Source organism: Ovis canadensis, chromosome 15, assembly GCF_042477335.2.
Source record: "Ovis canadensis isolate MfBH-ARS-UI-01 breed Bighorn chromosome 15, ARS-UI_OviCan_v2, whole genome shotgun sequence".
Lineage (NCBI taxonomy): Eukaryota > Metazoa > Chordata > Mammalia > Artiodactyla > Bovidae > Ovis > Ovis canadensis.
In genome coordinates, this window is record NC_091259.1 from 70701725 (window position 1) to 70938150 (window position 236426).

The following is a 236426-nucleotide window of genomic DNA, read 5'->3' on the forward strand; positions in this document are numbered from 1 at the left end:
TCCAAGTGGAGATGTAAAGCTGGCAGCCAGATAAATGAGGCTGCAGGTTTAATGAAATGTTTCCAGTAGAGATAAAATTTGGGAAGCCTTCAAATAGTTTTTAAAAACAGGAGACTGGGACTTCCCTGGTGGTCCAGTGGCTGAAACTGCGCTCCCAATGGAGGGAGCCTGGGTTTGATCCCAGGTTGGAGAACTACATCCCATATGCTGCAATTAAGAGTTCGAATGCCACACCTAAAGATCAGGAGCTCTGAAAGGAAGACTTGGCACAACCAAATATATAAATAAATATTAAAAAAATAATAGTACCTCTGAGGTGAAGTGAGTGAAGTTGCTCAGTCATGTCCGACTTTGCAACCCCATGTACTGTAGCCTATCAGGCTCCTCTGTCCATGGGATTTTCCAGGCAAGAGTGCTGGAGTGGATTGCCATTTCCTTCTCCAGGGGATCTTCCCAACCCAGGAATCGAACCTGGGTCTCCCACACTGCAGGCAGATGCTTTACTGTCTGAGCCACCAGGGAAGCCTCTGAGGTAGGTACTAGTAAAAAAATAATAAAACCTGAGACTGGCTGATGGAGTGAATGATAGAGAAGAGGACAAAGGTCTAACAGACCTTAGGACACCTGAACATCATTAGTAGTCAGGGAAAAGAGGAGGTATCAGAGGAAAGGGGACCGAGGAGTAACAAGCAGTGAGACGGGGGAAATATTCAGTGTCGTGGACTGGAAGCCAAGCAGTCAGCTTTAGAAATTGTGTATCAGATCCTTTCTAGAAAACAGAAGGAAAAAATCTTTCTGTTTTCTATGCTCTCCTCATTTCCCCAACCACTTGGTCACTGAAAATGGGAGTGAGTATGAGAGGGATACAACTCCTAAAACACAAAGAGTCCACTACAGCAAATTTGGGGAGAGTGAGCCTTGGTTAAGAATGAGCCTGAAGTCTGATTTAGCTAAAATTTGAGGTGAAAATTTAAAAATTACACTTTCCATGTTTTAATAGTGATGTGTTAGTTGCTCAGTTGTGTCCAACTCTTTCAGACCCCATGGAGCCCACCCTGCTGTTCTGTCCATGGAATTCTCCAGGCAAGAATACTGGAGTGGGTTGCCATGTCCTCCTCCAGGGGGCCTTCCTGACTCAGGGATCAAACCTGGATCTCCCTCATTGCAGTCAGATTCTTTATCGTTTGAGCTACCAGGGAAGCCCAGATAATTGTGGAAAATGGCACTAAATTTCTATCTCAATAACAAAGTTTTTTTCAAAAACTCCAACAGATTTTTATTCATCTTTTTTTTTTTTTTTAACATTTCTAGTTTCCATTGCTAGAGAAAACAGTAGTGCTGGTTATTTTTTTGAGGTAATTTCGTGTGGTGTGGTGTGTATGTTTATACAGGATTATACCAGAACAGTTCTGTTTCCTATCTCTTAATTGGTTTAGACAAGTTAGACCAAGTGAAGTTTTCCCATATGCCAAACATAATATTGACTTGACACATTAGTATGAAAAATAATCAATAAAAATGAAATAACAAAATCAGTAACAATCATTTTAAAGGGATGGGTGAAATTTCATGTCAGAAACTGTGATACTTCTAGATATGATATGAAAGACATTTTAAATGTTTTTCTTTAACTAGAGGTTCCTAAACATTAAATTTAAAAGCATGAGGCTGATATTTTTAAAACCTGTGCATTTTAATGAGGATAATCATTACTATATAAGACATATTCTGTCTGCCTAATACAACAGACACTGAAAAAAATCTAAGTGGGTAAGATATGCCCTGGACAGTTTCCTAACTTTGTTGGGCAATCGAGATGTGTGTGCTGAAATAATTAGGCAGTATCGCTATAACAGGGCCATAAACAGTAATGTATTTGATAAATGCCATATATCTGTAGAAAAGGAATGTAGTGTGCTCAATTGCTCAGTCCTGTCTGACTCTTTTCAACCCCACGGACTGTAGCCTGCCAGGCTCCTCTGTCCACTGGGGATTCTCCATGCAAGAATACTGGAGTGGTTGCCATGTCCTCCTCCAAGGAATCTTCCCAACCCAGGGATTGAACCCAAGTATCCTGCATTGCGGGCAGATTCTTCACCCTCTGAGCCATCAGGGAAGCCCAAGAAAACGAGTAGGTAGTCTCCAGGGGAACTTGAATCTTTACCAGCTGAGCTATCCAGGAAGCCTGAGAAGAGAAGGAATATATCAGTGTAGCCTGGAAATATCTATCCAGCAATGAAGGTGGAATTTGAATTAGGCCTCCAAAATGTGTAAAATGTGGACAAGTAAAAAGAGCATTTCACCAGATAAGATAATTCTTTGAAATGTTATATAAATCACCAAAGTAGTCACTGAGGTCACCTGCCTTTTTCAAAAGATCCAATATTAGTGTTTGTCAAGATTTGTTTTCACAAATAGGATGAGCGTTTTATCTACCAAGTAGTGAGGATGGACTTGTGCATTCAGTTACACAGTATGGGGTAGATTACAGCTAATTGCTCTGCTGGGTACCTGAAATCCCTCCTAAATGGTATCTTATCTCTGTGAGCAGCAGTCAACAGAGAAATGACAAAGGAAATTTCTTGAACAGTGCGGAGACTGGGTTTTACTGCCACCAGGGGGAGAGAGCTCATAAAAAAGGCCAATTCTGGCACCAGTTTCTAAATCGTAGGAGCCCGTGTCTAACCTACTCAACTGGGGTGCCCAGGGTCGCAGTTGCTCAGCAAGTGTTTTTTGAAATAACCATATGTATGTATTCTTCTAAGCATTTTGAAGGAACTACGTGTCGGAGCTTTTTCCAATAAGCTAAGTCCCATATAAAAACGATTCTGATTTAATAATCTGTTAAACGGGCACCCTCCTTCTAAAAAGATATTTATTATGTGTGCCAAAGGTTTAAAATGATTGCTAAATCCCCAAATTTCGGGAATAAAACGGGGGCGCAAGAATTTGGCAACTAAATTATTGGTCTCAAACCACTCACCTGAGATACCCCAGCACTGGGTCCCTGGATTTCCTGTTCTCAACTTCCCCTTAAGAGCCCCACTTCCCTTCGTTCCTAGCTCTGTCCCTAACCCACTTGACCCAGAGTTATTTTGGAGGCGGCACCGATTTGCTTGGCAGCCAGCCCCAAGGCAAGCCAGCTGCCCTCCGGACTGCGAACTCTAGACATTGCTTTCCCGGGCCAGATAAAGATTTGTTCTTTACAGGAAGGGATGCGTGAAAAATTCGAAGCATTTATCACCATGACAGAATTTTAAGCACTTATGTTCCAGACCCAGCAACTAAAATACATGAATTAGTTCGTGTAATCTTCATAAAAATATTCCGTGAAGCGGGTACTGACATTGTCCCCGCGTCACAGGTGAGGGCACTGAAGCCCAAGGCAGTTAAGCAACAGAGCTAATCCACAGTGGATGCGCCTTTCACCGAAGCTGGCTTGAGCCTGGGCGCGTACGCCTGCCTGCGCGTGGGCTGTGCAGACGGCGGCGGGATGCTGGTTGCATGGGGCCGGCGCGGACTCGCAGGGCTCAGCACACCAAAACGCTTCTGACCTGGCTACCTCCAGGGCTGGGGCGGGGCCCCACCTTCCCCTGGCTCCCGGGGCCGCAGGTTACCTTGGGCCGCGGCCGGCACGTGACCGGCGGGGAGCGGAGCGCGGCGGGGGCGGGGCCTGGCGGGAGCCCCGCCCAACCCCGGGCCAGTTAATAGGCTGCTCCAAGGCGAGCGCCCACTTCGCGGTGCGGTCGTCTGAGGCGGTCGTGTCCCGGTGGCTGCGGCCATGGCGACGGTGCGGGAGAAGGCGGCGGCGCTGAACCTGTCGGCTTTCCAGAGTCCGGCGCAGAGGCCTCCCGGTAGGTGCCGAGGACCCGGTCCGGAAACGGTGGGGGCCTTGGGGCGGGTGGGGGACGCAGGCTGCGGTTTTCGCTCGGACGGCGACCCCACCGGGTTACAGCCAGGTCTGCAGCGGCCTCCGCGAGCCCCCGCACTGCTGTGGCTCCTTGCACCCGCGCCGCCGCGGGTGGGCTGCCGCGCTGGAGCCTGCTGTCCTCGCAGCCAGCTTTCTCCTAAGTTCTCCAGACTTGAACTTCGCCGCGCGCGAGTCTGTGCGCCAGCTGCCTGCCGGGCATTCTCAGTAGACTCCACATCGTTACTGGTGACTGTCTGAGCCACACACCGTGGCTCCACGGTGTGGCCAGTGGCCGAATGCCTCTCTTGCCCGCTTTGTTCCCCAGACTCTTCCTAGGAGGGCTGAGAAGTTTCTGTTAATATAAGTTTAGCTTCCACCGGCAGGAACTTGGCATAAAAGGCATTTATTAGTTACGCTTTCCGGATAAGCAGTATTAAAATGAACAGAAATTTTTGATTTTCAGTGGTTGCTTGAGATTAGGGGAGACAGTGATTTTTGCCAGCTTAATCATGTCTTAGGGGGCAGGTTACTTAGGATGTTAGTATGCTACATCTTGTTTAAATGTCCAAACAATTGAACGGAATCGGATGATCAGTTAAACTTGCTGATATGTTAAAATTCCGATTCTAGCATACCCTACATCTCAGTAGATACAGTTAAGGAGTCCAGATAACACTTGGCTTTCTTGTTTTCCTTTTAGAAATGTTACACTCCGCCCCCGCCCCTCTCTGTAGCTACTATGTGGGATGCTTAGAGGATAAGCGTAAGTTCCCTTATTGTTAAAGTCTTTCATTTGAACTTGTGAGTCCTCCCTCAAGGTGACAGTGGTCAGTGGATCGAGGTGGGTAAAACTGGGTACATGTCAGTGGCCCCGCTTTTGTGTTTTACTTACAATTAGAAATGCTCCTTTTAATTTTCAAAATGCTAATGATAAATTGTGATAGACAACCACTTCTCATTTGTACTTTCCTAAGAACTGTCTTAATATCGATCTTACTCTCCAATTGAAAGGATTCAAATAAGCATCTGATGGGTACATTCAGAATTTCTCCAGTGTTTACAGTGTGAAGAGAAGGGGACTACTTTAGGAGTATAACATCAGCAATATTGGAAACAGTCTTGAGAAATCTTTAGGCTTACTTTCTGAGTGAAATTCCCAAATCTTACATGATTAAAAGCCTTGTCTTCTCTAACAGCTGAAATACCAGTTCTGAGCTTTGGTCATTAGTGAACAGGTTCTTACGATAAGAGAATATGTATTCAAAATTAAATAGATGACTCTCAGAGGAAAGAGTTGAAATGTTGGTTATCGAATTTGAACCCAAGGAAAGAACACTGTCTTCTGCACACCAGGTGCAGTGGGCAGAGAAGGGCCCACTGCCTTTTCTCATTTGTTTTGCTTGCTGCAGTTGGAACCCTACCTGTTATCCAATGTTAATCCCCCTTCCACTCTTTAGTAGCCTTGTCACAGTCCTCGTGAGCACGGTAATGGGAGCCTCTGGTTCTTGGTTCCTTGCCATTCTCTTTCTGTGTGCTCTGGCAAGAAGCTTTGTATCTGTTTCTCTACCTATTAATAATTCTTCCATAGTTTAAAGGGGCTGTAACAACCAGGGACCTGATTTATGTAGAGGAAATAAAGTCTGTGTGCTAACTTTTAGTAAGTCCTTTGAAGATATTTGTCTTTTAATATAGACGAGCAAAAAGGGGGTATGTTATCCTGTTATCCCTTTCTAACTGTAACCTAATTCTTTTAATTCACCTGATATCACTTTTCCAGGGAGCTCAAGTACTTCCCATATGCTGTCTCATTAATCTGTATGAATTAAAGCAAGGGCCAGTGCCTACTTTCATTGCTAATTTTCTAAACATATTTTTAAATTGTTCTTTATTTTACGTAGTTTACCTGCAGCCTTCTTTTCAGAGGCAGTGTCAGTCTTCAGTGTGACATCTCTAATGCTGTGTAAGAGGAAGACAAACTTTGGGCTAACCAAAACCAATATACAGTAAAAAGTGTTGCAATGTTGATATTGGTGTATAGGAAGTTTTTCCCGATCAGTCGCAGCTGCCTAATTTAACACCCAAAGCCCAGCTCTCTACATTTATCTATTTTCATGAGATTTTGGTTAATGTCCAATAAGTGTAGTTCTTTTCCTTTGTCTTAATTCTGTGAGTAATGTTTTAAAAGCTCTTTTGAAAAAAAGTAATTCTTAAATACAATTCTCCCAATCTGAAGTGATTTCAGATTTTATATACTTATCTTCTGGTGAGTTAAATCTTCTCGTGTGAGTCACATTTGTCTTCTCATCTGCTAGTGATCTTTGATTGACTGCTGTTCAGAGCTTGACATCATCACCCAGGTGGTAGGAATGGGTAAAGGGTAAATGAAGGTGGAGACTGTGTCCCCTTAATTCAGAGAAAGGAAGAGGAAGAAAGAGACCCTCCTTTTTTTTTTCACTTTTTAAATAAATTTACAAATTTTTAGAATAGATCTAGATTTACAGAAAGTCATGAAGTTGGTGCATAGAGTTCCCATATATCCTTCACTCAGATTCCCTTATTATTGGCATCTTACATTAGGGCTTCCCTGTTAGCGCAGTTGTAAAGAATCTGCCTGCCAGTACAGGAAGATGAAAGTTCAGCCCCTGGGTCAGGAAGATCGCCTGGAGGAGGAAATGGCAACCTACTCCAGGTATTCTTGCCTGGAGAATCTCATGGACAGAGGAGCCTGACGGGCTATACAGTCCATGGGGTCGCAGAGAGTGGGACAGGACTGAGCGCGAGCACACTGACTGTTAACACACTCTTTTATTAGTATAGTACGCTTGTCACAGTTAGTGGACTGGTATTGATATCCATACTTTTACTCAGCTTTCCTTAGTTTTTGCTGAATATCCTTTTTCCGTTCCAGAGTCCCATCCAGGATGTTATTATACATTACTGTGAATCCACGTCTCCTTTGGCTTTTCTAGATACAGTTTCCTGTTTCATTTCTATACATCTGTTGATTGCTGGATATGTGCTAGCCACTTTACATGTGAGGGTCTCAGATGACCCTCACAATAACTGAGAGAAGTGGAATTAGCTATGTTTTGCACCAGAAAAGTTAGGCAGCTTGCCCATGATTGCATTATTAGTAATGATGGAGCCAAGAATAGAACCCATTTCTCTGGGTCTCTAAAACCCAAGCTGTTGTCTTTCTCTATTCACAGAACCCAGCATTAGGCCTGCTGCATTAATGCAGCTTTTCATGTCTAAACAATATTCACTTAACCGAGGGTTTCTGAGCTTCAGCGTTATTGACATTTTCTTTGTTGTTGTGGAGGCTGGCCTGTCACTGTGATGTTAAGCAGTGTCCCTGGCCCCTCTACCCACTAAACATCAGTAGCACCTCCCCCTCCTTGGCATATAGCAGCCAAAAATGGCTCCAGACATTGACAAATGTCTGGGACAGAGGATAAAATCACCCACTAGGAACCACTGTGTTAACCCTTCTTTAAAATATTTTAATAGTTGGCAATAATCTGCAACTAACAAGTATTGAATAATTTGAATCTTTGTAAAATATAAGGGAATTTGAAAGGAATGGATTTCCCTAGTGGTTCAGGAGATGTGGGTTCCATCCCTGGGTCAGGAAGATTCCCTGGAGAAGGAAATGGCAACCCACTCCAGTATTCCTGCCTGAGAAATCCAATGGACAGAGGACTGGGTCTCAAAAGAGTGGACATGACTGGGTGACTAACCAACAACAAGGCCCTAGCTCACTGTAAGTTTTGTGCAAAATATGCCAAACATAAGCTGTCTGAATTCTTGTGTGTGTGTGTTGGGGGAGAGGGGGCAGTTTAATGCTCAAAAATGAAAATAAAATTGTTACATACTAATTTTGAAGTAACATGTTTTAGTAACATTGTGTGTATATTTACCTTACATTGGGATCCAGTATTGGGATCCAGTTTTATAATGTCTGTTGATCTTCTAAGGAGATCTATTAATCTATTTGAAATGATTATAGAATTATTTTCACCCTTATATTGGTTCTCACAGCAGGGCCGTAGTTAAAACTGACTACATAGATCATGGCTGAGACTCATTACCTGCTTGTGACATATGAGTAAATGTAATTTCTTGACTTGTCTGCCTTATAACTTGATTTTTAGGGAATTATTACTATAATAACTTGATTATTTAGCATGCATTTTTTAAAAGTAAAGATGATTATTAGTGGTATTACAAATACATATCAATTCAGTATTAGGAGTATAACTTTTTGTGGCTGGTAAACTTTTTTGGGTAGATTTCAAATACATGAAAAGGATTGGTCTTTGCCTTTGAAAAATAGCTCTTGTTTTCAAGCAGATAACGATGAACCTGCTTGAAAACTGAATGTTAACTAGCCTAGACTTATGTAGTGCTCACGAGCATGTGTAGTATGTTCTAGACCTAGTTTCAAACAATTTCAGAGCCTCTTGATAGCTTCTCAAAGCTTTTTATCTGACAGGTCAAATTTGTTCCCGTGCTTCGCTTCTTATATTTTGTTTGATTTAAGTGTCCATATCTAAATGGACAGTGATCTGTTTTAGTCTCTGAAATCCTATAAATCAGTTTAGACTTGAAACCTACCATAAACATAGTGTTTAACTCTTGTATGGGTAAATGAAGGAACCACATTATAAGTTACCTCTCTTACTCAGAGTTGTTGCAGCTGGTCGCTATAGACTTTGATCATTAGGTTACGATGTCTTTACAACATGCTTAACCAAATGGTAAACAAAGAAGCATCATTGTAGATAGTGGTGAATTTTTAAAAAGTGTCCAGTTCATATGCAAGTGAAGTTTAAGGATAAGCTGAAACTTAAATTCTGATTGCTAGACTTGCATAAAGCATTCATTTTATACTTTTGGTCTCTTGAGTCCTGTTTAGAAGTCTCAGTAATTCATCTTACTGGGCCATGGTCAGTGATCCCAATGTTCATTTCAGCTCTTAGATGATGATAAATATGAAGTTTCAAACCAGTATGTGGGGGATTTGTGTTCAACTGGTGAAGTCAGCATTAAAAAAACAGGTTATCCTAGTGTGGGTTTTGGCACATTTACTTGTCAAATCCAGGGTATATTATGTTTTAAAGTATCTGTATGAGCATGAGCTAGTTTGGGTCTGTGGGTGGTGATGCTTGAGGGGAAATATCGCAGAATGCAATGGTTGCAAATTAATGGTCAGTGAGAACAGAAAGGACCTGAAAGGGTTGAATTGTATTATGCCTGGAGGACTCTGGAAACATTGTAAGGCTCACAGGTGCCTACTACCCTGCTCTAACCTGTTCTTTAATCTTTTATATTGCGTTATCCAGCCTCCAAGACTTCCTGATTTCCCATATTTAAACAGCAAGTTAATATGGGAAATATATTCTGTATATCCTGTTTCCCCTGTGAAGATTAGCTATTTTCACGCCACTGAGGCTCTCATCCCCATCAGTTGTCTTATTGATCTCAAATTAATAAGTGAGTCAGCTTTATACCTTAGGATTTGTATGCTTCCTTATAGCTCAACTGTTGTTATATATGTTTCATCTTTAATATTATTACTAGCCCAGAAGTCTGTTTTGTTGGTATTTAATAGGCAGTCTGAGCTCTGCAAGTTTAAACCTTGCTTATTTTCCTTTCCTGTGTACTGTGGATAGTATATCATAGAATTTATGATATCTATCTTTATTTTAGGATTAATGACTACTAAGTGTTTCTAAATAGCTTGGTTAAGGATTTACAAATCTTAAAGATGTTTTTTGTTTATTTCATCTCATAGGCTCACTTAAAACTCTTTCAGATAATCCAAGTCTTCAGTGAAAGGTTAATGCTAAAACTATCTGGTGACTTACTTTTAATATATTTATATTTACATATTAGGAAATGCTAATATATATTTAGTAGCTTAAAACTGAAGATAAGTTTAATTCACTGAGTCTCAATTTCTTAAAAATAGGATTATTAATAACTATTTCAGAGAAATTTATTAGGATTAAATGAGAGAAGGCAGAGCTTGTTATATTGTAAGTCCTCAAATGTTCAGTTCAGTTCAGTCACTCAGTTGTGTCCAACTCTTTGCGACCCCATGAATCAGCATGCCAGGCCTCCGTGTCCATCACCAACTCCCGGAGTTTACCCAAACTCATGTCCATCGAGTCGGTGATGCCATCCAGCCATCTCATCCTCTGTCTTCCCCTTCTCCTCCTACCCCCAATCCCTCCCAGAATCAAGGTGTTTTCCAATGAGTCAACTCTTCGCATGAGGTGGCCAAAGTATTGGAGTTTCAGCTTCAGCATCAGTCCTTCCAATGAACACCCAGGACTGATCTTCAGAATGGACTGGTTGGATCTCCTTGCAGTCCAAGGGACTCTCAAGAGTCTTCTCCAACACCACAGTTTTCAAAAGCATCAATTCTTCGGCACTCAGCTTTCTTCACAGTCCAACTTTTACATCCATACATGACCACTGGAAAAACCATGGCCTTGATTAGACGGACCTTTGTTGGCAAAGTAATGTCTCTGCTTTTCAATATACTATCTAGGTTGGTCATAACCTTCCTTCCAAGGAGTAAACATCTTTTAATTTCATGGCTGCAGTCACCATCTGCAGTGATTTTGGAGCCCCCAAAATAAAGTCTGACACTGTTTCCACTATTTCCCCATCTATTTCCCATGAAGTGATGGGACCAGATGCCATGATCTTCATTTTCTGAATGTTGAGCTTTAAGCCAACTTTTTCACTCTCCTCTTTCACTTTCATCAAGAGGCTTTTTAGTTCCTCTTCATTTTCTGCCATAAGGGTGGTGTCATCTGCATATCTGAGGTGATTGACCTTTCTCCCGGCAATCTTGATTCCAGCTTGTGCTTCTTCCAGCCCAGCGTTTCTCATGATGTACTCTGCATAGAAGTTAAATAAGCAGGGTGACAATATACAGCCTTGATGTACTCCTCTTCCAATTTGGAACCAGTCTGTTGTTCCATATCTAGTTCTAACTGTTGCTTCCTGACCTGCATACAGGTTTCTCAAGAGGCAGGTCAGGTGGTCTGATATTCACATCTCTTTCGGAATTTTCCACAGTTTCTTGTGATCCACACAGTCAAAGGCTTTGCCATAGTTAATACAGAAGATAGCTGTTTTTCTGGAACTCTCTTGCTTATTCGATGATCCAGCGGATGTTGGCAATTTGATCTCTGGTTCCTCTGCCTTTTCTAAAACCAGCTTGAACATCTGAAAGTTCACGGTTCACATATTGCTGAAGCCTGGCTTGGAGAAGTTTGAGCATTACTTTGCTAGCATGTGAGATGAGTGCAATTGTGCGGTAGTTTGAGCATTCTTTGGGATTGGAATGAAAACTGACCTTTTCCAGTCCTGTGGCCACTGATGAGGTTTCCAAATTTGCTGGCATATTGAGTGCAGCACTTTCACAACATCATCTTTCAGGATTTGAAATAGCTCAACTGGAATTCCATCACCTCTACTAGCTTTGTTTGTAGTGATGCTTTCTAAGGCCCACTTGACTTCACATTGCAGGATGTCTGGCTCTAGGTGAGTGATCACACCATCGTGATTATCTTGGTCGTGAAGATCTTTCTTGTACAGTTCTTCTGTGTATTCTTGCCACCTCTTCTTAATATCTTCTGCTTCTGTTAGGTCCATACCATTTCTGTCCTATATCGAGCCCATCTTTGCATGAAATGTTCCCTTGGTATCTCTAATTTTCTTGAATAGATCTCTAGTCTTTCCCATTCTATTGTTTTCCTCTATTTGCATTGATCGCTGAGGAAGGCTTTCTTACCTCTACTTGCTATTCTTTGGAACTCTGCATTCAGATGTTAGCTAGTGTTAATATAATGAAGATTTGCAAAAAGACTAATGAGCAAATATTTTAAGTTCATTTAAATCTCAGCTATAGTCTCTGGTCTATTAGGAAGTTAAGAATTAGTGAAAAAGTGAAAGTGAAGTTGCTCAGTTGTGTCTGACTCTTTGTGACCCCCTGGACTGTAGCCTTCCAAGCTTCTCTGTCCTTGGGATTTTCCAGGCAAGAATACTGGAGTGGGTTGCCATTTCCTTCTCCAGGAGATCTTCCCAACCCAGGTATTGAATCCAGGTCTCCCGCATTGTAGGCAGACACTTTGCCCTCAGAGCCACCAGGGAAGTTAAGAATATTAAGTGATAATCCTCCTTTTATGTAGTCATAGTGACTGAAAACAGTACAGCCACTCCTAGTTCTGGATACCAGGGAAATGACCAGGACGTATTTTGAGATTCCATCCATTGTGTGATTCTGGCTCTACTCAATAGATACTAACTGTGGTGCATGCGTGCATGTTAAGTCCCTTCAGTCATCTCCAACTCTTTGCAGCCCTGTGGGCTGTAGCCTGTCAGGCTCCTCTGTCCATGGGGATTCTCTAAGCAAGAATGCTGGAGTGGTTTGCCATGCTTTCCTCCAGGGGATCTTCCCCACCCAGGGATTGAACTCACGTCTCATATCTCTTACATTGGCAGGCGGGTTCTTCACTAGCACCACCTGGGAAGCCCAACTAACTGCAGTACCAGTAGTAAATGTAGTTTTAACTTCATTTATCTGATCAAATCTCCCTAATTCAACTCTTAAAACTACTCACATATTTGGGAAATTGCCATCAATTCCTTCTTTGTTTAGTAATGCATTATGAAGTATCTGGAATTTTAAAATACCTGGATAATTAAAAACAATCTTGCTGATAATTTTAAACTAACATCATAATAATGGGTAGACAGTAAAATTGAAAGTGAAAAAGTGAAAGGTGCTCGGTTGTGTCTGACTCTTTGCAACCTCATGGACTATATAGTCCATGGAATTCTTTAGGCCAGGATACTGGAGTGGGTAGTCTTTCCCTCTCCAGGGGATCATCCCAACCCAGGGATTGAACCAGGGAATCCCACATTGCAGGCAGATTCTTTACCAGCTGAGCCACCAGGGGAAGCCCATGGTAAAATCACCCATCTATTTTTGGTATTGGAAATAATACAAACAAATAATAAGGTTTTTTGTGTTTCTGTGTGTCTCTCAGTAATTTTTATGGCTAGTCAGTCAGGTCACTCAGTCGTGTCTGACTCTTTGCAGTCTCATGTACTGAAGCACGCCAGGCCTCCCTGTCCATCACCAACTCCCAGAGTTCACTCAGACTCACGTCCATCGAGTCAGTGATGCCATCCAGCCATCTCATCCTCTGTCGTCCCCTTCTTCTCCCTCCTTCAATCTTTCCCAGCATCAGGGTCTTTTCAAATGAGTCAGTTCTTCGCATCAGGTGGCCAAAGTATTGGAGTTTCAGCTTCAACATCAGTCCTTCCAATGAATATTCGGGACTGATCTCCTTTAGGATAGACGGGTTGGATCTCCTTGCAGTCCAAGGGACTCTCAAGAGTATTCTCCAACACCACAGTTCAAAAGCATCAGTCCTTCAGTGCTCAACTTTCTTTATAGTCCAACTCTCATATTCATACATGACTACTAGAAAAACCGTAGCCTTGACTTGGATGGATCTTTGTTGGCAAAGTAACATCTCTGCTTTTTAATATGCTGTCTAGGTTGGTCATAACTTCCAAGGAGTAAGCATCTTTTAAATTCATGGCTGCAGTCACCATCTTCAGTGATTTTGGAGCCCCCAAAAATAAAATCTGCCACTGTTTCCACTGTTTCTCCATCTGTTTGCCATGAAGTAATGGGACCAGATGCCATGATTTTTGTTTTCTGAATGTTGAGCTTTAAGCCAACTTTTTCACTCTCCTCTTTCGCTTTCATCAAGAGGCTCTTTGATGAAACAGTATGAAACATGAACAGTATGAAAACACTAAGAGATGGGACACTGAAAGATGAACTCCCCAGGTCGGTAGGTGCCCAATATGCTACTGGAAATCAGTGGAGAAATAACTCCAGAAAGAATGAAGAGACAGAGCCAAAGCAAGAACAGAACCCAGTTGTGGATGTGACTGGTGATGGAAGCAAAGTCTGATGCTGTGAAGAGCAATATTGCATAGGAACCTGGAATGTTAGATCCATGAATCAAGCAAATTGGAAGTGGTCAAACAGGAGATGACAAGAGTGAATGTCGACATTCTAGGAATCAGCGAACTAAAATGGACTGGAAGAGGTGAATTTAACTCAGATGACAATTATATCTACTACTGTGGGCAAGAATCCCTTAGAAGAAATGGAGTAGACATCCTAGTCAACAAGAGTCCAAAATGCAGTACTTGGATGCAATCTCAAAAACAACAGAATGATCTCTGTTCGTTTCCAAGGTAAAGCATTCAGTATTAATGATAATCCAAGTCTGTGCCCTGACCAGTAATCCTGAAGAAGCTGAAGTTGAACAGTTCTGTGAAGACCTACAAGACCTTCTAGAACTAACACCCCAAAAAGATGTCCTTTTCATTATAGGGGACTGGAATGAAAAAGTAGGAATTCAAGAAACACCTGAAGTAATAGGCAACTTTGACTGTTGGAGTACAGAATGAAGCAGGGCAAAAGCTAATAGAGTTTTGCCAAGAGAACGCACTGGTCATAGCAAACACCCTCTTCCAACAACACAAGAGAAGGCTCTACACATGGACATCACCAGATGGTCAACACCAAAATCAGATTGATTATATTCTTTGCAGCCAAAGATGGAGAAACTCTATACAGTCAGCAAAAACAAGACCAGGAGCTGACTGTGGCTCAGATCATGAACTCCTTCCTTATTGCCAAATTCAGACTTGAATTGAGGAAAGTAGGGAAAACCACTAGACCATTCAGGTATGACCTAAATCAAATCCCTTATGATTATACAGTGGAAGTGAGAAATAGATTTAAGGGACCAGATCTGATAGAGTGCTTGATGAACTATGGATGGAGATTCATGACATTGTACAGGAGACAGGGATCAAGCCCATCCCCAAGAAAAAGAAATGCAGAAAAGCAAAATGGCTGTCTTGAGGAGGCCTTACAAATAGCTGTGAAAAGAAGAGAAGCAAAAAGCAAAGGAGAAAAGGAAAGATATAACCATTTGGATTCAGAGTTCCAAAGAATAGCAAGGAGAGATAAGAAAGCCTTCCTCAGTGATCAGTGCAAAGAAATAGAGGAAAACAATAGAATGGGAAAGACTAAAGATCTCTTCAAGAAAATTAGAGATACCAAGGGAACATTTCATGCAAAGATGGGCTCGATATAGGACAAAAATTGTATGGACCTAACAGAAGCAGAAGATATTAAGAAGAGGTGGCAAGAATACACAGAAGAACTGTACAAAAAAGATCTTCACAACCCAGATAATCATAATGGTGTGATCACTCACCTAGAGCCAGACATCCTGGAATGTGAAGTCAAGTGGGCTTAGGGAGCATCACTACAAACAAAGCTAGTAGAGGTGATGGAATTCCAGTTGAGCTATTTCAAATTCTAAAAGATAATGCTGTGAAAGTGCTGCACTCAATATGCCAGCAAATTTGAAAACCTCATCAGTGGCCACAGGACTGGAAAAGGTCAGTTTTCATTCCAATCCCAAAGAAAGGCAATGCCAAAGAATACTCGAAGTACCGCACAATTGCACTCATCTCACATGCTAGTAAAGTAATGCTCAAACTTCTCCAAGCCAGGCTTCAGCAATACGTGAACCGTGAACTTTCAGATGTTCAAGCTGGTTTTAGAAAAGGCAGAGGAACCAGAGATCAAATTGCCAACATCCGCTGGATCATCGAATAAGCAAGAGAGTTCCAGAAAAACAGCTATCTTCTGTATTAACTATGGCAAAGCCTTTGACTGTGTGGATCACAAGAAACTGTGGAAAGTTCTGAAAGAGATGGGAATATCAGACCACCTGACCTGCCTCTTGAGAAACCTGTATGCAGGTCAGGAAGCAACAGTTAGAACTGGACATGGAACAACAGACTGGTAAAAGTGGGAAAAGGAGTGCGTCAAGGCTGTATTTTTATGGTAGATACAAAATTATACTATAAGTGAATACACTATGGTTCACTGCAGTCCCTATATTTATTTCAACACAAAAGATGAATTTCAAATGACCCACTTAAAATTTATGACTCGTGCACTGAGTTGAGGTTTTTTCCCCAGCCATACCGCAAAGTTTATGGGATCTTAGTTCCCCAGTCAGGGTTGAAACCCGCCCGCCTACAGTGGAAGCGTGGAGTCCTAAACCCTCGACTGCCAAGGGAATTCCCAGGTGGAGTTTTACTATGTCTCAGAAACTTATCTTTGCTTTCATCTTAAACATTCTATCTAAAAAAGGAAGGAAGATTGTTTCAAGTAGGAGTTTCTTTAATTATAATTCCCCTTATTCCTTACTGTTGTACTGTTGCATATTGTTTTTCTTTTTTAGACTACTTTAAACAAAATCACTGCAGATGGTGATTGCAGCCATGAAATTAAAAGACGCTTATTCCTTGGAAGAAAAGTTATGACCAACCTAGATAGCATATTCAAAAGCAGAGACATTACTTTGCTGACTAAGGTCCGTCTGGTTAAGGCTACGGTTTTTCCAGTGGTCATGTATGGATGTGAGAGTTGGACTGTGAAGAAGGCTGAGCACCGAAGAATTGATGCTTTTGAACTGTGGTGTTGGAGAAGACTCTTGAGAGTCCCTTGGACTGCAAGGAGATCCAGCCAATCCATTCTGGAGGAGATCAGCCCTGGGATTTCTTTGGAAGGAATGATGCTAAAGCTGAAACTCCATTACTTTGGCCACCTCATGCGAAGAGTTGACTCATTGGAAAAGACTCTGATGCTGGGAGGGATTGGGGGCAGGAAGAGAAGGGGGCTACAGAAGATGAGATGGCTGGATGGCATCACTGACTCGATGGACGTGAGTCTGAGTGAACTCTGGGAGTTGGTGATGGACAGGGAGGCCTGGTGTGCTGTGATTCATGGGGTCGCAAAGAGTCAGACACGACTAAGCGACGCGACTGAACTGAACTGAACTGAAGGGAAATAAGTCTTCCCTGGTAGCTCAGATGGTTGAGAGTCTACCTGTAATGCGGGAGACCTGAGTTTGATCCCTGGGTTGGGAGGATTCCTTGGAGAGGAGGGCATGGCAGCCTACTCCAGTGTTCTTGTCTGAAGAATCCCATGGACAGAGAGCCTGGTGGGCTATGGTCCATGGCGTTGCAAAGAGTCAGACATGACTGAAGTGGCTTAGCTTGCTCACGCAAGGGAAGTAATCAGTTTCAATTTCTTTGCCAAAATATCTTGAAAATAAAGGAGGTTGTATACTTAACAAAAATGAAGGCTTAAAAACCAGAACACTGAATATTCAGAGGGTCATTCAGATAACACATAAAAAGGTATACTGTGTTTCCATAAAAAGAAAGAGCAAGCCAGCTAGCCAGCAAGCTGATGATTAGCTAGTTTTAATTCCGTTAGCTTGCTAAAACTTAAGGTACATTTTTTCCCCATTATTTCTCCTTTTCTTCTTCGTAGCTATGTCAAATATCAATTTATTAAAATGAGGAAAAATATAAACCTTTGAAAGCATGTTTTCTTTCTTTTCTGTTTGGCTAAAACCTAACTTTATTTCTGTGCTTCTCCTATCTTTGCAGTAGTCTCTAAGCTCCTGTTGAGCAGGAACCAAACTGTTAGTTTACAAAGCACTTAATTCATGAGCATGCATAATAAGAAGCTTTTAAAAATTGGTTTATTCCAACAAGCATTATGTGTGAATGTATAACTATACGTCTGTCTGTCCAGCTATCTATCTAACTAATAAATGCTTTGAAATCATATAGACCGTGAACCAAATCCCAGCACCACCATTACAATATAATGTTCAGAAGTTATACCTAACCTCTGTACATCTGTTTTCCATTTCACAAATATGATGATGTCTGCTTCATAGAGTTTCTACAATTAGATCATTTATGTAAGGCATTTAATAGAGTTCCTTAATTGGTAACTGCCGCAAGGTCCTATTTGATCTGCACCGCTCACTCCCGTTTTCTCTGATCTCACTTCTGTTGTTCTTTTCCTTGGTCACCTTAGTAGGTTGTGGTGGCCTCTCTTCTGTTCTCATAGCAGAGCACCTCCCTCAAGGCCTTTGCTCTTTCAGTTTTCTTGGCTTTCCCCTCAGATAACTACACAGCTTGCCCCCTGATTTTACTCAGGCTTCTGCTAAGGGATCACCTTGTCAGAGAGGTCTTTCCTGACCTCCCATCTAAAATAGCATTCTCTCTCTTACCTGGCTTTACTTACCTTCTTGGCACTGATCTTACATACACATGTTGTCTGTATCTTCCCACAAAGTGTGTTTAAGTCCTTAAGAACAGGGACTTTATTTTGCCCATTCTTGTATGCTAACACATAGAACAGTGTTTAGCATATAGTAGGCACTAACTTTTAAATTAATTGCTACTAATAATTTCATATTTCAATAACAAGCTGCCCTCATAATTGTTCCTTATTAATAGCTTTGGAGATTGCTACTTTTTACTTAAGGCTTGCTTAGACCTTATTACAAATGAGTGAGGTGAGTCTGTGATTTTTCCCATTTCAGGTTTCAGTGTAGCCCAGAAGCCATTTGGAGCCACATATGTTTGGAGCAGCATTATAAACACTCTTCAAACACAGGTGGAGGTGAAAAAACGAAGGCATCATTTAAAAAGACACAATGACTGCTTTGTTGGTTCAGAAGCTGTGGATGTCATTTTTTCTCATCTAATGCAGAATAAATATTTTGGTGATGTAGATATTCCTCGGGCCAAAGTGGTAAGAGTTTGTCAGGCACTTATGGACTACAAAGTATTTGAAGCAGTTCCAACCAAAGTCTTCGGAAAAGACAAAAAACCCACATTTGAAGATAGTAGTTGCAGCCTTTATAGATTCACAACACCACCTAACCAAGACAGTCAATTAGGGAAAGAAAACAAACTGTGTTCACCTTCCAGGTGAGTATATGTTAGATTTTCATTTAATATTGGCAGGAAGAGGCACCTTGTTAGCACAGTCAGTCTCGGGATATTGGCAGAGGGGATGTTTACAGGATTTTGTCTACTTTTTAGTGAGATGCTGACTATCTTTTACTTTTGAAATAATGTTAGGCTAAAATCTGGGTCTGTGGGTAAATTTGATAAAGTAGAGTGAACTTTTATTTGATATCTCCTAGAATTCTTATTGACTTCCCTGGTGGCTCAGATGGTAAAGTGTCTGCCTGCAATGTGGGAGACCTGGGTTTGATCCCTGGGTCGGGAAGATCCCATGGAGAAGGAAATGGCAACCCACTCCAGTACTCTTGCCTGGAAAATTCCATGAACTGAAGAGCCTGATAGGCTACAGTCCATGGGGTTAGCAGAAGTCATCAACAAATTTTTATTTTCCTGCTTCAAGTTACAATCATAGTATAAAGAATATTAGAGAGTTTATACGCAAAGTGGTGTGAGAACAGGAGAGGTGAAGACAAACAGGTGGGTTGTCACTAGAATCCAGAAAATAGCAGATGTGAAATATGAAAGGAGCCAGAATGCAGAAAATTTCATAGGACATGTTAGGGAGTTTGCATGTCAGGGAGGCCATAGAAAGATTCAAAGTATGATGAGATTGACCTTCAGAAAGGTCATCCTGGCAGCTATATGGACAGCCTCATGGGGAGAGCTAGGTAGGAATCTGTTGCAATACTGTGAGCTACAGATGAGGAGGAAGTAGGCAGCAGTGGTGGAGAAGGAGGAACCATTTAAAGGGAGACAGAATTGTAGAACCCAGTGACTGAGATGGATATAGGTCATAAGTGCAGTTAACGTAGTTATTTGTCATGAAATAAAACTTTTTCCCTTTTATGCCCCTCAGCTAAATGGTGAGGAGGTGACCGTGTAATTGAAGCTCTTAAAGTCCAGATATGACCCAAAGTCAGACATATAGTGTATTGACTTTGAAATATTTTTTAATTCTATATGTAAAACATGATAAAACTTACTTCTCTGTATACGAAGGAAGTAGGACAGGTAGGGCATGGTCAGTACTTTCCAAATGGAGATCCCTGTGCTTTATCTGAAACCTTTGGAACAGATGCTTATCGAAATTTGGAACTTTGGAGATTTTAGAAAGCTAATAATATACATATATCATTTACTAGATAATACTCCTAGACACAGGAGACATGGGTTTGATATCTGGGTCAGGAAGATCCCCTGGAGTAGGAAGTGGCAACCCACTACAGTATTCTTGCCTGGAGAATTCCTTAGACAGAAAAGCCTGGCAGACTACAGTCCATGGGGTCGCTCAGACACAGCTGAGCATGCACGCAGATAACACTCCTAGAGGGATCTGGGACAGCATCTGGTAATCAAACACATTAATATTTCTGCATTGAAAACATTCATATTAACTGGGATAGATATAAAGGCTATGATAATCTCAGAACAGATTTTGTCACTGTATGAATTCTGAATAGACAACTTTGAATTTTTCAAAGCTTCTTGGGTTTCAGAATTGTGAATAGGGGATTGTAGATCCATATTTGATGACCACTGTCTACCAGAGAATGCCCTGGAAATAGAGATCACTAATAAAAATGATAAGCATAATTAAGTTTGACCACGTCTGATTGTGTTTTAAAATTGGAGACACAATTTTAGTCATTGAATCACTTTAAGTGCTCAAAGGAGAGTTTATTTAGTGTATAGTCAGGCTTGAGAAAGAAGGTGGCATGTCTTATATTTTATTCTGCTCTTAGAATTTGCATTTGTTATGCTTTTGCTGTGACATACATAAACTGTCTAGAAACTCTTAGCTCTCAAATGCAAAAATATTTCTGTAGCCTTACGAATAAAAATTTATGAAATAAATTTGTTTTAGATATGCAGATGCATTATTTAAGTCCTCTGACATCAGATCCGCAAGTTTAGAGGATCTGTGGGAAAACCTGAGTTTAAAGCCTGCCGACTCTCCTCGTGTAAATATCTCTGCAACCTTGTCTCCGCAAGGTAAGCTAAAGATGATACAGGAAGGAATAGAAGACTGACTTCAAATAAAGTTATTTAAATTTTTTCAGTCTTAACCTTTATTAGAATTTAGATATTCAGAGCACAAAGAAAGAGCACACTGTGTATTAAAGCTGTTTATATTAAGTTTTAACAGAGGTCTATTATCTTTAACAAATAGATCAGTGTTGCAATTCTGAACACTGACTTTTGTCCTATCAGCTGGCAGAGGTTCAAATCTGAAATGTTTCGCATGCAGATTTTTTTAAAAAATTATTTAAAATACGCTTTCAGCTCTAGCTGAAGGTTTTATTAGAGTCAGTAAGGTTTTATTAGAGTCAGTAAAAAACTGGAAAATTATATTAAAACGTTAACAGGATTCTTATATTCTTCTTTGTCTATGGCCGTGGAATGTGGTTTTAAGGAGAGATTTCCACCTTCCCTCCCCCATCCCAGTTGTGGAAACCCTGAGTGGAATAATCTGCAGCCAATAGTTTCAGACCAGTTTTCAGACTGAATGACTCATTCTTTCTTCCGCGGTCCTTATTAACATGTTATATGACTTGGTCTGTTATCAAGCCATATTGCTTTTTACAGTACAAGAACGAAAAGAATTCCTGTTGTCCAAAGTCTGTTCTCCTACACTTTTAAAACAAATCTGGAATTGTTGTTCCTTTGTTATAAGAAATCACTTCATAAAACTGACTTTCTCTTTTGTTTTCTTTTTCCACAAATTTATTAGCTTAGACCTGCCTAGGCAGATACTGTGGTGAGCCTAGTAACTATTAATTGTTAACTTTTCCCCTTGTCATTTTCCCTGTGCAGTTGTTAATGAAGTATGGCAAGAAGAAACAATAGTGCGACTGCTCCAGCTTATAGACCTTCCTCTCCTTGACACCCTCCTCAAACGGCAAGAGGTGATACCTAAGGTTACTCAGCCTAAGAGGCAGCCTGACTTGGTCAACAACAGGAACTATCTGGATCGAGGGATTCTCAAGGCTTACAGTGATTCCCAGTATGTGGAAATACCTGTAATAATTTGAGTGTATTTGTAGGAAGATAATTAGTTTTAAAATAATCTTTTGAATTCTTCTGTCCATACAATCAGATATGCTGTGTCAGTTGATATTATCATTGTTGGGAAAAATGAAGAACAAAATTACTTTGGTCAAAATTGATGAGATTTAAATGTCATTTTTTTTCATATTCATTTTTTTCAACATATATCTTACTTGCATATCAAGTGAAGAAAATGATTATGCTCCACCCTCTTTGTTAAAATATAGATCTGTCTAGTCTCTTAGAGCTGTCTGGTTTTACATTTCTAGTACTTCACCAGTTCTGCATTCTAATGAACTATTAATATAGTTGAATGTCAAAAGGTAGCTTAAAACCTTATGTGAAAAAAATAATTCCAACATAAGAATTTAAATTACATTTATACAATTTAAATTAGTAGGTGAAGGTATTTTATAATTACCTTAAATTTTAAGTACAGAATCAGAAATTGACCTTAAAGATCATCTGTCTACATATTAAGATGAAGCTGATGACCGCAGGAGGTGACCTGACCTGGGTGGTGGCAGAATTAGTTGTCCTGAGTCCACAGCAGTGGAAGATATGATTTTTTTTTAACTATTTGTTGTTGTTCAGTTGGTAAGTTGTGTCTGACTCAGAATTAGTTGTCCTGAGTCCACAGCAGTGGAAGATATGATTTTTTTTAACTATTTGTTGTTGTTCAGTTGGTAAGTTGTGTCTGACTCTTTGTGACCCCGTGGACTGCAGTATGCCAGGCTCCCCTGTCCTTCACTGTCTCCTGGAGTTTGCTCAGATTCATGTCCATTGAGTCGGTGATGCTATCTAACCATCTCATCCTCTGCTGCCCACTTCTCCTTTTGCCTTCCATCTCTCCTAGCTTCAGGGTCTTTTCCAGTGAGTCAGCTTTTCACATCAGGTGCCCCAAATATTGGAGCTTCAGCATCAGTCCTTGCAGTGAATATTCAGGGCTGATTTCCTTTAGGATTGACTGGTTGGCTCTCCTTGCAGTCCAAAGGACTCTTAAGAGTCTTCTCCAGCACCACAGTTCAAAAGCATCAGTTTGGTGCTCAGCCTTCTTTATGGTCGAGTTCTCACATCCATACATGACTACTGGAAAAACCATAGCTTTGACTATATGGATCTTTTATTGGCAAAGTGCTGTCTCTGCTTTTTAATACACTGTCTAGATTGTCATAGCTTTTCTTCCAAGAAGCAAGCGTCTTTTAATTTCATGGCTATAGTCACTGCAGTGATTTTGGAGCCCAAAAAAATAAAATCTGTCATCTGTTTCAATTTTTTCCCCATTTTTGCCACAAAGTGTTGGGACTGGATGCCATGATCTTAGTTTTTTAAACACTGAGTTTCAAGCCAGCTTTTTCACTCTCCTCTTTCACCTTCATTAAGAGGCTCTTTAGTTCCTCTTCCCTTTCTACCATTAGAGTGCTAGCATCTGCCTATCTGAGGTTGCTGATATTTCTCCCAGCAGTCTTGATTCCAGTTTGTGATTTATCTAAGCCAGCATTTTTCATGATGTACTCTGCATGTGAGTTAAATAAGTAGGGTGACAATACACCACCTTGTCATACTCCTTTCCCAATTTTGAACTAGTCAGTTGTTCCATGTCCAGTTCTATTGCTTCTTGACGCACATGTAGTTTTCCCAGGAGACAGGTAAAGTGGTCTGGTACTCCCATGTCTTTAAGAATTTCCCACAGTTTGTTGTGACACAGTCAAAGGTTTTAGCGTAGTCAATGAAGCAGATGTTTTTCTGCAATTCCCTAGCTTTCTCCAGGATCCATTGAATGTTGGCAGTTTGATCTTTGGTTCCTCTGCCTTTTCTAAACCCAGCTTGTATATCTACAAGTTCTTGGTTCATGTACAGCTAAAGCCTGTATTAACAAATTGAATGTTAAAAGTTAGTCATTCTATTTCTTAAAATGTAGCAATTTTCTTAAGTTACCCAACTGGGATTTTATTAGAAATGGCTAATTAATATTTAATTATTTTGAAACCCTAACTTATCTTCCTCTATTCTCTTCTAGCCAGAGTCATAGATGATAGATCATACCCAGAGCTTTGAAGTAAGCCACACTATATGAGAAAAATGCTGGTTTAGGAATCAGATCTGGGATCTAGTCCTGCCTGGGACCCTGAGCTAGTAACTTAGAGTTTCTGGACCTCCATAGTAAATTTAAGGTGTAGAATTTGAATTCTGATGTCCTTTTCAGGCCTGTATTATAGTGGATAGCTTCTGTTTTTGCTTTAAAAAAGAGTGAAGGCATATTGAAATCAAGTTTTTATCTGTGATACATGACCTAGCTATAGAATTATACATATCCATTATACAAGCTATAAAGAATTACATGTATCTTTGTCTTCCCAGGTGGCTCAGGGGTAAAGAATCTGCCTGCCAAGCAGGAGACATGGGTTTGATCCCCGGGTCAGGAAGATCCCCTGGAGCAGGAAGTGGGAACCCATTCCAGTATTCTTGCCTGGAAAATCCCATGCAACCCTGGCAGGCTACAGTCCATGGGGTCACAAACAATCAAACATGACTTAGGGGCTAAACAGCAAAAAGCAGCAGCAAAGGTGTATAGAGATTCATCTTAGTAGGAAACTCAAAACAGCTAGTAAATCAGGTATGGGTTTATTGGTTATCCTTTGCTTTTTAAAATAATTCTTTTCTCTCATAGGGAAGATGAGTGGCTCTCTTCAGCAATTGACTGCTTGGAATACCTTCCAGACCAGATGGTGGTAGACATAAGCAGAAACTTTCCTGAGCAACCAGATAGAATAGACTTAGTGAAAGAACTTCTGTTTGATGCCATTAGCAAATATTACAGTAGTAGGGAGCCTCTGTTAAATCACTTATCTGATGTTCATAATGGAATTGCAGAACTCCTAGGTAAGTAAGATGTTACTGAACACTAAAATTTCTCTTTGGAGGGAACAGGACAAAGTTTCTTGTCCCAAAATTAACCAAAATGATACTACTTCAAGCTGGGAGTGGATCTAGACTAATCCATGGAAAGTATGTTTTTTCCAAAACTTCCAGGGTTCATTTGGAAAGCAGCTTTACTGAGCTCTGAAGTCATGCAGGGACTTCTGGTTGCTATAGGTGAATGCTGCTCTCATTCACTGGAAACTTAAAAAGTATAGAGTAGCAGTTCTCTTTTTCAGAAAGTGTTACCAGCACTGTCGCCACTCTCCATTTATCCTCTTCACAATGGCAGACACTCTGCTTTGTCCCTGTACCAGTTGAGGCAGACTGTTCCATGTGGTTTGTTGAAAATAAGTTGCAGATTTCAAAGAATCCCATTTATCTCAGAGTTGGCTATATCAATACTGTATACATAGTGTACCCTTGAAATGTCATGAATTATTGGAAAACATGGGCTGAGAATTTATTTACAAAGCCACATTAGATTTAACATCCTAAGATTTGTGAATGACAAGGACTTAGGACTTGCCAGTTTGAGTATAGGCTTTCTTGATGGTATTGGCCATTCATTTTAATTCCTAGTCTCTTTGTTTTGCTGTTGAACATAATTTTGGATAAGTTTACTGATTAGCTTAAGTTTTAGCTTGACTTTTGTTCCCTTTGATATAGTTGTGTCTGGTCAAAATTAAAGCATTTTTTCCCTTTTGACAAAAGTGAATGGGAAGACTGAAATAGCATTAGAAGCTACTCAGCTCTTTCTAAAGCTTTTGGATTCCCAAAATAGAGAAGAATTTAGAAGACTGCTGTATTTCATGGCTGTTGCAGCACATCCTTCCGAATTTAAATTACAGCACGAAGTAAGTCTTTTGTCTAAATGTTAATTGTATTCAGTATCTGTAATACTTACAGGACATATTATTCCATTATCAGCATCAAGTATGTGGAAATGGATAGTAGCTATTAATATTTAACATTGCTTTTTATATTACATTTGTTCTTAAAAATAAATTCTATTGGGTATATGTTCTTTTACAGAGTGACAACCGAATGGTTGTGAAAAGGATATTCTCAAAAGCTATTGTTCACAATAAAAGTTTATCCAAAGGCAAAACTGATCTTCTGGTACTCTTTTTAATGGATCATCAAAAAGATGTTTTTAAGGTAAAACTCTGAAAGTAAAATTGAACTTATGTAATAGGTCACTAAATAAAAATGCTTAATGTTCCATGTGCCTTTTTTTTTCTTTTTTTTTAAGATTCCTGGAACTCTACATAAAATTGTCAGTGTTAAGCTCATGGACATTCAGAAGGGAAGAGATCCAAACAGAGACACAGGTAATCTGAGAAATACTCCTTCCATGTCTCACGAGGATAAGTGGTTGCATTTTAGTTTCAGCTAGACTCTAACTCATCTTCTCAGAGCTATTCAGACTTAGCAGAGAGCCTTTTTATGTCAGAAAAGCAACCTGACAGGGTTAGAAAGTCAGCAGTGCTTAGCACCTTTACATGCATTTTATAAAATCGGGGGGGGTGATATATATATATATAAGTGGTTTTTTTCTTGTTAATCTGAGGACTAGATCCATTAACTGAACTTTTTACTTTTAAACTTTAAGGATATATTTATTGCCAGAGAATTGACCGAGGTGATTATTCTGACCATACAAGGAAGACAACCAAGGATGAGCTATTGAATTTACTAAAAAATATTGATGAGGATTCAAAGCTTTCTGCCAAAGAGAAGAAAAAATTGTTAGGTCAATTCTATAAGTGTCACCCAGACGTCTTTATTGAGTATTTTGGGAACTGAGTGTCCAGTGTCTGTATATAACTTGTGTATTTTAAGAATAAATTATGTATCCTAAAGATTCAATCATATTGTAATATTAGTTGTTCCTCTAAGTATGAAACTGTACTTAATAAAACATTTTTTGTATAACCTTTTGTGAAACTGAGTATTAGATGGTGTATTGCTGTTAAGTATTGACCTCTCTCAGGTGAGTTGATTTATAGAGCTTTATAGAACATCCTGGGAATTTAAATGATGGGACATTGCAGGGTTTATAAAATAAAGTATTAAACAGTAAGGAAGTCTGTAATTACAAGTTAATAGGAGTGTGGTTTGTATCTTGAAAGGTATATTTCTTGAAGATACAAGATAGAAATTTAGGCTATGCTAAAATGAATTTGTCAGTTACCGTAAACTGTAGACAAGTCAGAAATTCTGTCTTAATGCTTTTGACAACTTCATCTTATTGTGGATATCTTATTATCTTATTGTGGATAATTGCAAACATACATAAATATGGGGAGAATAGCATAAGAAGCCCTTCATGTATTCATCATCCAGTTTCAACAGTTGTCAACTCATGGCCAGTCTTGTTTATTCTGGGCTCCCGCCTCAGCAAATTTCATACATCCTATCACTTCATCTATAAAATTTCAGTATGTATGACTAAAAGATAAGGACATTAAAAACATAACCCCAGTATCATTATTATGCACACACACAAAGTCACAATTCCTTAATATCTTCAAAAATGCAGTCAGTGTTCACAGTTTCTGATCTCAAATGACTGTGACATTTAAGTAGGGATCCCAACAGAGTTCATACATTGCAATTGGTTAATGTGCTTCTTAAATCTTTATAGGTTTTTCTCTTTGTCTCTCCTCCCTTTTCTCTCTGTTGTTCAGTAAACCTGGTCGGCTGTTCTTGAGTTTCCCACAATCTGGATTTAGCTGATTGCAAGCCTGTACTATCCTTTATCATGTTCCTCTGTGTTCTTCATTCCTTGTAAATTAGTCATTAGAACTAATGTCTCAACAACTTTTTATTCAGTTAATGGTTGTTTTGGAACAACTGCACTGTTACAATGTACTTGGGTAAATAGGCATGCAATATAATACTTGTAACTTGTATAATACAATTTTAAATTATGCATTTTTACAATAATAAAACCAAAAGATTAAAATGAGACTGAATTTTAAATTCAGACTTTTAATAAGGGGTAGGAAAACTAAAATGACATACCAATAGGCTAGCATGTCAATCTTTTGTTTTCAAAGATATGACTTCTACTGGCTAGTCTTTAAAAAGGAAAAAGTTGAGGACTGACCTATAGTATGTCATATACTTCTAATAAAGTAAGGAATAATTATGTCAGGTGGGTTCTTTTGTGATGTGTATTTTGCTTTGTTGCATAGGCAGGAAAGGAAGGCAGCTCTTTACAGTGAAGTGAAAGAGAAGACAGTTCATGATTTAAGTGAGGAAGTTTTTAGAGACAAACTACTTAAAGTGTGGTGAGACCATAGTTGACCGAGCAACAGTGTGTGTACTTCCTGATTTGCAACCATTATTTTGCACATAATGGAATAAACATCATTATTTGGCAATAAAACTAATACCTCTCCTTCAGGGGAAGACAGAACTTTCTAGTTATATTCATGGTCCTAGAAGAAGAAGCATTCTAATACAATGTTAATTTGATGGACAATCTAGTAAAACCAGTTTACCTCAAATGTCATAAGCGTAAAGTTTTAAGAAAATTGGTCATGTTTATGGCAAGCACTGTCAGAGTTTTAAACGATAGGTCTGGTGCTCCCTGAATGCCTTGGACAGCATTGTTGCAGCACCGGAGTGTCAGTTGTTTGCTGCTTGCTCTTATTCACGCATCCATGATGCTCTCTAGGGAGCCCATCCCCACTTAAAACACCTGACGTCTAGGTGACTGTGAGCTTCCCCTCCACTCTAGCTCAGTAAGCCCTGATCTGAAGGGCTTCCCTAGTGGCTCAGCTGGTAAAGAATCTGCCTGCAATGTGGGGGACCTGGGTTTGATCCCTGGGTTGGGAAGATCCCCTGGAGAAGGGAACAGCTAATCTAGAGACTATGGTATATTGGAAGGACTGATGCTGAAGTTCCAATACTTTGGCCACCTGATGCGAAGAGCTGACTCATTGGAAAAGACCCTGATGCTGGGAAAGACTGAAGGCAAAAGGAGAAGGGGTGGCAGAGGATGCTATGGTTATATAGCGTTACCGACTAATGGACATGAATTGAGCAAACTCTGGGAGATAGTGGAGGACAGAGAGGCCTGGCATGCTGCTGTCCAAGGGGTCATAAAGAGTCACCTTAGCAACTGAACAATACCAAAAAGTATATTCATCTAGACTCTGAAGTGAGAACTGAATGTTTTCTTCCTAAATCTTAGTTCCAGTTAATATCTTATGGCATCCCCCTCCCCCCGAAAGTGAATCCTTTTCTGAGAACTGTGTGTTTCAGGAAAAATTCTTACTTCAATGTGCTAGTTAATGATTGGCTTAAGGGTGTGGAATTATTGCAGTCTTCAATACTTCAGGAATAACTGCCCATGTGTGATCTATTTAGAAGTGGCGTTTGAAAGCAACTCCTAATTCCACTCCATCTTGGTTGGTTCTAGTTATTTAACAAGTTTATAGGCTGCAGCTAAGAGGCTTGATTGTTACCTTCATTTTAAGGCACACATGTTTGATGTTCATTCTTAAAGCATTTTACAAAAGAACAGATAAAAGTTACGGAACTTTTGAAGATTAGACCCCCCACAACTATTTCTATTCGTGTACTTTGCTGTCTTACTATACAGGCTGAGAAAAGCATGGTTTTCTTGGATCAGCAACTGTTCAGGGCTGCGACAGCCACGGCCCGTGTACCTGAGACAAAGGGGAAGGAGGCTTCAGAACAAGCTTGTCTTAACACGGTGTTTCCTTTCTAGAATACAGGTGGCACATAAAATGCTGAGTGCTGTGTTTCTGAGCTCTCTAAACAGAGTTGAACCCTCGTGAGAAGTCTTTGCCTCCTTGCCTTCCATCTTTTCAGGGCGAGGGTCTAGCTCTTCCTGTCGACAAAGTGTAGCGGCCGCTTAGATAAAAGAGATGACTCAAACCAAATCGAATCTGTGCCGTTAAAATGAAACTTGGCCATCCAGGTGGTGGGCATGACTTTTTTTTAACAACCAAAAAGGAGGGGAGGGGAACAAATAACGTGGCTATAAACCATGGTGTAATATTTAAATTTGAAAACCAGGGCGGGGAAGGCTTTGCACCGAAACAGCCAATCCTTTCGCTTTCCTCGACTGCCTCCGCACCGCCTCCCCCGCAGCCCGTCTTTCCGTACAGAAATATGGCGCCGCCCTCCGTGGGGCGGGGACCTCCCGGCTCCGAGTCACAGCCCACTGAGCCCCCGCAACTGGCACCCGGCCGCGCCTCCCGCCTTTCCGTAAGGGAACATGGCGACGCCCTACGTGGGACAGGCGCCTCCCGGCTGAGCGCTTCCTCCCGCTACCCGACACTGAGGAGCCGCCGCGCTGGCCGCTACCCACCCGAGCCCGGCGGGGAGGACCGCTCGCAGCGCAGCGAGGGATGCGGCCTCCGAGGGGCAGAGGTTGAACCGGCCCTGCCCGCCGCGCATCCTCCCCGCCTCCGCCGCCGCCAGATCCCCGGCGGAGCGGCAGGAGGGAAGACGCCCACTCCGCAGCAGGTGAGGGAAGCGGATGCGCGGGCTGGCAGCCCTGCGGAGTCGGCACGCCAGGGACGAGGTCGAGATTGCAGGCGCTGCTTCGCCGTTTTCCGTCGATCGGGGCCCAGTGATGTCGAGTGGAGGAGGGGAAGAGGCAGACGCAGCGGGCAGGTTGAGGCTTAGCGCGGCCTTTGTCCCGCCCCTCGAGGCCACCCTCCGGGCGCGCCTCGCCAGCTCCCGGCCCGGCCACTCCCTCCCCGGCGCAAACAGTTGTTTACAACGGAATCCGGACGCTGGGCGTGCGTGACGCCGAGGGCTGGGGAAAGGGTTTCTCTCCGGCGTTGGACAGAGCTCCTTGCTGTTGCTGAAAGACCCTTTCTCCTGGAGAGACTCTTGAGAGCAGCTTGGGCTCGGCGTGAGGCTCAGACAGTCTTCACGGCAAGTGCGAGGATCCTCCTACCCTCGGTTCCCTTTTTAGGCATGGCAGGAGTTGGGGATTGTTGAATGAATGAGCACACTGCATGCAGTTAAATGGTTCCTCGCTGCATCCTATATAGCCCTGTAATTATAATTACCATTTTTGGAAGCCGGTTGTGCACCAGCTGTCGTTATGCTCGTCCTGTCACAGACACTTCCCCCAAACCCAGGAGGTAGGTAGCTGCGTTTTACAGATGAGGAAACGGAAGTTAATACAGCTAGTAAAGAGCCAGAATTGGAACCCAGGTATGTCTGAGACTAATGCCCAGCCCTCCCGCATAAACTGACTTTAAATAGATGACACAGCTATCAATAAATACTTAGTGGATATCTGTTCGGGGCATATACTTATATGTGTGGAGCATATGTGGGGAATGTGGTTGGTCTGGCCTGTAAGAAGTTAAAAATATAGGTGAAGAGTTTTTTTTTTTTATTAAGAAGAACTAGCAATTTTACTATCTAACCCCACCTCATCGCTCCTTTGTCACCTGCTGCTTGTCCTGCGTATTTTCATTTGCCTTTGATCCTGCCCTTTAAGTGAAACGCGCCCCCCCCTCCCCCCCCCCGCCTTTCACCTTCTCTTCCTCCAGATGTTTTGTGTTTGATTTTTTTTTTTTTTTTGGCTGCACCCGCATGGCTTAGTTCCCCAACAAAGGCCCCTTGCAATGGAAGTGCCTAGTTCTTAACCACTGGACTGACAGGGAATTCCCTCCAAATGTTTTTTAATTGAGTGAAATCCTACTCTTTTCAAAAAGACAGGCTCAAATATCATCTTTTCTGGAAGGTTATCCCAACCTCCTTCCGGGAAGAATTAGTTTCTCCTGCTTAGTGATTTCATAATGCCATTAAGGCTTAAGTTTAACTGTATTTCCTTGTAAGAATGTCTCTCTCCCCCTCTCGACCATGCCTTTTCATCGTTCTATTCCTATTTAAAGTAGCATATTTTGAGTTGGCTTTAAGGCAATGATGAATGCCAGATGACTACCATCCATCCCTACAGGCGTTCAGAGAAAGGAACAAACACTGGTGAGGTTGGGCAAGTGACCTGGGAAGGGATAGATCTTGAACCAAATCTTAAAAGGATGGGTTAGTTTACTAAACTGAATATTAAAGACCTGGAAATTCTGCTTTTTCTCCTTATTGCACAGAATGAGCTACTTCATCCTCAGCTCATTCCCAATATGTGAAGAGGATAAAATCAGAAGTGTTTTTGTTTGTCCCTTCTCATAGGAGATGCTGGTAATGTTACCTTTTGGTTCTTGGAGCATTTCCAGAGCCAGACAGGATTTAGGACAGAGGAGATGGGTGTCTGGAGTGGGATGCTGGAAGGTTAAAAAGGAATGACATTAAAGCAACCTTCATATTAATAATACAGGCCTGAAAATGTCAGTTCCAGTAACTTCATTTTGTTTAATGGGCTTATCTGATATTCAGATAATTATATCAAGTGATTCTTCTAATGTGCAGAAAGGAGTCTGCCAAACCTCCTAAAAATGGTCAACATTTCTTTCGATCCTTGGATTACCTTCCAGGAGTGTAATAAAGTCTAATTAGTGCTTATGAAAATATTCTGTGGTCTTCAAGTGCCACTAGTATAAATGCTAATTATTTTCAGTGTTATAAAAGCAGAAAACATTGTGTCTGTCTTTTCCTTTATTAGGAAGCCCATTAGGAATAAAGAACTCAGTAAAAAAAATTAGGGGAAAAAAACTTAATAAGAAACATTTATAGTAAATAAGGCCTTTATTTTAGGCCTTTATTAACTAGCCCAAACCAACATGTTAAGTGTTAGACCTCTTCTAATCAACACCCAAGACAGTTAACACCCCCCCAACCATATACATTATGGTGGTTTGCAACTTCCTACTTTACTCACCATCTTTTCCTGCTGACTGGCAAGGGATTGATAAAAATATTTTCCCCACACATTTTTCTTAAATGCTTCATGAGATTCTGCTTTCTATTTGTCATCCCCGGGTGCTTATCCACATAATAGGATTGGGAACCAAGTTCTCAGTCCAGTGTATATTTACTTTGAACTCTGATGAAAAGCATTATTTCCAGAGTCTTCCTTTCAGCTCTCAGGAATGAAAGAATTTAAGAATTAAATCACTGTTTGATTAAAATACAAGCAGGCAGTTTATAGTGTTAAGGCCATGTTCTCGTGACATAGTACTCAGATTGGGACAAAATATTCAAACTTGTTACTCTGTGAAGTATAGGTCCATGAATTTGATAGTTATAAGTGTCATTTTACAGGTGATCTGTTTAATCATGGAAGTAGAATATTATAGTGGGATAAGAATAAGATCTTAGCAAGCCCATTTATTTTACAGGTGATAAATCTGAAACCCAAAGAGATTAAATCATTTGCTTAGAGTCACACTGCCAGTTAGTGTCAGAGCAAGAACATTTTGGTTCATTTTTTTTTTCCTCTAGGAAAGTGAATGAACTTAATTGAGAATGTCTGAAAACCTTGACAAGTCCAATATAAACGAAGCAGGAAAATCAAAATCAAGTGATTCTGAGCAAGGCCTTGAAGATGCTGTGGAAGGTTGTGATGAAGCTTTACAGAAAAACATAAAGTCGGGCTCTCCAAGCACCCAAAGAGTGCAAAGACCTCACTGTAAGCACATTTGACTTTGGTTAGCATTATCTTCATTGTTTTTGGATGATATTTGTATTATCCTTCCTTGTACATGTGGCCCTGAGCTAGGGTCTCATAGTATGATAGAGTTGCCAATAGTTAGCATTTAAGTATAGCAACCGTTTTACAACTAACAGCCCAGTCACTTATGGATTTCAATTGTATGATAAACTCACATTTTAGAATAATGTTCAGAATATTGCTATTTTCCTCCAGCCTCAGTGACATTCCAATTTGTCTGAAATGCTCTGAGAAAGAGGGTGGAGTGAAAATTGCAGCTTTAATTAAGAGAGTTTTGAAAGGCTTTAGCCAGGTCTGTGCTTGTGCAGGTTTGAAAAAAAGAGTTTTTGACTGTGAGTTCACCACACCCTAACTTCACTGCCTGGGGGCATCGTTCCCACAAGGATGAGGGGATTCAGTGTACTAACTGTGTGTGGTGAAGTCACTTCAGATCTCTGGCAGGAAGCAGGCCTTGCCAATGAGAGGATGGCAATTTCCGCAAGTATGCCCAGCAGATGCTCCAAGTCATGTCTTTTATTAGCAATACTCAGGGTTTTTGAAGTGAGTCCAAAAATGAAAGTTTCAAGAGGAAATGTCATGGTCTAAGAATGTCAGTATTGATGTTATCTCTTTAAAGTACGACTGAAAGTAATCCTTCATGTTTGCAAAAAGTACAAACATTTGGGAGTTTAAGGTATGTTTTTATTAAAATGGTAAAAGCCCCTCCCAGGTAATTTATTAGTCAACATGCTATTCTTAAAGCAGACATTGGTGGACCCCATTTTATTGTAATTTATCATCGAATAGATTTTGATAAATATACTACTAGGTCACATTGTATTCAGGAAATAAAACATGCTGTTAATAACATTCTAACGTGGTTGTATTACACCTTGTCTCCAATGTGTAGTTAGAAAGCTTCATCTGTTTTCTCATTTTTAAAAGGAAAATATGCTTATCTCTTAGGGTCATTGTAAAGACTAAATGAATTCATATAAAGTTCTTACAACAGTGTCTTCATATAATAAATGCTCAATAAACACTAGTTGTTAGTACTACTGCTGCTAACATACTGCATTTATTTATTTATTATTAAATTTCTTTTTGGCCATGTCATGTGACTTGTGGGATCTTAGTCCCCCAACCAGGGACCCGACACCCTTGGCAGTGAAAGTGCAGAGCCTCACCACTGGACCACCAGGAAAATTCCCTCATCTGTTGCATTTTAAGATACCCAGGAGATGGCAGTAATATGGATGGCCAGTGTGGTCGTTTTATCACTTACAGTTTCTGGTAAAGAAGTACCTTTGGATTAGAATCTTCAGTTCTTTGATTAATGGCCTTGCCTTTGGTATCCTGTCAGTCTGATGGCATGATTCCAAATTAATGTCAAGCCAGCACTACACTATATTAGTTGACATTGTATGTAGTTATGTCCTTAAGGCAGCTTATCCTGAGACCTATGATCAAGTGTTGGGGAATCCAGGAAGAGTCAAAAAGGTGTATCAACATGTCTGTGTATATATATTTTTCTAGGAAGGTCAGAAAAGTTTTCATTAAATTCTCACAGTTCCATGTCAAAATGAGGTTTAAAATCAATGACTGACTATATTGTTTCTGGATTTCTTGCCCTTTTTTCCTTGTAATAATAGGTAGGAATAGGGCTATGGACTCCAGTGGTAAAACTGCGACCCCGGAGTTTGGGTACCAGGTCAGGAGGCATCACTGCTTGCAGAGAGCATAAAAAAGAATTTATAAAATATGAAATTAGTTATCTGCAGACATTTCTCCCAAACTGTGTAAATGAATAGCTAATGAATTTAAAGTAACTCTAAAATCACATCTTTGTTGTTCAGTGGCTCAATCATGACCAACTCTGCGACCCCATGGACTGCAGCACACCAGGCTTCCCTGTCCTTCACCATCTCATGGAGCTTACTCAAATTCATGTCCATTGAGTCAGTGATGCCATCCAACCATCTCGTCCTCTGTCATTCCCATCTCCTCCTGCTTTCAGTCTTTTCCTGCATCACATCTGGGGTTCTGCAAATTAAAAGCAAAAAGATAGGCTTTAGACTTGCAAAGTAAAATACAGAGTAATGTTTGAATGATAGAAATACTGTTGGTAACTGTGATGCTGTAATTTATAATGGGAAATATATGTTTGGTTCTCATCCAGTTTCTGGTTCAGAACTTTAAACTACTGGAATCTCCTGAGTGGTGAGAGCTAGAAAGATGTCTTTTGTTAGGCTAATGAGGCACAGCCTAACCTAAGGGGACTCAATCTTGAGATTAGAGGGTTGGAACTTTCAATCCTACCCATCCCTCCCTACCACCTCTGGGGAGGAGGGAGGAGCTGGAGGTTGTACAGTTGACAGTGGCCATTTATTTAATCAAGTTTGCCTATGTAGTGAAGCCGAGAGAAAACCCCAGAAGGATGGGGTTGAGAGAGCTTCTGGGTTAGTGAGGCCATGGAGGCCCTGGGGGAGTGGCGCCCTGCTGTGCCTTGCCCTGTGCTTGTCTTCTATTTGGCTGTTTCTGAGTTACATCCTTTTATAATAAACCAGTAATCTAGTACGTAAAATGTTTCTTTGAGTTCTGTGAGCTGTTCCAGCAAATTAATCGAATAAAAGGGGGTGAGGAGTTGTTGGAACTTCCCATACACAGCCAGTCTGTCAGAAGCACAGGTGACACCCTGGACTTGGGGACTATCCTCTGAAAGTAAGGGTGAGGAGGCGGGGGCCGGGGCAGAGTCTTGTGGGACTGTTTCCTTAACCTGTGGAATCTGATACTATCTCCAAGTAGGTAGTGTCAGAATTGCGGCACACTTGTCTGGTATCCGAGAATTGCTTGGTGGTGTGGGGAGAAAACCCTCACCTGCTTGCCCTGCACGTATAACGTTTAATAGCTGACAAAGAATATGAAAAAGGAAAAATGGCTGGCCTTGTCAGAATTGGTTGGCACTGATCTGAGGTGGTTATTTGATTCTAAAAGAATTAATTCTTTAAACATAGAGATCCTTAGAATGAGGATCAGTCAACTGTAACTTAATGTTTCCCATAAGTTTCTTTACTTCTAAATACTTTATTTTTGTGTGTGGGGGGGAAAAGGGAGGATTTATTATTTGCAGCAGGTAAAGAGAACACCAGGGATCTTTTCCAAAGCAATGTCTCCCTCAACAGCAAAACTGGGGAGGTTTTAAGCCAAGGGTACCTCGTATGCATGAAGGGGCTTGACCAGAGACTTCTGCATGGAACTGGGATAAAGGCTGCCAGAGCTGAAGCTCTTGATGATTGACGTCAGGAGGGTCAGAAAAGGTCACCATGGTGACATTCCCTCAATTCTGACCAGACTTCCATCTCAGCAGGTAGTTACCCTCCTCCACCTGGGTTGGGGCCCTTAGTTCCTACAGAACTCAAAGATATCACATATTGGATCATAATGTTTATCTTACAGAATTACTGAGATCTGTTCAAGGGCAAGGCTTAAATCACAAAGTGGCTTAGGTCAAAATGGCTTCTTACATCAAGAAAATCATGCCTGGTTCTTTTTCTCTGGGGACCACCTACCCTATCTGCTTACAATACTTTTGTTGTTATTGCTGTTAAGTCACTGAATCATGACTCTTTTGTGACCCCTTAGACTATAGCCCACCAAGTTCCTCTGTCCATGACATTTCCCAGGCAAGAATACTGGAGTGGGTTCCCATTCCCTTCTCCAGGGGATCTTCCCGACCCAGGGATTGAACCCAGGTCTCCTGCATTGTAGGCTGATTCTTTACCATCTGAACCACCAGGGAAGCCCTAGAGTGGTTTGCCATTTCCTTCTCTAAGAGATCTTCCTGACACAGGGATCGAACCTGCATCCCCTGCATTGATAGGCAGATTCTTTACTGCTGAGCCACTAGGGAAGCCCTGCAGTACTGTGTGACTTTGCAAATATCCTGTTTCTGCTTAAACTTCAACTCACTAATTTTAGCCTTTACCAGTGGATCTTTTCTGCACCAATATTACCCTTTTATTCTAATGGTGATTTTTTGAAAATTGAAGTATAGTTGATTTATTAATACAATATTATGTTAGTTTCAGGTGTCCAGCTAGTGATTCAGTTATATATATATATATATATATATATATATATATATATATATGTTTCAGGTTATTTTCCTTGATAGTTATTGCGAGGTATTAAGTATAGTTCCCTGTGCTAAATAGTGAATCCTTGTTGCTTGTATAGTAGTTTGTATCTGTTAATTCCATATGTGTTTTATGTTAATTGCTTCAGTTGTGTCCGACTCTTTGCAACCCCATGGACTGTAGCTCCACCAGGCTCCTCTGTCCGTGGAATTCTCCAGGCAAGAATACTGGAGTGGGTTCCCATTCCCTTCTCCAGGGGATCTTCCTGACCCAGGAACTGAACCCAAGTCTCCCACATTGCAGGTAGATTCTTTACCATCTGAGCCATACTCCTAATTGGGAGTTAATTCCATACTCCTAATTTACCCCATCCTCCTGCTTCCCTTTTGGTAACCATAAATTTGTTTTTCTGTATCACTGAGTCTATTTTGTATACAGATTCATTTGTATTATTATTTTATTTTTGTTTTTTTGGAAGCTTTTTTCCTTCTTTAATTCACAAAGCACCTTCTGCTCCAAAGTTTAATCACCTAGTTGATCAGTAAAACATGCCATATTCAAATGAAAAAAATCAATTGTCATTCCAGTTACTATTTCCCACTTAGCACTTTGGTTTATTAAATCAGATCCTGGTGAGATTTATTAGATACAGGGATAACACAGAGTTCTTTGTTTCTAAAGTGCATGACCAGACTGAGCTGTGGTGTGTCTGTGCTGTGCCCAGTCACTCAGTCATGTCCGACTCTTTTGTGACTGCACAGACTGTAGCCCACCAGCCTCCTCTGTCCATGCTGGAGTGGATTGCCATACCCTGTCTAGGGGATCTTCCCAACCCACGGATGGAACCCAGGTCTCCTGCGTTGCAGGCGGAGATTCTTTACTGTCTGAACCACTGGAGAAGCCCAAGAATACTGGAGTGGGCAGCCCATCCCTTCTCCAGGGGAACTTCCCAACCCAGGAATCGAACTGGGGTCTCAGGCATTGCAGGTGGATTCTTTACCAGCTGAGCTGCCAAGGAAGCCCTATAGTGTCTGAATATTCAGTTAATCAGTCAGTGTTGATTGAGTGCACACTGTGTAGCAGGAATCCAGCAGTCAGAGAGGCACACGCGTTCTCGGTCCTCCTGGAGCTTGCAGTCTCGTGAGGAAGATACGGTCACAAGCACAGTGCAATATATTTGATGGATAGGCTTTACTTTTGCTTCACTATGTTCACTCTACAGTAGCTGTTTGGGTGACATTTGCCCCTGCCGTCAGTAAACATCCATTTACACGTGTGTGATTGGAAGCATCTCTGCAGCGTATATAGACTTCTCAGCTCCTAGAACGTCTTTAGTAAAGAAAGGTAGAGAGTATGACCACGTGAATTAGACCTTCATTTTGTTTTTGGAATCTGTTCATCAACCTCTGAAAGGGCGTGATTAACATTATGTGGTTCTTAGCTTCTCTAACAGGGCATCAGTGTGCAAACGCTGTAACGGGTTAGTGAAAGCTTTAGTGTTATGCCGCATAGTAAAAGAAATTGTAGGGTGAAGTACATGTAACCTTACCATTCTTTATGGCTCTTGTTACAACTCAGGTCCTCTTCACGAATGGAGGTGAAGCTGGGTGTTTCAACAGATTGTGTCTTTATAAGCTGTAGTTTATGAAATTGGTAAACTCTCAAAACAAAAGTAAAAACAAAAAACACAACAAGCCCACCCCACAACCCTATGATTAGCATGCAATGAATAATTCCTATACAGGCGGATCTGTAATATACCCTGGTCATGTTTTAGAATTGCATCTTTCTTGATCAAGCACCCTCCATTAATCAGTCTAATTTTTAAGTAGCCTTTACCTTGGACAGGTCCTGAAAACTTTCCTCTTCCTGGTTGTCTCATGGTCTCAGCACTTGGTACGAGCTGTTTTGTCCACATAGGCCCAAAACAATGAAGACACCCTTGCCTGTAACTGGAAAGAGTCTTTCCTAGAACCTCCTTCAGTCTTCTTATCTTCTTTTTCCATATTAGGAAACAGTGAGTCTTAAACATTTAAGTGACTTGTTCAAGGCTTACACTCTGCACAGTCTGGAGAGAGCGGAATTCCTGACTTGCTCTGTCCACTGCATTTCATGACCAGGTAGTGTATTAACTGTCTTATTATCAATTATCCAATTTATCAATTACCCAAATGCCTAAAATTGTTGAAAAAATATATAATAACTTATGAGAGAACGTGGTATGTTTCCGTGATTTTAATAAATTTAAGATGGTCACTCATTTGAATATTTTTGCAAAACCAAGGTTTAAACAAAACTTGGAAGCCCTGGTGACAGTCTTTGAATTTCTTTGTAGACTTAAAAGAACTCAGTGGAGTTCTGATACTGAGTATGTCGCAGTGAAAGCTCTGTCTTCTGATTAAGTAGCAACAGAAAACACTGTCCTGAAGAAATTTACTAACAATGTGGATGTGTGTATAAATATATATATATATATAGAGAGAGAGAGAGCGTGCGCGCATATCCCTACTGAGTGCCTTACAATTTTCAATCAACTTTGTTGAGGTATAATCTATATATAATAAAATTCACCAGTGCTAAGTGGTGAGTTTTGATAATACATGTACAGTTTGTCACTATGACTACAGTCATGAGCTGCTAGAATATTTCTATCACTTCTCAATATTCTCCTGCGTCCCTTTGCAGTGAATCTTCCCCACTCCCCCAGTGCCAGCTCTTAGCAGCCCTAATCTGCTTTCTGTCACTATAATGTTGCCATTTTTATAGTTTCATAAAAACAGACTCTTCTGTACATAGCTTTTTGTATCTGACTCTCCCTGGGGGCAATACTTTTAAGACTTGTCCATGTTGTTGCAAGTGTCCGTAGTCTGTTCCTTTTCTATTGCTGAGTAATATTCCACGGTGAGGTCATGCTACAATTGTTTATCCATTTTGCGGTTTATGGACATTTTGATGGTTATGAGCTCTTGAGTACAGATCTTTAAATGGCCATAATGTTCTCCATTGTCTTGGGTTAACACCTATGAGCAAGGTTGCTAGATCAGGTGGTAAGTGTATGTTTTAGTGTATGAGAAACCAAGAGGCTCTTTTCCAAAGTGGCTGTATCATTTGGCATCCCTACCACATGAGAGTTCTAGTTATTCCACATCTGTGCCAACACTTGGTAAGATTAGTCTCTTTAATTTTGGTTCATCTAGTAGGTGTGTATAGTGGTATCTGTCTGGTTTTGATTTGCATTTCCCTTATGATTAATAATGATCGTAATGATGTTGACCATTCATGGTCTGATTTGCCATTTGTTTATCTGCTTTGTAGAAATGTTCAAATCTTTTGCCGTTTGGTACTGGTGGTCTTCTATTCAGTTCAGTTCAGTTCAGTCGCTCAATCATGTCCGACTCTTTGTGACCCCATGAATCGCAGCATGCCAGGCCTCCCTGTCCGTCACCAACTCCCAGAGTTCACTCAAACTCCCGTCCATCGAGTCGGTGATGCCATCTAGCCATCTCATCCTCTGTTGTCCCCTTCTCCTCCTGCCCTCAATTCCTCCCAGCATCAGAGTCTTTTCCAATGAGTCAGCTCTTCACATGAGGTGGCCAAAGTATTGGAGTTTCAGCTTTAGCATCATTCCTTCCAAAGAACACCCAGGACTGATCTCCTTTAGAATGGACTGGTTGGATCTCCTTGCAGTCCAAGGGACTCTCAAGAGTCTTCTCCAACACCACAGTTCAAACGCCTCAATTCTTCAGCGCTCAGCCTTCTTCACAGTCCAACTCTCACATCCATACATGACCAGTGGAAAAACCATAGCCTTGACTAGACGGACCTTTGTTGGCAAAGTAATATCTCTTCTTTTCAATGTACTCTCTAGGTTGGTCATAACTTTCCTTCCAAGGAGTAAGTGTCTTTTAATTTCATGGCTGCAGTCACCATCTGCAGTGATTTTGGAGCCCCCAAAAATAAAGTCTGACACTGTTTCCACTGTTTCCCCATCTATTTCCCATGAAGTGATGGGACCAGATGCCATGATCTTCATTTTCTGAATGTTGAGCTTTAAGCCAACTTTTTCACTCTCCTCTTTCACTTTCATCAAGAGGCGTTTTAGTTCCTCTTCACTTTCTGCCATAAGGGTGGTGTCATTTGTATATCTGAGGTTATTGATATTTCTCCCGGCAATCTTGATTCCAGCTTGTGCTTCTTTATTTAGTTGTAAAAGTTCTTTATATATTCTGGATATAAGTCCTTTATCCAATATTTGTTTCATAAATATTTTCTTCCATCTGTGGCTTGCCTTTTCATTTTCTTAATATAGTCTTTCGCAGAGCATAAGTTTTAACTTTTAAGTTTAATTTATAAAATTTTTTATTTTGTATTTTGAGCTTTTTGTATCTTATCTATTTGCCTATTCCAAGATCGCAAAGATTTTGGCCTGTAAAATTTTCTCCTAGAAGTTGTATAGTCTTAGTTTTTATGTTCAGCTCTGAAACTCATTTTGAGTTAGTTTTTGTTTATCATTTGAGGTAAGGGTCAAGGGTCATTTTTTTACAGATAGATTTCTGATTGTTTCAGCACTATTTGATGAAAAAACTAATCTCCCCTTATTGACCACAAATATACATATGTACTTCCCTGGTGGCTCAGATGGTAAAGAATCTGCCTGCAATGCAGGAAACCTGGGTTCGATCTCTGGGTCCAGAAGATTCCCTGGAGAAGTGAATGGCTACCCACTCCAGTATTCTTGCCTGGAAAATCCCATGGACAGAGGAGCTTGGCTGGCTATAGTCCATGGGTGGCAAAAGAGTCAGATACAACTGAGGGAATAATACTTTCACTTTTCACGCATATGTATGTGTGTGTCCCAGTCTAGTTTGGGATCCTCTGCTCTCTTCAGTTCATCTGAATATCTTGTGTCATGCCAGACGCACACAGTCTTTTTTGTTTTTTTCTTTAACGTCATGTGGCATGTGGCATTTTAGTTCCCCGACCAGGGCTGGAACCTGTTTCCCTGCAATGGAAGTCTGGAGTCCCAATTACTGGACCACAGGGAATTCGCACACGCTGTGTTAATTATTATTGCTTTTCTTTAAATCAGTTAGTGTAAGTCCTCCAAATTTCTTCTTTTCCAAAATAGTTTTGACCTGTCTAGGTCCTGTGCATTTCTATCCAAGTTTAAGAGTCCATTTGGCAATTTCAACAAAAGCCTTGCTGGGATTTTGATTGGAATTTCATTTTATCAGTAGATCAATTTGGTAGAAATTGACAGCTAAGAAATACTGAGAATTGAAAAGATCTGTTGGGCCTTGATTTTGGATATTTATTGCATTTTACTAATATCCACAAACTCAATTTTATTTATTATTTTTATTAATATTCTCTGAAAGTGCTGAAAAAAATTTTGTGAAGTTTTTCAACTTCCCCTTACATGACTAAAAAAAGATTTTTACCAGACAGGATATGACCAGCTCTTAGATTTGATTCCTTTTTCTGGTGAGCAAATGAAAAAAGGGAAAGAAGGGAGAAAATAACTTTTCAGTGACCTAGCAAGAACTTTACAGCTGTTAAACCATGTGTAAACCAGTGCCATTTTAAGCCCAGTCCTTATCACCATTGTGTAATATTAATATAATTATCCTCCAGGCCAGTGCTTTTCACAGTATGGTTTCTGAAATCATCAGTATCAGGTGGAATCTTCCAAGAAATGCAGTTCTCCAGCCCCACCCCAGACAGGCTAAATCAGAAACCCGGAGGGGGGCCAGTATAAGCCCTCCCCCTGATTCTAAGTTAAAGACCCGCTGTCATGGGCTTTTTTTTTTTTTTTAAAAACAGCTTTATTAAGGTATAATGGATATACCAAAAACATGCATGTATTAATCATTGACTTTTTAAGCGTAGGAATTACCCTATATGAGTTTTTTTTTTTTTTCCCCCTCTGGACGATAAGTCTCAAACTTTATCAAAAGAAAGAGAAGAACAGAAACCCATTATGAGGGTATTGCCACAGGTGATACAGAAATAAAACTCACTGCTGCTAAGTCGCTTCAGTTGTGTCCGACTCTGTGTGACTCCATAGACCACCAGGCTCCCCCGTCCCTGGGATTCTTCAGGCAAGAACACTGGAGTGGGGTGCCATTGCCTTCTCCAAAAACTCACTGGACCTGCTAACAGTGGTAGAAAGGGAGAAATCAAACATAACTCTGAGGTTTTTGATTTGTTGGGCCTGCATTCCAGAAATTCTTATGTCACACGGCCTCTGATTTGTTCATCTGTCGATCTCTGAATTCTTATATTGCTCTAGAGAAGGCAATGGCAACCCACTCCAGTACTCTTGCCTGGAAAATTCCATGGATGGAGGAGCCTGGTAGGCTACATTTCATGGGGTCACAAAGAGTTGGACACGACTGAGCAACTTCACTTCACTTCATTCGTGGCACAGTGTTAATGATGGAGCGAAACGTGAACTGCTGATGGGAACAAAAGAGGAGATCTTAAATCTGGTGTCTTTTTTTCTATTTAGGGTGGACAGGAGGCATAGGGATTAGCAAATAAATTCACAGCTTGTTGGGAAAGTGATAATCAGTAACTTTAAAACGTTTTTCTAAGTTTTCATGTATTGTAATCGTTTGCTGTTGACCAGTTTTACCAAGAAAAAAAAATGTTTTGAGTATTGTAAATGATCTCTGCTTTTAGGATTCTAGGTTCAAAGAAAACAATGAATATGAAATAGGTACAATTCTCTTGTTTGAAATTGCCAGAGTATTTTCATAAGTAGAGGCATAACTGAAATTAGTAGCTGTTAGCTGGCAGAAGAAACACTGCCTTCTAAAACTAGTAAAAATTTTAGGGGAAAATCCTAATTGAGAGGAGCGAACCTCTTACACCAGACTTTTGTTACAGCTAGTCCTCCTCGATTCGTGACAGTGGAAGAACTTCTAGAGACAGCGAAAGGCGTCACTAACATGGCCCTAGCCCATGAGATTGTTATAAACGGAGACTTTCAGATTAAACCCGTTGAGCTGCCAGAAGACAGGTAAGGTGGTTACTGAGTTATCTTGTTTAGCAGAACACTGCCATTTCCCAGTTCTGGAAATATTTTCTTCACTTGATGTATACATTCTAAAATATTTTTCCTTTTGTATGTTGCTAAAAAATATTCCTTATCCTTGGAGTTATCAGAATTTGAAAGTGTATCTCAGGACGACTGATCCTTGACAGTGTAAACAAAAGGTCTGGAAGTCTTGCGTGGAAGTCTTCCGTGTTAGCGTCTCCCCAGTCCCTAGCACTCAGCTGCCGCCTTTTGCGTGCTCCTAGCGCTGTTTCCTTCATTTCTTCTTTGTAACTGTCACATTGTGCTGTAGTTGTTGGTTCACTTTCATTCTTCACAGATTGTAAACTCCTCAGAGACAAGGACTATGCTTTATTCTCTATCCCTACCTAGCACCTGGCCCATATTATATTGAAATCTGAAAGTCTATTGAACAGTAAGATAACACTGTTAAAAGATGGATTGTCACAAAAAGGAAAAAAAGCATTCCCCATTATAATTGTGAAAGTACCATGGAACACTTGGGTTTCTGTTGACAGAACAGTGGCTGCCGAGTCAGCAAGCTACAGAGTCTCCCACGTGAGGCTTCTAAACAGGACTTTACAAATGTTTCTTGTATGTTCTGCAAGGATAGCACTTTTTCATGTCCCTAGTGAAGAATTACTTGCTTTGCTCTCATGACATAAAGACTGGCTTTCCTGAAATGTTATATATAAGTTGTTATAATCTGGTACCTAATTAAATGGTTGTCCCATATGTCACATGAGAATAGGATAATTTTAGGAAAAAAACTTCAAGTTTAAAGTCTTAAACTACTTAATCATAAACATCTTAGGAAATTTTCTGATATCAGGGAACTTAAATGAACAGATCTGAGCTTTCCAGTATTATTTTTATCATATGGCACTGGTATAGGCTGTTAATTGGACTAATACCACCTATCAAACTAGATGAAAGTTATTCTTTCCATTGAAAAAATACTTATTAAGAAAGGTACTTATTGAAATAAATCACCAACTAAAAATAAGGTATGTGATTGGTTTAAGTATGTCTGGGAACTCTTTCCTTCATCCAAATAATTAAAAAAATTTTCTCACTCTAAACCCATAGAATTTGTGCTTTTGAGAGTGATTTGAGACAATGATATTTGCTTTTTTTCCATTTGCTTCCAGCTTGGAGAAGAGAGTAAAGGATATTGTCCATAAAGCTTTTTGGGATTGCTTGAGTGTCCAGCTAAGTGAAGTCCCCCCAACGTATGACCGGGCCATCAAGCTTGTTGGTGAGATCAAAGAGGTGAGGCGAAGAGCAAGTCGTGGTGCTTTCCTGGTGTGTTAGGAGTTTTTAATCCCACCTCTCTGTCTTAGTGTACTGGAAGGCTTTAAAGAAATTGAAGGATGAAGATTTTAAATTGCTTGCTGAAATGTGGGTTTAGTGTATTTGTGGCTTACTGACCTTAAAAAACTTTCAAACAAGCTATGATAACCTGAGGGCATTACTCTTATAAATGAAAAAAGGTTCAGATTTTTAAAAACAGAATTACTTAAAGAAAAAAAGTTATTTTATAAAATATGATTTATAAAAATCTTAACAGATATGAACACCTTCAATACATAAAGACCAAAAAAGTGAGTCAGACTTTGGGATAAAGAAGGTATTAAGTGGAGGGTAGAACTGTTTTTGCAGAATTTTTAGCAACAGTTTCTCAAAGAAGTAATATGTCTGTGGAAATTACCATTTGCCATTGGCTCACAGACTCACATTAATTAATGTGGTTTTTTTTTCACTTTTAACAGTTTTTTCTTCCTATGTCCAGTTGATTGCTTTCTTAGAGCTTAAATGGAAGCTTAAATAGCTAGTCTAAATGATTTGTAAACATGTTTTCCTATAGATTTGTTGAATAAGAGGTTAACATATGTGCACCATTGCACTAACAATTGGTAAGCCCTTTTTTGGATAATTCCTTTACATATCATAAAAAATGCCATCTGCCTAGGAAGCTTTGATTAGCGTGGCTGTGCTCTCTTGTAGACTCTCCTGTCCTTCTTGCTGCCTGGTCACACTAGACTGAGAATCCAGATAACAGAAGTCTTAGATCTGGATCTGATAAAGCAGGAGGCAGAGAACGGGGCCCTGGACATTTCCAAGCTGGCAGAATTCATTATTGGCATGATGGGGACATTGTGTGCACCTGTGCGAGATGAGGAAGTGAAGAAACTGAAGGACATTAAGGAGATAGTGCCCCTCTTCAGGTGGGTATTGTGTTCATCACCTTCAGGGGACCTAAAACACACGGCCTGTTTTCAGAGTCAGACTCCCTCAGGTGTAAGTATTCATGCCTTAAAAAAAAAAAAAGATTAAAAGCAGACATTTTGTTGTGCTTATGTCAGCAGTGCATATCCTAAAACTGGAACAATGCAGATCCCTTGGCAAGGATGACTCGCAAATCTGTGATGCGTTCCACATTTTTAAAAATAATGATTATAATGAAAGAAGCAAGGAGGGAGGGAAAAAAGGAAGTGAAGAGAAGGGAAAAGCTTGAAGGAAAAGAGGAAAAGACAGTGAACTTGAGACTCTGGGTGAGGTTACAGTGTGTATACTCTTTAAATGACCGAAGGCAAATCAAGGCAAAGACTGATCATTAGCATATATTTTTTAAAAAGTTAAAATTTTAATCTGTTTTTTTACTAAAAGCAATATAAATCCAATAGAACAAAAAGACATGAAATATTTTTTAAAAAGCAAACATTTTGTAAACTACAGAAAAGTAGAAGGAAAAAATTCACCCATAAAAGGCACAATCACTATTGTCATATTAATATATAAATTTTTTTAGTTTTTTTGCCTCAGCATTTTATTTTGAAAAATTACAAATCTACAGAAAAATTGCAAAAACAATATAATTAACACTCAAATAACATTTATATAGATCCACCAGTTTTTAATATTTAGTCAATTTGCTTTATCATACATTGAGGATGTATGCATCTATGTATGTATTTTTCCATGAACTTTCTGATGGTTAATGCCAGATGTTATATTTCATCCTTAGCTATTTCAGCAAATACTTCCTAAGATTGTGGATATTCTTTCACATGATCAGAATACAACCAGGATATTTAAGAAATTTAACATTAAAATAATCCTATTAACTTTTAGTCCATATTAATTTCCTTTAGTCTTTTGACTGTATATTTCTAAATATATATAATTATAATTAAACTTATATAATTTTTATTCTAATATGGGCAGAGGATTGACATGATGCTGCCTGAGAATTTGACCTTTGGTTAAATTCTTATCTCTTTTCTGTAAACAGATATCAAAATGCTACTAGGCAACGTTGCTTATGGGGAAAATAACCACTGACTGGTAAATTGCCTGTGGACAGAAAGGAATGATAATGAACTATAAATACTGGATGGGATACCATACTTGGTATTTCCTCAAGTGGGGAAACTCTTGTTGTTGTTGTTGTGGGTAACTTGTAACTGGACATTCCCTCCATAGACACCCTAGAAGGCATACCTTGGAGTTGTTATGAGCTTTTAAGCTGGGGGTGCTCCCACATTTCTGAGCTATCTGCTCATGGTTGATATTGTAACTCTTCTTGCAAAGGAGTGCTTGCTGTCACCCTGTTGGCAAGCTGTGTGAATAGATGGTATCAGACTTGTGGTTTGCAGTTGCCTTGTGAGTCTGTTGCGCTGAACCAAAGAAGACCTCCCAGTGTGCATTGCAAGCCTGCCTTTTTTTCGTTAGTATTACACCCTAATTATTTCATTTATTTTTTCATTGAAAGTGTCATTGAGATAATTGTATATTCACATGGAGTTGTAAGAAATAATACAATGCACTCTATCCCACCTCTCCCAAGGGTGACATTTCACAAAACTATCATCCTCAGTCGTTTTGATCCTGATACAGTCCACTGATCTCATTGAGATTTCCTACATATACATGTATGTGTTTATGTATAGTAATTTTTATACAATTTTATCACCTGAGTTTGCATATCCACTACCGCATTCAAGATACTAAATAGTTCTGACACTCAAAGGATCTCTTGCATTGCCCTTTTATAACCAACTCATATCACTTGTTTAAACTCCTCAGAAGTATTTTCAGTGGCTGCAAAACATCCTTTTTCATAGATATTATTAACTGTTTCTCTGTTAAGATATACAATTAGATCTTGTATAGTTATTTAGTACTTAACCCTGTAGTGAAAACATCTCTGCACAAAACATTTTTCTGTATTTTAGGTTATTTTGTAAAGATAGGTTCTTAAAATGACATTACTGTGTCAGAGGATGTGAACAGTTTTAAGACTCATTGCATGTTAGCAGGCTCCTTTTCAAAAGTTTTATAAGCAAAAAGTTTCATTTCTAGCTTTCTTGACATCATCATGCTATCAATATTCATTACCTAGAAAAATGCCCAGCATTGTAAGGTTACCTGAAGGTTTAGATAGAACATGTTTAAAAGACTGCCTTAAGATAGTTACTGATTTGTTCATTCATTGCACAAGCTCTTACTGAGTACATCTTATGTGTTAGGCTGGTGTTAGTAGAAATAAGATAGTCAGTAACAGCCCGTAATCTAGGCTTCCCTGGTGACTCAGATGGTAAAGAATCTTACGTGAAATTCAGGAGACCCAGGTTCAATCCCTGGGTCAGGAAGATCCCCTGGAGAAGGGAATGGCAACCCACTCCAGTATTCTTGCCTGGAGAATCCCATAGACAGACGAGCCTGGTGGGCTACAGTCCATGAGGTAGCAAAGAGTCGGACACAACTGAGCAACTCAACTTTCACTTTCAAGAGCCATAATCTAGCCAAGTTAAATGCGGAATTCCTTGGAAGAGAGTCCTCTGGGAAGTAGCTTGTAGCAAACTCATCCAAACTCAGATTCCTGCTGGAAGGAGAAGGGACTGGGGAAACTGGTTTTACACCCCCTACCTGAAGGAGGCTGCAGTGGCCGCTTAGCGCCAACCGGTTGTAGCTGTGATGGAATGTGGGCCCGGGTTGTCAGATCTTTTGATTTTTCAAGAGAAACTAGAAATCCCAGCCTTTAAAAACACTGTGAGCACAAAACATGTTTGTGGGTCACTTCTAGCCAGTGGTCTGCCAGCTGGCACTTTCCAGTGGTCCTTGGGTTACTCTAGGTGAGTGCAGGGGCCTGTTGGGAATACTCAAAGGAGAGGCACAAGGCCCTCCAGAAAGTGGGCTGCCGCATGTACTTGGGAGTGGGACAGAGTGGTGGCGGGGAGGGGCCCCGAATTGTGCCTCAGGCCGTGTATCCTTTCCCATACGTGATCACCTTGTGTGTAGGTGAGTTTATTCCGTCGTATGATGTCCTGTCAGCCCCAGAGGGCATCAGGAGATCCCAGGGATGTTTGATCTGACTCTTACCTCTGGGTAGGGCCCCACCTTCTGCAGGTGGGTCACGAGGCAGCAGTGCTGCAGGTGTGGGACAGGCATGCTCTGGAAGGCATCTTTGGTGTCATGTCAGTTTTGCCCATCGGGTGCTTTCAGAGCACAGACTCACAATTATGCTGCCAAAGCTGGAGCATAAAACCTGCCCTGGAACTCAGAGACTAGGGCAGGGGGAGAGAAAGGAGAGAGTCAACTTTCTTTCTCTCCTAGGAAAGGAAATTAACCTGTAAGCTCGGAGACCCCATGGTGAGCTCTGTGCTCTTAACCTCAGTCTGGGGGGCTGGGGCCATTCTTCCTCTGCTGCCGTGAGGGCTGACCTGGAAGCCAAGGAATGAGCTCTGGGCCAGACAGGCAGTGGGGAGAGTGATGTTTGCCTAGGGGCACGGGTGGGATCAGAGAGCAGCTTAAAAATTTGCAGTCCTTTCTTCTAAATTTGTTTTTCTTAATCTGCTTCCTCATGGCTTCTCCAACTTTTCTTGCCACCCTTTCCAGGATGAAAAAACTACCTCAAATCAGCTCACTTCATTTTTTTTTGTTTGTTTTAACAGCAGTGTTTACTTTGCAAGTGCTTAGTGCTAAATCCTCTTATCTCTTCCAGGGCGATTTTTTCAGTGTTGGACCTAATGAAAGTGGACATGGCGAACTTTGCTGTCAGTAGCATTAGGCCACATCTCATGCAGCAGTCGGTTGAATATGAGAGGAAACAGTTTCAGGAGTTCTTGGAGAAGCAGCCAAGTATGTTTAATGTTGTGTGGTGCTTATTTGTTGTCTGTGTGTTTTCCATTTTAGTCACTGTTGCTTGTTGCAAAATGATACTTTCAAAACAAAATGAAAATTTAATATGGGAATACATGTGTGCATGCTAAGTCACTTCAGTCATATCCTACTCTTTGTGACGCTATGGACTGTAGCCCGCCAGGCTTCTCTGTCCATAGGATTCTTCAGGCAAGAATACTGGAGTGGGTTGCCCTGCCCTCCTCCAGGGGATCTTCCAGACCCATGGATCAAACCAGCATCTCTTATGTCTCCTGCATTGGCAGGTGAGATCTTTACCATTGAGCCACCTGGGAAGCCCAGCATGGAAATACAGTAGTCTCATTTGAAGACAGAAAAGCAAGACGTTAGGCCTTGATAACTTAGTTGACAAGCATGAGAACTGTAAGTAGACGAGGAGAATAGAAATTTAAAAGAACAATGAAATCCTAAATTAAATGAATTTTTAATGAAAACATCATCTTGAGGTAAATTGTTTACTTGGCCTTGATTTTAAAAATGTGACAAACCTCTTAGGACTGTTTAGCTCACATTTCTTTTCTCTATGAGGTACATCAAGAAATTTCGCTTTGTTGTGTGCGTAGATCTTCTGGTTTCATAATCAGAAAAGGTTTCATTGTTATGAACGTCTCAGATGACTGCTGGGAACGGTTAACTTCAGAGCCAAATTATGTTAATTTCTAGGGTCCTTTTTTTGGTCTCTGCCTTGGCAGCAGATGGTCTCAGTGAATTGCGGTCTTCAGTTCCAATTTATTATGCATTCCTTTTAGCCTGTAAATTTGCTGGTCACAGATGAAAATGGCAGTCTCTGGATAGATTGTGTAGTCTGATCAAAGTCGTTAATTCAGTGCCCCTGCTTTAATTTAATTTACTATGTACCAGCTTTGCCACTGGAGAAGGCAGTAGCACCCTACTCCAGTACTGTTGCCTGGAAAATCCCATGGATGGAGGAGCCTGGTAGGCCACAGTCCATGGGTGTCGCTAAGAGTCGGACACGACTGAGTGACTTCACTTTGACTTTTCACTTTCATGCATTGGAGGAGGAAATGGCAACCCATTCCAGTATTCTTGCCTAGAGAATCACAGGGATGGGGGAGCCTTGTGGGCTGCCGTCTCTGGGGTCGCACAGAGTCGGACATGACTGAAGTGACTTAGCAGCAGCAGCAACAGCAGCTTTGCCACAGATGACCTCACAGTAAGCCTAGGAGGTAGACACTATTTTTTAAACCAATTTTACAGATGTAGAAATAGGTTTTGAGGGATTTTTGACCAGAACTGATGACCACAGGGCTTTCCCTGGCGGTTCAGTGGTTAAGAATCTGCCTGTCAATTCAGGGGACACAGGTTCAGTTCCCCATAAGGGGAAGATTCCACATACCATGGGGCAGTTAAGCTCACTCACCACAACTTTTGAAGTCTGTGCTCCGCAACAAGAGAAGCCACCTCAGTGAGAGGCCCTCACGCTGCAACTAGAGAAAGCCTGCAAGTACAAAACTGACCCACTCAGCTCTTTTTCTCAACCAGTATTGTACTGCACCTCAGGAGACATCAGGGTTACAGTTTACAGGCTAAAGAGCCTTAGAGTAAGGGTCAGGTGCCAGCAGCCGGGGCCCAGGCCCTGAGCCGGGCAGAGTCACTCGCAGCATGAAAGCCGAGGTTTCCCAGAGCTGGTGGCCTATAGAATGCTGCCTCCAGAGGCTAAAGAGAGAGCAAGGCCCAGAACAGAGAGCTCGGCGTAATCAGCGTGTGGGCAGGACCAGAGGTGTGTCCGGCTGCAGCCGTGAAGAGTGGACTCCAGCCATGCCCTTGACTGCCCGTTTGGTGGTAAGGCGGCCTCCACTGATGGGGCTGCAGCCTGTTTGTGTCCTGTCAGAGGGTTTTTTTTTGCTCCAACAATGTGGACAAAAGCTTCATCTTCTTGCTCTTGTGTCCCTCAGAATCCCTGGTACATTACTCAGCTTAGAAGAGTAGGAAAGCATGCCGGCAGATGTGAGACAATCAAGGTCCCCTCAGTGGGGTGGGGGAGTTTCCCCCAAATGCCACACAGTATGTGCCAAACAGGTGACAGGACTTACCCCGGCAAGGCTGACCGTAAACCAGATTGATAGGAGGCTGAGATCCAGACAAGGACAAGCCTCATTTTCAGTGTGGAGGGTACTTTACACTGGGAGATGCTAGCCAGCATCTCCCCCCATCTGTTCCTGGGCAGGAATTTTTGCGTCTCACCGAGCTGGACTTATCAGAGCTTCCAGCCACATGTCATGCATGAGTGGCTGGGGTGGGAGAGAAAAGAGCAAAAGTCTGAAGGTCTGAGGTGGCAAGACCAGGGTGCATGCGCTGTGTCCGCTGTCGTGGTTAGCCCTCACCGCCGCCTCCGAGGTGGCGCTGGTGCGTGCATGCTAAGTTGCTTGTCATGTCAGACTCTGTGCGACCCTGTGGACTGTATTTTCCAGGCCAGAATACTAGTGTGGGTTGCCATGCCCTCCTCCAGGGATGCCATGCCCTCCCCGACCCAGGGATTGAACCCGTGTCTCTTACGTCTCCTGCATTGGCAGGCAGGTTCTCTACCACTAACGCCACCAGTGCCGGACCTTTCATTATGTTAAGAACCTTGACAGTCAGACAGATTATGATGAACCTAAGGTCACTCAACTGGTAATTGCCTGTCCTGTGATGTAAACCGAGGTCTGTTTGATGCCAAAGTCCATGTTCTGTGCTTTACCACACTTTACCAGGATGATCTTCCCTAAAGTAATTCTGGGAAATGTCTCAGAGTGTTCAGTAACGTTCCGAGTCTTGCTTTTTCACAGATTCCCTGGACTTTGTCACCCAGTGGCTGCAAGAAGCCGCAGATGACCTTATGAGTCAGAAGTATAAAAATGCCCTGCCAGCTGCAGGAGGGGCCGCCGGCTCTGGGGACGGTCCCCGGCTAGATCCCGTGGCCGTCCAGAATTACGCGTACCTGAAGCTTCTGAAGTGGGACCACCTCCACCGACCCTTCCCTGAAGTAGGTGCTCCCGGGCAGGCTGACTGCTCATTTCTTTCTTGTACTGCTGAACTTCTGAAAAATAATAGTTACAACTCACATAGCAGAAAGTTATTCCTTTGTAAACCGTGTAATTCCTGGGATTTTAGTACATTCACACAGTTGTGCTTCCATTACCGCTGTTTCATTTCAGAACATTGTCATCACCCGAAAGGAAACCCCGGACCCGTTAGCCGTCACTATTCTCCCTCCTCCCCTCACCCCTTGGCAACCTACTCTCTGTCTCAATGGATTTGGCCTATTCTGGACTTTCTGTTTAAACAGAATCATACAATATTGGCCGTTCATGTCTAGCTTCTTAGCATAAAATTCATCCATGTTGTAGCGTGTATCAGTACTTCATTCCTTTTGTTTTTTTAAACTGTGGTAAAATATATGTAAAGTTTACCCCCACCCCCCGCCTTGTTTCTTTGATTGAACCCTTTGGCCTGTGGAATCTTAGTTCCCTGAGCCAGGGGTGGAAGCCCCACCCACTGCCTTGGAACGCAGAGTCTTAAACTACTGGGGAAAGTCCCTACCATCTTTAAGTGTACAGTTCTGGGCATTAAATGCGTTCATGTGACTGCGGAGCCATCACCACCACCCGTCTACAGAGCCAGCTGAAGCTCTGTGCTCTTTAAGCACTGACTCCTCCTTCCAGTCCCCTCCTGTCTCCTCTGTGTTTCTGGATCTGACTGTTCTAGGTGCCGCGTATGAGTGAAACCACACACTGATTTGTCCTTTTGTGTCTTGCTTGTTTCACTTAGTATACTGTCTTCAATGTTCATCCACGATGTTGCTCGAGTCCGCACTTCTTTCTGAGTCTGAATCTGTCCCATTGTGTGGCTCACCCCATTTTGCTTCATTCATCAGCTGATGGACACTTAAGTTGTCTCCACTTTTAGGCTCTTGTGAACTGTGCTGCTCTGAATATTTGTGTACAAGTTTTTGTCTAGACATGTGTTCCCACTTCCCTTAGGTATGTACCTAGGATTAGAACTGCTGGGTCACGTGGTGACTCTTTGGCGCTGCCAGACGGTTTTCCAGAGTATCTGCCTCGTTTTGTAATCCCACCAGGAGTGCGTGCAGCTGCTAATTTATGCTGCCGAGCATCTGCCCTGTTTTTACTCATCCTGATGAAAACCCTAACTCAGCGATGTTGCTTTTCAGTTTTATCTAAAGAAACTGCTTCTCCTTCCATGCAGAGCCATGGTTTTTTTTTCTTTTTTGTATGTTTTTTACAATAAGTGCTTCTAACTGCCAGAACCCCTTAAGGAGATGACTAACAAGGGATTCCCCAGCAAATAGGTGGTTTGGTGTCTAGACCCCCCTTCTTTTTTGAGGGCACTCAGGCTGCTTATCTCTAGCCTTCAATCCTGCTACTTCTCTAATTTTCTTTCTCAGTTCCTTATTTTTCCTTTTAAGATGTTGTGAGCCTGAGTTTTCACCTCTTGCCTCTGAGTTCCCTGTTTCATGCCAGACCAAGCTCTAAAGAGCGTGTTGAACTAAGGGTGGGGGAAGACTCCTTCCTGAAGAGTCACAGACTCTTGTAGATGTTTTGCTTGAAAAATTGCTGTGGGGAAAACAGTGTTTTCATAGGGGATAGGTATCCTCAGAATTGATCCTTGGAAATTTTTTTTCCCCCACCATAGGTAAGAAGTGGATTTATTTAAAGAGAAACACACTCCCCAGACAGAGTATGGAAGGCCTGAGCAGCCCAGAAATATGGCGTGATAGTTTTTATGGGCTGGGTAATCACATTGGCTAATGAATGGGAGGATTTGCATCCTAAACCCAAGGACTACATACTGCTAGGAGGCTTCAAAGCAAGGACGCTGCTGCCATGTAACAAAGTGAAGTCAAAACAGGGACTGGTAAAGCCTCTCTGTTTGACAGTAGAGGAGTATCAGCCTTCAGAGATGGTTTTCACTTCGCAGAGAGAATTCTGGGCTAAGACTCCACATTGTTAACGTCCTGATTTTGTGCATTGGTTTCTTATAGCAAGGCCGGTCCTTAAACTTCATTTGGTTAATCTATAAAAACTCAGATCGGATATCGTATCCCCCCCAGACTCTCCGTTGCCCTTTCCCTCACTCCACACAGGGGACTTTGGCCCGGCTGGACCCAGGCCTGTCCGTAACATGGGGACACCATCATGGAAGTTCACTCACTGGCTGCTTTCCGTGTGGCTTTGGGTTACCTGTCATTCCTGCTTTTCCTATCGACAGTTAGTTTTTCTCTTTTTTTATTTACTCCCCAGTTCTTGAGAGCCTCCCTTGTGCTGGATGCTGAGGGGGATACGGAGGTGAAGAAATACATCTCACCCCTCCTTCGCTCTGGTGCCCGGGATAGAGTGGATTTATTGAGTTCTGGCTCTGCCAGCTGCTTTATATACATGGTCTTTTTCCATCTTTATTTATGTTTTACTTTTATTGAAGTATAGTTGACTTACAGTGTTGTATTAATTTCAGGCAAAGTGAATCAGTTATACATACACGTGTATCTACTCTTTTTTTTACATTCTTTCCCCATGTAGGTCATTACGGAGTATTGAGTAATTAATTCCCTGTGCTATACAGTAGGTCCTTATTAGTTACCTATTTTATCTATACTAGTGTGTACATGTCAATCCCAATCTCCCAACTTGTCCCGCTCCCCTTTGCTCATCTTTAAAACAGCCCCATGAGGGAGGAATCCCCGTTTTGCATAGTTGTGGGGGCTGTGGCCACATCGCCCTCTGCTGGTCACAGCTTGAACCTGCAGCTCAGGATGATTTCTGTTGTATTCATCGCAGACGGTTTTGATGGACCATTCTCGCTTCCAAGAGTTCCAGCTCCAGCTGGAGCAGCTGACCGTCCTGGGGGCCGTGTTGCTGGTCACGTTCAGCATGGCAGCCCCAGGGATCGCCAGCCGGGCTGACTTCGCCGAGAAACTCAAGATGATTGTAAAGATACTGCTCACAGACATGCATCTGCCGTAAGTGGCCAAGAGCTGTGGGGGAGGGTCTTCAATGGATGGTGCGAGGCGGAGGGTGGCAGGGAGCAGGCTTGGGTGGGGGTTCTGCGGCGTGAGACAGAATCAGGGCCTCTCACCAGGGACCGAGGAAAGCTGGCTCTCCAGTGCCCTGCAGAATTTATTCAGGGTCACACGGTCAAAGTTAGAGTCAACTCTAGGGTTGCTGAACAAGGCTCTGGGACGGTAGCTTTTAAATGTTTGTGACCAGGACATCTAGTAAAGAAATCTGTCTTCCATGGCGACAGTGCACACTTGATCACTCATGTAACTAAAACAGAAACTTCAGAAGTGAACTTACCCAGCTGTGCTGGACACTTCCTGATATTTCTATTATGTTCTTGCTCCATTAAAAAAATACATTGCTTATTATCCAGTGTTACCCTACATTCACTACCAACTAACAGTTTTGTCAACGCAGTCCTGGGGAAAGGTCAAATAAGAACCAAATTGCATTCTTCCAGTGTGTATGAATGTGATTGCAGTTTTTTGCCCTTTGCATACTTCTCATAGACGTTCTGTGCTGGGTGTGAATGGGTTATTTATCAACCAGCCGCAGTCCCCGCTTGTGTGAGGGCAGCTGCTGTGAGTGCTTCTGCAGTAAAGTCAGGTTAGGTGATTGGTGTGGTTTCCACCTTTTGGAATGGTTCTAAATAAAGCTGCTAATGATAAAGAACCCACCTGCCAGGGCAGGAAGACAGAAGAGATGTGGGTTCAATCCCTGGGTCGGGAAGATCCCCTGGAAAAGGGCATGGCAGCCCACTCCAGAATTCTTGCCTGGAGAATCCCACGGACAGAGGAGCCTGGTGGGCTATAGTCCGTAGGGTCACACACAGTCGGACACGACTGAAATGATTAAGCACTCACACAAATAAAACTGTATCTGATGAGGTCCAACTTAGAGGATTCTTCAAGTGGAATGTCCACAGACCTCCTCCTCCTTACAAAGTGGAGAAACTGGCTGCTGAGTTTGCACACAGCCTGAGTGTGTTCAGTGCCACGAGGGGTGTATACATGAGTCGTGACCTGGGCCTCAACAGCCGTGACTCAGGCCTGCAGGGTGTTTGCTGAGGCGAGGCCTGACCTGCGGCCCTTGCACAGGTGTAGCCCTGGGCTATTGCCCAACTCCGCCACCAGTAAAACTGCTCTGTCACAGCTCCCGAGGAGTGGGGCCTGTCTGGCGCTCCCTCAGAAGGCCAGCCCCGGCGTATCCACCCTGGCCCCAGCGTCGAGTCCCAGGGCTCAGACGTTTGCTCTAGATCCAGGACAGAGGTGATTGCTTTCTTAGAAAACACCCAGCACCACGAGGGCTCCCCCCAGAGATGTCAGGGGAGCCCGGAAGCCCCGGGAAATCGAGGTGTGAATTTCAACTTTAAGGTTTCAGTTCCGTTTATTCTTCAAAAGTAGTTAATACACCGTGTTTCAAAAGCTAAACAGACAGAGTGGTGTTCAGTGAAAAGTTTGTCTCCCGCTACCACATTTCTGGTTGTTGGTGTTGCTCCAGAGGTGTCCAGGGCAGGCCTCGGTCAGTTCCAGCCTTATTTCATCACAGATGTGAGCGAGAAGTTGGGTTTTAGATTGTTAGACCAGGTATAACCTGAGCCCTCCCCTCCCCTTTCTCTTAGAAGCTCCCCAAGTTGGGTGGACACGGTCTGAGAGGCTTGGGGCAGGGAAGGGTCACAGTTTCCCCCTGAACTGGCCAGTCTACAAATGGGTCGCGGGGGCTGGGGGCTGAGGGGACCGTGCACTCGGTTCACGGGCCCTCCCTTCTGTGCTTCTCCTTCCCTTGTCGGCTCAAGCTCCTTCCACCTGGAGGACGCCCTGACTGCTGTCGGGGAGAAGGTCTGCCTGGAGGTGAGCAGCTGCCTTTCCCTGTGCGGCCTCAGCCCCCTCACCACGGACCAGGAGGCCGTGCTCAAGGGTCAGATCCAGGCCGTGGCCAGTCCTGACAACCCCATCCGCAGGATCGTGGGTACGTCTGGGGGGAATCGGGGCTGGGGATGTTCCTGCGATGGGCTGGTGGACATTGTGGAGGGTTTGATGGATGATGAGTGCTGATGGGTGGGGAGAGGGATTAATCAACACCGTGTGGTGAGGGCGACCCCAAGTTTCGGACAAGCGACCGGCAGCCAGCACTGTCTTGAGGGCTCTGGCTTTGGAATCCGGGTCTTGGTTCAGAACCCTGCTCTAGCACCGTGCAGTAGTGGGAAATATCTGTGCTGGTCTCTGCGCCTGGTTCCTGGCACAGAGCTCCTGAGACTCTGGTGGTTTCCTCTGTGAGAAGAGCACTGGGAGCACCTTTTATTCAAATATTTAGTCTTTTCCCCAGTTCCTGGTCCAGAGCTCCTGCAGCCTTTGGAATTTCCTGGGTTTGGGGAGCATCTTTTGTTCTGAAGAGGTGACTCTTTGGACTCCCTCTTGGGGGCTGGTCCCCCAACAGGCCAAGCCATGATTAGAAGTTTGGAACTTTCAGCCCTACCCTCCGTTCTCCAGAGAGAGAGGAGAAGAACTAGAAATGCCTGCAAGATGAACCCTTCGTGAAAATCCCAGAAGTACAGGGTTTGGAGAGCTTCTGGATGCGTGAGCATATCCATGGAGTAGGGCGGGTAGTCCCTTGCAAGGGATGACCCTTGCATCCCTGCTGCACGAGAATGGAGGTTCTGGTCCTCGGAATTCTCCCCGCCTCACCTCATGAGTATCTTCACTGTTCACTTGTATCCTTTATCAGAGCCTTTATTAAGTAATAAACTGGTTAAACCTCCCTGAGTTCTGTGAGCTGCTCTAGCAGATCACAAATCCACGGGAAAGGATGCCATGTGAACCTCTGATGTATAGTCAAGTCAGACAGAAGTGGTGGGTGACCTGGGGACCTACTCCTCGTGGTTGGTGTCTGATGTGGGCATCAGTCTTGTGGGCCTGAGCCCTTAACCTGTGGGAACAGAGGCTATGTCCAGGTGGTGTCAGAACTGAGTAAGATTGTGGGACACCTAGCTGGGGTCACAGACAATTGCTTGGTGGTGGGAACCCCTCTCCCCAGATCTGGAGTCAGAAGTGTTTTGAGGGGCTTCCGTGTTGGCTCAGATGGTAAAGAAGTCTGCAGTGCAGGAGACCCAAGTTTGATCTCTGGGTTGGGAAGATCCTCTGGAGGAGGGCATGGCAACCCACTCCAGTATTCTTGCCTGGGAATGCCCATGGACGGAGGAGCCTGGTGAGCTGGAGTCCACGGGGTCGCGCAGAGTCCGACACGACTGAAGTGACTTAGCACATGTGCCTGGTGGTCCAGTGGTTAAGACTGCACCCTTCCAGTGCTTCCATTGCTTGGGGCACAGGTTTGATCCTGGGTTGGGGAACTAAGATCCCACATACCACAAGGCACAGCCAAAAGAAAAAGAAACACAAAACAAAACCCGGAAGTGTTTTGGACGTTGTAGGGGGGCAAGGGTGAGGAGAAGCACAGCTGTAGTACAAGACTAGGATGGGTTTTCTGTGCAGGTACTTACTGTGTAGCTTGAGCAAGTGATGTGATACTTGAGATTCATCGTCTCTAAAAAGCGAGTAATACCAGCACCTCTAGGGCTGCTGAGAGGACTGCAGGTGATCATATTAAATATAACTAAGGTCCTTCCTGCCAAACTTGGCAGCACATAGTGAGCACTCTGCAACAAGTCGCAATTATTAAAACTATTACTGTGCTATGTGAGCTATTCCTTTCCATCATCACTGGTTGATTCTGTTCACTGGTTGATCCAGGAACACATCTAATATTTAATTTTTAGGATTATTGTTATTTGATTGTGAAGTCCTTCCTCAACTTCTTTATGAAATCAGATAGCTGTTCATCTTATAAAATAATGAAAAGTTAGCAGGCTTCAGGCAAAAGCAGAATGATCCGTGGGTATCAGATTCTGAGTAGAGGCGGAGCCAGCGAGATGGCTGTGCTGCTAATGCTAGCACTTGTTTTTCTTTATTCCTAGGTAATATTTTATGATGGAGAAGGACATGGCAACCCACTCCAGTAGTCTTGCCTGGAAAATTCCATGGACAGAGGATCCTGGTGGGCTACAATGCATAGGGTCACGAAGAGTTGGCCGCTACTGAGTGACTGAGCAAAATATTTTATGAAAAGAAAGAAAGTCCCTCAGTCCTGTCTGACTCTTTGCAACCCCGTGGTCTGTAGCCCGCCAGGTCCATAGAATTCTCCAGGCAAGAATACTGGAGTGGGTTGCTATTCCCTTAGCCAGGGCATCTTCCTGATCCAGGGGCTGAACCCAGGTCTCCTGAGTTGACAGGCAGATTCTTTACCATCTGAGCTACCAGGGAAAGTGAAAGTGAAGTCGCTCAGTCGTGTCTGACTCTGCGACCCCATGGACTGTAGCCTACCAGGCTCTTCTGTCCATGGGATTTTCCAGGCAAGAATGCTGGAGTGAATTGCCATTTCCTTCTCCAGGGGATCTTCCCGACCCAGGGATCGAACCCGGGTCTCCCGCGGCGCAGGCAGACGCTTTACCGTCTGAGCCACCTGCCAAAACTAGAATGTTGTCAGAAGTGGTATATAAAAAGAGAGTGACATGAATCAGTGTTTTTTCAAATATTAGATTTTTCCACCCCAGGCCTGCCTTAGTTACAGTTTCATCTTTGGATTCCTCAAGGGGAGCCTCCTGCTGTTGCAGGGCCCTCGGACCCTCAAGACCATTGTCGTCAAGTGGGGTGTGGATGCGGGAAGGAGCTGAGAGGAGACCGCTGGCTACCAGGCTGCTCCCTTGGTTCTGCCAGCTAAGTTGTTTAGTCACAGCCAGTGGGGGTGTGTTACTGGGATCCAAAGAGTGTCAGTCAGTCACACCGGAGAAGGTTCCCTAGTTGAGGGGGGCATGAAGTTTGAAAACGCTTATTCAATATAAATGCCCCTGTTGCTTTTGTAATAAAATCTGCAAGGTTGCGGCTTGCACACACTCTTTTGGCAGCTGAGGCTACACAGGAAGGTACAGCACTATCATGGGGTGAGGGTGGGGGGCTAAGAAAGCATCAAACTAAGTGATTCCAGGGAGTAGGACAAGCTGCCCTCAGCTGCGTGAGCTTCACTGCAGGCCGTGGACAAGGAGGCTCAGGCTTCTCTCATGGGGCTTTGTGGGAAGCACTAGGCCTCAGGTTAGCAGTGCTGGAACCGTCTTTCTTCTCCTCTTTTTGGAACTTGTATTTCTTGCTTCGTTTTTCCTCCCACTTTTTATGTGAGCTTCAACAGTGGCTCATGTTGGTCTCTTTGCGCCTTGCTCCTCTGAGAGCAGAGCTTGTCAGCACCCTAGACTCTCCTTAATCATCCATACGTTTATCCTTGCTTTCCAAGTATATAATTTGGGACACTGCCTAGAGGCCGGGTCTCCAGCTGGCAGGCACTGGGTGTAGGGAGAGAGCGACCGACAAGAGGAGCATGGTCCCACCCCGTGGAGGGAACATCACCGAAGAGATGAATGTTCAGAAGTGGGAGGTGCCCCAGGGTGATCAGGGAAGACTTTCTCAAAAAGGTGATGTTTAGGCTAACAACTGAAGCATAAACAGAAGTCCGTAAAGTCGCTCTGACTAGGAAACAAACATCTGCTTTCTCTTCAATCACAGATTCCCGAATCCTGACCTTCTTAGACACCTACCTTGCCTCAAGTCATCAGAAGCCATCGCCCATAGCCCCTGGGGGATTGGGTCCGATTCAAAAAGAGCTGGAGGAAGTTGCCGTTAAATTCGTGCGCCTGGTCAACTATAACAAGATGGTGTTCAGTCCCTACTATGATGCGATCCTCAGTAAGATCCTCGCCAGATCCTAACACGTATAGTCCCTGTAGCAGCAGTATTACTTGCTCGACCTGTTCTCAGCTGTGATGTGGCTTTGGAAAATGGCTATTTAGTACATTTCTGTTTAATAGCACTGATTCCAAAAGGAAGAATATTGTGTATCAGTGTTGAGAAGACTTGTTGGAAAATGCACTGAATTCTCTTTTGGGGTTTGTATTTATGAGTGCAAGTTTACAAATCAGAGAGGCTGTTGTCCTGAGTTTCATAGGTAGCACTCAGCTTTTACCAGGGCTGCCCTGTGTCTCCACCCCCAGTGTAGCATGGTCGGAGCGGCCTGTCTCTCCCTGGAGTCTGAGACCGCTCTTCTGCCATCTGGGTGGTTTTTCTTCTAGACACCCGAGAGTATCTGACAGCCACCCCCGAGTGAAGAAGGCAAGCCATGATGCCTTTATTTATTTATTTATTTTTTTCATGATGCCTTTAGACTTGTCCCTCTCTGGCACAGCCTGCCCCTCCTCCCTTCAGGTATTTTATGTTAGAAGAACTTTATAAATCTTACTGCCTCCCATCTGCCCCCCTCGGCCCCCAGTTATTTATTGCTCTCTCCCCTCCTGGCCTAGCCAGAGCCTTAGAACCTTTCATTCTAGTTGAGTTATTAATATTTGATTTAAAAAAGCTTCCTCTTTTGTACGAAATTACTTCCGAACCTGGATGATAGTGTTTATGGGATGTAGAGAAAGGAAAATTCTTTGATTTTTATGTCTTGAAAGTTGAGGAATTTTTAAAAAAATACTATGTTAGTGTAATATAAAAGAAGACAGATATTGGAAGTTTTTACTGAAAAGTTCACTCTGATACAACACCTCGAGGTATTGACTGAATTTGAATTCCAGAATTGGATTGAAGTGTTTTCAGATAAAATACCATAAGCTCACTTACTTCTCAGGTAATGAAGTTATAGGAAATCTTTGGTTTTTGAGCAGTATTTATCTAGGAACTTGAGTGACCAGAGTTCCTGACATATCCTGTGGCTAAAAGGGTAGCTTGGGGTCTCATAGATGACCTGTTTTGTTAAAAAATAAATGTGTATCTTAGATTGGGACGTTATGTGAGAAAGCGAACTGTGAAGTCATTGGGGTGATCCCCAGCTGCCAGAACCACAGGGGTGGCGTCATGCAAGGAACCCCTTCATTCAAGCCCAGAAGGGCAGGGGTGGAGCTGGGGACAGGGTTGGGGAAACATCCACCCTGTGGACCACCTAGTGATACCAGGTTCCAGAGGAGCTACTGGTTATACTGGGAGGGATGTGATTTCTCCATCTGTTGGCTTCAGACTGCATTCTAATATTTTTACTTGCAGTCAGAAATGTATGCTGGGTTCCATGGTCAGAGGTCATATTAATAAAGTTCAGTCTCAAGGACAAATCCTCCCTGGTTTCCTGGGAAGAGGTTAAAGGCTCAGGAAGTAGAACTTCTAAAGAATAAAACCACACCTTCTGTAGCGCCTTCAGTGAGGCCGCCTCTGGAATTGTTCCTGGAGGTCAGGCTGCTGTGGTCGTAGAGAATGAGGCAGTGGGTGGGGTGGGGAGGGCGCTCTGGCTTGCCTCCACCTCAGTGTTCAGGGGTGTCCCACCCCACCCAAGGATGTGGGAGAGGGGTGTAACCCCCACAGATGCAGGGCGGGTCACCACCTCCTGTGGTCATTTTCCCTAAATCTCGAGTTCTTCATTCTGCTTTCTTTTGTAAGAATTAACTCTTAGATTTCTTTTCCCCCTCATGGGTTCCTACATGGATAGAGTGACGTTTGGACAGTTTGAAATCTTGATGCCCATGTAACAGGGAGCTTCACAGACTCCTGTGGCTCCCACTACCTCAGTGTCCCCGGTGGAATTCTACAAGAGCCAGAATGAAGACGGTGAAGTTCAGAATCACGATATTCATATTGAATCATTTTGCTGTTGCTCTTTGACGATAAGTGAGCTAGTTTTTCTTCCTGGAATCTCATAGGATTATCACTAAGGGCCAGGAAAATTTGCTTAGTTATTTAGTCACTCAGGAAATGTCTGCTAAGCATCTACTTAAAACTCCCCCACCACAGGGTATTTTGTCCCTCCAAGACAAAATACCTTTGGCATATAAATTATCCTTCAAAATTGAACTGGTTTTATATATATACTGCATGTTGATTGGATTTGACATGGTTTCCTGCCTAAAAGGGTTTGTGGAAAACATATCTTTAGGGAAGTGCTGTTTATTTGGCAATAGTACTTCACTACCAATGGGTAGAATGCGCCTTGAGAGCTGGGTTGCTATCAGCAGGTCAGTTTAATTTCTCTGATAGTTTCCTAAATGAGTGAGTGAGTGAGTGAGTGAATAAATGTCTAGAAGTCAGCTGTCAATTGATTAGGTGACTAGTGGGTGGGGTCTCCCTGTATGTATTTTTCTTTTTTTAACCTCATTAATTCTAAAGCAAGCTGTAAAATGTGATGTAATGTAACCTTATAAATATACTTCAGGTAAGAGTTACACTGTCTTACTGATTAATGCAGTGGACAGGTATATAGGAACTTTTTCTCTGTGAAGAAAAGTTATTAAAAAGTTTGACTCAATAGGCATATAACATGCACAGTACTGGCTGACAATTCTGAATGGCTTATTTAGCAGTTCTGTTTTTGTGGCTTATTTTAATTTCTCCAAAGTCTTAAGATTCCTGGGAATAGAGCAGCCTAATTTCCTGCTGAATTTCAAGGGAGTGAATTAGGTGTTTGCGGTTTGATTTCCAGTGATCTTTTGACATGCCCTGACTTGTATGTAATTTGTATTTCTTTTGAGGCAGAATAGTAGACTGGGAAGACTAACAGCGGTCAAGAAACCAGAGTTCTAATCCCATTTCTGTCATGTGACTAGCTGGAGCAAATCAGGACCCATTTCAATACCCATAAAATGAAAGGACTAGAAAAGGGCCTTTCAAGTCTGACATTCTGTGATAAATTTGACTGGAATAACTGAAGTAGACTGTGGTCAGATTGTGCAGAAAGATCCTGACTTAGAGGAAGATCTGGGTTGAGTCTTTCCTCTGTTGCCTTCTTGCAAGGTTCGGTGGTAGTGGGCCATTCTGCCTTCAGTTCAGTTCAGTTCAGTCGCTCAGTCGTGTCCGACTCTTTGCGACCCCATGAATCGCAGCACGCCAGGCCTCCCTGTTCATCACCATCTCCCGGAGTTCACTGACTCACATCCATCGAGTCAGTGATGCCATCCAGCCATCTCATCCTCTGCTGTCCCCTTCTCCTGCCCCCAATCCCTCCCAGCATCAGAGTCTTTTCCAATGACAAGAATACTAATTCACACTTCCTGTGAGGATTAACTTTGATAATGGATATTAGAATGCTTTGTACACACAAAAGAACCATAAATGGCTTTATTAGCAACAAAGGAGAGTATTCTAACCTTTTTGCCTGTGGGTGATGACAGATTTGACTGCCGGTGCCCAGCCTCCTTCAGTCAAGCACGTTTTACAGGCCTATAGGGAAGGTTTTCCTCCCATCCTGTCCAAGACTGTTATTTTCTTTTATCATCTCTTCTGTACCAGAGCTGCAATCTTACTTCTTTTATATGCTGCCACTCACCTGCGCTCCAGTGATTTCTCACTTCCACCTCCATGTTATTTGAAGTAAATGAATGGATGACTGAATGGTAGTGGATGATAGGCTATGAAACTCATATTAAAAGGCAATATCTCATTGAAAACCTAAATAAAGAATTACAATGATGTTTGCAATTGTGTATTTATATTGGGTTTTATATACCTATTTTAATGGTTTACATTTTTTTTTAATGGTTTGCTTTTTATTAATTTTTCAAAGCACCTTCATGGGACAGGGAAAGGGGAAACTTTTAAGCCTGAAAATCCTCTATTAACCTATCGAATGTTCACTGATACTTTCAGAAAAAGCTAGAGTACTAGAAATGTGTCAGAAACTTGAGCAGGCAGAATTTTACTTAAAACTGCCTTTAGTGTGGATTTCTGTCTTACCTATGTTGCCTTCTGAACTAACTTATAGTTGAGAAGGCCTGATCTGATGGAATTTCACTTAATTTAGAAATCAGTTGTGTCTGGCGTTGGTATCAATAGTCAGACTTCACCATTTTTTGTATTTGTTTTATCTGAACTAAGCTTAGCTTCCCTGGTAGCTCAGGTGGTAAAAAATCTGCCTGCAATGCAGGAGACGTGGGTTTGATCCCTGGGTAGGGAGAAGGAAAGGGCGACCCATTCCAGTATTCTTGCCTAGGAAAATCCCATGGACAGAGGAGCCTGGCATGGGCTACATGGGGTCACAAAGAGTCAGACGTGACTTAGTGACTAAATAACAACCTATCTGAACTAAACATTGAGAATCTTTAAGTGCAACTTTTGACTTAAAAGCAACCTTAAAATCAAAGTAACACTTTTTTTTCTTTCGCATTCTCATTGCCTCTGCTTTCTAAAGTACTGCCTGCTGTGGGCTCAAAGCAGAAATTTGGTCATGTCTTGGACAGGGAAGAAAATTTAGTACAAAGAATTGGTTTTTTTAACTTTTATTCCCAGAGCTGATAAGCTAACTTCTGTTAAATATTTAAAGTTTTACCAAAATCAGTAATATGGTAACTGAGTTTTGTTAACCTGCCATGAATTAACCATTCAAGAATTCTGAAATTTGTATTAAATAAAATATAACTGCACTTGCTGAACATCACAGTCAAGTAAGAACTACCAACTTTAATGAAGTTTGCTTTGGGAATTGAAATGTAAAAACCAAAATTTATGAACATGGTGATTTTAATTTTACTATCATGCACATCAACTCTTAGTTTTACATATTAAGTATATGCCAGTAGAGGATTATAAAATTACCAAATAAATTCATAATTATCCCCCAAGGTCAGCATGCTGACAAAAGTGGTTTTATATTTTCGTTCTTTTCCAGTAGTACAATTTGATCACGTTTATATTTACTTGAGCTGTAACCTTTTACTTTATGTGGCTACATAGATAAAACCTCTTGTTTGAAATTTAGTGCTAAAAGCCAGAGTTTGACTGATTTTTGTTTAGGAAGGATGTATGGTCCTTAAATTTTATCCAGTTCTAGAATTGTGGGGAGATGCTATCATTGTTTTTATGAAGAGGAGAGATATGAATATCTTTTGGTAATTTCTCTGCTTCCAGCAATATGGATATATGAATACTTGGACATGTAGGATTGGCTATATATACCACAGGAGTCTGCACGTAGAGTTCCAAAAGTGAGTTCAGGTTTCTAACATCATGCTACTTGATGTTAGATGAAGGAATTATCAAACATTCACACAGAATCACACTAAAAACCAAAAGGTATATATATAGACAGAACATTAAGTTCTACATATATATACACATACATATATATATAGAATATTCAGAAAGTTTTCTTAATAATTTATTTGAAGTTTAAATGTCATATAATTTCTAGGGGAAAAAAAATCTTAGAAATAAATGCAGTAGGAGCAATTATAATACATATAAATGGCCTTAACAGTCCTTAGTCCCCAGAGAAGGCAATGGCAACCCACTCCAGTGTTCTTGCCTGGAGAATCCCGGGGACAGAGGAGCCTGTTGGGCTGTTGTCTATGGGGTCACACAGACTCGGACACGACTGACGTGACTTAGCAGCAGCAACAGTTCTTAGTAGCACTTTTCACCAAGGTAGGTAGGGGCATGTACGTGTGTTTTCTTGTTACAATGCTTAAAAAAAAAAAAAAACGGCTCATTTTCCTTGCATAATCATATGGCTTTGTTTGCTCATATGGACACACTCTTACAGACCATTACAGGTATTTGAAATCAGTTTGTCTTCTTTAATACACTACCCAATGATAGCACTCCAGGAAAGATTCCATCTCTCTCTCTATTTTAAAGTCTGCTATATGGTACTACTTGTGCCTTTCAGATTGTATTGTTGATAACCATGATATTAAAAAGAAAACCCACACAGCTTAAAAATGATACTTAACAAAATCTGAGGTAGAGCTGACTTTTTAAAGGAAATTTTACTCAGCTTTATTGGTAAAATACTGGATACACACTTTTGATCAACTTAGGTAAGTATAACCTTGCTACATATAATTTATATGAGAAACTGATATAACTTTTCTTCATTTGTAGAAATATTTGAAGCTGAAATTAAATCACAGTTGAATTCAAATTCTAAATTGTGTACCCAGTATGTAAGATTGTCCCTTTATAGCCTTACTACTTTTCCTCTTTGTTTTGTGGGGGGCGGTCCCTTATTTTTAGCCTTTATTCTGAATCACAAGCACAAGCCTCAGGGCTCAACTTGTTTTTGGTCTAGTTTCCTAAAAATGAGCCTAGAGGAGGTAATGCTCCTAACAAAGAGCAAAACAATTCTTCGGACTTACTTTTTAAGAATAAATTTTTGCTCACTGTAATCAGTTTTTGGTTACTTGGCCACAGTTTAATTTTTTTTTGATAGGTTAAGAAGTGGATTTATTCAGAGCAAAACACACTCCACACACTGGACCATCGCAGAGGGCCAGTGCAGCCAGCCAATAGTTTTTCTTTAATGCTATCTTTGTTTAGCGCTTGAAAAAAAAGTTCTTGAACACTGAAATACATGTGAGAGCAAGACAGTGAGTGAGTGATTAAAGGAACACCCACACTTATGTCACTTTTAAGAGAGACGAAAGATAAAATATCTCAGTCTCCCTCAGATTTAATTTGGGGAAAATGCATTCATATTTGAGGATTTCTAAAATGTTTAATTTACCTCTTAAAAATGGATCCTTCATGTTTCCAAACAGTAGCAAAAAAGACCAGGAAAGGACAATAGTTGTATATATGGTAAATACAAGGTGACTTTTCTTGTATTGTTGACATTTCTTTTTAAACTGTATTGGCTAAATAACATAAGCTGCTATTTCAAATGTGAAGGAAAGCAGCACCAGGAGACAGGACTTTTTTTGAGATCCTTTTATTTTTTAAAGGATTGTTTTAAAATGTTAAACTACAAAACCGATTCCATACATTCTGCCATAAATAAAACGAACAATAAGGCAGGACTCTACATAAGCAAACCAAAAACAGCTGTTTTCAGAAAATGTGATAAAATGCTTTACAATCATAAGCCATCCAGTTTTAAAAATAAAACTGTTGAAAACCCACAAGTCTTCAAGTGGTACATACAAGACACCCTTGAAGCAGGAACAAATGTGGTTCTGCCACTTAGTACTGTTCTCACACTTTTTTGAAAACCTAATTCTGCTTAGAGCATAGGTCTGTTCCAAACCCTAAAATTCACGTAGATTGGTTGGTTGTTCTCGAGAACCATATGATAGAGGCACCAATGACAATACAACTTTGTTTCCAAGAACCTTGTAACAAAGCATTGTCTCTTTAAACATATGACTTAGAGGCAAAAGGATAAGAGTTTTCTTCCGAGGCAGGAGCTACACCTGCTTCACCGAATTCGCTTCTGCTGCCTTGCTCTGTAAATGTCATGGACGGGGGGAACCACAGCTCCCTTTTCCTCATCTTCATCTGAATCCTCGTTGGGCCTTTTGACAGCCTTCGTGAGCACTGCATTACTTTCCACTGGGCCATTGCCTTCTACAGCTAGCTCTGGGGCTCCTCCGGTAATGATCCTCACAGCTTCTTCAACTGCTATTGAAGCAAAACAGAAGGACTACTGGAGGGTGTTGACAAGTATGCTACTGTGTCATTCACTTGGTTATACAGCAGAAACTAACACAACATTGTAAAGTAACTCTAGCCCAATTTTTTTTTTAAAAAGTATGCTGTGAAGGAATACATATGTACTACTTTGGGTACTTTATCATTTTGTAGCCTCCTATTAGCAAATTCTGAGATAGTACCACTGATACTAAATAAAGACAAAAAACTAAGGTTAAAATTAATAAAGTTTTCATAAGCAATATCTGATAGTGCATGTTCACATGAATAGAAAAGCTTTTTATGATATTTTTCTTAGTAGAATTAGAACATGAACTGGCCTCTCTGTACCAAAGAGGGTTTGGACCCCTGCGAGGTGTCACTGCACTGCTGCAAGGTGGCTAGCTGGTTCTGGAAACTTCAGTGGCGATCTCTCCTGTCTTGGAGACAATAATGTGAATTCCACTCTAAAAATGGAGCCTCATCACTTACTATTTGGTATCTTGCATCTTCGGAAAATTTCCATTAGTTCATCCACTTGTACAAAAGGACCCTATTTTGACACAAAGAAAACTTAATCCCCAATAATCTGACGAGTTAAAATAGCCCCACTTTGTATTTCCCATGATAAAAGAGAAAAAGTACATAATTACTACATTTACCCGTAGAGCAAATATCTGTCATGAAAATGGTGAACAAACCTGGAAACAAATAGGAGGAGGGAGAAGTTTCATTAAAACAACTGCTGCAGGTGGCACTGGGAACACTCCACCAGGGACAGGGTGTAAGCCTGGAGCTGTAAGAGAAAGGAATATAGGAATGGGACGGAAGAAATGTCTATACATGTAATAACTAACATAAGTAATTTGTACATAAATTACTATGTACAAAAAGTCTTTGTTCTGGACATCTTAAAATGTTTTTAGTGTTTTACATGTTTGACCAAGCTCAAGTGGGTGAGACAGTGAACGCAGTCTCAACCTCATGGCCACGGAGGGGCAGAAAAGTAAACAAGTGGCTGTGCATAAGGTGACCCAGAACCTGAGTTAGTCAGTTTTTGTCAAAGATCATGTCTAAGCCTCACAAGTCATTTTTTCAGCAAGCCCATAAAGTCAGTTATACAGTAACATCTGTCATTGTAAGGGCCTTGTTCAAATAGAATTCAGAGACTACTACATATTAGTAAGTATAAACAATACCAAATATCACCAAAGTAAGTTTCCAGCTGTGCAGGTAACCTGTATGTAGTGGCATTTCAGAAAACTCTCTTACGTATCATTGCCAAATGCATTACTGCAATCTGGATCAGTGAAGTTTTTTGTTTAAGACATTTTAAACTCATCTTGATTCAAAGATTATAGCCAAATCACTTGTCATTATTGACCCTGAGTCTAATTATTAACCTATAATGGAAAGGTCACATTAATTTGCCCCCTCCAACCCCCACACACCTCTGGATTAAACCAACAAACAAACTGAGGTCTCAGTACTGGATCTAAAGTCATGGCTTACGTGCTAAATGTCGTGGCTGAAATGGAATCATCTGCTGAGTGTCTGGTTTAGGGTATTCTGGTTTTCTATCCACTTCATCTTTCAGAACAGGCACTATAGAAGGAGCTACAACTGGGTCTGGAATTATAGCTGCTAGCTTAGCACGGGAGACATCCTGAAAATGCAGAACAGAAGAATCCTAAACCTGAAAAAGGGACTTAAGAGTAGAACTGTGCAATTCTACACTCCTGAGGATACACTAAATAACTCGGTTAAAACCATAGCGAGAATGGAGAAAGAAAAGCAAGAACTTCCATGACAGTGAAGACTGACAAATGTAAAGAGTCATTAGACTCAGTGTCACCAGGTGGGACATTTGTAGGATCCTTTTGTAGGTAATACATACCGGGTAGATATATATACCTGGTAGGTAATAGATACCAGGTAGAGGTGGGGTAATTTGGAAGAAAATCTGCAGTTTTAGATATTTTCTGATATCTCCTTTCCACTAAAACTGAACATCATCCATCAAGTTCTCTAAGTGAAGAAGCTGATTAAGTAAGGTGCTCTTTCATGAAACCTAACAAAGCTTATCACTTAACGTTAGTTCATAAGATTTTGCTAATGAAATGAAAAATTATTCCCAACATACTGTTAGAGGGGAGAAGGAATGTTTGTTGAGTAACCACATTTGTCAATTTTTGCCGTTCATTCACTCTTTGAGGAGGTAGATAGGATCACCTCCATTTTACAGAAGGGACTAACGCTCAAAGAGGTTCTGCTATCTCCAAGGTTAAATGGCTAGGAGGCAGACAGAGGAGCTGAGAGCACGGGCCTCTCTGACCTCACCCATTCTGTCTTCTTCTCAGTGTCCCAGCAATGCCTGCCAGGGCTGAGGGCAACTCTGAGAGAGCCTCTTTTGCCAGCATCAAGGGATATAAGAGAATTTCATGTTCTCAAAACTTGCTCTTATGCAGTTGGTGGCAAATCTAAATGAGGACACCCACTGAGAATTGCTTTTATTCCTCTCTTTCCCACTCTCACTTATGTGCCACACACAAAAGCATAATGATCCTTCCCAAATACACAGAATATAAACAGAAATACAAGATGGAAAATTCATGAAGATATTTTCATTAACTTCCTTAATTTCCATTTTCAACTTGGCAAAGTTGAAACAGTCTAAAGATTCCACAAAACAGTCTTAAGAATGCCTTTGGCTTTTCATTAAGAATTTGTTAAACCAGGAGCAGAATCCCCTCATCCTTGAGCAGTAACCCTAGTTCAGAATAGGAATATGGGGCTGGCACACAACTGGAGCTTCCATTAATGAAAAGGTCTGAAGTTTCTTTTAATCTGGTTCAGACACAAGACCAGTGAGACTCAGGCTAAAAGAGGGCAGTGAGGAAATGAAGAATGATGGTGAGAACATCCTAGCTGGCTGGCTTAAGGAGACCAATCAATCCAGGACTCATGTGGATATCGCTTCCCCTTGGATTTTCATCTGGTCTTTGTTCACCTGACACAGAAAAACCAGGCAATGATAGAGCAATCGTTTTCTCACCAAGGGCTATTTCCAGGCTATTAATCTTTCCTTTTGGCCTGAATAAGTTCAGGTCCCAGATCTGTTTTCTTAATGGTGCAGAAGTCCAAATAGAGGAGTTCCATTCCTAGATAAGCTGTTGAGTTGACGAAAAAGTTTGTTCCAGTTTTGTTCCAGAAATGGAACGAAATTTTTGGCTGATGAAATAATTTCCTAAAGGCCTCCACTGAAGGAGCCCTGTTTCAAGATATAAACACTTCAAAGAAATTTATGGATTTACCAAGCTATAAAGTTTCTTCATTATATCTACAACATAAATATCAGGAATTACATTTGGTTTAAGATCTCCTGTCAAAACACACTCCTCAGTTTTAAGAACTGTTAGAGAAAAACTAACCTAAGTGACATTCAGATTTTCCACCTGCCCACAAAATGTAAGAAATAAGGCATTGACAATTTCAAGGAAAGAATAAAGTTTGTTAAATCTCATTTTAATTCTCATTTTGTTCATTACTGTTGATAATATTTCACAAACCCAAGGAAAATCCCTGAACTTTTTGTATTCTGCAAATCTATTCTAAAACTAGACTAATTTCAATTTCGGAATTTACTTTAAAATTTGTCCATGAACTATTCTAAAACATTGGGAAAGTAAAGACATCACACACATCGTGAGCCCAAGTACATACCTTGTACCCAAGTGCTTTTAGTTCACTTGCAGAGCAAGGATATAAATCCATGAACTTGTATCTGTCTACCAGTAAAGCTGTTTCTTTGCCTTCATACTCTTCTTTGAATGCTGTAAACCGTCTTTTCTCCACTTTGAGTATGCTAGCTAGATCACCAATATTACTTTCAAAAGCTAGAAATCGGGCCCAGATTTCTCTGTAAGAAAATAAATATAATCAATACTTCACTATCCTGGGTTTGGGACTTACAAAAATCTTCCAGTTCCTTCCCCTTCCTTCCCCTTTTTAAAATTATAAGAATCTATTTTTTTTTATTACAAAGATTTCTAAACTTCCAAACATAGAGTAGTATAATGAGTACCTATATTCCATTACCTAGATTCAGTCATCATTAATATTTTGCTACATTTGCTTCCCCATGTTTTCACTTAAGTATCTGAAAGTGAATTATAGTCATCATAACCTTTCACCCTAAATACTTTCATATTTAACGTGTTTTTGTTTTTTGTTTTTTTTGTTTTTTCTTATTTAGCCTACTTCCTATCATTTGTGGTCAATGAGACATTTATCCTAGAGACAGTAAACTAACTCTAGGTGGGGAAGAGTTGAAAAGGAACCTAGATTTCCAATTACTCCTGAATGATATGACTTCACCATTTTGTAGTGGTATGAATTAAAATGTAGAATACATTCTTTGTACAATGTATGAATAAAAATATATTTCAAAATCTAACATGATTGTTCTCTATTTTTTCCCATTAATAGGGATCACTGGGGACAAATTAGTGCCTCACCACTGTTCTAACAGCCAAAATTAATTCTCTGAGACTCTACTTAAAATGTCAGTAAGCACCTCTGTACTAAAGTAATACAGTGACTTCCTATTTTATGCTAGGTAGGGGACTATCACGAAACTTCTATACTGGGAGACATTATTGCTACTCAAGAAAGTAAGAATTGGGAAAGTCAGGAAACCTGCCCAAGGTATAGCTGACTGAGCTGGAATTTGAACCCAAGACTCCAAAGCCTTACTGCTCTCACTGTGCCACTGTACCATGTGTCCCTCTGGTATGACTGAGTCAAGACCATGAATCAGCGATGTAACCTGTCAAACAAACTTTCACTCTGTAAGAGTCTTTGCTCTTGAAAAAGAGATAACAAAAATTTCAGAACTCTGCCCTAATTTGTCCATATCAATTTGTAGGGATATAGAGAAAGATATATTAAAATATTTAATGACAAATTGTTAAGGCATCTCTCAAAATAATCCTAGTCAGTATGCAAAAAAATTTTTTTTAACAAATCTTAAAACAAGTATGAAAATATTGCAGGCAGCCATTTGTAAATGAAACTTAAAAAGAGAAGGGAAATTTCTACTGAAACTTAAGACTCACAACAAGCAAACATTCATACCAGCAACTACAGTTCAAGTATTAAAGCTGCCATTAGAACCTGACCAGGAAGTTTTCACAGTGGCTTACCCAGATTTCTCAGGAGGAAGGCTTCCAGATGTTAAAACTCGTTCAAACAAAACTCGAGTATTATTGTCCTCTAGGATATTAAAAAAAATTTTAAATATTTTTAAAAAATTTAGTTCTATAATTCAACAAAGCATTATCTCATTGAATCCTCACAAAAATCTTACGCAGAGGGGTCTAAGTATTATCACAACCAGTATTTATATACGAGGAAGTTTGAGGTTCAAAAAGATGAAGTGAACTGATTTGGCTCATTGTTAACTGAGTAATGGACCTGTAACTAGAAGCCAGACCATACTAAACAAAAGGTACTGAATAGGTGGATGGGGTGGTGGACACTGGGCTTCCCTGGTGGCTCAGCAATAAAGAATCCACCTGCAGTGCAGGAGATGTGGGTTCAGTCCCTGGGTTGGGAAGATTTCCTGGAGAAGGAAATGGCAACCCACTCCAGTATTCTTGCCTGGAGAATTCCATGAACGGAGGAGCCTGGCAGGCTACAGTCCATGGACTTACAAAAGAGTCAGACACGATGAGGTGACTAAACAACAACAAAGCTGACATCAGATTCCAGCCTCAATTTTACAGTAAAAAATATTATACATACTAGTAACTATTCTAAAAAATGAAGCAAAAGAATATAAAACTGGTGAGGAACATTCACTTCATACAAGAAATTTCTTTTTAATTAAATGCTCCACTGACTCACTTTCTGGAGTTAAGTCCTCTTCCAGAGAGTAGAATCACTAAGTTGAAATACAAAGTCATGTTTTTAAGTTTTATTCTTTTCTACTATTTAGGCAGACAGAATATTATTTTTTCTAAAATATCATTAAAATCATTAATATACACCTGTGATATCTAAGTTTACATCTAATTATTTACATGACACATAATTTTTTATATTTCTTTCTTAAATCAGTTTTTATACCAGATCATTTTTAGTCAAGAAATTACATATCCTGGATTGTGGTGTGGTTAAGTTGACTAAATGAGATATATACATACATATACGAATTCTCTAGCCTTGTGCCTGGTGTAAGGTAGGAACACAATAAAGGATTGCCATTATTATTATTACAACAAAATAAAAAAATAAAGATAAAGATGCTCATAAACATAATGTTTCTTTTTGAAATCTTTTCCCCAGTAGCCTCAAAGGATTTTACTTGGGCATCTTTGAGTTTTCGTGGCTTGAGATTTGTGGCTTCATTCTCTACTACTGTTGGGACTGTGCTGCAGAATTAAAGATCATTCTGCAGAGGGAAAAATTCCAGGAACATAATATCAAAGAATGACACTGATGGTTTAATATTAACCAATACAGATCTAGACTCTACTTACCATTGAGGTGAGAAAGATAGTCAATATAGGCCAGGACATATTCTGGAATGTCTCCATATTTCTTTAGCCCCAGCTCAAAAATCTTAAAGGCAACAGATTTGTCCTAGAAGTAAAGAAAGCAAAGTACTGATTTCCATCAGATAAGATACTCAAAGAATATTAAAACTACATTTAAATATGACTAAGTACATTAAGAATTACAATGGATATTAAAATCATGTAAAAACTGCAGCACTAAATACCATTCAGGGGATTTAGATTCAGAAACATGGAGTTTAATAAGGTATAAATTAGCAGGCAGAGGGGATATGAATGATGCTCCATGTAATTTTACATAGATACACTTAGGTCTCCTTTATGATACAGACGAATTAAAGTTTAATGACAGAAACTAGGATTGCCTTTCTTTTAATTAATTTATCTCAGATAAAGGAAATTATTCTATCTTTATATTTTATTACAGGACTTACCTTACTACAGTAATATTCCATGAGTGCTGCAGTAACATAGACATGGTGGCGGGTTCTGGTATCTTCTCTTGCTTTTTTAAATATCATTCTTCCAGATTTGATCCCTTCAGCTCTTCTTGCAAATTTCATATATTGGATATATACCTATGTAAAAGAAGTATTTGTTTTCTATAGGTTAGATAGAATGTGATGCCTGTGGCACCTAATACAGGCTCACCATACTTCTATACTAACATGTTTTGCTGTATAAGAAAGCAATTTGAATACCTGAGAAATTGAAAAGTGTCAATAACTTTATAGATATTGCACTATTTAAATCCATAAGCAATTTTTTTCTGATATTAAAGATGCATGCAAATTAATTTTTAAAAATTGAGATATAACTCACATAGCACAAAATTCACCCTTTAAATGTATAATTCTGTGATTTTTTAGTGTATTCCCAAGGTTTTATAATCATTACAATCATCTAATTCCAAACATGCTAATTAAACCTTAAGAAGGAATAAAAGTGAGAATACTAGAAAATACTAAAATTTCTTGATTTATTGCTTTAAAAACCCACTACTCTATTTTCTAAAGAACATATAATGTAACTTCATTGATAAACGGAATCATTTTATACTTTGCACTAACAGAGTACTTAACACATAATGAGTATGCAATATTTATTCGATGAACAAAGGTCTCTGGACTACACACAGGGTGACTATTGAGTAGGCTCCTGATTGGCCCAGTTTTGATGATGCCAAACCTCGCTGCCCAGATGAATGAACTCTGAGTTACTTGAGGAATGAAATTTAATTTATTTGTCATTATACTGCTGGAATCTAGCACAGTGCATAGCACAGATGCAGGCTGCTAAACGAATTTTAAAAAGATGACTAAATGCAAGCAGTGGAACCCCAAGGTAAACAAACAAAAAAAGAATAGATCTGGAGTTGACTTTAGGCAGAGGGTCTAGAGCCCCATGCATTGGCCTGTCCACTTCTCCCACTGAAAGAGTTCCACTGTACTTTTGCAAAAATAGTGGCTTTGAAAACCACTATTACAGAGTAGACTTCAGGATAAAGTGAGTTCCTGTCCAACTGCTTCCTAGAATGTTGGTTTCTCTTGCCTCTATTTACTTAAAAAAAAAAATTTATTAAGCAACAATTACATAGCATTCAAACTATGCTCACGAGGAAGGTGTTAGAAAAAGCCCCACTGTAGCTGTTTCATACTTCTGTACTTAAAAAAAGAAAAATAGGGCAATACCTCAGTCATTGTCAGGGACTGGGAGACAGGGAAGGGTTGACTATAAGGGGGTCACATGAGGGAATTTCTGTGGGGTGATTTAAGTGTTTTATATTTTAATTGTGATGGTTGTCCCATGACTATGTTATTAGTCAAGATTCATAGAACTAACAATTCAACAAAAACAGTAAATTTACTTTATATAGATTAAAAAAACTTTTCTATAAAAGCAGACTGCAAAGGTGGGAAAGAGATTTATAAAGTTACTTACCAAGGTGGGATCAATATCCTCAATTGCCAGAAGTCTGTTATATATACTGTGAACTTTCTCATACTTCATGCGACTCTAAGATGGTAGAGAAGAAGTGGATATAAATATATACTCATAAACAAGCAGGATTTGAGCTCTGAGGAATCCAGAGGCTGCATCCCACAAAGGCACCTGCTTTGAGCATAAATATATAATGAGCAAAGGACTAATAACTGTTCAGTTTGCATTATCTCTGTCTTCAAAAAGCAATATGCCTGGTGAAGAAGCAGCTAGGAAAAAAAACTCAGTGCTGCAATTAAAAAATCCAATTATAAGAAAGTTCTCAATATTTTAACTTACCTCTTCATAATCTGCATATGCAAAATAAAGAAGCATATTCTTCTTTAATAAAGTGCTTATGGCTCTTTCATATATATTAGCAGCTTCATCACTAAATAATTTGGCATTATTCATATCCTAGGAGAGAAAAAAGAAAGCTCACTTACAGTAAGTTTAATGTAGCTGAAAGAGAATAAAACACAGACTCATCATATGTATATACCTATGGACATACATGCATTTCTGGATTCTTAAAAAAATTCCTAAGACTTCTTCCATTATTTCAACATAAAAAAGAATTATGTAAGTACTCTAAGTGATTCATTACTTTAATACATTAAAGAAGAGCCACCATGTTTTAATTCTAAAGTAGTCTAATCACATAAGAGGGTCACTAAAGTTTTCAATTCTTACACATTATTACCAAATTTCAGTGTTATACTTTTAATAAATTATTGCTATATCGAAACCATGAAAAGACCAAAAAGAGGGAAAAAAAAAGAATACTCACCCCCTTCTCTGCTAACAGTTTACTTGATTGCTCAAGATATTGGGCAGCTTCATACCAAATATCAGGGTGATGGCCCAGTACCAGCAGGCACTGTTCATAAGCAAACATAACTAAGAGAAGACATTTGCAACATTTAATTAGAATAAACATTATTTATAAAACTATCCAGATAAGTATCACAACTAAATTTTTAGGCCAAGACAGGGCCCTCAATAATGAATGATAATTAGAAATAAAAAACTTTAGTGATTATTATCATCCACCCAAACCCATTCATTTATCATTTATTAAATTAATATTTATTGAGTACCAACTATATGCTGCTGCTGCTGCTAAGTCACTTCAGTCGTGTCTGACTCTGCATGACCCCATAGACAGCAGCCCACCAGGCTCCCCCGTCCCTGGGATTCTCCAGGCAAGAGTACTGGAGTGGGGTGCCATTTCCTTCTCCAAAGCATGAAAGTGAAAAGTGAAAGTGAAGTCGCTCAGTCGTGTCCGACCCTCAGCGATCCCATGGACTGCAGCCTACCAGGCTCCTCCATCCATGGGATTTTCCAGGCAAGAGTACTGGAGTGGGGTGCCATTGCCTTCTCCAAACTATATGCTAAGGAATGTGAAAGACACTGTGAATATACCAGTGACTAAGACTTCCTATATTCAAGAAGTCTGCAATATTTTGGGAAGATTGATATTAAGAAAACAATTGTGAAAATAAGCATGATGAGAAAGTACAGTGTACTCTTAACTTACAGCAGCAGGACTTCACATAGTTTAGAGACTCAAGAAAGGCTTCACTAAGGAACTGACATCTAAGTGAAACCTGAAGAAGGGACAGAATTTGGTCAGATGAGAGTGTAAGTGTAAGTAGAGGCAGGAAGGACAGGAGTAGATACAAAAATGGTGCAGGCAAAGGAAATAGTACTTGCTCGGCTAAGAGAACAAGGCAAGATTAAGGAGTCTTTTTAAATTCCAAAGTCTAGTGCTAGCAGTGGCAGAGTAGTCTCTATAAGACTAACTTGTGGGGAAAAAAAAAATCATCAACTGAACAATACAAAAGGCAACAATTTGAAGGCACCAGAGAATGACCAAAAGAAAAACCAGAGAGGCCTGAGCTCTAAAAACTGGAATTTTAAAAAATTGTAGACATGTATTTAATATGCTATTCCCCTCAAATACACAGCCCTGTGTGTGTTGTTCTGGGATAGCTAGAACTCAAGTCAAATGCTGAAGTTTTATCAGCTTGAGGTAAGTGACATGGAGTTTTGGGTTAGAAGAACAACCAGAAATTAAGGAGAGAAATCCCCCAAAAGAGAATCACAGAAGGTGGAGGCTGAAAATCTGGACATAAATGCCCTCAAAATTTTAACTGACTCTAAAATAGACATCCACAGGAAAAAATACAAAGAGCCAGAGCAGAAAGAAGAGCTGAAAGAGCTGGAGTGATATCTCATCAGCTGCCCATTCACTGTAATGGAGACCATGTTTGGATTTTGACTCCCATCAGGTTAAGGGATTCTGAGTAAACACCTTGAACTTTCCATTGTCTTAAGAGTAAAGACTATATCCCAGGACTAAGATTTACTGTGAGATAAAGGCCACTAACACAGGCTCATCCTAACACCGTAAAGCCAAGCCTCCACAAAGTCGAGAAGATCTGCCAGTAATCTAACTCCCTGCTAAAATAAAACCCAACATTCTTCAGAGGAAGATAATAGAATCTAGTCTTTACTATGTATCATTTACACAGCTGTACAATATCCAGAAATTTTTTTTTAAATGTCCAGACTTCTGACAAAAAAAAAAAAAAGTGACCTATAGTCAAGAAGAAAAGAAATCAACTCCTCAATGGCACAGATGTTGGAATTAGCAGACAAAAGTTTTATAACTATTTTAAATATATTCAAGGATAAAAAGAGAAAGATGGTAATGGCCATGGAATCTCAACAGAAAAAGGAAAACTGTAATACATATAAAAATTCCTAGAATGGAAATTTATGGAACTGGAAAGTAGAATATTTGAAATGAAGAATTCACCAGATGGGCTCACCAGCATACTGTACATGATAAAATAAAGGCCAGTGAACATGGAGACATCTATAGAAATTACTGAGTCTGAGAAACATAAGAGGAAAAAAGCCTGGAGATTAAAAAACCAGCCTAGGTAACCTATAGGATAATATCAAGTGGCCTAACATACATGTAATTGGAGTCTCACGAGAGCTAATCTTGTTACCTCTTTTAGTTATCAGGGTCTGATCTTCTGTACGAAGAGGGTTGCTCTTTTCCCACTGTATGTACTTCTTCCACATATCCACCTGCTGAGCTTCTTGAGGAGTATTCTGAGGAGGCACTGAGGGAGCATTGCGGTCCAAACCTTTCATTACTGTCTCATATTCCTAGACAATAAGCATTTAGAATTCTGTGGTAAGCTGAAGAATAACTAATATATGGAATGGAGTTGATCAGTTTGGAATATTTTGTTCAAAATGCCTTTCACCCCCCAAATACTACTTTGTTCACAGTTCAGTTCAGTTTAGTCGCTCAGTCGTGGCCGACTCTTTGCAACCCCATGAACTGCAGCATGCCAGGTCTCCCTGTCCATCACCAACTCCTGGAGTTCACCCAAACTCATGTGCATTGAGTCGGTGATGCCATCAAGCCATCTCATCCTCTGTCGTCCCCTTCTCCTGCTCCCAATCCCTCCCAGCATCAGTCTTTTCCAATGAGTCAACTCTTCACATGAGGTGGCCAAAGTACTGGAGTTTCAGCTTCAGCATCAGTCCTTCCAAAGAACATCCAGGACTGATCTCCTTCAGAATGGACTGGTTGGATCTCCCTGCAGTCCAAGGGACTCTCAAGAGTCTTCTCCAACACCACAGTTCAAAAGCATCAATTCTTCGGCGCTCAGCTTTCTTCACAGTCTGACTTTCACATCCATATGTGACCGCTGGAAAAACCATAGCCTTGACTAGATGGACCTTTGTTGGCAAAGTAATGTCTCTGCTTTTCAATATGCTATCTAGGTTGGTCATGACTTTCCTTCCAAGGAGTAAGCGTCTTTTAATATCACGGCTGCAATCACCATCTGCAGTGATTTTGGAGCCCCCCAAAATAAAGTCTGACACTGTTCCCACTGTTTCCCCATCTATTTCCCATGAAGTGATGGGACCAGATGCCATGATCTTAGTTACTACTTTGTTAATATAACCTAAAAACTATTTAAGAGCAGGGAGAAAGATAAAAGATTAATCACCTAATAACAGGTTCCCAGGACAAGGTGAAGAGAACAGCCCTGGGCCCTCTCTGTAGGTGATACAGAAAGTCATTCTCAAGACAGAGAGATTGACAGATCAACATGACTGATGATCTGGTGGCATCATTATTGCCATCTCTGAGAAACTTTCTTTTAAAACTTCAATAGTTCATAGTATTAGGCTATTTTCCCTAACTTCTAACAGTTTCACTGAGCGGAAAGGAATGTACACAAGACAAAACTCTGTCCATGAGAGCAATGTCATTAGACCAGAGAGTAGTACAGTATTCAGATATGTATGAGCAGATAGGAGGGATGGATAACAACTACTTGATTAATTCTATGTAGAACTTTGTCTCTACAACCTGTTTCTCTGTTTTAAAAAATAATTTCTTCCAAACTTGATTTATTCTATTTTATCCCTTCACAAGTCCGTTAAGAGGTATTTCACTTTAAATATCAAATACATCATCTGTTCAGACAATGTAATTAACTGTTATTAGTTAAGATTGCTGATGATTAAACATATTGAGTAATACCAGATGGGAAAAGTCCCTGTGTAAATAACATACTCATAACAAACATTATAGTAAGCAGCCTGATGGAATTCCATACCTTTGCTACCCGCCTAGCATTCATGTAATCTCTACTCCGATCTTCAATCATTTTTTTAGCTAAATGAATATTGATACCCTAAGAGAAAAAAAAGAAAATGTACATTATTTTAAAATTAACTATATGTTAATATTAGGATAATACAGTTTATTCATTTGCTAAATAACTTTCAATTATTTATTTTGAGAGGTTTTTTGGTTAGTAAAATAAAGGTTTGATCACTTTATATGCTTAAGAAAACAAGGAGGACCTGCCTATATGTTATGAGATGGCAGTAAGCTTCAAAGATAGGGAATGATTTGGAAAGGGTCAATTATTTCACATAAAATTTTACTAATAAAGAATGATGTAATGTACAGATTCAGCTGGGTGAATAGCCATGGCTTAGTTCTAAAAGCCTTTTTCTAACTAGGTCTGCACAATTTCATTCATGCCTAGTAGTTCTCAAAGAGTAGTCCAAAGATTCCTGTTCCTCAAGACCCTTTCAGAGGGTCCGTAAGATCAAAACAATTTTCATATGTCACTGAGACATGATTTGCCCCTCTCACAAATATACAGGAGTTTTTCAGAAGTTATATGACATTCAATATGATACCAGATAGAATGTAGAAGCAGAAATGAAAATCTGTCCTCTACTAAGCTAGATACCAGAGATTTGCAAAAATATGAAATAAGGCCCCTTTTCTCACTGAGTTTTTTTCTTATTTTGGGAAATACAGTTTAACACTATTTATGTTAAACATGTAAGGAGTCTATAACTATAAACTTTAAATGAATTAATAAATATCTTGAAATTTTCTCAGTTTTAATTCCAACATAAGTATTCACAGGTAAAAGCCACATTGAATTTAAAAGTTCTTTGGGGGCTTCCTAGGTGGCTCAATAGTGAAGAACCTGCCTCACAATGGAGACGCTGGTTTGATTCCTGATCTGGGAAGATCCCACATTCCTCAAAGCAATTAAACCCCTGCACTACAACTATTAACGCTGTGCTCCAGAGCTGGGGAGCTACAACTTCTGAGCCCACCTGCCCTTGAGCCTGCACTCTGCCACAAGAGAAGTCACTGCAGTGAGAAGCCTGAGCATAGCCTCTGCTCGCTGCAACTAGAGAAAAGCCTGTGCAGTAACAAAGACACAGCACAGCCAAAAATAAATAAATAAAATACTAATAAATCACTTGCTTATGAAACAAAGATGTTGGACCACAGTCCCACATCTCGCAACTGCAAGGCAATAATCACATCACTGTAACTAGGTGAAAGAGGTGCATTGCAACTCATCACGACGACTAGAAAAGTAACTAAAAAGGAACCCTTTCGTAAGAGTCAGTGGCAACATGTATGTGTATGACTGTGTGGATATAGTTTAGCACTGAATAAAAATAATTTCGTAAGGATTATAATTCTCCTACAGTATTCTCTAAAAAATAACAGTAATATGAGATTCTCAAAACATTAGGAATGGTCCTTTCATTACAATCAACATGAAAACAAACGTATGCAGCACTGATACCCAGATACCTAATATTAGAAAGGCTACAAACCCACAACGCATGAAAACTAAAATCACTTTGTCATAATAATAAACTACTCTGTCCTAATTTACCTCTTCATACTTGTTATAGTCTCTCCACAGTTGTTCAATGTTGATCATTGGATTAACACAACCTCGTTGATAAACTCTTCGAACAGCTGTTATTCTCTGATTTTCTGCATAAGATCCAACAGCTTCCCTGGTATTGGATGAGAAATGCCATCAATTATATTATAGCTAAATCTGTGTTCACACAGAAAATAAAGCTATGTAAATACTTACACGCCTTTTAAGAAGTTGATGTAATCCACCCAAATCTAAGAAATAAAAGAAAATGTTAGTATTTTTCTTAGTAGTTTCAAATTTATTGTGTATGTATTAGAAAATTTTAACTCTACCTGGTAAGACATAATTTCCATTCCAATTTTATCCAGTGCAAAGTCATATGCTTGAGCCATCTTTTCTCTGAAATAAATGTGAAAGATACTTTTTAGAAAAACTATTAAAATGTATCTATAACTAAAACATAATCATAACTTCCATTCATAGGATCAGAACAACATTTAAATCTTTTATAAAAACAAAATGTAATGACATCTTTGCATGTGTTTAGCTTGTTAATGTCATTAATTTATATACTTTGTTTCTTTTACCTACTACTTGTAAGCTTATCAAAGATAGGGGCCATGTTTTATATAATTTTATAACCTTCAAACTGACTAATCTTATATGTAGAAGATTCAAATGGGGAAATATCTGATTCATTGATTAAGAAGGTAAGTTATGGCTGAAGATCTATTAGCTCTGAAATAAAATTTAGGGAGAAAGAACTTGTTCAATATAAGACTAACAATAGGAAAGAAAAGAAAACAAAGAATTCTGAGAAATAATTTGCCTATTTGTTACATACAAAAAGAGCATTTGAGAAGGTCCATTATTTATATTCAACAAAGATAGATAGGTGAGGGTACATCCTAGTGGGGAGGTCAATTACACAACAATACCATGGTCAAAGGTGCCTTCGAATAGTTAAAAAGCACATTACAAATGGAACCTGCCAAGAGTGGTGCCAGGACAATAAGATGCCTTTTATTAAGTTAACAAGCCTGTGAACAAAGTGATCTGGAGCTGCAAAAGTACAGTGTTTCAATACAGAAGAGGGGCTTGGATGATTCAACTCTCCAGAATAAATCTAATGCCAGTGATTTTCTTTAAAGCGGTTTTCCCCATGTTTTACTAACTTCTCAGAGAATCCTGATTTTTCAAATCTTTAAATTTCTTCATCCTCTGGAGTTAAGAGTTGCGAGAGGAGATGAATAAATTAGGACATGACTTGCATTCTTAAGATCCTGATTTAACTTACTTGTAACTTGGTAGTTTACCCTTGGTTTCTCGGACATATGAAAGATAACACTTCCATAAATCAATGTGCAAAACCTTCATAAGGCATCTCTGAAATAGCTGTAAATACAGTAAAATATGAGAATTGACAGTTAAATAGATTTCCCATGTACCCAGCTGAAACGAAACATTAAAGAAACAAATTCAACTCCTCTGTCCATGGGATTTTCCAGGCAATAGTACTGGAGTGGATTGCCATTTCCTTCTCCAGGGGATGTTCCCGACCCAGGGATCGAACCCGGGTCTCCTGCATTGTAGACAGGCGCTTTACCATCTGAGCTATCAGGGAAGTCCTTTCATGAATTTAACTTCTTACAAATAAATGACAAATAACAACTCCGTCTAGTTTGTTTACATAATCAAAATCATTCTCATAATTTTGGTCAGGAGAATATAATTACTTTCTTTTCCAAAATTTTATTATGAACATTTTCAAGCACATGAATAAGTACAATGAACTCCTATATAATCACTTTGTTGTTATGTCGCTAAGTCAAGTCCAGCTCCATGGACTGTAGCCTGCCAGGCTCCTCTGTTCATGGGATTTCCCAAGCAAGATTACTGGAGTGGGTTGCCACTTCCTTCTCCAGGGGATCATCCGGAAACAGGGACTGAACTCGCATCTCTTCCATCTCCTGCATTGGCAGGCAGATTCTTTTCCACTGAGCCACCTAGGAAGCTCATATAATCACTAGCTAGATTCAGTAATTATTAACATTTTACTGTATTCGCCTCACAAATGTTAAGTCCTAAATTGAACTTCAGCATAAAATTCAAAGTGTATTTAAGAGGACTCACCTTTTCTACCTTGTCATAATTTTTAGCTTTAATCTGCAGAGAAACAGAAGAAAAAAAAATAGAATTAACACTATTTTTAGAGTATTAAAACACTATCTGAGTGTTTTGATTACACTTGTAAATTCATTTCTATACTTTCCTATTAATTCTGCCTATCAAAAATAACAAATAATAGAAGTCTGAATCCAACATGGATAACATGCATTGTAAATATGCCTTACATAAATTTTTATATGTAAAAAATATTATACATTCAATATGTTGAAATTTTGCAAACTAAAAATTTTGTAAAACAGTCACAAGATGAATAAAGAAATACAAACAAGACATATTTGAATAGAGCTTTGAATAGATCTATTAAAGACAAAACTTTACTTTCCCTGAAGAACTACTACTAAAACAGCCTGAGTAGGGTAGCAAAAAAGATTTGCTAATTTTGACCACACAAATTTTAATCACTCAGTCAACCTGCTATACTAGGGATATCACAGTGAACAAAACATGCATAGTCTGTCTCTGTCCTCAGAGAGCTTACAATTTTACAGGGGAAACAAGTGCCAAGGTGAGGGAACTACAGGGTGCTATGGGAGCATTTAAGAAGAGAATAAAACTCAGGCTTAGGGGACTGCAAAAGATTGTCTAGAAGAAGTTAAGATGTTAGGAATGAGGTGTCAGGTCAGAATGGCTATCTCAAAAAGTCTACAAATAATAAATGCTGGAGGGCATACGGAGAAAAGGGAAACCTCCTACACTGTTGGTGGGAATGTAAATTGGTGCAGCTACTATGCAGAACAGTATGGAGGTCCCTTAAAAAACTAAAAATAGAGCTACCATATGATCTAGCAATCATAATCTTGGGCATATATTTGGAAAAAATGAAACTCTAATTTGAAAAGATGCATACACACTAATGTTCACAGCAGCACTATTAACAACAGCCAAGATATGAAAGCAACCCAAGTGCCTATCAACAAATAACTGGCTTAAGAAGATGTGGTGTGTGTGTGTACACACACACACATATATGTGTACACACACAATGGAATATTACTTAGGCATGAAATAGAATGCAATATGGCCATTTGCAGCAATGTGGATAGACCTAGAGAATATTATACTAAGTGAAGTAAGTCAGAAAAGGTGAATATTATGTCACTGATATGTAGCATCTAAAAAATAATACAAATGAATCTATACACAAAACAGAAATAGACTCAGAGACATAGAAAATAAACTTTTACCAATGGGGAAAGGGAAGAGAAGATGAATAAATTAGGAGTATGGGATCAACAAATGACTATACATAAAACAGATAAGCAACAGGGGTTTACTGTATAGCACAGGGAACGATACTCAACATCTTATAATCTAATACGGAAAATAATCTGAAATATATGCTTACACATACAACTGAATCACATTGCTATGTAGTTGAAACTAACACAAAACTGTAAATCAATTATACTTTAATTAAAAAAGAAGAATGAGTTGTTAGACTGATAAAGGGAAGATTTATTCCAGATAGGAGTGACATGTGTGAAGACAAGGGTTAAATACTATTAGATTTCCCTTTGAATATTTTCATTAGATGATAGGTGGGGTTAGTTGTTCAATTGTGATATATCAGCAAATCTTTCTATCAGCCTGATACGTGAATAATTTGGTTAGTGAAATTGGCTTGTGGTCCTTTCCAATTAGTAGTATGTATAAAATTTCCCACAGCTTTCTAGCTTAAGGTACTACAGACCAGAACTCTGGTGACGGTCTTTTTCTTTTGCTGATTTCTTGCTCTCTCTCTCTGGATTTCACCCATCTTCAGAGATCATAAATTGTAACAGGATTTGCTTAAACAGTCTTTGCACTTTGAGGCAGTCAGTCAGAGCTCTGGAGTCAGATCTCTTGGGTTCACTTTCTGACTGTAATAGTTAACCTTTTTTCCCTTGTCTGAATTAGGGGGGATAATAGCACCTATTTTGTAGGGCTGTTGTAAGGATTCAACAAGTTAATAAATGTAAAGCCTTTAAAACACTGCCTAGAAGAATGGGAACTTAGTAATTGGTATGACATTTTAATTATTTTTAAAAATATTTATTTGCATGTGCCAGGTCTGTTTAGTTGGGGCATGATAACTCTTAGTTTTGCATGTGGGATCTGGTTCCCTGATCAGAAATGGAACTCAGCCTCCACCCCCCACCCCCACCCTGCATTGGGAACACAGGATCTTAGCCACTGAAATACCAGGGAAGTCCCATTATTTATTATTATTACCACGAATTCTGCTTGGGACTCAACATGCCCCTTGAAGCTAGAATCATGCCTATTTCAGCTCAAGGATGTCTTTTTAAAATTACTGCCTCTCTTCAATCTATTCCTTTTTTTTTCCTTCTTGAACCCCTATTATACATATTAGTTCTCCTTCTGTCCTCAAAATCTGTTATTTTTATCCTTTCTTTGCCTTTGGCTTTAGTTTTAAAAATATTTCTTCCACTAGATTCTTCAGGCCACAAATTTAAGTCTCTGTGTTATCATTTTCCTCCATTTGACCTATTGTTGTAGTTAGTTCAAAAATTAGCATTTTTAGTGCCAAAGATTTTTTGTTTTTTAAATACTGCACTTTCAATCTCACTGTGTTCCTGTTATTTTTTTCAAGTTGTTGTCTCTCTCCTCCAAAAGCTTTTTGTTGGGGGCCTGTCCCAACAGTTTGTGTTCCTTTCTTGTTGCTGGATCCTTAGACATGCAGTTATTTTTTCCATCTATTCCCTGAGCTCAGAGTTGGCAGTCCCAGTGTAGTAGTTGACCCTCTCTACCACAACAGCTGTGTAGCAGGTGTAGACAGCAAGTTGGCTGATGGTAGTCTTTAGACAAAAAAACAGAGACGTCTTTACACAAGAGTAAGGAGGACTCAGCTTGCCAATTCAGCTCCTTTTTGGTTTCCTGGAGTCCAGGCTGATGTCAACATCTAGGGCGCCAAGTGTTTCTGAGTCAGTTTCTTATTCCTTGTCTTAGGCGCTCCACCAGCCCTGTCTTTCAAGACTTCTGTAGAAACTGAGATTTCCTTTCATCCAACTGCTTGCCTCAGCACAAATAAATAAGTTGAGAGTGGGAATGAAGTAAGATGAATTCAAGTCACCAGACTTCCAGATGTAGATGGCAGATTATATACAGTTCTTACAACTGGCCAGGAAAACCAAAACTACTCATTGGGAAAATTGGCAAAGAATCTGAATAGGCAATTCTCAGAAGAGAAAATGTAAATGGTTAAAATTAATATGGCACCACACACAAATTTCCAAAATAGGAAATACAAATTAAAATAGTAAAATATCACTTTATACCCATCAGAACAGTAAAAGCTTCAGAGGGTATTAACACTACCAAAGCAATGAGAATTAGTGACTTCATCCATTGCTGTAGGAAATACTGTTATGGCCTTTACAGAAAACCACTGGGAAAAGCTACTCAAATAAAAATTACACATCTTTTAACACAGCAATTTTACTTCTGGGACCTACCCCAAAGAAATAAAAACACCAGGACAAAAATGGGTTTATACAAAGTTATTTCCTGCAAACTTTGCAGCAGCAATAACAAAATAAATGTCCCCCAAAACAGAAGTGGTCTAAATTAATAATCATGGTGCATCCACATCACGGAACTTTCTATGTCCATATAAAACAAATCAGGGCTATAATAAGTAATTTGGGGGAATGTCCACAAGATTTTATTGAATGAAAAAAGGTTAAAATATGTATAATATAATCCATTCTTGTAAAAAAAAAGCTAATATGATTATGGTAGATAGAGTTCTATGGGTGGAGGGAGGAATAGAGACAAGAAAAAAGAGACTGTATTTCATGTATATGATTTCATTTATGCATTTAAGTAAAAATTGTCTATAAGTGTGTAAAAATGTAAACAAAAATTCTTAAATTTTTTCTTACATAAATTGATCTTGTATCTTTCATTCATCAATTATTTATTACTTCAATTAGTGTAAGTTCAAAATACATATGTACAAAAAGACCCTTCTGATTAATATAGGAATATTAATGGCCTTGAATACATTGCTACTGTCATTCACTTAATTCAATCAAATATTCTTTGACAGCCACTCTGTACATAGAGCCTACACTGGTAGCATTACCATTAGCAGGTATCTCATTTTTAAAACATCATTCAATCTTTAAAAATACCACTCTACTTTGGAGAAGCAGTGTGGTAAAGTGAAAAGAATTTGATCACCCTTTATCAACCACTGAATCTCTCCCATCATCAGAGTTTTCATTTTTAAACAAAAATAATAATACCTACTAAGAATGGTTTTCCAAGGACTGAAAAGAAAGCATCTAGACATTCCAGATACTCATATATCATACCAATTAACAAAATTACAAACCAAAAGAATATAAACTTCATTACATCTTCTTTGAACAGAGCTATGTAAACCAAATTACCAAAAAGAGCAATGTTGTTATTACAACTGGCCTCATTTGAGAAAAAGCAAAGGTTATGTGGATGATCATATTCAAATTCCATTATTGGTGAAACTAGCACAAGAACATGTGAACATCACTTTGGTCATTCTACTACCTCTTTTTCGAAAGATTACTGTTTACTAGATTTACATGAAAACATCTTTAAGTTAAATATTTAAAAATATACTTAGCATAATTATGTACTTTTGTATAGCAATCTACCTGATAAACAAAGTTAGGTTTAAATTCTAAAAACTTTTGATAGTGCTTTGAGTTTTGTTTTGATATCAGAAATTCTCAGATCTTTCTGTTATTAACCAATAGAAAATGCCTCCATTTAGGACAGAAAAACAGAAGAGAGATTTTTCCGAAGAGGAAATGCAAATGGCCAACAGGTACATGAAAAGATGCTTAGCATCATCAGTTCAGTTCAGTTTAGTTGCTCAGTCATGTCCGACTCTTTGCGACCCCATGAATTGCACCACGCCAGGCCTCCCTGTTCATCACCAACTCCCAGAGTTCACTCAGACTCACGTCCATCGAGTCAGTGATGCCACCAGCCATCTCATCCTCTGTCATCCCCTTCTCCTCCTGCCCCCAATCCCTCCCAGCATCAGTCTTTTTCAATGAGTCAACTCTTCACATGAGGTGGCCAAAGTACTGGAGTTTCAGCTTTAGCATCATTCCTTCCAAAGAAATCCCAGGGCTGATCTCCTTCAGAATGGACGGGTTGGATCTCCTTGCAGTCCAAGGGACTCTCAAGAATCTTCTCCAACACCACAGTTCAAAAGCATCAATTCTTCGGCGCTCAGCTTTCTTCACAGTCCAACTCTCATCCATACATGACTACTGGAAAAACCATAGCCTTGACTAGACGGACCTTAGTCGGCAAAGTAATGTTTCTGCTTTTCAATATGCTATCTAGGTTGGTCATAACTTTTCTTCCAAAGAGTAAGCGTCTTAATTTCATGGCTGCAATCACCATCTGCAGTGATTTTGGAGCCCAGAAAAATAAAGTCTGACACTGTTTCCCCATCTATGTCCCATGAAGTGATGGGACCAGATGCCATGATCTTTGCTTTCTGAATGTTGAGCTTTTAAGCCAACTTTTTCACTCTCCACTTTCACTTGCATCAAGAGGCTTTTTAGTTCCTCTTTACTTTCTGCCATAAGGGTGGTGTCATCTGCATATCTGACATTATTGATATTTCTCCCAGCAATCTTGATTCCAGCTTGTGTTTCTTCCAGCCCAGCGTTTCTCATGATGTACTCTGCACAGACGTTAAATAAGCAGGGTAACAATATACAGCCTTGACATACTCCTTTTCCTATTTGAAACCAGTCTGTTGTTCCATGTCCAGTTCTAACTGTTGCTTCCTGACCGGCATACAGATTTCTCAAGAGGCAGGTCAGGTGGTCTGGTATTCCCACCTCTTGAAGAATTTTCCACAGTTGATTGTGATCCACAGTCAAAGGCTTTGGCATAGTCAATAAAGCAGAAATAGATATTTTTCTGGAACTCTCTTGCTTTTTCCATGATCCAGCGGATGTTGGCAATGTTAGCATCATCAGGGAAATGCAAATCAAAACTGTGTAGTTTTCACCTCATACCTGTCAGAATGGATATCACCATAAAGAACACAAATAACACATGTTGGCTGGTGAGGATGTGGAGGAAGGGGAAATCTCATAAACTGATTGTGGGAATATAAATTGGTACAACCACTGTGGAAAACAGTATGGAGGTTTCTCAAAACCAAAATAGGAATTCTACTCCTGGGTATATATCCCAAACTACTAAAATCATTAATTCAAAAAGACACATGCACCTCAATGTTCAGAGTAGCATTATTCACAATTCCTAAGATATGGACGCAAACCAAGTATCCATCAACAGAATGGATAAGGAAGATGTGGTATTAATAAATACACACAATGGAATACTAGTCAGTCATGAAAAAGAATGAAATTTTGTTATTTACAGCAACATGGATGAACCTGAAGGGTATTATACTAACTGTATTAAGACAGAGAAAGATAAATACTGTACATCACTCACATGTGGAACCTAAAAAATACAATAAGCCAGTGAGTATAACAAAAAAGAAGCAGACTCACAACTACAGAGAACAAATTAGTGGTTACCAACTAAGGAGAAGGAACAGGGAAGGAGCAATATAGGACTAGGGGATTCAGAGGTAAGAACTATTAGGTACAAAATAAGCTACAAGGACATATGTACAACATGGGGAAATACAGGCAATATTTTATAACAATTATTAATGGAGTATATTAATAAAAATTGTGAATCACTATACTGTACACCTGTAACTTATATAACATCATACAGCGGCTATACTTCAATAAAAATAAATGCCTCCATTTAAAGCCCTTTATATATATGCACACAATTTTGCCAAGTTTCCTTGAACTTGCTCACATCTTATCTATTATATTAAAAGTAATGCTGCATAAGTTTAAATAATAGGGGTTCTTAAAAAATTATCTTTAGGGAATTCCTTGGTTGTCCAGTGGAGGGTGCACAGGTTCCAACCCTGGTCAGGAAAACTAAGATTCTGCATGCTGCATGGTGCAACCATAAACAAAAAATTATGTTTAGTCTTCAGTTCTCTAACTTGCAAATGGTCATTGGAGGTTTCTGTTTTTCAAACAGGAATCCTAATTTATTCTAATGCAAAAAAATATTTGAAGTAGTTGGAGATATACCAAAAAATGAACAATTTATCTGTTCATGTGATGGAATGATTGTTTTTTTCAAAGCTTCTAATAACATGGCCATTTTATTTTTGTAATTAAAAAAAATTATTCCAAGAAAAAAATTAGCATAATGAAATACTTATATTTTTATATCACTACTATTTATAATCAAATGTCATACAACTGCAATATTACATTTTGGTGAATCATTTGAAATATCAAAATATGAAAAGTTAAGGTGGAAGGAAAGAACTAAATTTAAAAAATTGTCAACTGGCAATTCCTTGGAAGTTCAGTGGTTAGGACTCTGCATCTACTGTTGAAGACTTGGGTTTGATTCCTGGCAAGGCCCCAAAAAATTATTTCCTCAAAAATTTTTTTTTCTTACAATATAGCTTGGGGAAAAAAATCCAACCAAATTCTGTAACATCAGAACTTTTTACTGTTATTTTTTAAGCTGTCAATTATAATAATAATAACTAACTGTATAAATTATTTTAAATGTTTCAAAAAAACATTTGACTAGTAAAAGTTAACTGGCAAGACGACTCTAGAGAGGAAAGTAAGCAAAACAATCTAAAGAAAAAAGTAAGTCTCTATATATTGTGTTGAGGTTTTCATATAATAACTATTTGTTTTTTAAGACTCTACTGGTCCACACAGCAGAGGTGGAGTCTGGCCCCATCTCAAGTAAGATCATATGGCAGTTGCTTAAATAAATGTGATGAATAACCAAATTAATTGTAAACCCACACTCTTAATTTGTTCTCTATTATCTTTTCTACTCTAGAGCACAGCACACACACTTTTGTGGAATTTAAGCAACCAATTTGAGTTGCAGAAGCTGCCTCATTCTGTTTGTCTTAATTTTCTAAAAAGTTCAGCCCCAATCCTGAAACCTGAAAGAAATGGAATCCTAAATATAAACCCTGTCCTTCATTAATTTACTCTTTTTTACCACACTTCTGTTTTCAATCCCTTGTACCCTGGAAATTATGTCTTAGATGGTTACAAAATGTAACCAGATTTCAAGAATTTGGGAAACACTGAAGAATGTCACTCTAAGATTAAACAACAGATTTTAAAGTTGCCAGAGTAGCTGCAGAACATTCTCCTTCCCACTACCCAGTCCCAACCTTAAGCTATAAAGACATCAGGAAAGGAGTATCTGCCAGCAAATCTATTTTTATATAAGAAATTGTATGTCCATGTGACAGGCTCTTTTCTAGCTCTAGGGAGAACAGTGGTGGGCTAAACTTTTATAGCTCATAGAGTTGTTTTAGTAAGGGAGTCAAAAATAGTTCAAAATGTTTGCTTTGCTTATCTGTGCTTCCTAATTTTTCCTACAATATATTTTACCATTTCTATAACCTTCCTATTAAACGTAGCTATAAATGTATGCCTATATACACATATACATAGATTTACTTTTAAGATTGTTGAAAACCTTGTTGTTGTCCCATAAATTCTCAGTTCCTCCAGGCCCTTAAAATGTGCACATAAGTAACATTTGTTAAATACAAGTGTAAAGTATAAACCACTTACAGTCTCAGTATGATTGACATTAAAAATGTGCTAAGCAAAAATATTATCTTCAGTTCTGGATTAAATTTATATCCATTTTGATTCTTTGTACTAACCAAATTAGGTATTAATCTACTTTTCTGAAACAATAAAAAGTATCTGTAACATGTTTAGGATTTACCAAGTAGATATGGGGATATGGACCTGAACTCAAAAAGTTTATAATCTAGTTATAATCAAAGTATTATTGGAAAGATAGGACTAAGTTTAAATTATTTTCTATTGGTGTCATGTCTTATAAACCCAGAGGAATAGGAGTTCCATGCAAATTACAGTTACCAAGGAAAGTTTTACTGTGCAGATAGAATCCTGGCCATTGATGAGAAACAAATTTCTGAAAGTTAATGAAATAACATGAGTTTCTCAAAGTTTTCTGTGGAATAGTGAAAACATTCAGACAAGAAAGAATAGATGGTACGAAAACAGGTTGGCTAACTGTGGTGGAGGTCCATTATAGAGGGCCTGAAACACCAAGGAGAATTTAAACTTGATACTAAATTACTGATACTTTCATCAGTTGGATGGTTGGGTGATACTTTAATCACCCAATGATACAAGTACACAAACTATGGCTCATGGTGGAGGTGGGAGTGATGGGTAAAGGTAGGAAGCTTTTGGTGCCATGGAGTAAGGCAAGCTGGCACCTGCTGAGAGAACAGGGAGAGAAAAACAGTAATATATATGGTGGGATATGCCACAGGTCAAAAGGAACTCTAGGTAAAGAAAAGATCAGTGAACCTGACAAAAGGGAAATTACTGCAGATTTAAATTTAAGAGCCAAAACAATTCAACTTCTTAGAAGCTGAAATCAATGACAAAATACTCATTTATTAAATACTCAATGTATGCAAACACTACTCTAAGAGTTTGTATTATTAACTCATTCCATCCCTAGAACAACCCTCAAGTACTATCATTATTTACTGTATGAAAGATGACAAAACTGAGAAAGGTTTAGTAAGCTGCCCAATATTGCACAACTGAGCTCTTTACACACTACATTGCTCTTTATCTAGATATATGTATGAGGATGTTCATTCAGAGTGCTTATGGGGACTTCCCTAGTGTCCAGTGGCTAAGACTCAGTGCTCCCAATGGAGGGGGCTCAGGTTCAACCAGTCAGGGAACTAGATCTTACAGGCCACAACTAAAGATCCTGCATGCCACAATGAAGACTGACAACCCATGTGCTGCAAGTAAGACCCAACACAGCCAAATAAATAAATATTAAAAAAAAAAAAAAAGAGTGCTCATGGTGGAGAAAAATCTGGAAGCTTCAATGATCAAAGGCAGACTAAATTCTGCTGTCTAAAAATGGAATGGATTGTTTATATATACATAAAACCTTAAAAGCAATGATGTGTATTTATAATACCTAATGGAAATATGTCCATGATATATTATTTTTAAAAAGCAGAATTTTAAAAACAGGCACACATTTGGTATGTTTATCCAACCTACTTATTCTCCCCATCCCACTTCCTGTGTCTCTATCCAGAGTGCAAGACGGATGAGTAGGAGAAATGCACACAAAATTGTTGGCCAAAACTGTTACTACTGGGAGAAGAGAGATCATTTTTCTTAGTTATTTCTGTGACAGATTTTATTTCCATAACACAATTTCACAGCAATAGAGGTAGGCGTTTTTTAAAAGAAAAGAAAGAAAACCATAGCTGATTGGGGTAGTAAATCTCTGAGTATTTCCTTTGTGTTTTCCTTTGGTTATAAATATCTCTATTTACAAGTCATTTTAAAATGCTCTCAAATTCTCATCCATGCTTACAAAGCTAAAAAAAATTATTAATTGCCAGGAAATCAGGCAAAATTAATTTCAACCAAAATAGTCAAAGGTAAAACTTTGACCTAAAGTTGATTTTGCCCCAATTTATAGAGCATCTGTCTATAATTCTCACTTGACATTTATAGACTCATCCTTTAAGTGAAATGTCTGAACTCTTTGCTTCCAGTAAACACTTTGTAAACACCATGGCAAGTCATTACTTTTCAAAAATAACCTGCAAATTCTGAGTAAGGAAAACGGAGCAGGATATTTCACTTTCGGAGAAAAGTGAGTCATTTGTCTGAAGTATCAAAGCATCACCTATTCTTCATGGCTCCACTGTTTTTGCTACTCTAACCCCACTACACCACCTATCCCACAGCCCCTCATCACTGATATAAGACATAGATTTTCTTTCTAAATGGTAAAATTGAGAATAGGAAATACGTACAATTATTTGAGATCTTTGAGCTACCAGAAATGTCAGAAAACCAACTTTATAAGCCACTAATCTCAAAAATGGAATAAATTCTGTACTGTACAACCAGGGAGGTCCTCAAGCAGGTATGCTGATTCACTTCCCTCAAAAGCCTGCTATCAGTTTATTTCTTTCACATCCATTTTAGTCTTCTCTAGCCTGTTACCTTAATTTTCAGCTTTTATGAATTGTTTTCTTAACAAAATAAAAATCCTTCCAGGCAATGTAAAATATTATTCAATAATATAATTTCTCTAAGATTTCTACATGAACTTTATACACTGCCTTAGAAAATATCTCACTTCACTCTCACTTGGCTGAGTTACTCTCCCATTAGTACAGTCACACAACTTTTTAACATGTGAAAATTTTTAGAGTAGAAAACAATTTACTGTTTACAATTCCTTCATCTTTCACCAATACTTCTCACTGCATATAAATTGAGAACTGTTATTTTTTTAAAAGTTAATTATCATTGGACAAAAGCCTTATGTTAGTCACTCCTCTGATCATTCTAGTCTTATAAGTCACAATACTTATTTTCTCATTTTGATAGATTCCTATCAGAATATCAACTCCTTGCATAATTTTCAGTGCATCAGATGTCTCTCTATGCATTTCTTTGTTACAAACTCTATACATACTTTTATACTGCTGAGCCAATGTACACTAGAAACCTATAATCATGGGTAATACTTCATCTAGCTTTTCTTAAACTCACTTTTCAAAAATAGGATTGAGCTTCTACAACAAAGTGGATATAAACCCAGTACATGACAATTCTCTACTTTTTGAGCAACTTGCCTACTATTCCAGTACTCCCCTATTTACAGTGCATTCATTCCTCAGACTGAAACATGTTGCTTTTTTTTTTTTTGCTATGCTATTATTCAAATACACTTTAGATCGGAGGTTACAATTACAGTCTGTAACTCTCCTTCTGATCCCTTTTTATCATTTTGTCCAAGAAATTAAAATCTACACTTGTACGTATGATCCAATTTCAGTTTTCTCAATCTTCTATGCATAGTTTATTTCTACCCTGTTAATGAAATAAGCTAATTTCATGGTCCTTTTAAAAAATACTTATTAAATAATCTCCTAATCATCTTTTTCACCATAAGTGTACACTGATTTAACCCTTTATCTATTTTTGCACAAACTATAGTCATTTTTACTGAAATTCTGAAGTAGTTTTAAACATGACCTGGCTAAACTTTTGAAAGATCATGTAAGAAATCTTTGATAGTGAAATATCAATTTTAAGAGGTAAGTCTAAAGATATTACAAATGTGTAAAGATATTTAAGAAGAACTGTATTTATTTTAGTTCCTCATAAAGGGAACAATATGGAAGCACAACAATAAAAGACTGGGTAAAAGATAGTGGGAATATGGATATTTCTTCCCTTTACGCTTACATTTTTCTAATGTTCCTTCAATAAACATATTATCCTTTTAAATAATCAATGTTTTATTTTCCTTTTTAAACAACCATAAGTTCTGCTTTCCTTCTTTCACCTCTCTTAACTCCATTCATTTGATACTATTTCATTATGCTTGCCTTTTAAAACAGAAATATTTAATTTCAAAAATTTTATTCATCTACATATTCAGCTTCAGTGGTAATAGTTTATAAAAGCCTACTGTAATAACTGCATTTTTTCAATACTCCATTTAGGTATAATTCCACTGACTCATTTGAAAACAAGTCAACATCATTTTTAAAAAATCCCACAAACACACTGACTTTTATCAGTTTATTTCACAGCATCTAAAATAGTGCCTAACATATAGCAGACATTCAATAAAGTTCCTAAATTAATGTGGATAAAAATCTAGCACTGATAGCATATTCACTTACAGTTAACTCATGGAATTAACATTATACTATCTTAAATATCAATGCAAATGTAAAACTGTAAGACATATAACTTTTATGGATAGCTCATTATAAGTTCTTTAACTCTTATCAAAACATTAACTAAAAAACCTTTCACTAAAAAGGTTTAAAAAGAATGCTAATAATTATACTGTCAGACAATTCAGAATGAAATAACAATTGGATAGGATTGACTAAAACTCTAATATGAATTTTGAAAACAGACTTTCACATGGTTTAGATAATCCCATTCAAACACTCAAATCAACTTTATTTTCCATTCATTCTTCTGAATGAAAACATGGTTTTTATTTCCCAAATAATACTGCTTTAAATAGCTACTTAAAAGTTGGAATTTTGGAAGTGGAGGTTTAAACAGGTAGGCACAGCTAACAAATTATCTTCATGAAAAGCAAAGAAAAAACTCAGGTAAAAAAAAATTACACTCATCAGTAAGATTGAGACATGAATCTTCTTCCTGTATGACAAACATGCTCCAAAACTAAACTTTGGCTCTGTTTCAGTGGGTTAAGTCCTATTTTGAAACGTTAAATACTACTTCCAGAATGTTTATTAATCAAGTAGGTATTTAAGTTTTAAAACTTTTTTCCTTACTTTGTAAGTTCCTAAGTACTGTTATTTAACGACTTATCAAGAAAGCATCCACTATTTTCCCTGGAATTTGTTACAGTTTGAACAAATTCCAGAGAAAATAGTTTGTTTCACATTTTCTCTCTTCCATACACGTTGGTGATGACACTTTCCAAAGTGATACCACATAAAGAATTAAGTTCAAATTCTATATGGAATACTGTCATTAAGGTTTTAGTAGACAAGACTGCAATAAAGAGTACACTGGAATTCCCTCCTTGTGCTGTGACAGAAATGCAAAGAAAGCTGAAGGGGAAAAGAACCTCAAGAGCAAGACAAGTGAGATGTTGATGTCACTTTAGTTTGTAAATGAAGTCTCAAGGAACGCTGCTATAATCTAATACATGGCCATTCTTGCTAATGGATCCTAATATTCAGATCTAATTTCGTCCAGGCTTTCTTTATGTGACTGGTTAGTGGGGATGTCAGATTATTTAAAGCTGTGACATGTAAAAAATAGGTAATTTAAAAATTTTCTAATGCTATTTCTCAAAGTTGAGTTCTGGGCAGTCCTTTCTCAATCATTACCTAAACCGAAGGGAAGACAGTAAGGACAGGGACAAACTATTGCTCTCTCCTCCTCCTCCTCACATTCCCTCATTATCCCACAGTACGCACCCAATAAACCAAAGGTTGGATTTTCAGATCGTTATAGTTAAGATACACTGCTGGATAGGCAGGCATACATGTTGGAAAATCAGATTTTTATGAAGTATTTAGCTGACCACTGAGAAAACAAGTTTAAAAATATTTACTGTTTAAAAAAATTAGTAAAAATAAAATCCTTACCCATAAAACTCACTTCAAAGGGAGCTCTAGGATACTAGAAAGATGGCTCTTGATTTTGATGCCTGACATTATTGAATAGCACAAGAAAATCTGCACTGTGAATCAAGACTTTTCTCCAAAAATACTTTATAAGCAAATCAATTTAAAGGAAAAAATATATAACTAGCAACAGAAACATACCCTTATAAAATCTACTTAAAACTACTATTATTACATAAGAGTATTCAAGCCTCCTCATATTTTTCTAATGCTGAGTTGCAAGAATGTTAGACGTTCAAGACATGTATGAGAAAAATAATTTGTAACTGTAAGATTTTAGTGGGAAATTATAGATTTGATGAACTAGATGAAAACTGAAGCACAAAACAACTGAAAGAAAATTATTTAAAGGAAGTCATGAACACCGAAGTAACAAATAAAAATACGGTCTTTCACATCAGAGAGTATATTTATCATTCCTTCCAGTCTAACACTGAGAAAAACATAAGCAATAAAAATAACATACAATGTAAATGTCATATCAAAATTATCTAAACTTATAAATAGCAAATCATGCTAAAGTTAAATTTTCCTTAAGTTCCGTAATGTAAAATGTTCCTGACAAATAACAACAACAAAAAGGAATAAGGATATTAAGTTTCAGAAAAAGAAATCTTAAATTTATAAAAACAGATTCGATTTCACATATAAAAAGAATACAAATCAAAACCATACTGATAATTGTTTACCTATGAATACTGGCAAAAGTTTAAAGAATAAATATATTGAATTAAAATGTGAGGAAAGAAAAAAGAAGTGAGGAAGTGAACTCTTTTAATATCAAGGATTATTAATGGGATTTTAAATTATTACCTCTGTGGAAGGCAATTTGGTTAAAAAAAAACCCTCAACCCTCAACCTAGCAATTCCTTATCTAGAAATAATTTACAGATATATTTACACAGAAATGACGTGCACATATATATTCAACACAGTAAAATTTCTAATAAAACAAGTTTGGGAGGAACCTAAATGTTCTTCAGTAGAAGACAGGTTAAACTAAATATGGAATAAGAATTTGTGATAAAAAAGAAAATTTACTTTGTTAAGTAAAAAAGAAAAAAAGGTGTAAAAGAAAACCTAAGGGGCAACTGTTCATGTAAAAGGAGAGGAAAAAAAGTAAGCTGAATACTTTTTCACTGGGGAGAATTGGGTGACTCAAGGATGGGTAGATAAAAAACTTTTCCCTGCAGGTTGCTTTTATAATGTGGGTTTTTAAACCACATTTTAAAATATACAAACACGCTATTTTAACACTTTTTAGATAGTATGATAATTTGGGGGGGCTTCTCTCATGTTTAAACGTACTTCTGTATTTAACCATCAAAATATTCCAAATACTCTAAAAATGTGTAAAATAGAACATGTATTACATGTACATATACTATATGTATAATATTAAACTATTTAAATAACAATATTTTTTAAGGCAAAGGAGTTTTGAAACTTCTAAATACCTAAAAGAATTTAAGCATTTTTAAAAGAAAATAATCAACCTTAACACAAACTGATAAATCAAACTACAGAAATACAACCATAAATTTATTTACTCAGGTGATTTTCAAGCCAAAAAATGGATGTCAACTAATGGAAAAACACATCGATGTCACTCAAGATTAGTGTTTAACAAAGTATTTGTAACATTTAATAAGATGATTATTAAAGAAATACAGATGGGTAAGAATTTAACTCAAAGTCAACATTTACTTTAACAAACTGTTGGATGCCACAAACTATAAACTTCTGGCACTAAACCAATCATTTATTGAATTCATAAATTAAAATAAAAATAAAATTCATAATCATCTTCCTCTAAAAAATGAAAGTAAAAATATATCATGAATTACAATTCTAACAAAAGTTCTTTCATACATGATAATTTTCACTAAAAGAGAGCAACTTTGGAGGAGTTGATCAAGAAAAATATTGAGTAATTTGATGAATAACAGGAATATTGTTTAAAAATATATGCAAAATTTTAGTTTGAAGAAGTTACATACTATAAAGGGAAATGGCAAAAAATACGTATGTAGTCTTTAACCTTCTGAGATGATTCATGCTCTGCCTGTAAAGTGTATTTCTAACTAAATTCATTTCTTAAAAAAATACATACGTAGCTTTGACAATGACATTAACCTTGCCAAGAATGTCTTTCTTCACCCTCATCAAGATTTTTCTCCTTGGTATAGAACTTTGACAGGTTTTTCTGTTTTTTTAAGTAAATTGAAGAGGCAATTCCTTTGTTTTCTGGCTTCTACTGTTAGGAAATTGTCAACATGCCACTCCCTTGAAGGCTGTTTGTCCTTTTGTTCCCAGTCGCTTCTACGATGTTTTTTTTTTTTCTGTAGTTTCTCTCGTCTACATGGGAATTTTTTTTTTTTTAATCCTGTTTGGGATTCATTAAGTTTCCTAGATCTGCTGAATTCTTGCATTATCCTAAAAAAAGTTCTTAAGTGTTTATCTCCTCCAACTGAGCTTCTGCCCAATTTCTCCTCTACTTCTTGAACTTCATTTATACACATTTTCACTCTATCCTTTGTGACCCTAATCATTTCATATTTTGTGTCAGTTTCTTTAAACTCGTCTGGATTTCTTTAATTTTCCAATTCTCTCTTCATCTGTGTCTAATCTGTTATTAATCTAATTCCATTTTAATTCTAGTCTTTGAAGTCTTTGTTCCTGTTTCTGCTGTACATGGTTTCCTCACATGGTTAGTTTTTAACAAGTGAACTCCTTTTCCTTGGAAAAATATTCACGATTTTCTTCTGTGGTTTAGGATGAAGGTGCATTCCTCCAAAAAAAAAAAAAAAGTCTGAATGAGATTATCAGGCACCTAGGAGCATTAATTCAGGTTAAATTCCCATTACAATCATGGTTCAAAAGCTTTTCGAACTATCCAAGCGATGTTTATTTGGACCACAAATCCATGCAAGGCCCAACTTGTTGAAATGTCTCAGGACTTTCCCATTCTGCTCTGCTCAGGAGCACAGCAACTTTCCCTAATCTCCTAGGGTTAATATGGCAACATAGATTTCTTCCTGGTTCAGTGTCATCCTGAGTATTTTCTGCACATCATTTTAGAGGAAGAGGATGTTTTGTTGGGCAGGTCTTGGGCTTTGACTTTTGCTACCTGAACCCCTAGAAGCATTTGAAGTTGACATTCAAGTTCTCCCAGTTTCACAAACGCTCTCAGGGTAAAAAAAACTTTAGGAACTCTGCTAATCTCCCAGCGTTCCTACATTCTGTTTGTTTTCCAATTAGGTCTTGGCTTCTTTACTACATTGATATTCAAGATGCTTTAAAATTCTGCCCAGGAGCCTTTGTTTTCAGTGAGAGTATTTATCTGAGTAACCAAATTCATCATATTACCTATATCTTATTCAATATATTTTATTAACATCTGGCTTCAAAAATATCAGGAAAAAATTTTGTGTGAAAACTATCCGGAAAAGTAAAAACTGTTAAAAGTTCAATGTTCACTGAAATACCAAATTTCAAGGTTAAAAAAATTAGAGTTCAGTATACCAAATATATTTCCTCTAATGTATTGGATAACTCTCAAATAAGTATAATTCAGTTCTCTGAAATACTTTATAAACCAGCAATTTGAGTTTACCACTAATGTTTGCCATGCCAAAGTGAAGTCTGGGTGAAAGTTACAAAGACAAGAAGTAAAATGATAAATAATATTTAGCACAGAAGTCTACTGTATTTAAAGGCAAAGGCTGGAGTAATTCATCCTTTTATACTTGTTTTTAAAAATAAATCTATGTAAGGTTAAGTTTACGGATTAAGTTAAAACACACTTTCTATATTTTTAAATATCTATGTCTTAAATGAACTTCAACCCCCAATGAGATGGTGGCACTATGCACACATACAACATTAGTCAGAGAAAATGTGTGGGTAAGAGTTAAAATGTCTATGCTTTACTAATTTGACAAACCACCTGTGAAATCTGGTAAATCAACCTGTGAATACTCAAGTTTTTATCTCATACACACACATACAAATGTCTGATAAGTTTTACTTCAATATATACACCTAAGCTTTTCTTATAACCAGTCAGGAATTTATTTTCTGTATCAGGCTTTAAAGGAAAGCATTTCAGAATTACAAGCAAACAGTTTTTAATTTTAAAGGTACTTCAGAAGCCTTGGTACATCAGTAATGCCCTTTGGTAATTCTTCAAAATTGAGTAATTCTTTAAAAACCTTTCCTTTAGGACATACATCAAGACAGAATAATTCTCAATGTCAATGATTCTTATTCTAAAATACTTAAAACAGCTGAAGGCGTTAATTCAAAATGATACTTTGTCTTTTTAGAAAAACTGTAAAGATATTTTTAAAACCTATGTTAATAGTAAAAATATTGGTCATGCATAATTTGATGAAAATGTTATAAATGGCTATCATACTCTAATTCTTAGAAATTAAAAATTCAAGTTGAAAATAATAATAAACTCAATTTTATTTCCTACTGGGGATTTTTTTACCTGACAAATACTTAAGAGTGCCACTAAATTCCAGATTCCTGAAACATACCAATATACAAAATACAAATTTAATAAGGAAACTGTTCAGTATACTAGGAGATAAGCATTATAGGTGGAAAAAAATAGACGAAAGAATTACTTTTGAGGAGTTGGGAACAACAGTGGCAATTTAAAAAGGTGGCAAGAGCAAATCTCATTGAGAAGAAAACACTTTTATAAAAATGTGAAGAAAGCAAAGGATTTTGCCAAGCAACTATCTGGATAAATATCTTTAGAACAGATAAAACAGCTAATGTCTTGAGGTGGGAATGTGTTTGGAATATTTAAGAAGGCCAGAGAGACTGAAGAAGAGACTTTATTATGTGAATTATCATACAGTAAGCACAAAATTTTTTACTTAAGTGGAAATCCCGGTATTCATTCATTTTCTAATAATTATTTACTCAACCTATCTGACTCTATGACTAAGAAATAACTGATTGTTCAACATATAAAAATGTTACTTTAGATTAAAAAAAAAAAACTATATCCAATTTCCACTTGAAACAGAACCCTGATTATTCTGTTTTTGAAGATTCCAGAAGTAGCCAAACCTAATCAAGAACCAGAATTCAATAATTCAGTGATCCAAATTCATTATAATTCTCAATTACTTACTATAAAAACATGGTTACATGTATTTCTAATACATATATTATCATTATTTTATCAATACAATTCTTACTAGTACTTCCCTCCTCCTATTAAACATATTACCATAATCTACCCTCCCTAGATTTTTAGACTGTGAAAATATGAAAATCAGTGAATAAAATACTTTTTTCTCAAAAGGAATTTGAACCCCAGTTTTTGTGCTTTCACTAAATTTTACAGTTTTAAGTATTCCAGAAATATTCACAAGATACCAAAACCTTAGCTTCAGGTTTTATTCAAAACCAAGTTTCAATCCTCGATACTATGAATAAAAGTGCTAAGTGGTATTAAAAATTTTGTGTCCCTTTGGTGTAACTCTCACTTTGAGTACCCACTTGCATACTAACTTATGTATTTAACCAAATAAAAGGACAGTGTTCTACACATTTCACTAATACAATTCATATAACAGATGAGTGATCATTTTTTTCTGTGCAGAAATCAATTTAGAAACTTGTTATTGGATAAACTAGACATATTGGCAATGTGGTATCCTACCATTTAGTAAAAGCAGATTTTATTCACAGCTATAATTTTTCCAGGAACCAGCTTTTTCAAAGTAGCTTTTCAAGTTTTGTCTTCCTATAAAAAAATTACCAATTTTCTCCCTTTGAAAAAGTTTTTTGCCTCCTTCAAAATGAATACAATGGTCAGTTAATGTCACATTTTCCTCAAACTATATGAAGATTATAGAGAATGAAAGGTTTCATAGCTCCTTAAGACTCAAATACAAAGTAAATATTAGTGAAACCAAAAGAATTTCTAATCAACAGGCAACTTTCTTTGAAAACTGTACAGGAAACTTCCAGTCATTAAACTTTTAAGTTTCTGTAAACATCTGAGTTTTTTAAAAGGCCCAGAATCAGAAATATTATCACAACTTAAGGTTTTCCTAGAGCAAAATTACATTCACATTTTGGTCATCATGAAATTTCAGATGTCCATACTTATTAATCATACTTTCTCCAGCTCCATTTCCTAACAGCTTAGCTGCAATTCTAAATTAACTATTGAGCTGCTGTTTTCACAATTAAGAAAAATTTCATGAGATAGTCACAAGTCAGCAAACCTTAGCTTAAAAACTATCAAGCTGTATTGATTTCTCAGATAGAGCATGTTTTTCTCCCTTGTTTAGACTAGTGCTTCTTTCTGCCAGGGATTCTGTGCTTTTGAGATTTCCATTTAAAAAGTCTTGTTCTTCTAGATTTCCTTGACTCACCCTCACATACACCCCCACTTCTCATCAAAGCACCTACGGGGCATGCCAAGCTAAATTTACTAAGGTATGCTATGGATACCTTAAGTTTGTGAAAATATAGATAGATGGTGTGGGGCCTGAAAATGAACTATATGACTTTTTTCAGAATCCATAAATTCAACAGGAGAAAACCAAAATTGAAAGAGACACATGTATCCCACTGTTCATTGCAGCACTATTTACAATAGCTAGAACATGGACGCAACCTAGATGTTCATCGACAAATGAATGGATAAAGGAATTGTGGTATATTTACACAATGGAATAATACTCAGCCATCAATTCAACAGTCAATTTTGCTACAGAAAAAGTGTTTAACACTGTGGGCAATTTTATCTGAATACAATCCAGGCAAATATGTTGATAGGTATCCACAAATCTTCAATCTACCAACTGTTTCAGAATACTTTTAAGGACTTGACATATAAAACTACTTGACACAACAGCGTAACAGAACTCTGCATATTTTAATCTGCACAGAATCTTTTAGAAGCTACTTAGAACTGCTAAACTCTTTTATAAGGTAATTTAAAATTTGACATAACTTTATAATGGTTTATATAGAATCAGCTGAACTATATTAGGAAGATTCATGAAGATATTTCAGTTTTGGGGAGACACTCAAAAGTGTTTCTTGAATTTCTAAGTCTGATTAAACCACAAGTTCCAAATAACTGGAAATGCTGACCTTCAGTAAATGTGATTTTTCTCATTAAATAAAGGAATTAACACCCTCTTTCACTTTTTCTTTAAAAAAAAAAAAAAGTGGATATTGTGCCCCCTGCCTTCAATCTTCCATTTTTTTCATGAAACTTTGCTTCATGATTTCAAATATTTAAAGTAAGATCTCCAAAAAACACACACAAAAAAACAAGTACATTCTGTCCTCTCAGAAAACTTTTATGGGAAGAAAAGTATGAATATAATTCAGTAAGCAGACTGAAATGTAATATACTTAACCTAAAATCTAAACTCTAGCCTTGATTTGAGAAAATTCCATCCTAATAAAACTCCTGCTAAATCAGAAACAAAAGGTAAACTTTCTTGTTCTCACATTAATGCTGAATTAATACAGAATTGCTAATTGCCACTTCTGTGTTTGGAATTTCTTTCTACTTTTTGAAATTAGAACCAAGTACATAGTGCAGAAATTTAAAAATTGTGAAGGGTAAAAATAGAACTTTGCAAAGTAGAATTTTAGAACAAAGATTTTATACAAACCATAAGGCGTGGTTATATATTATTGTACTATGCTATTTTCCAAAGTATTTGTAGCAATTTTATGTCATTTTGTGTAGCTATACTTATTTTTTTCAAATGTACTCCCAAATCCTAATAGCTAAAACAGAATGCAAGAAAACATGTGAGCAAAGAGGAGTCAGTTATGAACCTCCTATTTAGCTATTTCTACAACTGTGTTTTAGGTCCTTTAAGTTGTTAGTATAGTGTGATTAGTAAGTAGGAGCCCAGACTTATGAAATAGGTTATCTGAGTAGAATGTCCCCAGCTTTCCTATTTACCTCCCAATAGCTTACACTTTAGTACTGTTGATCTTAGGAAAGCTACTTAAGAATTCTTCAGAAAAGCTGAACATCTGCAAAAAACAGAGGATAATACTTACCTACTTTAAAAGGTAAATTGTGATTAGTCAGATATCCCCTATAAAGTACTAAAAACAGTGCTTGGAATATATAAAAGGCCTAATTATTCTTAGCTATCATTGTTTTGGTAAGTAATCAGAATAAAGGAAAAAATCACTGTCAATAAGATAGCAATTGAAAACCAACAATGGATTTTCTAGAATATATTTCACCTCCAAAAATATCCTCACACTTTTCTTTTCCTTAAATGTCCATAGACTATCATTTTTCTATGCAATTTAGTAGTTTTGTAGATCAACAGTTAAAATGTAATATAATTTAAAAACATCTGCTTAGTGCTCACTTCAGCAGCACATATACTAAACAGAAAACACAAACCATTTGCTTACTTTTAAGAATTCATGTACGATCCTATGCATATTTTGGGTAAGATCCACAAAAATTTTAACTGATTGTAAATATATTTAAATTTGGAATAAAATAACTCAGTAATATAAAAAATCCCCCATCCCACTCTCTAAAATCAGGATAGTTATGAAGGCAAGGCATCTCTTGTCTAGAATAGCTAATGGGGACATTTCCTTTTACAATTTACACATAAGGGGAAAGGAAAAGATTGGAAAATAGTATGAGATCTGTTAAAATTAAGTAGAAGATACAGCAGAAAAAGGATCACTATAATAATAAGATAAAAAACAGAATTTCATCCATCATAGAAACAGGGAATTTTACAAAGAGTATGAGAGTTGGAAAATATAAAAACGAGCTGGGTATGAAATTATATTAGAACACTCTTCCTTTTCAGTGGGATAATGAAATTTTGGTTATGTAGGACAATATTGTGTATGTAGAGAAGGGAAAAGTACATATGGCAAAACACTGAGATAAGGCAGAGGGTGTATAAATATTTACCATAATATACTATTCTTTCAACTTGTTTTAAAATTTTCATAGTAAAAAACTGGAAAGGGAAAGCAGAGAAAAATTAATGGCTTCTGAAAGGTCACATTAATTTGGTTGAAAAGCTAACAGCAGCAAATCATAGGTCACCAGGTTCTAAATTCTGTGTCATTAGTATTCTTCCATACTATCCTCTATAGACTAAAAATTACAAATTCCTTGCATTTTTAAAATAAATATCTTTCCCATACTAGCAAAAATTATCAGATCACTGTTTTAATAATAATGGGGACAATTCTGACACGCCCCTTAAGATCCGTGGCAAATAACTAGCCCAATTATAAAATACTAAATCACAGACATATAAGTTCTTTCAACTTGCAATATCTGTTCTTTAAGTGTAAATCTCATGACTCTTCTGTGAACTTGGGGAAACTCAAATTTACAACAGAGAAAATATCACTTCTTCTGGGAAAATACCACTTCCATGCTTTATTACCTGTTAATAGAGAAATTATTTCCTTTACAGTGTTAACTTTATACTTGAAACAACAGAGAATTTAAGCAAATACTTGAAAAACATGGTATTTTCAAACATAAGTATTTATCTAGATTTTTGACTTTAATCTGTAAAGTCAAAGATCTCATGACTTCTAAAACACATACAAATTCTTACTTGAAATAATTTGCCATTTGATCAATTAAGTAAATCAGTAAAGATATTTCCCAAAGCCTACAGATTGTTTTGAAAACATAATACCAGTTAAGTTTCTATATGAGCAGGGGAGCAAAGTTTTTAACCTCCCCTGATTTGTGAACAAATTTGGTTCATCAACTTTTCTAACTACAACTATCAGTAAACTGATCAAAAGGGAAAACAGTTAACTGAGGGCAAGGAGAAGCCAGTACTTTCCAAGTTTTCAAATAAAAATAAGCTGAAATTTGCATAATTAAGTACACATTTATATTCAATAATACATATACTGAAAAGCCCTAGAAAAACATGACTGATTCAGGCAATAATTGTTAAGAGTTCAAACGGAGTGGGTAGTTGTTGAGAAACAGGATCTTTACAGAGTCTCAAAATATCTCTCCATTATTTTATTAGTTATAAAAGTAAAAACAGTAAATATACAGTCAAGGAAAATGTCAACACTGGTATCACCAGTAAGAGGTAAATGAACATCATGTGCCTCTGATGAGGACACACAACCACTTGCAGCTTTTCAGCTATAGTGAACATAACCTGAATTTAATAAAGGAATAAAAAATTTAAGACTGAGAATTGTTCAACATCCAAGGAGACTGGAGAAGAATGACACCTATATATAATGATCTTGGATTAGACTTTGATTAAAAAGACTGCTATAAGGAACGTTACTAGAACAATAATTAAAGTAGAAAGTGGATCACGGATTAAACTTCTAAATTTGTTTACATATGAGAGTATCTTTGCTATTAGCAAATGTAAAGTATTGTCATGATGTATGCAACCCAATCCCTTATGGTTCAGGAAAACCAGAAATGACCGTCATTTAAAACTGACATTAGTTATTTAAAAAAGCTGCTGTAAGCACTGTTTACAATAGCCAAGATGTGGAAGCAACCTAAATGTCCACAACAGAGGAATGGATAGACATGGTACCTATATACAATGGAATATTACTCAGCCATTAAAGGAATGAAACGCCATTTGCAGCAGCATGGATGGACCTATAAAGTCATACTGAACGAAGTCAAACAGAGGAGAAATATCCTATGAAATCCTTTAATGTGGAATCTAAAAAGAAGTGATATAAATGAACTTACAAAACAGACAGATTCACAGACTTGGTGAACAAAACTTATGGATGTCAAGGGGAAGGAGTAGGAGAAGGGATAGTTCAGGAATTTGGGATGGACACATACACACTGCTGTATTTAAAATGGATAACCAACAAGAAGAATCTACTGTATAGAACATCAAATTCTGCTCAATGTTATATGACAGCTTGAATGGAAGGAGAGTTTGGGGGAGAATGGCTACAGTAAATGTATGCCTGAGTCCCTTTGCTGTCTACCTGAAACTATCACAATATTGTTAATCAGCTATACCCCAATACAAAACAAAAAGTTTTTTATTTTTTATTTTCAAAAGGCTGCAGTAATCCTTTCAAGCCACAGTTTAAGTGGCCATCTCTTAATACATGAAGACTTCCTTAAAAGCTGATTCTTGAGTTTGGCACTTAGGTGATTATACTGTATTTTTAAAAAAAGAAAGTTCATGGAGTTAGAAAATCGGGCTTCAAAACCCAGAAATAAAAGAAAAAAACAAAAACCGGAACAAGTTCAGTAATGCAACCCTAAATCTGACCACAGATATAATAGTCACACTGTCAAAAATACTACAAGAATGGATATCTCTAAGATTACTTCTTGACAGATTATATACTGACTGATAAATCACAACATGACATAATCAAAAGAACAATGATTTTATACCCAGACAAATATTGGAATTATTCTACCAGGTATGAAATATACTCATATGGCAATATGATTCAATTATTGCCCTCTAAAGAAAGTCTCAATTACCAAAACTGGCTGCCAGAAACAGCTAACAATAACAGATCCCACATGGCCATTCTTTGGAGATTGAGTCAGTAATGCAGGGGTGCTAAATGAAAAGCCTAGATGGTTTAAAAGCTTCCCAGGTGATCCTAAAATTGTGTTGTTTGCACACTTTGGCTCAAATGGGTAACAATCTCTTGATTTAATTTACTCATGTATGAAAAGGGGCTAAGTTAATTCATCTTCCACTCTAAATCTGACTGAAATGTAATCTCCATCTTGACTTTAAATATGTAATATATATAGAGCCATAGTTTGTTGGATTAAAGAATTTTCCAGAAAATCATCAATATGCAAGTCATTACTTTTTCTTTAAATTCAGTTATGAAAAAGTTACGGAAAATGTCATCATAATAGCAGTTCCTTTGTTAACATGTGAGGTGATATATGTTAACTAAACATTGTGGTAATCATTTCACAGTACATACATATATCAAATCAATTTATTTTTATGTCAAACTTATAAAATGTTGTATGTCAATTATATCTCAATAAAACAAAGAAAAAAAAGACCATTTTACATGTGATCTTTAGACAAAGACTTATAATGGTGTTATCTGCATATGCCAGAGCTAAAACTTTGTATTTTTTTTTTTTAAAAAAAGGTTGTAACAAGCATGTTCTGTAATATGAATCAAAGTATTAGGGAGACTAAAAATAGCTTTGGGACTTCATCTTTGGATATTTTTACATTTCAGAGTAGTTATCCCAAAATATTTCACACCGTCCTTGACATCAGATGGTTTTCAGAACTATCACTTAACATTTCCAAATACAAAATTTTTCTTTGGAGGTTTCCTAGCATATAAAATGGTAAAACTTACCCCAGGTTATGCTTCCCTGAGCTTTGAAAAGTCGTTTAGTTTCTCAACAGGTTGTAATCAAAGCAAATATTCACCATTTTGTTGAATTTGCTGTAGAGTCTGAATACATGGAGGAAAACTTTATACAGAATTCAGTTTATTATACCATTATATTAATCAACTACTTGTTTTCTGCTCCAAAGTTGCTCAGAGCAAAATTGTTTAGTAATAAAAATTAAAGTTTAAAAAGTTATTTACAAGCAAATAAATGCATTCTTGTCCACATTCAGAAGTGTAGTTTTCATAGATATCACTAGTATTATTTCAGACATCTTCATTTCTTGGGAATGCCTTGAGCCATACTCATTCATTTAAAAGGAACAGCTGTTTTTAAGTTGAAAGCACATATTAAACAAAATATAACACAACAAACCTGTTAGAAAACAGTTGAGCCTTTATGCAGTCTTGTCTTTTAAGAGGAAGTCAAGTAAGTGCCACCAGGTTCCCTTATACTCAGAAGTTAGAACCAAAACTGATTAATTCTGCTTCCAAATAGAGGGGTTTCTGACTCCCTATTATTGTAAAGGTCTTAGACTCATTTTTGTTTATTCATGGTTGCCATGTGTTGGAGCATATCTTTAATATCTTTTGGGATAGGGGTGGAGGTTGTATTCCAAATAAATACTCTTAACGTCTTACTGATTATAATCCCCAGTAATCAAAAAAAAAACAACTAAGTATCAAATATTGCATATTAAGTGTTGTTATTCCATAAATGCTCAGGAAATTTAGGCTAAACCACTACCCACAGGGAAACCTCAAACCTGCATGATCCGATAGCCCTTTGTTTCAAAACAGTTTTTGGAATGTTTGAATTTAAAACCTGGTTAGAAATGCCTTTTCCAGGTTTTCAGAACATACTGTAACTCTCTATGAGATACACAAAAACAGAATATAAGAAAGCCTGGTTAAAAATTGAGTCTTTGAAGAGGGGGGAAAAAACGATCCTTTTCCCCCAGTATTTTTTATCAGTGATTGCAATGATTATAAATTTGTTATACAAAGTTAAAAAAAATAAAAACGATCAGGTTGATTAGTACAAAATTTTGCCTGAAAATAAATAGCTACATTTCACATAATAAACTACCTTGAAGATATAAAGAATAGAACCTAAGATTTTTAAGAGAAATTTTGTTTCATAAATTAACTATGTCCTTTTGCAAATAGATTATGTAATGACTGGGGTGAAAAGAAAAGGCTCCAAGGGAAAAATATAGATCATGTTAGTAGAAGTGACAACACCTAAATATCTATGCTACTATAATGCCAGAAAAATGAATGGGATATTTCAGTAAGACCTAAAATTGAAGTTCGCTATTTAAAATAGTAAATGTAAATATTTCCTTTGTTTTAAAAACAGTATGTAATTATTCATATCACTTTCAGGTATTTGATCATCAGTTCAGTTGTTTGCAAATAGTTTGTTTTCTTTTACACTCCTACACTACATTTAAACATGCATGTAAGAAACTATAGATTTAAAAAACATATTGCATTTTAGAGGACAATCTGAATAATCACACAGACATGGACCAACATTTATTACAAACAGGAAAAGAGCAGATCTATAAGAAAAGAATACAGATTTTTTTAAAAAAGAAGACTGCAAGCTAAAGTATAGAAAAGAGGTTGTGATCTATAATTTTTTTCCTGCATTTAAAAATCACATTGCTCAACATGTACAAAACATTATAACACAGTAGTTTAAACTGCTACTTAGAGGAATTAAAACAGTATAGACAGTGGAGAAGTTTATTTCAATTTAGGTCACCCACGATCCATCCTGAGTTCACTTCGATTTTCCAAGAAGAAAGGTACTTTTAAAGGTAATTTTTCCCAAGTAGAAAGGTTATTTTGAAAAACTGAAGTATGTACTTCACATCCCATTATAAGAAAAGGATTCACATTAAAATAGTTGTAATAAAAGGCAATCAATTCTCTATATACTTTTATTAAACAATTACAGCTTTCACAGACAGCAAGACACAATGTTGCTATTACCAGCAGTATTACCTTCTTCATTTCTCCTTCAGCTAACAATTAAAAAATCATCCTAAGAAAATTTCTTATGAATGTGGCTCAATTAAAAACAAATTACTGCTAACACCAAGATATTGTAGCTTACATGCTGTCACACTGATTACCTAGCTACATGAAGAGCTACAGTAACCAAAAGGGGGAAAACCAACTTAAAAAATAGAAAAACTATAAATTTTTTCAATTCACTAATACTTAGTGACCATTCTAAAAAGGGGTTCATTATGAGCACTTAGGTTCTAAATGGATATCACTTAACTTCAGTGTTTAAAAAACTTTAAAAAATACTGCAGTGCAGATTTAAGACATCTGTCAACTAGAGATGTATTAAGATGTTTCCTTCGCTATTTTCATACCTTAACAATTAAGACTTTATACTTATAACTATGTTACTTAAGAACAGTCATACTGTTCACTTCTAAGATATGGCTAGACCACATAAAGTATCATTTTGGAATTCAAGAGGAAAGCATTTCTCTGAACTGGAGGCAAAATATGATCTCCTATATAATATATACAATACTAAAATAATTTGGCCTAATTTTGAAATTAGGTGTGTATTATATATAGGTGCATTAAAATATACAGATAGTGGTCCTACATGTCCTTTCACTAGAACAAGAGAATTTTACCTTCAATAAGCAAAAAAAAAAAGCAGGTAATGAATTAAGGATGACATTTTAAAGTTCGAAGTTTACAAAAGTATCTAAGTATTGCTAAAGGCTCATTGATATGAGAAAAGATATACTGGCAAATATTAAAAATATCAGGTAGCGTTACTGACTTCTTTACTAAAAATTATTTATAATGTGCTCCCATTTCCAATTGATGTTCCAAGTTTAAAAGCAACCCTCTGACTCCCCAAATCCCTAAAACACCACTCCCCCTTGCCACTTTGTTTCGAAGTAGGATTTATAAGAAGTTTCTCTGGGGAAGAAAATTATCTCATTTTAAAAGATGCATGTATTTTCTATTAGAAAAGAACTAAATGTATTTGGACTCGCACACACTGATTTAACTGAACATAAATAAAAGAAATTTTACAACTTTCCCACCATGAAGTACTGAGTTACAACAAATGTATTAACAAAACTTTATTTTCTTGACAGTGCATACAGGATGTTATGCAAACACTGTTAGTAGTACCTTTAATGTGAAGACATTCTTATTATTACTTCAGATTTTAATGTATCATAAATAGGCTATGTGTCTTCTCCAGAAAATTAAAGGCTACATTGAATCATACGGCCAAAGAAAACTTTAGCCCCTCACAGACTAAACAAAGTACATATGTGAAAATAAAAAAGAACAAATTAGGAAAGAGAAAAACATTGCTCAGGATATGCATTTTAAAAATTTGCATTCAATGTAACATCTTAATTCCTAAACCAGAAATAAAAATTTTATGAAATACACATATATATTCTGTACCTTTTAAAATCAAAAGACATTTTACACATACATTCGTATTTGTGTGTGCAGGTGTGTGAAACTGCAAACATTACCAACTAAATAAATGTCAGGCAACTGCTAACAGCTCTGAAACAGTACGTGAAATGAGCCAGTTATTTAGACAACTTCAGCCCTTTGGAATGACATCTGGTCTGTCTCAGAATTCAGTTTTTATTTTTAGCTAGGAAGTGGAAGAAATAGACTCACTGTGCTTTATGTTTACAGAATGAATATCTAACAGCTAATTTCAGTTTAATTATGCTGTAATAAAATGAATGAATGATAACTGAATACCTGAGAAACTGAAAGAAATTTCTAAAACTCAGAACATACTATTTCATTACACAAAATTATCATGTACCAATTATGTTAATTTCTGATGAGTTTGCAGAATATCTGCATATAAGCTAATATGTAAAGTCACACTGAATGAAGACCAAGTATAGGTAGATGATCCTGGCTTCAGCATATTTCAGACAGTTTTATTCACTCACCTGGTGAATTTCATGCCAGTATACTCTGATGATTAGATATACTAAGGAAGGAAATGGTCTAAAAGGATAAGTGATAAAACCTTAAGGATATGGTCTTGGTTCAAAATCACAACCAGACTCCACATAAGATACAATCTCTCTCACACATACAAACACACAAACACACATACCACATACACAACCACACAGAAAAACTTCAACACACACACAATGTTCCTGCTATTGTCCAGTAAATCCCCCACTCCCAACATAATACAATATAAACTATAACACAAATACAGTGAGTACACTGTAGCCTCAATTTAAACCTGAAGTTAGTTAGGTCCATTCTGAGGGACACATCACAGGTGACACTGTGTTGTGTTGAAGTCTGTTCAGTATTGCTGACTAAAGCCCTTTGATTTGTCCAAAAGAGACCCATATATTATCAAATTTCAGTTATTGTGAAAATGTTATGACGAGGCTGCAGTGTACTTGATTATGTTGAGAATTTATAAAATTAATATTCAAATAAGACTACCTCATAAGTATAAATAAGTTATAAAAAAATGGATATCAATTTTCAGCTTAATGTGGATTATCAACTATTACCATCTCACCCCATCTCATTAATATATCACCAGAAAAATGATTATTTGGTGCCAACTGTTATCAATACATTAACATTTTATTATCATCTTGATTACTAATTCTGATCTTCAAAAGTGAACATTTCCCTTCTAATCATAAACAAGAATGGGGCCTTTACTCTTTAAAATAAAATGCCTGACTTCAAATTTCAAGACAGTTATAAAGAAAAAAAAACAAACAAACAAAGTATCATTGGGTAAATTATGATTACATAGGTTTGAGTTCATATTAACTTATTACTGTATAATGTAAACTTTATCCTACAGAAAAATTTTAAAAATTACTGAAGTGCTTACATTTATTGACAAACCATGCATTTTCACAAAATTAAAATTCAAAATAATTTTTTATCTAAAGGTTTCATTTCACCAGACACTCAAAACACCCTATGAAACTAAGTTATCATTTCTGTATTTCCTTATAATACCAGATTCATTTGTAAATAGGAATAAAAAGAAAAATGAGTTCTAAATAAATGACACAGGAGGCAATAAATTGACACATGACAAGTAAATAAAAGGCTAAAGCACTCCAATACCATTGAAACTGTTTTAATGTTGTTGCAACTCCAAAATGCAACAATCATCAGCTTGTAAAGACCCAAATTTCAAAAATTCATTTTAATTACTCCTTCATACCTATTTTACAAAATAAAGGCAAAAGACATTTTAAATCCTCCTTGTCCTATTCGTGCTATCTATGTTCCTAATTTGTTTTCTATCACTACAGTGTATGTTGCAATTCCCATCAAATGCTATATAAGAAAAAATAAAATAAAATATTAACCTCTGCTTCAATGTACAGTTTCCAGAATCTGCCAGAACTGGGGAACTGGGCAACAAGGCGTTCATAAGTCTTCCGTGCTTTGTCTATAGGTTGATTCTAAAATTGAAAACCAATAAACAGCATTTACAATGTTAGGATTATGAAAATATTATTTACTGCAGAACCAAGTAGTGTGATTGGACCCATAGAGAAGGAAATGTAATCCTATATCACTAAACCTGTGCCTCTCGAATGAGAATGCTCCAAGCGTCAAGGTCATAAGGATTCTCTTCTAATTTCTTTTCGGCTTTCTTCACCTTCTCTGGGACATACTCAGCTGCCTAGGGGGAAGAAAAACAATGAACTCAAGTTACTGTTTTAAAAATCTCAGGACTAATTTAATTCAAGCACAATATGTTAGTCCCCAGATGCAGTATCACAAGAAGAAGCATGAAAACGTCCTCTTATAAAAGAAGCCTTCATTTTCTGTAACCTAAATCATTTGCATAATAACAAATTCAAATGGACACATACCTAAAAATTGAAACATTTTAAAATTTAAATAAAGCCATCTCTTTTTTTATGAAATAAAACACGGCAGCAGTTCTCCAACTTTTTAGATTTGGACCCCTTTTATACTCTAAAAAGTGAGTACACCAAAGAGCTTTTGTTTATGTAGGTTATTTCAGTATTTACCATGTTACAAATTAAAACTGAGACACGGTTAGATATTTATTAACATACAAATAATAATAAAAGTATTTACATGTTAACATAAATACAATTTAATGAAAAATAACTTTAAAAATTCATTAGATGATTATCCTTGTGACATATATTTGCAAATCTGTGTATAATAAATATGGCAGGCTTTAAAATGCAGCTGGATTTTCACATATGCTTCTGAACTCAACCTACTGCAGTATCAAACCATGTAAAAATTTCACTGCACACTCATGAGAATTAAAAGTGAAATAGGCAAATACTGTCTTAAATCTATTATGAAACAGTATGAATTCACAGATCAAAGTCTTAGGAACCCGCAAGGCCCCTGGACCAACACTTAGAAACACTGCTATAGAGAATTCACCCTGAATCACAACGAAAAAGCATGAAACGACATGAAAACTTTATTTTGACGTAAGAGTTTTAAAAGTATGATTTACAAACTGTATATACAGCAAACTGTATATGAAACTGTACTTACAAACTGTATACAAAAACTATTAAAGAAATCTACAATGAAAGAGACTGAAAAGACTGTAACATAGTTAGTAGTCATGTCTGGGTGATGTGTGGTAGATGGACAGCTGACTTTCTCCCCTTTCTCAGTATTTTCTAAACTCTTTAATGAAAGGTGGTTTTATTTTTATTATAGAAATACAATCTTAAAGTCAATACCTAAAAAAGTAGCCAGAACCTGTGGCATAAATACAAGTATTACTCTTCAAATTGTCATTCACATTATTTTGTACCACAAAAAGAAACTGATACAAAATAGGCCAGATAAATTTGCATGAAGTTTTGTTCTGCCTTTGTGGGAGGACTTCCTGAAATTATAATACAGCAATGCTGCGCTGTGCTGTCATGTTCAACTCTTTGTGACCCCATGGGCTATAGCCCGCCAAGGACCTCTGTCCATGGGGATTCGAATACTGGAGTGGGTTGCCATGCCCTCCTCCAGGGGATCTTCCTAACCCAGGGATTGAACCCAGGTCTCCCACATTGCAGGTGGATTCTTTTACCATCTTAGCCACCAAAGAAGCCCAACGTAGCAATAAATATTAGTAATATTCAAGAAAGGAAAGAGAGGGAAGCACTGCCTCTAACATCTCTTCCCCCCTCACCTTCCTCGGTGGCACTTAATACATCACCAAGCAATTATGTCGAAATACCAGTTGGGGAAAAAAATTTTAAGTCATGTGTTTAAGTGGGAAAAAAAACCTGGAAGAAGTACACTTTCCTTTGGAATAAATCAAGTTTCCACCACTGATAAGTACACATTTAGAAAGGAAAACGTGTTTTAAAAGACTAATGTGATTTTCTATCAAAATTATGATGTCCTACTAATACACATCTTCATATTCTGAATGTTGAGCTTTAAGCCAACTTTTTCACTCTCCTCTTTCACTTTCATCAAGAGGCTTTTTAGCTCCTCTTCACTTTCTGCCATAAGGGTGGTGTCATCTGCATATCTGAGGTTATTGATATTTCTCCTGGCAATCTTGATTCCAGCTTGTGTTTCTTCCAGTCCAGCGTTTCTCATGATGGATGGGAAACAGACGGGGAAACAGTAGTAACAGTGTCAGATTTTATTTTGGGGGGCTCCAAAATCACTGCAGATGGTGACTGCAGCCATGAAATTAAAAGACGCTTACTCTTTGGAAGAAAAGTTATGACCAACCTAGATAGTATATTCAAAAGCAGAGACATTACTTTGCCGACTAAGGTCCGCCTAGTCAAGGCTATGGTTTTTCCTGTAGTCATGTATGGATGCGAGAGTTGGACTGTGAAGAAGGCTGAGCGCCGAAGAATGGATGCGTTTGAACTGTGGTGTTGGAGAAGACTCTTGAGGGTCCCCTGGACTGCAAGGAGACCCAACCAGTCCATTCTGAAGGAGATCAACCCTGGGATTTCTTTGGAAGGAATGATGCTGAAGCTGAAGCTCCAGTACTTTGGACACCTCATGCGAAGAGTTGACTCATTGGAAAAGACTCTGATGCTGGGAGAGATTGGGGGCAGGAGGAGAAGGGGATGACCCAGGATGAGATGGCTGGACAGCATCACGGACTCGATGGATGTGAACTCTGGGAGATGGTGATGGACAGGGAGGCCTGGTGTGCTGCGATTCATGGGGTCGCAAAAAGTCGGACACGACTGAGCGACTGAACTGAACTGAACTGAACTAATATATAAGAGCTTTCAGAAGCTTGCTCAAGAAACTAAAACTGGAAAAGTTTAATAAAGGAAAACCACTGGCCCCACTCATATACTAAACATGATACAGAATAAAAGAGTTCTGCAATGGTGATAAACCAATCACTGGATCAGGATGGTTCAGAAAGAGGATACATGGAAAATCAGCAAATAAGGGTGATATCTGAAATCAGAATGTTGGGTTATTCAATGCATGATGCTAGGATAACTATCTTAGAACAACTGCAAAGTCAATAAAAGCTGAATCCCAATTTTAACCATTCTATCAAATTAATTTCAGACAAATCAAAAACATTAAAAACAAAAACACAAGAAAGAACCATCAGAAAATGTACTGAAATTTATCTTTGTGTGGGAACGCTCTTTAAAAGCCTTTGAAAAAGATCAATGAACTTTAAACACTTGGGAAAAAAACAAGTATAAGCCATAAGAGATCAAAGGTGTTTTATAATTAACACTGCACTGGCAAAGATACTCTCAAATCAAACCAGTCCATCCTAAAGGAAATCAGTCCTGAATATTCATTGGAAGGACTGATGCTGAAGCTGAAACTCCAATTTTGGCCACCTGATGCAAAGAACTGACTCACTGGAAAAGACCCTGACGCTGGGAAAAGACTGAAGGCAGGAGTAGAAAGGGACGACAGAATAAGGTGGTTGGATAGCATCACCGACTTGATCAACACGAGTCTGAGCAAGCTCCAGGAGTTGGTAATGGACAGGGAAGCCTGGCGTGCTTCAGTCCATGGGGTCACAAAGAGTCAGACACGACTAAGTGACTCAACTGACTGACTGAACTGGTCAAGATATGTAGAAAAAGACATTCTGAAACTGTTGGCAGGAGCAAGCAGTAATACTGACCAAAATTTAACACGAATATCTGACCCTGCATTCCAGTTCTGGCCATTTAGCCTACTCTACATGTGTACAAAGATGTGCACAGAATACTCAGCTATGTGGCTGTTTGTTGCTGTGCAAGACTAGAAATAATTTAAATAACCATTTTTTAAAAACTGGTTAAATAAATTATGGAATTTGTAACCACCAAAAAGAACAAACAAGGCAGGTCTATAAACAGCAACATGAGACATAACAGCAGTTTAAAAAAAAGTAGGGGTGGCTGGGGAGACACACACACCCCACATACAAGTGTACTTTACACATTGTATACATACTCTCTGCTGTTTGAAATTTTATTGTGCACCTGAAAAATATTTCCTCAGTGCCTAGTATGTGCATTGTTTAAGGGGCACCTGGGATACGACAAAACAAAGACTCAGTTTACTTCTTGACAAAACAAATTTTTAAAATATTTTAAAATAAATGAGGATTTGTAAGATATAAATCATAAAATATTAATGATAAAATAAGAAGTAAATATGATACAGAACTTTAAATTACGACCTAAAACCCAGCTAAGCTAATCAAAACTACTAATAAGAACAATTAGTATATCAAAGCAGTCTGATGGGAGGCCAAATCATTCAAATTCACGTCTTCAAAATTAACCTACCAAATTAGATAATGTATACTATACTTATATGCAGAGTACATCATGTGAAATGCCTGGCTGATGAATCACAAGCTGGAATCAAGATTGCCAAGAGAAATATCAACCTCAGATACGCAGATGATACCATTCTACAGGCAGAGTATGAAGAGGAACTAAAAAGCTTCTTGATAAGGGTGAGAGTGGAGAATGAAAAAGCTGGCTTAAAACTCAACATTCAAAAAACTAAGATCGTGGCATCCAGTCCTATCACTTCATGGCAAATAAAAGGGGAGAAGTGGAAGCGGTGGCAGATTTTATTTTTTTGGACTCCAAAATCATTGTTGACAGTGACTGCAGCCATGAAAGTAAAAGACACCTGTTCCTTGGAAGAAAAGCTATGACAAACCAGACAGCATATTGAAAAGCAGAGATATCACTTTGTCAACAAAGGTCCACATAGTTAAAGCTATGGTTTTTCCAGCAGTCATGTACAGATATGAGAGTTGGACCATAAAGAAGGCTGAGCGCCAAGGAATTGATGCTTTTGACTGTGGTGCTGGAGAAGACTCTTGCGAGTCCCCTGAGTAGTAACGAGATCAAACCAGTCAATTTTAAAGGAAATCAACCCTGAATACTCATTGAAAGGATTGATGTTGAAGCTGAAACTCCAACACTTTGGTTACTTGATGCAAAGAGCCAACTCACTGGAAAAGACTCTGATACTGGGAAAGACTGAAGGCAAACAGAGAAGAGGGCAGCAGATGAGACGGTGGGATAGCATCACCAACTCAGCAAACATGAATTTCACCAAACTCTGGGAGATAGTGAAAGACAGCAGTCTGGAGTGCTGCAGCTCATCGGGTTGCAAAGAGTTGGACACAACTTAGTGACTGAACACCACCACATACCATAATCTGCAGAACAGAGAAACTCAGAAGATGGCATCTAATATCTGACCAGCATAACTGCAGCAAGGATAAATGTCTCCTTATGAAATAAAATGAGCCATTCATTTAGTGATTCTTAACCCTGGCAGTACATCAGAATCACCTTGGGTAAAGAGCATTTAAAAAGATACTCAAGTCTCACTCTAGATAATTTGAAATAATCTCTAGGAATGAACCTGAACCGTCACTATTTTTAAAAAACTCTTCAGGTCCAGTTCAGGTGTAAGGGATGCAGGTTCGACCCCTGGGTTGGGAAGATTCCCTGGAGAAGGGAATGGCAGCCCACTCCAGTATTCTTGCCTGGAGAATTCCATGGACAGATGGAGCGTGGCAAGCTATAGTCCACAGAGTTCGAAAGAGCCAGACATGACAGCACCAAGTGGCACACAGAACCAGGTGGTTCCAATGTGCAGCCTGAGTTGAAAGTAAGGGCTCTGGCTCAGTGGTAAAGAATCTACCTGCCAATGCAGGAGATGGGCAACCCACTCCAGTATTCTTGCCTGGTAAATCCCTTGGACAGAGAGACTGGTGGGCTACAGTCCAGGGGGTCACAAGAGTCAGACACGATTTAGCAACTAAACAACAACAAGCAGTTCCAAACTTTGTTTTTTTGGTACCACTGTACCTTCTTGCTAGTGATGTCCATGGGAACTTCCTCAGGATAATGTTCTCAAATATACAAAATAAACTACGTAGGATTCAATTATACTGAAATATAATTATCTAAATATCTTAAAGTTTTACATAGTAACAAATACTTATCACATGAAATAAAATCTAGTGAGTCTACTGATGAGTGCTAATAGCACTGTGAATACTTCTGTCCCAGTCACATAGCTGTTGCTAACAGTACTAGCATGGTTTCTTGCCCACACTCATAACAGAAGGTTTGATTTCAGTTAGAAATTAGTGAAAAAAGCTTTATTTTGCCCATTCAAGTTCATGGAACACCAAAAACTATCAACAGACACCTGGAGGAAGGAGTTACCATGGACTAAGAAGCCCAAGGAAAGGATGATGGATCAAAAGTAAAACAAAACAAAACATTTATTGAGCATCTACTATGTTAGGCCTTAATCACCACTCCTTGTTAAGTAACCAATAATACCATTCTATAATAAAAAATATAATTAAATTATATGAATCTGCCCAAAGTCCAGTTAAATCTGGCAGAACTATGAATCAGCTCTTTGCAGAATCTCTTACAATGGTAAATGTTTTGCTCTGGACAAGGATGTAGTCAAATGTTTGTAAAAGAATCTATATATATAATTCTCTATCAACTGAATTAATTAATAAAAGATAACTAAAATGGCCCAGTATCCTCTAGTAGTTAAAGGCCACATTTCTCACAATAAGAAGTCATTCATTGTCACAGATATGAACCAGCTGGGTAACCAAGAGTATAACATTTTTGTTTTGTGGTCTGGTTACTATATTTGCTGTCGAGCAAATGAAAATGGAACAGTTTTCTAGAATCAACAAGTAGACTGAGGCTTCATAAAGAGCAGAGTTGTATTACTGGGTTGGCCAAAAAGTTCATTTGTCATTTTCCACAACACCTTACAGAAAAACCTGTTCTGGCCAACCCGATATTATTTCCTGAATCTGTCACCAGATCTGAGAAATAGGTCACTTTAAGAAAACTTGTCACGTTTCTCGTGCCCATTTGTAATGGAATGAGGTGAGAACTCTGTTTAGTTATAGCTAAACAGCTGTCTCATGTTTACATGTCCCCAAAACAACTATAAAGAAACTATCAAAATCCAGCTTATCTTTGGAATACCTGTAATCCTATTATCATCCTTTAGGGAGATGTTAATGGGGAGTAGGATGGGCCCCAAATCAAATGAACAGAAAAAAAGCTGGACTAGTTCAGTTCCCAATGCATGCACATTGAATGGTACTAGGAGGTGACACTAGGAGCTGCTTTGAAATGCACAATTTTAAAAATCAGAAAAATTATAACATATACTATTTCAAATGGGTACAAAAACAGAAGAACTTGTGAAGCAGATGACAGACTTTTTTTGTATAGGGCAAACATGTTGCTGAGGAACTACCTGAGTATCTGTCCTATGAACAGTTTTTCTAGTCGAAGAGTATTGCTAAAATACCAACTTCTCTCTGAAGAATTCCCCCATGGATAACTGACTTAAAGTATGGAGGTAGGATACATTATACATGTTTGACCTTTTTTATTTTTAATAGCTTTATTGAGACAATCAAATTCCATACAACTCACCCATTTAAAGTGTAAAATTCAATGCTTAAATTTAGTATATCTACTATCACAATAAATTTTAGAACATTTTTATCACCCTCAATAAAAACCCATACCCATTAATTGGCATTCCCATTTCCCAATCCGCCTAGGCCCATGCAACCATCAATCTACTGTTTCCATAAATGTGTAGGCATTTCATGTAAATAACACAATGTGTTTTGTTTCTGACTTTCACTTTGCATGTTTTCAAACTTCGTGTCTTCATATCAGTACTTTCCAGTGCCAAATATCACACTGAATGGATATCCCACATTATATTAATCACTCAATGGACATTTGGATTATTTCTAGTTTTTGAGTGGAGTTCCTTTTCTATTTTCTTTTTACTTAGGTGTATACCCAGAAGTGAAATTGTTAGGCCATAAAGCAAACTATATAACACTTTGAAGAACTGTCAGACTGTTTTCCAAAGTGACTGAACCATTTTACAGTTCTACCAGTAAAAGGGCTCCAATTTTTCTTACACTCTCACCAACACTCGGTATTCTTTTTGATGATTTTAAAAGACAGTAGAGTGACTTAGCAGCAGCAGCAGCAGACTGGTTTCTCATTGTAGTTTTCTCTTTATTTCACTGATAGTTAATGAAGTTCAACACTTTTCATGTTTTTATTGGCTATTTGTATATAGTTAATGTCTTTCCAGATTCCTTGCCGTTTTTGAGTTTTTTTTTTTTTTTGGTTATTGCACTGCATGTGTTTCTACATATTATAGCTATTAGTTCACTACTGGATAGTTTACAAAAATTTTCTACCCTTCGGTTGACTGTCTTTTTACTTTCTTTGTGCTATGGGAAGCTAACTCAGAGAAACAGAACTTACAACATTGTCTCACAGATTCCAGGCATTATATCAATGGTTCTCAAACTTCTTATAATCACTTTGCACTCTTACAACTGAGGAACTAGAGACATTTTATAAAATGTGGGTCAAATCTATAATATTATATTAGAAATTAAAACTTCAACAACAAATTAGTGAAAACGATGGCACTGTTTTACATTTTTGTGATCTCTTTAGTATCTGGCTTCTGCTTTCAATCTGCTTCAATATATTATTTTTGATGACCAAAACCTACAATTATGTAGTCTGAAAAAGCAGCAGCATTTTTAATAATCTTTTCTTACAACTGTCATATGTCATGGATATGCCACATAGCTTCTGGGAAACTGAGGCTGCAAACCACTGTCTATACAATAGTTTAGTTTATATTAGGTGGCTGTTAATAGGGTGGGGTATGGAGAAGTGACAGATTATTATATTAATGATTTTAAATGTATCAGTCAGTTCAGGTCAGTCACTTAGTTGTGTCCTAGTCTTTCTGACCCCATGGACTGCAGCATGTCAGGCCTCCCTGTTCATTGCCACTTCCTGGAGTTTATTCAAACTCACGTCCATTGAGTCCGTGATGTGTATAATCTAATTTAATTTCTTCTTTCCATTTCCACCGGGGAAGCAAAACTTGGACAGAAAAAAAAAAAGTACTTCACTTTCTTCAAATAGCTATTTTTGTGATAAATACGATGTTATGCTGGAGGTCATATGTAAAATAAATTAGAATAGAAGTCAGAGAAAATTTAAAGCAAGTGATAAAAATCAAAAGTATGCACAGAGGAATGTAGTAAGTTAAAGAATGTAAAGCTATATAAGCTTTTTGACCAAGAGTTTTGATGATCTTTGCAACAGAACTAGCAGAGTCACAAACCTAGTTTTATAATGAGTATTTTCCATTCATGAGTGACTAAATATAGTAGGGAATACCAGACCACCTGACCTGCCACTTCAGAAACCTATATGCAGGTCAGGAAGCAACAGTTAGAACTGGACATGGAACAACAGACTGGTTCCAAATAGGAAAAGGAGTACGTCAAGGCTGTATATTGTCATCCAGCTTAGTTAACTTCTATGCACAGTACATCATGAGAAATACTGGGCTGCAAGAAGCACAAGCTGGAATCAAGAAAGCTGGGAGAAATACCAATCACCTCAGATATGCAGATGACACCACCCTTATGGCAGAAAGTGAAGAGGAACATGGCATCTAGTCCCATCACTTCATGGGAGATATACAGGGAAACAGTGGAAACAGTGTCAGACTTTATTTTGGGGGGCTCCAAAATCACTGCAGATGGTGACTGCAGCCATGATATTAAAAGACGCTTACTCCTTGGAAGGAAAGTTATGACCAACCTAGATAGCATATTCAAAAGCAGAGATATTACTTTGCCAACAAAGGTCCATCTAGTCAAGGCTATGGTTTTTCCAGTGGTCACGTATGGATGTGAGAGTTGGACTGTGAAGAAAGCTGAGTGCCGAAGAATTGATGCTTTTGAACTGTGGTGTTGGAGAAGACTTGAGAGTCCCTTGAACTGCAAGGAGATCCAACCAGTCCATCCTAAAGGAGATCAGTCTTGGGTGTTCATTGGAAGGACTGATGCTGAAGCTGAAACTCCAGTACTATGTTTGGCCACCTCATGCAAAGAGTTGACTCGTTGGAAAAGACTCTGATGCTGAGAGGGATTGGGGGCAGGAGGAGAAGGGGACGACAGAGGATGAGATGGCTGGAATGCATCACCGACTCGATGGACATGAGTCTGAGTGAACTCCAGGAGTTGGTGATGGACAGGGAGGCCTGCGTGCTGCAATTCATGGGATCGCAAAGAGTCAGACACGACTGAGCGACTGAACTGATAACTGATACATATAGTAAGGAGAGAAAAATTAGTGAAATATTATCAAAGGTCTCAGTCACTGTTTCCCCATCTATTTGCCATAAAGTGACGCGACCAGACGCGATGATCTTCGTTTTCTGAATGTTTAGCTTTAAGCCAACTTTTTCATCACTCTCCTCTTTCACTTTCATCAAGAGGCTTTTTAGTTCTTCTTTGCTTTGTGCCATAAGAGTGGTGTCATCTGCATATCTGAGGTTATTGATATTTCTCCTGGCAATCTTGATTCCAGCTTGTGCTTCTTCCAGCCCAGCGTTTCTCATGATGTACTCTGCATAGAAGTTAAATAAGCAGGGTAACAATATACAGCCTTGACGTACTCCTTTTCCTATTTGGAACCAGAATGTTGTTCCATGTCCAGTTCTAACTGTTGCTTCCTGAGCTGCGTACAGATTTCTCAAGAGGCAGGTCAGGTGGTCTGGTATTCCCATCTCTCTCAGAATTTTCCACAGTTTCTTGTGATCCACACAGTCAAAGGCTTTGGCATAGTCAATAAAGCAGAAATAGATATTTTTCTGGAACTCTCTTGCTTTTTCGATGATCCAGCGGATGTTGGCAATTTGCTCTCTGGTTCCTCTGCCTTTTCTAAAACCAGCTTGAACATCTGGAAGTTCATGGTTCACGTATTGCTGAAGTCTGGCTTGGAGAACTTTGAGCATTACTTTACTAGCATGTGAGATGAGTGCAATTGTGCAGTCATTTGAGCATTCTATGGCATTGCCTTTCTTTGCGGTTGGAATGAAAACTGACCTTTTCCAGTCCTGTGGCCACTGCTGAGTTTTCCAAATTTGCTGGCATATTGAATGCAGCACTTTCACAGCATCATCTTTCAGGATTTGAAAGAGCTCAACTGGAATTCCATCACCTCCACTACCTTTGTTCATAGTGATGCTTTCTAAGGCCCACTTGACTTCACATTCCAGGATGTCTGGCTCTAGGTGAGTGATCACACCATTATGATTATCTGGGTCGTGAAGATGTTTTTTGTACAGTTCTTCTGTGTATTCTTGCCACCTCTTTAGTATCTTGTTAGGTCCATACCATTTCTGTCCTATCGAGCCCATCTTTGCATGAAATGTTCCCTTGGGATCTCTAATTTTCTTGAAGAGATCTCTAGTCTTTCCCTGTCTGTTGTTTTCCTCTATTTCTTTGCACTGATCGCTGAGGAAGGCTTTCTTACCACTCCTTGCTATTCTTTGGAACTCTGCATTCAGATGCTTTTATCTTTCCTTTTCTCCTTTGCGTTTTGCTTCTCTTCTTTTCACAGCTATTTGTAAGGCCTCCCCAGACAGCCATTTTGCCTTTTTGCATTTCTTTTCCATGGGGATGGTCTTGATCCCTGTCTCCTGTACAATGTCATGAACCTCCGTCCATAGTTCATCATGCACTCTGTCAGATCTAGTCCCTTAAATCTATTTCTCACTTCTATTGTAATCATAAGGGATTAGACTTAGGTCATACCTGAATGGTCTAGTGGTTTTCCCTACTTTCTTCAATTTAAGTCTGAATTTGGCAGTAAGGAGTTCATGATCTGAGCCACAGGCAGCTCCTGGTCTTGTTTTTGCTGACTGTATAGAGCTCCTCCATCTTTGGCTGCAAAGAATATTATCAATCTGATTTTGGTGTTGACCATCTGGTGATATCCATGTGTATAATCTGCAATGTTTTTCTCCATTTATTTTATCATATGTATTCAAAACCAACTTTGAAGGTCTAAGTATCTTCAATCCCTATCCTAAGTGGTTTACAAACTCATTTACATAAAAATCACTGTGATACTTATTTCCAATGAAGATATTCAGCCTCACCTACAGAATCTATTACAATATATCTAAACTTGACATACAGGCAATAATGAAGTACCTAAGTGAATATGATACAATGGACCACTGACTCCATTTTGAGAAACACTACCTAATTCATCTGTTCTGTAAATATGTGTTTCCCCAAATGTTAGTTTCTTCAAAAATAAAGCAGAATCAGACCTAAGTCATTCCTTTTGTTGTTGTTGTTAAAATATTAAGAAAACTGCAAATACTAAACTTTTCAACTCTTAAGTTTCTCTTGGTAGTTTTTTTTCAAAATCAAAATTAGACTAGAGTAGTACTCTGCAAGACTATTCAAGAAGTAACTAAGCCAATTCATATGCCTAAGGCATTTTATCTGACAGGTGACATTAGTACTGGATGCCAGCTTAGTCCTATGTTCCTTTACCAGCGAGACAAAACTACAAGACGTTTTCAGTGAACAAATCTGAATACATATCCTGCATATAATCCCTTCAAATCTTTCAAAAACTTAAATCTACTAAACGTACAACCATTTCAAAAACTTAGAAAAAGCAGCCTAATAGTAATTGGTCCAAATAATTATACTTATCATACTTGCTTCTTAAATTTGTTTATTCATTCCCTAGGAAACAAACAGCATTGAAGTATTTGTTTTATACATAAAAATCTTAATCTTTTAGAATGTGAAAAATGCAGCTTCTTTTGTTCAGGAGGGACTAAAATATTAATTTATTTGATAAACTAAGTGAAACATTAGAAAGACAAGAATTAAGAATAGTTTTACCTTTGGGGTTTTAATAAATATTTACTGCCTATCATAAACTATCCATTAATCTAAAATTAGGTTAAACATTTGCCCAACTAAAATCTCTTTTAAAATCAACCTCACACCATTACCAACTATCCATTATAAAGAAGAAGACTCAAATTCACAACTAGGTCTTGTCTAAAAAAGAATAAAGATTTAGAGATAAAGGCAGAAAAGTCCAAAACTATTGTTTTTTTGCAATCATCCACTTAATAGATACAAACATCTGAATAGACTTTACCATTCTGGAAGGCCTATCTAGGATGCAAATTTCCGTGTTCCTAAGGAAGAGGGAATGCAATCTCATCTAACACAACCTCCCTCTGTTGTACTTTTCGGGAAAACCAGTACTGTAAACACAGATCTATCTCTCCTAGGAACAATTACTGCCGGATAGAATATCCTATATAGTAAATTTCCTCAAGAAATATTAACAATAAGATCAAATCAAACTTGCCTGTGCAAAACTGTTACACTAAGTATCACTTAAAATAGGACAGCAGAAAGTTAGAAAAGGCTATTACAGAAAGATTTTGTTAAAAACAGAAAAACATAATTGTATCCAAAGAAAAGACTATCATTATAACATATATTCTTGGCCTTTTCCCTTCCTCTTCTAACCTTCACACACACCCACTTAGGTTTAAAATAGGCACTATTTCCTTTTAACCACTACTAGATACTAATCGTTACTAAACAAAATAAATCGGGTTTCAGTTTTATCTTTCTTTCCTAATAAGTACAAAATAGAACACATATTTCTCATATTTTCTATATCTTCCTAAACTTATTTTTCACCAAAAGCAAAACACTTTTATGGCCCTGAATTCTCTGCTTTGTTATGAACTTTCTTAGCAATTATTTTGAGCTTCTTCAAGTCACATAATTCTCCCCCCCCCCCGCCCCCAAAGTAAAGATCATTCTTTTTATACTTCAGGCCTTCCTAACTCTAGGATAGGCTATGAATTGTCTGAAAACTGAAATCTTATTTCTGAAAGACAAAACTGTAGAATCAGAAGTTTAGGGACTTAAGTTTCATCGGAATTGACTTGGCCAAATACATCTCTCGCTTCCTCTTTTTCTGTTGGTCAACAAAACTTTAGAAACCATTCACTCATGTCCAAAATACTTTACTTTGTATTATCAGTAATCATAAGCACCTGTCTTCCCCAAAGATACAATTCTATAAAATTTTTAACATATAGCATATGGCTTGAGTGCAAAAATTTATCCACTTCACCTTTAATTACCAAAACAGTAATCTAGGTTTTTAAGGTGAATAATGAGTAAGGCAGCCCTTTCAATTCAAAACTCAGTGAACAAACTCTAAATAGCCTATTAAATGCTGTAGAGGTGGCGCACAAGGTAAAATGGTGTAAAGAATGAGATCAAAAGTTGAATCAAGCAGTTAGAAAAAATGTACAAGATAAAAATAGAGCCATAATTCCACAGGGGAACCAGATGTGCTTTTGTCAAGGGGAAAATCTATATGCATGTGGTTCTGTCATGACTAAACTGGCAAAAACAGTAAACATGAGGCTCCAGAATACCCACCAACACTGCAAAGTAATTTAAACACTCTAAATGTAAAATAGAACATCCTTACAAGACTTAAAAAAAAATAACACACACAATAAACCTCACTCTTGATTTTGCTTATCTACAAACATTTCTCTTTCACAGAGCACAAATCCAGAGGTTCAATACCAAGAAATGACCATCTGTATTATTGAATAACAAATCTAAAATATTATCAGGTTTACTGAACAAATTATCATTTTTTTGAGTTTCAATGCTAAAACAGCTAAAAGAAATCTACAATTCATATCCCGAAGGAGGGAAACCCCTTGGCATCTTTCCAAAGCAAACCCATGATTCAGAGTGGTTTTGATCTTTTTCTCATTCTTCTTCAAGTTTTTTGTTTAGTCTTTTTTTTTCCCCCTTGTCCATCATCACTCAATTTCCCCCTAAATTTTCATTGACTGTTGTCTTACACATCAAGCAAGCTAGCTGATTCATATTTTTGATCATGTCACCCTTCAAGGTATTGTGTAACCACTATTCCAGTTAAAATTTGAATAATATCATATCTGGGATTTGCTTCAAAGTAATGGAGGTGGGGGGCTTCCCAGGTGGCTCAGTGGTAAAGAATCCACCTGCCAAGTAGGAAATGCGGTTTCGATCCCTGGGTTGGGAAGATCCCCAGGACAAGGAAATGGCAACTCACTCCAATCTTCCTGGTTGGGTAATCCCAAGGACAGAGAAGAGTGGCAGGCTACAATCTATGGGATTGCAAAAGAGTCAGACATGATTTATTGACTAAATAACAAGTGGAGATGGGAAGAGTAAGTGAAGGTATGGAGAAAACAGGTTTAGCTGTGACAAAGCTCTGTAATAGAAGCATCATATACTATTTTGTTTTCTTGCATGTTTGAAATGTATCTTTAAAAAATCCAAACGATTATATGAAGATAATTCTTTGCTGGTCATCAGATGTCCAAAAATGTCTTACAGACTGATGGAAAAAATATATAGGAAGCACCATAAAAGTTAGGACAAGTTAAGCATTAAAAAAAAAAAAAAAAAAAAGCTATAGCTGAATTTATCATAGTAAATTCAGAAAACACCATGAATCCACAGCAATATTCAATTTTTTAAAAGGAGGGGAAAAGAAAACAGGAATTTCGTCTTTGAGGAAAAGTATGAGCCAATAAGTAGAGACAGAATTAAAAAAAAAAAATCACCATTTGCCATTTCCAAGGAAATAACTTATTTATTCAAGGATTATCGATTGACAATAAATAACTAGATAAAAGGTTATTGAGGAACACAGTTATCAACCCACAGATTACTAACTGCAAAGGGGGAAATAATTCTTTACAATGAAAAGACCCAGCAGTCATTACCCTAACCAAGTGAACAAACTTAAACCATTGCTAACAGTGGAATAACCTAGCATGAAGTGCCTTTTGATGCGATGCTATATTATACACAAAAATATTTAACCTGAATATTATCAAAGCTCTGAGTTTAGACATAACTGTTAATTTCCAGGAAATACAGAAGATGAAAGAACAAGTTAAATGATACCTCACACACACAGATCAAATAAACCTAGACAGAAAATGAGAAGTTCTACAAGAGAACTGTTCTGGATTCTTCGACTAGACAATAAATATCCGAGGGGACAAAAAATAAAGGGACTATTCAAGAGACATAATCAAATGATGCAAATAACCTACATTATAGATTCTGATTTTTAATATAATAAAACCCTATGAATCACACTGCCTTCTGGAGAAACTGAGGAAATTTGAATATGGACTAATTTTTAGAAGTGATACGGTATACTATTTTCTTAGATGGGAAATGGTATAATGGTTATAAAATAGCATTAAGGTCCTTTTACTGTATAAGAGAAGCTGAAATAAGGGGGGCTGAATATGTGTTGACTTACTTTCAAATAAATTATGTACAAGATAAAAAGCAAATATGGCAAACACTCAACAACTGTCGATTCTAGGTGAAGAACTGTACTATAGGCATTCACTGCACTTTTCTTTATGTCCTAAACTTGACACATAAAACTAACGGGTGAAACTTTTTTCAAAAAATTACCACTTTCTCTCCCACTTAAAACACCACAGTTCTGAGTTGAAAAGGTCATGGCACCAATTCTGTGTGTTTACAATTTTAGATAAATTTAAGAATTCACAATGAATTCGTGAAACTTTCAATGAAAACCTTAGTACATTACTCCTCCTCCATTTGCAGGTGACAAAACAGGAACCCAGAAGAAGGGTAGTATATGTAAACACACGTGACGTAACAATTTAAAGACTGCAATCTGGGGCATTCTAACAGGATGTAAAATGTAAATACTGTGAAAATTTCAGGACAGAAATTTGTCGACGAGCAAACACAAAATTCAGTTTATCCAAACTTTAACGACAATAAAATTTACAGTCACTCTATTCTATTCAATAGAAACATTCCAATTTTGCCTCATCTCTGTCAATCTCCAAGAACACTTCCCACTCCACAAGCCGGGCACTTGAAAAACGGAAACGTAAGTGTATTTCGTTGCTATGGCAATGGGAAATTTCAGGAACTCGAACTTGAAATCTGCAGTCTATCTAGCCTCCATTTTAAAAACCATTTACCTAAACATACTGAACATAAATCGAAAAAAAAAACACCTGACATCTTTCATAAAATATCAGTTTCCTCTTTCAAGCTAAAAGGTAAACCCTATCCTACAAAATTCTGAATAAAAAGCAAAAGGAACAAATCATTTGACAAAAAACCCTGAATTTTGTAATACTTATACGTCACGTATCCAGTACTAAAACAGCTGTTTTTATTTACAGTGTCCATATCGGACTTCTCATTTCGGATTTATCAAATTCTACAATTATCTGTGTCGTTAGAAAAACGAAAATGAAATGCTAAGGGAGGGAGCGGGAGAAAGCCACAAAATTCCCAACTTGGCATAACGATCCTCTACTCCTAAACTGCTTCCTCCCTCATTGGCTCTGGCGAGAATTTATTTCTTCAGATCAGTTTCATCTCAAATTATTTCTCAAACTAGTAACCAGTTTCTGGGTACAGTGTATATCGGAAAGGCGGTTGGAGAGAACACTGTCAAGTTTTTCGAAAACAGCGAGTACACGTTAAAATAATCAATTCCTGAACTGAACTGAAACACCGAAATGGCATTAAAGGAAAGAATCTCACCAGCTAAGTCCCATAAACCTAAACAGGACGAGTAGTTTCCCAGCTATTGTCTAAATCAAATATTTGTTCATATCAACCCCTAAGAGAAGCCAAAAGAGTTTCAAATCTCAGTCAGATCTCGCTCCCCATTCCCACCGTACTTCTGTACCCAGCCCTTGGGATTCATTAGACCCCTGATTCCTTCCTCAAGCGAATATGGCTGGAGTACTCGGACGAACAGAGATGTGGAGAGAAGAGGTCGCCACGAGGCCCCACCACTCTCCTTCCTCACCTGCTCCGTGGCTCCGTCTCCTGACATGGCCTCAGCCGATTAGAATTACGAACTGGCCCGCGATGCCAAGCTAGAAAAGAAAAATTAAACTAAAAACCACCCCAAACCAGTAAAGTTGCCCCCTGCCCTGCGGAGCCAGACGGCCAACACGAATCGCCACCGCCCACTCAGATATGAATTAAAATGGCTCCGTCCCGGCCGGCCGAGTAGGGGGTGTGGCTTCTGCATTAACTTCCGGGGCGCTCGGCAGAGCTAAGCGCGCAAACTCCTAGGTTACTCAACCGCGCAGAAGCAGAAAGACCCCAGGGGGCTGGCCTAGGGCCTGTACTGACGTCACAGCCCTGCACTGGCGAGGCTGTTCTCGAGAGAGCTGCAACCGGCTGGGAGGCGGGAAACTGTTTCTCTTGGAGGCTTCTACGCCTTTTGCAGTTTAATTGTCAATCTGCGGACTCCGGGCTCTTAACTGTTAAAGCCTGAAATCGGTTCAGTTCAGGCAAACTGGCCATCTTATGGGTCAGTGCTTAGTGTTAAATTTCTTGTTCCGTCCCTCAGTCATGTCCGATTCTTTGCAACCCTGTGTACTGCAGCAAGCCAGGCTTCCCTGTCCTTCACTGTCACCTGGAGCTTGTTCAAACTCATGTCCATTGAGTCGATATTTTAGAGATGAATCTGTAGAGTTTTCTATGGTCTCAGCTAAGGTGCGTCACACTTTTCCCGGTATGAGGGGAACAGATGAAGCCAGTGTTGATGCCTTCACTGATTACTCGTGTGTCAAAGATTTGAAGTCTGTAAGGGCTGGGTTTTAAGCTTGCCACCCCGAAATGGTTTTTGGTTAATAGCACTGAGGCTCTAGAACCGGACATGGAACAACTGATTGGTTCAAAATTGGGAAAGGAGTACGTCAAGGTTGTATACTGTCACCCTGTTTATTTAATGTCTATGCAGTGTTGTTAGTCACTCAGTCGTGTTTGCCTCTTTGCGACCCCATGGACTGCATCATGCCAGGCTTCCCTGACCGTCACCATCTCCCAGAGCGTGAATACATCTTGTGAAATGCCGTCTTGCAAAATGCTGGGCTGGATGAATCACAAGCTGGAATCAAGATGGCTGGGAAAAATATCAACAACCTCAGATATGCACATGATACCACTTTAATGGCAGAAAGTGAAGAGGAACTAAAGAGCCTCTTTATGAAGGTGAAAGAGAGTGAAAAAGCTGGCTTAAAACTCAACATTCAAAACTCTAGGATCATGACATACAGTCCTATCACTTCATGGCAAATAGAAGGCGAAAACGTGCAGACAGTGTCAGATTTCATTTTGTTGGGTACCAAAATCACTGACGATGGTGACTACAGTCATGAAATTAAAAGATGCATGCTCCTTGGAAGAATAGCTATAACAGACCTAGACAGTGTATTAAAAAGCAGAGACATCACTTTGTCAACAAAGGTCCCTATAGTCAAAGCTATGGCTTTTCTGGTAGTTGTGTATGGATGTGAGAGTTGGACCATAAAGAAGGCTGAGCGTGGAAGAATTGATGCTTTCAAACTGTGGTGCTGGAGAAGACTCTTGACAGTCCCTTGTATAACAAGGAGATCAAACCAATCAATTCTAAAGGAAATCAACCCTGAATATTGATTGGAAGAACTGATGCTGAAGGTAAGGCTCCAATACTTTGGCCACCTGATGTGAAAAGCTGATTCATTGGAAAAGACCCCAATCCTGGGAAAGTTTAAGGGCAAGAGGAAAAGGGGCCAACAGAGGATGAGATGGTTGGATGGCATTACTGACTCAGTGGACATGAGTTTGAGCAAACTCGGGGAGATAATGATGGATAGGGAAGCCTGGTGCTGCAGTTCATGGGATCACAAAGAGTCGAACATGACTTAGTGACTGAACAACAACTGGAGATACACCACATTAATTTTTTTAAATTAATTTACTTTAATTGGAGGCTAATTACTTTACAATATTGTAGTGGGTTTTACCATACATTGACATGAATCAGACATGGGTGTACATATGTTCCCCATCCTGAACCCCTTTCCCTCCTCCCCATCCCATCCCTCAGGGCCATTCCAGTGCCCCAGCCCTGAGCATCTTGTCTCATGCATCGAACCTGCACTGGTGATATGTTTCACATATGATAATATACATGTTTCAATGCTAATCTCTCAAATCATCCCACCCTCACCTTCTCCCACAGAGTCCAAAAGACTGCATTAATTTGAATCCTGTTTTCATCTCTTGCTAGATGGGTAATCTTGGTGAGTGACCATGGGCAATAAAACATCTCTGTCCCTCAGTTTCCTTGCCTACAAATAGGAATGATAATAATACCTGCCTTTTTTCTTTTTTTTTTAATGCTGAAGGGCATGTGGATCTTAGTTCCCTGACCAAGGATGGAACCTGAGCCCTGGGAAGTGAAAGCATGGAGTCCTAACCGCTGGACCATCAGGGGATTCCTAGTACCTGCAATTCCAATAAGTTATACATGATAAAGTGCTTGGAACTGTACTTGACATAGTCCAGGATTAAGTGAGGGCAAGTCTTTGGAACTCTTTCCCATTCACAGATCATCATAAGACTTATTCCATGCTCTTGGCTATGGTGCCGTATGGCCCAAAGTAAAATATTCAGCCTTTCTCGTACACTCCTTGTTCTTTTCAGTCTCCTCTGCCTCTGCTCTTGTTTCCACATCTGCCCTTTCCACAGCCTGAACTCTAACTCTGCAGAGTAAGCACATGAGCACAGGGTGTGTATTAGAGATATTTATATCTAACTATAGAGGACTAGTTTTCTATGGTAAACTCTCCGTCTCTTTTATCTTCTATATCTCCATTATCCTATGTTCCAGGACCCCTAGTAGATACCTGAAACTGGATAGTAGCAAACACTATATATTCTATTTTTTCCTGTGCAAGTATACCTATGTTATCATAGTTTAATTTATAAATTATGAATAGTAAAAGATTAAGAATAATAAAGCAATCATAACACTGTGATAAATGTTATATGAATTGCACATTCAACCACTTGTGTGCTTATTCTCTTTCAAAATATCTCATTGAACAAAGTAAATGCCTTTTCCACCTTAACTAAGCACCTGTCACATACTGTGGCCATAAACTTTGCAGTTTGAGGTACAACAGTAAAAGTAGAATGAATTTATTTTTGCTTCTTCACAATTTCACAGATACAGGATTTGTTCTTACCATGGATCTTAGCAACATCAGCCCGCAATATTTTTCCTTCCTTTAATAAGGCAAGAACTTTCACATTTTCATTTAAAGAAAGCACATTGCAACTTCTTCTGGCATATGCAAATTGCCAGCCTCACTACTCTTGCATTTGGGGACCGTTCTTAAGAAAAATGAGGGTTAACTGAACACAAACACTGAGATACCCCCTCAGTCAATCTGATAACCAAAAGGGAGGGCTAAGTGGCACCAAATTTCATCATGCTGCTCAGAATGATGCAAGACTTAAAACTCAAGAATTCTTTTTGGAATTTTCCATTTAATATATTCAGACCAAGATCGACCACAGGTAACTGAAACTGTGGATGGGGTGGGGGTGGGCGGAGGCAGAGACTACTCTACATCATAAGACATGTCTACAATGGAATGTCACATAGCTAGTAAACTGATGCTAAGGTACAGTTACTGCCAGAGACATCCATGATATTGTAAAGCGAAGAAACAGAATACAAAAATAATGTGTGTATGTATATGTATATATATACACAGGAAGATCCTCTGGAGGAGGGCATGGCAACCCACTCCAGTATGCTTGCCTGGAAAATTCCATGGACAAAGAAGTCTAGTGAGCTACAGTTCATAGCGTCACAGAGAGTCGGGCATGACTGAAGCAACTTAACACACACGTATATACACACATGTACGTGTACAGTCAATCCTCCATATCTGTGGATCCTGCATCCTTAGAGTTAACCAACTGTGGATTGAAAATATTCTTTTAAAAAATCCTGAAACTTCCAAAGAGCAAAACTAGAATTTGCTGCTGCTCACAACAATTTACATAGAATTTACATTGTCTTTACAACTACTTACAGAGCATTTATAATGTATTAGGTATTATAAGTAATCTAGAAGTGATTTAAAGGATGTTCATAGGTTAAATGAAAATAGTATAACATTTTATATAAAACACTTTGAACATCCACAGATTTTGGTGTCTGTTGTACGCAGGAGGGTGGACCCACTGTATATATAGTGCCTCAAAGCATTAACAGTAGTTACAGTAAGTCCCCTACAAATGAAGCTTTAAGTTTTGAACTTTCACAGATGCAAATGCGCACAGAGAAAGGACAGAGACAAGAGGAAGAAGAAGTAGCAAGAGAATTTTCTTTGAGGAGGTCTGTTAATTTTGGAGGCACAGGACCCAGACATAATTGGCCATGGAATTAAAAATCAGGGTGCCAACAGTAGCATCTCTAGATTTGAGGACCTCCGGTGGCATTAAAGGGTCCTCTAGAATGGGAATTCCCTGGTGGTCCAGTGGTTAGGGCTCCATAATTCACTGCTAATGTGTCATGTGGCCAAATTAAATAAATAAATTAAATAAAGTGTCTCTAGATAGAAGGAGGACTGAGCTAAAAAGATAGAAGGTGGTGATCAAAGAACTGGAATGCAAAAAAATGAGATTACAGGGAATCTGCAGGATTCCATAATGACAAAATCTAGGGTATGACCATAGAAGTGAATGGCTGAGGTAGATCTGAGGACAAGGTCATTAGAGGTGTGTTCAAAAGATTGGAAAGTGTTGGTGTGGGAAGGTTTCTCTAGGCATACATTGAACAAGAGCTAAGAAAGGAGCTATATTAATGAGTCAGGAACTAAAATCTTTGAGAAATAGGAAGAACATATTTCCAAATGTTAATAACAATACTCAGTTCAGTTCAGTTCATTTGCTCAGTTGTGTCCGACTGTTAGTGACCCCATGGACTGCAGCACACCAGGCTTCCCTGTCCATCACCAACTCCCGGAATCTACTCAAACTTATGTCCATAGAGTCAGTGATGCCATATTACTACTGTTAATCACTCTAAGGAAGGAAGTATAGTTTTTCTGTTAGAGGTTCTTAAATTTATGGTTTCAAGATCATTGTAAACTCTCAAAAATTATTGAGGACCGTACAGAAATAAAAACAGATAAAATGTCAAAATATTTATTAAGTAAATTAAAAATAATATCATTACAAGTAAACATAAATGTTGTACATTCATGAAAAATAACTATTTTCCAAAACAAAAAATTAGTGAGAAGAATGGCATTTTGCAAATTTCTTTAATGTCTGGTTTAACAGAAACAGCTTGATTCTCAATCTGTTTCTGAATTTAATACATTCACATGTCATTTAGCCTCTGGAAAACTTCCCTGTATGCTCATCAGAGAATGAGAGTGAAAAATGACTTAAACATTATTGTGATATATTTTGATTTTGTGGACACCCTGAAAGATCTAGACATGCCTGTAGCAAGATAGGGTAGCTTCTAGGCCTATCTCAAAATTCTACAAGCCAGGCTTCAGCAATACGTGAACCATGAACTTCCAGATGTTCAAGCTGGTTTTAGACAAGGCAGAGGAAACAGAGATCAAATTGCCAACATCCGCTGGATCATCAAAAAAGCAAGAGAGTTCCAGAAAAACATCTATTTCTGCTTTATTGACTATGCCAAAGCCTTTGACTATGTGGATCACAATAAACTGGAAAATTCTGAGAGAGATGGGAATACCAGACCACCTGACCTGCCTCTTGAGAAACCTATATGCAAGTCAGGAAGCAACAGTTAGAACTGGACATGGAACAACAGACTGGTTCCAAATAGGAAAAGGAGTACGTCAAGGCTGTATATTGTCACCCTGCTTATTTAACTTCTATGCAGAGTACATCATGAGAAACGCTGGGCTGGAAGAAGCACAAGCTGGAATCAAGATTGCCAGGAGAAATATCAATAACCTCAGATATGCAGATGACACCACCCTTATGGCAGAAAGTGAAGAGGAGCTAAAAAGCCTCTTGATGAAAGTGAAAGAGGAGAGTGAAAGAGTTGGCTTAAAGCTCAACATTCAGAAAACAAAGATCATGGCATCTGGTCCCATCACTTCATGGGAAATAGATGGGGAAACAGTGTCAGACTTTATTTTTCTGGGCTCCAAAATCACTGCAGATGGTGACTGCAGCCATGAAATTAAAAGACGCTTACTCCTTAGAAGGAAAGTTATGACCAAGCTAGCTAGCACATTGAAAAGCAGAGACATTACTTTGCAACAAAGGTCCGTCTAGTCAAGGCTATGGTTTTTCCAGTGGTCATGTATGGATGTGAGAGTTGGACTGTGAAGAAGGCTGAGCACCGAAGAATTGATGCTTTTGAACTGTGGTGTTGGAGAAGACTCTTGAGAGTCCCTTGAACTGCAAGGAGATCCAACCAGTCCATTCTGAAGGAGATCAGCCTTGGGATTTCTTTGGAAGGAATGATGCTAAAGCTGAAACTCCAGTACTTTGGCCACCTCATGCGAAGAGTTGACTCGTTGGAAAAGACTCTGATGCTAGGAGGGATTGAGGGCAGGAGGAGAAGGGGATGACAGAGGATGAGATGGCTGGATGGCATCACTGACTCGATGGACATGAGTCTGGATGAACTCCAGGAGTTGGTGATGGACAGGGAGGTCTGGCGTGCTGCAATTCATGGAGTCGCAAAGAGTCGGACACAACTGAGCGACTAAACTGAACTGAACTGAACTGAACGCCTATCTCAATAAAAGCCCTACTTGTTCAGAGCTCCCCTTCAAGCTAGATAATCTCAGCACACACCAGCTTCAACATTAATCAAAATATTGCTGGTATTTTCACTGTACTGTTTTCATATATGTTATCTTAATTTTTATTTTTTAAGCAATGAGAAGAATTTTTTCGTTCACCAAGGAAAATTTGAACAGCCAAATTATGTGAAAAAGCAAGGAAATCTGGAATTGAGGAAAAAGTGGTATCAGGGGCATAGTCACAGGATTCTCTCCATCTTCTTTTTCTTGGTATATTGATATCATCCTTGCGGCTGACTGGCTTTCTCTCTGTATGGTGGTGTTGGAGGCTATATAAATATACCACCCAGTTGTTCTTGAGCTGGCCTTGAGAATGGGCCTGAGAGACGTGCAGCTGCAGAGAGCTTCATTGACTAAGGGTCCCAGCTGCTAAAATCCACTGAAGCTATGATTTTCATGAGCTTCTCCTGGCCAAGAAGCAAAAACACACAGAAGAGCTATACCAAAAGGTCTGTTAAGACCTGGATAATCACGATGATGTGGTCACTTCCCTAGAGTCAGGCATCCTGGAGTGTGAAGTCATATGGGCCTTAGGAAGCATTACTATGAACAAAGCTAGTGGATGTGATGGAATTCCAGCTGAGCTATTTCAAATCCTAAAAGATGATGTTGTGAAAATGCTGCACTCAGAAATCAGCAAATTTGGAAAACTCATCAGTGGCCACAGGACTGGAAAAGATTTTCATTCCAGTTGTGAAGAAGGGCAATGCTAAGGAATGTTCAAAAGAAGAAGTGAAGTGAAAGTCGCTTAGTCGTGTCCTACTCTTTGCGACCTCATGGACTATACAGTCCATAGAATTCTCCAGGCCAGAATACTGGAATGGGTAGCCTTTCCCTTCTCCAGGGGGTCTTCCTAACCCAGAGATCAAACCCAGGTCTCCCACATTCCAGGTGGATTCTTTACCAACTGAGCCACAAGAGAAGCCCAAGAATGTTCAAACTGCCTCACAGTTGTTCTCATTTCACATGATAACAAGGTAATGCTCAACACCCTTCAAGGTAGGCTGCAGCAGTATATGAACTGAGAAATTCCACATATGCAGGCTTGATTTAGAAAAGGCAGAAGAATCAGAGATCAAATTGCCAACATTTGTTGAATCATAGAGAAAGCAAGGGAATTCCAAAAAAACATCTGCTTCTGCTTCATTGACTATGCTAAAGCCTTTGACTGTGTGGATTACAACAAACTGTGGAAAATTCTTAAAGAGATGGGAATACCAGACCACCTTATCTGTCTCCTGAAAAAGCTGCATGCAGGACAAGAAGCAACAATTAGAACCGGACATAAAACAGCAGACTGGTTCAAAATTGTAAAAGGAGTACGACAAGACTGTATACTGTCACCATGTTTATTTAACTTATATGTAGAGTGAATCATGTGAAATGCTGGGCTGGATGAAGCACAAGCTGGAATCAAGATCGCTGGGAAAAATATCAACAATCTCAGATATCAGATGATACCACTCTAATGGCAGAAACGTTGAAGAGGAACTAAAAGAACCTCTTGATCAGGGTGAAAGATGAAGAAAAAAGCTGGTTTAAAACTCAACATCAAAAAACTAAGATCATCACATCAGGTCCCATCACTTCATGGCAAATAGATGGGGAAACAATGGAAACAGTGACAGACTTAATTTGGGGGGCTCTAAAATCACGGCAGATGGTGATTGCAGCCATGAAATTAAGATGCTTGCTCCTTGGAAGAAAAGTTATGACCAACCTAGACAGCATATTAAAAGGCAGAGACATTACTTTGCCAACAAAGGTCCATCTAGTCAAAGATATGATTTTTCCAGTAGTAATATACAGATGTGAGAGTTGGACTATAAAGAAAGCTGAGTGCTGAAGAACTGATGCTTTTGAACTGTGGTATTGGAGAAGGCTCTTGAGAGTCCCTTGGACTGCAAGGAGATCCAATCAGTCCATCCTATTGGAAATCAGTCCTGAATATTCATTGGAAGGACTGATGCTGAAGCTGAACACCCTGATGCTGGGAAAGATTGAAGGAAAAAGAGAAGGCAGTGGCAGAGAATGAAATGATTAGATAGCATCACTGACTCAATGAACATGAGTTTGAGTAAACTCCGGGAGACAGGAAAGCCTGGCGTGCTGCAGTCCATGGGGCTGCAAAGAGTCAGACATGACTTAGCGACTGAACCACGTTAGCAGCCCAGCCAGGAACTGAGTGTTAGGGATTCAAAGGAGGGCCCATTCCTGGAAAACCAGAACCTCTTTATGACTGATTTTGAAGACTTTCCAACAGCTTATTAAATCTTTCTTTGGCTACATGGTAATCTAGGTTGCTACTTTCATCTGTCTTTTACCTGGAGTCAGACTTGAACTGCACTTGGACGATCCTCCTAGCCTGCTCTGGCTCCTATCCCCTCTTCTCTCACTGGTAACTTGCCTAATAAAGTCGTTGAACATTTAATCCCGTTTAGTTTCTGCTTCTCGGAAGACTAGACTAACAGATTCTTTTAAGGGAGTCTGCTGTCGGGGAGCAGGGTTACTGAAATGCCTAGATGTACCCCTTGTTTTTATATATTTCAAATATTGATCCTGGCAGCCTCCAGTTACCTCAGGCTGCCTGTCTAAGTAATCCAGGTGTAGTCAATTATTATTTTTATTCGTACTTGATTACAAAGTGACCCTTTGTAAGGGTCAAAGTCTGCTCTCAACTTTTTTTTTTTTTTTGCATAAGTCCTGTTAGTTTAAGCACGCAACTTTGCAGAAGGCCAAGTCCTTTTAGAAAAGCACAGATTTCATTATAGCAAAAATATGTGTACTTGCAAATGTTCTTATCCCTCCCCTCTTTATTTCATGGTTTTGCCCTTTGCCTTTGTTGTTTATATTACAGATAATCTCCACATTAACACATAGAGATCTGCAATCATTTTTATAATTGTGTAGGACTCCGTTGTGGAGAAGGCAATGGCACCCCACTCCAGTACTCTTGCCTGGAAAATCCCATGGACGGAGGAGCCTGGTGGGCTGCTGTCTATGGGGTCGCACAGAGTTGGACATGACTGAAGTGACTTAGCAGCAGCAGCAGTAGGACTCCATTGTATGGATGTACCATAGTTTGTTCAACTTGTTGCCTGTTGATAGACAGGAGAGTTGTTCCAATTCTTTGCTATTATAAATACTGCTAAATAAATTAAAATGTGCAGATATTGTTTCTATTTGTGGCGGCATCTTTAGCACAATTCTAAAAAATGGAATTGTTGAGTCAACTGGTAAATACATTTGTCATTTTGGTAGACATGAGATATTTCTAATGTTGGCTTGTATCATTTTGCGCTCTTACTGCCAATATCTGAGTGCTCCTTTCCTCACAGTCCTGCCATAGGGTATGTTGTCAAACTTTTGTGACAATTCGTGACAATTCTAATAAGTGAGGCATGGTGTCACAGTGAAGTTTTGTTTTGCATTTCCTTTATTACAAATGAAGTTGAGAAGATTTTCTTATGTTAAAAACCATTTTTACTTTCCTATGAACTCTATTCCTGGCATTTGCCCATTATTCTATTGGGTGTTCATTCCCTTCTTTGTGATTTCTAAGATCTCTTCACATAGTAGGGAGGTCAGTCCTCCTGCGGTTTAAGTTGCACATATTTGCCCTTCCCCAGGTGTTCTTACAGAACTCTGATACTTTACCAGATCAACTGAGCCAGAAATGATCTCTGCCTCTAAAATTCTTGGAAGCGCCTCATTAGCTCAGTAGGTGTATTGTCAGTCTCGTAAAATCCTTAGAACATTTCTTTGTATTGTCTTGTGTTGTATTTCCACTCATATTTTCTCTCTTCTGCTAGATTATATCTACTCCCTAACAGAGTACTTCTGAATGAATTAAGCAGTTTATTTTAGCTATTGCTTGAAATGTGTAAATCATTAACTAGAGTTTGGGAATTTGTCCTGTATTATCGTTGTTATTTGACATTTTTAGAATTTATTTAGTTCAGTCCTTTCATTAACTCTCAACATCCCTTTGGAGCTAAAAATGATTCTGATACCAAAACTGTACAAAGTTGGCACTTACAACAAGTGTATGATGTGCACGCTCAGCTGTATCAGATTCTTTGTGACTCCATGGACTGTAATGTAGCCGATCACTCTCCTCTGTCCATGGGATTTTCCAGGCGAGAATACTGGAGTGGGTTGCCATTTCCCTCTCCAAGGGATCGTCCCAACCCAGGGATTGAACCACATTGCCTGTGTTTCTTGCTTTGACAGGTGATTCTTTAACACAGCGCCATCTGGGAAGCCATATAACAAATACTAAGGCAAATTTTACTTATAAACAAAATAAAATTGGAAAAATAAAAACTCAAAGTTAACCGAATAAAAGAAAAACAAATTGAAAACAGCACCAAGGTTAAAAGAAAATATAAAATATCAGATAGTTAGATTTATCCATAAGCATGAAATAATATTAGCAAACCTATTAATGAAGATGTTGTTATAACAATTGAAAGAGAATCATTACTTTCTGATATTTGTTTAAAATATTTGATAAAATTTCACATATATTAATGATTTAAGAAAAAGAGTCTCTAACAAACTAAGACTAGAAGGAAACTTCCATATTTAATAAAGAATATTTCCCAGAAATCTACAGCAAATCATTTAAAATTTAGATATGCCACTTAATGCCAAATAAAGTATAAATGTTGGAAAGTAATCTCTGAATATTTTCATACAATATGATTTTCTACCTAGAAAATACAAGTAAATCAACTGATAAACTATTAGAAATAATAAAATCCAGTAAGCTGGCCCAATTAAAAATCATCTTACAAAAATGAATAGTTTCCTATACTCCATTAGCAATGAACTAGAAAAATATCATAGGGAATCCCCTGCCAGGTCAGGGGTTAGGACTGGTCCAGTTTCCACTACAGTGGGCACAGGTTCAAACCCTGTCAAGGAACTAAGATCCCACAAACAGAGCCAAAAAAAAAAAAATCATAACTGAAAAGATATTCTGACAATAGCAAGAAGAACCATAAAACATCCAGAAATACCTATGACCTCCCACTTGCCAAATTCAGTGTTCAGCCTAAGTCCTTTTCATCTTATTCGGTGTATAAGCAGTATTTGACAAAGCTAATTACTCTGGGTTTTTTTGGACATTTTCATCACTTTGACATTTAGGATACAAGTTTATTCCTTTTGCCACTACCTCAATGGCCACAATTATGTAAATATAACACTTTGGTACAAATGTTGTAATACCTTCTTACTAAGAATTTTGCCACTTGCAATGTTTCCATGAATCCCCCAGGTGGCAGACAAATGCAATTTCCCCTTCATTTGGTAAGAACATTACTTCCTTATTACAAATCAGTTAGAAATATTAATCAAAATTCTAGCATATAGTTCAATCATACCTACCGTATGATTAAGGAACTAATTTCTTATAACTTACATACATACTTTATTAGAAACATTAATGGCAACTGTAAAATTGCCAAGCAATCGTTGTAATTAGGCACTCTGATAAATATATATTCCAACTGATCCATCACCCTAAACACTTAGAAATGTATCTGCTGGCTATGAAAGTCAATACAGCTCCTTTGTTTGGGATCTGAAAAAATTAAGTATCACTGATAATAAACCAAAAGCTCTATTACCCAGCTGATTGGAGTTTTTAAAACTTCTTGGATTTTTCTACAGTTATTTCTAACTTTAAACTCATATCTATTAAAATTGGTCATAAAAGGCTAGGTATGTGTGATACTTGATGTAATACACTCACTTGTTATAAATACATTAATCATATCCCATTTCCTCACCCTCATAGCTCTGCTGTCCTAATGTTTCACTCTGCTATGTATGTTTCGAACTATTTTACAAAAAGGTTAACAAGCACATGATTACAGCTATGTAGAGAGATGGGCAAATATTTTAAAAGCTCGTGTGAGAAGGACACAAATATATCTGGAATTTTGTTTTAAAAAAAAATGTGCTACCACTTCTAAGCAATGCATTCTTCATGTGCATGATGAAACTGACTTGAATGACTATTGACTCATCTTGAATTAGAACGTTAATAAAACTCATCTCTTACACATGTCCTAAATTTAATTTGACTCTACTGCTTGAGTTTAAAATGATTTCAAAAGTAAAAAAGATAGAGATCAGTTCAGTTATCAGTTCAGTCACTCAGTCGTGTCCAATTCTTTGCAACCCCATGAACTGCAGCACACCAGGCCTCCCTGTCCATCACCAACTCCCGGAGTCTACCCAAACCCATGTCCATTGTGTCAGTGATGCCATCCAACCATCTCATCCTCTGTTGTCCTCTTCTCCTCCTGCCCTCAATCTTTCCCAGCATCAGGGTCTTTTCAAATGAGTCAGCTCTCCACATCAGGTGGCCAAAGTATTGGAGTTTCAGCTTCAACATCAGTCCCTCCAATGAACACCCAGGACTGATCTCCTTTAGGATGGACTGGTTGGATCTCTTGCAGTCCAAGGGACTCTCAAGAGTCTTCTCCAACAACACAGTTCAAAAGCATCAATTCTTCAGCGCGCAGCTTTCTTTATAGTCCAACTCTCACATGATGATGTTTCAAAAAACGTCTAGGCATTGTTAAATTCATTGTTCTAAATATTTTAAAAACCTTCTTAAATTAGTCAAACACTAGAACAACAATGTTGGCAAAAACTGGGGGAGGAGAGTAATTATAATCTCACCACTTTGAAAAACATTTTATTCCACATTGTCCCTTTTTGTATTTAGTCATATGCAAATATTTCTTCCCTTTTGGTACACGTTGGGTATACTGTACAGTTTTGATTTCTGTGGAGGGCTATTTTTTGTTTTTAAAAATGGAGGGCCTGATAACCTTGCGAGGTGGGATGGGAGAATCGGAGGGAGGTTCAAGAGGGAGGGGACATATGTATACGTATGGTTGATTCACATTGCCGTACCGCAGAAACTAACACAACATTGGTTTCTTTACAACACAACATGTTTTGGTTGAAAATTTCTTTTTGACATTGTAAAGCAGTTTTCCTCTAATTAAAAATAAATTTTAAGGAAAACAAGATGGTGGAGGAGTTGGTGGATGTGGAGGACATCTCTCTCCACGGATACATCAGGAATACCCTTTCAGACACAGAAGTGCATGCAGAACACCAGCTGAGAGCAGACAGGAGTATCTGACCAGCGGAAAAGAATATATAGAACCTCGCAAAACTCAGTAACGAAGGAACTAGGGGGAAAAACAGGAGTGTTAGTAGGACTGGACCTGCCCTTGGTCGGTGGGGGAACTGAAGCAGGGGTCTGATCCCCATATCAGGGCAACTGTCTGGGTCAGAAGAGAAACATTTAAGGCTGGGAGTAAAATGGCTGATCTGTGGCAGCCTAAATGGAATGAGAATCAGACAGTCCTTGCTGCAGCCATACATACCCTGGACAGGGGTGCAGGTGCACTGGAAGGCGCAGTGGCTGGGAGCTGGAGTTTAGGGATTGTGGAGCAATCCCAGGGCAAGGGCTGTTGTTGAATGCAGAGAGATGGACTGAGGGGATGTGAGGGAGGAGATTGTGGTGAGAAATGCCTGTGGAGGAAAGCCAGGCAGCCATGGAAGCAAGGCAATACTTCTGAGTCACTGGTAGGGGCTGGAGCCATCACCATAGCCTCTCTCTCCCCACAACCCAGCATCTGCAGCTGAATAGAGAGACTGGCCCATCAAACGCCTGATGCACTGGAGTACAGAGTAGGATCCCACCCAGGGTGCCCCTTTAAGTATCTGATGTGCTTATCTACAGAGTAGGACCCCAGCCAGGGGGGCCTCTCTATGTGCCTGATGCGCCAAACAACAGAGAAGGACCCCGGTGCCTGAATGGGTGGAGCTCCAGAGAAAGACTGGCGAAACAGTCCTTCTGATAGCCAGCTACAAGAGGCTCAAAAAAAGACTCTGATAGGGCTATAACTCCTGTGGTGGAGACAGTCCATGTCACTTCACACTTGGTGCTGCCAGGATCCCTGAAAGCCAAGCAGCTGTGCCACTTTCACGCTCAACTCTCACTGTGGTAGAGCTGCCACAGCCAAAAAAAGTCTTGCATCTATGCACGCAGGGTTGCTTCAGTACTGTTTGACTCTGCGACCCTGTAGACTGTGGCCTGCCAGTTTTCTCTGTCAGGGAGAAGGGTTCTCCAGGCAAGAATATTGGAGTGTATTGGCCAGTACTAGTTGTCATACCCTTCTAGAGCACTGTATTTCCTGTTGCCCTAGCTACCAACTCCCCTGAGTACCTGGTGCTGTCAGAATCCATGCAACCCACACAGCTGCACCACCTCCACACCTGGCCCTCACAGGGGCAAACCCAAGTCCTCCAAGGCAGCCTCAGGAGCAAACCCCAGTAGACAGATGACCCACATGCAGAGGTGGAAGTAAAACCACAATTGAAACCAAGGGGCAGTGTGGCTGAGGAAGAAGACTCAAAACCTTCCTACAAGCTGCACAAGCTGCATATTAAGTCCACATGATTTTCTTTGTTCGCCGGGCCAATCAACTGTACTGTATTTTTGTTGGACTGTTTTGACTTTGCTCATGAATGTATATGTATATGTGCATATTCCATTATTTTAATTATTATTTGCCTGATTTTATAACTGCCATTTGTCTGAGGTTCATCTTTGGCTTCTCATTTTTGAATATTTGTTTTAATCTCACTTAATGTCATAACAAACTACTTGTGGAGTCTTAATTCCTGACCAGAGATCAAACCCTGAGCTTTTGGAGTGGGAGCATTGACTCTAAGACCCTAGACTACCAGAGAACTAACCCTAGGGAGTATCAAATAATGAGAACTCACACAAAGGAAACCACTTGAATACAAGACCTCAAACCCCTGTGCAGGCACTAAACAAAAACACAAACCCAATCATCAGCAGACAGGATTAGCAACTCATTCAGCCTTGCCCACCAGAGGAAAAACAAACAAACAAAAACTCAGCACAAATCTCACCCTATATGAAGCTGGACCAACCATAGGAGGACAGAAACCAAAAGGAAGAAAGAATTCAATCTTGAAGTCTGTGAAAAGGAGACCTCAAACACAATAAGTTAAAAACAAAAAATGAAAAGGCAGAGAAATATTACAACAAATGAAGGAACAAACCAGAAACACAGAAGTCCAAATAAATGAAGAGGAAATAGGCAAACTACCTGAAAAAAACTCAGAATAATGATAGTAAAGATGATCAAAAACATTGAAAACAAAATGGAGAAAATATAAGAATTAATTAACAAAGATCTAGAGGAATTAAAGAATAAACATACAGAGACAAAATTACTGAACATAATTATATAAAAATAACATAATTACTGAAATTAAAAATACTCTAGAAGGAATCAATAGCAGAATATCTGAAGCAGAAGAACGAATCAGTGAACTGGAAGATAAAATGGTGCAGATAACTTTTGAAGAGCAGAATAAAGTAAAAGAATGAAAAGAACTGAGGATAGTCTCAGAGACCTCTGGGACAATGTCAAATGCACCAACATTCAAATTATAGGTGTCCCAGAAGAAGAAGAGAAAAAGAAAGAATATGAGATAAATTTTGAAGAGATTATCGTTGAAAATTTCCCCAATATGGAAAAGGAAACAGTCGATCAAGTTCAAGAGGCACAAAGAGTCCCATACAGGATAAACCCAAGGACAAACATGCCAAGACACACACTACTCAAACTAACAAAAACTAAACACAAAGAAAGAATATTAAAAGCAGCAAGGGAGAAGCAACAAGTAACATACAAGGGAAATCCCATATGCTTAACAGCTGATCTTTCAGCCAAAACTCTGCAGGCCAGAAGGGAATGGCAGGATATATTTAAAGTACTGAAAGGGAAAAATCTACAACCAAGATTACTATAGCCAGCAAGGATCTAATTCAAAATTGATGGAGAAATAAAAAGCTTTCAGAAAACAAAAGTTAAGAGAATTCAGTACCCCCAAACCAGCTTTACAACAAATGTTAAGTGGACTTATATAGTCAAGAAATACAAAAGGAGAAAAAAGATATACAAAATCAACCCCAAACAATTAAGAAAATGGCAATAGGAACATATATATCAATAATTAATTTAAATGTAAATGGATTAAATGCTCCAACCAAAAGACACAGACTGGCTGAATGAATACAAAAACAAGACCTATATATATATGCTGTCTACAAGAAACCCACTTCAGACCTCAAGACACATACAGACTGAAAGTGAGAGGATGTAAAAATAGATTCCATGCAAATGGAAAGCTAAAGAAAACTGTAGCAATCCTCAGACAAAATAGACCTTAAAATAAAGAAGATTATAAGAGATAAGGAAGGACAGTACATAATGATCAAGGGATCAATCCAAGAGGAAGATATAACAATTGTAAATATCTATGCACCCAACATAGGAACACCTCAATACATAAGACAAACACTAACAGACATAAAAGAAGAAATTGACAGCAATACAATAATAGTAGGAGACTTTAACACCCCACTCACACTATGGACAGATCATCAAAACAGAAAATTAATAAGAAAACATAAGTCTTAAATTATACATTCGATGAGATGGATCTCACTGATATCTTCAGGACATTCCATCCAAATCCAGAAGAATACACCTTCTTCTCAAGTGCAAATGGAACATTCTCCAGGATAGACCACATCTTGGGTCACAAATCAAACCTCAGTAAATTTAAGAAAATAGAAATCATATCAAGCATCTTCTCCAACCATAACGCTATAAGACTAGATATAAATTACAAGAAAAAAACTGTAAGAAACATAAACATATGGTGATTAAACAACACATTTCTAAATAACCAACAGGTTACTGAAGAAATCAAAAGGGAAACCAAAAAATTTCTAGAAACAAATGGTAATGAAAACACAACTACTCAAAACCTATGGGCACTTGCATTTCTATATACCAACAATGAAAAATCAGAAAGAGAAATTAAGAAATCAATCCCATTCACCATTGCAACAAAAGGAATTAAATATCTAGGAATAAACTTACCTAAAGAGACAAAAGAAAATTATAAGACACTAATGAAAGAAATCAAAGATGACTTAAACAGATGGAGAGATATTCCCTGTTTCTGGATAGGAAGAATCAATATTGTGAAAATGACTATACTACCAAATGCAGCATACGGATTCAGTGCAATCCCTATCAAATTACCAATGGCATTTTTTTTTACAGGACTAGAACAAAAGATTTTACAATTCATATGGAAACACAAAAGACCCTGAATAGCCAAAGCAGTCTTGAGAAAGAAGGATGGAGCTGGAGGAATCAGCCTTCCTGACTTCAGATTATACTACAAAGCTACAGTCATCAAGACAGTATGGTACTGGCACAAAAGCAGAAATATGGACCAATGGAATAAGATAGAAAGTCCAGAAATAAACCAATGCACCTATGGGTACCTTATTTTTGACAAAGGAGGCAAGAATATACAATGGGACGAAGACAGCCTCTTCAATAAATGGTGCTGAGAAAACTGGACAGCTACATGTGAAAGAATGAAATTAGAAAACTTCCTAACACCATACACAAAGATAAACTCAAAATGGATTAAAAACCTAAATGTAAGACCAGAAACTATAAAACTCTTAGAGGAAAACACAGGCAGCATGCTCTATGACATAAATCAAAGCAAGATCCTCTATGACCCACCTCCTCAGTCAGTTCAGTTCAGTTTAGTCACTCAGTCGTGTCTGACTCTTTGTGACCCCATGAATCAGAGCATGCCAGGCCTCCCTGTCCATCACCAACTCCCGGAGTTCACTCAAACTCACGTCCATAGAGTAGGTGATATCATCCAGCCATCTCATCCTCTGTCGTCCCCTTCTCCTCCTGCCCCCAATCCCTCCCAGCATCAGAGTCTTTTCCAACGACTCAACTCTTCACATGAGGTGGCCATAAGTACTGGCGTTTCAGCTTTAGCATCGGTCCTTCCAAAGAACACCCAGGACCGATCTCCTTTAGAATGGACTGGTTGGATCTCCTTGCAGTCCAAGGGACTCTCAAGAGTCTTCTCCAACACCACAGTTCAAAAGCATCAATTCTTCGCTGCTCAGCTTTCTTCACAGTCCAACTCTCACATCCATACATGACCACTGGAAAAACCATAGCCTTGACTAGACGGACCTTTGTTAGCAAAGTAATGTCTCTGCTTTTAAATATGCTATCTAGGTTGCTCATAACTTCCTTCCAAGGAGTAAGCATCTTTTAATTTCATGACTGCAATCACCATCTACAGTGATTTTGGAGCCCCCCAAAATAAAGTCTGACACTGTTTCCACTGTTTCCCCATCTATTTCTCATGAAGTGATGGGACCAGATGCCTTGATCTTAGACCCACCTCCTAGAGTAATGGAAATAAAAGCAAAACAAGTGGGAGGGACCTAATTAAACTTAAGAGCTTTTGCATAGCAAAGGAAACTGTAAGCAAGGTGAAAAGACAACCCTCAGAATGGGAGAAAATAATAGCAAATGAAACAACTGACAAAGGATTAATTTCCAAAATATACAAGCAGCTCAGACAACTCAATGCTAGAAAAACAAACAACCCAATCAAAAAGTAGGAAAAAGACCTAAACAGACATTTCTCTAAAGAAGACATACAGATGGCTAACAAACACATGAAAAGACGCTCAACATTGCTCATTACTAGAGAAATGCAAATCAAAACTACAATAAGATATCACCTCACACTGGTCAGAATGGCCATCATCAAAAAGTCTACAAACAATAAATGCTGGAGAGGGTGTGGAGAAAAGGGAATGCTCTTGCAATGTTGGTGGGAATGTAAATTGATACAGCCACTACAGAAGACGGTATGGAGATTCCTTAAAAAACTAGAAATAAAACCACCATATGACACAGCAATCCCACTCCTAGGCATATACCCTGAGGAAACCAAGATTGAAAAAGACACATGTATCCCATTGTTCACTGCAGCACTATTTACAATAGCTAGAACATGAAAGCAACCTAGATGTCCATCAACAGATGAATGGATAAGGAAGTTGTGGAACATATACACAATGGAATACTACTCAGCCATAAAAAGGAACACATTTGAGTCAGGTCTGATGAGGTGGGTGAACCTAGAACCTATCATACAGAGTGAAATGAGTCAGAAAGATAAATCTTGTATTCTAACACATATATATGGAATGTAGAAAAATGGTACTGAAGAATTTATTTACAGGGCACCAATGGAGAAACAGACATAGAGAATAGACTTATGGACATGGGGAGGGGGAGGAGAGGGTGAGATGTATGGAAAGACTAACATGGAAACTTACATTACCAAATAGATACCCAACGTGAATTTGCTGTATGGCTCAGGAAACTCAAACAGGGGCTCTATATCAATCTAGAAGGGTGGGATGGGGCGGGAGATGGGAGGGAGGTTCAAAAAGGAGGGGATATATGTAAGTATACCTATGGTTGATTCATGTTGAGTTTTGACAGAAAACAACAAAATTCTGTAAAGCAATTATCCTTCAATAAACAAATAAATTAATAAAAATAAATAAATTAATTAATTTATAAAAAAGAGACCTGTTGGGACAAGATCAGAATGAAGGCAAATTATGCAATAGAGAGAGCCTTGCTTAATGGATGTGAATACACAGTTACTATTATTTTCATTTTTTCAAAGGAATATGTGTACATGTTTAAAACAAAATAGACCAGAATTGCTTATTAGACAATAAAAACCTCTCGCCTCAAAAAAAAAAAAAAAGAAAAAATGAAGCCTGTGTTAAGTGGTTTAACAAAGACTTTCTACTACCTCCTACTGTCTCTTAAAAGAAGAAGCTATTCCTGCTTTTGTCAGGAATAGGCACCAAGGTCAGAATCTACCCAATAAGAATCTACCCAATAGATACACTCCACACTGATGAATTAAACAACCCAATGACAGGTACCCAACTTGAAATTCTGAAGCTGAAAGAAGAGGGACACCAGAAGAGAGAAAGACCACACGGACACATGTGACCAGTCCTGGAATTGTCTCGATTATGAAATGGCTTAACAGTTTTAAACCATTCATGTCCTCACAGTTAACCTCTTTTGTCCTTAAGACTGAAAGAATTTCTTTTTTTCTTTACAGACTAAAGTGGGACACAACCACGTTCTGATAAGTTATCAATTTGTGTCCTCTTTCCCTTTCTTTTTCTGCTCACTCACCTTTTATGTGCTCTTGTCCACCAAATGATTCATTTGAAATAAAAGAACAGATTTTTACCATCTCCAAAAACAACTTAATGTGGCGTAAAAATAGAGAGTATTTTAGAACTTGGCTTCCAAGGTTTCATTATTATCCTTTATTCTGGAAATTGTATGAAAGATATTTTTATTTTCTAGAAGAAAAATCTACAATATCCATAAATTTGCATTATCTAAAATGCCACATCTAGTTTGAGGACATGAATTTGTCTCACAAAAGACTCTCAGTCAGTATATATGCCTCATAAACTTTGCACAGTAGTACAATACTACCACTATACTCTGTGCTGATTTTTTCATCCAAAGACTCTTCTAAATGCCTTTCATGAGGCAACAAATACTAAAGACTCTCTGATGGTCATTTCATTGTTTACTGGTAATAGTACACAGAAGGATGGAATGTGCTATCCCTGGTATGAAGGGTTCTGCTAGAAGTTTAAAGAGAATAAAATGTCTTCATACTTCAGTGACTGCAGAGAAAACACTTGTGGAAAAGAGAGAAAGCAAAGTTCCAAGAGGTATGTATTTATTATCTCCGTGCTGGTTATTTGGAACTTGTCAATGAGGTCATAGTTTTGATCCCAATGTGGCTCATTTATCCTTGCTAGCTTCCTTAATCAGAGGGTGCACCCCTAGCTCCAGCCAACTGCTTGACAAGTGTCTCTTTTTGATCTAAAGAATTCCTGAAAAGAGAATAAAATAATTTGTGTAAAACCACTGGTATAACTGGAAAAAGTAATGAAAAATGCTTTTCCAATTGACTGGATTAATTAATCTATCTCTAGTTAGTAGTCATTTAGAAAAGCACTTACTATATGTGTGCTGTGCTTAGTCTCTCAGTAGTGTCCGACTCTTTGTGACCCTATGGACTGTGGCCTGCCAGGCTCCTCCATCCATGGGATTCTCCAGGCAAGAATACTGGAGTGGATTGCTGTGCCCTTCTCCCAGGGATCTTCTCAACCGAGGCGTCCAACCCAGGTCACCCACACTGCTGGAGGATTCTTTACTGTCTGAGCCACACAGACAATACCTAAATGATTTTAAATGAACAATTAATTGATTCATCTTAATGGAGATGGAGGATTTTCTTGGTGGCTCAGATGGTAAAGAGTCTGCCTACAATGCAGGAGACCAGGTTCGATCCCTGAGTCAGGAAGATCCCCTGGAGAAGGAAATGGCAACCTACTCCAGTACTCTTGCCTGGAGAATCCAATGGATGGAGGAGCCTGATAGGTTACAGTCTATGGGGTTGCAAAGAGTCGGACACGACTGAGTAACTTCACTTTCACTATCTTTCCATGGAGATAGGCTTTCCTTAATGTGTTTCTTGTGTACCAGTCAATGTACAAATGAAGTCATTTATTATTTTAAAAAATTTATAACTGAAAGTTATATGTAAATAACTTTATATATATATATATATATATAACTTTATGGTATTATATATAAATACTATATGAGATCATAGGGTATTTCTCTCTCTCTCTCTGACTTATTCATTTAGCATATCTGTGTTGCCTCAATGGCATATTTCTTTCTTTTTTTTAATGACATTAATGTTCCACAAATTTCACATCTTCTTCATCCATTCCTCCATTAATGGGCATGGCTTGTTTCCACTTGGCAACTGTAGATAATGCTTCAGGGGAGTGCTGATATCTTTTTGAGTTAGTGTTTTTGTTTGCTTCAAATGAATACCCACTTCAAATAAAAAACTGCTTCATATGGTAGTTCTTTTAATGTTTTAAAAGCTTTTGGCCACACCACGCAGCATGCAGGATCCTGGTTCCTTGACTAGGAATTGAACCCATGCCCACCCCCCACATTGGAAGCTGGGATTCCTAACCTGCTGGACAGCCAGGGAAGTCCCATTGTAGTTCTTTTTTAAAAGGTTTTAGGAACTTCCATACTATTTTTCACTGTACCTTCATCAATTTACATTCCCACCAACAGTACACAAGTATTCCCTTTTCTCCATATTTTTTAAAATAATAAATGACTCCATTTGTACATTGATTGGTACACAAGAAACACATTTAGGAAACCCCATCTCCATTAAGATGAATCAATTAACTGTTCATTTAAAATCATTTAGGAATTATCTGTGTGGCTCAGATGGTAAAGAATCTGCCAGCAATGTGGGAGATCTAGGTTTGATCCCTGGGTTGAGAAGATCTCCTGGAGAAGGGCATGGCAACCCACGTCAGTATTCTCTTGTCTTTTGAAAACAGCCATTCTAATAGGTATGAGGTGATATCTCTTTGTGGCTTTGATTTGCATTTCTTGATGATTACTGATGTTGAGCACTTTTTCATGTACCCATTGGTCATCTGTGCGTCTTCTTTGGAAAAACATCTATTCAGATCCTCTGCCTATTTTTTAGTCTTATTGTTTTTTTTTTTTTTTTTGATTCTGAGTTGTATGAGTTCTTTATGTATTTTAGATATTAACCCCATATCAGATTATAATTTTTGAATATTTTCTGCTATTCTATAGAGAGGATATCTATATCTATCCTAAAGATAGGGATAGTCTGACTTAGTCTGCTCTGACAAGGTTTGTTAACAGTTGGAAGGTCAGAAGATGTTGGTTTTTTATAAAAAGGAGAGCTTAGTTTCTCTGGAATCCTGTTATGTGTTAAACCACTTTCTCAGAGTTTTAGGTCATGGAGGGAGTTGTATCAACATACGATATACTTTCCAATTAGAGAATTAGGAAAGTATGCTTGCATGAGGTTTTCTTAAAGAAATAGCCAAAGAACCATCTACAATCAAGGACTCAAGGTTGTAAGTAGATTGGAATTTTTCTCCTAGTCTCCTGGTAGACTAATTTGACCCTGTTTTCTTTTCATCTTTTCTTATAGACTACATATGACTCTAGGATTAATGTTCGAGGAAAGTAAAAGGAATAAGGGCTACTTGGAGAAATCGTTGATTTCAAGCTGGGGCAGGGAAAGACAAGGTGAGTTTAGGATATCTCATTGTATTAGAAAGTAAGGAAGGGATTTCCCAGTTGGTTCAGTGGTAAAGAATCCTCCTGCCAAGCAGGAGACTCAGGTGTGATCCCTGAGTCAGGAAGATCTCCTGGAGAAGGAAATGGCAATCCACTCCTGTATTCTTGCTTGGGAAATCCCATGCACAGAGGAGCCTGGTGGGCTACAGTTCATGGGGTCGCAAAAAAGTAGGATATGACTTAGCGACAAAACAAACACATACACACAAGAAGAGGGAGGGGACCTATGGCTGATTCATGTTGATGTACGGCAGAAACTAACACAATATTGTAAGGCAATTATCCTCCAATGAAAAAAAAAGAAGCAAGTATAGAAAAACTGATGGGGACGCAAGAGTCAGCTTGAGGCAGGTCCCACTGGTCAAATATTAACCAAGTTGAGCGTTGAAGTACATAATAATAGGAATGGGCTACCACTCATTGATTAACAAAAAAGAACTTACGAGTCCATGTTATTACAGAAAAATATCACCATTTTATAGCTCCCATAGTCATAACTGATTTATACAAGAGTCATCAAAAAACGCTAAAACTCTTATGTAGAAGACTCTTGGGGAACAGAATGCTTATCCAGTATCCAAGTATCACTCTACAGAATCTTGTTGGAGGCATTCGAAAGGAACTTAGTCAAATGAACAAAGTTAACATCTATAATAAAGCAAACTAACATTAAGACTCCCTTAGGTTTGATCATTGTTTAGAAATACTCACAGAACTCAAAAAAGCTGTGATCACAGTTACAGTTTATGATAGCAAAAGGATAGAGACCGAATTCAGCAGATTGAAAAGGAGCACAGAACCAAGTCTACGAGGAACCGTGAGTATGGCTTCTGGTTGTCCCCTCTTAGTCCAATGGACAGCACTTAATTCTCTCAGTAACCATGTGTGACAATATGTATGAAGGGTTGCAAACCAAAGAAGCTGACCCAAGCCTGGGTGTCTCAGGTTTTGAGAGTCAGTCACATAGACATGCAACATATAAAAACAGGTACAGTCACCAGATTATCAAATTGTTAGCATAAATTATCTGATCAAACGGATATGGGATGGTCCAAGTTCGAGAGCATACAAAAACATTATTTTTAGGCCAGACATTCAAGGGCTCAGAGGTTATCTCCCGGGAGGACATAGGGGTCCAACCAGTCCTTTCTTTGGAAGGTGTGGAGTTTGACCAATCAAGCCTGCTGAATTAACCCTTTAATGCATACTACCTGGTAGGGAATCTGCCTGCAAAGACCCGGATTTGAACCCTGGGTCAGGAAGATCCCCTGAAGAAGGAAATGGCAACCCACTCCAGTATTCCTGCCTGGAAAATTCTGTGGACAGAGGAGCCTGGCAGGCCACAGTCCATGGGGTCAAAAAGAGTCAGACATGATGGGGCAGCTAATACTTTCCTGATAGGGAAAGGACACAAATCAACAATGCAGTATCCTGATATGGTTTTAACCTAGATCTAGTCATGAGGATATCCAGAGTGACTGACATTTGGCAAAACAACTGTTCTGACTTTTAAAGAATGTCAATGTTACAAAAGACAAAAAGCAAACAAAAAAGATGAAGAACTATTCTAGGTTAAAGGAGACCAAAGAGATATCACAATTAAACACCATATATGATCCTTCATTGAATGTCCTTGATTAAAACAAGACAAATAGAAACAGGTATAAAAGACATTATTGTGACAGTTGTGGACATTTGAACACGGACTGTTTAGTAAATACTAATATAGTATTATTTAACTTATATGCAGAATACATCATGAGAAATGCTGGGCTGGAAGAAGCACAAGCTGGAATCAAGATTGCCGGGAGAAATATCAATAACCTCAGATATGCAGATGACACCACCCTTAGAGCAGAAAGTGAAGAGGAACTAAAGAGCCTCTTGATGAAGGTGAAAAAGGAGAGTGAAAAAGTTGGCTTAAAGCTCAACATGCAGAAAACTAAGATCATGGCATCCAATCCCATCACTTCATGGCAAATAGATGGGGAAACAGTGGAAACAGTTTCAGACTTAATTTTTGAGGGCTCCAAAATCACTGCAGATGGTGATTACAGCCATGAAATTAAAAGATGCTTTCTCCTTGGAAGGAAAGTTATTACCAACCTAGACAGCATATTAAAAAGCAGAGACATTACTTTGCCAAAAAAGGTCCCTATAGTCAAAGCTATTGTTTTCCCAGTAGTCATGTAAGGATGTGACAGGTGGACTATAAAGAAAGCTGATCACTGAAGAATTGATGCTTTTGAACTGTGGTGTTGGAGAAGACTCTTGAGAGTCCCTTGGACTGCAAGGAGATCCAGCCAGTCCATCCTAAAGGAGATCAGTCCTGGGTGTTCATTGGAGGGACTGATGTTGAAGCTGAAACTCCAATACTTTGGCCACCTGATGCGGAGAGCTGACTCATTTGAAAAGACCCTGATGCTGGGAAAGATTGAGGGCAGGAGGAGAAGGGAACAACAGAGGATGAGATGGTTGGATGGCATCACTGACACAATGGACATGGGTTTGGGTGGACTCCAGGTGTCGGTGATGGACAGGGAGGCCTGGCGTACTGCGATTCATGGGGTCGCAAAGAATCAGACACGACTGAGCGACTGAACTGAACTGAACTGAATGTGGTATCCATGTTTAATTTCATGAATGTGATGAAGACTCTCCTATGACCTAACTTGAGTCAGGCTCCTCTGAATCTTCTTACTGACTATGCCTCTAACTGTGGATTCTGTCCTTGGCCCATTTGGTATGGTTTTAGCAAGAATCCCACTGGGCCAGTTTATGAAAAATTTCCCACCATTGCTATCTGACCACTGCTGAGATCTGATCAAGTTTCCCATCCCCCACCTTTTATATCTAATCACTGTGGTCTGCCTTCAGCAAGAATTCTCTCAAATTGATTTAGCCAGAATCTCCCCACACCTATGTTTCCTCTTAGTAATTTTCCATCCACTGACCTTCGCCCTGCTTCTTCCATATTAATCCCCACTTGTCCTTGTTGGAGCTGGCATTGAGCTCAATCTCTGCTGCACACTATAAAACCCCATTGTGGTAGTTCTCTCTGAATAGTCTGCTTTATCACCTTTTTTTTTTTTTTTGCTTTATCATCTTTAACAAGTGTCATAGATACTTTTTTTCTTCACAAGTGTAATAATTATTGGTATATTATGATTCTCCAAAACATTCTCATTCTTAGTGAGAATAACCATGATGCTATGATCACTCACCTAGAACCAGACATCCTGGAAAGCGAAGTTAAGGGGGCCTTGGGAAGCATCACTATGAACAAAGATAGTGGAGATGATGAAATTCCAGCTGAGCTATTTCAAATCTTAAAAGATGATGCTGTGAATGTGCTGCACTCAATATGCTAGCAAATTTGGAAAACTCAGCAGTGGCCACAGGACTGGAAAAAGTCAGTTTTCATTCCAATCCCTAAGAAAGGCAATGCCAAAAAATGCTCAAATGACTGCGCAATTGCACTCATCTCACACACTAGTAAAGTAATGCTCAAAATTCTCCAAGCCATGCTTCCACAACACATTGAACCATGAACTTCCAGATGTTCAAGCTGGATTTAGGAACCAGAGATCAAATTGCCAACATCCACTGGATCATGGAAAAAGCAAGATCGTTCCAGAAAAACATCTACTTCTGCTTTGTTGACTATGTCAAAGCCTTTGACTGTGTGGATTACAATAAACTGTGGAAAATTCTTAAAGAGATGAGAACACCAGACCATCTTACCTGTCTCCTGAGAAATCTGTATGCAGGTCAAGAAGCAACAGTTAGAACTGGACATGGAACAACAGCCTGGTTCCAAATAGGAAAAGGAGTACATCAGGGCTGTATATTGTCACCCTGCTTATTTAACTTATATTCAGAGTACATCATGAGAAATGCTGGGCTGGATGAAGCACAAGATGGAATCAAGATTGCTGGGAGAAATATCAATAACGTCAGATATGCAGATAACACCACCCTTATGGCAGAAAGCAAAGAACTAAAGAGCCTCTTGATGAAAGTGAAAGAGGAGAGTGAAAAAGTTGGCTTAAAGCTCAGCTTTCAGAAAACTAAGATCATGGCATCCGGTCCCATCACTTCATGGGAAATAGATGGGGAAACAGTGGAACCAGTGACAGACTTTATTTTGGGGGGCTCCAAAATCACTGCAGATGATGACTGCAGACATGATATTAAAAGACGCTTGCTCCTTAGAAGGAAAGTTATGACCAACCTAGACAGCATATTAAAAAGCAGAGACATTACTTTGCCAACAACGGTCCATCTAGTCAAAGCTATTGTTTTTCCAGCAGTCATGTATGGATGTGAGAGTTGGACTGTGAAGAAAGTTGAGCACTGAAGAATTGATGCTTTTAAACTGTGGTACCGGGGAAGACTCTTGATAGTCTCTTGGACAGCATGTAGATCCAACCAGTCCATCCTAAAGAAAATCAGTCCTGAATATTCATTGGAAGGACTGATGCTGAAGCTGAAACTCCAATACTTTGGCCACCTGATGAGAAGAACTTACTCATTTGAAAAGACCCTGATGCTGGGAAAGATTGGAGGCAGGAAGAGAAGGGGACAACTGAGGATGAGATGGTTGGATGGCATCACTGACTCAATGGACATGAGTTTGAGTAAGCTCCAGGTGTTGGTGAAGGACAGGAAAGACTGGAGTGCTGCAGTCCATGGGGTCGCAAATAGTCAGACGTGACTGAGTGAACTGAACTGATTTAGGAGTAATGTGTCATGATGTATGCCACTAACGTGTAAATAGTTTAGTACAATAAGTATAGTTATGTATGTATATATTTGTGCATACATACATATGTGTATATATACATATATGTATACATGTTAGTGTGTGTGTGTGGGAAAGACACAGCAAGAGAAAGAAAAGGTATATGTGACAAAATGTTGATAATTAAATAAATCTAGGATAAACATTCCATTTATACTTCCTACAACTTTTCTGTTTTTAAGTTTTACAGAATAAAAAGCTGGAAAAAAATAATTCTATAAACCTTGGGAGCAGGAAGAAAAACTGTTAGAGAAAGAATTTAACTGGGAAGTTAGTTGTAGCTTTGGGGTTTCTCCCCTTGATATTTATTTGTTTTATTGTGGTAAAAAAAATATGCTGCATTAAATTTACCATCTTAGCCATTTTTAAGTAGAGAGTTCAATAGTTTTAACGCATATATATGGAATTTAGAAAGATGGTAACGATAACCCTGTATGTGAGACAGCAAAAGAGACACAGATGTATAGAACAGTCTTTTGGACTATGTGGGAGAGGGTGAGGGTGGGATGATTTGGGAGAATGGCATTCAAACATGTATAATATCATATATGAAAGGAATCGCCAGTCCAGGTTCGATGCATGATACAGGATGCTTGGGGCTGGTGCACTGGGATGACCCAGAGGGATGGGATGGGGAGGGAGGAGGGAGGGGGGTTCAGGATGGGGAACACATGTACACCTGTGGCGGATTCATGTGAATGTATGGCAAAGCCAATACAATATTGTAAAGTAATTAGCCTTCAATTAAATAAATTTATATTAAAAAATAGAGTTCAATAGTTTTAAATATATTCATTATGTGCAACAAATTTCTTCTACAACACTTTCATCTTATAAAACTGAAACATTGGATCCATTAAGCACTAATTTCCCTCTTTCTTTTCCCCAGCCCTTGCCAACAACCTTTCTACTTTCTGTGATTTTAGATACCTCATATAAGTGGAATTATATCGTATTTCTATGACTGGCTTATTTCACTGCATACTGTCCTTGAGGTTCATCATGTTGTTGTATACTGTAGGATTGCTTTCTTTTTTAAGGCTGGATGATATTCCACTGTATGTATGTATCACATTTTCTTTATGCATTTATCCATTGATGGACATTTGGGTTATTTCTACCTCTTGACTACCGTGACTAATGCTGCAGTGAACATAGGTGTGCAAATATCTCTTTGAGATCCTGTTTTCGAATTCTTTTTAGTATATACCTAGAAGTAGGAATGATAGATTACATGGTAATTATTTTGGTTTTGATTTGCCTGTCTTATGATTAGTAATGTTAAGTATCTTTTCATATATTTGTTGGTCACTTGTTTATTTTCTTTGGAGAAACGTCTATTCGAGTCCTTTGTCAATTTTTACATTGGGTTAATTGTTTTTATTGTTGTTGAGTTGTAAGAGTTCTTTATATCCCTCTTATCAGGTACATGATTTGCAAATATTTTTTCCCTTTCTTTAAGTTGATTTTTCACTCTGTTGACTATTTCCTTTGAGGCACAGAAGTTTTAAATTTTGATGTAGTTCCAATTTGTCTGTTTTGCTTTTGTTACCTGTGTTTTTGGTGTCATATCCAAGAAATCATTGTTAAATCCAATGTCTTGAAGCTTTTCTCCTTTGTTTTCTTCTAGAAGTTTTATAGTGTTAGGTTTAGATTTAGATCTTTAAGCTATTTTGAGTTAATTTTTGTATGTGGTATAAGGTGAGGGTCCAACTTCATTACTTTGCATGGGATATCCAGTTAGCTGTTGGTTTTTAAATTTCTTTTTATTGTGTGACTGGCAAAGATCTTATTTTAACAGCATAATACGTTGATTAGTGAGGGCATGATAGAGGAGAGTGAAAAAAGTTGGCTTAAAGCTCAATATTCAGAAAATGAAGATCATGGCATCTGGTCCCAACACTTCATGGCAAATAGATGGGGAAACAGTGGAAACAGTGTCAGACTTTATTTTTTTGGGCTCCAGAATCACTGCAGATGGTGACTGCAGCCATGAAATTAAAAGACGCTTACTCCTTGGAAGAAAAGTTATGACCAACCTGGATAGTATATTCAAAAGCAGAGACATTACTTTGTCGACTAAGGTCCGTCTAGTCAAGGTCATCGCTTTTCCTGTGTTCATGTATGGATGTGAGAGTTGGGCTATGAAGAAGGCAGAGCGCCGAAGAATTGATGCGTTTGAACTGTGGTGTTGGAGAAGACTCTTGAGAGTCCCTTGGACTGCAAGGAGATCCAACCAGTGCATTCTGAAGGAGATCAACCCTGGGATTTCTTTGGAAGGAATGATGCTAAAGCTGAAACTCCAGTACTTTGGCCACCTCATGCGAAGAGTTGACTCATTGGAAAAAACTCTGATGCTGGGAGGGATTGGGGGCAGGAGGAGAAGGGGACGACAGAGGATGAGATGGCTGGATGGCATCACTGACTCGATGGACATGAGTCTGGGTGAACTCTGGGAGATGGTGATGGACAGGGAGGCCTGGCGTGCTGCGATTCATGGGTTCTCAAAGAGTCTGACACGACTGAGCGACTGAACTGAACTGAAACAAGATAGGCAAAGTTATCTTAGTTTGATTACATGAAAGCTATGTGCAAATTTTCTCTATAGATATATTTAACTACATAAGCAAGAAGTACATTCTTATACATTATATTAATGTGTAAAAGGAAAAAAAAAATCTGAGGAATTCTCGTGGTACTCAGCAAGCCATAACATAGAAAAGTCAGTTGAATAGAAATAACAATAACAACAGGAAGAAAGTAATGTATTAGTTAATTTGCTTTCCAAAACTTAAACTGTAAAAAAGGGGGGCTTAGAAAAGCAATATTGAAAACAAACTCATATGCCACTCATTGTGCTAAGTGTTTCTCTGGGGGAAAAAAACAACAGAGGAATGTCTTAAGTAATATGTTAGTGGAAGATGGGACAAAACAAGAGGTATTTGGATTAATTGAATTAATTAAGAATATAGAGTTCTACACATGCATAAACGTAGATCAGTTGCAAATTTAGGGGAGCACTATTAGACTGCACCTGTTGGAGTCCTCAGTGAATCCAGTCCTTGTTTGAGGCTTCCAGTTGGAGCTGGCAGTTGTTGTAGGGATTAAATTATTTAAAGCCTTCAGCTGGCTAGTGTAGGCAAGCAGTGGCTTAGAAAACACTTAATCTATTTTTTAAAATCTGTTCCTAAGTTTGTTTTGCTTAGGCTGTAAGACTACATGCTCCACCCACCTGCCACATTCTGGAAACCTTTTGTCAGAGTGGGGAAATTTATCCTAGAAGAAGAGATCTTAAGGGACTAGCTCTATTTTAATACAGCATACTTTTACTGAAGCATAATTTGTTTGTAATAAATATTTTGCTAAGCAACTAAAAAGGTATTGTTTAACAATGCATTTTCAAATTGTTATTACCAATTCACTTATTTCAACAGTTATCTTTTAAAGTTTTATTTTAAATTGTAGTTAGAGGGGCTTCTGGTACCAAACAATATATGGATCCTTTCAATAGGAACATTTTAAAAAGGTAACTCCATGTGTATTGAGTAATTTGGTAGACTATTTCAATATATGTGACTTCCTTTTAGAAAACTAGTATTACTTAGTAAACCATACTGTGCCTTGAAGTAACCTAAGAAGAAATTTGTATAAAATCTTCTGGATAACTCTAAAGCAGAGGATAATGGCAAATCTACTTACATGTAATTAATGTTACTTAGAGGCCCAGACTATTCTTTCACCTGCAAATATAAAGTTACAGGTCTCAAGATCCCTTATTTGTAAAGCTAAGAAATTTCATCACCTTGTTTCTTTTCCTCCTTAAGACCTTTCATTACTTTAGAAGCTTATTTTGGGCATGAAGACAAGAAGACAAGATTTTTAGCTATGTAGCTGAGGAAGAAAATAAATTTAAAATAAATTGTCTCTTAAATATAAAAGATAAAGATCCAGCTATTCTAGCCCAGTTTTTTACTTGACTGCAAGTATACCACCGCCCCCTCCTCGCCCAAAATGAACTATGATTTCACACTAAATGGTAGCAGCCTTTGGCCTGGGCCAACCAAAGCAAATGATCTAAATATTTATACCAGAAACATTATCATGATTTAACTAATTTTATTCATTCAGCAGAATTTCATAGATTCTCCAGTTTAGTTGCTTTAAAGATGTTATCATTGGGCACTGTCCCAGGACTCCATGGGCAAGACTGCTAGGAGTCAGCTATATTCCCACTCCCAGGGCTCCCCCCTTGGAGTCACTTGCTTTCAGCAGGCTCCCCGGGGATTCAGCACTCATTCCTCTACTACTGACAGCTGTCACCACCTGCTCTATTTCCTGGGGTTCCACCCCCACCCCATCCCACCTAAGGCTGACTGTTGTCTGACCCAGTTTCTTTAGTTTCCCCCCTTCCTTTCTGTCTCTGAAAATAAGTGTGAAGCCTGTTTAAAAACTCAGAACACAAAATACCAGGGCGGGACCTACAATCCAGCTGTCCTCGTCTTTGTCATAAACACATCCTTTGTGGAAGACCCATCAACTCTGAGGAGCCTTACTTCCCCTTAGAAACCATAAAGAATAAAACCAGTGTGTTTATTTAACTTTTCTTCAATCTACTTCCCTTTTCAGCTGGTACTACTTCTCCTAGAGTGGCTACTTACCACATTCAAAATGATTGTTGGCATGAAATAAACAAAATCCTGAGCTGCTGTTGAATGGTGTCAGAGCAAGCAAGCAGTCCTCACTTTGCTACCCTGACTGCTACACCCATGTACACCAGGTACAGTCATCAGCATGGCCTCTGTAGGCATCTGAGATTTCCTTCCCACCTTAGATGTCTCTCAACTGAATGCGTATCAAGATCAGCCAAAAAAGAAAAAAAAAATCAGCCAGTCATGTAAATTTCAAATGTTTACTATTGAAAGAGTTCTGTTTGGAGTTCAGGAGTAATAGGTTGGAACCTTGATTTCCCATACATTAGATGGGCAAACGTGCTCCTCTCCACATGAGTTTAACTCTTTAACTCTTTGACTCTTCTCACCGCAACCACCCCAGAGGCCACTGGTAACTCTCTGTGGCCAGTACCTAAATTCTCAGTTGGGTAAGGATTCAAGATCTCTCTCTTTTAGTCTGTTTGGTACCATTTCACATATTAGCTCTCCTCCAGTCCCAAGCTGTACAAAAGAACTGTAAAAAAAAGATCTTCACAACCCAGATAATCATGATAGTGATCACTCACCTAGAGCCAGACATCCTGGAATGTGAAGTCAAGTGGGCCTTAGAAAGCATCACTACAAACAAAGCTAGTAGAGGTGATGGAATCCCAGTTGAGCTATTTCAAATCCTGAAAGATGACGCTGTGAAAGTGCTGCACTCAAGATGCCAACAAATTTGGAAAATTCAGCAGTTGCCACAGGACTGGGAAAGATCAGTTTTCATTCCAATCCCAAAGAAAGGCAATGCTAAAGAATGCTCAAACTACCACACAGCTGCACTCATCTCACACGCTAGTAAAGTAGTGCTCAAATTCTCCAAGGTAGGCTTCAACAATACGTGAACCATGAACTTCCAGATGTTCAAGCTGATTTTAGAAAAGGCAAAGGAACCAGAGATCAAATTGCCAACATCCGCTGGATCATGGAAAAAGCAAGAGAGTTCCAGAAAAACATCTATTTCTGCTTTATTGACTATGCCAAAGCCTTTGACTGTGTGGATCACAAGAAACTGTGGAAAATTCTGAGAGAGATGAGAATACCAGACCACCTGACCTGCCTCTTGAGAAACCTATATGCAGGTCAGGAAGCAACAGTTAGAACTGGACATGGAACAACAGACTGGTTCCAAATTGGAAGAAGAGTACGTCAAGGCTGTATATTGTCACCCTGGTTATTTAACTTCTATGCAGAGTACATCATGAGAAACTCTGGGCTGGAAGAAGCACAAGCTGGAATCAAGATTGGCGGGAGAAATATCAATCACCTCAGATATGCAGATGACACCACCCTTATGGCAGAAAGTGAAGAGGAACTAAAAAGCCTCTTGATGAAAGTGAAAGAGGAGAGCAAAAAACTTGGCTTAAAGCTCAACATTCAGAAAACGAAGATCATGGCATCCGGTCCCATCACTTCATGGCAGATAGATGGGGAAACAGCGGAAACAGTATCAGACTTTATTTGGGGGGGTTCCAAAATCACTGTAGATGGTGATTGCAGTCATGAAATTAAAAGATGCTTACTCCTTGGAAGAAAAGTTATGACCAACCTAGATAGCATATTCAAAAGCAAAGATATTATTTTGCCAACTAAGGTCCGTTTAGTCAAGGCTATAGTTTTTCCAGTGGTCATATATGGATGTGAGAGTTAGACTGCGAAGAAAGCTGAGCACCGAAGAATTGATCCTTTTGAACTGTGGTGTTGGAGAAGACTCTTGAGAGTCCCTTGGACTGCAAGGAGATCCAACCAGTCCATTCTAAAGGAGATCAGTCCTGGGTGTTCATTGGAAGGATTGATGCTGAGGCTGAAACTCCAATACTTTGGCCACCTCATGCAAAGAGTTGACTCATTGGAAAAGACTCTGATGCTGGGAGGGATTGGGGGCAGGAGGAGAAGGGGACAACCGAGGATGAGATGGCTGGATGGCATCATGGACTCAATGGACGTGAGTCTGAGTGAACTCTGGGAGCTGGTGATGGACAGGGAGGCCTGGCGTGGTGCGATTCACGGAGTCACAAAGAGTCGGACATGACTGAGCAACTGAACTGAACAGGAAAATTAGATTAAATCCTTTCAAGAGCAGAGGCCATGTTGTATCTATCTTATCCATAAGAACAGAATAGTGTCCTTTGTGTAGTGGCACTCGTCATCATATTTTGCTGTTCCTGATGATAGTGTTGGAGATCATGGCTTTGAGGGCTACTTCTGCTTTAAGAAGCACCCTGCAAGTCTTCATCTCTGCAGTGATGTGACCTATTTATTGTCAGTCTACAGGGGGACAACGTGGTATAGTGCCTACCATCATGAATTCTGGAGTCAGACGTCCTGCATTCCAATCCTTGCTCTATCACTTTCCAGCCTTGTGAACTTGACCAAGTCACTTAGCTTCTCTAGGCCTCCATCTCCTTATCTATAAACTGGGTATAATGACAATACTTACTCCCTAGTGTTGTTACGCAGATTAAATGAGTTAACAGTAGTGATGGACTTAGAACAGTGTCCTGAATTTATAACATAATAGCACAGAAAGTGAAAGTGAAAGTTGCTCAGTCATGTCTAACTCTTTGCGCCTCCATGGAGGATATAGTCCATGCAGTTCTCCAGGCCTGAGTACTGGAGTGGGTAGCCTTTCCCTTCTCCAGGGGACCTTCCCAACCCAGGGATCGAACCCAGGTCTCTCGTATTGCAGGAGGATTCTTTACCACTGAGCCACTGCTGCTGCTGCTGCTGCTGCTAAGCTGCCTCAGTTGTGTCCGACTCTGTGCGACCCCATAGATGGCAGCCCACCAGGCTCCCCCATCCCTGGGATTCTCCAGGCAAGAACACTGGAGTGGCTTGCCATTGCCTTCTCAGACTGAGCCACTAGGGAAGCCCAATAGCACAGAACTAATGGCACCCCACTCCAACCCTCTTGCCTGGAAAATCCCATGGACGGAGAAGCCTGGTAGGCTGCAGTCCATGGGGTCACGAAGAGTTGGACATGACTGAGCGACTTCACTTTCACTTTTCACTTTCATGCATTGGAGAAGGAAATGGCAACCCACTCCAGTGTTCTTGCCTGGAGAATCCCAGGGATGGGGGAGCCTGGTGGGCTGCCGTCTATGGGGTCGAACAGAGTTGGACATGACTGAAGCGGCTTAGCAGCAGCAACACACAAAAAAGTGATTTTTAAAATAAACAACTGGTCTGCTTTTACCCTCCTAGGTATCATTAAAGTAATACAATTTGGAATAGGTAGAAAATTTTGTGTGTGCGTGTGTGGCTCAACCAGGTTCCAGAATGATTTTAATTTAACTATAATTGCTTTTCTTACTATTGAATACTTTCAGTCTCGGCTTCCAATCACTAATGACAGTCATCCAGTGGATAATCAGTGTTATGTAGATTACTCTAAAGCTTAGCAACGAAGGTCTTTTTAAAAAAACAAAAAACAAAATTCCTGGAAAAACAGAAATATCTTTCACATAAAATAAAGAGATGCTTAGGAAGTGTGTTTATTTAACTAAGGTAGAAGCAGTTAAGGTGTTTGTTTTAAATTTTTTCTGCATTTTTCATTACAAATTAAGACTTACTAATATGTTGACAACACCCTAAAAAGGAATGATTAAAATAAATCATTGTGCATCCTTTTAAAAATGGCCTACTATGCAGCTGTTTAAAAGAATGCAGTAAAATTATACATACTAATAGGGAACAGCCACCCAGCTACAAAAAAAAAGAAAGCATAGAACAGTATGTATGGTATGCACACTTATGCTTTTGAAAAAATCCTATTAAATGGGTCACACTCAAGATAAAAGTAGAAAGCAAACTTACTTTGCCCCTTAACTATCCCTTTAAACCTTGGACGAAATCTTGTGCAAGATCATAATTTTTTTGGCAACCCTTAGGAAAAAAAAAGTCTCTTGAGCCCTTTTATTTTCAATAATAGTTTCATTGCTGCAATTAAATTGATCAGTGAACTAACTGAAACTCCAAACCCCTCTGTAACTTAGAACTTATCCTTCCTACAGCTCAGTTGGCTGTGGGCTTGAGGAGTGGGCAGGTGAGAAGGTTTCTGACTCCTCCATCTTCTGCCTCTACTGCCTCTGGCCTGCTTTTCTAAGTTTTTCTGACTCCTCAGGGTTAAAATTGGAGAAGGCAATGGCACCCCACTCCAATACTCTTGCCTGGAAAATCCCATGGATGGAGGAGCCTGGTGGGCTACAGTCCATGGGGTCGCTAAAAGTCGGACACGACTGAGCGACTACACTTTCACTTTCACTCAGGGTTAAAAGAAGAGGGAGAAATTAAGGATGGAAAAAGTCACACTTGACTGGCAAACAGGTCATTTTAGGTGTGGTCTTCTAGGAGTAGCAGATGTTGGTTGTGATGCTTTTTTTTAAAAAAAATATTTATTTATTTACTATTTGGCACTGGGTCTTAGTTGCAGCACACCAGATATTCGAGTTTAGTTGCCACTTGTAGGATTTTTGGCTTCCCTGATAGCTCATTTGGTAAAGAATCTACCTGCAATGCAGGAGACCCTGGTTCAATTCCTGGGTCTGGAAGATCCCCTGGAGAAGGGAAAGGCTACCCACTCCAGTATTCTTGGGCTTCCCCTGTGGTTCAGCTGGTAAAGAATCTGCCTACAATGTGGGAGACCTGGGTTTGATCCCTGGGTTGGGAAGATCCCCTGGAGAAGGGAAAGGCTACCTACTCCAGTATTCTGGCCTGGAGAATTCCACAGTCCATGGGGTCACAAAGAGTTGGACAGGACTGAGCAACTTTCAGTTTCCCTTTGTGGGATCTTTAGTTGCCACCTGTAGAATCTAATTCCCTGACCAGGGATCGAACGTGGGCCCCCTGTATTGGGAGCATGGAGTCTTGGCCACTTGGCCACCAAGGAAGACCCCACCAGTTGTGATATTTGATCTCTTTTATCGTTTTATTGGGGATCCCCCAACTACGAACCTCCAATTGTAATTTCTGTGTTGTAGGGGATGCCCTTCTCCAGCAGGGAACTTACACCTCTAACCTTCAGCCCTTGCATGTCTGATGATTTCTCTCTCTCTCTTCTGGGGTCTCATGCCCCTCCAGCCAACTCAGTTGAGCAATGTTATTTTTAAGCCAGTTTCAGCCCGATTTTTGTCCATGAATCCACTTGGTCCACATAATCAGTGCAGCTCCCAGGGAAACTTGATCTCTTCATTCTCTGCTTCTTCAGACCTGAAGCCATAAAACCTTAGATTCCCCAGCTGTGTATCACACCATCCCACCATGCCCTGCCCCCAACAAATATGCAGGATGCTATCCAGCCCAGCCCTAGAAGAGATCTCTTTGAAGTCTTGTTTTTGGTTTAAGATAAGGGGAAACATCCCAATCCCCATGGACATGACATCCCAATCTCCATGGACATGACACAGTCCTCTCCAAAGAAAATCCTCCTCAGGTCACTTCAGCGTCAAGTCTTTTATATCCTCAAAACTGGTTAAAGTTTGGAAAGCTAGCATTTGATTCTCAACTTTGTAAGTCCTGTTTGGAAAGTACCACTTTCTTGGGAATGTGAATATATGTGGTAGTTACTGTTTTCTCTCAACCTTTGAGGCTGCAGCTGAAACTAAGACAGAAAGTGTCTCATTATAACATCCTACTTAACTTACATATCTATAGAATATCTCTTTAAGGATACCCAAGAGACAATTGCTTGCCTCCAGGGGACTGAGGGACTTGGGGAGAGAGGCATAGAGAAGGACATGTCCCTATATGCTCTCGTACCATTAACACTTTGCACCATGTACCTTTGTTACCTATTCCATATAAATAATAATCTTATCTCAAGGTGCTTCCTTTTGTACAGTCGGAGCAAAAACACACTAAAAAATGATGGTTGTTTTTTAAAAGCAAAATTATAACTCAAGGCAAAAAGTGAAGAATTGATGTAATTATATAGATTGCCAAACCAAGAAAGGCAATTTATCTTTAATTCTCTAAGTATATCTGTTTTGTGTTTTGTTTTGTTTGGACTAAATTATATTGTTTCAGTTCTTCACTGCTTATTTCTGCCTTCCTGCTACCACCGAAATGATAAATTATGGTTGTCTCGGCTGTACTTGGGCTTCCCTGATAACTCAGTTGGAAAAGAATCTGCCTGCAATGCAGGAGACCCTGGTTTGATTCCTGGGTCAGGAAGATCTGCTGGAGAAGGGATTGGCTACCCACTCCAGTGTTCTTGGGCTTTCCTGGTGGCTTAGCTGGTAAAGAATCCTCCTGCAGTGCGGGAGACCTGAGTTCGATCCCTGAGTTGGGAAGATCCTCTGGAGAAGGGAAAGGCTACCCACTCCAATATTCTGGCCTGGAGAATTCCATGGACTGTATAGTCAGTCCATAGGGTTGCAGAGTCAGACATGACTGAGTGACTTATTTTCACTTTCAGTTGTACTTCTGTTCAACATTCAAGTTTGAGGCATGGAAGTGTAAAATTGGAAAGAAACTCAAAAAGAATTATTTGACTGTTACTGAGGTCACAAATGAAAGTTAAGGCCCCCATAGTAGATTATCACAACAGAAACATACTTCAATAAGCCTCTGGAGCAACTGGAAGCCTGTCTATTTTTTGTTGTGCGTGTGCATGCACACACACTTGTGTGTGTGTGTTGTAGTCTTCTTTTTTATTTTGAAGCAAGTGTTGAAGATATATGGGAGTCTTATATAATCAGTGATAGTGATTGTTCCTGAGTTATGCTACCATTAGGGTAGGACTCAGCACTTCCCTTTCTATCTCGAAAGAAAATCTAGTCTACAAGGCAATAGAAGGAAGATTTTGCAGACAAAATGGATTGGAGGGTTGCATCATATAACGCACAGTAAAACTTAATAAAAATCACCATTAACCAGTTTTGTTTTCTCCCCCCAGGTTCATCTCCAGACCTTCTTGCCCTTCTAAGTCTTTTTTTTCAGGCAGCCTTGTTAGGGGCACCTGGTTATAATCTGCTTTAGGGCCCCTGGGATCATCCTTCCAAACCTCACAAATCTCTCCATTTTCTTTTGCAGGGCAATTTAGGTTTCTTCTGATTTCTTCACACCTAAAATCCTCTTCCTCCAATAATGAACTTCCATTAGAAGAAAGCCAGTAATAAACAAAATTTTACAATCTTCCTTGTCTTACAACGATTTTTTTTCCTTGTCACCTTGCAAGAAAGCAACAATAAGTAACAGAATCAGGTTTCTACAGCTGAGCACATTGGATGTCACAAAACCCCAGACTATTAGAGGTATAGGTGCTCAGTCACTTCAGTCGTGTCTGACTCTTTGCATGGCCCACCATGGTCCTCTGTCTGCAGGGATTCTCCAGGCAAGAATACTGGAGTGGATTGCCATGCTCTTCTCCAGGGGATCTTCCCTATTCAGGGATCCAACCTGCATTTCTCCTGTCTCTTGCATTGGCAGGCAGGGCTCTTGACCACTAGTGCCACCTGGGAATTAGAGGTATAAAGACCCTGATTTCACAGTCCATGGAAGACTGACAGTTCTCCAAAATCTGTTTCCTCATCTTCCAAAGTAGTAAATTTAAAGCTCTGTGTGGCCACATGACTAAATTCTTGCCAACAGAATGGGAACAGAGGTAACTTGTGCAGCTCTCAAATCACAAACACATCATGCTCTTCTAAATGTGGTCCTTGGGTTAGCATCATCAGCATCAGAGCTTATTAGAAAGAACGTTAGTGCAAGCCCATTCCTAATGAACTTCATCAGAGTCTGAAATTTTACAAGATGCCCAAGATACTCACATTTATTTTCAAGTTTGGGAAGAACCACTCAGAAGATAATGGATCTACAAGATGGAAGGAGTCAGAGTCCCTGATTTTTAGAAGCAGAACTCAACTACCACTAACGCACCACCATTTTTTTTTTTAATTGTGGGTGGAATACACAAAATGGAACTCATCATTTTAACTATTTAAAGTGTACAATTCAAGGGTATTAACATTCATGTTGCTGTGCAATGATTATCTCTAGAACTCTTTTCATTTGCAAAACTGAAACTCTAGACTTCCCCATTCTCCCTTTCACCAGCTCCTGGCAAGCACCATTGTACTTTAGGCTGGATTCACCTACTTTGGAGTTATTAAGAGAGAGAGAAAAAAACTTCTAACTTATTTAAGCCACTATATTTGGGGCTGTGCTGCTCAGATTCCGTTCCTTCAGGACTGAGAGACTTATTTCCTCAGCTGCTAAGGGTATTGGCAGACAACAGCCTTAGATGAGCCCCTCTCCAGAAGTTGCCCTTGGCTGGAGGGAGATACTTCACCCAAAGTCTTCCCAAGGTTAGCTATTCCAGATCCGATGGATGCAATTCGGGATAACTCAGACAAGTTGTTCTAGCTATGAAGGTTCCTTGAGTTACTGTGATTGCATAACAGCTCATCTTTCCCTCTCTTAATTCTGCTTCCTTTACTCTGTGGGTTTATTGGGAAGCATTCATGAGATCAACCCTGTGAGGGAGTAACACAAGAGCTCTCAGACAGACCTGAGCCTCTGCCACTTGCTAGCACTTGGTCATTAAAGATATTACTTCTGTTCTCTGAGTTTTAATTTCTTCACATGTAAATAGGGATCATAATAACAGTACCTGTTTTATAGGCTCAATGTAAAGATTAAATGATATAATTTTTAAAATTATCCTTTAATGTAGTTTTTTTGGTTTTCCTTGGGAGGGTTACTCAGGAAATCTAGTCCACTTTATAATCAGAAACAGCTTGTCAGTCTCTCAGAAATTGGTTTTTGTTCTTTTGTCCTCTTGGTCTCATGAAGTTGGCGAGATCTTAGTGCCCAGACCAGGGATCAAATCTAGGCCTTCTGCAGTGAAAATGCAGAGTCCTTACCGTTGAACCACTAAGGAATGCCCCAATGATACAATATTTAATGTGTAAAGTAAAACCCTGGTATATAACCAGCCTTGATAATATTAACTGGCATTACCCTTATTTCTGCCTGGGTTCTGGCATCTAATGATCCACCCTCTTTCTGTACCTCTCTTTATCCCCAGCCTTGGCGCCTTATTCAGACTAGGCAACCCTGATTCCCGAGAGTCTATTTCAATCCGATTACTCAAGCTGGAAGCCTTGGCTGGCAAATGGAAGAGAGAACACTATAATTCACCCTCTTGTGTGTGCCACGTTGAGATTCCTCCGAGTCTCACAGGTGTTCAACAGGTACACATAGCATCTGCACATGTGACTGTATAAACTGGAGGACCTTTCATTCATGCCTCAAGTGTCATTATCACTGTGTTATTAGGAAGGCAGTTTTTCTTTGAAGGCAGTAGTGCTGAAAGGGTTATCCCTGATTTACCAATACAAATGCATCACAACATCTCCTTTGTTATCTGGAAGTAAAATTCATTCATACAATAACTCATTCACATGTGTAATTTTAAAAAATGAAGGTCCTAAGTTGAACATAAAAGAAAAATGAAGGGAAAGTGTTTTATAACAAAATATGTATTTCAGTGTATCTATACTTGGGCATGACAACATTATGAGACAATGAGGCTGTGGAATATTTGCACCTGTGCCTAGAATTGTGATGTCATATTAATAGCTATAAATGCAGGTGATGTTATATGAATAGCTATAATTGCTACAATTGTATTGAACTAGTGACTTGAATAGTGGGAGAAATGTGATTGTTAGTGATTTTTTTCTGAAATGGTGAAATGTTCTTTGTGAAACTCCAAATGAAACAAAACACAGCCTTCCCCCATTTTACCTAAAGGGTGTGTTTCTAGAAAATTCAGTGTATATTAGAGCTGGGGGGAAACTTTGTATTTATACGGAAAACTAACTTTGGTTCTGGGCTCAGGTAATTACAGCAGACTTTTCACTATAATCTAGAGAGATATAAAAAGTTGTGAGGGATCCAGGATAATTTTTTGAAGTGGACATCACCCCTGGCAACTGTCCATTAAATCCCAGCCATGCTTCTAACCATTATGAACGTAAAGATGAAGTCAAAATGGCCCTGGAGAAGCTCCACCTGCTTTGAGAACCTTTAAAGAAAGGTTTAAAGAAAATGCTATTATTATGCATAATTTTTTTATGTCAGAGCAAGAGCACTGAAAACTTCCCCTAAATTTTGTCATCAATATAATAATTATTTTACACCGTGAAGTCACTTCGGGCTTCCTGGGTGGCGCTAGTAGAGAATCCACCGGCCAATGCAGGAGACATGGGTTTGATCCCTGGGTCAGGAAGATCCTCTGGAATAGGAAATGGCAACCCGGTCCAGTATTTTTGCCTGGAAAATTTCACAGACAGAGGAGACTGGCAGGCTACAGTCCACGGGGCCACAGAGAGGCAGACACAACTGAGTGACTGACCACACACACACACACGCATCACTACTTTACAAACGAGGAAACAGGCTCATAGAAATTAAGCTACTTGTCCTAGGTCACACAGCCAAAGGGGCACATTTGAACAGTTCTGGCTCCTTGGTCTTACCCCACCCTGCTCACTGCACCTTCCTCCCCTACTGGGAATGCATTAGAAAACTTGCATCTTTGGCTCAGGGCCCCATAATGAAATTGCTAGAACTTCAGTCTCTTCCCTCACCTTCATTCCCTCCTAAAATCCCTCCTAAATTCTGTTCCAGGGACTCTGCTGAGCTGTTTGCCTCTCATCAGTCAATGTTCCTGCCTCATTTCCATGTCCACTGGCTGCTGTTTAGATCTTCTCCCGGAGAGAGGACTGAGAAGGCAGAAGAGTTGTCTCCTCCCTCACCCTCCATTACTAGGTTGCAAAGCAGAGTGGACTCTGTTTCTTGTTTCCTGCAGGGTTTTGAGGAGGCAGCAGCTATTTTATTTGTTTTGGTCTTTATTTTAGGTCCCTGTCCCTGGAGTCTGATACGCTTACCTGAGGCTGGCTTGGAGGCTCTGTGTCCACCCTCCCCAATATTGTCCTTCCCTTCTGTATCCCAACTGTGCTAGTAGCCTCTACTTCTCTTTCCCTCCTAGGGACTCCTTACTTCAATTATTTGACTGTATAGGAACTTAAAAGGGGGAGTGGACATTATTCAGCAGCTCCTTAGGGTGATCTCAGCTCTGGTGGCATATTAACTTTGTACTTCATCAACTGGGGTTGGCCTGCCATAGCAGTAATATCCCCCAAAATATGCAGTGATGTGATGGAGAAGCAATAGGGTAAAAAGGGAATATATTTTAGAACCTTCAATTTTTCTGAATGTTAAGTGATCTAAAATATCTCAAATTCATATTAAATGTGGAGGTATCAGAGAATAAAATACAAAATATTCTTGAATGTTTGGGATAAAGTTTGCGAATTAGAGAGATTCCTAGTTCCTAGATATTCTGTATGCCTATCTTTTCCCCTACCCCTTCCCTTCTCCATCCCACCCTCAGACTATCAGAACTACATATTCACTTTCCTCTATCTTAGCGATAAAAGCTGAGACAGCATTGGCTTAAGACATCTCCTACAGTGTAATCAGATGTTTACGGTAACAATCTGTTGTTTGTCCCAACTCTTCCATTCTCACCCCCAAGTATGTACATTCTCAGAAGATGCCTTGCATTGCCATTCATTTTAGGGTGTCCTGCTATGTACCCTAGAGCAGAGTCTGACCTTATTTTATATTTGTATCATTTGTTTGTATCATGCACGCATGCTAAGTTGTTTCCGTTGTGTCGACTCTTTGCGACCCTATGGACTGTGGCCCACCAGGCTCCTCTGTCCATGGGGATTTTCCAGGCAAGAATACTGGGGTGGGGTGCCATGCCATCCTCCAGGGAATCTTTCCGATTCAGGGATCGAACCTGCATATCTTATGTCTCCTGCATTGGCAAGTAGGTTCTTTACCACTAGCACCACCTGGGAAGCCCTTGTTTGTATCATATTGAAACCAAATATAGTGCTGGTATTGAATAAGTGCTCAATAAGTATTTGTTAAATGTATGAATGAAACAGTGAATGGCATAATCTACCTCCCCATTAATTAAATTCAAATTAGAACAAGGGGTGCCAGATACTACCACTTTTTTTGGCAAATACTTTTGAGAGGATAAAATACAATTTTAGTATGGTAGAAGTATTACAGGTCTTCAGTGTAAGGCACTCTACAGCGCTCTACAGGCACTCTACAGCACTCAGCAGTCCTGAACAGGAAGGAAGAACAGCCTGCTTAAATTCACATGAGATTATATGTAGTGAGACTGTACTGGAGAGACTGTATTGGAGAGGGGCAATTTGGTGACATGTGCCAATATTTTTGTGCTCTTGAGTCAATGTCTTATCTTAGGGAAAAGATGAGATATATGTAAAAAGATTTGTTGACAACAGCATTATTTAACTTGGAAACAAGTATACAAAATATGGTACTGACTAAGTTAATTGTGGCATATTCACACATGGTTTATTATAAAATCATAAAATAATATCTTCAAAGGATATTTAATGACATAAGAAAAGTTTCCATAGTGTATGTGTGGGTGGGGAGAAATTTTATCTCTGGAGGAAAAAGAAGGATTTGAAGGTAGATAAAGAATTCTTATATTTTGTTCTGTATATTTCTCTTGTTTTGGTCTGTACCATCTTAATTCCTCCTCTAAGGATTGAACCTGAGCTGTGGCAGTGAAAGTGCTGAGTCCCAACGCCTGGATCACCAGGGAACTCCCTCTATATATCTTTATTGTTTGCATATTTTACAATAAGGATGAAGTCATGTAATAATTGTAAAAATATATTTTTAAAAAGACAAAAACATTTAAAGCAATAAAGGTATTTTTGAAAACAAAGAAATTAATGAAATAGCTTTAAAAGTGGAGACAAGATTTAGAAAAAAAGTAATAAGGAGCTCTGAAGACCAAAAGATCTAATAATACATGTTTGACAGGGTTAGGAACTAAATGTCTTTTTCACTTTCTGAAGTGACTTCTAAAAGAGGAATGTATTTATAGAGTACATTTGAATATGCATATGAAGTACATTTTGGTGTATATGTGTTTATTTTGGAGCCTATTCACTTATAATACTCATGAGTTCACAGTATTTTCTCACCATTTCAACAAACAAAGCTTTTTGTGAACCAGAAGCTGGTGGCACTAAATATCTAATATTTAATATTCAAGATACCTATTGTTCTATAAAAAATGTGATAGACTTTTAATGGTGTCACACTATGTCAGTTAGAAGACTTTTGGCTGTAGCTAACGGAATACTTAACTACAGATTAGAAAAGGCCAAGGAACCAGAGATCAAATTTTCAACATTTGCTAGATCATAGAAAAAGCAAGGGAATTCCAGAAAAATATTTACTTTTGCTTCATGACTACGCTAAAACTTTTGACTGTGTAGATAACAACAAACTGTGGAAAATTCTTAGATGGGAATACTGTATCCCCTTTACCTGTTTCCTAAGAAACCTGTATGCAGGGCAAGGCACAACAGTTAGAAACGGACATGAAACAATGGACTGGTTCAAAATTGGTAAAGGAGTATGACAAAGCTGTATATTGTCACTCTGCTTATTTAACTTATATGCAGAGTACATCATGTGAAATGCTGGGCTGGTTGAATCACAAGCCGGATTCAAGATTGCTGAGAGAAATATCAACAACCTCAGATATGTAAATGATAACACTCTAATGGCAGAAAGCAAAGAGGCACTGAAGAGCTTCTTGATGAAGATGAAAAAGATGGCTTAAAACTCAACATTCAAAAGAGTTCGTGGCATCCAGTCCCATAATTTCATGGCAAATAGATGGGGAAACAATGGAAACAGTGACAGATTTTATTTTCTTGGGCTCTAAAATCACTGCAGACTGTGACTGCAGACATGAAATTAAAAGACCCCTGCTCCTTGGAAGAAAACCTACAATGAACCTCAGTTCAGTTGCTCAGTCGTGTCCGACTCTTTGAGAACCCATGAATCGCAGCATGCCAGGCCTCCCTGTCCATCACCAACTCCCGGAGTTCATACAAACTCACGTCCATCGAGTCCGTGATGCCATCCAGCCATCTCATCCTGGGTCACCCCCTTCTCCTCCTGCCCCCAACCCCTCCCAGCATCAGGGTCTTTTCCAATGAGTCAACTCTTCGCATGAGGTGTCCAAAATACTGGAGCTTCAGCTTTAGCATCATTCCTTCCAAAGAAATCCCAGGGTTGATCTCCTTCAGAATGCACTGGTTGGATCTCCTTGCAGTCCAAGGGACTCTCAAGAGTCTTCTCCAACACCACAGTTCAAACGCATCAATTCTACAGCGCTCAGCTTTCTTCACAGTCCAACTCTCACATCCATACATGACCACTGGAAAAACCATAGCCTTGACTAGACGGACCTTAGTCGGCAAAGTAATGTCTCTGCTTTTGAATATGCTATCTAGGTTGGTCATAACTTTTCTTCCAAGGAGTAAGTGTCTTTTAATTTCATGGCTGCAGTCACCATCTGCAGTGATTTTGGAGCCCCCAAAAATAAAGTCTGACACTGTTTCTACTGTTTCCCCATCTATTTCCCATGGAGTGATGGGACCAGATGCCATGATCTTTGTTTTCTGAATGTTGAGCTTTAAGCCAACTTTTTCACTCTCCTCTTTCACTTTCATCAAGAGGCTTTTTAGCTCCTCTTCACTTTCTGCCATAAGGGTGGTGTCATCTGCATATCTGAGGTGATTGATATTTCTCCCGCCAATCTTGATTCCAGCTTGTGTTTCTTCTAGTCCAGCGTTTCTCATGATGTACTCTGCATAGAAGTTAAATAAGCAGGGTGACAATATACAGCCTTGACGTACTCCCTCTTTCCCTATTTGGAACCAGTCTGTTGTTCCATGTCCAGTTCTAGCTGTTGCTTCCTGACCTGCATACAGATTTCTCAAGAGGCAGGTCAGGTGGTCTGGTATTCCCATCTCTTGAAGAATTTTCCACAGTTTATTGTGATCCACACAATGAACCTAGACAGCGTATTAAAAAGTCAAGACATCACTTTGTTGACAAAGGTCCATATAGTCAAAGCTATGACTTTTCCAGTAATCAGGTATGGATGTGAAAGTTGGACCATGAAGAAGGCTGAGAGCCAAAGAATTGATGCTTTTGAACTGTGGTGCTGGAGAAGACTTCTTGCGAGTCCCTTGAACAGCAAGGAGATCCAACCGGTCAATCCTTAAGGAAATCAACCCTGAATATTCATTGCAAAGCCCAATGCTGAAGCTGAAGCTCCAATACTTTGGCTACCTGATGCGAAGAACTGACTCATTTGAGAAGACCCTGATGCTGGGAAAGTGGACGTCAGGAGGAGAAGTCAGGAGAAGTGGAAGACAGAGGATGAGATTGTTGGATGGTATCACTGACTAAATGGGCATGAGTTTGAGCAGACTCCAGGAGATGGTGAAGGAAGCCTGGCGTGCTGCAGTCTATGGGGTTGCAAAGAGTCAGACACAACTGAGTGACTGAACAACAATATGTACATATGAACCATGATTTCACATTGACACACCCAACTCCAGTTCAATAGCATAGGATTTACTCTAGTTTTTTTCTTTCTATAGTTGTACCTATTCTCTCATTATTCTCAATATTATTTTATGAGCCCCTGTATGTAACCCATCCCCCATCTCTGTCACAAATCCATCTACCTGAAGAAGCTCTTTTACCCTGCTCAGGCTTTGACTCCCCAACTAGACCACATCCCATGCGGACGCCATCTTCACCTTACTCATGCTCCACCCCTCTCCTTGGTCAGACCTTGCTCTGGCTGCCCTGGCTTGCCCAAACTCAGCCAAACATAGATACCACCTTGCCCAGACCTACCTAATAGCCTCAGGACTGAAATGACTAAAGAAAGAAGATGGGGGAAGAGAAGGGAAGGGAAAAGAAAGAACAATAATTGGGGATTTAACCACTGAGTTTTGGGATAGTTCGTTAAGCAACATTATTGTGGCCAGAATAAACCAAAATACTGGCTTTTACTATTTATTCCTACTATTCATGCCTCCTGTTACCTGGAGGCATAACTACCCAAGTCTAAATCAGCTTGTCTGGTTTTTACTTCAGTGCCTGCGTGCCTGCTCAGTCGCTCAGTTGTGTCTGACTCTGTGACCCTATGGACCGTAGCCTGCCAGGCATGGGATTCTCCAGGCAAAAACACTACCCAACTTCAAACCTGCCTCTTTTCACTCTTAAAGAGGAGAGGGATTAGATGTTTGATTAATTACTGAAGACAGTTAATTCTACCTCTTAAATACTTTTGAATAGCTAACCTAGGCCAGAGTGATGGGGTGTAGCCAGATTAAATCACTGTTTATTCCCCTGGTACATTAAAAGAGCTGGAGTCAGACCTAAAACTAGAACATATGAATAAGAGAGTAAGGATATAAAGAGGAAAATATGAGTCTTTTAATATAAAATGATTTTTAAATCAATTCTAGTACAAATGACAAAAAGATTATATCAATACAGTCGCTGTATCGAGCAGCAAACCAGTCCTAAAGTAGACTAAAGTTTAAATGTACTACAATGATCAAGTAAGCTAGAAAAATGAACTGAGTCTGTGTAGCCCAACTAAACATATCTTTGGATAGAGTTTTGTTAGAAGGGAATTAAGAAACCTATTTTGTAAATTACTCTAGTTTCATGTGTTGAGTTTATGCTTTCTTTTTTCTTATGAAAAAATCCAACCTTTGGCATTGTATTTCACAATTTGGTATTATATATTGAGAATTACAAAAATGTTCATAGCTTTTGACCCAGTAATTCTGATCTTGGCAATATACCCTTCTTATAAGAGTGCTAGGTTAACAAACAGTCTAAATGTGCAACAATACAAAAGTGGGCAAGTAAACATGGATTATTTTGCAACCACTACAAATTATAAATATGGAAACTATTGAGCAACTTGGAAAATAGCTTAGGGAATAATGTTACTTGAAGTAACCAGGATACGTATGTATACATACAACATGATTCAACCACTTTAAATTATGTTTTTAAAATGAGTGGGCTTGTAGAGCCCTGAACGGGGCAAGGTCGGGCCCTCGCCGGCAGGAGCGAGTGTCCCGTCTCCTCTCCTTCAGCGTGACCCACTGCCTCCACAGCAAATCTCTTTGTAATGAAGAAAACTTGAAATTATTTAGGAAGTGCAACAACCCAAATGGCCATGGGCACAATTACAAAGGTTGATCCTGTTACAGGATGGTCATGAATTTGACTGACCTCAAAGAGTATATGGAGGAGGCGATTATGAAGCCCCTTGATCATAAGAATCTGGATCTAGATGTGCCGTATTTTGCAGACATTGTAAGCACGACAGAAAATGTAGCCGTATATATCTGGGAAAACCTCCAAAAATTTCTTCCTGTGGGAGTTCTTTATAAAGTAAAAGTATATGAAACTGACAATAATATTGTAGTCTATAAAGGAGAATAACTCTTACAGATTAATTTCCATTCATATTTGAAGAAGATCTTTATCCCCTTGAACAGTTAAGAAGTCATCACCTAACTGTTGCACTTCCACATTGTGTTCTGGAATCATTGTGAGTCCTGTTCTAGACTCAAATCTAATTTAAAACCAAGTTTGCAATGTATTCTGAGTATCATTTAAAGAGTCTTTCATCTGTAGATTAAAATCACTTCAGCAATAAAATAAAATAAAATGAGACAAAAGGAAAAATAAAAGAAGTATGGTAAGACAGTCAGATTATGAGTCAAAGATTTTTTTTTATAATTTTATTTATTTATTATTTTTGGCTGTGCTGGGTCTTCATTGTTATGCATACTTTTCTTTGGCTGTGGTGAGCAGTGGGTACTCTCTAATTGCAGTGTGCAGGCTTCTCATTGTGGTGGCTTCTCTTATTTTGGAGCAGAGGCTCTAGGGTGCAGGGGCTCAGCAGTTGCAGTTCTTGGGCTCTAGAGCGCATGCTCAATTGTAATGGTGCATCGTCTTTGTTGCTCCAAGGCATGTGGGATCTTCGCCGTTCCATGTCTCCTGCTGCTGCTGCTGCTGCTAAGTCGCTTCAGTCGTGTCCGACTCTGTGCGACCCCAGAGACAGCAGCCCACCAGGCTCCCCCTTCCCTGGGATTCTCCAGGCAAGAACACTGGAGTGGGTTGCCATTTCCTTCTCCAATGCATGAAAGTGAAAAGTGAAAGGGAAGTCACTCAGTCGTGTCCAACTCTTCGCGACCCCATGGACTTCAGCCTACCAGGCTCCTCCGTCCATGGGATTTTCCAGGCAAGAGTACTGGAGTGGGGTGCGATCACCTTCTCCCATGTCTCCTGCAATGACAGGCAAATTCTTTATCACCAAGCCACCAGGGAAGCCCTGAGGCTTTCATTTCTTTTAAAATTTTGCTCTAACGCTGTACTATTCATTTGTGCTATAAATAAAAATCAAGGTGGCATGGTAAAAAAAACCAATTTTATTTTAGGTGAATTAAAGGGATCAAATAGTTAAATTGGGAGTCAGTGTGCCTTCAAAGGTGAGTGATGAAAGTATCATCATTATAGTTAACATTATTGCGCATTTACCATTTTCTAGGCACTGAATGAAAGGCTTGAACATGCATTCTGTATCCTTAGTTAAGACTTATTTATAAAACTACTGAATTATTTTGCCAACCAGGTAATTGACATCTCTTCTTGAATGTCTTACAGGCATCTCAAACTCAGGAAGTTCAAAATGCTGCTGCTGCTGCTGCTGCTGCTAAGTCACTTCAGTCATGTCTGACTCTGTGTGACCCCATAGACGGCAGCTCACCAGGCTCCTCTGTCCCTGGGATTCTCAAGGCAAGAACACCAGAATGGGTTGCCAATTTCCTTCTCCAATGCATGAAAGTGAAAAGTGGAAGTGAAGCCGCTCAGTCGTGTCTGACTCTTAGCAACCCCACGGACTGCAGCCTACTGGGCTCCTCCGTCCATGGGATTTTCCAGGCAAGAGTACTGGAGTGGGGTGCCATTGCCTTCTCCAAGTTCAAAATGAAACTTTTAATATTCTTTTCCAAACTGGCTCTGCCTACAGTCATCTCTCAGTTGATGGCAATATCATCCTTCAAATTGCTCAGAATAAAACCCTGTGAGTCATACACCCAGTTTATCAGGACATCCTGCCAATTTTATCTTCAAAATATGCCCAGAGTTTGTCCACTTCTCACCTCTTCCACTGCTAGCACCCTGGTCCCAGCCATTTTGTGCCTAAATGACTACAGTGGGCTCCTTGCTGACTTTCCTGCTTTTATATTTGCCTCTCTAGTCTATTCTCAACACATGGAAAATATTCAGAGGCATCCTTTAAAAATCTGTCAGGTCACGTCTCTCCTTTGCTTGAAATTCTCCAGTGTCTTCCCATCATACCCAAAATAAAAGCTAGAGTCCTAACAATGGCCAAAAGGCTCAACATCATCTGTGCTCCCCTGGCTTTTAAGACATTATCTCCTACTTTTCTCCCTTTCATTCACTTCACTCAGCCACAGCCACATTAACATCCTTGATGTTGATACCAGTACCAGTCATTCTCCTGTCTTGGTGCTTTTGCCTTAGGACTTAGCTCTCCTCTTCATGGAATACCCTTCACCCATATGTCCACATGGTTCATTCCTTCTCTTCAAATCTTTGCTCACACATCACCTTTGCCATAAGGCTACCTCTGATCATTCGGCAACAATGTAGCCTGCCTCTGTGCCTCCAATATACCAGATCTCCCTTACTCTATTCTTTCTATAGCAATCATCTTCTAATGAGCTCCATATTTTATTAAGTCTATCTCTAATTTTCTTGACAAGATCTCTAGGCTTTCCCATTCTATTGTTTTCCTCTGTTTCTTTGCATTGTTCACTTAAAAAGGCTTTCTTATTTCTCCTTGCTATTCTTTGGAACTCTTTCATCAGATCGGTTTTATCTTTCCTTTTCTTCTTTGTCTTTCACGTCTCTTTCCTCAGCTATTTGTAAGTCCTCCTCAGACAACCATTGCCTTTTTGCATTTCTTTTTCTTGGGGATGGTTTTGATCACCACCACCTGTAGATTGTTACAAACCTCTGTCTATATTTCTTCAGGCACTCTGTCTATTAGATCTAATCCCTTGAATCTGTCACTTCCACTGTAAAATCGTAAGGGATTTGACTTAGGTCATATCTGAATGGCCTAGTGGTTTTCCCTGCTTTCTTCAATTGAAGTCTGAATTTTGCAATGAGTTCATGATCTGAGCCACAGTCAGCTCCCAGTCTTGTTTTTGCTGACTGTATAGAGCTTCTCCATCTTCAGCTACAAAGAATATAATCAATCTGATTTCTGTATTGACCATTTGGTGATGTCCATGTGTAGAGTCGTCTCTTGTATTGTTGGAAGAGGGTGGTTTTTATGACCAGCACATTCTCTTGGCAAAACTCACTATTAGCCTCTGCCCTGCTTCATTTTGTACTCCAAGGCCAAACTTGCCTGTTACTCCAGATATCTCTTGACTTCCCTACTTTTGCATTCCAGTCCCCTATGATGAAAAGGACATCTTTTGGGGAGTTAGTTCTAGAAGGTTTTGTAGGTCTTCATAGAACCTTTCAACTTTAGCTTCTTCAGCACATGTATATACATACATGTTCTGAAATTAGATTAGATAGTAATGATGACTGCACAATATAAAGAATATTTTTTAAAAACTGGGACTAAGTTTTATTAATTAATTAATTTTTAAAAAAACTTATTTTATTTTACAGTTGATTTACAATGTAGTGTTAGTTTTAAGTGCACAGCAAAGTAATTCATTTATACATATACACACATGAATTCTTTCTCAGATTCTTTCCACATATAGGTTATTACAGAGTACTATATAGAGTTCCTTGTGCTATGTGGTACATCTTTATTGATTGTTTTACATATAGTAGTGTGTGTTTGTGAATCCCAAACTCCTGATTTATTCCTCCCTTCCATATCCATTTTGGCAAACCTAAGTTTGTTTTTGAAGTCTGTGAGTCTGTTTCTGTTTTGTAAATAAGTTCATTTGTACCCTTTTATTAGATGTTGTAATAAGTGATATCATATAATATTTGCCTTTCTCTGACTTACTTTCACTCAATATGACAATCTTTAGTTCCCTCCATGTTGCTGCAAAAGGAATATTTTATTCTTTGTTTATGACTGAGTAATATTCCATTGTTGGGGTCACAAAGAGTCAGACATGACTGAGCGACTGAACTGAACTGAACTGAACTGAATATTCCATTGTATATATATATCCCTTTGTCAGTGGACATCTAGGCTGCTTCCATGTCTTGGCTATTGTAAACAGCACTGCAGTGAATATCGGGGTGCATGTATCTTTTTGAATTATGGTTTTCTCAAGATACATGCCCATGAGTGGGATTGCTGTATCACATGGCAGTTCTATTTTTACTTCTTAAAGGAATCTCCATACTGTTCTCCATAGTGGTTGTACCAATTTACATCCTCACCAACAGTGTAGGAGGGTACCCTATTCTCTATACCGTCGCTACGTTTATTGTCTGTAGACTTTTTGATGATGGCCATTTTGACCAATGTGAGGTGATAAGTCATTGTAGTTTTGATTTGTATTTCTCTAATAATTAGTGATGTTGAGCATCTTTTCATGTGCCTGTTGGCCATCTGTATTTCTTCTTTGAAGAAATGTCTATTTTGATCTTTTCCCATTTTTTTATTGAGTTATTTTTTGATATATAGCTACATGAAGTGTTTGTGTATTTTGAAGATTAATATCTTGTCACTTTGCTTCATTTGCAAATATTTTCTCCCATTCTGTGGGCTTTTTCATTTTGCTTATGGTTTCCTTTGTTGTGCAAAAGCTTTTAAGTTTAATTAGGCCTTATTTGTTTATTTTTGTTTTTATTTTCATTGCTCTGAAAGGTAGATCCAAAAAGATATTGTTGCGATTCATGTCAGTGTTCTGACTATGAAGAATATATTAAAAACCATTAAATTATACACTTTAAAATGGTGAATTTTAAGTTATATGTACTATATCTCAGTATAAATTATATATGTATATCATAGACAGATGAATGAAAAATAAATATATATACACATATAAGTATATACATACACATACATTACATACATACATATCATGTATTCTGTCCACTGAGAGAATCTAGGAATCATGACCCCTCAATAGCAATGTGCATGTCTAGTGGCTTGATCCTGATTTTTAAATAGTATTCTCCACTAAAAAGAATTAGGACTCCTTAAGGAAATGGCTATTTGTAGGTCTGGCACAGAGAAAGAACAAAATGATCTCAGGATATCTTATTGTGTCAGAAAGTAAGGAAGTAGCCAAGGAATGTTGGGGACATGTCAAAGGATGCAGAGGCCAGCTTGAAGGGGCTCCCAATGGCCAAATCTGGAGAAATTTAAGCATCAAAATAAATAATAAAAATAACAGATTACAATCTATTGAATAAGTTACAAAAGTATATTGATATAAATCATTGTTTAAACCATAAGTTTGATGAAGAATGAGACATTTGCCTAGTATTCCTAAAATATGAATTAGTTAGAGAAGGAGAAAAAGTTTATAGAGGAGAAGTGTGGCAGATACCATTTTATTCAAGTGATAAGTTAACATCATTCGTAATGGGACATATTGAAATCAGGTATCTCTGGACAGGATGGAGTAGGAAGAAAACAAGATCACTTCTGGAATGTTCCTGCCAGAAGGGAAGGAGTCCACCACGTGGGTCTGTGCCTTGATGGAGAGTATGGAAACCCAAGTATGGTGGCAAAGGCATCTCTGTAGAGGAAGTCCTGGTGCAGGGTGAGAGGACAACGTGAGCATCAACTTTTGGGGGTGACCTGGTGTGGGGCATCAGAACCCAAGGAAGGTGCAGAGGGGCAACCTGGAGGGGAGTGTTGGAGCCCAAGTGGGCTGAGAAGATTGTCCACGCTAGGTGGGTGGCCCACTGAGGAGAGGCAGGCCTGAATGGAGAGGAGGGCTTCTGTATTTAGAAGTAGCCTGGCCCAAGGTGTCAAAACCCAAACAAAGTGTTTACCTGGGGAGGGGTCCTGGTGTGGGGTGTTGGAGTCAACTAAGAGGAGCAAAAAACCACACGTAGGCATTTCATATTCAAACTGTGGAAAACCAAAGACAAAGAGAAAAGTTTGAAAGAAACCAGAGCAGGGGGAAAAAAATCACATTAGCTATAGAGGAATTTTCAACAGAAACCATGTAAAAAAGAACTGCTACTGCTGCTGCTGCTGCTAAGTTGCTTCAGTCGTGTCCGACTCTGTGCGACCCCAGAGAGAGCAGCCCACCAGGCTCCCCCGTCCCTGGGATTCTCCAGGCAAGAACACTGGAGTGGGTTGCCATTTCCTTCTCCAATGCATGAAAGTGAAAAGTGAAAGGGAAGTCGCTCAGTCATGTCCGACTCTTAGTGACCCCATGGACTGCAGCCCACCAGGCTCCTCTGTCCATGGGATTTTCCAGGCAATAGTACTGGAGTGGGGTGCCACTGTCTTCTCTGGAGAAAGAATTGAGTGCAATGAAATATGTAAAGTGTGAAAAATAAAAAAATTAGAAACAAATCTATGAACCTAAGGAATAGAGTGAACAATGAATAATATGGTGGTAATAGCCAGTGAAATTATCCTTCATAAGTGATAGAGAAATAAATGTGTTCTCATACAAATAAAAACTGAGGGAATTTATGCAAGAAGACTTACCCTGTAAGAAATGTGGAAAAAAAATTCTCAGTAAAAGGAAAACTACATAAGTCAGAAATTTAGATCTACATAAAGAAAAGAAGATCATTGGAAAAAGAATAAGTCATGACAAAATATTTTATTTTTCTTTTAAAATTGGTTTAATAAATAACAATTTGTTTAAAGCAATAATAGTAACAATGTATTTATTGGTTATATCATATAAGTAAGTGAAATAAATGACAGAAATGTCACAAAGGATAGGAGGGAAGAATTAAGAAAACTGTTATAGGATATCTGCCATCTCTGGGGTTGCACAGAGTTGGACACAACTGAAGCGACTTAGCAGCAGCAGCAGCAGTGCTATACATGGAACAGAAGGGTGTGATTTGAAAGTGAACTTATATTAGTTAAAAATGTATATTATAAACACTAGAACACCAACTAATTTTGTTTTTAAGGGCTATAACTGAGCAGCAACATTCACAAGAAAGGAGCACATCTGGTGCCCAACTATTGTTTTTCAATACCATTTTCTACTAAAGGGAACCAAAATTCCTTGAAGAAATGGCTGGTTGCAGGGCTGGTGCAGAGGAAGTAAAAGATGCTCCTGGACCATATTAACCTTACAAAGCAAGTGAAGGTGAAAGTCACTCAGTCATGTCTGACTCTTTGGGACCCCAAGGACTGTAATCTGCCAGGCTCTTCTGTCCATTGAATTCTCCTAGCAAGTATACTGGAGTGGGTTGCCATGCCCTCCTCCAGGGGATCTTCCCAACCTAGGGATCAAACCCAGATCTCCCACATTGCAGGCAGATTCTTCACCACCTGAGCCACCAGGGAAGCCCAAAGAATACAGAGATACTTCAAAAAGACACAGAAGCCAGAGTGAATGATTTCCCAGTGGCTAAACTGGGAAAAATTAAGCTTCTAAATAAAATGACACCACCCTTATGGGAGAAAGCAAAGAAGAACTGAAGAGCCTCTTGATGAAAGTGAAAGAAGAGAGTGAAAAAGCTGGCTTAAAACTCAACATTCAGAAAGCTAAGATCATGACATCTGGTCCCATCACTTCATGCCAAATAGATGGGAAAACAATGGAAACAGTGAGAGACTTTATTTTGGGGGCTCCAAAATCACTGCAGATGATGATTGTAGCCATGAAATTAAAAGACACTTGCTCCTTGGAAGAAAAGCTATGACCAACCTATACATCATATTAAAAAGCAGAGATATTACTTTGCCAACAAAGGTCCATCTAGTCAAAGCTATGGTTTTCCCAGTAGTCATGTATGGATGTGAGAGCTGGACATAAGAGTTTGAGCAAGCTCCAGGATCTGGTGATGGACAGGGAGGCCTGGCATGCTGCAGTCGATGGGGGGAAGAATGCTGAGCTCTGAAGAATTGATGCTTTTTAACTGTGGTGTTGGAGAAGACTCTTGAGCATCCCTTGGACTGACAAGAGATCAAACCAGTCAATACTAAAGGAAATCAGTCCTGAATATTCATTTGAAGGACTGATGCTGAAGCTGAATAATCAATACTTTGACCACCTGATGTGAAGACCTGACTCATTTGAAAAGACCTTGATGCTGAGAAAGATTGAAGGTTGGAGAAGAAGGAGATAACAGAGGATGAGATGGTTGGATGGCATCACTGACTCAATGGACATGACTTTAAGCAGGCTCCGGGAGTTGGTGATGGATAGGGAAGCCTGGTGTGCTTCAGTCCATGGGGTCAAAAAGTCGGATTGAGAGACTAAACAGAACAACAGATAATGAACCATTGAATAAAATGGAAAATGTGAGTTCATATTGTTATAAATAAATGAAGGAATGAATTGAGAATTTGACAAGGAATGGGAAATGTACACAGTTTAAAAAAACTCCTAATTTACATTACTCCTTTGTAATGTTAATTACAAAGGAGAAAACAGTAGCTTCACAGTGGAGAAGTCAAGTAGACCTCTCCTTTGCCAAGTGATCAAAATGAGTATCATAGATAATGGGAAAATTGAAAACGTGTGTCACCTAATATGTTGCAATAAGAACAGAGTGTTTTATTTCGGTCATATTCCTGCCAAACACGGGTTGTTACTGTTCAGTCTCTCAGTCCTATCTGACTGCAACCCCATGGACTGCAGCACACCAAGCTTCCCTGTCCATCACCAGCTTCTGGAGCTTGCTCAAACTCATGTCCACAGAGTCGGTGATGCCATCCAACCTTCTCATCCTCTGTTGGCCCCTTCTCCTCCTGCCTTCAATCTTTCCCAGCATCAAGGTCTTTTCCATTGAATCAATTCTTCGCATCAGGTGGCTAAAGTATTGGAGTTTCAGCTTCACCATCAGTCTTTCCAATGGGTATTCAGGGTTGATTACACAGGTAATCGGAATCTTTTCATAAGCAAATACCAGGAAAACACCCCTGAAGGCTATTCTACAAAATACCTGTCCTGTAATTTTCAAAATGTCATAATTATGAAAATCCAAGAAAAATTAAGGAAGTGCTTCAGGCTAAAGGAGAGTAATGAGACAATAGTTAAGTGAAAACAGGTGACTAAAATGGACTTTTGGAAATGAAGACCATTGTCAGTGCAATGGATGAGACTCGAATGCGGCTGAAGAATTCAGTTCAGTTCAGTTGCTCAGTCGTGTCCGACTCTTTGCGACCCCATGAATCGCAGCACGCCAGGCCTCCCTGTCCATCACCAACTCCCGGAGTTCACCCAGACTCATGTCCGTCGAGTCAGTGATGCCATCCAGCCGTCTCATCCTCGGTCGTCCCCTTCTCCTCCTGCCCCCAATCCCTCCCAGCATCAGTCTTTTCCAATGAGTCAACTCTTCGCATGAGGTGGCCAGAGTACTGGAGTTTCAGCTTTAGCATCATTCCTTCCAAAGAAATCCCAGGGCTGATCTCCTTCAGAATGGACTGGTTGGATCTCCTTGCAGTCCAAGGGACTCTCAAGAGTCTTCTCCAACACCACAGTTCAAACGCATCAATTCTTCGGCACTCAGCCTTCTTCACAGTCCAACTCTGACATCCATACATGAGCACAGGAAAAACCATAGCCTTGACTAGACGGACTTTAGTCGGCAAAGTAATGTCTCTGCTTTTGAATATACTATCCAGGTTGGTCATAACTTTTCTTCCAAGGAGTGAGCGTCTTTTAATTTCATGGCTGCAGTCACTATCTGCAGTGATTTTGGAGCCCCCAAAAATAAAGTCTGACACTGTTTCCACTGTTTCCCCATCTATTTCCCATGAAGTGATGGGACCAGATGCCATGATCTTCGTTTTCTGAATGTTGAGCTTTAAGCCAACTTTTTCACTCTCCTCTTTCACTTTCATCAAGAGGCTTTTTAGTTCCTCTTCACTTTCTGCCATAAGGGTGGTGTCATCTGCATATCTGAGGTGATTGATATTTTTCCCGCCAATCTTGATTCCAGCTTGTGTTTCTTCTAGTCCAGCGTTTCTCATGATGTACTCTGCATAGAAGTTAAATAAGCAGGGAGACAATATACAGCCTTGACGTACTCCTTTTCCTATTTGAAACCAGTCTGTTGTTCCATGTCCAGTTCTAACTGTTGCTTCCTGAGCTGCGTATAGATTTCTCAAGAGGCAGGTCAGGTGGTCTGGTATTACCATCTCTTTCAGAAATTTCCACAGTTGATTGTGATCCACACAGTCAAAGGCTTTGGCATAGTCAATAAAGCAGAAGTAGATGTTTTTCTGGAACTCTCTTGCTTTTTCCATGATCCAGTGGATATTGGCAATTTGATCTCTGGTTCCTCTGCCTTTTCTAAAACCAGCTTGAACATCAGGGAGTTCACGGTTCACGTATTGCTGAAGTCTGGCTTGGAGAATTTTGAGCATTACTTTACTAGCATGTGAGATGAGTGCAATTGTGCAGTAGTTTGAGCATTCTTTAGCATTGCCTTTCTTTGGAATTGGAATGAAAACCGACCTTTTCCAGTCCTGTGGCCACTGCTGAGTTTTCCTAATTTGCTGGCATATTGAGTGCAGCCCTTTCACAGCATCATCTTTCAGGATTTGAAAGAGCTCCACTGGAATTCCATCACCTCCATTAGCTTTGTTCGTAGTGATGCTTTCTAAGGCCCACTTGACTTCACATTCCACAATGTCTGGCTCTAGATTAGTGATCACATCATCATGATTATCTGGGTCGTGAAGATCTTTTTTGTACAGTTCTTCTGTGTATTCTTGCCACCTCTTCTTAATATCTTCTGCTTCTGTTAGGTCCAGACCATTTCTGTCCTTTATCGAGCCCATCTTTGCATGAAATGTTCCCTTGGTATCTCTAATTTTCTTGAAGAGATCTCTAGTCTTTGCCATTGTGTTCTTTTCCTCTATTTCTTTGCATTAATCACTGAAGAAGGCTTTCTTATCTCTTCTTCCTATTCTTTGGAACTCTGCATTCAGATGCTTATATCTTTCCTTTTCTCCTTTGCTTTTTGCCTCTCTTCTTTTCACAGCTATTTGTAAGGCCTCCTCAAGACAGCCATTTTGGTTTTTTGCATTTCTTTTCCGTGGGGATGGTCTTGATCCCTGTCTCCTGTACAGTGTCACGAACCTCAGTCCATAGTTCATATGGCACTCTATCTAACAGATCCAGACCTTTAAATCTATTTCTTACCTCCACTGTATAATCATAAGGGATTTGATTTAGGTCATACCTGAATGGTCTAGTGGTTTTCCCTACTTTCTTCAGTTTAAGTCTGAATTTGGCAACAAGGAGTTCATGATCTGAGCCACAGTCAGCTCCCGGTCTTGTTTTTGTTGACTGTATAGAGTTTCTCCATCTTTGGCTGTAAAGAATATAATCAATCTGATTTCGGTGTTGACCATCTGGTGATGTCCATGTGTAGAGTCTTCTCTTGTGTTGTTGGAAGAGGGTGTTTGCTATGACCAGTGCATTTTCTTGGCAAAACTCTATTAGTATTTGCCCTGCTTCATTCTGCATTCCAAGGGCAAATTTGCCTGTTACTCCAGGTGTTTCTTGACTTCCTACTTTTGCATTCTAGTCCCCTATAATGAAAAGGACATCTTTTTTGGGTGTTAGTTCTAAAAGATCTTGTAGGTCTTCATAAAACCGTTCAACTTCAGTTTCTTCAGCGTTACTGGTTGGGGCATAGACTTGGATAACTGTGATATTGAATGGTTTGCCTTGGAGGCGAACAGAGATCATTCTGTCGTTTTTGAGATTGCATCCAAGTACTGCATTTTGGACTCTTTTGTTGACCATGATAGCTACTCCATTTCTTCTGAGAGATTCCTGCCCGCAGTAGTAGACATAATGGTCATCTGAGTTAAATTCACCCATTCCAGTCCATTTTAGTTCGCTGGTTCCTAGAATGTCCACGTTCACCCTTGCCATCTCTTGTTTGACCACTTCCAATTTGCCTTGATTCATGGACCTGACATTCCAGGTTCCTTGTGCTGCGATACCCTGTGTCCGAAGTCAGGGCAGCAGCCAGGAGGAGCTACCCCGCGTCCGAGGCCAGTGGCGGCCAAGAGAAGCCACCTCGCGCCCGAGGCCAGGGGTGGTGACCTTCAGGAGCCACCCCGAGCCCGAGGCCAGGGGCGGCAGCTGGGAGGAGCCACCCACGCCTGAGGCCAGGGCCGTTGGCCCAGAGGAGCAACCTGAGGAGTGGTGGCTGCGCAGGCGCAGGAGGGCCTAGAGGGGCTATCCCACGTTGAAGGTCAGGAACGGTGGTGGTAAGGAGATACCCCTCGTCCAAGGTAAGGAACAGTGGCTGTGCCTTGCTGGAGCAGCCGTGAAGAGATACCCCACGCCAAGGTAACAGAAATCCAAGTAAGATGGTAAGTGTTGCAAGAGGGCATCAGAGGGCAGACACACTGAAACCATGCTCACAGAAAACTAGTCAGTCTAATCACACTAGGACCACAGCCTTGTCTAACTCAATGAAACCAAGCCATGCCTGTGGGGCAACCCAAGACGAGCGGGTCATGGTGGAGAGGCCTGACAGAATGTGGTCCACTGGAGAAGGGAATGGCAAACCACTTCAGTATTCTTGCCTTGAGAACCCCATGAACAGTAGGAAAAGGAAAAATGATAGGACACCAAAAGAGGAACTCCCCAGGTCATTAGGCGCCCAATATGCTACTGGAGATCAGTGGAGAAATAACTCCAGAAAGAATGAAGGGATGGAGCCAAAGCAAAAACAATACCCAGTTGTGGCCCAAGAATTAGAGGGTGGAAATATATCACTTTGAATAATGAAGGGAACAATAGAAGATGAGATGGTTGGATGGTATCACCGACTCAATGGACATGAGTCCGAGTAAACTCTGGGAGTTGGTGATGGACAGGGAGGCCTGGCGTCCTGAGATTCATGGGGTCGCAAAGTGTCGGACACGACTGAGCGACTGAACTGAACTGAATGTATAAGTGCTAATTTTCAGGTTTTGTTGGTGTTTTGTGATTATTTAGAATGTCCTTGTTTATGAGAAATACACACAAGTATTGGGGACTGCTAATGAGGTGTCATTAGCATCTTAGTTTCTAATGATTCAAGGTGAAAAATTCTTTGTTTTAGTGTACTTGCAAGTTTCCTATGTTGCAAATTTTTTAAACATAAAATAACTTTTTGTGAAGGAAAAAAGTTAAAGTTTATGTGGGTGTATATATATACATAAAGAACTGTAAAGATGTGCATGTTAACTATGCTTAATTTTGAGAAAGGAATTATGAACTGGAGGAGTGAAGAAGGATTTTAAGATGTTACTCCATAAACTTTCATATTGTATGAAACTTTCTGGGCTGGGGGAGGCTGGAATGTCAATCTGTATCTCTGAAGGAAAGTTGAAATGACTGAACTTTAAAGAGTTGCTAGTCATAAACAACACTTCTGGCACTTTGTGGCATCCAGACTGCAGGTTTTAAAAGATGTTTTAAATGATAATTTTATATATTAGCTATCAGTGTAGAATGATAATGTTGCAATATTGCTTCATCAGTCAGTTCAGTTCAGTACAGTCGCTCAGTCGTGTCCGACACTTTGCGACCCCATGAATCGAAGCACGCCAGGCCTCCCTGTCCATCACCAACTCCCGGAGTTCATTCAGACTCATGTCCATAGAGTCAGTGATGCCATCCAGCCATCTCATCCTGGGTCGTCCCCTTCTCCTCCTGCCCCCAATCCCTCCCAGCATCAGAGTTTTTCCAATGAGTCAACTCTTCGCATGAGGTGGCCAAAGTACTGGAGTTTCAGCTTTAGCATCAGTCCTTCCAAAGAAATCCCAGGGCTGATCTCCTTCAGAATCTGTTTTAATAGTCACTTAGCCTTACCATCAGAGAAGGCAACAGCACCCCACTCCAGTACTGTTGCCTGAAAAATCCCATGGACGGAGGAACCTGGTGGGCTGCAGTCCATGGGGTCGCTGAGAGTCGGATACGACTGAGCAAATTCACTTTCACTTTTCACTTTCATGCATTGGAGAAGGAAATGGCAACCTACTCCAGTGTTCTTGCCTGGAGAATCCCAGGGACAGCGGAGCCTGGTGGGCTGCCATCTGTGGGGTCGTACAGAGTCGGGCACGACTGAAGCGACTTAGCAGCAGCAGCAGCAGCAGCAGCAGCAGCCTTACCATAGCAAAGTTCAGCTACCAATTTGTTATGCTTTTGTTTACTTTCTCTAACCTTTCCTTCATAGATGTTTGAGAATTTGTGAGTACTTGATTCATCAGGACTTTCTTAATTTGTGTTAATATAACCAGAGATTTTGTAAATAAATACTTAAAAAAGAAAAGATAAACAAATGAGTACACTACTGGGAGGGGCTTATGTTATAAATACTGTGTAAATAAAAGCCTGAATTCTTCCTATAACTCCAGATGAGTCCACAAGAATTTAATAACTATTTTAGGGAAGGAATTTACCCTGAACTTAGTGTGAATGCTAAACTATAATTTAAATTGCCTTCAGTTTTACTGAGTAGACATTATAAATGTTAAAAAAAAAAAAGAGGAAGAGGCGATTTTAAAACCATACAACAAGATTGTTTCTCAAACCACAATGTTGTGCAATTACCTTTAGTTTTTTGCGTTTTTTTGAAAGAAGTGTTGAGGACTCAAAGATAATGTGAAGGCAAGGTCACAAGTTTCTAAAGTAACATATTTAGGGGAATTTGTTCTCTAAAGTGTTTTAAAGTAAAAAAAACTATATATGTTTAAATTACAAATGACCCTCTGTACTAGTTGGAGTCATAATCCTTTAAGTCATCGCAGGATCTCATTTCTGGTCCCATTTTTTCACTGGCTTCTAATGACTGCTACATAAGATGATGCAAAATTCAATATTAACAAAACATAGCAAAAAATATATACATTTAGGGAAACTCTCCAACATGGGAGGCACCTGATGAGAAAGAGAGCTGAGTTTGAGGAGCCATTAGGTTTCAACTTAAAAAAAACCACACACACACACAAAATTAGGGGATAGGCTACTTTTGCAATGTCCAGAGTGCCTAGTACAGCGTTTGGCTTCACAAAAGACTCAATAAGTACTTGTTGACTTCAGAAAAACTTACTCTGATATGTATCCTTAGAGACATTTTTCCCAGCCCTGATTCCCTGAGGTTCATGTAAAAATAGAACATGAACAAAATGTGAGGCAGAAAAGATTCTGGAAATATTCAGTACTAGGTCATGCTTTTTCACCCTCTCTACCAGTACCCACAAGATAGTTACATACATGGAATTGCAATTATCTCCTTTGTAATTTTTTCCTAACATTCCTACAAACAAATAATCAGTTTAGGCAATTAAGTTTTATAATATTTGGATGTAAGAGTTTCTCACTTAGTAGTGCTTCCTCACAAAATAATAGTCTAGAGAGTTTGGGATTTGACTTTCAATCTCTACTAATATTAATAAGCAAAAATTTTCAAAAGACTTTTTTTGTGTGTGGCAATGTGGGATCTTAGTTCCTGGACCAGTGATCAACGTGTGCCCTTGCATTGGAAGGATGGAGTCTTAAACACTGGACTGCCAGGAAAGTCCTTCAGAAGATTTCTTTAGACATAGTTTTGTATATTCTCTACAAAAAAATACACAATAATAATCACACTGATTTAGAGAATATTTTACTCATTCATTATTTGAAGATCTGACTCTTTAAATGTTTCTAACTTGAGTAAATACAATTTTTCTTTCAGAATAGAACAAAGCACCATTTATTTATTTACTTATTTTGTTTCCAAGGCACTAGTATTTATATTTGTATAGCATTGTGGTTCAGAGATTGTGCTGTGTCAGACAACTCCCTTGTTTGAAACCCCGCTCACTGTGTTGTGAATTCAATTATCCCTACCTCAGTTTCCTTATTTCTAAAAAGGGGATAGTTAAATCTATCCTTAGAAGGTTATTGTCAGGATTATATTACTATATACTGCTTAGCACAGTGTCTCTGACACAAACTAAATGCTATAAAAGTGTGTATTAAATTTTGACTAAGATACAAGGAAAAATTATTCCAGTTTCCAAAGAATTTGAAATCTTAAACTGACTTGCACTAGTATAACTAAGTGCTAAGTTAAGAGATAAAAATCTCTATGTTCAGAATGAATTCAGAGAAGGAAGAATCTGCAACTAAAGTGCTTGGAGGGGATTTAATGGAGGAGTAGAACCTGTACTATTGGCTTTGAAGAATGAGTAAAGATGAAAAACTTAGGACCATGTTAGAATAGAAGCAGACTTTGTTTTTAATTTGGGGATTTCTTGGCACTCATTCATATGAAACTATTTTGATTATTTTGTTTATACCAAGTAGTTATACGAGTTCAAGCTGCTTAATTTCTTTATAAATGATAACACATATCTAATTGGAGAAAATCCAATTAAATGATAGGTACTTAATTACAGTTCCTTCAGATCTGAAGAACATGCTAATTTACTAGGTACTAATAACTTTTTGGGCTTCCCTGGTGGCTCAGAGGTTAAAGCATCTGCCTGCAATGCGGGAGACCCGAATGACTTTTCAGCACAGATATGCCTTTCTTCATTCATCTTTATGGAAAACTTGTATCTTTTATACACCTAAAGAAAGTGTAACTAACTGATCTGCTAGCATCAGACTTCACATCAGAATTACAGATGTTCAAAATCAATGAAGATATTGCTGCAAAGTTCTGTTTAGCGTTTAGTTGGCAGTAACATACTACGAACCTTCAAAATATATTGCAATTTCCAAAAGGAGACATAGGAACCCAAAGCTAAAAATGACCTCTTAAAATAATTTAGACTGAATTCAGCCTTCTCTGTGTTAAAATCAGGAAACTAAGTCAAATTCCCCCATGGCCCTAAGTAAGCCAGAAACCTGCATTAATTCTTCCAGGTACCCCTGGGGTACGATTTGATGCTGTTGCCTTCTTAGTCACCAAATCATTTACAAATTGGGATGATAACATATGTCTTCAAATGTGATTCCTAGGATCAAGCCCATACAAGTTGAGAAACTAGGAAAGGATATTGCCACAACCTCTATCAAAACGCTCCAGCTTTTAAAGAACACACTTTTCCCTATTTACATTCCCCAGTGAGTTTCACAGTGTCCATAACCATCCCATCCTCCCAAGCTTTTCTGCTGTTGTGAGTACCACTCGCTCTTGTAACTCCTTCCCTCTACAAGTCGTGCTGTGTGCTTCACACTTTCTGCTCAGCAAAATTTACCTGTTGTTTTTCCTATTCCTGCGAGGTCTTGCTACACACATTATCTAAATTAATAAAATAACTGTTCAGTTCAGTTCAGTCGCTCAGTCGTGTCAGACTCTTTGCGACCCCATGAATCGCAGCACACCAGGCCTCCCTGTCCATCACCATCTCCCGGAGTTCACCCAGACTCATGTCCATCGAGTCAGTGATGCCATCCAGCCGTCTCATCCTCGGTCGTCCCCTTCTCCTCCTGCCCCCAATCCCTCCCAGCATCAGAGTTTTTTCCAGTGAGTCAACTCTTCGCATGAGGTGGCCAAAGTACTGGAGTTTCAGCTTTAGCATCATTCCTTCCAAAGAAATCCCAGGGTTGATCTCCTTCAGAATGCACTGGTTGGATCTCCTTGCAGTCCAAGGGACTCTCAAGAGTCTTCTCCAACACCACAGTTCAAAAGCATCAATTCTTCGGCACTCAGCCTTCTTCACAGTCCAACTCTGACATCCATACATGACCACTGGAAAAACCATAGCCTTGACTAGACGGACCTTAGTCGGCAAAGTAATGTCTCTGCTTTTGAATATACTATCTAGGTTGGTCATAACTTTTCTTCCAAGGAGTGAGCATCTTTTAATTTCATGGCTGCAATCACCATCTGCAGTGATTTTGGAGCCCAGAAAAATAAAGTCTGACACTGTTTCCACGGTTTCCCCATCTATTTCCCATGAAGTGATGGGACCAGATGCCATGATCTTAGTTTTCTGAATGTGGAGCTTTAAGCCAACTTTTTCACTCTCCTCTTTCACTTTCATCAAGAGGCTTTTTAGTTCCTCTTCACTTTCTGCCATAAGGGTGGTGTCATCTGCATATCTGAGGTGATTGATATTTCTCCTGGCAATCTTGATTCCAACTTGTGTTTCTTCCAGTCCAGCGTTTCTCATAATGTACTCTGCATAGAAGTTAAATAAGCAGGGTGACAATATACAGCCTTGACGTACTCCTTTTCCTATTTGAAACCAGTCTGTTGTTCCATGTCCAGTTCTAACTGTTGCTTCCTGAGCTGCGTATAGATTTCTCAAGAGGCAGGTCAGGTGGTCTGGTATTCCCATCTCTTTCAGAAATTTCCACAGTTGATTGTGATCCACACAGTCAAAGGCTTTGGCATAGTCAATAAAGCAGAAATAGATGTTTTTCTGGAACTCTCTTGCTTTTTCGATGATCCAGTGGATGTTGGCAATTTGATCTCTGGTTCCTCTGCCTTTTCTAAAACCAGCTTGAACATCAGGGAGTTCACGGTTCATGTATTGCTGAAGTCTGGCTTGGAGAATTTTGAGCATTACTTTACTAGCATGTGAGATGAGTGCAATTGTGTGGTAGTTTGAGCATTCTTTGGCATTGCCTTTCTTTGGGATTGGAATGAAAACTGACCTTTTCCAGTCCTGTGGCCACTGCTGAGTTTTCCAAATTTGCTGGCATATTGAGTGCAGCACTTTCACAGTATCATCTTTCAGGATTTGAAAGAGCTCCACTGGAATTCCATCACCTCCTCTAGCTTTGTTCATAGTGATGCTTTCTAAGGCCCACTTGACTTCACATTCCACAATGTCTGGCTCTAGATTAGTGATCACATTATCATGATTATCTGGGTCGTGAAGATCTTTTTTGTACAGTTCTTCCATGTATTCTTGCCACCTCTTCTTAATATCTTCTGCTTCTGTTAGGTCCAGACCATTTCTGTCCTTTATCGAGCCCATCTTTGCATGAAATGTTCCCTTGGTATCTCTAATTTTCTTAAAGAGATCTCTAGTCTTTGCCATTGTGTTCTTTTCCTCTATTTCTTTGCATTAATCACTGAAGAAGGCTTTCTTATCTCTTCTTGCTATTCTTTGGAACTCTGCATTCAGATGCTTTTATCTTTCCTTTTCTCCTTTGCTTTTCACCTCTCTTCTTTTCACAGCTATTTGTAAGGCCTCCTCAGACAGCCATTTTGGTTTTTTGCATTTCTTTTCCGTGGGGATGGTCTTGATCCCTGTCTCCTGTACAATGTCACAAACCTCATTCCATAGTTCATCAGGCATACTATCTATCAGATCTAGACCCTTAAATCTATTTCTCACTTCCACTGTATAATCATAAGGGATTTGACTTAGAATAACTGTGGTAGGAAATCAACATTTTGCTTCCCTTCCGTATTTTATTGGAAAGTCTATTGCAAAGAGTATTCAAAACATTGAAAACCAAGAACACTATGTCATTCTTGGAGAGTTATCTTCTAAATGTCAAATCTGATATGTTATTTTACCCCTAGTGAATCATGGGAGGAACGATCAACTTTATAAAGCACCAAAAGGCAATGGGGAGAAGAATAACCTAGGCAAAATTTAGACCTGTTGAAACATATTTTCAGCTTAGAAATCTATGGTTAATTTGTACAGCATGTTCTCAGGCAGAATGACTTCCTAAATTTGAACTTGAAGTTGACACAGAGAAGCAATCTGACACCTCTGTTGCAACCAGCCTATTTTCAACAGTCAGAAAAACAAACTCATATAAAACTTATCTCTGAGTTTTTGGTAGGGTACCACTGAAAGAATGATGTCACTTCTCCTTTCTTGTGCTTTTAAGATCTATGAGGCCATTTCCTGGAAGATGTATTCCTTTAGTTATAATGAACATGGGCAGGCAAACAGATCTCACAAGATGCTTCAATGTCTGAAAATTTGCAGTTTCTGGTAAGAGCTGGAAATTTCTATTTCAAGTGGAGTCTTGGTAAGCAGCCCTGATGAATGTTTTCTCAATTGATTTAATTACTACTGCTTTTCACATTCTGCTTTTGAGTTGAATCCTAAATATTTGACAGTTTTAGAATGTGGAATTCACAACCAGCAAATAAAGAAGCCATCTTTATAAATAGTAATAAGCATTTTGAATTTACAGTAAGCACTTGTTCAACAAATTGGGCTGTTGTCTGAAAGGAAAGAAGCTTTCTGCTAACTGGATTTCTGGGTTGTATCACTTTTATGATGAAAAATGGTACAGTGTTTTAGATATCTTTTGCCAAGAAAAGAACTACAGAGTAATGATAAAATGGCATGGACTGTTTGGGAAACGATTCTTCAAAATACAAGGTCTAATAGGTAATATCCTTTTCATGAATTAACGGCAAACAAGGAACACACACATCACTGTGACTGAATAAGTGGCATAATTTTCAAGGTCCAAACAAGGAAATAAAAAAAGAGATGAGTGAATATTATGTATTTGATGGCAGTAAATTAGAATGTATTATAAAAATAGTGAATGTATTTTAATATGCATATTTCAGCTCCTATCCCAGGAAAGCGGATATCAGCTGAGAATTAGAAGTGCAAGAGATTTATTATGGATAAGGTCTGTGAAAGATAAAGGAGAGAAAACAGAAGTCAGTCTGTGATGAAGGTCTGACACCTTTGAGAGGTGGGAGGGAAGAACTGAGAATTGGATGGGAAGAGCTTTAGCTTATGGTACAGCTCTGGGAAAGTCTTGGCCCTTGTAGTGGAGAGCTGCAATACGAAGACTGCCAACAGAGGAGTTCTGTTTCTGTTACTGAACCAAACAGGTCTGTTCACCTGATGTGCTGCAAAGCCAATCTACTTACATTGGGTTGTGGTGAAGGAAAGCACAGAGTTTACTGGAAGGTGCCCTCAGTTCAGTTGCTCAGTCATGGCTGACTGTTTGCAACCCTATGGACTGCAGCATGCCAGGCCTCCCTGTCCATCACCAACTCCCAGAGCTTGCTCCAACCCATGTCCATTGAGTCAGTGGTGCCATATAGCAATCTCATCCTCTGTCGTCCCCTTCTCCTCCTGCTTTCAATCTTTCCCAGTATCAGGGTCTTTACCAATGAGTCAGTTCTTTGCATCAGGGGCCAAAGTATTGGAGCTTCAGCTTTAGCATCAGTCCTTTCAATGAATATTTAGGACTGATTTCTTTTAGGATTGCCTGGTTTGATCTCCTTGCAGCCCAAGGGACTCTCAAGAGTTTTCTCCAACATCACAGTTCAAAAGTATCAGTTCTTCAGAACTCAGCTTTTTGTATGGTCCAACCCTCACATCCATACGTGACTACTGGAAAAACCATAGCTTTGACTAGACGGACCTTTGTTGGCAAAGTAATGTCTCTGCTTTTTCATATGCTGTCTAGGTTGGTCATAGCTTTTCTTCCAAGGAGCAAGGTGCCCTATATCGAGTCAAATAAGAATAGGCAGCTATTTTGACAGTTTCTGTCAAAAGACAGGAACTACCGTATGGCTTTCAGGGAAGGGTAGTTTTTTTTTTTTGAACTGTGCTGAGTCTTTGTTGCAGCTCATGGGTTCTTTGCTGCAGCTCATGGGTTCTTTGTTGCAGTTCATGGGTGCTTTGTTGCTGCCTGTGGGCTTTCCTTTAGTGCAGTGAGGGGGACTAGGACTTTGTTGCTGCAGTGGCTTTTCTTGTTGCACAGCACAAGTTCCAATAGTTGCAACTCATGGCTTCACAGCACAGGCTCATTAGTTTTGGCACACAGGCTTAGTAGCTCCACTGCATGTGGAATCTTCCCTGATCAAGGATCGAACCCATGTCTCCTGCATTGGTAGGTGGATACCCCACCAGGGAAGTCCCAGGGATACAATTTAGAAAGAAACTTCTTATTATAAATCTTTGCATTTCTGAGTTTGTTTAATCAAAGAGCAACTCAAAGTTCCAAAGCACACTGTTAAAAAAAATTAAACAAAAACAACCTATTATTCTCTGTAGCCATATATTTGTGTGTTAAGGAGTATTGTGATTCTATGTAATCAAAGCAAAGTATAAAAATTAATTGGAGGGCTTCCCTGGTGGCTCAGTGGTAAAGAATCCACGTGCCAATGCAGGAGACACAGGTTTGCTCCCTGATCTAGGAGGATAGCACATACCACAGAGCAGCGAGGCCCTTGGGCCACACTACTGAGCCTGTGTTCCATAGCCCAGGAGTTGCAGCTACTGAGCCCAAATTCTGTGACTACTGAAGTCCATTTGCCCTAGAGCCCACGCTCTGCAACAAGAGAGGCCACCGCAATGCAAAGCCCGCCAACAGCAACTAGAGAGTAGCCTCTGCTTGCTGAAACTGGAGAAAAACCTACTCAGCAAGAACGACCTAGCCCAATTAAAAATTTAAAAAATAAAACTAATAATTGGAGGAAAAGACAAAGACAAGGCGAATGATTATACATAACTTCTGATTTCCATTTTTCACATTCATCAAAATGGCTTTATTGTTCCTTTTGATTGCCTTGATAAAAGTAAATGTAAATGAGCTTATAAAATAAGTGTATGTCAAAATTAAATTTATTCTACATGAAATATTGACCTAAAATGTGTTTTACAGTTTTAAAATTTGGAGAACATCTCTTTTACACTGTAGATTAGAGGGAGGAATTTATTGGGGGTGGAATAGAGAATAAAAGGGTTTTGAGGAGACAAAATTACTGTAAAATAAAAGAGGAGCACTCCACGGGGTGACCAGTTTTTTTAAAGACTTTCCTTGTTCTTTCTAAGCCATCAGTTGCTGCTACGTCCCATCTTTAATTCAGCTGGATCCTCAGGTAGGTGGGAATTGTAACAGGCGGTCTCTTCTGCAATCATCAAATTAATGTTGTCAATTCTTTGTGAAATTAAAGGCATATCTTTTTTTTTTTTTAAGTACAGTCCACTTCATGAATTGGTGTGTCGTTCTTGTGCAGAGACCATGCTAATCCTTGCTGTATCATTCCAATTTTAGTACATGTGCTGCTGAAGCATGCAAAAAGGCATATCCTTTTAAGCAATTGCTTCAAAAAATGAAAAAGACTATACAATGAATAGTAAGTCTCTCTTCTTCTGGTTCCTACGTATCCAGGTAAGTTTCTGGAGAAAGTACAAAAAGTGAAGACAAAAACAAAAACACAACTATATAACCAAAACCTAAGTTATTAGCTTTCTTGGTACATAGACAGTAACTACAAAAAAAAATTTCATTTAGAAAATTTTTGTTTCTTATTTATTCTTTCAGCGATATTCTATGTATTTGACTATACACATATACCCATAAGTCTTTAGCTTCCACATTAATCCTAAACAACAGTACAGAGAACATACTTACATATTTATCATTTTAAAAATGTAAGAATATATCTCTAGGATAAATACTTTTGTGTTTTTTTCTATCAAGTTTTCTAATGATTTGTTGGGAGCTGTTTATTCATACAAAGGAAGCAAGTCTTCAATGTATGACTCCACAGTTTTTCAAAAGTGTAAGTCGCGTTCGACTCTTTGCGACCTCATGGACTGTATAGCCCTTGGAATTCCCCAGGCCAGAATACTGGAGTGGGTAGCCTTTCCCTTCTTCAAGGGATCTTCCCAACCTAGGGATCGTACCCAGGTCTCCTGCATTGCAGGCAGATTCTTTACCAGTTGAGCCAAAGTTTATGTTAAAAGTGGACTGAGGGAATTTCCTGGCAGTCCAGTCAGTTCAGTTCAGTTCAGTCGCTCAGTCGTGTCCGACTCTTTGCGACCCTATGGATTACAGCATGCCAGGCCTCCCTGTCCATCACCAACTCCCGGAGTTCACCCAGACTCAACGTCCATCGAGTCCGTGATGCCATCCAGCCGTCTCATCCTCTGTCGTCCCCTTCTCCTCCTGCCTCCAATCCCTCCCAGCATCAGAGTCTTTTCCAGTGAGTCAACTCTTCACATGGGGTGGCCAAAGTACTGGAGTTTCAGCTTTAGCATCATTCCTTCCAAAGAAATCCCAGGGCTGATCTCCTTCAGAATGGACTGGTTGGATCTCCTTGCAGTCCAGGGGACTCTCAAGAGTCTTCTCCAACACCATAGTTCAAACGCATCAATTCTTCAGTGCTCAGCTTTCTTCACAGTCCAATTCTCACATCCATAGATGACCACTGGAAAAACCATAGCCTTGACTAGATGGACCTTTGCTGGCAAAGTAACGTCTCTGCTTTTGAATATACTATCTAGGTTGGTCATAACTTTTCTTCCGAGGAGTAGGTGTCTTTTAATTTCATGGCTGCAGTCACCATCTGCAGTGATTTTGGAACCCCCAAAAATAAAGTCTGACACTGTTTCTACTGTTTCCCCATCTATTTCCCATGAAGTGATGGGACCAGATGCCATGATCTTCGTTTTCTGAATGTTGAGCTTTAAGCCAACTTTTTCACTCTCCTCTTTCACTTTCATCAAGAGGCTTTTTAGTTCCTCTTCACTTTCTGCCATAAGGGTGGTGTCATCTGCATATCTGAGGTGATTGATATTTCTCCTGGCAATCTTGATTCCAGCTGTGCTTCTTCCAGCCCAGCGTTTCTCATGATGTACTCTGCATAGAAGTTAAATAAGCAGGGTAACAATATACAGCCGTGACGTACTCCTTTTCCTATTTGGAACCAGTCTGTTGTTCCATGTCCAGTTCTAACTGTTGCTTCCTGACCTGGCAGTCCAGTGACTAGGAACTGGCACTTTCACTGCCTGGTCCAGGTTCGATTCCTGGTCAGGGAACTAAGAAGCCAAGCTGCTGCTGCTAAGTCACTTCAGTTGTGTCTGACCCTGTGTGTGGCCAAAAAATAACCAACAAACTGGGTTGAAATCTTTATATATTGACTTTTCACCTTCTTATTATGAATGTATGTAGTATAAGGGGAAAAGGGAATTGTATAGATCTTCAGTAAGAATTCTTGGTTGAAGTTTCCTTATTTAAAATGATATTTTCCTTTACAGCACAGTGAATTGTGTGTCCTATTAATATAAGGACATACAAAATTTTTATAGTGATGAGGCTTCACTGGTGGTCCAGTTGTTAAGAATCCACCTTGCAGTGCAAAGTACACTGGTTCGATCCTTGGTCTGGGAAAATTCCACGTGCCATGCAGAAACTGAGCCCATGCACCACAACTACTGAGCCAACCCGCTGCAGCTACTGAAGCCTGTGCACTGAGAGCCTGTGCTCTACAGGAGGAGAACTCAGTGCAATGAGAAGCCTGCACATGACAGCAAAGACAGCCCCTGCTAGCTGCAGCTAGAGAAAGCCCCTGTGCAGCAACGAAGACCCATCAGCAAAAAATAAAATAAATACACAACTTTTATAGTGATGAAACAAAATAACACTTTTAATATTTGTTTATTACCTGTGCAAATCTCTTTTCTACTTAATATTTGTCATTTTCAGTAATTTGTCTCCTTCCTGAATGCCAGCCTTAACAATGTGTTATATCAAGAACTTGAAAGCACAGAAACATAAAGTTTCTGTAAAGTTGGGCCTTTTGTAACATAATTCCCACAGACAGATGCAAAACTGTAATCTAACCCACTATTTCAGGAGTAGAGAGAACACTTCTGTGACATATGATAAGAGTTAAACCCTACTGAACTACAGATGCTTGTGCTGGCATTACAGCAGTTGTGATCTGCAAAATCTTAAAGCAAATTTCTATTGTAGCAAATTAAATAACATGTAAGGAGTTAAGTTGCCTGGAAAATTCCATGGACAGAGGAGCCTGGTAGGCTGCAGTCCATGGGGTCGCTAAGAGTCGGACACGGGTGAGCAACTTCACATTCACTTTGTACTTTCATGCATTGGAGAAGGAAATGGCAACCCTCTCCAGTGTTCTTGCTTGGAGAATCCCAGGGATGGGGGAGCCTGGTGGTCTGCTGTCTATGGGGTCGCACAGAGTTGGACACGACTGAAGCGACTTAGCAGCAGCAGCAGCAAGGAATTAAGTTAGTTTTGATCCTGTGACTCAAGATTTAAAATTAAAAAAAAAAACAAAGACCTGTTTTCAGTGTTTACAAATTAATTTCCTTTAGCTTTCAGAAGATTTTTCATTTTGACAAGAAAAGAATGACAAAAATGTCATATATGGTGCCATCTTCCTATAATGCCAGTTTTGGAGAACTCTTTAAAGAGCATGAACTTTTAGAAAGATGTTTATCTACTTGTAAAGAACATAACCCCCAAGAGGTTTTCTGGACTATTCCCTAATTTGTTGGATCTTTATCAAGTTTCCTGCCTATGCTCATGCACTCACACTTAATTTGTCATAATTCTCCTTTAGAAAAGGCTCATTTTAGAGAAGCACAACAACTGTGATATTTTTGGAACTTATAAATACCTAGTCTGGGATTTCCTTAAGCCTGTCATCTGTTTCCTCATTTCAAAACTTGAAACAGTGTCAGGCTGTGTTTTTAAAATGTTGGGTTTGTTTTGCAAATACAGGAAAAGCAACACTTCCTAATTTGCTTAGATGAGTGCCCATGTAATTTGGAATTATATCAACTCATGTTAAGTACTGCTGTTGTAACAATAGGAATGATCAGGTTTTACGTGCGTGCATACACGTAGATGCCTTTGTGTGTCTGTGGTATGAGTGTATATAATTAGTGTACTATAAGATTTTAGAGAATCAGTATGAAAGTCAATCCATTCTTTAAATATTGTGACAGAGAGACTGAACTAAAGTGAACATACCCAGATCTGCTAAGCATACTTCCTCTCTTTTAGTCATTGATTAACCTATTTCCCCTACCTGGAAAAGTGACAGTATTTTTCCATTCCTTAAATCCTTGAATTAGAATTCATTAACAAGAGTATTTTTGAGGAGCATGATATTTCCTAAAATGGTGCTTTTAAATGAGTCCCATATTTGTTCAGTCTTTTAGATACTTAATAGTTGCTTATATCATTTATATTTTAATTATATTAAAAATTGGACAATAGATCTAGCTCAAAATTCTATTCTATACTGGAATTTCCCTTATAATTTCTGTGACAAATAATTAATCAGGTTTTTTTTGTTGTTCTCTTAGTTAAGAGAATGTATAGGAAAGCATCTAGTACTGTTTCTGGTACAATTAATTTTTTGCTAAAAATATTTTTTAAGTAAAGAAATTTTACCAGTGGATAATCATTTATTCAAAGATTATCATAAGGTTATTTTTTTCTCCTGATTGGTTACATAATCTACTGATTATCTGAATAAAATATGTTTATTTTTATAAACCCAAACAAAACAGAAAGTTAAAGTGTACTATAATCCCACTTCTCAGTAATAGTTACTCTTAACAACAACTCAAGAGACAAACACATAGACATTACCAGATGGTCAATACCAAAATCAGATTGATTATCTTCTTTGCAGCCAAAGATAGAGAAGCTCTGTCTGTACAGTCAACAAAAACAACAACTGGGGCTGACTCTGGCTCAGATCATGAGCTCCTTCCTGCAAAATTCAGGCTTAAATTGAAGAAAGTAGGGAAAAGCACTAGGCCATTCAGGTATGACCTAAATCAAATTCCTTACAATTATACAGTGGAAGTGACAAATAGATTCAAGCAATTAGATCTGATAGAGTGCCTGAAGAACGGTGGATGGAGGTTCGTAACAGTGTATAGGAAGTGGTGATCAAAACCATCCCCAAGAAAAAGAAATGCCAGAAGGAAAAGTGGTTGTCTGAGGAGGCTTTACAAATAGCCAAGAAAAGAGGAGAAATGAAAGGCAAGAGAGAAAGGGAAAGACATACCCATCTGAACGCAGAGTTCCAAAAAATAGCAAGGAGAGATAAGAAGGGGTTCTTAAATGAACAATGCAAAGCAAGAGAGGAAAACAATAGAATGGGAAAGACTAAAGATGTCTTCAAGAAAATTGGAGATATCAAGGGAATATTCCATGCAAAGATGTGCACAATAAAGGACAGAAACAGTAAGAACCTAACTGAAGCAGAAGAGATTAAAAGAGGTGGCAAGGATACACAGAAGAACTATACAAAAAAAAAAGGTCTTAATGACCTGGATAACCACAATAGTGTGGTCACTTATCTAGAGCCAGACATACTGGAATGTGAAGTCAAGTGGGCCTTAGGAAGCATTACTACTAGCAAAACTAGTGAAGGTGATAGAATTCCAGCTGAGCTATTTCAAATCCTAAGAGTTGATGCTGTGGAAGTGCTGCACTCGATATGCTAGCAAATTTGGAAAACCCAGTAGTGGTCACAGGACCAGAAAAGATCAGTTTTCATTCCAATCCTAAAGAAGGGCAATGTCAAAGAATGTTCAAAACTACCATATAAATGTACTTATTTCACAAGCTAGCAAGATTATACTCAAAATCCTTCAAGCTAGGCTTCAGCAGTACATGAACTAACTTCCAGATGTACAAGCTGGATTCAGAAAAGGCAGACGAACCAGAGATCAAATTGTCAGTGTTCATTGGATCATGGAGAAAGCAAGGGAATTCCAGAAAAACATCTACTTCTGCTTCATTGACTTCAGTAAAGCTTTTGACTGTGTGGATCACAACAAACTGTGGAAAATTCTTAAAGATATGGGAGTACCAGACCACCTTCCCTGTCTCCAAAGAAACCTGAATGTGGGTCGAGAAGTGAAAGTTAGAACCAAACGTGGAACACCTGACTGGTTCAAAATTGGGAAAGGAGTATGACAAGGCTGAAACAAGAAACACCTGGAGTAACAGGCAAATTTGGCCTTGGAGTACAGAATGAAGCAGGGCAAAGGCTAATAGAGTTTTGCCAAGAGAACGCACTGGTCATAGCAAACACCCTCTTCCAACAACACAGAGAAGACTCTACACAATGACATCACCAGGTGGTCAATACCAAAATCAGATTGATTCTATTCTTTTCAGCCAAAGATGGAGAAGCTCTATACGGTCAGCAAAGCAAGACCGGGAGCTGACTTTGGCTCAGATCATGAACTCCTTATTGCCAAATTCAGACTTAAATTGAAGAAAGAGGGAAAACCACTAGCTTCCATGGTGGCTCAGATGGTAAAGCATCTGCCTGCTATGTGGGAGACCCAGGTTCAATCCCTGGGTCAGGAAGATGCCCTGGAGAAGGAAATGGCAATCCACTCCTGTACTCTTGCCTAAAAAATTCCATGGACAGAGGAGCCTGGTGGGCTACAGTCCATGGGGTCACAAAGAGTCAGACACGACTGAGTGACTTCACACTCACTCACACTCACATTAGGGAAAACCACTAGACCATTCAGGTATGACCTAAATCAAATCCCTTATGATTATACAGTGAAAGTGAGAAATATATTCAAGGGATTAGATCTGATAGAGTGCCTGAAGAACTATGGACAGAGATTCATGACATTATACAGGAGGCAGGGATCAAAATATCCCCAAGAAAAAGAAACGCAAAAAAGCAAAATGGCTGTCTGAGGAGGCCTTACAAATAGCTGTGAAAAGAAGAGAAGCAAAAAGGAAAGATATAGCCATTGGGATGCACAGTTCCAAAGAATAGCAAGGAGAGATAAGAAAGCCTTCCTCAGCGATTAGTGCAAAGAAATAGAGGAAAACAATAGAATTGGGAAGACTAGAGATCTCTTCAAGAAAATTAGAGATCCCAAGGGAACATTTCATGCATGGATGAGTACAATAAAGGACAGAAATGGTATGGACCTAACAGAAGCAGAAGATATTAAGAAGAGGTGGTAAGAATATACAGAAGAACTGTATAAAAAAGATCTTTACAACCCAGATAATCATGATGGTGTGATCACTCACCTAGAGCCAGACATTCTGGAATCCAAAGTCAAGTGGGCCTTAGAAAGCATCACTATGAACAAAGCTAGTGGAGGTGATGGAATTCCAGTTGAGCTATTTCAAATCCTGAAAGATGATGCTGTGAAAGTGCTTCACTCAATATGCCAGCAAATTTGGAAAACTCAGCAGTGGCCACAGGACTGGAAAAGGTCAGTTTTCATTCCAACCGCAAAGAAAGGCAATGCCAAAGAATGCTCAAACTACCACACCATTGCACTCATCTCACATGCTATCAACGTAATGCTCAAAATTCTCCAAGCCAGGCTTCAACAGTACGTGAACCATGAACTTACAGATGTTTAAGCTGGATTTAGAAAAGGCAGAGGAATCAGAGATCAAATAGCCAACATCCGGTGGATCATTGAAAAAGTGAAAAACATCTACTTCTGCTTTATTGACTATGCCAAAGCCTTTGACTGTGTGGATCACAACAAACTGTGGAAAATTCTGAAAGAGGTGGGAATACCAGACCAACTCACCTGCCTTTTGAGAAATCTGTATGCAGGTCAGGAAGCAACAGTTAGAACTGGACATGGAACAACAGCCTGGTTCCAAATTGGGAAAGGCTGTATATTGTCACCCTGCTTATTTAACTTATATGCAGAGGACATCATGAGAAATGCTGGGCTGGATGAACCACAAGCTGGAATGAAGATTGCCGGGAGAAATATCAATAACCTCAGATATGCAGATGACACCACACTTATGGCAGAAAGCAAAGAAGAACTAAAGAGCCTACTGATGAAAGTGAAAGAGGAGAGTGAAAATTTGGCTTAAAACTCAACATTCAGGAAACTAAGATCATGGCCTCTGGTTCCATCACTTCATGGGAAATAGATGGGGAAACAGTGGAAGCAGTGACAGACTTTATTTTGGGGGCTCCAAAATCACTGCAGATGGTGACTGCAGCCATGAAATTAAAAGGCACTTGCTCCTTGAAAGAAAAGTTATGACCAGCCTAGACAGCATATGAAAAAGCAGAGACATTACTTTGCCAACAAAGGTCCGTCTATTCAAAGCTATGGTTTTTTCCAGTAGTCGTGTAAGGATGTGAGAATTGGACCATAAAGAAAGCTGAGGGCCAAAGCATTGATACTTTTGAACTGTGGTGTTGGAGAAGACTCTTGAGAGTCCCCTGGAATGCAAAGAGATCAAACCAGTCAATCCTAAAGGAAATCAGTTCTGAATATTCACTGGAAGGACTGATGCTGAAGCTGAAACTCCAGTACTTTAGCCACCTGATGTGAAGAACTGACTCATTTGAAAAGACTCTGGTGCTGAGGAAGATTGAAGACAGGAGGAGAAGGGGACGACAGAGGATGAGATGGTTGGATGGCATCACTGACTCAATGGACATGAGTTTTAGTAAGTTCTGGGTATTGGTGACGGACAGGGAGGCCTGGTGTGCTGCAGTTCATGGGGTCGCAAACAGTTGGACACAACTGAGCAACTGAACTGAACTGATGACAAGGCTGAATATTGTCACCCTGCTTACCTAATTTCTATGGAGAGTATATCATGCAAAATGCTGGGCTGGATGAGTCATATGCAGGAATCAAGATTGCCACGAGAAGTATCAACAACCTCAGGTATGCAGATGATACCACTCTTGTGGCCAAAAGTGAAGAGGAACCAAAAAGCCTCTTGATGAGGGTAAAAGAGGAGAATGAAAAAGCTGGCTTAAAACTCAACATTTAAAAAACTCAGGTCATGGCTTGGGTCCCATCACATCCTGGCAAATACGAGGAGAAAAAGTAGAAGCAGTGACAGATTTATTTTCCTTGGCTGCAATATGGTGACTGCAGCCATAAAATTAAAAACGCTTACTCCTTGGAGGGAAAGCTATGACAAACCTATATAGCATATTAAAAAAACAGAAACATCACTTGTTAACAAAGATCCGAATAGTCAAACTATGGTTTTTCCAGTAGACATGTACAGATGTGAAAGTTGGACTATAAGGAAGGGTGAGGGCCAAAGAATTGATGTTTTTCAATTATGATGCTGGAGAAGGCTCTTGAGAGTTCCTTGGACAGTAAAGAGATCAAAGCAGTCAATCCTAAAGGAAATCAACTCTGACTATTGATTGGAAAGACTGATACTGAAGCTGAAGCTCCAATACCTTGGCCAACTTATGTGAAGAGTCAACTTCTTGTAAAAGACCCTGATGGTGGGAAAGATTGAAGGCAAAAGTAGAAGGCAATGGCAGAGGAATAGATGGTTAGAAGGCATCACTGACTCAATAGACATGAATCTAGCAAAATCCAGGAAACAGAGGAGGACAGAGGAGCCTGTTGTGCTGCAGTCCATGGGGTCAAAGAGTTGGAAAGGAATTACAACTGAACAACAATAAAACATATATAGTTGAGTACATATAAATGTTAATGTGTTATTTTTTACTTTACAGAAATAAATCATATGTAACAACATTTTAAAGCAATGTATCTTAGACATCTTTCTCTGTAAATAAAAGTAGATCTATCTTACTATTATTATTTTTATAATGCTGCAGTTTCCACTGTATGGCTATAGCAGAGTTATTTATCCAAACTTTCTAAGACATTTCTTTTCCACATTTTAGAATTTCTGAAATCAGGGTGGGGCTTATATTTTACAAATCCACACATGGACAGCAACTGTGCCCTAGTTGTTTCTGACTAGTTGTTTTTGTGAGTTTAGTTATAATTGTTCAAACTGCCATCACGCTAATGTAGTTACATGCATTGCTGGTGCTATAGATGCTGAGTTTAATTGCTGCTTATAATGGGAAAAGATGGCAGTAATATTTTTCATTGAAAAATTTACTGTTTATACAGAAAGACACAGAGCAACAGGGCACAAATTTGATATTTAGTGAATATTTGTCATTCAGGAAATAACTGTAATTTCATTTTGTTTTTTTCAAAGGAATGATCTCAAATCGTGTATGAGATGGAAGAAGAGTACTGATAAATAATGAAGATATGTTTCACTTTATTATGAAGATGTATGCAAGAGGATTGCCTAGCAGCAGCCAAGCAATGCAAGTGAGAGCTGGAAAACATGCCAAACTACTCAAAATTGATAAAATATACTTCACAGCAATGGGGAACTGGCATGCCCAATTCATATATCTCACAGGACCATTCTTAAGGCATTGTATCATAGTTTAATTGACAGCAATTTTTCTTTCTTGCTACCCCATAAAATAATAATGATTGTTTTTTACTATCAACAATGGCTAAGATTATATAAACCACAGTATTTCAATGAATAGTTGGTATTGTGCTGAAGACTTTATATATATTTCCTACATACTTTTCTAATTGAATTTTAAAAAATACTTTGTTTTCTAGAACAGCTTCAGACTTAACAGAAAATCAATAACATATTACAAAAAGTTATATATCTCACACCCAGTTTCCCTTATTATTAATATTTTACTCTGCTGCTGCTAAGTCACGTCAGTTGTGTCTGACTCTGTGCGACCCCATAGACGGCAGCCCACCAGGCTCCCCCATCCTTGGGATTCTCCAGGCAAGAGTACTGGAGTGGGGTGCCGTTGCCTTCTCCAGCATGGTACATTTGTTAGAATTAATGACTCAGTATTAATATATTTTTATTAACTAAGGTTCATGGCCTGTTCAGATTCCTTTAGCTTTTACCTAATGTTTTTTCTGTTCCAAGATTCCACCCAGACTATCACAGTACATTAAAATATACAGTGGTACATCTTACTATTTTATTTTTTATTATTTTATTTTTAAATATTCTATTTTATTCTTTTCTTAAAATAATTAATTAATTAATTAACTGCTCTGGGTTTTAGTTGGTGGCATACAAGATCTTTAGTTGCAGCATGTGGGATCCAGTTCCCAGACCAGGGATGGAAAACCGTGCCCCTCCACACACCCTCCCCAGTACCCACGCCTCCACCCATTTTCAAGAAAATGGACTGTAACTCCCCACTCCTTACAGGAGGGCTGCACATAATGACTTCCTTTAAAGTCAATACTGAAAGGGTGGCAGGGTAGGGAAGAATGGGGAGTTATGGTCCATCTTCTTGACAATGGGATATCTACATACATGTTTTGAAATTCTTCCGCATGGGAGATTTGTCTCTTTTCTCCTATTTGTCTATTTATTTGGTCAGTCATTTATATCATCATAGACTCACTTATTTGATACTCTGAGTTATGGTTCAATACTATTTTGTTTTGTTGCTTAAAATGTTCCAGATGTATTCATGGAGAGCTCCTTTAGTTGCCTCCTGTGACCTTTGACATACCCCTCATCATTGTAGGGGTTTTTTGTTTTTATCTTTTAAAGCACTTCCTTACTTATTGGCATTTAACTGAATTTTATAATTCTATGAGATAGGTATTACCACCTCCTTAGTTACAGAGGAAAAAATTGAGGCTTAAAGAGATTAGGTAGTTTTCCCAAGGTCACATAGGAAGCAAATGACAGGATTTGAATTTTGCTCTGTTTGAAAGTTTTAATAACTTTTAATACATTATGCTGATACTTTAAATGGTAATAAGTTACATATCCTTTTAAGAAAAAGAATTCTGCCATCATAATTCAATAGATGTGTGCATTACTATCTTTATTTTGGACTAAGAGGGGAGAAATATATCTGCTTAAAGTCAAATACCTCTGGAGAAGCAAATGGCAACCCACTCCAGTATTCTTGCCTGGAAAATCCTGTGGACAGAGAGCCTGGCGGGTTACAGTTCATAGGTTGCAAAGAGTCAGACACGACTAAGTGACTGAGCACAAAGTCAAGTACTTAACTTTTGGAATCCCATGAGCCTATGAGTGTCTACTCAGACTGTCAGAGTCCAATTATCTATGGCTCAGAGCTTGCCAACCTTCCTGTGGGAGTTGATTTGCTCTTCTATGTGGAGGTTATCCAGGTGGCGCTAGTAGTAAAGAACCTGCCTGCCAGTGCAAGTTAGACATAAGAGGTGTGGGTTTGACCCCCTGGTCAGGAAGATCCCCTAGAGGAGGGCATGGCAACCCACTGCAGTATTCTTGCCTGGAGAATCCCATGGACAGAGGATCCTGGTGGACTACAGTCCACAGAGTCACACAGAGTTATACACAACTGAAGCACCTTAGCACGCAAGTACACAGAGGTTATAGCTCTTGTAGTAGAGTATGTTAGGCTGTAATGTTGTTGCGTGTTCTTAAGGGAATTTATTTCTTTCATTCATTTGACAAGGCTTTATGAGCCTTTACTGTTCTGGTGGAGCTTATACTCCAATGTTGTTTTTGCTGTTTAGTCATTAAGTGGTGTCCGAGTCTTGCGATCCCACGGACTGTAGCCTGCCTGGCTTCTCTGTCCATGGGATTTCCCAGGCAAGAATACTGGAGTGGATTGCCATTTCCTTCTCTAGCGAATCTTCCTCATCCAGGGATTGAACCCGTGTCTTCAGCTTGGCAGGCAAATTCTTTACTACTGAGCCACCTGGGAAGCCCTATACTCCAATAGGAGGAGACAAAATCAACAATTATGTAAGCAAATGAACTTGATATTTTTAGACAGTAATAGCTGCTAGCTGAAAGCCAGTCTAAGTGACTGAGGGGTATACGGGAGGGGATGAGGTCAGAGAGGTAGGTCTGTAGCCCTTGGAAAAAAGCATGTGTGTTATTCTCATTTTAATAGTTGGCTTACGAAGTGTTTAGGCAAGGAAGCTCCATGGTCTGCCTGACTACCCAGAGATCTTTCTCATACCACTCTCTCCCTGGTCCCTTCTCTCTGGTCACATTGGCCTGGCTCTTTCTGAAATATGTCAAACTCTTTCCCGCCTTTGGGTCTTCAGAAGAAAGAAACAAAAACTACTATTCCTCTACATTATGATGTGACTCCCTCCTTCACTTTATTTAGGTTTCTGTTTAAAACCATCTCTTTGGATATTCTATCTAAGAGAGCTTCATTCCCAACCCTACCAACATGTCTCCTCTCCAATCCTCAGGCTGCTTACATCTTTCTTCTTATTTTTCTTCAGAGCATTTATTGCTACCTAACTTTAGTTATTTCTTGCTCACATTCTGTCAGCCCCACGAAAAAGTAAGTACCACATGAGGACACGGAGTTTGTTCTGTACATCATTACTTCATACCCTGTGCCTAGAAAATTGTCTAGAACATAATAGGTAATTTTACTATTTAGTTATCTATTGCTGGGGAACATATTACCCTAAATTTCAGTGGCTTAAAAGAGCAAGCATTTATTATCTCACAGTTTCTATGGATCAGGAATTCAGGAAGGGCTAAACTGGGTGGTTGTGCTCAGGGTCTTTTAGGGGCTAAAGATATCTGAAGGTTGGACTGGGGCTGGAAAGACTGGCTTCCAAAGTCTTTCAAGTGGTTTTTGACCAGAGGCTTCAGTTCCTTGGTTCCTTCATAAAATTGTTCTCAACATAGCAGGGAAAGCCCCTATATCCTTTTGTGACCTAGTGTCTGAAGTTGCACACCATTATTTCTGGTTAATTCTATTTTTTAAAAAAAGTTCAGCTCAGTTCAGTCACTCAGTCGAGTCCGATTCTTTGCAACCCCGTGGACTATACCACGCCAGGCTTCCCTGTCCATCACCAATTCCCAGAGCTTGCTCAAACTCATGTCCATTGAGTCGGTGATGCCATCCAACCATCTCATCCTCTATTGTCCCCTTCTCCTCCTGCCTTCAATCTTTCTGAGCATCAGGGTCTTTTCAGATGAGTCAGTTCTTTACATCAAGCGGCCAAAGTATTAGAGTTTCAGCCTCCACATCAGTCCTTCCAATGAATATTCAGGGTTGATTTCCTTTAGGATTGACTGGTTAGATCTCCTTGCAGTCCAAGGGACTCTCAAGTGTCTTCTCCAAAACCACAGTTCAAAAGCATCAGTTCTTTGGTGCTGTTTTCTTTATGGACTTGTTTAAAACAACAAGTCACCAGGTCCAACCTATACTGAAAAGGAGGGGAACTAGAATTCATTTCTAAAAGATAGGAGTATTAAATAACTTATGGACATATTTTTTAAAGTAATGCATGGATCAATTAATATTCATTGAATGTAGGGATATATAATTTGGGTTATGTTTTTATTTCATTTCTTTTAAATTTTTTTATTTTTTAAATTTATTTTTGGCTGTGCTAAGTCTTCATTGCTGGGCTTTTCTCTAGTTGTGGCTAACTGGGGCTATGCTCTAGTTGTGGTGTGTAGGCTTCTCATTGCGGTGGCCTCTCTTGCTGCAGAGTACAGGCTCTAGGGCTCATAGGCTTCAGTAGTTGTGGCACAGGGCCTCAGGAGTTGTGGCTCCCAGGCTCCAGAAAAGTGAAAGTTAAAATGTCAGTCGTGTCCAACTCTTTGCGACCTCATAGACTGTAGCCCACCAGGCTTCTCTGTCCATGGGATTCTCCAGGCAAGAATACTGGAGTAGGTTGCCATTTCCTTCTGCAGGGGATCTTCCTGACCCAGGGATTGAATCTGGGTCTGCCACTTTGCAGGCACATTCTTTACAGTCTGAGCCACAGGGAAGCCCGGCTCTAGAGCACAGGCTCAATAGCTGTGGCACAGGGGTTTAGTGTTCCATGGTATGTGGGGTCTTCCCGGACCAGGGATTGAAACCACATCTCCTGTGTCTCCCTCAACGGCAGGCATTCTTTACCACTGAGCCACCAGGGAAGCCCCTGGTGTTTTAAGCCACAGGGATTGTATTTTTAAACAATCATGCTGGCTGCTGTGTGGCGAATGGACTGTAGGGGGGCAAGCTCAGAAGCACTGAGACTGTGACAATGATGGCAGCTAATATTTATGAATTCTTTTTATGTGCCAGGAACTTTTCCAAGTACTTTACAGCTATTAATGCATTTAATCCTCAGAACACTCTTAGGAGCTGTGTATCATTCTGTTGTCTCCATTTTATAGATGAGGAAACTGAGGCACACAGGTATAACGAATGTAATATAAGTGAAAGATGATCTGATGTGTTCAGTTCAGTTCAGCTGCTCAGCTGTGTCCGACTCTTTGCAACCCCATATACTGCAGCACGACAGGTCTCCCTGTCCATAACCAACTCCCAGAATTTGCTCAAACTCATGTCCATCGAGTTGGTGATGCCATCTCATCCTCTGTTATCCCCCTCTCCTCCTGCTTTCAATCTTTCCCAGCATCAGAGTCTTTTCAAATAAGTCAGTTCTTCGCATCAGGTGGCTAAAGTATTGGAGTTTCAGCTTCAGCATCAGTCCTTCCAATGAATATTGAGGACTGATTTCCTTTAGGATGGGCTGGTTGTATCTCCTTGCTGTCCAAGGGACTCTCAACAGTCTTCTCTAACAACACAGTTCAAAAGTATCAATTCTTCGGCACTCAGCTTTCTTTATAGTCCAATTCTCACACTCATCAGTGACTACTGGAAAAACCATAGCTTTGACTAGATGGACCTTTGTTGGCAAAGTAATGTCTCTGCTTTTTAATATGCTGTCTAGGTTGGTCATAACTTTTCTTCCAAGGAGTAAGCGTCTTTTAATTTCATGGCTGCAATCACCATCTGCAGTGATTTTGGAGCCCCCCAAAATAAAGTCTGACACTATTTCCACTGTTTCCCCATCTATTTGCCATGAAGTGATGGGACGAGAAGCCATGATCTTAGTTTTCTGAATGTTGAGTTTTAAGCCAACTTTTCACTCTCTTTCACTTTCATCAAGAGGCTCTTTAGTCCTTCTTTGCTTTCTATAGCAAAGCTGGTGGTATAGTTACACCAGCTCTAACTGTGAAGATTTTAAATACCTCCGTGTTCTCTAATTTGTGATTTCAACTCTTAAAAACTTTGAGCTCAATGTATCATGCTGCTGCTGCTGCTGCTGCTGCTGCTAAGTTGCTTTAGTCGTGTCCGACTCTGTGCAACCCCATAAATGGCAGCCCACTAGGCTCCCCGTCCCTGGGATTCTCCAGGCAAGAACACTGGAGTGCGTTGCCATTTCCTTCTCCAATGCATGAAGGTGAAAAGAAAAAGTGAAGTCGCTCAGTCGTGTCTGACTCTTAGCAACCCCATGGACTGCAGCCTACCAGGCTCCTCCGTCCATGGGATTTTCCAGGCAAGAGTACTGGAGTGGAATGCCATTGCTTTCTCTGCAATGTATCATAGGAATCTCTAAATTGCTTGAAGATAATACCACAGACACACAAAATAATACACTCAAAAATATGTACCATAGATTCTAAGTTTCTTCCAATGATATTAGAGTAGTCCATCTTTTCAATAACAGAAGTACATTGTTATGATGTGGAATTTATTTAAAATTTTTCTTTCAAATATTTTTAGGGCAAGAAGTAATAATTTTATAAATATAAGGGAGTCATGAGTGTATTTATCCTTTTGCAGATTTTATAAAAGTTTTTCTTTTTTAGTTTTTCAGATATTTGAATAAGTATATCTTAAGACTCAGAGCTTAGTATATAATTATCAAGCAACTGATTTTTTTTTACTGAATCTAGATTTGTGTGTGATACATGATTTCCTAACATATCAATTATATAAGAACTATATTAATATAGTATTATTTTAGTTCATTTATATTTTAAATAAAATAAACTATATATATATAAACAAAGTAGATTTTCCTTTACATGGTTTTGAAATATTCTGCTTCCCTGGTAGCTCAGCTGGTAAAGAATCTGTGTGCAATGCAGGAGACCTCGGTTCTATTTCTTGGTTGGGAAGATCCGCTGGAGAAGGGATTGGTTACCCACTCCACTGTTCTTGGGCTTCCCTGGTGGTTTAGCTGGTAAAGAATCCTCCTGCAATGCGGGAGACCTGAATTCGATCCCTGAGTTGGGAAGATCCCCTGGAGAAGGGAAAGGCTACCCACTCCAATATTCTGGCCTGGAGAATTCCATGGACTGTATAGTCCATGGTGTTGCAAAGAGTTGGACATGACTGAGTGACTTTCACTCATTCCTTATCATGCAAAGAATAAATGAAGTTCTATAGTCTGTAGATCAGGTATGAACATTACATACTAATTCTCAGTATATTGATTAAAAATGAACATTTGTTTAGATTTTGTTGCACATTTCATTTAATTTTACTGTAACATGAACTGATTGAACTCTATATGAGAAAATATATCATTTTAATGTTTTGCTTCACATTTGATTGCTTCCTTCAAAATCTCATAAGCCTTTTAATAATTTTTCCTCTTTTTTTTCATTTTTTCTGCAAATTTTTTTTCTCTCATAAAAAAAAAAAGTTACTGCATTAATCCCATCAGCGATTTTATGACTGTTTCCTTCGTTATTTCAAGGATGTGGGTCCGTGCCACAAAGAAAAACAAACTGTAAAGCCTGAAAATACTTGAACAGAGTTTCCTGTTTAGAGATAAAAGCAAGCTGCACCACAGCATTAATCTCACACGTATTTAATAACATACACTATCATCATGCTACATAGTAATTTAGACATTTGGGTAATGAGCAAGAGGCATAAATAAGTATATTTATAATTACTGAAGGCAAAGCAGACATTTTGGGGGTCATTTGGGAATAAAGGGAAGTGTGAACTTAATTTGAATAGAAATTTCAGTTGATATTTGATTATTAACTGACAGGAATCCATATAGGATTCTAAACTTTACGGTTGGGGCATATCCCTAGGATAGACTTTAGAATTTTGCATTTAGGGCAAGACAGTTCTCCTCTCTCAGGGAAAACTGCCCTTTTCAAAGTGGAACAAAACTTAAAAAGGATGTTTCAGACATAACACCAGATAATCTAAGGAGAAAGAGAGGTTTAAGCTTGAGAAAACTGGTTGGTCCTTTCAGTAGCAAAGAAGAGGAGGGAGGCAGAGAAAGGGAATCTGGAGAGAGGTAAACATTGCCTTTTGTAGCTAAATCCCTCCACATTTCTCCCTGACTTCTATGGCTGATCTCAAAAGGCAAATAGATCCAGAAATGTAACCCTGAATATTTTCTCCAAGTAGCCTAAAATTTTACTAATTAGACATTCTTAAACATTTTGATTCACCTTTAAAAAATTTTTTCTCCTAGTTTTATTGATATATAATTGAGACATAGCATTGTGTACATTTTACAGCCCTGTATATGTTTAACAGCACTATGTATGTTTATGGTGTATAGCATAGTGATTTGACTTCTATACTTCATAAAGTGGTTATCACAGAAAATCTGGTGAATATATACCATCTCATATAGATACAAAATAAAAAGAAAAAACTTTTTCCTTGTGATGAGAACTCTTAGGATTTACTCTCTCAACAGCTTTCATATATAATATAGAGCAGTGTTATTATATTTACCATGTTGTGCATTTCTTCCCTAGTATGTGTTTATCTTATAACTGGAAGTTTGTACATTTTGATCACTTTCATCTAAGGTGGTCACCTAACCTTCACACTGAGCCCACCATATATTGAGTTTGCACAATCTACCTCATTTAATCCTAAACTTGTTTGCAAGATGAATATTATATCAAATTTAAAGATGAGGATAAAGACCTGGAAAGGTATGAAATGCCCCCAGAGTCGCACAGGCAACTTAGTCTCCTGATTACTTCTTGTCCAGTCTTCTTTTACTGCTTCCTATGAGGGACAGAGGACAAGAAAGGGAGGCTCTATCAACAGGGCTGCTGGGGTGGGAAGGGTGGAAGGCGTGAGTCATACTGCAAACATCTCAGGTTTGTATGTTTATTAAGAAGTCTTTCAGACATATGGCAGAAAAGTGTGCTGCTTTAATAAAATCCTTCAGTCAGTCAGTCAGTTCAGTTGCTCAGTTGTGTCTGACTCTTTGTGACCCCATGAATTGCAGCACGCCAGGCCTCCCTGTCCATCACCAACTCCCGGAGTTCACTCAGATTCACGTTCATCAAGTTGGTGATGCCTTCTAGCCATCTCATCCTCTGTTGTCCCCTTCTGCTCCTGCCCCCAATCCCTCCCAGCATCAGAGTCTTTTCCAGTGAGTCAACTCTTCACATGGGGTGGCCAAAGTACTGGAGTTTCAGCTTTAGCATCATTCCTTCCAAAGAACACCCAGGACTGATCTCCTTTAGAATGGACTGGTTGGATCTCCTTGCAGTCCAAGGGACTCTCAAGAGTCTTCTCCAACACCACAATTCAAAAGCATCAGTTCTTCGGCACTCAGCTTTCTTCACAGTCCAACTCCCACATCCATACATGACCACTGGAAAAACCATAGCCTTGACTAGACGGACCTTTGTTGGCAAAGTAATGTCTCTGCTATGAATATGCTATCTAGGTTGGTCATATCTTTCCTGTCAAGGAGTAAGCGTCTTTTAATTTCATGGCTGCAGTCACCATCTGCAGTGATTTTGGAGCCCCCCAAAATAAAGTCTGTCATTGTTTCCACTGTTTCCCCATCTATTTCCCATGAAGTGATAGGACCAGATGCCATGATCTTAGATGTTTTCTGAATGTGGAGCTTTAAGCCAACTTTTTCACTCTCCTCTTTCACTTTCATCAAGAGGCTTTTTAGTTCCTCTTCCCTTTCTGCCATAAGGGTGGTGTCATCTGCATATCTGAAGTGATTGATATTTCTCCCGGCAATATTGATTCCAGCTTGTGTTTCTTCCAGTCCAGCGTTTCTCATGATGTATTCTGCATAGAATTTAAATAAGCAGGGTGACAATATACAGCCTTGATGTACTCCTTTTCCTATTTGGAACCATTCTGTTGTTCCATGTCTAGTTCTAACTGTTGCTTCCTGACCTGCATACAGATTTCTCAAGAGGCAGATCAGGTGGTCTGGAATTCCCATCTCTCTCAGAATTTTCCACAGTTGATTGTGATCACACAGTCAAAGGCTTTGGCACAGTCAATAAAGCAGAAATAGATGTTTTTCTGGAACTCTCTTGCTTTTTCGATGATCCAGCGGATGTTGGCAATTTGATCTCTGGTTCCTCTGCCTTTTCTAAAACCAGCTTGAACATCTGGAAGTTCATAGTTCACCGAGCATTACTTTACTAGCATGTGAGATGAGTGCAACTGTGCAGTAGTTTGAGCATTCTTTGGCATTGCCTTTCTTTGGGATTGCAATGAAAACCGACCTTTTCCAGTCCTGTGGCCACTGCTGAGTTTTCCAAATTTGCTGGCATATTGAGTGCAGCACTTTCACAGCATCATCTTTCAGGATTTGAAAGAGCTCTACTGGAATTCCATCACCTCCACTAGCTTTGTTTGTAGTGATGCTTTCTAAGGCCCACTTGACTTCACATTCCAGGATGTCTGGCTCTAGGTGAGTGATCACACCATCGTGATTATCTTGGTTGTGAAGATCTTTTTTGTACAGTTCTTCTGTATTCTTGCCACCTATTCTTAATATCTTCTGCTTCTGTTAGGTCCATACCATTTCTGTCCTTTATTGAGCCCATCTTTGCATGAAATGTTCCCTTGGGATCTCTAATTTTCTTGAAGAGATCTCTAGTCTTTCCCATTCTGTTTTTTCCTCTATTTCTTTGCATTGATCACTGAGGAAGGCTGTCTTATCTCTTCTTGCTATTCTTTGGAACTCTGCATTCAGATGCTTATATCTTTCCTTTTCTCCTTTGCGTTTCGCTTCTCTTCTTTTTACAGCTATTTGTAAGGCCTCCCCAGACAGCCATTTTGCTTTTTTGCGTTTCTGTTCCATGGGGATGGTCTTGATCCCTGTCTCCTTTATGACAGGACAATTTTCTGACAGACGGAAGCAAAACTTCATGAGAAGTGTCTTTAAATTCCAACAAAAGGCTTTGTTTAGGCTATTGGCTGCTTTAACTACTTTACATAACATTTTAAAGGATGCTTTAAATAGTATGCTTTCCTTTCCTTAAGATTAAATTTGAATTTACTTTGGGGAATGGATATTTTCATCAAAGCAAGGAGTGACCCTGAAACCCTGGACATATAACCAGCGAAACCATAATTCAAAAAGATACATGCCCTCCAATGTTCATTGCTATACTGTTTACAATATGCAGGACATGGAAGCAACCTAAGTGTCCATCAACAGAGGAATGGATGAGGAAGATGTGGCAGATATATGCCATGGAATATTACTCAGCTATTAAAAGGAACGAAAAATGCCATTTGCACCAATGTGTAGGGACCGAGACGTTATCACGCTGAATGAAAGTAAGTCAGACAGAGAAAGACAAATATCTACGGTATTGCTTATATTCAAAAATTATTTAAAAGGGAGTACAAACGAACTTATTCACAAAACAGAAATAGAGTCATGGGTGTAGAAAACAAATTTATGGTTACCAGGGGATAAGGAGGGGTATGGATAAATTGGAAGATTGGGAGTGACATATACACACTACTATATATAAAACAGATAACTAACAAGAACCTGTTGTATAGCATAAGGAACCGTACTCAGTACTCTGCAATGACACAAATGGGAAAAGAATCTAAGAGTGGATATATGTATAACTGATTCACTTTGCTGTACACCTGAAACTAACACAACATTGTAAATCAACTATGCTCGTATAAAAATTTTAAAAATTAACAAAGAAAAAGAAAGAAGTAATTTTGATGGTAGAGATCTCTGGCCGCTGGAGGGGAATAGGATTGTGACAGGGGGGCAATTTTGGCAGCCAGAGCATAATCTGCAGTTTGTAGGGAGTATCTTTGAAGAGAGGAATGGGAAGTCCAGGTGTGTAGGCGAATGTAATATAAGGAGCATCACAAGTAAGTAGGAGAAAAGCACCAAGGAAAAAAGGAGAGTACCAATTCATACACAACCTTACCTAGACTCACTGCCGCAAAGTGTTAAAGGCACAGCTGTCCTTGAGTTGTCCCCCTTCATTTTGCATGCCAGTGCCCTGGGAGAGCAGTTCGCTATTTCTTGTCCCCTAGAAGAGCCAGACTGACACATGCGTAGAGTAGGCTGTGATGTGGTATGAGGACAGACTCTGACCAACAGACTGTCTCCTTAAATGCCTGAAATTTCCCTAACTCAGAGGAACATGGATTAGCAAGCAGAGTTTTTATTGCAATTGTTTACCTGGCTATGCATGATCGGCATTCCCACAGATTCTCCTGGATGTTTGTGGCATACTTCCTCACATATTCCACTATGGCAACGGTGAGCTCAAAAAGGAAGGGTGGGTAATCTCTATTCTGGAGTCAGGTAGTCAATATTGAGTATGGAGGAACTGGGCTGTTTCACTAGTTCAGGTATTAAAAGAGGAAAGAAGGAATTTAAGGATAAGTCAAGGGTTCCTGTTCTGGGAATAAAGTCATTCTGATGAATCAGTTGGGATGACTGAGGGAAGAGGACTGAATGCGGATGGTCTTGGGTAAGGAATGAAATCTACCTGAGCCTCTATTCTCACCTACCTGAATCTCATCTCTGTTCTCTCATCTGTGAAAGGAGAATGTGGGCCATGATGAGCTTGGGTCACTCTTCTCCATGTATCATTTTAGGGAATTATAAAACTCTACTTTTTTAAGGAGTTTGATGTTTGTCATAGCCATGGTTTGATGCTGAGACTTGTCAGGAACACAGTTGCCAATTTGAACTTTTCCCAAAGTAAATTACAATTTCTTTAATTCCTACATGCTTTATAAAGACATTTTCAAGAATGCATTTAGTGAAAAATCTGTGATTGGGGTAGATGTTTAAGGCCAGATAGCTTAATTACAAATCCAGCTCCATTATTTACTGTGTTAACTTTGGACAAGCTTTTTCATCTCTCTGTGATTCCATTTCCTCATCTATAAAATGAAGACAGTAACAGTTATCCTTGAGTAATTAAATAAAAGCATTCAGAACAGTGTCTGACAAGTGGTAGGATTTGAAAAATATTTGTGGGGAGCATATATGTCACTTAAGAACGGTATGTTCAATCAAAGCTTTTTGGAGGCATGAACATTTAACTCTGAAGGAAGGATGGGATTTTAATGATGAGAGGGCACCCAGATGAGCATGGAGAAATAAAAGGTTATCACTGGGGAAAGAGGAAAGCACAGTTTGGTGGGATCACAGGGCATATAGGAAAAATGGATGGAAAGGTTTTATGGAATCCAAATGTAATGTCCTTCAACAGCCAAATTAAGAAATATAAGCAGTTTTAGTAGGTGACAGAGTCAAAATGCTTGTTGAATAGGGAATGTCAAAATCAAAACAAGATCAGTGGTTTATTTGCCTTCTTTGTGTTTCCTCAGTTTAAACATCTCTTTTCTAATATAAAAACCATGCTACTCTGTTAAATTGCATCATCAGTACATTTAACTTCCGAGAATTAAACTCCAGAAGCTCTGGAGAGAACGGAAAATGTAAACAGTGTGGGTGCTGGCAGCCCTTTTCTCTCTAGGAGCTGATGCAATGGATTCACTCAAACCTGAAGGAGAATGCCACTAGAGATCGTCACACTAAGTGAAGCCAGTCAGAAAGAGAAAGACAAACTCCATATAATATCACTTACATGTGGAATCTAAAATATGACACAATGAGCCTATCTGTGAAAACAGAAACAGGGTCTTCCCTGGGGGCTCAGATGGTAAAGAATCCACCTGCAATGCAGGAGATCTGGGTTTGATCCCCGCATCAGGAAGATCCCCAGGAGAAGGGAATGGCAACCCACTCCAGTATTCTTGCCCAGGGAAATCCCATGGATGGAGGAGCCTGGCAGGTTATGGTTCATGAGGTAACAAAGAGTTGGACACAACTGAGCAACTGAACAGGCATGCATGCAAGGTATAATACACATTTCTCTGTGTATATAATCCTGTACAATAATATGTACATATTAATGATGTGCTACTTGTAAGCAGTCATAAAGTAAACATTTCATGTGTTTCACCTCTTAGAGCACTTAATATTAATGATGATTATAAACTGTAGGCTTTTCCAGTTTCATCATCTTAAGATGGAGTCCAGCAATCACTCTGTTACAGTTCTGTTAAATCTGGAATTTCTTCCTCCAGGATGATGGACACACCCATTCACCTGACACCCAAATGGCACCTACTTGATTGAAGAATCCTTAAAATCCATGGCACGTTATTTTTACAGTTTTTGCCGTTATACATTAGGGGCAATTTTTGTAATTTTCAAGGATGAATTTTATGAGATTTTTGTGCCGACTGTAGTACCAAGCTCCTGAATTAAGATGAGATTCGTGAAGTTCCAGATTAAGATGAGATTATTTTGATCTATAGTTAGTGAGAACCATTTTTTTTTTTAAAGAAAAGGAAACAGATCTCTAGGCTACAAAGAGTTACTCGAGTGGGTCCTTCAGTCCATGCAAATGTAGGTAGTATTGAGACACTCCTGAACATTTTTTTCATCCTACCCGCCCCTCCCTGAGGCCCAGGTGCACAAAGCTGATATCTAGAGGGAAAGTAGATTATTTGCATAAAGCGGCTGGGAGCTCCCAGGAAGGAGGAGACAGAGGCTCCCTGCTGCTGAACCTCTCTGCTTAGAGTCCACTTTCTAGTGGACTAAGTGCTCCTCCCCCCACATCCCACGAAGGCAGGACTGGAAACCGAGGGTCTGGAGGAAGTCAACAATAACAGGAACAAATCTCCAATTTCTTTGAGGAAGGGAATGTGGGTTGGTGACTCGAGCTCTGACAAAATTCCAAGATTTTTCTTTTGGAGAAGTGTCAGCCTCATTCCCTAAGGCCATTTTGAAACCTATAGGAGGTAAGTGAGGAAAAAGGGCAGAGATGAACACAAGGTAAGTGGGAGGAGGACTGTTCTCCTTTGTGTGTGTGTCCGACTCTTTGTGACCCCTTGGACTGTAGCTCACCAGGCTCCTTTGTCCATACAATTTTCCATGCAGGAATACTGGAGTGGGCTGCCATTTCCTCTTTCTGAGGCTCTTCTCCACCCAGGGATCGAAGCCATGTCTCCTGTGTCTCCTGCATTGCAGGCAGATTCTTTACCCACTGCTGCGCCACCTGGGAAGGTTGTTCTCCTTTTGATGAGTGATTTTGGGGTCTAGGGGTTGGGTAAAGACCTAAGATAAAGAAAGAGAGAGGTCTTGGATTTCACATTTGGGTGTTTTGAACAACTGTGACAGTTGGCAGTCTGAGTTTATGGAGTGATTCATACTGCTTATACAGAAAACTCATTTGTTCATTTTACAGGTATCGATTACATTACTTTTGTATGCCAGACAATGATCTAGGCTTTGGGAACAATGCAGCCAACAAAACAAACAAAAATTCTTGCCCTCAGGAAGCTTCCTGTCTGGGTTGGGGTTCAGGGCATGGGACGTTGGGAGAGGCAGAGAATCCTACAAAATAGTATCTTAGATGATGCTGAGACCTAAGGATAAAAATAAGGATAAAAATGGGGGGGGGTGGTTATGTGTGTAGATAGGTTATTGTTGAGGGAGGCTTCACTGACAATGTAAATT

At 39.1% G+C, this 236426-nt stretch overlaps 4 protein-coding genes, 1 long non-coding RNA gene, 1 other non-coding gene and 1 pseudogene across 40 annotated transcripts; 4 read left to right on the top strand and 3 right to left on the bottom strand.

The window, feature by feature from the left end:
- The first annotated feature begins 2865 nt into the window (after window positions 1–2865).
- Window positions 2866–26788, top strand: DEPDC7 (DEP domain containing 7). Of its 2 annotated transcripts, none has more exons than XM_069554690.1 (9): window positions 2866–3854; window positions 18454–18844; window positions 20748–20875; window positions 21698–21887; window positions 24603–24814; window positions 25565–25707; window positions 25886–26011; window positions 26106–26184; window positions 26466–26788. In XM_069554690.1, the coding sequence occupies exons 1-9, from the start codon at window positions 3782–3784 to the stop codon at window positions 26657–26659; spliced, it is 1536 nt and encodes a 511-aa protein (XP_069410791.1). In that variant the 5' UTR covers window positions 2866–3781; the 3' UTR covers window positions 26660–26788. The 2 variants fall into 2 exon arrangements, with proteins under 2 accessions (XP_069410791.1, XP_069410792.1); XM_069554691.1 differs by having other exon boundaries at window positions 3733–3854; window positions 16288–18844.
- A 3194-nt stretch (window positions 26789–29982) lies between these two features.
- On the top strand, window positions 29983–66438 carry TCP11L1 (t-complex 11 like 1). 11 transcript variants are annotated; one of them, XM_069554693.1, is made up of 10 exons: window positions 29983–30361; window positions 33257–33443; window positions 44492–44624; window positions 45812–45932; window positions 46668–46888; window positions 50668–50804; window positions 53654–53850; window positions 56663–56844; window positions 58680–58852; window positions 62491–66438. In XM_069554693.1, the coding sequence occupies exons 2-10, from the start codon at window positions 33281–33283 to the stop codon at window positions 62691–62693; spliced, it is 1530 nt and encodes a 509-aa protein (XP_069410794.1). In that variant the 5' UTR covers window positions 29983–30361; window positions 33257–33280; the 3' UTR covers window positions 62694–66438. The 11 variants fall into 11 exon arrangements, with proteins under 11 accessions (XP_069410794.1, XP_069410796.1, XP_069410795.1 ...); XM_069554695.1 differs by having other exon boundaries at window positions 30022–31063; XM_069554694.1 differs by having other exon boundaries at window positions 30022–30778.
- On the bottom strand, window positions 38191–43737 carry LOC138420967 (uncharacterized). Its single transcript, XR_011249373.1, has 4 exons — window positions 43621–43737; window positions 39440–39552; window positions 39150–39235; window positions 38191–38929 (listed from the first exon to the last, which is right to left on the bottom strand). It is a non-coding gene; the product is annotated as an uncharacterized lncRNA (long non-coding RNA).
- A 2270-nt stretch (window positions 66439–68708) lies between the features above and the next one.
- Window positions 68709–137745, bottom strand: CSTF3 (cleavage stimulation factor subunit 3). Its single transcript, XM_069554689.1, has 21 exons — window positions 137501–137745; window positions 119746–119847; window positions 119528–119623; window positions 87311–87343; window positions 86475–86572; window positions 85510–85576; window positions 85394–85428; window positions 85184–85310; window positions 83579–83656; window positions 81944–82106; window positions 79711–79820; window positions 79221–79337; window positions 78882–78956; window positions 77375–77518; window positions 76905–77007; window positions 75567–75636; window positions 74086–74281; window positions 71875–72028; window positions 71064–71158; window positions 70855–70915; window positions 68709–70353 (listed from the first exon to the last, which is right to left on the bottom strand). The coding sequence occupies exons 1-21, from the start codon at window positions 137525–137527 to the stop codon at window positions 70151–70153; spliced, it is 2154 nt and encodes a 717-aa protein (XP_069410790.1). The 5' UTR covers window positions 137528–137745; the 3' UTR covers window positions 68709–70150.
- A 41707-nt stretch (window positions 137746–179452) lies between these two features.
- Window positions 179453–188650, top strand: LOC138420196 (6-pyruvoyl tetrahydrobiopterin synthase pseudogene; annotated as a pseudogene).
- Window positions 188651–208041: 19391 nt separating this feature from the next.
- On the top strand, window positions 208042–221789 carry LOC138420968 (craniofacial development protein 2-like). Of its 24 annotated transcripts, none has more exons than XR_011249387.1 (7): window positions 208110–208233; window positions 211017–211063; window positions 211240–211356; window positions 211669–211750; window positions 212026–212173; window positions 215645–215780; window positions 220981–221789. XR_011249387.1 is itself a non-coding variant. In XM_069554708.1 (6 exons), exons 3-6 carry the CDS (start codon window positions 211315–211317, stop codon window positions 221027–221029), a joined length of 309 nt encoding a protein of 102 aa, XP_069410809.1. In that variant the 5' UTR covers window positions 208112–208196; window positions 211017–211063; window positions 211167–211314; the 3' UTR covers window positions 221030–221789. The 24 variants fall into 24 exon arrangements, 4 of the variants coding, with proteins under 4 accessions (XP_069410809.1, XP_069410810.1, XP_069410806.1 ...); XR_011249388.1 differs by having other exon boundaries at window positions 208113–208233; window positions 211162–211356; XM_069554708.1 differs by lacking the exon at window positions 212026–212173 and having other exon boundaries at window positions 208112–208196; window positions 211167–211356.
- On the bottom strand, window positions 211157–211259 carry LOC138421430 (U6 spliceosomal RNA). The gene has a single exon (XR_011249508.1). It is a non-coding gene; the product is annotated as a U6 spliceosomal RNA (small nuclear RNA).
- Window positions 221790–236426: the final 14637 nt, after the last annotated feature.

What these genes read in the sequence shown, in the direction of transcription:
- DEPDC7 (XM_069554690.1), top strand. Translation starts at nt 3,782, where the DNA reads ATGGCGACGGTGCGGGAGAAGGCGGCGGCGCTGAACCTGTCGGCTTTC. An exon ending in TGGAATTGCAGAACTCCTAG is followed by an intron (nt 24,815 to 25,564) that starts GTAAGTAAGATG and finishes TTTTGACAAAAG; the next exon opens with TGAATGGGAAGACTGAAATA. An exon ending in AGATCCAAACAGAGACACAG is followed by an intron (nt 26,185 to 26,465) that starts GTAATCTGAGAA and finishes TTAAACTTTAAG; the next exon opens with GATATATTTATTGCCAGAGA.
- TCP11L1 (XM_069554693.1), top strand. Translation starts at nt 33,281, where the DNA reads ATGTCTGAAAACCTTGACAAGTCCAATATAAACGAAGCAGGAAAATCA. An exon ending in GTTGAGCTGCCAGAAGACAG is followed by an intron (nt 44,625 to 45,811) that starts GTAAGGTGGTTA and finishes ATTTGCTTCCAG; the next exon opens with CTTGGAGAAGAGAGTAAAGG. An exon ending in CTCACAGACATGCATCTGCC is followed by an intron (nt 56,845 to 58,679) that starts GTAAGTGGCCAA and finishes TGTCGGCTCAAG; the next exon opens with CTCCTTCCACCTGGAGGACG.
- CSTF3 (XM_069554689.1), bottom strand. Translation starts at nt 137,527, where the DNA reads ATGTCAGGAGACGGAGCCACGGAGCAG. An exon ending in AACTGTACATTGAAGCAGAG is followed by an intron (nt 87,344 to 119,527) that starts GTTAATATTTTA and finishes GTTTCTCTGCAG; the next exon opens with ATTAAAGCTAAAAATTATGA. An exon ending in TAAAAGCACTTGGGTACAAG is followed by an intron (nt 72,029 to 74,085) that starts GTATGTACTTGG and finishes CTGCATTTTCAG; the next exon opens with GATGTCTCCCGTGCTAAGCT.
- LOC138420968 (XM_069554708.1), top strand. Translation starts at nt 211,315, where the DNA reads ATGAATAGTAAGTCTCTCTTCTTCTGGTTCCTACGTATCCAG. An exon ending in TCTGGTTCCTACGTATCCAG is followed by an intron (nt 211,357 to 211,668) that starts GTAAGTTTCTGG and finishes TTTTCTATCAAG; the next exon opens with TTTTCTAATGATTTGTTGGG. An exon ending in AAAAGCACTAGGCCATTCAG is followed by an intron (nt 215,781 to 220,980) that starts GTATGACCTAAA and finishes TTTTTTTCAAAG; the next exon opens with GAATGATCTCAAATCGTGTA.